At 41.5% G+C, this 270,220-nt stretch overlaps 2 protein-coding genes, 1 long non-coding RNA gene and 1 other non-coding gene across 6 annotated transcripts; 3 read left to right on the top strand and 1 right to left on the bottom strand.

Annotated features, from left to right (window-relative positions):
* Nucleotides 1-44,548: 44,548 nt before the first annotated feature.
* On the bottom strand, nucleotides 44,549-44,620 carry trnac-gca (transfer RNA cysteine (anticodon GCA)). The gene has a single exon. It is a non-coding gene; the product is annotated as a tRNA-Cys (tRNA).
* A 215-nt stretch (nucleotides 44,621-44,835) lies between these two features.
* Nucleotides 44,836-46,618, top strand: pomp (proteasome maturation protein). The gene is made up of 6 exons (XM_029529268.1): nucleotides 44,836-44,879; nucleotides 45,169-45,266; nucleotides 45,609-45,669; nucleotides 45,915-46,016; nucleotides 46,178-46,271; nucleotides 46,360-46,618. Exons 1-6 carry the CDS (start codon nucleotides 44,877-44,879, stop codon nucleotides 46,425-46,427), a joined length of 426 nt encoding a protein of 141 aa, XP_029385128.1. The 5' UTR covers nucleotides 44,836-44,876; the 3' UTR covers nucleotides 46,428-46,618.
* A 2,625-nt stretch (nucleotides 46,619-49,243) lies between these two features.
* LOC115061257 (uncharacterized) lies at nucleotides 49,244-50,616 on the top strand. Its single transcript, XR_003842319.1, has 2 exons — nucleotides 49,244-49,364; nucleotides 49,923-50,616. It is a non-coding gene; the product is annotated as an uncharacterized LOC115061257 (long non-coding RNA).
* A 29,086-nt stretch (nucleotides 50,617-79,702) lies between these two features.
* LOC115060657 (matrix metalloproteinase-16-like) lies at nucleotides 79,703-207,104 on the top strand. Of its 3 annotated transcripts, XR_003842269.1 has the most exons (11): nucleotides 79,703-80,131; nucleotides 98,664-98,812; nucleotides 102,366-102,488; nucleotides 109,776-110,080; nucleotides 174,608-174,769; nucleotides 175,857-176,074; nucleotides 187,283-187,421; nucleotides 191,200-191,350; nucleotides 192,331-192,446; nucleotides 205,972-206,414; nucleotides 206,829-207,104. XR_003842269.1 is itself a non-coding variant. In XM_029528650.1 (10 exons), exons 1-10 carry the CDS (start codon nucleotides 80,006-80,008, stop codon nucleotides 206,304-206,306), a joined length of 1,824 nt encoding a protein of 607 aa, XP_029384510.1. In that variant the 5' UTR covers nucleotides 79,703-80,005; the 3' UTR covers nucleotides 206,307-207,104. The 3 variants fall into 3 exon arrangements, 2 of the variants coding, with proteins under 2 accessions (XP_029384510.1, XP_029384511.1); XM_029528650.1 differs by having other exon boundaries at nucleotides 205,972-207,104; XM_029528651.1 differs by lacking the exons at nucleotides 79,703-80,131; nucleotides 206,829-207,104 and having other exon boundaries at nucleotides 98,708-98,832; nucleotides 205,972-206,306.
* Nucleotides 207,105-270,220: the final 63,116 nt, after the last annotated feature.

Below are 270,220 nucleotides of genomic sequence, written 5' to 3' on the forward strand. Positions count from 1 at the left end.
CTGAACACAACTGCACAAAAAAGGCCAGAGCAGACTTTATCTACTCACGAGACTGAGGTCTTTTGGGGAACTGGGGGCACTCCTGAAGACCTTTTATGACACTGTGGTGGCATCAGCCATCTTTTATGGAGTGGTCTGCAGGGGGAGAAGCATCTCGACGGCTGACAGAAAGAGTCTTGACAAACTGGTCAAGAAGGCCTGCTCTGTCCTGGGATGCCCCCTTGACTCATTGGGGGTGGTAGGAGAGAGGAGGATGATGTTTAAGCTGTCATCCATGTTGGAGAACGACTCCCACCCCTGCAGGACTTCTTAACAACACTGGGGAGCTCCTTCAGCAACAGACTGCGTCACCCAAAGCATGTGAAGGAACGATATCGCAGGTCCTTCTTTCCTGCAGCTGTCAGACTTCACAACCAGCAGTTGCAGAACCAGCAGACCACACACAAAACTAACTGTATTGTATATATTTTTTCTATAGTACTACTGTACATACTTTTTATATTACTTATCTATATTATTTGCTTATATTGTTTATACTGTACATTGTTATCTATTGACTAATTCTATTTCTTTTTTATTGATGCACTCTTTTTCTGCTGTAATACTGTAATAAATTTTCCCACTGTGGGACAAATAAAGGAATATCTTATCTTATGGCCGATCTGGCACTCCATGAGGGAGCAACGGCTCTCTCTGGTTACTGGGGAGCTTCTCTTGGCAGGACGGGCATGACTCAACCATTCTGTGTACATCAGCAGTGATACTAGACCAGTACATAAGTGCCCTGGCGTGTGCTAGTGAGCGTCGAATGCCCTGGTGTACAGTGTGAAGCCGCTGGAGCAGATCAGATAATACTGGGGATAATAATGCACCTGTAAAACTTGTGTGTGGGGCTGGCATAACAACTGCATCACACTGTCTGTCTCTGTGGCTTCAGCATGATGTCTCCCCCTAGTGATGAGTGGTGGGTGACTGTATAGATGACTTTTTCCACACTATGATCACACTCCTCTAGCACATTAGTTGGTGGCACAGTACATGACAGCGTGTTGGCAATCCACACGTCTTTCCCGGGTGTATCAACAACTTTGAAGTCATATTTTTGGATTTGTAGGAGCATACACTGAAGCACGAGCACGGGCATTTCCAATGGGCTTAGTGACGATGGCCTCCAATAGCCTGTGGCCACTTTGTACTGTCACTGGGACATATTGGTGAAACCTCTGCTGGGCAAACACAATGGCCAGGAGCTCATTTTGTATTTGGTCATAATTCTGTTCAGCCCAAACAACGCTCTGGACACATAGGATATTGACTGTTTGCCTTGCACCAGACAAGCCCCAGATCCATCTTTGGATGCTTCTGCTTATATCTAAACATCTTCCCCAGGATTGAAGAAGCGGAGCACTGGGGCTGAGCTGATGGCTGTCTTCAGGTGATTCCACGCAACCTGGTGCTTAGGGTGCCACAGTCAAGCAACATCCTTCCCAAGAAGCTGCCTGAGTAGTGCAGTGAGTGCAGACTCGTTTGGTATGTACTAGGATAGATAGCGTGTCATACCTAGCAGCCGCAGAAAGGCTTTTTTATCAGATGGTGAAGACAGTTGTGTAATTGCTGCAACCTTGGTGTCATCTGGTCTGCACTAATGATGTGTCCCATGTACTTTACCTCATTCACCATGTACTGTATCTTGTCTGGGTTGAACGTGACGTTCAGACTCTTGGCTCGTTCCGTGACCTGCTGCAACATCTGGTCATGCTCTGCTTTACTAGTGGCTGCGACTATCATGTCATCTGCTATTATGTGGACACTCTCAATGTCCCCAAAGCACTCTGAGTCCATCTGCTGGAATACCTCACTCGCTGATTTTATTCCAAATGGGAGGCGGTTGAACTTGTACCTTCCCCATGGGGTGTTGAATGGGCACAGATCAGAAGACTCCTCATCCAACTTTATCTGCCAATACCCATTCTTCTCATCAAGGATTGTGAAGATCCTCTTGCCTGACAGTTTGCTTTGCACATCCTCAGGGGTGGGTATGTTGTAGTGCTGACGCAGAATGGCATTAAAGTGACTGGGGTTAAGACAGACTCTCAGAGAGTGATTTTTCTTCTCTGTCACAACAAAGCTATTGACCCATTTAGTTGGCTTTGTGACCTTGTTCACCACACCCTGTTGTTCCAAGTCATCAATAGTCTCTTTCAGCCTATCCTGCACCATAAAGAGAAACTTTCTGCACCCATGGATGACAGGAGGAACAGCAGGGTCTGTGTAGATGTGATGAGTGCATGGAACTCACCAAGACCAGTGAAGACAGACTTGTAGCATCTAAGCAGCTGTCCCTTTGTATGTGGGGCAGAATGACTCAGTGTGTGCACCCTCCTGATGAGGCCAGCCGCACAAAGTCTTTCTTGCCTAGGAGAGCTGAGTCAGATGCGTGTGTGATGAAGAAGTCCAGATGTGCTTCTTTGTGCTGAGTTTGAACATGCAGTGTCATCACACCGTTTGGGATGATGTGTTGCCCACCATAGGCCAGGAGAACAGTCTTAGTAGGCCTGAGGTCCAGGTGAATGGTAAGTCGTTTGCCATCGTCTGTGGCAGTACATTCGCCGAGGCCACTGTGTCCAACGTTTCTGCCGCCTATACGCAGGTTAGTGTGCCAGTCTTCGTCATAATCTGACTCTGTGTTTGAGACAGCCCGTATGAATAACGTGTCCATTTCAATGTCCGTGTCAACTGGGGCAAAATCCTCGGTTGACTTGCACATAATTGCAAAGTGTTTCTTTCTTCCACACTTGTTGTATTCAACATTGTAGGCAGGGCATTTCCTTGGCCTGCAGGCTCTCCCACCCTTGGTACACAGGAATTGCTGCTGTTCAGTGAGTGAGCGCCTGGCTGGCTTTACCTGTTGTCCTGACTGCACATTTAATTTCCACTGTTGGTGTCCTGGCTTCTCAACAGCATGCACAAACTGCTCCTCTGAGCTGCTGGCCAATATCGCCCTTGCCTGTGCGGACGTTACTTCCTTAACACAGCACACATCTACTGCTTTAGCCAGGGTGAGATCAGAAATGGAGAGTAGCCTCTCCCTCAGTCCATTATCAGTGACATTGAATATATCTTTTGTCTCTTATCATGAGATCCTCTATGTCTCTGAGCTCACAATTGCGTGCTTTCTTCCTCAACTCAGAAATAAATTTGTCAATACCTGCTTGCTCATCAAACTTACATGCCCAGAACTGATATCTCTCAAAGACTGTATTCTTCTTGGGGGCAAAGTAGACTTCAAAAGTCTTCAAGACTTCAGTTACGTTTGGTGATGCTGCATCCTCATCATGTATTTCCAGTGTGTTGTATATGTGGTTCCTCCCCTATACAGTGAAGCAACAGAGCGATTTTTGGTTCCTCCGGCCTGTCATTAAGCCCAGCAGCAACAAAATATAAGTGTAGCTGTTGTTCCCACTTATGCAAATTCTCTGCCATGCTACCAAACATTAGCAGCGGTGGCGGGGGTGTCAGTGCTTGCATGGTCGTAGCGAGGCTTGCATTCAGTTAGCTTAGCTCCGCTGCCGTTGAAGCTGTGTCACCAGTGTCCACAAGTTGTAGTTGAGCCACAGACGTCCTGCTCCAAAGACGACACTACTGCCGTTCTGACACTGTGTCGTGTATCTACTGCAGCTTGTAAACTATTTGTCCCATTTCTGCTGTCTTTCACAGTGTTGCCATCTGCTGTGGTGCCATTGCCATTAACACTGTAGATGTGTCACCTCTGTGAACGAATCAAACAATTTTTAAGTCCAGTAGATTCAGTGTTGTTGAAGGCTTAAGATTTTGGTTTGTGTGTAATTCCTTTCTGTACTGTAACTCCTAATTGAAGAAAAGCGCCGGACTGTTGTGTCTACACCCGCCACATACTAAGTTCTTAGTATGTTTTTATTTCTGTTTTACATACAATTTGATCTAATATAAATCTTCTCATGTGTTGCTATTTATTTTTATCCTTTGTGTGTCTTAAGATAACTTCTGTTGATTTAAAGTAAACTAATTCAGAACACAGGCAACCTCCTTGGCCGTTTTGTCCGGTGTTGAGTTACCACACAGTTAAATTTGCAAGGTCTTTTCAAGTCCTAATACTGAGCTCTGTTGAGTTGACAGATGTAACACACTGAACCTGTGAACCACTGTATTTCTGTGTGGAAAAAATTCAGTGAACAGACAAAAAAACAACAGAAAAAAGGTTGTAAAGCTGATTATAATTTGCTGCTGATTAGTAAGAAGATGACGTATTTCCTTACTTGTGAAAACTGTATTATTTAGATCATGATTTTCTTTGTTTCTGTTATCAGGAATTTAGCTTCAGGATGCAAAAAGGAACAGAAAACATATAAGGCACAGACTACAAAGTCTTAACTCATGCCAAAAAATGTGTAAATTATTGTTATATGGCCTTTGTTTACTTCTTTCTGTCACCTGCCTTACCCGAACTCTAACCAGACTGGTAGTTTTTTACAATTAGATTGTTTGCTTTGCCATACATCATCAACCAGATCAGCATGATCTCCCCAGGCTGTGGTTGAAAAGTGACAGACACCAGGCCATAATAACCTTTTAGTTCCTGCAAGAAAAGGTTGGAAAGTGGCTTTTGTCTTACCTCTTCAAACATTACTTAACATCAATCCTGGTTCTATGATTATAGAGTGGGGTGTTTCACTATCAGAATTGCTTCAGGTGTGGCCGTCATGTAGGCCTTCATGACCGGATGTCTGTTTATGTCAGACAGGCCAACCTGTGGGAGAGCCCCACCTTGCCTTATTCTGGAAATTAACTGGAAAAATAAACAGTCTCTCTGAACATCTCCCAGTGGCTGAACCTTATTGCTGAATATATTTCTTTGGAGAAAATATCTGCTACCTGAAAAAACTTGCTGAAAAAAATTCTGCAACTCTCTGAACCTTAATTTGTATCTCAACCTTACTGTCCTGGGACCTACCAATTTCCAACCTACTAGCACATGCCATGTCTGCTCATACCTTGCCTGCATTATAATATTACTCTCTCTGCTGAGGTGATTCTTGTTTATGGCAATATTTTTATTACCCTCCACATCCAAGATCACAAAGTTGAATCCCTGGACCACAAAATCCTGAGCTTACATTAGGGGTGCTACTCACATTCTTACCCCTGGGTTGAGCTCTGGTTCTGAGGGGTCTGCCCAGCTGACCCCCCTCCACCTTGGACTGCTGAACCAGAGGCCCTCTGGTTGGGGACTGGGCCCTCACTTCACTTGCCTGCATCCTAAATTGAACTCACATCTCGCTTCAGCCACCACACTCACTATGTAATTTTGTCACAGCCACAGTTAGGTACACCACACACACCCTACACAAGATTTTAATGCACCACACCTTGGGGGACAAACCGGGGTGGGTTTGGGGGCACTCCATTGGGGCAAGCTGTAGGAGAGAGTTTTGCTGCAGTCCTCTGACATCCTGCCACCCTCCTCTCCTTTCCCCCACTCTTAATGCATCACACCACATCCAAGGTCACAGGGTCATGGTGCAGGACACAGGAAAAGGGACACTTTCACTTGTAATTAGTCATGGCATGGCTGGCTGGATGGCGCATGGGGCCGGCAGCCCAACGGCGTACGGTTTGGTCATGTACTCTAGCTTCTCTGTGTCCTCATGGCTGGGGTTTATCTCCTGGCGCTGTTTGGGGATTGGGAGTCCTGCCGGTGCTTGGAAGATTTCCTTCTTCCAAGGTCTCCTTGGTCTGTGTGTTGGTGGCACTGTGGTCACTCTGCCCTTGCGACCCTTCACCATTCTGGTGCTTTGCTGGCATTCGCCTGCAGGGTTATTGCTGGGGCTCTCAGTTGGGTCTTTTTCAGTTGGTATTGTGCCACCTGCCGCCTTGTTCGGTGGGTGGAGGATGGGGTTCGGGGTATGAGATGTTGGTGGCAGATGTGTATGGGGGGTGTTGGGGGGCATGGGGCCTTGCTCTGTGTGCCACCTGGAACACTGGGGGCTGCGGTAGCTCTCTGGGCTTGGTATCTCATGTGCTGCTGCACAAAGGGTGGTGGGCAAGGGAATCTGGGGCCCTTGACCCGACTCTGGGCCCTGGTGATGGATGGTCTCACTCATACTTAGGGAATGCCCACATGCATGTGTGGTTCCACTTGCCAGCTTGTGTTGGGTCACATCATGAAGAATTGATGAATCCTGCCTAAAATGGGCTGAGCTGGAATTCGTTCCAGGACCCACTGCGACTAGAAACAGATAAGCAGTAAAAGATGAATTAATGAGTGAATATTCCTTCATGGCCCCTGCCACACACTTGTTGAATACCTTGGGGGCTACTGAAAGACTAAACGGGATAAATTAATACTTGTAGGTTATGCCCCGGATAGCAAATCTTAGATGTTTACAATGTAAAAATATGTCTGCTGGATAAATTGGCAAACAAATATTTTGGAAGAATAGATTGACAGAGCACTCTGTGTGTCCTCTGAACGCCATCTAGAAATTTACTTTGGGTTTGTTGAGTTTGGAGTTTTCATAGCCTAGATCAATTCTGCGGACATCTGAACTTAATTTATTCTGTAAAAGAGAGGAGTGGACAGAAGTTGTGAGTGGTTGTTTGTCTCTGTCTGTCTCTATGTGTTGGCACTGCAATGACGACCTGTCCAAAAGCTGTTAAAGATGAATGAGTGAATGATTGAATGAATTTGCTACAATACACAGTCTACATGCCATCACATGTGTAAGATATGGGCAGACTGAACCATTGGTCTCCCACCACTTTAGTGGATCTGCACTTCTCTGGAAAAAGGGCTACTCATCTTTCAGCATGTTTCTCTGTCTGCGGCTAACAAACATTCTTTCCCTCTCTTGTTTCTCCCCTGTTCGTGTGGTCACTATGCTGGTGTCTGTGACCCCTGCCCTCCCGTTTCTACCCAGCATGGACACACAGACATCACCACACCTCTAACAGACAAAAGACGTGAAAATAACCAAACAAAACATTTACTCTCAAACAAGAACCATCTCCCCTTGTTCACTTCAAAGAGCTGACTGGCAGAGTTGTACAGTATTTTTCACCAACAACACCAATCGACCTCTTATCTCTTTCATAACTTCTACACTTTTTGAGCAGGAACAGCATTAAGTATAATGCTCAATTAAAAAGTTGCCCTAGTTTGAGGGTTTTACCAAGCCAAAAACTGGCTTGTTTTGTGCTCTCTGCACTCAGGCAGTTGTCATGGCAACCCTGGCTTCAGGGAACAGGTGCAGGTGTGCGTGCTATAAATGGAGACACATATACAGACATGCACATACACATATAGTTAAAACCCATGTAGTTCATGGGCTTTAGCAAATAAAAGTTCAGGAGTGTAAATGCAAACAGAAAATCTTTATATTTTTCAGTTTTCCTTTGTCTCTGTATCTCCTATTCTCCACAGTATTCTTTAGGTGATTTGGAGCAGATGATAATGTGTCTCCAGCAGTTTCGCTTTGTCCTTAGCAACATGGAGGAACAGCTCTCAGAAGACCAGGCTGAAATTTACACTGCTCTTTCTGAGCAAGACAGGTATACTTTTTGGTTTATACAAATGTTTGGCCATTTTACTGTGTCCCCATTCATCATTCGCATTACATACATACAGTTGTATACTGGCCATGGCCAAAATGAGGTGGTCCAGTCAATGGAGGATTTTCATTATGTGTCCCTAACTGACACAATAGTGTAAAAGCACTATTTACATCACATCCACAGGTAAAACGCCCTTGTTTTTACCAGCTGACGGAGCTGAAACACAAGACATTACCTTTTAAGTAAACAAACAAAAAAGTATATAATTTTCATGTCTAAAAGCTGGGGCTCAAACAAGGTCAGCGATAAAGGTCCATTGTAAATGAAAAAAAAAAAAATCTGACATAAAGAGTATATATAGAATGAATTTTCTCATCTAATTAGCATATTATGATAGATGATGTCACGAGTTGGAAGTTTTCTTGAACACTGTAACCAGTCCATAAACTGTGTGTGCAGGGAGAAAATGCAGGACATAAAGGAGCTGAGGGAAGCAGTAAAACAGGAGGCTGCAGAGCTGGAAATGCAGCTGAATGAACTGGCTCATTACTATGATGACAGCTTGAAAATGGTAATACATTAATTACATAAACACATACCTCTCTGCTAGACACACATCTTACAAACTGTTGTGATACCACAGTTATTTTCCCTTTAAGCTTGGAGGACTTCATGCTGTCTTTCTGAACTCAGGTCCGGTTCAGGGCTCAGATCTGGTGGTCTAATATGTTGTTATTATTAGTGGCTAGAAGTATTATAAACATTCAGTTAAACATACAGTGGTTGCCTTTTATTTCCACCACAAACACAAGAAAATGCAGCAGCCTTGGTGGCTTAACTTTGTAAGGGCACAGCATACAAAAAAAGCAACAACTAATGATAATTTACCATGTTGAAATGAGCCTCCTGAACAGAACCCTGTAAACTGAAGCCTGAGCTAATGCTTCCAAAGCTAGTGTTGCATTATTAAAGGATATTTGTTTTTACCATCAGTTTATAATTTCTGTATTATTATCTGTTTTTTTAAATTAATATTTTGTTGTTCAATAGAAGATGGACAGACTGTTGGATGAGCAGTCTGTGCTGTGCTCACAGCTTAGAGTGCCCACATTATCAAGCCCCACTACTAACAGGACAGTAGCCACTCAGTGTTGTCTCCTGCCCTGGGTCACCACAGCTGACGTGCAGAGCGCATCCTCCTGGAACACATGGACTGCAAACTCCCCCAGTCAGGGATGTCTTCCCACTAAGAAAGGCAAGCTGGAGAAGAAAGGCTTCCACCAGAAAGTCAGAACATTACATCATGACCTGTCAGAAAACAAGTAGAAATGTTCTATACATGCCTGCTACCTTCAGGATTTATGATTGAAGTTTTCTGAAGCAGTACAACTCTGCAGATTTAATTTTGTTCACTTGACATTTCAGGGGATATTTACATAATCCAGGTACAGAACCAGAGACGAACATAAGGCCAGACAGCCCTGACAGAAGACAGCGCTTCTGTCAGGACTTCTGTCTGTGCACTGTTAGTTTTCACTTTTAGAAATAAACACAATAACCACAGTCGCAATTATCATTCAAAACATTCACTGCATAAGATTATTTATGCACTTTGTTAAACAGTTAACATGATTGAATAAGATTTATAAGATTTGTATTTATTCCACAAATTACAATTTTAATTTGTATAATTCTATCACTAAGTGTATTTAATCTGATGTGCATTCATGTGTGTTTTCATCACACTGAATTAGTCTTTTACTGTACAAAAGCCTTGAACTGAGTCTTTAGATTTCTTTGTCCCGAACAGGTCTGCCAAATGACCAAAGCACCCTCATTCAAGTGCGTCCACATAGACAAGCTATTTATTTATTTTCTGTCAGACTTGATCCATAGAGACTCACAGCAAGACTCACTAAAGCAGTGTAAGGAATGGGTTATAATCCGATAGGTTTTGCTACACTCTGCATGTATACATATTAGGTTTCTGAACTTGACCACATTCTCCTAAAATGCCATACAGTGGTCTGCATCAAAATATTCTGTCATTGTTGTTACATTCATATTTTTCGGATAGGTGTGTTCATGCAAAAACCTAACTGAAGTCAATGCAATTATTTAATAAAACTCTTCATAATATACTTTATATTTGTAACATTGGGTTACAACATAACCCTAACCCTTACATTCTAACATATGTGTTCCTTTTTTTCAAGAACAGAAATGTATTTTGTGATTTAGAACACTATCAATCTCATCATGCCATTGTCCTCACCCGTTGTCACATTTATTTTAAATGTAACACAAACATGGCAAGGGATAGTTCAGGCTCCTCCTCTAAGCTTCATACAGTACGTTGACATGCACAGTTAAGTCAAGCTATGGTTATAGCTCTGGTTACATAGGTTATTTTTATTTGGCTTCTAAGTATTCTACAAACAGTGACCAATTTATTTAGAACATCCCCGTCTTCGCAAAATCCAAAATGTTTCCACACACAGGATCGAAAAGGTGGCTTGTAGGTGGTTGTGAATTTCTTTCTCACTGTCTCCTCCGTCATGCTGCATTTTGTTGTTGCTGAGTTTCGTGCTGCTGTCAGTGCGTGCTGATTATGTCACAGACAGGCAAACTGAATCCAGTAACAATTAACATTTATTCAGTGCAAAAACAAACAAACACACATCCATACAATTTTTGTGCTTAAATCCAATCATTACACCCCTACTTGGTGCAAAACTTAAGCACATGTACTTTAAAAACCCAGTTTTGGTCCAAGTAGTGATAACCCAGAGTCGTTAGGTCTAGTATGTCAAAGTCTCAGTAGCCAAGTCTGCTCTTGTCTTTCAGTCTCTACTGAGACAGAGGTAAGTGAGAGCTATTCATCCTCATTCCGTCTCTGTGTTCATTTAATTTTGTCATCAGCTCAATCTTCTTTTCTGGCTTTCTTTATCAGCTGTCTTTATATGTGCATCAAGGTTCTGAATCACATCCCGGTATTTCTTTGTGTGTGTGTTTGTGGGTTTTTTTGTTTTTTTTTGTATTCCTCCCTTCTCTAGATTTGCTTTATGTAAAGTGTCTTGATGTAACTCTGCTATGATTCAGCTGTTCACAACCGTTGTTCTTACTCATTAACAAATTTGTAACACATTTTTTCTGATGATGTTTGATCAACCTAAAAGGTTGAAATATCAATAAAACCCATCATACAGCTTCAAGAACAAATCACATGCAAACACAATAAGAAGGGTAAGAAAGCCTTTTCATTTCATTATTAAGAAGACATCACAGTCCATGTTTCCAATGCATTTAATGGAGGCATGTAATCGTGTTCTTTGTGCTGAACATAATAAATTTTACTTGAAATGTAGGCCTCAGGTGCCTGTTCTGTTCTGTTTTTTTGTGTGTGTTTGTGTTTCTGTGTGTCTCTCTGTATATGTGTGTGTTTGTGTCTGTGTATGTCTGTATGTGTGTTTCTGTATGTATGTATGTATGTATGTGCCTATGTATAGGACTGAATGTCTGAATATTTGTGTTACCTTGTATGTGCCTGGCTGTGTTTTTTGGTCCCCGTCTGTTTATAAGTGTGTGTATGTGTCTGCGTATGTCTATATATGCGTGTCTGTATGCGTCTTTATATCAGTCTCTGTGTGTTGTGCAGTCTAACACAAATGTCAGTCGTCACAGTTGATCAGCTGCTTTCATATCAGAGGAGTCAGGGATGAGTACATGGATTTGTCTGTCCGAGAAGAAATCCTTCAAACTGATGGCCATAGTCAGCGTTTGTCAGCTGTGCGTTTGTGTGCATGTCTGTATTCGTGTTTTGTGTCTGTATGTCTGTATATCAGTCTGTGTGTGCCCTGCAGTCTAACACAAATTTCAGTAGTAACAGCTGATCAGCAGTCTGATGACATCACTGACTGCAGCTGTGTGTCTGAGCTTGGATTGCGTCATCCTTCTCAGAAAGCCCATTAGAAAACAGGTTCATTTCTGTCGGCGAGCCTGTCACTCTGGGGCAATTTGTGATTAAACTGTAACTCCTATCAGAAAACGGAGCAGACGCTGAGCACCGCAAAAAGTGTGTGAAGCTATGTGTGTATTTCGGTGTTTCTAGGATGTACCTTGTGGACACGGGAGCGATTTAAAAACATATGAAAATGTGAACTCCTCTCCCTCTAGCCAGAGAGAAATACATGGGGAGTAATAGGAGAGACGAGGGTTGAGCATGTCTTTTAGAGGGGCATAGTTCAAAAAGTAAACACATTTTTCAAGAGAGGACAAGAATCTCTACAACTTTGAAGAAAATGACGTCTGTGCATTAAACTAAGTGCTCGTGAGGGCAATTTCCAAAAATTTTTTTCGATGATCATCAGCTCACCAACGCACTCCTCCACTCTAAGCCACCAACATTCCGTGCAATACGCACACATGGGAAACTAAAATTTGCAGCAGAAATGAGGTGAAATGAGCATCACACTTAAACAATCGCTGATGGAAAAGTATAAAAGATATTCGAAAGATGAAAACATGACAAGACAACAATTTTTTCTCCGTTTTAAAGGTAAAATAGACTATGTAGCTGGATGTATGCCAAAGTATCAGAGGTTTGAAAAAGTTGAAGATTTTTGAGGATTTTCGCCATCTCTCATAGGAAATGAATGGAGTTTTTTGGCCACGTAAAATCCAGCTGTAAAAGTTTATCTGAAGATGCTGTGACTAAATTTAAAGAGAACATTCAGTCATCATTTCCAACAATGCCATATCTAAATTCAAATCATCAGGTTGATGACCTTGTGATTAGCACTATGGCCGCACTGTGTTCAAATCTTGATGATATCGCCCCTCTCAAAAAGAAAGTAATCAAACAGAGGAGGCTGGCTCTGTGGTATAATTTCCAAATTTGTGCCTTAAAGCAGACGTCAAGGAAAGTAGAAAGATGTTGGCATTCCAGTAACTCGGAACAGTCTCACTGAGCCTGGAAAGATCACTTAAAAATGTATAAAAAACCTCTCTGCAGCACTAGTTGTTCATATTTCTCAGCACTAATAGAAGCACTGTACTTACAGCACTGTAGCCAGGCTGACAGAGAGTCATAGGTCAATTGAACCAGTGATCCCCTTAGCTCTCAGTGGTGATGAGTTTATGGACTTTTTTACAGATAAGATTCTCACAATCAGAGAAAGAATTCATCAGCCCTTACCTACATTGGACAATAATCTTAGATCTGATTAATTTGACCCTATCTTTGGGTTATGTACCTCAGACTCTTTGACCGCAGTCATCGAACTTCAGCTTAAAAAGCCGAAACTTGATCCAAATGTTTTGGCCAACTATAGACCCATATTGAACTTGCATTCATTTCTAAAATCATTGAGAAAGCAGTAGCAAACCAATTACATGACCATCTGGATAGGAACGGTTTGCTTGAAGAATTTCAGTCAGGATTTAGAGCCCATAATAGCACAGAAACAGCACTGGTTAAAGTATCCAATGATACCAGCTGTGGTACACGGCTCCTCCTCGCTTCATTCGAGTATTTTGGAAAGAGAAACTTATTGTGTTGACTTACCTTGATGCTATCTTCCTATTCTCAGTTTTTTTCCAGTGTCTCCCTCCGTGCCTCACACCAGTTCCCAGACCAGCACTCTCTCTCACCTTTTCGTTCCACCCTGGACTCTGGACTACCTTTGTTCCAACACTTTGTGTCGCAATAAAACCTGTTTTACCGTTCCACCTCTCTGGCAGCTTTTGGGTTCTTAATCTCCATCTCGTCATGCTTCCACCTTCTTTTCCTAATATGTGCCTTGCATTTCTGAAGTACAGCTGAGAACTGCCTCTCTTGCTTGCCTCTGAATGTCATTTACAAGATCCTCCATGGAGCCCACCATTGCTTGAACTGTACTCTCAGCAACACCAGATATTTGCAACTGTGCCACAATAGAAGCACACATTTAACACATGATTATTGTCAGCAGAGAGCTGGGTAGTTGTTGGAGAGTCTGTACTGACAGCCTGTAAAGTTGAGAGCTCACCAATTTCACCCTGAGTGTATGTGTAACAAAGAATCTAACAAAGATCCCTGACTGCAAACATGTTTTTTTAAGTAAAAAATCTCCCATCTAAGTGGGCCATTTTGCCAAAAATCTTCCAGACACTTCCTCTCCAAACATCATGTTGAAGTCTTGGTCAATCTAAAGAGGAACACACATTTTCATACTTAGTTAAACTGTTAAACTTAGTTAAACCCTACACCTTGAATAATTTCATAGTTCACTTAAAGGAAAAGTTTCTTTCTTACCAAGCCAGGGATGTCAAGGAATCTTGGGAAGATATCCAAGACTGTTGAAGAGCACTGCTGATCTTGATACAGTGACTGGCGGTACTGAAATGTGGCCCTCATCTTCTCTTTGATTGCTGATGCATCAGTTTAATGTTTCAAAAAAGGATATTGCTTCATGACACTGATTACTGAGCAGCTGCTTATCAGAGCAGAGAGCCATCTCTGCTCCATCTCTTTGGACTATCTTGATAGGCAGTGTTGGTGGGTGATTTCCGGGATGGTCTTTATCCTCCAAGCCAGGTAGCCAGACCAGCTCTGTGGGTCATAGAAGTGTTCCTGTAATATTAAAAACAATACATTGTAGAGTGAGATCAGAGCATATTTCTACTTCCTACGTTGACATACAACGTCATCATTTACAAACTTACATATCCATTGTCTAAGTATGGATCTCTGAGGCTGGGAAATACAGAGATGATACCCAAAGCATATTTACTTCACACAGAGATTGGCGGAGTCCTCCTGAAAGATAAACATGACCTATGGCCTAGCTGATACTCTGGAGCTGGTCAGTGCCTCCAATCTTCTGCGTTCTTCATGCAATCCCCATTCCTGAGGAGGTCCTTATGGGCGGCTTCCCAGTTAATAGCAGCATCGCCAAACAAGGGTGTGGGCTAAGGGGGCTGTGACCTCCTTTTCTGAGTCCGGGAACAATGGAGGGTGGTACCCAAACACACATTGGAATGTGGATTTTCCAGGTGCAGAGGTGGGAAGGAAATTGTGGGCATATTCCGCCCACATCAGATGCCTGCTCCTGGAAGCTGGGTTCTGGGACACCAGGCAGCACAAGCATGCAGCCAGTTCCTGGTTGAGGTGTTTAGACTGGCCATTGGACTCAGACATGGCGACCAGGACAAACAAGTGATTTTCTGGTCAACCACTTAGCTGTCGGGCTCTTACAATTCACTTGCTTCACCACAGATTCTATTAGCCAGGTCACTGTTCCAGCCACACAGCTTTGTGGAAGGAATGATTCAGGCTCCTTTGCAACAAGCTTGGGGTCAAACAGACGTGACAAGGAATCAGGCTTGGCATTCTGGGAACCCAACCTGCCAGAGAGAACAAAATTAAATCTGTTGAACAGAGTCTATCTGGACTAGCAAGCATTTAATCTGTTGGCTTTGCAGATGTATTCTAGATTTTTGTGATCGGTCCAGAACAGGAAAGGGTGCTGCGCCCCCTTCAAACAATGTTGCCACTCCATCAGTGCCAGTTTAATTGCTAACAACTCACAGTTCCCTACATCGTAGTTTTGTTCGGCTGCAGAGGGTCTGCAGGAGAGGAAGGTACGGGCTGGAGTTTATTGTCCTTCTCAGACCTCTGAGATAAGATTACACTCTCTGGTTGCAACCCCACAACAAACGGCAGGCCATGATTAGGATTCGTGAAAATCGGGGAGGTCATTAAATGCTTCTTCAGTGCCTAGAAGGCCCCCACAGCCGAGGAATGATACCACATTTATAAACCAGTTTTACTCAGTGTTGACATCTCTATTCTTCAGCACAGTGACAGAGATAAAGAGAATACATAAGAGCCCAAATAAATACAGCTGCAATTAAATGACATCTAAATCCAGATAAAGATCCAACACTTCCTTTTAGCTATCGCCTTGTGTGACTAGTCCATACTGATATCAAATTCAAGTCATCAAAATACTGTAAAACTAATGAAGGGAGGAGCTTAGCTGCTGCAGTGTCTTCTCCGACCCACCTAAGTGTACTCGGTATCCCTTGACTGACAGCCAGCAGTTGTTTTGGCCTACCCAGCTGAACTATCGGTACATCCTTCGTTCCTCTTTATTAGCCTTTGCAACTCTGGGTCTTCTCAAGAAAACAAGTTTTGACTTTCAGTTTCAGAACACAAAATCAACCTATATGCTGATAATATCTGCTTTATTTACAAGACCCTCAAACATCATTAGAGGAAGCATATAATCTAATTACAAATTTCTCTGAGGTCCCTGACCACTTGATCAACTGGTCCGAATCAACAATATTACCAATATCAGAGAATGCATGCGATCCTGCAGACCAAAATTTCCCCAAATTCCAAAATTCTTTCTGGATAAATCCAAATGCAGATTAAAACTCCTGGCTTGAGCTTAAATAGATAGATGGTTACATCAGAATCTCTTTATTTCCCTTCACCACCATGACCCTCAAATGTAATAAACCCAATGATTTGTGAATAACAAAGCCCCTCTTCACTCCCCCTTAGCACATGGGAGCAGAAAGGTATCTCCATCACCCCTTTCATGTTGACTTACTTATGCCACATACAGACCTATTTGAATCTCTTGAAATAAGGAATGAAAATTTTCTGCAGTACCGAAAAGTGATAAAGACGATTCTTGTTTTGGCTTCCAGCTCCACTGTAAGAAACCTTGGAGTAACCTTTGACCAGGACATGTCCTTTGTCCCTCACACAAAACAAGTCAGTAGGGCAGCTTTCTTCCACCTGAGAAACATTAGGAAAATCAGAAACATCCTCTCTCAGGATGATGCAGAAAAACTAGTACATGTATTTGTAACTTCTAGGCTGGACTACTGTAACTTGTTACTATTTGGATGTCCAAACAAATCTCTAAAAGGCCTTCAGTTGATTCAGAACGCTGCTGCATGAATATTAACAGGAACTAGGAAAAGAGATCACATCTATCCCGTGTTAGCTGCTCTTCATTGACTGCCAGTAAAATTTAGAGTAGAATTCAAAATCCTTCTTTTAACATATAAAGCTCTCAATGGCCAAGCACCATCATATCTTAGAGAACTCATGGTTCCTTACTCTCCTAGTAGGCCACTCCGCTCTCTAGATGGAGGTTTATTTGTGGTTCCTAGAGTCTCCAAGACTAAATCTGGAGGCAGATCTTTCAGTTATCAGGTTCCTCTTCTATGGAACCAACTTCCAGTATCGGTCCAGGGGGAAATTTTCAAGATCAGGCTTAAAACTTTTTTGTATGCTTATTGTTGAAAAGTTAAAGTCCATCTACTCTTTAGCTATGCTGCTATAGGCCTAGGCTACTGGGGGAGGACTGAGCATCTCCCTCTCTCTCCCTCTCCCCCTCCTTCCCCCTGCATGCACTGATAAGAACCATGCTTCTTAAAAATCACTGTTTCTCCCAGTTCTAAGCATTTGTACTGCATTTACTAACCATGTTCTCCTGAAGTCTCTGTCTCTCCCAGCTCCTCTCCTCTCTCTCCCTGTCCTCATCCTGCAGGTGGTGACTCATCGCCATCCCATGTTCCCGCAACGCCTGCTGGTCCCATATCCTCATGAATTCTGTACTACAGCTCATCTCCATGAACTTCATGTAGCAACATGTTCCTGCCTTACACTCCACCCCCGTGCCTCACTCACCCTTTCTCTCTTTCTCTCTCTCTCCCACTCTCAACCCAAACAGTTGAGGCAGATGGCTGCCCCCCCCCCCCGAGTCTGGTTCTGCCCGAGGTTTCTGCCTCGTAAAGGAAGTTTTTCCTTTCCACTGTCGCCAAGTTCTTGCTCATGGGGGGAACTGTTGGGTCTCTTTAAATAATTTTATGAAGAGTTTGGTCTAGACCTGCTCTTCATCAAATCAAAATCAAATCAGATTTATTTGTATAGTGCCAAATCAAACAAAACAAACAAAGTTACATCAAGGCACTTTACATATAGAGCAGGTCTAGACCAAACTCTCTATAAATTTATTTAAAGAGACCCAAGAGATCCCCCGATGAGGAAGCACTTGGCACAAATGGCAAGGAAAAACTTGTAAAAGAGCCATTGCAGCTAATTCAGGAGTTGCCGTATTCAGTAGGGGATTTTTATCTAACGTAGGCAAGAGCTGATAAATTCTTTCTCTGATCATGAGAATTTTGTCTGTAAAAAAGTTAATAAAATCATCACTGCTTAGAGCTAAGGGGATCACTGGTTCAACTGAGCTATGGCTCTCTGTCAGCCTGGCTACAGTGCTGAAGAGAAACCTGGGGTTGTTCTTGTTTTCTTCTATGAGTGCTGAGTAATATGAACTTCTAGCACTGCGGAGAGCTTTTTTATATGTTTTTAGGCTATATATGTTTTTATCTTTCCAGACTCTGTGAGACTCTTCTGACTTACTGGAACGCCAGTTTCTTTCTAATTTACTTGATGTCTGCTTTGAGACATGGATTTGGTAACTATACCAGGGAGCCATCCTCCTCAGATTGAATGCTTTCTTCTTGAGAGGGACGGCACTGTCGAGATTCGAACGCAGTGTGGCCATAGTGCTAGTCACAAAGTCATCAACCTGCGTATGGGAGAAATCCTCATTTGAATTTAGATATGGCATTGTTGGGAATGATGACCAAATGTTCTCTTTAAATTTAGCCACAGCAGCTTCAGATAAACATCTTCTATAGCTGAATTTATTCCTCAATGCTGTGGAGCCCATTAAAGTAAACTCAAATGTAATAAGGTAATGGTCAGACAGGAGAGAATTTTGGGGAAGAATTGTTAGCTTGTCAATTTCAATGCCATAAGTTAGAACAAGATCAAGGATATGATTGTAGAAGTGAGTGGGTTCATTCACATGCTGGGAAAAGCCAATTGAGTCTAGTAGGGAAAGAAACCCAGAATTAAGGCTGTCGCTTTCTACATCAACATGTATATTGAAATCTCCCAGAATAATGATTTTATCTGTACTAATTCTGATATAAACTCAGAAAACTCTGATAGGAATTCTGAGTACGGACCAGGTGGACGGTATACTGTAACTAACAGAACTGGTTTTTCACCTTTCCAGTCTGAGTGGGAAAGACTAAGAGTGAGGCTTTCAAAAGACCTGCAGCCAGGTTTTGGTCTAGGGTTGATTAATAGGCTTGACGGAAATATTGCAGCCACCCCCCCCTCGACCTGTGGTACGAGGGATATGAAAGTTAACATGAGTTGGGGGTGTAGCTTCATTAATGCTAACATACTCATCCTGCTGCAGCCACATTTCAGTTATACAAAATAAATCAATATGGTGATCAGCTATGAGATCGTTAACTAGTAGAGATTTTGATGATAATGATCGAATGTTCAACAGTCCACATTTGATTGCAGTGTTATTTGAGACTGAATTTGTGGCTGTTTTAATTACAGTTAGGTTTTTGTTTTTAGCTCCTCTTCTGTTTAATTTGGGTTTAACTTTTCTAAATTTAGGTGGTCGGGGGACAGACACAGTTTCTATAGACCTAAACATAGACTCTATTCTATTCATGTAAAGTGCCTTAATGTTGTCATGATTTGGTGCTATACAAATAAATCTGATTTGATTTGATTTGATTAGAAGAAAATACTGAGCCACAGAACAACCCTGGGCCTTTAAGGCTTTAGCCAAGAATGTTTTTTTCTTCAGCCTCAAAAAGTCATTTATTTTTCCTTTCATCTTTCAGTAGGAGCCGGTAGAACTCACACTTGCGCCACCTCTGGAGCTACACTTGTAGCTACACCTCTCTGGCTGGCTTAGTGGTTATCATTTCATTCAGTTATTCTGTCAGTCAGTCCAACCCAATATTGGGAGAGCTTTTTGAGTCTTATGGCATCATAGATAGCAGCTGATGTTTTTTGCTTCATTTCTTTTTCCCCTGAAAATATTTCTTTAATTGCAGTTATAGCTGATACACCACCGTTGAGTTAGAATGTTGGCCTAATGACCTGAAGAAAGATCTAGCCCCTGCTCATGATTCCAGCCAGGAGGAAAATGGTACAGTAGGTTATTGCTTAGATGGTAGTCATCATGATCTGAGTGATAGCCTATTTGTTATTGCCATTGAAGCTATTAAATATGAAAGTATCATCAAAACACAAGAAGGCCATGAATATTCCCTATGAATAATTTAGAGTCACAAATTAACCCAAACATGCATGTCTTTGGATGGTGGGAGGAAACCTATGCAGCCACTGGGAGAACATGTAAACTCTGCACAGAAAGACCCCAGACCCGGGAACCAAACCTGTGACCTTCCTATTGTGGGGCAACAGCGCTAACCACTATGCTGCCGTGCTGCCCAGTAGGCTATTCTGTGGAAGGTTATTTTCAGAGATAGATAAGCCATGATGCTGTCGGTAACCGCATACTCCTACAATCATTTCAGCTATTGTAATGCCATTGGATGGATGAACATGGATGAATGTTTGCACAAGTACAACAAATAATTTCATAGTGAAATCTCAAGATGAGTTAATTTTTACTGGGGTCTCCCTTAGGGATAGGGTGAGACATTCAGTCATCCATGAGAGACTCAGAGTAAACCTCTGCTCCTTTGCATTGAAAAGAGCCAGTCGAGGTCATTCAGGCATCTGATAAAGATGCCACGAGGGGGTCTCCCTTGGGAGGTGCTCCTGGCATGTCCGATTGGGAGGAGACCTCAGGGTCAAGACTCAGGCACAGGTGAAGAGATTATATCTCCACACTGGCCGGGGAGCGCTTCAGTATCCAGCAGTCAGAGCTAGCCAAGGTTGCTGGAGAAAAAGGACGTCTGTGTTGAACGTTGTTGCTCTTGAATATGCTCTTACATTGACCATTGTCTAAGAGGGTGTGGTAAATTTGTGTCAGGTGTTGCAAATCAATAAATGACTCCATGCCCCTGCTCCGTCAGTGTGTCTGTGTGCATGCTGGTCAAATGAAACCAATGGCTATGCATGTCTATTCCTCCGTCATGTTTAGTCGGTGTTCAATCCCTTTTTATTATGGCAGCTTCAATAGGTTATGGACCCAGAAAGGCGCTCGGAAGCCGTTGGAACCATTTATGTTTTGACAGAGATGAGAAAAACTATGGGAAACTGTGGGAAACAAAGTTTTTGGCGCATCTGCATCTACTTAATTTGAAGGGCACCATACTGAGCAAACCGCCTGGTGAGGCCAGTAAAGATGTAGCAGCTGACGCAGCAAAAAAAGGAAGGCACATTTGCAGAACTGATTAAGCTGTTACATGATAAAAGCCTGACCCTGGTGATGAGAGATGCGGCGAATGATGGCAGAAAGGCACTAAAGATTCTGAGGGAATATTACGCTGGTAAGTGGAAACCACTATTACAGCATTGAAAAATGAGACTTTAAGTGATGGCTTGTTGATTACAATGATTCTGAAGGGTCTGTCAGACTCATTTAAGCCATTTTCCATCCACATAATCCAAAGTGATGAAAAGTTAACTTTCATTGAGTTTAAAACAAAGCTGAGGAGCTATGAGAGCAAAGAAAAGTTTAATGCTGCTTGTTCAGAGGATGAAAGTGAGAAGAAAAGACAGCTAGAACATGAAACTGTCCTGTTTTAACTGTGGGCAGAAGGAACACAAGGCTGTGGAGTGCACTTCTGCTACGGGCGAGCACACAGTGACAGAGACAGTGGCGCAGTTTTTGCAAGAGTTCCATGCACAAGGATGTGAACTGCAGGTGGAGAAAGCGGGTGAAGGTGAGGAGCCACATCACACATCATCAGGGACATCGCTCAGTTGTCAGCATGTCCAGGAGCTGGCTGATGGAGAGGGGGCCAGTGGTATCGCCCTGAAAAAAAGGTACAGCCAAAGTTTGCCTTAAGGGACAACAAAGGTAGGGCTGCTTGCTAAAGCTGGGACCCCCACAACCCGATTTTGGATAAGCGGTTGAAGATGGATGGATGGTACAAAAACACATTTCAGTGCATACAAGTGTGTTAAAAAGGGCCAAATTTGAAGCGCATGCACAGCCCAGCCCCTGATGTTCTGGACTCAACCACTGAAATGCACAAATCCTAAAAATGCCCCTGCTCCACAGCAGAGGTGGATATTAATGAAGTAGATGTACTTCGTTACACTACTTTTACAAGTCTTTTTTTGAGGATCTGTACTTGAGTTCTCTTTTAAATCAGGACTATTGCTTTTACTTAACTACAATGTTGCCATTTGGCAACAAAGCCATTGAATTCCTTCTACACACACAGTACCTCCTTTTTAAGATGTTGTGCATTGAAAGAGGTATTGCCCTAATAGAACTACTAGTAGTGTTTAAATTTGTCACATGTGTTTCTGGAGGGACTTTTGAAGCCTTTTATTATATTTTTCGACGGGTGAAAAATACTCACACAAGAATAAGTGAGGTAAGTTTGCTATTCTGTTGTTTATTGCAATGTATTTGATCATTTAATAATGTTAATCTGTTAAAATGTGGAAGTATTGCAACACAGTACCATGATTACCATTGTTAGCCTAGCATGTTGCTAGCATTTTGGATTAAGTTATATGACTACATAGTTCAAATGTATATTGTATGGACCTCCATTTACATAATGAACCCAACAATGTTTTATGGCTCCTCATGGAAGAAAGCCAATCTAGCCCTCCCTGTAGATGGTAGTGAGGATGAATTAGGATTTGTTGATGAGGAAAATGAGCATCTTGCAACCCAGCCATGAGAGCAAGGAGAGAGTCAATCAATCAATCAATCAACCAATCAATTGCCTTTATTGTCATTATACATAGTACAACGAGATTGGGGCCACCACTATCAATGCAAAGAAGTAAATTTTAGAGATTAGAAAATAAAATAAATAAAAAAAGAAACAAAAATAGAAAAATATCTGAATGTAGAGACATCTGAATATCAGAAATGTAAAATGTCTGAAACTATAAAAATATCAGAAATGTAGAATATTTGAAATGTAGAGCCAATCTATGATATATACAGTGTACAGAAAAGTTACCAAGAAAGAAAAAAAGGGCACAGGTCAGGAATAAATATGGTGTGTAAAAAAAAAATATATATATTGCACATGGAAGAAGAGCAGAAGATGCATTAGAACTGTTGATTCTACTTGTTGCAGTTGAGAATATAATAATGAGTTCTTAAATTAAGGTTTTTGCAATAATAAACAAAAGTCTCCAAGATGGCAGCTCCCTGTTCTCATGCTTTGTGTCTCTGTGTCTGAGATTTTAACGTTTTTTTATTCATAGTTTTTATGGCTTTTTACAGCTATTTCTTGTTGAACCCACTCAACATCACTCTCACTGCTTTACTGGCTGGATTAACTTCGGAAATTTGCATGGATTATCACACTACTCTGCTTTGATTGTCCTGCTGGCGTCTCCACCTGCATTTAACCAATCAAATAGGTACAAGCCTCTTCGGTAAAGAAGTCAATAGCTAATCAGTTTGAAATTCTTGCCTTGCAGATTGAGTTGTCCAAGGTTGTTATATTGCTGTTGTTGGTTGCTACAGACCCCCTTCTGCAGCCAAGGAAACCCTGTGTCCTCCTTATCTAATGTTCTTTTTAAACTATCTGACAGCGAAAATAGCTCTTTGTGGTGATCTGAACTGGGACTGGCAGTCACCAGACTCAGATGAATTTAAAAACTACTGTAATTCAATGAATTTGACACAGTTAAATGATTCTCCCACATTTCCAAATCTAAAATGTACTAAAAAATCTATTTTAATTGATTTGCTCATTACCAATAATCCTCAGGGATGTCAGGGATACTAGAATTCCAAAGGTTAAGCCTTGTTACACCACAAAATGTGATACAAAATACTTGAACTTGAACAGGGCTACAGACATGATCAGAATTTCTGATTGGAGAAGGGTCTCCATTACCTGACGTTGAACTTGCCTGGTCTTATTTTGCTAACCTGCTTATGTCAATCATTGATAAACATGCCCCCTACAAAAGGTATAGAGTAAGGAGCAGGGAAAATCCCTGGTTCTCTGAAGAATTGGCTAATCCATGAAAGAAATTATTATTGGGCTAAAGCAAGAAAGTCAAATACAGATGCTCTCTGGACCACTTTTAGATGCTTAAGAAATAAATGTACTGCCTTAGTTAAGGAAGTGAATTTAATTTTAACCATTTACCGCTGCTGAAGTGCATACACACTTGAAAACACAATTGAAACTGCTGGGTTGAAAATAACCCAAATTGGGTGAAATTGCTAACCCAGTGCTTGGTGCAAAAGGGACCACTGGGTTATTTATACCCAGCATTCTGGGTTAAAGTCTTTACTCAACAATGGGTAGAAACTACTCATAAAACTACCAAGAAATTGGTTAGAAAAACAAAACCGAAGTTCTGGGTTATCAGGTTCGCAGCTATCACTGGGATTAAAAAAATACTCATTTTATTAACACATTTTTGTGAAGAATGTTACATTTAATTAATTTAATCTTACTTAATTTTAATTTAATATAAATTACTATGAAAAGATGAAACAACAAAAATGAAATGCTGTTCCAAACATTCCTTTTATCGATCATGAAATGTCAAGTTGACTTTTAACACTCATGTTAAGTATAAAACTGGCCAACAACTGAATTTTGGATTATCTTCATTGAGAAATAAAGACCACTAGAGATTTTTTTTTTTTTTTTGGTAACATCTAACAGTGCGTCATGATTACTTTAACTTGACTCTTGGAAACTCACTAAGCAGACTTAAGCAGTCAATGACATTAAAATACCAGAAACCCATCATTCTGATAGATAAAGGGAGCAGTCCATTAGGGCAACACACACTGGGATCTGATAGTGGCCAAAACTGCAAAAACAAGACTGAAGTCTGTTTAGTAAGTTTTCAAGATTCAAGTTAATGTATTCATGGTATACCGTTTCTCAGTCACTCACATAATGCAAATTTCCATTTTTACGCAGACAGTACTGTTGTATATTGCTTTGGATACATTGTGCTGACTGCTGTAAATCACTTACAAGCTGCTTTTAAAGAAACTGAAGCCCAACTTCTGCTTTTGAGACTGGTGTTTAATGCAGCTAAAACTAAAATGATGATATTTAACAAATCCAGAGACAAAACAAACTTTCCTGCTGTACATACATCCCAAGGTACTGTTATCAATAATGTTTCCACTTCTAAATACCAAGGTATCATCCTTGATGACAATTTGTCTTTTAAACCACATATTGAGAACTTGGCAAAGCTCAGGATGAGTTTTGGCTTCTATTTCAGAAATAAATCCTGTTTTTCATTTGCATCTAAAAAAAGGCTTGTTGCTGCTACTTTTATACCATTATTAGATTATGATGATGTACTGTACATGAATGCTTGTTTTATCTCATTGCATATGCTGGATGCCACTTATCATAGTGGCTTAAGATTCATTACTGGTTGTAAATCACTCACCCATCATTGTACACTGTATGCTAAAATAGGCTGGCTGTCCTTGTCTGCACGTAGACTTCTCCACTGGTACACCTTCATCTATAAAGCAATTATTGGACTACTTCCCTCATACCTCTGCACCTACCTCACTTTCACATCAAATCCATCAGACAGATTGTGCTCACTGGACTTTTTAACTGCCTTTGTCCCCATAATGAGGACTGAGTTTGGGAATAGGGCTTTCAAATTCTCTGCTCCCTCTGCTTGGAACAATCTACAAACTACACCTTCACTGATTTTAAAGCACAACTCACAGGCCTTTTAATGTCAAATTTTTGACATAGTAATGTTTTACTGTATAGTATTTTATATATTATATCAGTATATTAGTGTTTTTTAGTGTGTATTGTGGTGCACCGTTTCTGTTCTTGATTTAATATGATTTTTCCCTCCTCAGGATGGATCCCCACTTACCACCTTCACTGCCCCCTTCCATAGGACTTTGACCTTTTCACTGTTCTGCGTTATGGTCTTGTTCTGTGTTTGTGCTTTCCTTCTGTGTTTTATCATGTTTTTTTTTTTTTTATGCTGCCATTTTGGCCAGGCCTTGCTCGTAAAAGAGATCATCTGATCTCAAGCAACCTACCTGGCTAAATAAAAAAAACATAAAAACACTCTTGTTTTCATTAATTTTGACTTTTATACTGTCTTGCTATATGGCAATATCAACAAAAAATTACAACATACCCATTCCCGCTGGCTCCAGTGCAACCACAGGATGGCTATGAAACACCTCAGTTAGTGCCAACTGGTTTGAAAAGGGTGCGTTTGATTATCAGTTATAATTATACTAGATATTAGAGATAATTAGGAATTATAAAATAAAAATGTATTAAATTCAATTAATAGCGTGGGGCACCACCCAGAAACCGGGACCAATAACCAAACTGTAAGATTTGCCTCATAAATATTTGTTCAATTAGAGGAGCCGACATCAGCACCACTAGGTGAATGTGAAGCTGTGAAATCGAAGCTCTGACTCTCAATCAGCCACCTATCACAATAAAATACGCACGACAATGACAAGAAGACTTCTCTTTAAAGTTACAAATAGCATTTATTAACTTCCACATTAATTAACAAAGCCAACAACTGTTAAATTTAATAAATGTTATACTATCAACTTGTCATGGTCCGGGCTTTTGTGTTTGTGTTTTTATTTCCTGTGCTCTGTCCTCCCCTTCCCTTTGTGTTAATTTTGCAGGGTGTGTGGCAGGAGGCATGGCTGGCCGAACTTCACCTTCCCAAGCTTCCATTAGGCACACCTGTTTCCCTTCTCACTTTCATCAAGCTCTCCATGAAAGGTTAAATGGTTCAGATCCCACTACGCTGCCAGATAGTTCTGCCTTGTCGTGTGGTGTGCCTCGAGCCTGAGTTTTTCAGTTCCTCATCGTTCCTGTGGCCAGCCTGCCTCCTGAATTTGTGTTTTCCTTTTTTTGAGAGACTGGTGTTTTTGTGTTTTTTACTATTGTGACCGGATGACCATGAAATACTGGTAGACGGTTCCCTTTTTCGTTTCTTGCCTCTGTTACTTTGGTCCATATCTAAACTTACTTTCAACATCACATCAACTAACAAGCACATAGCGGTGTAAAGCTAAACTATATAATAGTGTCTGTATGTGTGTGTGTGTGTGTGTGTGTGTGTATGTATGTTTGTCTATGCATGTGTTTTTGAAGAAAATTCTGGGAAAGAACTGAGCAATGCTATGCTGAATACTAAGGAATACATGTAATGCATATAATACTGTAATAAACACTGAAGAACAGAAATATTACCATTTCAGTAACTAAAAGAGCACAAACTACTATGTTAACTACAAAAAACAAATATAAATGGGTTGCACTGTGATAGATCTGAGGAAACAGAGAACTCATACACACACTCACAGCAGAGAGGAAGCAGTATGACTACAGGTGTCAGAGGAGGATATATGGGGGAGATAAGAGAGTCACGTGAATATAGATGCATTAAGAGCCAACACACGATGATAAGACCTAAGTATGAAGACCTGGGGAGGAGAGAAAGCGGGGTAACAGACCTAAAGGCTGGCAGCCCTCAAGCAATGTTATGTAAGGCCTAAATAAAATGCTGAAATGGCATCAGAGTCAGAAAAGGGGAATTCCTATTGGTAGGAATACGAATGAGAACAGCTACCTTGAAGACGAGGGAGAAGCGTAAGTAGTAGGTTAAAGCTCATAGAAGCACATATATAGGGGAACAAAGTTTCATTCCTCAGTGTGTTTGGAGTGTGCTCTAGGTGTGCTCTCAAACCCCAGGGCCTGTCCTAACCAGTCACGCTGTTTGTTCAAAATGCTTGCTGTACTTTCACAACTGCAGCCTCAAGAGACTCTGAAGACTCCTTTCCTGAAACTTTTGAAGAACGCAACAGCTGATTTTGAAGGATTGGAAGCCCATGTTTAGCACCACTGCCAGGTCTTATCTGGCCCACAGTTTGGCAGTTGAGAGCCACAACAGTGTGTGTCAAGATGGCCGGCCTGGAACACATGACAAGTCACGTGGTCCAAGATGGCGGGTTAGGGTTAGGAAGCTTTAGATTATTCCTCTGAGTACAGCAGAGGGTGGACCAGGCAATCAGAAGCTCATAAAATACATAAATCTAACGTGTCTGCCCAGACTACCGCTGACTTGTGTCGCTCCCCTGAGCGAGCCGGTGTGTATGTAAGTCCGTCAGTGCGATCCAGCAGCGGGTCCTCCAATGCGTGGTGCTGATAGCCCTGGTTTCTCCCTGTGTTGTAGATAAGCCAATGCCAACCAGGGACAAGAGCCTGCCACCTCCTGCTGCGTCCACTTCAGACAAGGGATGTAGGGAAATGGAGTCTGTGAGTGGATTCCTTGGTTTCCAGAGGATAAAGGGACAGAGATGACCACCAAGCAAGGAGGACTGTGCTTAATCTGTCTAATCCAGGACCTGAGGAGCAGATGGAAGCCAAACTGAGCCATGCCAAGCTTGCCCGGATCGGACTGGGGCAGACAATGGGACCAGTGGTGATGCAGAGAATAGCCAACTGGATTCAGACGCTCCAAGGGATTTTCGAGGGCTACAAGGAGGTGGTGGAGAGACAATCCAAGGAACTAAACACTCAGCACAATGTGATATGTACCCTGCGAGAACAAGGGGAAATAACGAGAGACCAGATGCGTGTGGCAGAAGCAGCAAGGAACTACCTCACTGGCAAGGTGTACCAACTGGAGCAGGAAAAGGACAAGCATGAAGATCACACTGGAGCAACAGGAGTGGGACAAGCACCACAGGAGAGTGAGATACTGACCCACAGCAGACAGATGGAGGGGTTCTCCAACATACAATATGAAGGAGTCATATCATACACAGGAAAGACTAGAGCTTAAAGGGCATATTGCAGGTAAAATTTTTTTGAGATGTATATATAACCTTGTCTAAAAAATTTCCTTTGAAAACTTAATGGAGATTTAAAAATGTCTTTCAAGACTTAAGAGCGCAATTTTAGTCCAAACAGTGATAGTTTGGAGCTAAGCCTCTAAAAATGTAGGCAGAGGGAGGTATATGCTAGGCTCTGCCATCACTCAGTGTGGGAGTAGGTAGTTCTCGGGCAGAGAGTCAGTGTGTTTTCAGTAGTGTTGAACTGCATTCACTCATTATCATGGTAAATTATTGTGTTTGAGTCCACAGGTTTCCTAACAGGAAAAAAAGTTCTATCCTCCGTGCCTGGGTGCGTTTAGTGCAGCTGAAGTGACAGGACTTCACAGCTGCATCAGCTACAACTAATGCGATTGTGTGTGACCCTCACTATAGACCAGAGGATTATCAATCACGCGATCTGATGGAGTTCAACATGGGATGCCAAAGCAAGACACAGGTGCGACTTACACCGGGTGCGGTGGCTTCGGTGCACACAGCGTCCTCAGCTCAGTTGGCCGAAGCAGGCTCCAGTTTTACAAACCTGCTCAACATTCAGCATTATTATGTACGTTACCCTAGTTCAAATATGGAAAACAGAACATGTAGATAATAAGGAGAGTAAAATAACTAAATAGAAGAATTTATTATTTCTGCCCTAAACATAACATACTCGTGTCTGTAGAGGTTAATGCTCCTGCAGTGCATGTACGCTATCTGAAACAGGTAGGAATTCAGACAGCAAGCATCAAATCCTGGGTGCTGTGTGAAGTTGGAGCCTGGGGGTGACATTCTGCACTCAGGAGATGTGTGTGGATGCAGTAAAAAAGCTTGAGAAAACACTAACAATCACAAGCCGGTACCAGGGGCAAGAAGGAAGAGTGTGGGTTAATGGGGGTGAGCCTAAACCCATAGTCACAACATGTAGAGGTGAAATACGATGGAGAGAAAAGCGCACAACATTATGTGTGATGACAAGTAGCAATAAAGGATCAACTAGGCAGTAGCTCATGTAGCAAGTAACAGGGCTTTATTGGAAACCAAAGGTCTGGATGGGCAAGGAGGTGAGGGGTGAAGAAAGGAGGGGGGGTCCAGGGGATGAGACGGCGGGGCGAGGAGACTGGGTAGTCCAGGGAAGGACCGGGTCCAGAGGGGGTGCAGGCTGGCAGGGCAGGGAGGCTGGGGTCAAAAAAGAGGCAGGAGGCAGAACACAAGGAGGGCAAAAAACACCGGAAGTCTCTCAGCCTGACAAGTTACCGGGTGGTTAACTGTAAAGATCTGGCAGTGAGTTGATGAGTAACAGGTGTGTGCCTCTGCAGCAGCCTGCGTCTGGGCCCGCCCCTAGAATGAGAGGGAGAGACAGCAGGGAGGGGAGGAGACAACACTGGGAACAGCATGATGTAAAACAGAGAAATATAAAACATGGAGAAGCAGTCAAAAGGTTATTTAAAAAAAAACAGAAACCAAGGGAATCTGCCACAGATTAAAAAATAATGGGTTGTATAATGGGTTATAATGTAATAATGGGTTCCCATCTATGTCAAACTTACTTCACAGTACAGGCACTAGGCCTTTAGACTTCAGACATCACTGCTCATGTTCAGAGAAAAGCCTTTTCTCAGTTTCCTTGATCAAAGCTGGAAAATCATTTTGGAGTCTGCAGGTGAGAGAGGAGATGATTACTTATTACAGAAATAGATATTACTCACTGATTAAGTATGCCAGTGTGCTTATGAGCTATTTTGTAAACTCCTTTTTAAAACTGCTCCTTGGGGGATGAATAAAATATTTTTAAAACGTCACAAAGTTTAAGTGATTCAACCTTCAAAATAAAAGCACACTTGCATCATAGGCGTTTAACATAGTCCTCTGACCCCGAAAGATAAGCCTGTCTTCATATGGTTTTACTTAAAATGTGTCTCAAACATTTTGCACGTTTTTCTTATTCACACTTTTCTTTACTCACCTTCATAACTTTAGTTGTAAAGTTTTATTTTGATAACTATGTGTTTCACCATAGATAGATAGATAATAGATAGAAATTCACCTAATCAGGAGCTCATCATAATAAAAATAAAAATTAAAAATATAAAAAACACAAAAAACAAAAACATTATCCATCCTCCCCCGACAGCAACAAAGCCAGTCCTCCTCCTTTCTTCTTTCCACTAGCTTTAGTATCTCTGTCCATCCATATGAGAGTGAAGCCAAGTAGCCAGTAGTTTACCCTGACCATACAGAGAAGATGTTTTGTCATGCTCTCAGAAGGGTAGTTCAGTTCAGAGCAGATGGTATGATGTATGCATGCTCTCTTTGACAGGTGGGTCCTATCAATGAGCCCACAGAGATCGGAGCAAACAAAAAGTGGACTTCCACCATTCCAGGTTGCAATGACAGCAGTATCTGGAGTGGTGGAGGAAGAGGAGAAAAATGTAATGGCTGCAGCAAATGTGAGTTGTTGTAGCTAACATTCACTAACTTTATCCAACTAGTCATAGCAGGCCAGAGTGAAGCTGTGTTGATCTGATTGCAGAAGCCTTAAACTCCTCATGTCTCAACTTCTCATCTGTAAGTGAAAGAAGGCTCTATATAAAACCCAATTCACCACACCTTAGATTCTCTTAATTCTAATGACACTATACAGTGTATAGTATAGTATAGTGTCACTGATTCCCTGGGCTGAGGGAATGGGTGCTCTCCTCACAACTCTGCAAAGTAGAGTAATTATTATGCAATTTTACTAAAATTATTTTACAATGAAATTTGTAGATTAAATTTCATTTGTAGTATCAGGATCATATAATCCGTTCCGTCCCAATTTTAAGATTTAATCTTATCCAGAGGTTTCTGACATGAATTAAAGGTATTGAAATACTGGAGGATATGTGCAGTGCCATGTTTGTATTGTTCCTCATTTTGATGTAGTTGAGGATTAATTTAATTTCATGTTCCCTGAACTATTGCTATTGAGCAGGTTTTGTAGAAAAATATTATTCATGAATTGCCCATTGCTACTGGGAGTAATAACTGATGATGAATTTCAGATGCAATTTGTTAAACTGGGCCAAAGTATCACACTGTATTATTGTGCTGTGATACATTGTGCTCATCACACTTGTGCAGACTAGCAGACCAACAAGCATAAACCGATGAAGCCCCTTGGATAAGAGGGATATTTTTTTCTCATCAGAGAATAAAACTTTCTTCCACCTTTGAATGTCCCATGTTTGGTGCTCCCTTGCAAAGTCCAAATGGGCAATTTGGTGTCATTGAAGGAGAAGTGGCCTTTGAAGACGTTTTTTGTTTTTGAAGCCCTTCCCTCACAGATGCAAGGGTTATTGGGCTGCAGTCAGCACCAGTAATGGCCTTAATTTGGGTTAAGGATTGTCCTGTGTCTTGGCGGACAGCCATTCGGATCCTCCGACTCAGTGCCGGTGAAATTGTTTTGGGTCTGCCAAAATGACTGTCTTACTGCATCCAACCTCAGCAGTGATGCTGATGCAGCTCAACAATCCTACCACATTCAAAGAGAGTGAGCTTTTTTGCTTTTGCCATCAGCTTGATCTCAGCTTGAGAGAGTGGTTACTTGACAGAAAATGACACGGAATCCAAATTTTTGCACAAATTTTTTTTAAAGGTTGTGGTCTTAAACTTTTGATCAGCTGATGAACAGCCTATTTCAGGTAAATTGTTTTTTTCAACAATTTTGTTTTTCTTGCTCCCATTTCTTCTTCTTTTTCTGAAGCTCTACTTACAACCTTCTTAAGATCCCACAGTGCAAAATGCAAATTCTTGCAATTTCTTAACTGATCTTGAGATTTTGATCAGGAGTGTATGTTGGAGTTAAAAGGAATTGCTTTTGAGTGTCTATCCTATGGCATTGGTGATTTTCCACCAATCTGATGTCATGTCTGTCTTAGTGTTAGATGTGAAGAACACACCCTGTAAATATCATGAAAATCAGTTTATGTTTGTGTATTAGGCTAATATCATGTGTCCAGTAGGTGGCACACTGCGTGTCATTACTCATTATTACCGTTGTACCCTGATCACGCGAGGTGAATTTGGGGCAGCTTGGACAATGTGTGCTCGTGCTATGAGGACTTCCTTGATAGCGTGTTTCATCTTCAAGGTCTTGAGATGATACTCACCGAATGTGCAGTCATTTGGAATAAAATTGTAGGAGTATATCATCAGCATCTTCATCCTCTTATCTGGGGCCGGGTCGCGGAGGTAGCAGCTCCAGCAGACTTCCACTTCCTTTTCCAGGGCCACATTGGCCAGCTCTGACTGGGGGATCCCAAGGCGCTCCCAGGCCAGTGTGGAGACATAAGCTCCCCACCTGGTCCTCAGCCTGCCCCGTCACCTCCTTCCAGCTGGACATGCCAGGAACACCTCCCTTGGGAGGCGTCCCGGTGGCATCCTTATCAGATGCCCGAACCACCTCAACTTTCTCCTTTCCAAGCGAAGGAGCAGCAGCTCTACTCCAAGTCCCTCACGGATGGCCAATCTTCTCACCCTATCTCTAAGGGAGAATCCAGCCACCCTCTTGAGGAAACCCATTTTGGGCGCTTGTACCCGCGATCTTGTTCTTTCAGTCATGACCCATCGCTCATAACCATAGGTGAACAAAGACTGACCAGTAGATAGAGAGCTTTGCCTTCTGGCTCAGCTCCCTCTTCATCACAACAGTGCAGTAGAGCTCCGATTCTCAGGCCAGTCTCATGCTCTGTCTTACCCTCACTTGTGAACAAGACCCTGAGATACTTGAACTCCTTCACTTGGGGTAAGGACTCATTTCCTGCCACAGATTTCCTGCTAAGAACCATGGCCTCAGATTTAGAGGTGCTGATCCTCATCCTAGCCGCTTCACACTCGGCTGCGAACTTGTCCAGTGAGCACTGGAGGTCACAGACCGATGGAGCTAAGAGGACAACATCACCCGCAAAAAGCAGGACTATAACCCTCAGCTCCCCAAACTGCAGCCCTCCTCCCCCATGACCATGCCTCGATATCCTGTCCATGAAAATCACAAACAGGATTGGTGACAAAGCGCAGCCCTGGCGGAGGCCAACCCCCACCTGAAACAAGTTCAACTTATTGCTGAGATCTGGTCCGTTGTTCCACGACCAGGACAGAATCCACATTGCTCCTCTTCAATCTGAGGTTCGACAATCGGCCAGACCCTCCTTTCTAGCACCTTGGAGTAGACTTTCCGAGGGAGGCTGAGGAGTGTGATGCCCCGATAATTGGGACACATCCTCTGGTCCGCTTTTTTAAACAAGGGAGCCACCAACCCGGTCTGCCACTCCTTTAGTACTGTTCCAGACTTCCATGCAATATTGAAAAGGCGTGTCAACCACAACAGCCCCTCAACACCCAGAGCCTTCAACATTTTTGGACGGATCTCATCAATCCCCGGGCTTTGCCATTGTAGAGTTGTTCAACTACCTCAGTGACCTCCTCCCGGAAGATTGACACTGATCCTCCATCATCCTCTAGCTCTGCCTGCACCCCAGAGGACGTGCAAGTTGGATTCAGGAGTTCCTTAAAGTGCTCTTTCTACCTTCTGACTACCTCCGCAGTCGAGGTCAACAGCGAACCATCCTTGCCATAGATGGCTTGGATGTTCCCCGCTTTCCCCTCCTGAGATGCCGAACGTTTTTCCAGAAACATCTTGGTGCCTCCCGAAAGTCCTTCTCCATGTGTTCTCCAAACTCCTCCCACACCCACTGCTTTGCCTCCCTCACCGCTGAGGTAGGACTCAGTCAGTTGCCTACCAGAGCCCCATACAGGGCCCGATTCAAGGTCTCCAAGAAGGCCGAATACTACGAACTGCTGTTTGGTGCACACTCTAAAATCAGATTTTTTGATCTTACTTAAAAAAAATCTAGGAAACTGATTGCCTTGAAAAGGGTAAGTAAACATAACTCTAAATCTCAAGTTTTGTTTACTTTGTATGTTCCAGTTGAGTTTACTTCAAATTTTGTTGTATTTACTTAATTTGGTAAAGTTGTTCCAACTTAAAAATGGCAAGTGAAATTAATTGTTCTAAGTGTTACCAACTTAAGTAAAACAAGTGAGTCTGACTTAAATGAACAGTTGTATTAACTCAATAGAATCTTGGAAACCAATTGCCTGAAATAAATAAAGCACAACAAGAATGATTAGTTTGTAGGATTATTGTTTATTTCAGTAAAATTGCCATTGTGACCCAGGTCAGTGTTTGTGGAGAAATTAAATCATACGATCAAAAAAGAAAATGCAGTTTTAAGCCTTAAAAATATCAGCTAAAAATAAAATATAGAATATAAAATAATCTTTTTCAAAAAATCCAGAAATATTAAAACTAAATCTTTCTCACTGACTTTACTTTAAATTTCAACAGGGTTCTATGGCACATTTTCAAGCTTCAGTCAACTTACAAACTAAATGAAACATTTTACACTTATGTGACAATATGTGCATTGAACTGTAATAAACAAGATTACACTGTAGCTCTTAACATTGTGGTTCCTGTATTCTGCTGGCTGCAAACTACACAATCACATCACACAACAACGTGTTAACAAGACAGGTGTTGATGGCCATAGAACCTTTGGAAATGAAGTAAATATTCAAGAAAATAATTTCAGATACCTTGAATACCTGTATAAATCCAACTACTTTTGTGGTAAGTTTTATGTATTTTTGTCATGACCAAACAGGAAAACATGAAAATACACACACACAACATTTTGTAGTCACTATTCAATCGCTACTAACATTTACATTAAGATTACATTAATAGTTTTTTTTTTAGGATACAAGATTGGTAGAGGCATTCTACACGCCAAAACAGAGACAGAAATTATAAATATTCTAACAACAAGCATTGACCATACATAACACTACTATTACTATTACCATTACTGGGGAAATCTATGTTTTAGTTTACTGATTCTTTGCGATCATCTAACTTATTCCCCGACTTGACATCTCAAAACCACTGTGCTCTACTCAACACAAGATACATAAGGTACACTATATAAACTAAAATATGACGTGGCCAAAATCATCCACCTGTGACTGTAACTATCTAAGAATTTTGCAGTGGTTATTAGTTGCAAATCTTTCAGGTCAGTTTAACAAAGTATCTATGCTTGAGGATCCTTTACAGCACAGCCATCTACAGCAAAAGCGCATTTTTCAAGCTCTGAAGTTTTGGCCTCAGGTTATCTACACCTAGGTTGAGCATCACCCTCTGAATGAAGTCAAATGTGTTCTTAAGACTTTTGGGATAATCTAGATGAAGAGCATAGATTAGTCCAAATATGAGGCAAATAGCTTGCGTGTGGCTTTCAATGTCATCCATGACGAGATTGCCTTCCAGTATGGTACCAATGCTGGATGGTTCAAGGTGCAGGGCATTTGGACCCGGCTGCTGACTCTTTTCAGGTATAACAGTCACTCCTCCAACAGGAACCTGTGTGAAATCCACAGTGGCATCCGAATCCTGCATATACAAAGAAAGGTCAAAACTGAGGTTAAGATTTTGTCTTTGTGGTGCAGAACCTTCAACATACCAAATAAGGCAATACTTATGAAGCAGACTTTGAAGAAATCACTCCCATCATCACAGAGAAAAACTGGGAGGCATCGCAGGACAGCAGTCCTCATGGCTATGACATCATTGGTCTACCAGTGGGGGAGAAAAAAAGCGAAACTTACATACCGTCTGTACAGTAATTATGAGTCTGTTTAGCTTGGTTAGCTTTGCCTATCATAAAGACAAAAGTCAGATGGGGTTGGAAAAGGAGGAGGTGTGTGTCTGGCACACTATCAAAGAAGACTTTGCACATTTTCCTGCTTTTACGCAATAGTAATAAGAAGAAATGCTTACCCTTGTTTCAACCTGTGCAACGATCACTGCAAGTGTCCTTCCAACATTTCCCTTTTTAGATTTGAAGATCTCAAGGAATCGTGGGGTATGGCGGTCCAAGGACTCAAAAAAGTCTTGCTCAAGATCTTTGTTTGTGTCACACCGTGGTGAGGTTGTCTTGTCTGGGCTCACTGTGTCTCGTCATTTCCTGTTTTATTTTGAAATGCCTAACTCTCCTCTCGTTTCAGAACACTTGCCCTTCCTCATGTGTGTCCTCCTGATTACCGACTGTCTCCACCTGTTCCCCATTTTCCCCCACAGTTCAAATAGCCTGTCTTTCCCTTGTCTTGTGCCAGTGTGTCATCATTTCATGTCTCACACCAGCGTACGTCCAAGCCACAGTCCTCGTCTCCTTGCGTAAGCCTTTGATCCTCTACGGAGTGAATTTTTGTTTGTAAACTTCTATATCTGAGTTAGCTCGTTTCCAACAATAGCCTTTTGTTTTTCCTCTATATGAGCGATTTTTTTTTTTTTTTGTACAATCTGTTATTTAGATTAATGTTCACAGCTTTTGTGTTTTTCCTCCTTGAGAGTGATTTTGAGTTTTTATACATTTTTAGAGTTACCTAGATCCTCCGCTTAATAGCGCAAGTGATTTTTCTTTTGTTTAGTCAGGTTTTCCTCCCTACGGAGAGTTTTGTGTTGTTCCCCTTTTTCCCTCGTGACTCCCCGCTACAGTTAAGGTTTCATAGCCTGGTTTCCTTTATTCACTCGGTTCTGAGGTCATTGCTACCGAGAATAAAGTCTGTGACTGACAAAACCTCTGCTCCTGAGTCCTGTGTGAGTCCCAGCCTGACAGTTTGCTACTCTTGTGGATTCTGCAAAAACCTTCAAAGACAAAACAGAACACAAACACAATATTTTGTACCAAGTTAAGAAATGACCACAATATCTTGGTGGATGTTTATTATGTATTTATTTAATATACTTGTTTGCTTACCTGTTGTTTTCTGAAAAGAGCTGGCCAGCGTTCCAACATCAGTTTCACAGAAGGCTGGTCCTCCACGATTTCTTTTCGTCTCAATGAGAAGGTCTGGGTCATCAGCTGATTCACATGCACTGCATTTGGTGACCTTTTCTTCATTTCATTTTCAAGCACCTGTCTAAAGCTTTCAAGTGATGATGCATCCTGACCCTGGGGAAAATTTGGCAGGAAGTTTGTCTCACTTCTCCTGGGTCTCTTAAGGTTTTTTCCAGGTGGCACACCATCTGCAATTCCACATCTTTGAAGTTTAGAACGGAGATTACCCATTTTGAATTTTAGACTATTCTTCCATCCATAGCAACCCGTGGTTGATCCTGGTTCAGCAAGGCAAGGGTGCTTACCAATCAGTGCCTCAGCAACTATGGTGAAGTGTTCATCTTGTGGGTAAGCCAAGAACCTGTACATCTCCTCAGCTAGCTTCTGCAGAATTTCATGCTTCATGTCTCTTGAAACTGACATGCGTGTGCCATCTCTCATATAAATTAGGTTTCCCTGTCTCAATGTAGAAGGCCATTGGGCACGTGAGGTCAGTGATGAGGTCTTCTTTTTTTATATTATATTTTTTTTTATTCCTATTGCATATATTTTATTCCCTATATGTAATGCTGCTGTTACATTGCAATTTCCCAGTCTGGGATAAATAAAGTATCTATCTATCTATCTTCTCAGCGTGTGGCAGTATTTCAGTGTCAGACGAATTAGCTGTAGACAGTTCACCTGAAGATATTGTACTGGCAGAGGATGACATTACATTATCGAGAGAGACAATCTTCAGTGTTGGTCTATCAGGCAAGTCACTCATATTCGTGAGGTTGCAAACAGCATAGTTGAACTCTGGGTCTTCATAGTGAAGCATGAAGTCATACTGCAGACTGAATCTGTCACAACGGAAAACGAGTTGCGAGTGCATTGCAGGGAGGACCCAAATGCAGGAGCCGGAAAACCAGGTAGGTGACAATGAAAAACACTTTACTAACGAACGGACAGAGCAGGAACAGAATCTGGCAAAGAACTGACAAGGACTAGACAGGGCATGGACAAGGCAAGGACAAAATGACAGGGCAAACGACAATGATCCGACAAGGACTAGACCGAAAACAGGACTTAAGGAGGTCCTGCAGTTCCCGCAGCAGGGGCGACAGCCGATCCGCCCCTGCCCTCCACACCTCCTGAATATCCTCCTGGCGGGAGGGCTTGAGACCCACAAAACAGAGTCCCGGGGGCTGGGGAACAGCAGGCAGAACGGGCAGCCACACGGTCCCCAGGGCAAGCACAGACTCCGCTGGGTCCATTACTGGTCGGATCATTCTGTCACAACGGAAAATGCGGTGCGAGTGCGTTGCAGGGAGGACCCAAATGCAGGAGCCGGAAAACCAGGTAGGTGACAATGAAAAACACTTTACTAACGAACGGACAGAGCAGGAACAGAATCTGACAAAGAACTGACAAGGACTAGACAGAGCAAGGACAAGGCAGGAGCAAAACGACAGGGCATGGGCAAAACAACAAGGCAGGACATGGACAAGGCAAGGACAAAATGACAGGGCAAACGACAATGATCCGACAAGGACTAGACCGAAAACAGGACTTAAATACGCAGTGCTAGACAAGACACAGGTGATCCACATTAGGACAGGGAAGGCAATCAACATGGGACACAACCAGGAAGTAACATAACGGGGAACACGTAGGAACCAGAACTACAAAATAAAACAGGAAGTTACATGGACAGAACACTAAACACCAGAATTAACTCAAAACCTGACAGAATTGGTTTTTCAACTCGTTTATGAGTTCTTCCAGATTATTAGGTCTGTCATGGAAAGTTACTTTTCGGATATCATTTTTGCCAACCACTACCCTCACTGGCCAGGACTGGTCCATGGTTCTGAAAGAATGAAATATGACATCAGCACAAAATGTAACGCTTCAGGGTAACAAAGAGCTGGCCTTTCACTCTGTAGGCAGAGAGGGGAAAGATATCATTGAAGTCTTTTAACTCTGTTACAAGCAAGCTTGGGCTACTTTTGATGACTTCATAAGCTCTGAGGTGTTCATGAATTCCTTGATGGCACTATTCAGCATCTCAAGTATGAAGAACTTCTTTTTTATCAAGTCATGAATGCAAAGACTCAACTCAGACGGAACAATACCTTCAAGCAAATCATGGAGGATATCAGGAGGAAAACTGTCAACAACTGTTTCACACCATATTGCTTTGCCATCTGGGCATCACGATGGACTTCACAAACCTGACGATCATGGTCTGGTTTTGTTCTCAAGACGAAGTGTCCAGACCTAACTTCGTGATCTTGTATTTCCTGCCGTGTAGCAATGCAAAAGCGGCAAACCTTATCAGAGACAAAAGTTTCTTGAAATCCTGCCAATGAATGAGCAGCCAAATTATCTGCTGAAACATACAAAATGGTTCCCTTGACACTTGTACCCAATATTTCCACATACACACCATGCTTCTCAAGAAGAACTAGATCCTGAATGAGTGGACGAAGGACTTCAGAGTATCCACATGCCTTGACAGTGTTTGCCTTACAAAGAAGAGCTAACTGTATTGAGTTGAGAGACGAGCAAAATTTTGGTGCAAGATTTGCAAGTACCCAATATAGATTTTGTGTTTGTTTTTCTTGTGTGTGAACCATCCCTGAAAGTCCTATATCCTTGCATATCACTACTGCTAACTGTGAGAGCCTTGTCCAAGTCTTTGTTTAACAAAGTCTGGAGCATTTTAAGGACAGGTATGTAGACAACTGACTGCTTGTGTTCATCTGTAACAAACTCAACAGGTTCCACAATTTTAAATTCTTTTACCATGTAAGAGTCTCTTCTTGACAAAGTTGATAACAAACTGCCTTTCTGACTGTGTTTCAGAATGACATTGCTCTCTGAGATTGCAGTTACTATTTCTGACGCGATAGACATGTCTGCATCAGGATAGTAGTTCAGGCTATTCTCTGAATAGCAGAAAACAGCAAAGGTTTTGACAGGTCCATTATTTGGCTGACTTGCTGTATTACATCTTGCACAGCACTTTCAGATATATTAAGTATGGTTCGCATTCTAAGGAAAAGAGCTGCCAAATTATGCTCAAGCTGCCAGTCCAAGTCATCAATATTATCTGCCATCAAATCCTCTTCTTGAAAATCAGTTATGTCTTGAACATCTCTTTCATTTTCACTTTCAACTTCAACTTCAACCAGAGTTTCAGCAGGTGTTAAAATTCCTGGCTTGAACTGCAACTGACTATGATCGTCATTGTGGTTCCGGCTTTTGCGGGCATTAAAAGACAGATGCTGGTTTCAAAATTGCAATCCTGGTAGGGGCACTGCACTTTCTGGTGCATCCGGTTATGTGTACGCAAATGTGAAAAAAAAAAAAAAATCTTTTTCTGAACATGGCTCTTTGAAGTCACAAAGTTGACATTGAAATACATTTTCCACAGCATCATTTGAATGATCGTCCTTTTGGGAGTGTGCTCTTGATAGATGTACCTTAAGTGCATTGAAGGACTTAAATGAGGCACTCTTGATGAACACATGGTAACGGTGACGTTCTTGTGTAACCACCATGTTTCAATCTGTAATGTTTAAGTAGTGGCCCTCTTCTTTCATATGCAAAATTGCAAAACTTACATGTTCACTGCATCACAGTTGGTAGTCAATCTTCAAGCCACAAAGGCAGCTCCTCAGCTAGAAAAGTCACAAAAAGAGTTGTGGATTTAAATACAGTACAGACACCTGTGGTGAAACGTATCTCATAAAACACACACATACACACATTTCCTTTGTGATAACTATTTATAAAGAGTACTGGTATCAAACGCTGGTATCAAACGGTATCTTACAGTATGAAATACTCAGATCAGTATAAATAACTTGATCTCACACACAAATGAATTTTCTTTTTTCATTTGTCTATAAAATCAGCATTTTAACCCCAAAAAAGTTCAAAGCACGTGCAAGTTGCGGCTCTGCGTGGGAACCCTATGTGGGCTTTCTCTGCTTAAAAATAATCAGTGCATGTATACGTGTGCGCGCCACGGACATGCGCGTGCACGTCGCGCCTCCCCGTGGAAACTGTGTGTGCGCTTTCTCTGCTTGCCACTCTTTTTAATTTTGTAGCAACATCAAATAAACATTTCAAATTAACCGTAAAGAGAATGAATTTGGTGTAAGTGAGCATAGGTATTACCTTTTAGAGTGCATACGCATAAACAACAGTCAGAGTTCCCCCCGACAACCCTGAGGCGTAGGGAGGCGACCCTCTCGTCCACCGGGGAAAACTCCAACATAGTGGCACGCAGCCGGGGGCTTGTGAGTATCCCCACACCCACCCGGTGCCTCACCCCATGAGCATCTACAGAGAAGAATAAAGTCCAGCCCCTTTCCAGGAGTACTGATCCAGAACCAAGGCTGTGCGTAGAAGTAAGCCCCACCAGATCCAACTGGTAGCACTCCATCTCCCTGCACAAGCTCCGGCTCCTTCCCCTCCAACAAGGTGACATTCCATGTCCCCAGAGCCAGCCTCTACCTCTGGAACATGATGACAGGGATGGGAAAAATTGGACTGGTAGGGACAGGTTTTGAGTATTCTTGGGTGTAGTGAGAGAGGGCAAGGCCGGAGATATTTATTAGAATTTCTCTTAAGTAGGTGGCAGTAATGCAACTAACAGGATGCCAGCTGTCTTAAAACCTTGAAGAAGGAGAACGACGTTAGCAACAAGGAGATATATAAATACACCAAAAAAGACATACAAATCAAAAGTGTATTTTGTGTTTTTCAAGTGAGAAGGTTAACTGGACAAGACGCTTGCAATCTATAAACAATGCTGTGCAACCATCAAGTACATCAGTAGCACAACGAACCTGGTGACACAAAGCTGGCACAGCGTGGATACCTCTACGGCTGTTGACCCCCTCTCCTTCGGATTTTACCACGCCTAGTGGTAGCAAAGCAGTTGACATGAAGTTTCTTTGGACAAACACACCTCTGGCAGCTAACTCTTCACAAACTCCCCAAAGTTTGTGAAGCTCTGCATGAAGTGCAAGCCCAGTTGACACTAAAACACCACAAAGCTGGTTCATGATGTCTCCACAAAATGGAACCGTTCCTGGGGCATGATGGAGCGTTTGTGAGAACTGCAGGCTGCTGTGGCTTTGACAACAAGAAAGATGAAGTCAAAAGGTCGAGGTGAGAGCGTGCCCAGCCTCACAGAGGACGGCATTACTCTGCAAGAGGTAATCAAACTGCTGACACCCCTGAAAACAGCAACCAAGTACCTCAGTGAAGAAAAGACCCAAACTATTTCCATCATTGCCCCAACAATGGCCAAACCCCAGGAGCATTTTGACCCCAATGGCATGATAAAAATAATAATAATAATGCATTAAGTGTGAGTGCTTCAGTGTATTGTTAACGTATTGGTGGCAGCGTATCGGGATGCGCATCGAATTGGCCTCAGTGTCGGAGACATGTATCCCAAATCTGCATACTATCTGGGAGAGAACCTTTTTCCAAGGAAATCAGCAGTGAAAGCTGTGCATGTACAATGCCCACACACACGGCAGAGAGGGGAAAAGGTTTTGCCAAATGAAACCTCGAGCAGAACCAAGCTCAGGGGGGGCGGCCATCTGCCTCGACCAGTTACGTTGAGAGTGGGAGAGAGAGAGAGAGAGAGTGAGATAGGCATTGGGGGGAGGGTATAGGCAGGAACATGTTGCTGCATGAAGTTCATGGAGATCAGCTGTAGTACAGAATTCATGAAATATGGGACCAGCAGGTGTTGCAGGAACATGGGATGGCGATGAGTCACCACCTGCAGGATGAGGACAGGGAGAGAGAGGAGAGGAGCTGGGAGACACAGAGACTTTGACAGATCATGGTTAGTAAATGCAGTATAAATGCGTAGAACTGGGTGAAACTGTGTTTTTTAAGAAGGATGGTTCTTATCAGCGCATCCAAGCGGGGAGGAAAGGAGAGTGATCGAGAGGGAGGGAGGGAGGGAGGGAGAAAGAGGGAGAGGGGGAGAGAGGGTGACAGGGAGAGACAGACAGAGAGAAAGAGAGAGAGAGAGAGAGAGAGAGAGAGAGAGAGAGAGAAGCTCAGTCCTTCCCCCAGCAGCCGAGGCCTATAGCAGCATCGCTAAAGAGTAGAGTAGTAGACTTTAACTTTTTAACTATGTCATACAAGAAAGTTTTAAGCCTGGTCTTGAAAATTACTAAAGAGTCCGCCCCCCGGACCGATACTGGAAGTTGGTTCCATAGAAGAGGAGCCTGATAACTGAACAATCTGCCTCCAGATTTACTCTTGGAGACCCTAGGAACCACAGGTAAACCTCCATCTAGAGAGCGGAGTGGCCTGCTAGGACAGTAAGGAACTATGAGCTCTCTGAAATATGATGGAGCTTGGCCATTAAGAGCTTTATATGTTCAAAGAAGGATTTTGAATTCTTCTCTATATCTTACTGGCAGCCAATGAAGAGCGGCTAACGGAGGAGAGATATGATCTCTTTTCCTAGTTCTTGTTAATATTTGCGCAGCAGCGTTTTGAATCAACTGAAGGCCTTTTAGAGATTTGTTTGGACATCCAGATAGTCATGAGTTACAGTAGTCCAGCCTAGAAGTTACAAATGCATGGACTAGTTTTTCTGCATCATCCTACCATTAGTTATCATTAAACACAATCAATCAATTCCCGTTGTGACTTCTTCTGCTAATAACCATATTTTTTATTTACAGCTAATATTTTTTAATGCACTTTTAGTGGTAGTAGCTTTTAATCACTCCATAAATCTGTATGTTTGGCTTGCATTTTCATTGCATCTTGGGTCACCTTATTGCCTCTGCTGCATATGTAAAGTACCTTGATGTATCTCTGTTATGATTTGGTGCTATATGAAAAAATTTGATTTGTACAGCATATTCATGAAGTATCCTCATCCTGTCACAAGTGTTCAAACTCTTTGATGTGTCCAGAAATTAAACAACTGTAAAGAAGCCAGAACTTTTCTTATCTGATCTCTGTGATCACTGTAACAGCCTCCGAATTCCCACAATCCATCAGCTACTAATGAGTGGTAACTCCCATTTGGAAAACTATGAATATGTTGATAAAACCCTTAGTAAGTCATAAATAATCGTGAGCAAACACAAGAACAATAGGGGGCACCCGGATTTGAACCGGGGACCTCTTGATCTGCAGTCAAATGCTCTACCACTGAGCTATACCCCCACAGTTACCTTGATTGCACGTAGAAAAAAATTAGAGTTCTGTATCATCATGTTGCTTATTCCATGGTTTGATATATGGTAAAAACTGTAATGTCTAATGCGCTGCAGAGGACAAACTAACAGTTCATAAACAGGATTGTTAAAAATTTCTTCATCTAACCGTTTGAACTATCTTCAGCTCATATCGGATGTGACGCTTTGAAAAAGCGACTTAACCGGAAGTCGGAGTAGATCGACAAGAACGTGGAAGAGATAAGATGGTACGTTCCAATTTCTCATAAACCCGTTATAAAATACTAAGTTTCGGTCCACAGTTTTTCCGCGGTGGCGATAACCCCCTGAAATCTACTATCTATATTTTAGGCCACAAGGCCTTTCTCCTCTCGCCGCTGCGGAGGTCACTGCTGGATTTGATGAGTCATTAGGCTAATGCTAGTTATTTTCCTCAATTGTGAGGGAGTTGGATAAAGTAGGATGTCATATTCTAATCAATGTCTTCTGGTGTAATATGGTTAAATGTTGACGCTGTCGGTCGCCTGTGCTTAACAGAACACCCGGGGATTGCGCCCTCAGCTGAAAGATAGCGTGCCGGTGGCCGGCCTCTGTCCGCAGGGACAGTATGGAGTCCAGGACTCTCTTCGCGGCGGGTGAGACTTTTGTCTTTTGCTTAAAAATTCTCTCTATATCTGTCAGTAAGCCTAATGTATGACTGTTCAATCCCAACAAATGGTCAAAACACGATGAACACTGACTTCACGCATCATTGTTCAACTGCTTTTAAAATAAGCAGCACTTTATAATAGTGCTGCTATTTTATATGATTCCTCTCCAACGTTAGTTTTAGAGGCCCTTTATTAAAACTTTAATGCTTTTTAAGAAATTATATGTGAAAAATTACCGATTTTATTTATTTATTCTGTAACAGTACATCCTGACTTAATCACATAAGATGAACATTGGTATTGTCTGATTGTTCTGTTTATGAGCAGCTTCAGCAGCGTAAAGAATGACCTACTTCCCAGCCATCCACTTGAGTTATCAGAGAAAAATGTGAGTAATTCTGTTATTGTAAGGTTGGTGGTTTCATTTGTCAGAACAACTGGAAATGCCACAAGACACTTAAACCATTAATTAGAACAATATAGATTTTTTTTTATTGTTTGTTTTTTTTTTTTTCCCTTATGTTCCAATGATAAAGTATCAATAATAAAAAATCAGCTGGCATTATTTATACAACAGATTGTTAATTTTTGAGTGTGCTCCTGGGTTCCAGACTGTTGTTTCTTTGTGTGCAGTTCAACCTGAACCAGGATAAGATGAACTTCTCGACACTCAGAAATATCCAGGGTCTTCACGCACCACTCAAACTGCAGATGGAGTACAGAGCAACCAGACAGGTTGCAAACAATCAATCAATCAAACAAACAAATAAATTATAAAAATCATAAGGGGAAGGAAAGAGGAGAATTGCACTCAACTCACTCTATTCCCCTCCCCTTTTTTAGTTCTATTCTTCAAGGCAATCCTAGGTCCTGATGTGTTTCCTTTGTCCCTCCAGATCCAGCGGCTGCCATTCTTACCGAGTTCAAACTTGGCTCTGGATACACTGCGAGGTGGTGATGAGTCCATTGGCTTTGAGGACATCCTCAATGGTGAGATCTCAACCCATCTACACTTTCTCTGACTGACCTGAGTATGAAGTCTATTTTAAAACCATGCATTTGTGTTGTCAATCTTTAGATCCAGGACAGAGTGAATTGATGGGAGAGCCTCACGTGATGGTGGAATACAAACTGGGACTGCTGTGAAAGAAAATGGACGCTGCCCTCCAGGTTCTGAGGAACAGTGGTCTACTGGGAAAGATGTGGGCTTAATGAACGAATGGCTTGCCTCCAAAGAGACGTTAGGGTTGTTTGTCAGGTGTAAATGATATGGAGCTTCTGAAATGTGTTCAGTGCTGCTTTTATACGATCCCAATGTAATAAACTTCATAACCTTATTGTTTGGGCTTTGTATGAACTTGTGCTCATGTTGGGATGCAGATCAGATTTTGAGTGGGCTGCTGTGGTGTGTTTCATTCATTATCTTTGACTGCTTATTTATTTCTGGATTGCGGTGGATCCTGGAGCTAGTCCCAGCTCACGTTGCCCAAGGACCTTAGCATAGAGGACGGAGACAACAACCACTCAGACTCATACCTACAGGTAATTTAGAGTCACCAATTAACCTAAACATGCATTTCTTTGGACTGTGGGAGGAAACTAGAGTACCAGGGACAGGGAGAACATGCAAATTCTGTGCAGAAAAGCCCCACACCTGGGAACCAAACCCACAACCTGCCTGTTGTGTGGTAAGAGTGCTAGCCACTATGCTGCACTGCTGCCGTGGTGTGTTTCAGTCAAGTGAAAAGATTTCAGGTTAAACCACTGAGATCTGCGTTTTGGTATGTCAGACTAAAAGATAATGTTAGTATTTTTCTACTAATATATCCCCCACCCCTGTGAGCCAAAACCAAAATAACAAACATTAAAAAAAAAAAAAAGGCGCCCTATTGCAGGGTGTTTTTTTTTTTAGTTCCAGTATGAATATTGAAAGGACTGTTTAATCTGGCTGTATTGTGTTCTCGTTGTACAATATACAATATAAGAAAACCCAGGTAATAAGATACAAGGGTACAGTGAACATTATAAAATAGGTAAAAAGGATCCTTTTCCCTAGGGCCCTAGCAAGGTCCAGGGGTCGGATTCTAACCTGTAGCCAAAAAAAAAAAAAAAACAAAACAAAAAACCAGTGACCGAAACCTACGACACTGTGTAAGAGAGAGGCCATTTGATAATAGTAAATATTATAGCGTCCGCCGGGACGAGTTGAAAGGATGATGAAGCGTTAATCCGTCAACCATTTATTGCAGGAACAGTAATGGTTACCGTCGGCCGTAGCCACTCCAAAACAACAAAGCAGGGTTAACCATATTAATGCACAATGCATCACATTCTCCTTCAAGCTCACTCACGCCCATCTGCACGCACGCGCACGGCGCTCGTCGCCCACACACTCACACCCGCCACCTACTCAATCAACCACAAACCTGTCATTATTTCACAGAACATTTGAACATGTATAACATTATAACAGGAACATTACTGCAGGGTCGTTACAATATATATTATTTGCTAGAAAACAGTTACCATATTTTCATCTATTACAAGGGAATACTGGGCACCTCCATATCCCTCATGATTACTTTGGTTCCTGGTTTTGGCATTTTGACTTCTTTATCAGTCGAGGTTGATCCAGTCAGTTCACCGATATGATCGACAGCTCTGACTGATGTGTGGCTATTTCAGCTCACTTGTCTGCCTTGGCTCATTTGTTTTAAGACACTCATACTGGCTTCCTACTGGCTCCTTTTGTAAATATCTTCTATATACTTTATTTTTTTTACTTTACCTCTATTATTTTATAATAATATTTGCACAACAGAGTTGTCTATAAATTTCGTTGTACACTGTGTAAGATTACAATAAAAGCATTCCAATTCTAATTCTAAACTGTTGTCCGTAAGTCTCGCAAATGAAAAAGCTGTGGAGTTTTTGTCTTTTTTTTGTTTGTTTTTTGTTGTTGTTTTATGCTTTTCGGTGCCAGCGCATTCCCGGCACGGTTTGTGGACAGATCCTATAAGGAAAAAGAACAAACTGCTGCGTTTAGCTTTACTGTGGTTGTGGAGATCTGGGAGAGAATCAGGAGGGATTCATACAACCCAACCCAAGCTAGCCCAGATAAGCAACCATACTTTAAAAAACAAGCCCCAAAACCCACAACGATATTTGCAAGCGACTTTACAGAACAACAAACCCGAAGTCGCTTATAACAAGCGGGCCTGGTATCACAGAAAGCTATCGAACAATTGCATTAAGCATGGCATGACGAAGTAATCGTATATTTTGTACACACGGCGTACAGCAGAGAAGTGGGTTAACTGCATCCCGCAGTTTATTCAATTCCAGAGAGTAAAATGTTGCCGATTACACAATATAGTTGTTGTATGAGGCCTGCGGTTTAGTCAACCTGAGAAGAAAACGACGTGCTTCATGTGCACATGCGATAATTTAGCAAGATTGGATTCAGCTAAAAGGTTGGTCGTGGCCGGCGGTGAGGGAGAGAAGAGAAGAGAGAAGAAACGTAGTTCTGTAACTCACTTTAGCAAGATAGGGTTCAGATAAAAGATTGGTCAAGGTCGGCGGTGAGGGAGGGGAGAGAAGAAACGTAGAGGTTCTGTAACTCACTGTAGCAATCAATTGAAATCTCACTGCCATCGGACCAACCATGCAACAAGATTTCATTCTCACATATTTAAATATCATATATGCAGTTGGTATTTCGCTCACGGTGACAAGTTACATTGTGCTGTATTTTACAGACTTGTAAACACTATTACAATAATATCACATGACAATATCAGGAAAGCATGTCATTACTATCTAATTACCAAAAAATGTTCAATATAAGACACGCACTGAGATGTATGGCATGATGGGAATTAGTTGAGGAGGGCGTGGTTACAGTCACAACGATGATGGCGTGGAAAAAAACCACATACCAGTCTGAAACTTTTAAAACGCACGGAATACACTGGATTTTCGACCTAATAACAGTTCCTCAGACGTTCCTGTGTGTAGAAATGCACGTCCGTATTTGCCAGACCGCTGGACATGACCATATGTCGAGGCTTTCGTCATACGGAAGTAAGCGTGTGGTTTAATTTAAAGCATTCAAACCGAGTCGCAATTACAAGACATTTTTTTCTTTTCTATTCTTTTTTCTTTTTTTGCTGCGTTTCACACACAGATGCATATGCCACAAAGGTTTTTATGTGGTGCATGAATAACACAAGTGAAAGTAGCTTTATTTACACACTCACATTTTATACATGGGTAAAACCAAAACAGTGGATTTCTCCCTGTCAGAGCAGAGCGATGTGGCGCCACCTTGTGTTTTTTTTTTTAAACAAAGAATGCAGATGGACATTAAAATCTCGTGGCCATATGGCAAATTAAATTAAAATTAAAATTAAAATAATAAATAGATAAATATAAAAATTAACACGACTTCTGAATGACTTTTTCATAGAAATAGATCCACAAGATGTGGCTGCATTTGAAGAGCTGTAAATCCCATCTCAAATGTTTTCAGTACTCTATATACTTTTTATTGTTCCTTTCAATTATATAGCAGTAAGTAAAATGTCTATTCAGTCTATTCAGTCTATTTTTGGATTAATCCATATTTTTCCTGTGTTTCAGGTTCATCCTTCCTGCCAGCTTCTCCAACCACTACATTAGACTTCAGTCTAATTTGTGAAACCCTTTTTCATTGTCACGTTTTTCTTTGGGATGTAAAGTTCATCTCTGGACTTCATCTTCAGAAGCTGAATCAGGGTGTCTCCAATCCGAAGCATAAAGTAGCATAAAGTAGCATAAAGTGGAAATACTATTGAAAAAAGTACCTAAAAGAGTAGCTGAACACAGAGTACTTTTCTTTTACCTTTGATCTTGCGTTACAGAGCTGTCTATCACAGAGTCAATCGATTTCAATTTCCTTTGTGTTTAAAAATATGGGAATATAACAAAGTCGTTCCATAAATCAAAAACAACCAATTCAAATTATCAGTTAGAAGCTCACATTCCCTCTCATGGATCTGTTTTAGTGCATGTGGGTGTATTTGATGACATTGTTCCTTGTAGTTGTCTGTTGTCTGTGGACTTAGGTCTCTGTCAATACAGACAGTCCTGTGAAACACAATGTACACAGTAACATGACCAAACAAAGAAAGATCAGGTGTAACATCTCAGTGATAATGAAAAACAACAAAACTTCTTCTCATGACTTTCACTTAATTTTATGTCCAGAATATTAAAGAGAAGAGTAAAAAAAAAAAAAAAAAAAAGAAAATTAATAATTCAGACATCTGGTAGTTACAAAACAGCTGAAAATATTCCACAGACTGATAGTTTGAGAGTTCCATTACAGTTAGAACCAGGTTCAGGCTGGAAGAGCAGCAGTTCAGAGTTACTCCTGCCTCCTCAGTGTCTGTCACATACTACACATGTGGATGCTTCTGTCCTCTCACCAAGAGCACCACATAACTCACACTCAGCAAACTCGCCCTTGCCTCACTCTTGTCTTATTTCTGCCTGACCTTTGTTTTTCTTCCCTGGGACTGCAGTCTTTCCATTTTCATACATTACGCATCATTTGATTGTGCTTAGCAGGTTGTTTACCTCATGGAGCGGCAAGCTTTGTCTGAAATAATCACACCACTGTGGAGGATCAAGGATTTTGGGCCTGTAGTGACCATGCTTGTTGATGGACTTCCAGTTTGGCTGATGGAGGAATAAGACATATTGAGGAGTCACACTCCCAGGCCTAGTAAATATTACTCATCTAGCAACTGGAAAACTCCATATTTATTTGAGCAAAGGTACGACGAGTGAAAGAACCACCAAAGACCAAGGTAAAAAAGAAAAAAATGCTAAAAGCACAAGATAAAAACAACTCAACGCCAAAAGTTTGTAACACGGCACTAGCTAAAGCTAACACCCATAGTGGAGAAGCGGCAAGTCTGAGGACTCTAGAATCAAACACAAACATGTCATCAGAGCGATTAATGTGCTAAAAAATTATATGAACTAGCACAATCATTGTCTGAAACAGGAAATTATTTGACTGAGTCCCGGTTGGAACAGGTGGAGGAATGGACTGAGGAGGCAATGGATGGTCTGTACATCTCAAACAACAAAGATCCCTGCAGCAAACATTAACGGACTTAGAATCGTGGTCAAGAAGAAAAAAGACGGAGGGGGAAAAGAAAGACTTGGTACTACAGTACATGGAGAAATTAATTAAAAGTGAGTTGATAAATTGTTAAAAACCACAAGGAATAATGATCAAAAAAGTCCTAAAAGGAAAAGTTATCAGCTTCAAAACACCATATATAAGCATGCAGATTCACTGGGCCACAGGAGTCTGCACATACAGCACTCCACAGGAGGCACAGAGAGAGCTGAAGAAGACTGGCTTTCCTGTTGAAAGACCGAAGTCAACTGAAGGAGAGAGCCTCCCTGAGACATGGCTTTTGGAGCGGATGAGGTGGCAGCAGGCAGCTGGGTGTTGGGAGCAGCAGTGAGGGAAAAATTCCAGGAGTTCCAGAGAGGACATGTCAAGGATTCATGAGCATGGACTTACCTGGTGTGAAAACTTTAAATTCGAGACTCTCATGTGAGTGGTTCTTTTCTTTCTAAGCTCCACACAGAGCATGAAATGCCTGGGAGAGGCAGCCCTTTTCTTTTTTATAATGTAAATGTTAGACAAGTAGAGACATTGATTTTTGACTCGGAGTGAGAGGCTTATCCCATTACCCACCAACAGGGGTTTTTGTCCCCCTCAACTGCGATTGAGGGGGACAAAAACCCCTCCTCATCGTTAGAAGTTGGTTCAAGTTCATGTCTATGCATTATAAGGGCAGTTCATGTTAAGAGTTTGTTCTGTCGGGGGCGCTTGCTTACTCGCTTTGAAGAGGCTGGTAGGCTGGCATTTCTTCTACAACAACATATGATGTTATCAATGTGCCAGTAGCCAGTTTCCTATGCCCGTCATAGTATAGTGTCATTTGACCATTTTCTATCAGTTCTTTGTGTAAGGTAGAGTGTAGTCACATAAAAATGCCATCTGCTGTAGTGAAGGTGCAATTACACTTTATTCTAGTACAGCAAAAAAAGCATGTTCCGCGGGGTCACACACGGCCCCCTCAGGGGGGCGTTGCCCACTATTTGAGGAATATTGGTTTAGAGTGACTCAAAATGTCTGTTCTATGTGCATTATTCATGTGGAAGCTAGAGGACCAAATGACACGGCCCTGGAAAGTCACCGTGAGGGTTCTTGTCTTTCTACTCAGTAGCATGAGTCTCTAGAGAAGTCAGGGTCTGGCATTTGATGTGTTAGTTGTGCAGAGGATTGTGTCTGAATGGAGTACATAACTTCTCCCCAAAACACTCACAATTTGTCAGAAATGTTTCTGCCTTTTTCACTTACTTTTCTGCTCGTCCTCTGCAAATAATCCTGCACAGCTGCGAAGACAGTGACTCATTAGAGAGAGGGGGGGACATCTAGTGGGCCTTTATATAAGGGGCGTCGTTTTAAAAAAAGCCAAGTATGGCAATATGGCATGATGTCATAGAGCTACTGTTGATGGAATTTAAAAAATATGACTTTATATAAAACTTCACTTTGGTTTTTGATCCAACAGAAGTACGTACTATGCTATGCTATTGAAAACCGTTTCAAATTACATGAAGCTGTTTCTCACATTCATAATAGCTCATGTTTGCTTGTAATGCACGACTTGGTGAGGGCAGTGAAAACACCGTTCATAGGACCTAGCCTATTTCGATGCATATTTCAGCACCATGGACAGCGAGTTAATGTTTAATTAGTCGATGATTGGTCATGTGTTCAACTTCACAGAAAATTAAGAAAATTAATTAATTCCAAGCTCATTTCTAGAAGATACCACGTTATTTAGGATTTTCGTTTCCATAAAGGACTTTTCGTTTGCTTTTGGATTTCTTAATAATTTAGCACCCAGTTTGGAACAGAAGTTGTAAAATAAAGTTTTTTAGACTGTGGCGAGTGAAGAAATTCAATGAGTTAACGAGACAAGACAGACAAGCTGACACATGGTTTTATGTTGCTTACAAAAGATATGACAATATAGTAAATGCATTTATTTTTTACAACTGGTATTTAAGAGTTTTGAACCAAACGGTAATTTTGCCCGCTTACGTCCGAACTAATAGCTTTTCTGGCATTTCTTCAACCTGCGACTGATTTCAGTCCTCAATAACATGAAAAAAAAAACAAAACACATACAATCAGACAGGCTTCAAGAAATAATTTAGACAGACTGTCCACACCAGCAGAACAAAATGCTTTTATAACATACAGATCAGTAGGGGTAATAAAAGGAAACTTACAGAGACAGAAAGGCGGAGCGGAGAGGAAGTGAATATAAGGCCCGTTAATTCATCCCCATGGACAGTGCCACAGATTCATCATTAAAACATCATTGAAAAATTGGCCTAGTCTTACACGATTTTATTTTGGTTTGTTTTAAAGTGTTTTTCTCGTATGTGTTAGTTTCCCACATCAGCTTAACTTTCATCGTTTTCTGACCCCCACATCACCACCTGACGGAAGTTTGTGTTTCACTCACCCACTGGCTCCTTTCATCCACCTACCTCTGCTCAGCTATGCAACCACCACAGCAAGTTTCTCTTTACCCTGAACAGCCATCTTCACCCCGGCTAGAATTCATATGGACACACCTCCTTCAATCCAGATGCCAATATAGGCATCTGGTAACAGTCCAGCTCCCTGCTTGTCAGTAGGGGACACGGCACCCAGATCCTCCTGGGTGGCTGGTTGTGCTGGTTAGCTGGTGGCTCCAGAGCTAGCCGGCTGCCAGCCTTAGTTCACTGCTGATGGTGGGGGTAGGTGCCAGCTTCAAAGCAATGCTGTCAGTGGAACCATGGCACCAGGAACACCGCACTGTCAGTGTGTGTGGTACCCCCCGGGCAGCCCACCAGCTGTCCAGGTGCAATTAGTCCTTGTTGACTGGGATCACTACCTCCACAGTCAGCTCTGCTAATAAGCCACCGCACAGGAAATAGGTTGCTAGCTAGCCAAGCTTTAGCCACTGCCTAGGTAGCTACCAGCTTCACTTCTCAGCTGGTAGCTGCTCAGACCGCTTTTTCACCAATTCCCTTCTCTGTTATGCTCTGGATCATCACGCTGTGCTTGTTCTTCCACCTCTGGCCAACAAGCTTGCGGCCTTTGGCCAGCGATATTCACTGCCTCCACCGAGAAAAATCCCTTGTCTCCAGCATGCCAGCATGCTCAAATTCTCCGCTTCTCACCTTCTGGAACTCAACAAACACATCACCACCACATCATAACAACCATCAAAAAACATGGACTTCTCCACCGACCCAAATACATTCACTGAAGTCCGTAGACCACTCCATCCCATCACTCTGGACATACAATTGCTCCGCCCCTGCCGATGTCACATGTCATTACAACAACAATCCACACACACACTCTGTCTATCTGCGACCGCTCAGCAAGGCCCCCCCCCCTGCTCAATTTCACCCATCTCTCAAGTTTGCTTTTTTTCAATACCCGTGCCAGTCATGCTGATGGTATGGCCACAATATACTGCCAACACTTCAAAACCACTTCTATAACTATCTCCACCCCCTCCTCATTGGAGCACCAGTCATTCAGATTCTATGACCCCAAACCCCTGGTTACTGCATTCATCTGCCGACCCGCCCAAGCCCAACCCTACATTACAGTGTTCAGGCATATTGCCTGAACACTGTAATCTATGTGCTTCGTTGTTGCTTATAAATGTTCTGTAAAAAAAAAAAAAAAGGAACTTAATACACAGTCCGTAGTCATACAATTCTGATTTTCCACAGCCAGTCAAGACATGCATGAAAATGTTCTTTTCTTGCTTCATTTGTGTGTTCTGTGATGTCGTGATTAACTAAACAACCATTTAATTGTGTTTTACAGCGAATAAGATAAAACCATGTCCACCAAAGTAACCACAACAAACAGAGAAAACTGTACTTATCAGACGATACATTTCTTTTTGTTTTATGCATAACTTCAAACTTGGGTGAATGAAAGGTGTAGCTTCAAATCCAAATACCGCCCTCACTTGGCCCTGAAGCTAGACGGAGAAATTTGATTGGACCAAATTCACGCTGACAACAAGACCACGCCCATGGGTTGGCCCAAAATAAATACTCAATACAAAATTTATCATTGGCATAAGTTTAAAAAAAAGTTGGAAAGGAGAATTCTGGGGAAGCTCTCCTCTTCAGATCTTCCCCAGGAGACCTGACAGAGCAACAAAAAAAAGAAAAAACTCAGAAGTCAGAACTTAGCCGTTTAACTACAAGGGTGAGTTCCAATTTGAAGCCAAGGCTGCTTGCGATTAGGACAAGTTTAGCTGTACTGCACTCATCGTCCAGTGTCTCAAGTTGCCGTGGTAAGCAAGGCGCACGGCTCCATTATGTTTTCATCAGGAAAGAGGAGAATAATTTGGACTTTAACTTAATAACCAAGCCAATCGCCCAAAGGACAACAGTGCTGGTGAAGACGGACTTGACAGGCTGACAGCCACTTCAGCCGGGAACCAGTCTTGCATGGAAGGCCATGATTAGGATCTCAACGCAGCCGTCTCTTGTAGGGCATCTCCTGCCTTTTTCGTGGCCAGTTGAATCGCCAACCCAAAGTGTTTATCTGCTCTGAGTGTCTGCAATGTGTTCTTCAGCTCGGTCGAGCGGTCCATGTTATCCTGGTCTTCTCAGCACGTGGATCAGCTGATCACGCGGCAGTCCGCGCTGAGTTTGAGGAAGAAAAAAAAGAAAACAGACGTCTGCGCTCAAGTTGACCCAGACTGTGACCCAAGATTTTGTGTTGGCATGATCCAAATGTTTGGTGCTGCTCATTTCGGCAATCTAAAGCTGGGACAGCTCTCTACTGCAACTGGGGCATGGGGAAAAGTATGATGGAGAGCCATGGAGTGTCTTTATTATCTGTGTGACGTCACCAGGGACCCCTGCTGAGGATGCTGGCATCCAGCCAATGCCCTCCTGTTCAAACTCAGAAGTCGTAGTCATGGTGACCTTCCAGAATAATGTCTGACCAATGCCTTGCTATTAATCAGTATTCTGATGTTTTCATTCCTTCACAACCCCTTCTGTTAAATCTGTATATGGTCCATTTGGGTCATACGTTACACAACTTTAATCCTTCTAAAACAAAAAGTCCCACTGCCAAACGTCAGGTTTTGCTAATTTTAATCATAGATGGGCCAGAAAGTGTCCTATTAGTACTTTTGCTCATTTTTCCAGAACGCTTAGAACCTTTGATATCAGACAGTTTACCGTATGTCAAAAGAACAATGAAGGAACGAATTTGGCAATTTCCAGCAACATCATGAGTGGAATGACTGTAATGACCCAATTGTAATGCATGTATATTGTCTCTGACATTGTATTTTCTGCGTTGTGTTCTATGTTTTGCTGGATAAAGGAAGGACCTGGACCATGATCAACGACTCGTTGCTTCTTTTAATGAGGGCAGGGCGATGGTTTAGCCTGTACAGATCAACAGAAAAATGCATAAGGCTCAACATGCAGTCACCACATAGATCTCAAGATCCTTCTCTCAGCTAGTCTGGCACGACTGCACATACATACACACATGACTGCTTTATTTTTAATAAAGCAATTAATATAAAAAAAAAATAAAAATTTGAAAATTAATTTAATTAATTATAAAATGTTCAATGAATGTGAAAACATAAATTTCTTTTACGTGCTTAATGCAACCAGTGTAAATACATGTAAAAATCTATGCTAGACAGACTATAATGAACATAGTGCACATACTTGTACAGATCAACGGAAAAATGCATAAGGCTCAACATGCAGTCTCCACACAGATCTCAAGCTCCCATCAGCAGATAAAACAACAAAAAGCCCTGTGAACTAGCACATGAAACATCTACTTTAAAGCTTGCAAAAAGTCTGTTTACAATGTTTACATTTAGTTTAGTTCATAGTCTAAAACCAAACATTTATACATAGATAAAACAAAGTTTGCATTACCCAGAAATCAAAATAAACGTTCAAAGATGATGAGCAAAATAACCTCCTCTCCTAAATTACCTCCTCTCTGCTAGTCTGGCACAACTGAGAAAAGCACTTGATTTACGGCACAAGGCCCGCAACCTCTTAAAGTGATAGTACAGTAATTAAGACTCTGGTCTGAATACAACACTCAGGAGTAAATATGGAAAATAAGACACATCTCAAATAAAAAAAAAAACATTCATCAGGATTTGGTGACATTTCAACGTAAAATAAGGATATAATTTCAACCCGGTTACACTATATTGGCTGTGAAACACATTTTCTCAGCATTCAGAAACCGCTGGCATGTCTCCAATAGAGCAAACATTTGTGACCACCAGACAGACAGCTGCAGCCCATGAGAATCAGTGTCTGCAGTGTCTGCAGCTAATAAACAAATGGATGAGCTATAATTTTCTTCAATTAAATAATGATAAAACTGAGATTCAATTTGGCAAGAAACGCAAGAGAGTCAGCATTTTTAAACATCTTTAGTCTTGTCCTCTAAAAACCACAAACCAAGTTCATAGCTTTGGCATGTTAAAAGACTGAGATCTGACTTTCAACAGTGACAGACAGCTTTTTACCAACTCAAATCAAATCAGATTTAGGGTCGGGGGGGGGGGGGGGGACATCTGCCTCGACCGGTTGGGTTGAGAGTGGGACAGAGAGAGAGAGTGACATAGGCATCGGGGGGGTATAGGCAGGAACATGTTGCTGCATGAAGTTCATGGAGTTGAGCTGTAGTACAGAATTCATGAAGATATGAGACTTTGGCAGAACATGGTGAGTAAATGCAGTATAAATGCGTAGAACTGGGTGAAACTGTGTTTTTTAAGAAGGATGGTTCTTATCAGCGCATGCAAGGGGGGAGGAAGGGAGAGCAAGCGAGAGGGAGGGAGAGAGAAAGAGGGAGAGGGGGAGAGAGGGTGACAGGGAGAGACAGACAGAGAGAGAGAGAGAAGCTCAGAGAGTAATATGTACACCTTCTCGTCAAATTTTGACAGGTCCTTTGATCTTAGTTAACCCCTCCCCTCGAACGATCTGATTGGTTCTTTTTCCCCGCCCCGGCGAAGAGGGAACAACCAATGAGATCATTCGAGGGCGGGGTCGAGTAAAATGGCGGCAGATTCATTTTGAGGTTGTTGGTGAAAGAGGGAGGATGTGTTTTGTTAGAGTGAAAGGACCATATTGAGTATGTATTTAAAAATGTATTTCTTTACAAAGAGGGAGTACAAAACCATGTGTTTTATTGGTGTGAAGGGGTTACTTAGTAGGGTGTAATTTTCGTCCGTTGTTCAAATTTCTGTTGTAATGAAAGGAGAGGAGGAGGAGGATACAGAGTGTTTCTTTTCAAAACAACCATCATGTGTTTTATCCGTGTGAAGGGGTTACTTACTAGGGTGTAATTTCTGTTGTAATGAAAGGAGAGGAGGATATTCCGACAGAGTGTTTCTCTTTCTGTACTCAGGTTTGACTGGAGAGGAGATAAGTTTTCACCCACTGATCGGTCCGTAGCCAGCCCCCTAGTGTGTCCACACCCCTGAGGTTAAAACCAATCAGATCATTTGAGGGCGGGGACGAGTAGAACGGCGCTCGATTCATATAGAGGTCGACGGGTTTAGAGGGAGAACGTGTGTTGCCTTGAAAGGAAAAAGTTTTTTCTTTTGCGAGAGTAAGAAAAAAAAAGAAAAAAAAATGGCTGAAAACATGTTGAGATCAGAGTCTGCTGCCGCGAACACTGTGATCTGCGAGACTCCTGTATCGAGTTATCACGAATTACGTGGAGCTCCGAAGAAGCGGGTGACGTATTTGTGTCGGATTCAGACTCCGGCACCCGAGGCTCTCCACAGAGAGTGGAGACTGTCGGACGGCGGTGCCTGGGGGTATGTGTTCAACTATACCTTTACCAGTTGGAAAAAGATGAGGTTTACAGCCCGGCGGGATCGAGAGCGACACTCACCTCAACAGACTGGTCGGCGTTGACGTTGGTGGGTGTAACAAATTTAAATGTGAACGGTGTGAAAAAAGAAGAAGAGGGCTCATCAGGAGCTCCGAAAAAAAGAATTGCAGCCCACGTTGTGTGGGAGACCAAGAACACCCCGTCGGGTCGATGGTACTACAGAGCCGCCCGTTGGGTGAGTGAAGGGTGTGAGGACGAGTTTGTGTTGGAGTATTTCAACAAGAGCTGCGGAGTGTTTCAGAGATGTTTGCACATTCCGTTCAAGAACTGGCTGAGTGTGATGGAGGAATACACGGAGAAAATTAAGACTCTGTTTGCGAGCAGTCAGAGTTTCAGAGACATTCTGCTGGTGAGAAAAATTCTGGTGTATTAGACCCCACCCCTTCCACGCCATAGGTCTACGAATAACCCCTCGGCCTCCTCCTCCTTCTCCTCCCGACCAATTCTAACACAGCGTGCAAGTCACTCCTCTCATCCATACTTTAAAAGGAACGAGGAGAACGAGAAGTTAAAACCATGTCTTTCATACCCACAACGCTCCGTCCGCCGAGTCCTCCTGGGACGCTGACTTTGCGGCCTCGCAGGAAAAGACATCTGACCCGGATCGCTCCTTATCCGTCGATCGGATATCACGCAACGCCGTCAAACTCCCCGACGGCTACGCAGATTGCTCCTGACACACCGCCTTCCCTGACGGCTACGCAGATTGCTCCTGACACACCAGCTTCCCCGCAGGCGAGCCAATCTTCAACGGAGAGAGGGGATGCGACCGACGGACTGTTGTCCGCCGTTCTTTTGAACACGGTGAAAGCCGTGGTCTCTCATCTGTTGAACCACGTCATCTCCATTTTTCGTTCGGAAATCTGCTACGGTTGTATCACCAACCACCCCAGTCAGAGGGAGCACGAGTGTCTGGAGGATGAGCCGGACTACTTCTACCTGAAGTACTTTGAGCAGGTGAACGAGAGACTTTGGACGGCTAAATTTGTTCCCGCCATCGCCGCGGCCTTGAAAAATCGCTCCATCCACGTGTCGGGTGAGAGGATCCAAGGTCTGGCAGAAGCCTTTCTCGACGATCTGAAATTCAAAAGGCGTGTGAAGGAGAAAATTGCCGACCTGTACGACAAACTGGTTGAAAAAGGAAACGCTCTGGAGTTGAAAAGCATCGAAGAAGCCTTCACCTTGTGGAACGGCGGAGAAGAGTTGAAGTCATGGGGGATTATTGTGGAAAACTGACGGCGCATTTGAAGGATCACTGGACTACCGGCCGGTTAGTCTATATTTTAGAAGGGGTGATTGAAAACAGAACAAATGATATTTGTGTCAATGAAATGAGAAAGAGGCTGGACTCGGTTCGAAGTCACGCTGGACCCTTGTGGGGTTTGCTCATCATGGTAGCCTCGCAATTCACGGACGAACGGTCATTACCCGAAGCATTTGGTGAACTGATCAGAGAGATGAACTATGACAACGTGGATCACCTGTTTATGATATATGCTTTGATTGTAGATGTCATAAATCAACGTGTAGAAAACAGTGTGCCTACACACGTCTCGAGTGAATTGTTGAAGCTGCATTGTGTTATTAGAACCACCATCGGAGCCTCGGTGATGAGGACGGCCCTGTACAGCCTCGATGTTTGAATATTATAATGTGTGTGTGTGTGTGTGTGTGTGTGTGTGTGTGTTGATCCATCATATATTTTCAATGTATTTTTGATCCATCATATATTTTCAATGTATTTTTTGATCCATCATATATTTTCAATGTATTTTTGATCCATCATATATTTTCAATGTATTTTTTGATCCATCATATATTTTCAATGTATTTTTGAACCATCATATATTTGCAACGTATTTCTGATGCTTTATACAAAATAAAAAAAAATTGTATTAAAAAAAGTAGAGTCTCGCTGATTTTTTTCATAAACTCTGGAGAGGCGCTGGTGTGAACATGTCTGAGAAAAGCGTTATGAAAAAAGCATATTATAACCCGGTTCACCCGGGCAGCTTTGGAGGAGCGGACAGACTCCGCAGAGCCTTGCAAGATGAAACGGGTAAAAAAGTAAATGTGGAAAAAGTTAAAGAATTTCTATCAGAGCAGGATGCTTATACTCTGCACAAGCCGGTGAGAGTAAATTTTCCTAGGAATAGAGTGTTTGTGCCACGACCGATGGTTCAATTTCAGGCCGATCTCTGCGATATGCAGGCTTTGGCCGAGCACAACGACGGTTATCGTTATCTCTTGACGGTCATAGATGTATTTTCCAAAAAGGCCTACGTGAGAGTTTTAAAGAATAAAAGCGCTTCGGAGACTGCGAAGGCTTTTGAATCTGTTTTTAAAGAGAGCCGGACCCCGGAAAAGTTACAAACGGACTCTGGTAAAGAATTTTTCAACAAGAACCTCCAGAGGCTGATGAAGAAACACAAGGTGAAACATTTTGCCACGGCCAGCGATCTGAAAGCTTCGGTGGTGGAAAGATTTAACCGCACGCTGAAAACTAGAATGTGGAGGTATTTTACAGCTAAAAACACTCGTAGATACTTGGAGGTTTTACAGGATTTGGTGAAAAGCTATAACAACAGCTACCATAAAAGTATAAAAATGACCCCTCAGCAGGTGACCGAGGAAAATACCTCTCGAGTTTTTCAAAACCTGTACGGTTCTTTTCCTCTCAGATATAAAGCCAGGTTTAAGATGAACTTGAAACAGGGGGACACGGTGAGAATATCCCGACTGAGGGGAAAGTTTGATAAAAAATACGAACAGAGCTTCACCGACGAGCTATTTACAGTGTCTGAATGCATACCGCGTCTACCGCCGGTATATAAACTGAAAGACTACGATGGAGAATCTATCGAGGGCACTTTTTACGAAGCCGAGTTGCAAAAAGTAAAGACGGCTCCCGATAAGCTCTATAGAGTGGAAAAAATTTTAGCCAGGAGGGTGGTGGGGGGTGAAAAGCAAGCGCTGGAAAAATTGGCCCGAAAAATTCAACAGTTGGATCAGAGCCGACGATCTGAAAAACGTATAAGACAAAACCCGCGAGCCGTCCGTGTACGCACTTCATCTTTAACCCTCGTACGGATTGTACAAAAAATCATGAACGGGGCGGTTAGCGATGGTTTTTACATCACCCTTCCCTCCAACGCCAGCCGCGGCGTCTTTAAAAATAATACGGCCTCCGTTTTCCAGGTGGATTTACCTCAACACATTGATTTAGAGGGCCCGTGGCAGGTGGCCTTGACGGAAATTTCATACCCGCACACCTGGTTTAACGTACCGAAAGGCGCGGGTTACTTTGATTGGAAAAAGAAACCTAAAGAGGATGAGGAAGCGGACGAAGAGGTGAAGGCCGTTCTTCTCATAAAGAGAAAAGAGAACGTGCAGGTAGCGGCTGTTGCGAGCTCTTCCAAGAAAGAGACGGCGGGTCGTCGTCAAAGAATTACGTAAGGTTATTACAGAAGCGCCGAGCAATTTGCGGACGAGTTCAATACGTTTCTTAGACGTATCGAATCAGACGTTAAACTAGTCTTTAACGACGTTCACAAGAAATTTGAATATCACGCCGGGGGTCAGTTTCATCTTCGTTGTTTTCCGCCCGTGGCTTACATCCTGGGTGTAAAGCCCGGAGAATGGATCAAGTTTGAATCGAAGACGGCTCCTTATCCCGCGGATATAAAAGCGGGCATGTACCACCTCTACTGTTACACAGACGTGGTACAACACCAGGTGGTGGGTGACGCTTACGCTCCTCTCTTGAGAATCGTCGACGTGCAGGGAACATTCGGAGACGTGGTCACGCAATATTTCAACCCCGCTTACTATCTGCCCGTGGCCAAGAACCACATTGAAAACATTCGGATAGAGATTAAATCGGATCAAAACCTACCCGTCGATTTCACCTTCGGCAAGACTGTGTTGAAATTACATTTCAGGCCCGTCAAAAGTCTTTCCGGTGTATAAAAAAAAAAAAAAAAAAAAAAAAAAAAAAAAAAAAAAAAGATTCAGGGTCTCAAAACAGACCCTCACCGTTTTGTGAGTTATTACGAAAATCAAGTAGGGGGAGCGCTGCCTGGCTTTTACGGATCCCCCGTGATGTACGGGAGAGGTATAGGCTCTGTATTTAGCAAGTTATTTCGTTTTGTAGCGCCTTTGGTGAGAAAGGTCACATCAAAACGGCGGCCAAAAACATAGCCTCCGACGTGTTTACCCGCACCGTGGGTAAATTATCCAGCGGCGGCGGGGGAGAGAGCCCCGGATCTCAAGAGGGCGCCGGAGGTATCATGGTTTTGGCTAAAAGACCTAGGAAGAGACCTCCCGGGGAGCGTGTTGTTTCAGGAAAGCCGAGGGTAAAAAAACGCAGAGGAGGCCCCAAGAAGAAATCAGTCGGAAGAAACCGTCCTAAAGGGAGGAACTCGCGCTCCGGAGATATATTTCATTAGGAAAATAAATATAAAGGATGGCCTTATTACACCACAAATCGAGCGAATGCAGTATGGCGGAGCTGGATTTATTTTCAGCCCCCATGACCCAGCTATCTATCGATGAAAAACTCTATACAGAGGTTTTGCCTTTGTCCGCGATTACGGACGGCGGCCCCATAGAATTTTTTATACCGGGAGACGGTGACAAATATCTGGATCTGAACGACACTTTGCTGCACCTGAGGTTAAAAATCACCAACGCGGACGGTACGGACTTGGCCAACGACGCCCGCGTAGGCCTGATCAATTACCCTTTGAATACAATTTTTACTCAATGCGACGTTATTCTGGGAGACAGATTGATATCGCAATCCAGTGCCACTCACCCCTACAGGGCAGTCATAGAAACCTTGCTAAACTATTCGGAAGACGCCTTAAAAAGTCAGTTCAGCGCCGGGTTATTCTACAAAGACACGGCGGGTGCTATGGACTCGACGGTGGTCACCAACGGACCCAACAAAGGCTTGTGTGAGAGGGCCGCTTTTACCTCCGAGTCCAAAGAGGTCCACCTGCTGGGACCTCTCCACGCCGACATATTTTTCAGCGAGAGGCTTCTTTTGAACGCTGTGGATTTGAGAGTCAAGCTCACCAGAGCCAGCGACGCCTTCAGCCTCATGTGCGCCGGTGACGCCACCTATCGTTTAAAAGTGCTGGGAGCTTCTCTGTTTGTGAAAAAAGCCACCGTGGCCCCCGCGGTGCGTTTAGGACACGCCGCGGCCTTAGCAAAGGGAAACGCTCTCTATCCTTTGGCCCGGGTGAACGTGAAAACTTATTCCATCCCGGAGAATTCTCGAATATGTAACCAAGAGAATCTATTTCTGGGGACCATGCCCAAATACGTTGTTTTGGCTATGGTGCACCACGAGGCTTTCACGGGGAGAAGAGACCTGTCTCCGTTCAATTTTGTCCACAACGACGTAGAATACATGGCCTTGTGTCGCGACGGCCGACAAATTCCGGGCAAAGCTTTTCAACCTGAATTTAATCGAGGCGTGTCCGTCAGAGAGTTTTACAACATGTATACCGCCACGGGGAGACATTTGAAAGATTTACCTCTAAGCATCAACAGGGTAGAATTTGAGCAGGGCTACTCTCTGTTTGTCTTTAACCTCAACGCCGCCGAAGACGCCGACGCCTTATCCCCCGTTTCCAACGGAAATTTGAGGCTGGAAATGAGATTCAGGGCGCCGTTACCTCATACCACCACCCTGATCGTTTACGCTTGCTACGAATCTATTTTGGAAATCAACTCCAAGCGACAAGTGTTGGTGGATTACTACTAAAAGTCAAAAATGAATAATCTTCAGCTGGAAAGTCTCATGCATCGTTTACTGGGAGATGCTTTCTGCGGGGTTTGGGCCTCGGATCAGTTGCCTTTACTGACCTCATCTTTTACACGCCCCGCCTACATGATTGTGAACACACATCCGGGACACATGCCCGGAGAACACTGGCTGGCCCTTACTCTGGAAAAAGATGGAACGGGGACTTTTTTCGACTCTTTTGGATTCCCTCCTGATTTTATATACTACCCTAAAGACATTTTAGCATTTTTAGAAAAACGATGCAAAACAGTGTCGTATCACGGCAGACAGCTGCAACACACCTTGTCTACGGCCTGCGGCCAGCATTGTGTCTATTATTTATGTCACAGAGCCTGCGGTTTAACTTTTGAAAATGTTTTATCTTTGTACGGCGGTGAAAACGAGGCAATAAAAAATGATGACACGGTGACTCGTTTTGTGAAAAAATATCAAAGCTGTACGAGGAGTCGTAAAGACTGTCACCACACCGTCTGCTCTTTACAAATGTTTAAAGATTGTCACAAGCTGGATAAGAAATAAAAGAAGCACAAAAAAAAAGAAAATGGTCTCGAGCCTTTTTATTTTTCAACTATAAACTTTATTAAAAGTCAACCCACTGACGTTTCCGCATGTCTGTGTGTCTATGTTTCAGCATTTCTTTAAATCTTTCCCCCGTCAGAGTTGTTTCTCCACCGTCCTCATCGTCTCTTCTCTCTTTGGGGGGCGTGGTCCATCTTGGGGAGAGGATGATTTTCTTCCTAGTGGTTTCCAAATCACCGCTATCTTCCTCTACCTCACCCCCCGTTTTGAGTAGGTTGTATTGTATGCGAGCATGAGGGTTTTTCACGGAGGATAGGGGAACGTTAACCTCCTTTAGAGTATTTAAAAAAAACGTCCAACCCTTCGGCGGCCGTCTGTAGATTTTGCTAGACGAGGACAAATGTTTTAACAGGTCCAGCATATGAGAACCTCTCACAGGCGTTCCCCCACACACAAATTCACCGTTTGGAGCCCACCCGCCGGTGCTCTTGCTTAATTTCTTCATGATATAGGAAGCATTTTTACGATCGCGAGGAGCGAGGTTTTGCAGTACTTCGGAAACCACGTTGTCCTGTTGTTGTTGTTGTTGTTGTTGCTGTGGCAACGGTTCCGCCTCTTTTTCTTCTTCAGCGGCATCGGGCGCAGGTTGTCTCTTCACCGCCCCCTCTCGGTCGTCTTGTTTGACGAGAGTGAGATATCTTTGCAAGAGAGCGCTGTATTTTTTAATTTTCTCGTAAGGGGTTAGTCCCGACTCGTTTAATACAGCCCTCATTTTTTCATCCAAATCACTTTCGGCCTCACGTCTCATGGTTTGAGCCGGAGTTTCCGTACCCAGAACGACCGTTGGGCCTGACGTCTGCTGCAGCTGGCTCAGCTGCTGAGAGTTTAGCAGAAACATCTTCTGGCTGGTTTTCTGACTCATGATTTAGTTTTTGTGAATCAGACCGCCGAGAAGCTGACCGAACATGGGCACCACGGCAGAGAGCAAAGGCAAAAGAAAACCTCCGGTCTGTTTCATCAAAGCCCCTCGTTTTCTCTTCAAACTAGTTTTTTTATCCGCCAGCAGCCTGATAGTTTTCTTTCCGCTCTTGAGTTTTTTATACTGACATGCGTTCAACGGCACGTTTCCTTTCAGCACGTTTAAACAAAGCTCGCTGAGACACTGAAGAAAGTCTGTGGAACAGTGCCGGAGAATATCTTTACGTTTAAGCGGCGTGGCTCGACTCAAGGCCCTCAGTAGAGGAGCGTTCCTTTTTATACGCGCCGACATACTGTTTTTTGTTTTTTTCTCCCAATATGTAAATGATGTCACTTTGTTTTTGGCAAATAAACCACCGGCCACCGGCGAGGTAGTATTCCCGACCTGAGTCTGAATCTTTCTGGGCAGGTGGGTGTGAGGTCCACCAATAAATAACCGAAAGGATCTCCAGTAGCGTCTTCAAAACTTTGAATAAAAAAATCTTTTTGACCGGGATATATTTGTTGAGCCAATACGTTGATTTGCAGTTTATCCCGCGGGTTTTTAAACAGCACCAGGTAATTACTGTTTAAGCTGATGGTGCGACTGTATTTACCTTTGTAAAATACATTTTGGGTCAGCAGCATCACGCTCATATTTTTATGATGTCTGTATTGCGTGAAAATTCTTACCACTTCCGGATGATCCGCCGCTTGTAATAACACATCGTCTAATATAATAAGATGGTTTTGTTGAGGGGGAAATAATTGAGCGTCTTCAAAAGAGTCCGGCAGTCCTTCGATAAATTTAATATTTTTATTTTTCTTCTGCAGTTCTTCGTACATGCTTTGATAAGAAGTATAAATCCATACAATATTCTCGGGTACACGGTTCATCACATGTTGACAATTTTCCAATACATTTTTTACAAAAAAAGTTTTTCCACAACCGCTGGGCCCCACAATCTGACATGAAAAGGGTAGGACCAATCTAGGATCAAAATCAATTTCTTCAACAAAGTGTGACATTTCTCTTTTTAAAAACCAAAAGGCAAAGTACGGCCGGTAGGCAGCAACCGTCTCTTGTCAAACACAACGCGAAACTTTTTCTGAAATGAAGAATTTTTCAAGAGAAATCCCCTTTTGTCTCTTACAATGTTCTGTTGGGGGGTTTGAATGAACCCCTCCCCCTCCTCCCCTCTCTCACCACGCTGTAACACGTAGCTCTCCACCAGTCGTTTGACGCTGGTAAAGTTGACTCTTTGACAGCTGTCATGCGTCTGCGTAATACCTTTGACTTTGAGCACCGCTTTTTTCTTGTTCCTAGTTTGATAGGCGTAGCTTTTAGGACCGGCTGCGACAAATTCTTGAATGCTGTCCCCGTCTAATTCGTCGGTCAAATCTCCCAGGTAGTTACCCAGAGGCAGTGTGTTTTGGCCCTCTCTAGTGGTGTAAATGAGGCTGTCTGTGTCAAAATAAAGAACTCTGTCCTGCATCTGTTCCAAGTAACCGTACAATTTTAATCTGCCGTAGGCCGTGGTGAAAGCGGCTATAAACACATTGTCTACCTTGTTGGGAGGGGCGATGTAGCGCTCTCCGTGCACCCACTGGATCAGAGCCACTCTGTCGTTGATAAAGCTAAAGTATTTGATTTTGTGCTTTTCTGAAAACATGAACGAGAAAAACTCTTTGGGTTCTGTGATGAGAGACGTCTGACAGAGGTTATTTCTCTGAGCAAACTTTCCCCAGAAGCTGTTGAGACACAATTTAGAAATTTGTCTTTTTGCCGGATTTGGTTTAATTTGGGAGGCGTCCAGCAAAATACCCTGACGCGTCTGATACTCCCTGACGTATCTCTCCCTGCTCTCCTCATCTACGACCTCGGGCGGGTAACCCGAAGCCTCCTGTTTACCTTTCAAAAACGTCTGCATGTACTTTAGAAAGACGGCGTCGTCCCTGCGCTCAAAATGCCACACTTCTGTGATCTTGGCCAAACGATAGCCCATCTCCAAAGCCTTGTTAAACTCTGTCGTAACCCACACCCCCTTTAAGGCTCTGGCCTCGTCACTGTGAGTGCACGCCCCCTGCTGAAAATTCATCTCCGCGCAGGCGCGGCACAAAGTAAACACAAGCTTACCGGAAAGAGTTCTGTACGGTAGAACGGGGAATAGCAAACCTCTGGGCGGATACACTACGGCTTTGATTAGCCCAAAGTAGCTGCTGGGGTGTTCAAAATCTTTAAGAATTATTTCAGGGTGACCCAGAGGATAAGGGAAACTGCAATTTACATAGGGATACAGGGAGGTTACATCCACGTAACGGATGGTCTCGTCATGCTCGGCCGTGTGCCTCAGCTTTACGGCACATGTCCTGCCTCCGTACAAAGCCTCGCGAGGTGACAGAGGCTCAGGAGCGTCATAACGTGCGAGAAACTCTTTCACCCCCTGGTGTGTGTTTTTCATCTCCGCCCACCTGTGTTCCCACATGACTATGGACGTGACGCCGTGCTCCGAACGCAACCGCTCTATTCTCCTCACTGTGCTAGAATAGAGCTCCTCAAATGTTGTCCCTGTGAGAGGAGAGCGTTCTTGAGCTTGGAAGCAGAGTCGACATCCATGGAAGAAGCAGCCTAAATATTCAAAGATGTACTTAACGCCTCCTGCTTCAGCGTAACCGTCCACAAAGTACTTCCCCAGCTGTTTTTCCCCGGCGTTCATAGCGTGCTGTATAAAGATGCCGCGGGTGTTAGAAACCCATTCTAACCACTGTATGCTGTCGTGCGAATACGATTTAAACTGACGTTTGTAATGATCGGGCGGAGGAATGGCTAAGGTTCTGGGCTTGAGAAAATTTGTGAGAAATACTTTCATGCAAGCTGAGGCTATGGTTGATCTGGTGAACGGATCTACACCTGTTTCCTGAATGAACCCGTTTCTGAAAACGGCACAAGCCTCAGAGAGAATGTCCACGTCGTTTTGACAATAAAACAGCGCCTCTTTTTCAAAGTTAAAGACCCCGCCCCTCACCGTGTCGTACCAAGCCTCAAAGTCCCTCTTCCCTGCTGCTGTCATGCGCTCTGTGCAGTAATCTTAGGCCGGAGGATAAGGCCCTTCGTACTTCAAACGCTGCTCAGAGCTGAAAGCGTGAGGAAAATAGCCTTTGGTTTTATCAGCAAAACCTAAAGCTTTGGGCATGGCGGAGAGAGGCATAGCCAGAAAACTCAGCGAATCTATGTATTTATGGCCGTAATCGGTTTCTGAAAAACAAATCACTTTGCTACCCTGCATGATCAAGGAGGGTTTTATGCCCAGATCAATCATGGCGTTGAGGACCAAGTAGCTGTCAAACCCTTTAGCATTATGCGCTATAAAGACGGCTTTCTGATAAGAGGCAGTTCTGAAATGTCTGACAAACTCCAGAGCACACGTCAGGCCGTGGGCGTTCCATCTGACCCCGTCTAAGGTTTTCGTGCACACCAGATACGGCACGTGCACGCCATGCTCGTTCGTGAAGGTTTCAAAATCGTAAAAGACAATTTTTTGATTATGATCCGTGTCGGCCTGTATATAACACAGATGCTTCCCTCTCCCTGACCCCTCCTCCTCCTCCTCCCCCCCCTCACTGATGACCTCACCGCAGATTTTGCATTTGAATTTTTGACACACATGAGGTTTGCTCTTGCCGTTCATGGCGATGTACCACAGTCTGTGACATTTTTCACACTGCTTGTACATCTCACATTGACTAACGTACGAACCAGCACCTACCCTCTCAACAGGCTCCTTGTGTTTACTCAGACAGTAAGCGGACCGACACGTTCTGTTACAATCTACACACAGGACGGGCTCGAACCTGACTTTACAGCAGGTGCCGTCCAAACAAACGGAGCAGCGCCCAGAACAGCGGTGGCTGCACACGCTGTCGTATCCTGTGTAACAGTGCTCGCACACGTGACGGGTTCCTAGAAAAGATTGTACATTTTTTATACCGTAATAGTGATTCTGGTTTAAAAACATGAACACAGTTTTTTCTTTTCTAGGGTTAGGGGTAAGGAATTTGGAGAGGGCTCGTGTGCCTTTGTTTCTATAAAACACTACAATTTTACAATCCAAGGCCTTCTCAAACTTTGAAACATCATCAAACGTCACCTCCGTCTGATCATCAAAACCTACAGCCGTCTGAAACTCTCTGCCCTTTCTCTCAGCCTCTCTATCGCAGAGATGGGGATGCAGCAGGTGTGCCAAATTAATAGCAAAACACATTTTGTTGCGGGGATTTTCCACCACGTACAAAAATCTTCTCCTCTTTTTCAAAACCTCCTCATCCAACATTTTATCTACGCTTCTCTTGCCTCCGCCTCGAGGGTTGCGTATCAACTGCACCACTAATTCAAGCCCGGCGTCGGTCATGACAGACATGTTGGATTGAACCAGCTCGTCCCAACAGTCCGTCGGTCGCATCCCCTCTCTCCGCCGCGCTTTCCGTCGAAGATTGGCTCGCCTGCGGGGAAGCTGGTGTGTCAGGAGCAATCTGCGTAGCCGTCAGGGAAGGCGGTGTGTCAGGAGCAATCTGCGTAGCCGTCGGGGAGTTTGACGGCGTTGCGTGATATCCGATCGACGGATAAGGAGCGATCGGGTCAGATGTCTTTTCCTGCGAGGCCGCAAAGTCAGCGTCCCAGGAGGACTCGGCGGACGGAGCGTTGTGGGTATGAAAGACATGGTTTTAACTTCTCGTTCTCCTCGTTCCTTTTAAAGTATGGATGAGAGGAGTGACTTGCACGCTGTGTTAGAATTGGTCGGGAGGAGAAGGAGGAGGAGGCCGAGGGGTTATTCGTAGACCTATGGCGTGGAAGGGGTGGGGTCTAATACACCAGAATTTTTCTCACCAGCAGAATGTCTCTGAAACTCTGACTGCTCGCAAACAGAGTCTTAATTTTCTCCGTGTATTCCTCCATCACACTCAGCCAGTTCTTGAACGGAATGTGCAAACATCTCTGAAACACTCCGCAGCTCTTGTTGAAATACTCCAACACAAACTCGTCCTCACACCCTTCACTCACCCAACGGGCGGCTCTGTAGTACCATCGACCCGACGGGGTGTTCTTGGTCTCCCACACAACGTGGGCTGCAATTCTTTTTTTCGGAGCTCCTGATGAGCCCTCTTCTTCTTTTTTCACACCGTTCACTTTTAAATTTGTTACACCCACCAACGTCAACGCCGACCAGTCTGTTGAGGTGAGTGTCGCTCTCGATCCCGCCGGGCTGTAAACCTCATCTTTTTCCAACTGGTAAAAACACACCTCTTGACAGGTATAGTTGAACACATACCCCCAGGCACCGCCGTCCGACAGTCTCCACTCTCTGTGGAGAGCCTCGGGTGCCGGAGTCTGAATCCGACACAAATACGTCACCCGCTTCTTCGGAGCTCCACGTAATTCGTGATAACTCGATACAGGAGTCTCGCAGATCACAGTGTTCGCGGCAGCAGACTCTGATCTCAACATGTTTTCAGCCATTTTTTTTTCTTTTTTTTTCTTACTCTCGCAAAAGAAAAAACTTTTTCCTTTCAAGGCAACACACGTTCTCCCTCTAAACCCGTCGACCTCTATATGAATCGAGCGCCGTTCTACTCGTCCCCGCCCTCAAATGATCTGATTGGTTTTAACCTCAGGGGTGGGGACACACTAGGGGGCTGGCTACGGACCGATCAGTGGGTGAAAACTTATCTCCTCTCCAGTCAAACCTGAGTACAGAAAGAGAAACACTCTGTTGGAATATCCTCCTCTCCTTTCATTACAACAGAAATTACACCCTAGTAAGTAACCCCTTCACACGGATAAAACACATGATGGTTGTTTTGAAAAGAAACACTCTGTATCCTCCTCCTCCTCTCCTTTCATTACAACAGAAATTTGAACAACGGACGAAAATTACACCCTACTAAGTAACCCCTTCACACCAATAAAACACATGGTTTTGTACTCCCTCTTTGTAAAGAAATACATTTTTAAATACATACTCAATATGGTCCTTTCACTCTAACAAAACACATCCTCCCTCTTTCACCAACAACCTCAAAATGAATCTGCCGCCATTTTACTCGAACCCGCCCTCGAATGATCTCATTGGTTGTTACCTCTTCGCCGGGGCGGGGAAAAAGAACCAATCAGATCGTTCGAGGGGAGGGGTTAACTAAGATCAAAGGACCTGTCAAAATTTGACGAGAAGGTGTACATATTACTCTCTAAGCTCAGTCCTTCCCCCAGTAGCCTAGGCCTACAGCAGCATAGCTAAAGAGTAGAAGACTTAAACTTTTTAACGATAAGCTCTGCCATACACTCAAGAACATCAGCAGAATTAATAGTTTTGTCACCCAAAAAGACCAGGAGAAGCTAATCCATGTGTTAGCTTAATGTAATGATCTTCTGACCGACTCCCCAAAAAGAGAGAGAGGCTGCAAGATGATGGAAAGGTTTGGGCTGAAGCAGGTGCAGGAGGAGGTAGAGATCTGTACTTTATGTACATTTATTCTAACATTTCCCTCCTGTTTATTAGATTCTTGCTCAACTTCTCATATCACTCTGCTCAGTCACTTCATTAAGATTTTCAACTGCGAGATAATTTTTATGAGCACAAGTAAGTTTAAACTTGGAGGTAATGTCTTTAACATTTATAATCTTTTTAAACTGAGAACAAATCCAGTACGTTTTTAATAGGGTCTTCTTCTCCACTACTCTCCTCATCAGTTTGAGAATTACTTTCCAGTAAGGGGTACATTTGAGCCACTTTATCTTCCATGGGTGAAATTGCTGTAGCAATTAGACGGTTAATAAGAGAACGCAAGCAGGGCACACAACAACATCCACACAAAGTTAAGATTGCAGCAAACACTGCTATAGAGACCAAAACAGAGGACACTAGAGCTTTATATTTTCCGAAAACATCCATCCAGGAATCCCACATTGAGGTGTCAACCCCAGAGTGTTCTTTCATCTTGCCATTGAGAGCTCGAAGTCCCTCTATGGCTTTAGTAAGGCTGCCATCAGCAGCTGTGTTGTTTGGGATGAACGTGCAACACTGCTCTCTGAACATAGCACACACACCTCCTTTCTCAGCCAACAACATGTCCAGGGCTATACTGTTCAGGAATGCCATGAGAGAAGTTGCAGACAACTGTCCATGTACCGCCTCAAAGCCGCTCTGTGTCCAATTACCTAACTTTTGAACGTTGTAGTGGATGTAGTTGATCCTGTCTGCATTTTTATTAATTGTACACCAAGTTGTAATCGTTTAGTCCAGTTCTGTGCACATGGATGGTACCCGTATGAACCATGTGACCATCCGCTTCCACTATATGCAAACACTTGGCCCCATCTGTTCCCTCCAACATGCTGGTAAGCTCTATCTCTTTTCTCAATTTTATCCTGTTGTGAGTCTAGGTAAAATATATATCCTTTCCACTGATCTGCTGCATATCCCCCCAGTTTAAATGAATTCCGGGGTATGTATACAGTGCTAACAAACTTACTTGCATTGTAACAGACATAAAGTTCAGTTGTGGTTCTTTCCCCATTTTGGGGACGGTTACATGGATTGTATGGCAGATTAGGCCATCGTCTTTGAACTGATCTTGAACTACGTCTGATTCCTTCTTTCATCTGATTTAACGTTTGTACTGTATCTGTTCCATCCCCTCGGGGTGGCTTCCACAGGTGCCATATTAGCAGAAAGGTTATTATAAGGAATATAGTCACCAACCATCCTCTGATGGCCCGTGATAACCACTTAGGAGTCATTTTAGTCGAAAATCAATCTCCTGTACTTGGTTTGGTGTCTTGTAAAAACTTCACTGACTTTCAGGTCTATCCAGCCTCTAAACGTCTGGATCTACCCTATTATCAGTCTTTGGCTCACCTCCCCTATCGGAGCTTTCAACTGAAATTACCTTTTTACAGTGCATTAAATGAATCCATGTTGATCTTTCTGCTATTTTTTACGGCTGTAGGTGTGGTCAACAGTACCTGATATGGCCCTTCCCACTTGGGTGAATACCAATACTTCTTCTTAATACTTCGTACCAGCACCCAATCTCTTGGTAGTACTAATTGGGCCTCCTGCTGAGAAACAGAAGGATTATTATCAACAGATGCCTGTTTTTGCTTTTCTAACATTTTCCTCATATAATCTGCCAAGTTAGCTTCATCATCAGATTCCCATTGATTTTTGAATTGTGGTAATCTATAAGGTCTTCCAAATAGCATTTCATATGGAGTTAGACCTATTGAGCTTGTAATGTTGATATACAGTTTCACTAGATCAAGACACTGTGTCCATGGTCTTCCTGTTTCTTCAATACATTTCTTTAATCTATTTTTTATAGTTCCATTCATTCTTTCTACCAGGCCTGCACTTTGAGGATGATAAGCACAATGATTCTTTAAATCGATATGGAACATTATTCCAATCTTTTTCACTGTCTGATTTACAAAATGTGTGCCATTATCACTATATATTTTCTCAGGAATTCCATATCTTGGTATTATGTCTTTACACAGTGCCTTAGCTACTGTTATTGCATCTGGATGTTTTGTTGGAAAAAGCTCTATCCATTTTGAAAAAGCGTCTATTATGACTAAACAGTATTTCTTTCCTTCACTTTGATTTAGCTCTATAAAGTCCATATGGATACTTTGGAATGGATATTGAGGTGTAGGGAATCGCCCCTCTACGTGGCCTTAAATTCCCTTGAGGATGGTGTCTTGCACATGTTAAACATGATCTACAAAAATTTTTCGAATAAGAGTTAAATCCATAAGTGGTATAATGCTGATGTATCTGTCCTACCATCCCTCCTGTTGAGACATGTGTCACACCATGGCTCAATTGCCGCCCACTTGTATAAATTTTTTGGTAGGATAGGTTTGCCGTCTGGTCATACATACATGTCGTTTTGTAACTTCGCTCCATTTTTTAACCATATATCTTTTTCAGATTGAGGACTTTGTTGTTGCATATCTTTTAGTGTAGTGTCCTCTAAAGTTGTACATTCTTCCACAGTCAGCACTTGAACCTGTCCTGCTGCCGCTGCTTTTGCTATTTTATCTGCAAATGCATTTCCTAGAGAAACTTCATCTGTGCCTGCAACGGCTTTTGGCAGCTGCACTGCTTGCAGAAGGCCTGATAACAATTCAGCATGAGTTACTGGTTTACCTGTAGAGGTAACCATGCCTCTGTTTTTCCAATATTGTGCAAAAGTGTGTACTGTAGCGAAAGCATACTGGCTGTCTGTATAAATTGTGGTTTCCTTATTCTTCATCAATTTGCATGCTTCTGTTAATGCCACTAACTCTGCAGCTTGTGCTGAGTAGTGGGAGGGTAATTTTTCTGCTTTTAACACTGTGTTTTGTGTTACTACTGCATAGCCTGTCTGGGTTTTCCCTTGTTCATTCTTCTTTGAGGAACCATCTACAAATAACACTTCTCCTCTTTCTAGTGGTTGATCTTTAAGATCTGCTCTACTTTTAGCTGTTTGTTCAGCTAATTCTTGACAATCGTGTTTCATTCCATCATCAGGTACTGGCAACAATGTTGCCGGGTTTAAAGCCATGCATCTCTCTATTGTTAAATGAGGTTGGGATAAGAGAATGGACATACAGGACAAGTGTCTGGCTGGTGATAGAAAAGTCATATTAGTTTGTAACAATAGCGCTGAGACTGCATGTGGTACTTTTAGTACAAGTGGATGAAACAATACTATGGCTGCACTCGCTTCTACTGCCATAGATGCTGCTATGACTGCTCTGACACAGTGTGGTAGCGCACAGGCCACACTATCTAGTTTTGACGAGAAATATGCAATTGGCTTCATTTTAGCACCATGCTGTTGCACCAGTACGGAAGTCATGAAGTGGCCTTTACAGTCCACCATTTGAATAAAAAGTTTACTATAGTCTGGTAATGCTAGCGCTGTACTGGACACCAACATTTGTTTTATCTTACAGAATGCTTCTTCTGACTCTCTGGTCCAGCATAAGGGGGAGGTCATCTTTAAATTTTCTTCATACATTAACTTATTTAAAGGTGCGGTTATGTCTGCATAGTTTGGTACCCAGTTTCTGCAGTAATTTGTTAGGCCCAAAAATGACATCATTTGCCTTTTTGTTAATGGTTTGGGAGCTTGGAGGATAGCGGTTTTTCTGTCTTCCAGTGTTGTTCTTCCTCCAGCACTCAAATTGTGTCCTAAATATTTCACTTGCGACTTACATATTTGGAGTTTATTTTTATTTACTTTATGCCCTTCTTCCGCTAAATGTTTTAACAGGGCTAGTGTGTCTATTCTACATGCTTCCATATTAGGAGATGCCAACAAAACATCATCCACATAAATTAAAATTTGACTATTTTGTGGAGTTTGGAACTTAGCCATGCTAGCGCTCATTACCTGAGAGTAGATAGTAGGACTCTCACAATAACCTTGAGGTAATCTCGTATATGTGTATCTTTGACTGTCAAAAGTGAATGCAAACCAAAATTGACTATCTTTATCCACTGGTACTGAAAAGAATGTATTACTTATATCAACTACGGTAAATACCTTAGCGTCTGGCCTTAGTGTGTTTAAGTATAGGATCTGGAACACATGGAGCTCTTTGTATTACAGCATTGTTTACAGCTTGCAAATCTTGTACCATGCGCCATCCTACTGATGGTGCTTGTTTCCTTACGGGAAATATTGGTGTGTTACATGGAGAGTCTTCACATTTTATAATTACACCTGCTACTATTAAGTCATCAATTACTGGTTTTATTCCTTCATGTGCATCTTGCTTTAATGGATACTGTTTCACACATGGTCTATATTCTGTCTTTGGTCTGATTTGTACAGGTAAGGCTCCTTTAACCAACCCAACATCAGTGGGTCCTTTAGACCATAGTTTTTCTGGTACACTTTTTAACATTTCTTCCTCATCTTCAGTGAGTATCATTATGTTTCATGTGTTTTCTGAGTGCAGGTGTATTCCCTCTTGCACTGAGAATTGCCAGAACAAAGTCTTCCTAGTGAGGCCAGTGGATGCACTGGTCCACATTCCTGTTGAGGTCTCTTTCCAGTCTGATGCTCTCTCACCTCTATACACTATTTCTCCCAAATCTTTCCACTGCTGATTTTTACTTTTGTACAGAGAAACATGAGGCGGTGACCACAATTTTAACAGCTTCTTTAAATCTGGTGTCAACGTTATGCCTAAAACAGCAGTGCTTTCCCCGTCTGAATATATGTAATTTCCTGTGATTCTAGCTGGTGTTGCTTTTGCTAACCTCTTCTCATATTCCTTATCTGGTCCAGGTGTCTGCTTGTACCAGAGGGTTATGTGTAAGCTGTCTTTAGTCATTTGGTCCAGTAATCACGAAACTATTTTTTTGCCTTCTTCCATCAATACTGTAGCCGTTTCATGTGGAGGTCTATTTGGAACGTCAAGTGAATAATAGTAATGTGGCTGGCCTGATCCCTGAATTACATAGAGATCCCCTTTTTCTATTTCCTCTCGTCTTTTTACTGCAATGTGTCCGTGAGGAGTGGGTATTAGTGCTAATCCTAACAATAACAACCCATCACGCCCTAAAAGATTTACTGGGCACTCCGGGCACTCCGGGAACAACAAAATAGACCAATAGTCCTTATTGGACCATATTCACGCAGTCAACTCTACTCAGCTCTGATGATATTTCTCTGAACAACTACTGTCTTGGAGAACTGAATGAATGTAATAAAAAAAGAAAAATATACAAGAAAAAATAGGAATTATACTCTAATTGGATGAAAGACTCGATGATCCGAAAACGGATACGCAGTAGAAGATGAGTGAGAGATGTATGAAAGAACAGGTGCTATATTTATAGTCGGCATATACATATGTATATATATATATATATATATATATAAACATCTGATGTTTTCTGTCAACACAAGAGGCACGATGCATGTAAGAAAATGGGAGCTTGATGACACTTTTTCCTGTAAAAGCCATGAGTACTTAAACACATCAATTTCTCTTCAGTAACATCAGTCACTGGAAACCTGGCTGAGACTGAGCAGGATCACTTAGCCACAATAATGGCAATGCTTATTGATGGGAGCTCTGAGCCTGTTAGTACCCTTTGGTGGACAGATGTAAAAAAAAAATACAGTAATCACCCACAGACAGGCCTACAAATAGGCAGTTCCGCACTGGAATTTATACTGCATTTACTAACCATGTTCTGCCAAAGTCTCTGTCTCTCCCAGTTCCGCTCCTCTCTCTCCCTGTCCTCATCCTGCAGGTGGTGACAACAATTTTAAGTGCCTTGATGTAACTTCGTTATGATTTGGCGCTATACAAATAAATCTCATTTGATTTGATTTGATTTAGAAGAGACAGAAACAGAAAGAGAAACTTTTCTGATGAACCCAAGAACTGGCAGCAATGGCGGACTTAGCCATTTGGGTTCTCCAGGCGAACAGTGATTTGGGGGCCGCTGCATCTATCTATTGTATTGTATGGGGCCTGGGGCTCCAAGCGAATGCCTGGTTTGCCTAATAGGACAGTTTGCCTCTGACTGGCAGTGTCAAAGTCACAGCTGATGTTAGATGTTGAGCTTCAATCGATGTTGTCTAAGTTGAGTTCCAAACTGAGCCTGTGACTGACCACTCTTCCCAATTGGCTTGTTTAAATTCTGACCAGAACACTGTTACAGAAATCAGGCTGGTTTTACATGAGGCCAGAATGGTTTCAGAAGAGCAGACTGGCTTTTAAAAAAAAGTCTTGTGGGAGTACAGAATGGATTTAGTGGATTCTAGGTAGATTTTAAAGGGTCCCGATTTACAGGACAGACTGGTTTTCCGGGAGCCTATATTGGTTTTAGAGAGACAGACTCATTTTGGAGGAGGATAAGAACGATACTTCAGGAAGCAGTGACTGATTTTCAAGATACTGATTTTATTGGCGCATTTGGAAAAGGAGTGGGAGGGGGCGCTTAATGTGCACATGCGCACTCTGTGGGAAAACAGTAGAAAACAGCCAGCTATGCCTAGCTGTGCAGAAAACTGGATGTAAGCGGCAGCTTGGAACATCGGCCGATGTTCCAGCGGACTGACTCAGACCCGGGACGTAGAGGCTGCTGACAGCCGTTAGAAGCGAATTTCCATCCGGAGTGACATCCGAAAAAAGCAGAACAACTTCGTAACGTTTTCCGCTTCTGACTCCTCTACTGCCCGTGAGCCTCCCGACACGTCGGCGATGTTGCTGTCAGATTAACGCCCGTCATCCACGAGTGAAACGACTGCAAATTATCGGAGACAGAAAAACAGGAAAGCCGCGGCTCCACCATGGTTTTACCGACGCTCCACAGCAGGAGCTGGGCTCACAGCTGCTGTGTGGGGACCCTGTGTTTGCAGCTGATGTTGTGGATGTTATGTTCCGTCAACGGAGAGGAGCATTCGTTCAGCGTGGAGGTACGAACCTGGAACTGTGTGTGTTGAGTAACGGAGCCATGGTCTGCAGTATTAATGTGTTAGATGAAGGTAAACATGTTTGAGAGGCACAGTAGATAAGCAATTACTGTGGGTTCAACATCAACAACCGGTTCTATGAGAAATGCCCAGCTGCGGTGTGGTCCGTCCTTGTCTTTGAGTCACGGAGCCTGATCTTCTGGATCGTGCTGGCACTCCACCAACACACTGTCCACAGGACTTAGGTCTCATACTGGTCTCGCCATCATAACAAAAACATGGGGTGCAGCACTAATGCAAGAGAGACAGGGATCCTACCGCAGCAGTCAGACCGAGTGGCTCCATAGACTCTTAGAAATTAAGGTTTTGAAGGACCCAGGAATTGAAAATTATGAGCTAAATCTCTACCTGAGAGCATTCAGGTAGAATAACTTTGGCCAACACAATGTAAGCATCATGGTCCAAGGCCAAGGTAAACAATGTGGGCTTTTGATCGGACTTCTGACAAACCTTTAGGCTCCATTTGTCATTCATCTATGTTTATTCTGCTAGTTTGATCAGAACTACCAGCAACTCCCTTGGGAAAAGTCTGAAATGTCAGTTTTATCAAATCTTTTACATCCTCTTTCATTTCCAGACTCAGGTGTTGCTGTTCACTCAAAACTTGGTACATTAAATTGGAGTGTCAGTATCTCTCATAACCACAGACACACATTGCCCAGGAACATCCTGACGTGTCCACTGTCCAGTCATACACATCTCCACATGAATTACAAGCTTGGCACTCTGCACTGTTCCCCCTGGACAGCGGAGGGGCAGCAGAATTCGACCAGATGCTACAGGTTCATGGGTTATACAGTTCTGAGCCGTATTAGAGAGAGGACAGACAGAGGACAATGGCCTTTGTGTTCTCGGTCTCTTTGTACAGTGTTTGTGCTGGTCTAACTGAAACAGTTGTTCATTGGGATCCAGCCTTGTTGTCTGGGTAAGACATGATGCACCATGTCAATAAAATGTCTTTTGTTGTTAATTTCATTTGCATGTCTCTGCAGCTCCGTCAGTGTTGCTACACTTTTAAAAATGGTCTCTACTTCTTGTCCACTTGATCTGTACAAGCGTTAGCACTGTTGTATGCTGCTCTTTAGTAATTGGTTGTTTGTGAAATAGCAATGCGTATTTTGAAGCCTTAAGTGACACTGCTCACAATGTCACAGCTACAGATATGTCAACTGTGTCACCGAGCTTCCTTATTTAATCATGTGTGGGTACAGCAGATAGGCGCCTCCAGTCTTGTCTTTAGAGAGAGACATATATGACCCCTGATGAAACCATCCTTGTCCTCAGTATACTGGAGTGGTAAAGCTATGTGGGACTGATTACTACCATTACAGCGGGGATTATATTTTGACACTGTCAAAATCATCGGGAGGAAATTCCATCTCAAGTTGTGTGAGCTCTTCCTTCTGTTTTAATATTGATCATTTCATCAAACGTGCTAAAGGACCCCTGTACTTTCCCTGCATTGGATTGGTACTACCCTACAGTTTATGGTTTAAGTGCCATGTGATTAATCTGTCGTAGTTGACCTTCTGCTCTGTAGTGCAGTATGTGTACGTCTTGGTTACATTCTGTTTCACAGAGAGGCCTCAGGTGCAGTGCTGTGCTCAGATGATGTGATGATCTGCTGTGGAACAGGGAGAAGGCAAAGTGGTAGTGTAAAAGTATATATGTGAACACATCCTGCCTGTGTGTATCCAGGTGTCTAAAGTGAAGGACAGATGGGACCTTCATCTATTGATACCATGCATTATCCATTGTTTTGATGATTATTTATTTTGGGGCAGAACAATATGTAAAACTATCAAAAAAATAGTATTAGTAAGTAAATAGTAATTACAAAACAGTTACCGTTATAGATGTGTTCATCTGGATGTGTGTGAATATGGTATTGACTGATTTGTGTTGATACTGAAGTAGCAGTGTGGTTGCGGGCTTTGGTTAGTTGAGCATGAAAAGTCTGTTCTCAGGCTGGGGAATATGCCTTTAAAATAAAATCTCAAATTTACACGCCAAACTTGTTTATGATTTTAATAAAAACTTTTCATCTTAAAAATAGACTTAAAAAGATAAAGTAATTATTTAAATCAAGTTTTATTTAATTTAGATTTTCTCTTCTGGGCTTTCCCATTGGGGTTTAGTGACAAAAGTTCTTATTTTTGTTTTTGTCAAAGCGGAGTTTCTGTACAAGATGTCTAAGAAAGTGAACTAAACATCATCCCTGTGCTCACTGTACTTTATTTTCATGAAAAACAAAATATATCAAGCTGAAAATCCAAATTATCATCAAAATCAATTTATCGGCTGGTTGTAGTTTGTCTAAATTGACAACATTTCCCAGCACCTATTTTCTCTTGTTTGTTTAAAAGTGAAGAGAAAAGTTTACGATGAGCACAGAAAATTTCAGAAGTGGGAGACGGAATCTGAGCACAAAGGCATCCCAACGTGTCTAATTTGCACAGATAAAGTTGCAGTGCAGTGTGAGTATAACATTAGACATCATTACTCAACTAGACATGCTGAGGAGTATGCAAAATACCAGGGAGGTGATCAAGAGGACCGGGTCACCAAACTGAAAATGTGTCTATTCAGGCAACAAGATTTTTTTTTTTTTTTTTTTCAAGAAAGCAAGCAAAGAGTGGTTGCGGCAATCAAAGTTAGCTACGCAGTGAGTGAGATGATAGCTAAGATAGGAAAGCCATTGAAAGACCTCATCAAACGGTGCATGTTACAGGCTGCAAGTATAGTCTGTCCAGAAAAGAAGGGTCAGTTTAGCAACATCAGCCTTTCAGCCAACACAGTGGCAGAGCGCATTTCTGACCTATCAGTTAACATTTAGGATCAACTGCGTGAGAAAGCTAAACATTTCCATTCATACTCAGTGACACCTGTGCTCTCATCAAGAGTGAATGACATGCTCAGCTTGTACTATATGTCCGTGGTGTTGATGACAATTTTGAAGTGATGGAGGAGTTGCTCACAATGATTCCAATGCATGGCCAGACCACTGGTCAGGAGATATTTCGCCAGCTGTTTGATGCCATTGTGGATGCCAGCTTACTATGAGTTTTGTTGGAATAACAACTGATGGAGTGCCATCAATAACAGGGTGTGGAAGAGGCCATTGCTCTGCACTGCATTATCCATTAGCAAAAGCCTAAAGTTTGACAATGTGATGTCTGACATTGTGAAATGCATCAACCATATCAGATCCAAGGGCTGCTTTTTTTTTTTTTTTTTTTTTTGGAGGAAATAGTCAGGATATGAGGATATGCTCTACTTCACCAAGGTACATTGGCTTAGCAGGGGGAATGTCTTGAAGAGGTTTTTTGAGTTGAGAGCAGATGTGAAAGCCTTCATGGAGAAGGAAGGGATGACTGTTCCTGTACTAAGTGATCCCAAATGGCTAAATCACTTAGCTTTTGTTGTTGACATCACACAGGAGCTGAATGTACTGAACAAGAAGTTACAAGGCCAGGGCCAGCTTGTCAGTGCTGCATATGACAATGTCAGACCATTCTCCACAAAACTTGTGGTATGGAAAGCCCAGCTTTCCCAGACCAACCTCTGCCATTTCCCAGCATGCAAGGCAATCATGGATCCAGGCACACCATTCAGTGGTGAGAAGTATGCTGATACCATTGTAAAGCTATAGGAAGAATTTGATCACAGGTTTGCAGACTTCAAGACACACAGAACCACTTTTCAAAATTTAGCTGACCCCTTCTCTTTCGATGTGGAAGATGTCCCCCCTGTGCTTCAGATGGAGCTAATTGACCTGCAGTGCATGTCTGAACTCAAAGCCAAGTTCAGGGAGTTGAGTGGAAAAACAGATAAGCTTGGACAATTTTTGAGAGAATTGCCCCCACCTTCCCTGAGCTTTCCAAGATGTTCAAGCGGAACATTGGTCTTTTTGGCAACTATCTGTGTGAAAGAATTCTTCCCCATAATGAACTTTAATAATTCAAAGTGTAGGACCCCCTGTGTAGGGGTGTTTAACTTACTGGATAGTGGAAAAGGTTTTCATAAGGCCGGTACAGTGAAAAGGGACACCTCTTGACAAACTACTGAACGCCAGGCTGCTTGGTCATACACTGTTTTCAGACCAGCATGACAAATGCAGCAGTATCAAGTCAGTGTAAAGGCACAGTACATTAACACGAACGATGGAGAAGGCCAAATCTACAGCAAGCAGATCTTCAACTGCAAGTGTAACATTAGCAGCTGCCACAGCACGTGCAAAAGCAGAAGCTGCCCAGGCCAGAGCTGCATTTGCAAAGAAAGAAATAGAAATCAAGATAGAAAAAGCCAGATTAGAAGCAACGCACTAGAGAAAGACGATGAAGTGCAAGCTTCTGTCACCGAAGCAGTAGTAATGGAAACCGCTGCTGCAAATTTGGAAACAACAGTGGAACACCCAATTCATCTGCCCTCAATGGAAAGTGCCCATGAGCGGACATCCGAATACATAAGAAAACACAGTGAGCCCAGCAGTGAGGCCAGTGACAAAGAACCAGGTAAAATAAACACAAAGGACACTAAACTAGACGAAAGGATGCCCACAGTCTCAAAGGACTATCAGCCCCAATGACCCCCAGAAAACAGTGCCCATAACATGCCTTTGTATACACTGCCATCTACTGTCCGCATCCAATATCACTCACCTGCTCAATACCATTCTAGTGACATTAATGAACTTTCCAGATATCAAGTGAGGAGTCAGTTGTTAGCATCCGAGCTCACCAAGTTTGATGACAAGCCAGAAAAAATATTTAGCTTGAAAATCATCATTCATTAATGCTACTGAGAGTCTCGATCTTAAAGCTGGGGAAGAAATTGACCTCCTGGTTAAATCACTGGGCCCAGAGCTAGTCAAACATGCACGTCGCATTAAAGCAGTGAATATAATCAGTTGCATTACGACTCATCGGGGACAGGCTAGAACTTGCATGGATTGCCCTATGTGGATAAAGCAAGAGGCATTGCTCCAATTGTGGAAAAACTGCCGGATGGACTACAGGACAGATGGATGAGGGAAGGCTCACACTACAAACAGGAATTATAAAGTAACTTTTCTTCCCTTTTACTTTTTTTCTGCAGTTCATTCCAACACAAGCAAAGGCATGCAATGACTCCAGCTTCAATATCCAGTCACTATCCATCAACAGAATTAAAAAGGACAGGTTTGGAGACAACCGCAGTAATAATCACAGAACAGTTTCGGTACATAAAACAAATGTAACAACCATACCCACTAATGGACCCGAAAAATTGTGTCCTGCGCGTAACAAACCACATGCACTACAACAATGAAAAGGTTTTAAAGAAAAACCTCTTCAAGAAAGGAAGAGACTGTTAAAGCAACACAATATCTGTTACAAGTGCTGTGCATCTAACAGACGTGGCTTGTAACTGAAGCAGCAGTCAAATATTCTGAATGTGACTCTGACAAGCACCCTACTGCCTTGCATCCAGATACGCCTTCTCTTTCTCCCAAGTCCTCCCTACCTACAGCAGATCACAGTGAGGAGAAAGAAGATGGGCCGGAGGAAACAGTTGGTACAAGCTGCACTGAGGTATGTGGGGAGGGATTTTCAGGAAAGTCATGTTCTAAAATATGCCTAGTTAGTGTTTACCCAGCTAATGACCGCAGCAAGAGCAAAAGAATGTAGACCATGCTGGACGACCAGAGCAACTTGTCATAGGCACGCTCAGAGTTTTTCGATTACGTTCAAAGCTGGTCGCAGAGCCTTTGGTTACATGATAGATTCCATAGATGGTGCCCCCGCAATACAGTTACCAATGTACCAACATGATACCAAACAAAAGAGAGGAAATTCCCACCTTGAGCGTATTGCACACAAAATACCAGCTCTAGATGACAGTGCTGAGATTCTGCTCTTACTCAGAAGGGACATTCTAAGAGTCCATAAAGTGCGCAGTCAAATTAATGCCCCACACCATTCACCATATGCACAGAGACCTGATCTAGGCTGGATGATAGTTGGAAATGTATGCTTGGGCAGCATTCATTAGCCTTCAGAGGTCTAAAGAGTCATGTTCTAGCAAATGGGAGACCCACTTATTTTCCTCCTTGTGAAAACCACTTCACTGTCAAGTCAGAGACTAGTCTTCCAGATTGACAGTAATAGTAGTGCCTCTCAGTAACACAAAATGAAGCTCAATGCAAGCAATGTAAGCTTGGGGAAGGATTTTTTCTGTCAGACCAAAAATGACAATAAGCTTGCACCTTCAATGGAGGATCTGTTGTTCCTCAAAATTACGGACAATGAGTTCACACAAGATGATTCAAAGAGCTGGGTGGCCCCACTACCCTTCCGTGAGTCAAGGCAAATACTGCCAAACAGCCGCCAGTATGCTGTTAGTCACCTCACAGACGTTATGCAAAAGATGATGGACAAAGGACACGCTGAACTTCCGCCCCCAGTACAGGAAAACAAAGAGTACTGACATTTGCTCTTTTTCAAAGTCTGCCATCTGCAGAAGCAATCGCAGATAAGAGGGGTATTTGATTCCAGCGCACAGGTATGCCACTTAACGATGTGTTGCTCTCAGGGCCTGACCTAAACAACAGCCTATTGGGTGTACAAGTGAGGTTCATGAGGCCAGTACAGGCAGTGTGTCGGGGAAGAAACATAGAAACTGTGCAGCACCCACAGACTCATACTTTGACTTGAGCGTGTCACTACACTGGAGTTTAGTCAGCTCCATTTGGAGTTTGGCTGGTGCACTTTCCACATCAACCACAAACGGATTACTGAGCACTCCAAATCTGTGTTTCTTTGTCCATCTTTGCGAACTGTTTGTGTGGGTTTGTGGTTACTGCCGTGGCAGGAGGGCTGTAGTTACCTTGATGACACTGGTATACTTGCCAGTGGTTCAGCATGGATCTAATGAATTATTCAGGGAAGTCTGCCACAGGCCTTTCCAGGAGACAAGGATCATGATCCCACAAGTTCAACCTCAGAACTCTGCATGGATTGGATGGGCCAAAGCTTTCGTAAATAGTGAGTTATACTTTCAGTGGCCTACACTAACCCCAAAAATAACCTGCAGCAACCCCTGAAAATCATGCTACATGCTAGTATTGGAATGCTGTAAATATTGGAAAAAACAAAACAAAACTGCAGAATGAGTGATTAATATGGTACTCTTTCAAGTTTAAGTCTGCACTTAATAGTTGAGCTGTTATTTGTGGTGGAGTTGGGGTGAGGCTCTCCTCTGCTGGTTGTCTGTTCCAGCAGGGAGCTGATTGTATTTGTTCTGCCTTCCTGTATGTGAAACAGCCAATGATAAAGAGGAGGATGAATCACTTAACCTCTTATTATTATTAATGATGACGCAGTGCTATGTAAATAAGATGTATGCTTTGATTGTGTGATATTGCCCTGACATCATGTAACCGTTGTAGCAGGGCTACATCATTAGATTAGACGTCACAATTTTTATCAGTAAATATATTTTTAAAGGTGTTAATGTAATGAAATTTTCAACCCACACATGCAAGGAAATCAAACCTTAGATAAATTATGTGTAATAAAATGGAATGACACAGGGAAAAAGTATTGAACACATGAAGAAATGAGGCACAAAAAGCCAAGACACCAGCTGAAATCTATCAGTAATCAGAAAGCAATCTTGCCGTTTGTCAGTGCAGTGCTGGTTCAGTCCCAACTAATGGCATATGAAAAGGTGTCTCATTGCCAAGGTGTCACACAAGAAACATCTCATGATGGGTAAAAGCACAGAACTCTCTCAAGACCTTTGCAACCTTATTGTTGCAAAGGATGCTGATGGCATTGGTTACAGAAACATTTCTAAACTTCTGAATGTTCCAGTGAGCACTGTTGGGGCCATAATCTGGAAGTGGAAACTTCTGGATCATTTCACTATAAACTGGCCACGACCAGGTGCTCCTCACAAGATTTCTGACAGAGGAGTCAACAGAATTATCAGAAGAGTTGTCGAAGAGCCAAGGACCACTTGTATAGAGCCTCAGAAAGACCTGGAATAAGCAGGTACAATTGTTTCAAAGAAAACAAGAAGTAACGCATTCAACAGCTATGGCCTGCATGCATGCTCACCATGCAAGACTGCATTGCTGAAGAAGAAAACATGTTGAAGCTTGTTTAAAGTTTGCACAACATTTAGACAAGCCTGTGAAAATACTGGGAGAATAGTCTGGAAAAATGAGACCAAAAGTGAACTCTTTGGCTGACGTAATACACACCATGTTTAGAGGTCAAATGGCACAGCACATCACTCCAAAAACACCATACAAACATCATGGTGTGGGGCTGTTCTGCAGCCTACGGCACTGGCAAACTTCATGTAATTGAAGGAAGGATGAATGGAAAAAGGTACCAAGGCATTCTTGATAAAAATATTCTGCCATCTACCAGGATAATCAAGATGAAACGAGGGTGGACATTTCAGCAAGACAATGATCCCAAACACACAGCAAAGGGAAACCCTCACTTGGTTTCAGAGAAAGAAAGTAAAGCTGCTAGAATGGCCCAGCCAATCACCTGACTTGATTCCAATGGAAAATCTTTGGAAAGAACTAAAGATTCGAGTTCATAAGAGAGGCCCACGGAACACTCAAGATTTGAAGACTCTTTGTGTGGAGCTAGTTTCTCCATACAGGAGGCAACTTGAAGCTGTTATTACTAACAAAGCCTTTTGTACAAACTTAACTTAACTTAATATAACATTTAGTTCTCTTGGAGAGGTCCAGTCTTGTAAGTAATAAAGAAGTATGAGGCGAAGAAGTATAATGCAGCTTTCCCTCTCCACCAAACTAACATCACTAGCCAATCAGAAGTATGGTGGGGGTGGGTCTTGGAAAACTTGGTTGAGATCCAGCAGCAGGTGATGCTACATTCTAAACAACTTGGGAAAAAATTAGCTGTGAGTTTTCAAACTCGGGAATTACTGCTTCCAAAATAGACATAAATGGCTACTGCACATATTTTGCACACACCACTGGATGAGCTACCAAAACAAAGACCAGTGATTTCCATATACAAAGAATGGGTGTGAATTCATTCTCTGTTCAGCATGCCATTACTCCAATAGGTGTTTATATAGAGAATAGTTCTATTTATTAATTACATTTACTGTTGTGTAATAATTTAAAATCTAACCCTAACCCTAACCCTCTAAAAGTAATTATGTGATAATAAAGTATTAGTCACGAACAGGGCAGCATGGCTGCATAGTGGTTTGTGCTGTGGCCCCACAATAAGAAGGTCCTGGGTTTGGTTTCCGGCCTGGGGCTTTTCTTTGCAGAGTTTGCATGCTGTCCTCGTGCCTGCAAGGGTTTCCTCTGGATACTCCAGTTTCCTCCCACCGTCCAAAGACGTGCATGTCCAGGTTAACTGGTGACTCTAAATTGTCTGTACGTCTGAATGCGAGCGTGAGTGGTTGCTTGTCCCTGGCTGTGTCCGAAATCTTTTGCGACAAAATATAGGGCACTGAAAGTATCCCACAATGCATTGCGCCCGTGGCAAAAGGGAAAATCTCACAGAGACTATAATAAATATAAAATATATAAATAAAAAATAAAATATAATAAAAGAAGACCAGACCACCAAAATTACAATGCAGTGCAAGAATATCAAAAGCATTTAACATAATGCAATGATTTAAAAGTTCAGTTGTGAATTAAGAACGTTATAATTGCGCAACAATGATGACGCAATTAACGGCACCGAAATTAGTATCCGAAAGTGATCGTTCATTTGGTGAATGAGTTCACTATATGGTCCACTACATTCATCACCCTATCTAGGGAGTAGGCATTAGGATTTAGGGATTAGGGAGTGAGGGGGTGGTTTCGGACACAGCCACTGTGTGTTGGCCCTGCGATGGACTGGCGACCTGTCCGGGGTGTACCCCTGCTCTGCTCAGAGTGAGCTTGGATTGGCACTCCCCCCCCCCCCCAACCTGTATTGTAGCTGTAGCTGTATTGGACGAGATCCACATGTATCTAGTCTTGTAGGACCGAATAAAGAACCTGTCGAGCTGGATATTTCTGCCTCTTACATCGGCAGACTTTGGGGAACCGTACATCACAGAAGGACAGACCAGATCACTGAGAGGAAGGATGAAGATGGTAGAGAGAGATTTAAAGAGCCCTCTCCAGATTCAGGACCCGCTGTCTCTAGGTTTAAAAGTAGCTGGGTAACCATGCTCAAAGCATGACACGCACCTGAGCTGTTAGCTGTGTGCTATGTAAGAAGTGTCTTTTGACCAGCCCAGGTCTGGCTCATCAGATTTCAGCCAGGAGCTTTTGTTAATGGACAGGGGCCACCATGGACTCTCAGACCACTCTATAGCTACTGTATTCTGACAGCTTTGTAACAGAACTTTTTAAGTAGTTTGAGCTGCACAGCAATTTTCTGCTGGCCAGTCTTCCCACACACACCAACCCAACACCATCAAATCAGATGACACTGAACATTTCAGTAATCCAGTCTTCAGGCCACTTCAGTGGTTGCAAGTGGCTGTTGGAGCACTGGTGGCTTCCACTAATCAATATATGAATACAAATAAATCAATTAAACTTCAGTCATACAGCACTTTTGTGAAAAGGTTACATTTAAAGTACTACATTGCTGACTGGCATTGTTATCCAGTCAAAGCATCAGTTTAAATTTGGTGGTGGAAACTAAATATTTTTGAGACTTTGACAATGAAGTCAGTTTTATGAGAAAAAAGTTGTAATACTATGAGAATGAATTTGTTAGCTTATGAGAAGAAAGTTGTAATATTACGAGAATGAACTTGAAATTTTACAATAAAAAAGTTGTAATATTGAGAGAATAAGGTTGTGATTTTATGAGACACACAATCAAGTCTTGGATATTCTTTTTAACCCTCCTATTATCCTTGGGGTCAATTTGACCCCAATCAATGTTTATCATTCAAAAAACAATAGTTGGCTTTTTTTTTTTTGCTCCATATTTCATGACTTTTCCTAATTTGATGGGGACAACTGATTAAGCGTAAAATTATCATGATAATATTTTTTCAATGTGCTGAACGCATATTCCACGCATCGGTGTTCCTCTGGGGTCAATTTGACCCCAAGCTGTTTTAGCTGTGTAAAACTTGTCTGTCTGTGTGTGTGACCTAACATCCCCACACCTGCAGGTGCAGAGTTGATACTTTTGAGTTGATACATAATGGGGGGAAACTTTCCCGCTCTGGGGGGGGGGAGACTTTTCCGCTCTGTGGAGGGCGAGGTATTCCTGCAAGGACATTGGTAGTTCATGCAAAATAAGGGAGGAGCAAACATATAAAAGCTTGCATTGCAGCCCTCTATCCACATCATTCTTCTTTGTGCTCTGTGTACACTGCAATCTGCACGCTCTCTCATTTGAAAATGTCTTCTGGGAAAAGGTTTACTGTCAATGACGTTTTGGAACAGCTCTTTGACAGTGAAAGTGACATAGAGGAGAATGTTTCTGAGACAGAGGATTGTGTTGAGGAGGACCCTGATTTTGAGGCATTCTCATCTGATGAGAATGAGAGTGTTGACCCTCCTGTTGCTTCTCAACCACCAGCAGACACGATCCTTTCCAAAAATGGAAAGATAATATGGTCCCTTTCCCCACTTAGACAGCAAGGTAGACTTAGCGCTACTAATATTATCAAAATGGTTCCAGGCCCCACCAGATATGCAATCAGCCATGTTGAAGACATCAAGTCATCATTAGAGCTCTTCATAACACCATCGATTGAGAATATTGTACTTGGGATGACAAATTTAGAGGGGAAGCGTGTGTATGGGGACAGTTGGAAAGACTTGGATGTAGTCGACTTGGAAGCCTACATTGGCTTGCTCATTTTGGCGGGAGTTTATAAATCAAAAGGTGAAGCAACAGCAAGCCTTTGGAATGCTGAGACTGGAAGGGCAATATTTCCAGCCACAATGTCTCTGAAGACATTCCAAGTTTTGTCCCGTGTCATACGCTTTGATGACAAACAAACAAGGCACGGCCGACGCGAACGTGACAAACTTGCGGCAATAAGGGATGTGTGGGACAAGTGGGTGGAGCGTTTACCCCTGCTTTACAATCCAGGCCCCCACGTGACTGTCGATGAGTGCTTGGTTGCGTTTCGTGGGCGCTGTCCATTCCGACAATATATGCCAAGCAAACCTGCCAAATATGGCATCAAAATATGGGCAGCATGTGATGCACAGTCCAGCTTTGCATGGAATATGCAGGTTTACACAGGCAAATCTCCTGGCGAAGCACCGGAAAAAAATCAGGGCACAAGGGTTGTGCTTGATATGGCTGAAGGACTGCATGGGCATAATATTACATGTGATAATTTTTTCACATCTTATGCCCTGGGTGAGGAACTGCTGAAAAGGAAGGTAACGATGTTGGGGACAGTGAGAAAAAATAAACCAGAGCTTCCCTCTGAACTTCTTGCTGTCAAGAACAGGAAGGTAACATCTTCAGTGTTTGCCTTCACTGATAAAGCAACTGTGGTCTCCTATTGCCCCAAGAAAGGGAAAAATGTCCTGCTGCTTAGCACCATGCACAAAGATGATGCCCTGAGCAGCAGAGAAGACAAAAAACCACAAATGGTGCTGGACTACAATGAGACAAAGGGAGGGGTGGACAACCTGGACAAGGTCACAGCCACATACAGCTGTCGACGCATGACTGCCCGTTGGCCCCTTGTCATCTTATGCTTATCAACATCAGTCAATATGGTTCATTCTGTGAGAGTCATGAATGTGCACCCCAAATTAGAAAAGATTTGGATGAAAGATTTTCAAGATACACTAACTCTAAAACTGAAAGTTTGACCTGATGGTGGCGCTACAGGGAAGGTCATATCATCACCAAAACCAATAGGATTCATACTCTTGTGGTCATTAATGTTGTCAGTAAATTTGAGAAGATTTGTATGAAAAGTTTTCAAGATAAATTAATTCTAATTTAAAAGTTTTGCCTGATGGTGGCGCTAGAGGGCAGGTAAACTCACTGATAGGTTTCATTATCAAGGGGTTATTTATGTATTCAACAAATAAACAAAGTGCCTGACACAAAAACTTGGTCAACAATTTTCTGTAAATCATTTTCTGGAGGCAAATATACCTGGGGTCAAATTGACCCCAAGGGTAAAATGTGTTAGTAATATTTGAGGATAATACGAGGGTTAAAGTCCTGATATTGATGATAACATGGTGCTGATGTGCCAAGAGATTATTTCCTTATTTGTGAAACAGATACTGAAATACAATTTAACAAGTGCTCCACAACCCTCATTTTAACCCAGAAGACCACTAATCTGATATCCCTCTCCCAAATTGAACCACTAACCACTTTTTGTTGGTCTTTTTCATTCTTGAAATCTCTTTTTTTTTTTGTGTGTGTGTGTGTGTGTGTTTGTGTCCCCACAGTGCAGCCCCTAATACTTTGTCAGTATTCCTTTGTTTTGGAGCTTCTCATTAACATTAACACAACAACAAGATCTGGTGGTCTAAACTGCAGACTTCATTATCTCCCTGTGACAACCTGAGAGGTCAATATGCCTATTAATGTTGAGTTATGACCACTCATCCCCCATTGTTGATGCAATGTCATAAGCCTCTTTAATCTGTGACTGCCACTTTGCCACATAGTCCTCATAGCTTACTGCTCTTGTGATGGTAAGTTGTCAACAGGAAGTCGGGGTATGCGACCAAAGAGCAAATAAACGCTATAGCCTCGCTCCGAGTTGTAGGTGTGCACTACTTTTTCCAGTGAGATCTTGAAGTCTGCCTTTTCAATGTCAGTCAGTGTTCTCAGCAGGAACAGAAGGGTTCTGTTGAAACACTCCTCTTGTCCGTTTCCTTGCGGGTGGTAGTGGGTTGTGTGAGAGCCACAGACCTTTTGCAGCTGAGGTAAGTAGTGTATGTAGTGCATTACCATTAAGATGTACTCCTACCCATGTTAGCAGGTCTCAAGATGTAAGAAGTCTATGGACACAAGCTCAAAGGGGTTGGAAGTGGTAATGGAGGTCAGTGGAGCTCTGGTAATCTTTCTGGGTCGTTTCCTCTTCAGACATTCACAGGCATGCGTCACAAAATGTTCCATGTCACTTTACATTCTGGGCCAATAGAACCTGTGTCATGGTGCTCTTTCGGAAGCAAGGGCTAATATCTGCCATTCTTCACTCTCCTTTGTAGAACTCCGTCATCATTTATATGCAATCTGTTTCACTGTCTCAGCAGAATCCTGATGTTGTGCAGAAAGGTTGTTTCTGCACAACCGTTCGGCAGATGGTCTGTGACGTTGAGGTTCAGGACACGACAAATTACAGTATCTTTCTCCTGACTCGCCCTGATTTTCTCTTGTGAGAGTCAAGGTAACAATGGACCATGTATCCTCCGATGATGAGACTAATGAGGTCTGTTTTGCGCTGTGAGGATCTATAAACACTAGGTGGGTCATAGCTGGACTTACTGCTGTTTGGCTGTGGGGTGGTTGAGGGAGTGTCTATGCAGTCACTTATTGGTGTTTGTGAAGGTGAGGGTGTTTTGCAAGGACACAGAATTCATTTTTGGACCTGAAGAGTGGATGGGCTACTGTGGGTCCCACCTGAGCAGACCCCTCCCGTTTCCATGAGCCAATTTCCCTGACCTGATCTGCCTGTAGCTACAAAAGAGATGGCCCTCCTGCCCACAGCGATAACAATGTCTACATGTGTCACCAACCTGAGCTTCTCTGCATGCTTGGCATCCTCTTGACCATCTTGTAGCTGGTGGTGGCTAGGTGGCTGTACTTGGCCTTCACTTTGTTGCATCCAATGTCTCATTAAGCATTTTCTTTACTTCAGGAACATCAGCCTTGAGATCCTCAATCAGCTTAGCCACCTCTGGATCTTGCCCTATACTCTCTTTGTTATTCTTTTGTGGTTGCTCCCACACCCCCCATCATTGATGTTTCTTCATTTGTGTCTGTTTCTCTGTTCTGAGGCAGCTGTCCATGGTTGGGTTGCTGCAATGTTTGTATCTCATTTACTCTGTGTGATTTGACCATAGTATTTCTTTGAAACTTGTTCTTTCATTCTAACTCAAGGCTGTCGGCCTCATTTATCTTCTCTATCAGAACCTCATTAGCTTTGGGTTTGCTAAGGTGAGGTTTCAGCTGGAACTTCACTGCCTCACTAAGTAGACCAGTCTCTAATGAGCTAATGAGGAATTTATGTTGTATTAGGTCTGAGCTGAAGTGTTCCTCTTCAGCATCGTCACCAGACTTCCAGAGCAGTTTCTCTCTGAGCTCTATGGCCCTGAACAGGAAGTCTTGAGCTGATTCTTTGGGAATATGTTCATGAGTCTCTAAAGCAGTCTCTTCTTAGTGTGGGAAGTGTGAGGTCTAGCTTAACTTCCAGCAGATCTTGAAAGTGAAGGCGAGGGCTTACTGCTTTAATTACAACTTCAATTATTTCAGTCTCTGAGTAGCCCTTCTTAAACCCAGACTCAATCTGATTAATCAGGCTGGTAAAAGATAATTTTTCCTTCTGCCCGGCCTCCCCTATCTGACCCCAGATCTTTCCTCAACGCCACTTCTGGTGCTCCAAAGGGTGGAGTTTGACTCACTTGTCTTTTTCATACAGGTGTTGTGTTATTAAACTTGGACCCTAGAACTTCAAAGTTCAAGGCTCAGTATGTTGTGTCTCTTCCTTGTCTGTAACATGTTATTGTAATGACTGAACATATAATTGGAGATCACTAATAACCTGCTGGAATGTATGAGATTCCTCACCCTCTTTCATTTAATCTACAGTGCTGTCTGCCAGCCGAATCAGGGTATGGCAGGACTGTCCTCTGAATCACTCCCATGCTCATTCACTGCACTTTAGATGCTGACACACCTTGATAAGCTCTGGTTTCTCAAGTGTCCATAGCAGCGTGCTGATCTCATCTTGGAGTCTCTCCATCTTTGTTTTGTGTTTGTGTAGGAGCCTTAACCATCTTCCCCTGGCTGGCTCGCCAAGTTATGTTACACATACACAATCAAGACTGTGTCTGTTAAGTTGCCAGTGCTTTTATTGTGCCACAAATAATATAAATACGACAGAAAAGACTTTTACGACTGGGCTTACTTCCCTTTACAGCAGGATTATAGTGCCAGCCACCTACGTCCTGCTGGCGAGAACTGGTATCGCCCTTGAGTTATCTCAGGTGAAGCAGGTAGGTTTCTCATGTGTTTTCAGATGACACAAGGTCTTTGAAATTATGCTACTAAGAAAAATAATAGTGGGGGAGCAAGTCACCTACAAGAACTGAACAGCAATAACTCTCCACACAATAAACACTCCACACTTTTCTTAATTTCTTGTTCTTTGATATGGAAATGAGTTAATTTTGTTTTAATTGCAGTTTTAGGGCAAGATCCCATTCTTTTAATCAATTTTAAAATACCCTTGTTTATCCGAGGGACAGTGTAAGATGTTGTGATAAACAAAACTTCAGCTCACACTTCAATGGAATATTGTTTTTTTATTTATTTTTTTCTTGTGGTTGGGAGTCAATTGTTTCACTAAATGAAGTTTAAACAAGATAATGTTTAAATGATAAATGAAAAGGAATCTAGAGTCCTATGCTATCATAACCTAACCTTCCCTGATCCGTTATTTATTAGACATGATAGCAACAGTTACAGTCAGTGAAGGTCACTGTGATGGATCTTCTTCACCAATCGCTTTCACTCATGGCATATCTTCATAAACACCTTAAATAAGTTGATTGTGTAGTTTGCAAACCAAAGACCAAGGCTTTGTGCACCTCACTCTTTATTCTGCTGAACTGTAGATCAGTTATGCTTTAGACAACATTTTTATTTAGGAAATGAATTGAAATGAAATACAGCCTGATTGAAAGCAAAATACATATCAAATGAGAATGAATTGACTCTTGAACAGACTTATAATGGGCTTTTCTGAGATTGTTTTTCTGATAAAAGACGTCCTCTCTGTGACGCAATAAAATATTTGTACTCATAAAATAGCTCTGAAACATACTGGAGGCATTTTTTCTGTAAAGGGATCTCACCCTGTTTTAGAGCGGTTTTATGAGCTTAATACAAATTGTCATCAATTAGTCAAGAAGCCCATCACATGTTGCAGTTTATTCATTCATTCATCTTCAACCCATCCGTTTCTGGGTTGCGGGGGTGCAAGAGCCAATCCCAGCTCACACTGAGCAAGGGTGGGGTACACCCTGGACAGGTCTCCAGTCCATTGTAGGGTCAACACACAGAGACAGACAGAGACAGCCACTCACACTCACACTCAGACTCAGACCTACGGACAATTTAGACTCACCAATTAACCTATACACGCATATCTTTGAATGGTGGGAGGTAACCGGAGTACACACAGGAAACCCATGCAGGCAGGGAGAGAGCATGCAAACTCTGCACAGTCGGGCGGGAGTGAACCTGCAACCTTCTTATTGAGGCACAACAGTACTAACCACAATACCACTGCGCTGTCCCATGCAGCAGTCTATTTTATTGAAAATGTTTCTTTGTTGGATCTGTCTCTCTGAGACTGTTGTCCGCTTGTTTCTCTGGTTTTAATGATCTGGTTTTGTTGCTAAAAGCAGCAGTTGGCAAATGTGTTTATTATCTTTATGATGAAGACTGAGAGGATACAGTGAGGCTGGGCCTTCAAATCCCTGAAGCCTATTGTGTGGGGAAACTGCCAATCCTCTGTCTCCTGTATTGTCCAGAGACCTGAGCTGGGACCTCTCCTGAATTAGAGACAGATTCTGAAAGCTTCATCACAACAAAGTCAGATGACACAGTAACGGATGACAATGCAATGCAGCTTAGTGAAACTTCTCCTCATGCAGAAATACAGTGACCTCATCCTCTAATTCTGTTAGTGGTTAAGTACTGTACTTTGCTCAAGTGCAGCTTAAGTGTGTTGAATATGTGAAAGTTTTTTCAGCTGTTCCTGACTGACTGATTCTCCACATCAAACTCCTTTCTTTCTTTGATCACCTTTGCTGTTTTGCTTAGCTAGCGTAGCAGCTAACTGGCTAAGTTTAAAGTTGACGTTTAAAAGCCACTTCAGACAGGACAAAACAAAAGCAAATCAAAATTATAAGTTGGTGTAATAGTTGTGTTTTGGGCCATGCTTTATTATCATTCTGGGTCAGGCGCAGTGAAAAGGATGAATGACTGCAGGATGGAAACCTGCTGACTTTCTGTCTATAAAATTTAGGATCTTGAAGTTGTGTTAATGGGGCTGACCTAGATTTATTTTAAGATTCCCAAATCTTAATGTAAATCCAGATTTACCAGGGTAGCTGTTTACCAGCAATTCCAGTCTTTAGACTAAAATCCTTTTAGTGTAGTTTGTCGAGACATGAAACATCATGTTTCTGAAAGCTGACATATTGTATCATAATATCTCCTCTGTCTTTTGTTTCTGTTTGTAGGCATGGCTCCAGAGGTACGGCTACCTCCCAGCTGCAGACCCCAGAATGTCAGTGCTGCGTTCTGCCCGAGTCATGCAGTCTGCTATTGCTGCCATGCAGCGCCACTATGGCCTCAATGTCACAGGGGCTTTGGACAGCAACACAATAGAGTGAGTAACACCTTTCCATAGTAAGTATCCTCACACAAAAAGGTCATAGTAGGTATATTTATCATCTTTGCAACAATCCAGATCAATCAATGTAAGGAGCAGTAGACATGAGGTAAAGGGTGCAGGAACACACTTAAGTTGAAACAATCCTTTTTTCTGTCATGGTTTAAGAGGGGCCTTTTCATTTGATCAAAGGCACCTAATCGAGAGTACACCTCTGCTGTCAGAACAAAGGCTATAAATGCCAAAAGGCTAATACTTTGTGGAAGAACAGTAAAAGGAGAAACAGGGAGAAGATCTGTTTTTTCCTGAATTCATCAGTGAGGGGTTTATGTGCTGATTCTCCATCATGATTAGGTGCTAAAATTCTGGTAAGAAGACAGGTGTTACCCAGCTGTCCTGTCACAGTGCTCGTTTCATCTTGTCTTCAAACAAATTTTCCATTTCTGGGTTGCGGGGGCAGCAGAATCAGGAGGAAAGCCAAAACACTCCTGGCCACTTCCACCAGCTTCTCTAGGAGGATCCTGAGGCATTCCCACTCTACAGTGGATCCTGTTGGAGGTCAGTGCTCGGGGAAGTCAGTAAGACTGTGAACAGCAGAATCAGGATTCAAACGCCAAACCCTACCCCCTGCCACTTTGCTGCTTCTAAAAATTCTGTCCATAAAGTTTACAAATACAACTGGTGATAAAGAGCAGCCCCGGTGAAGTCCAAACCTGACTGGGAATGAGTCTCACTCAGTGCGCACAATGTGACCCTAACTTTGATTCCAAATATACAGGGATTGAACAGCCTGTAACAATGCATCATTCACTCTATACTTCTGGAGAACTTGCCACAGGATACCCTAGAGGAACACAGTTCTATGTCTTCTCCAGATCCAAAAAGCACATGTATACTGGTTGGGAAACTCCTGTACCCCCCCCAAGCACCCTATAGTGCAGTATTTAATGAACTGGGTGGAACCTAGAATCTCACGTTTGACTTATGGATTAATTTACCTCTTCAGTACCTTGGTGTAGACTTTCCTAGGGAGGCTGAGGAGTGTTGGAACACACCCTCTGATCCCCTCTGATCCCCCTTCTTGAAAAGGGGAACTACCACCCATGTCTGCTGCTCCAGAAGCATCATTATCGATGGTCATGCAGTGTTGCAAAGTTGTGTCATCAAGACAATCCCACAAAATCCAGAGCCTTAACAAACTCAGGGCAGATCCTATCCAGCTGTTTGACCGCAGAGACCTCAGCCCCACTGATGAGTGGGCCACCTCTGAGGCACCCAGCTCTGTTACCTCTTTCTTGTTCGTAGAATTGAGTCCTGTCCTGGAAGTATTCATTTCACTTCACAACTATTTTGTCATTTGAAGTCAACAGCTCCCCATACACTCCACAGACACTGTCCAGACAGTCTACTGGGGGGACTACCTACAGGTATGGCATATGCGCCTGTGGGCTATCCCACATTTCTCTTCCCGAGCCAGCGGATAAAGGTCTTGCTCCATTGCTCCAAAGCCCCATCCCGAGTTTTTGCCTCCTTGACTTTCAAAGATGTGCAGTGCTTGGCCTGCTGGTAGCTGTCAGCTGCCTGAGTACTCCTGCAAGATTTCTTCTTCTTCATTCCTAACATAGCCTTACCACTGACTGTGACTGGCACAATCCAACAACTGAACGCTGCCTGGGTTCAGTTCGGGAAGGCCTTCCTTCCCTTTCAGGTCATGCTGTCATTGCCCACAAGGACAGTGAAGTCACCCAGTAAAACAATGGAGCCCCTGTTGGGGATGTCTTCCAGCGCCCATCCCACTGCAAAAAGAGGGGGTGGTACTCTGACCTGGCCCAAACACCAGCTTAGAGTACTCACCAAAACATCAATCACAGTAAGGACCCATTCCTTGACTCGAAGTTGCAGGGATGCAACCCTCTTGTTCACTGGGGTAAATGTCAGTGAACTGGCAGAGAGCCAGGGAGCTACAAGCAAGCCCACATCTGCCCTAGCCTCTTATCTGATGCAACACTGGAAAAGTGTCCAGCCCCTCTTGAGAAGATTTGTTTCAGAACCAGAGCTGTGCATTGAGGTGGACCCAGTGACGGACTGGCTCAAAAAAGAGGCCCTGGCAATTTTGACAGGGAGAGGCCACATTTAATTCTCCGGTCATCTGCAACCAACAGAAATATAAACATTACACAGCCACAGAACATAATATAATAGCTTAAACAGAAAATGAAAAATACTTTAAATACAGGTTGAGCCGATGGGCCCATCGCCGGGCATAAGCTTTTTTGAGTATAACTCCACTATATTTGCACTTTTCCCCACTTTTAGCCAGTAAAGCCTTACGCTTCTTCTCCCTCTTTTTTTCTGCTCCACCCTTTTCTACTCAGCGTTTCCTCACTCCTCGATCCATTTTGTTTCATTCTGTGTTGTTGACCTGCTCTCATTGCCCTTCATTCAATTGTCATTGGACCTCATCTCATCAGATCAACAATCGCAAGAAAATGCACTGACGACCAAAAAACATGGAACAAAAACCTTATAGTAGATTAGAGATTAAATATGTTTAGGCTATTTGTCCTTTACAGGAAACAAATTTCACACCTTTGTGATGATTAAGTTTAGTATTATTTTTCAGAGTTAACAGGCTGTTTTGTTTGTTTGTTTGCTTTTTCACCTCTTTTTTGTGGCCACCTGATGATGCTCTGCTTTATTTTTTATTAATTTTATTTATTCATCTATTTATTTGCGGCCGCCTGTTGGGGCCAGCTAATGACATGGCTGGTCCACTGTAAACAGCTGTTTACAGCTGTCGGTCCCTGGGTGGACCTCTCATCCTTTCACACAAGTTTTGGCTCTTTCATGAAGAGCCAGTTTGTCTGCTTGCGATTGGACTGCCAAAGTCTGCTCATGTCCGAAGCCTGATCTGCAATGCACTAGAATGCCGCAGTTCCTCCTATGGATAGTTGGCCCATGCCCATCCTTGCCACATGTGATCTTCTTGAACCACACTTCATCTAACCCTTCACCAAGGACCATTTTGCTTATGGAAACTCAGGGGCATATTGTCCCTGGCAACACAGCTCATAGGATCCCTAGGGCACTCCTAGGATAAACCCATCTACGTTGGAAAGGTGGTGAGTCACCGTGAGGCATCACAGTGGTCACTGAAATTTTTCCAAGCACCACTGAAGTACCATCTTTTCTCCACATATCACTAACTTTAAATTGCCACTGCAGTATGATATGGGTTGACTAACAAATTTCCAACCTCTGGGCTGAAAGTGAGTGTGATGAGCTAACTCTGTATGTGTTTCCCCTCCGCTTCTCCTGATTGTTGCAGTGATAACATAATAAGGTGAGGATTTTTTATATCAATGTACCAGTTTGTCCCTTGGTAGTTAAAAAATGTTGCATGTTCAATGTCAGTGAAGTCATTGGTGTATCTTATAGCATATAGCTTCTTTAAAAGTTAAAAGGTTTTGTAAATGTTTGCAGTGTTTAAAAGAACATACGGATGAGCCCTGGAGCAGGGTTAGAATGATTCTCATACACTTTCCTCCAGGTGGATGAAGAAACCCAGGTGTGGGGTACCTGACCAGATAGGTGGTGCATCCAAATTCAGTGTGAGGAAACGGCGGTACGCTCTCACAGGACAGAAGTGGCAACACAAACATATCACTTACAGGTGGGTGGATGCAGGTGCATCAAAATGTTTATGGTCAAAAATTAATATCAAGGACAGTGGAGCCTTCCAGTCCCTGTAAGCATCCCCAGCTACACACATACACAATTTTCTCAAGTTTCACAAGTTTCTGAGGGTGAGTTTGCAGAACAGTTGAGTTCCCCACACCCACCTCAAGCAGCCTTCTGCAAAAGAATCCTCAATCTATAGTTTAGAACAGAGGTGTCTAAATCTGGTCCTGGAAGGCAACTCAAATGATCAGCTCATCATCAAGCTCTGCTGAAGTCTGATCAGGAATCATCCGTTTGAATAAGGTGTGCTGGAGAAGGAAACATCTAAAACATGCAGGACGTTGGCCATCCGGGATCGGATTTGGAAACCTCTGGTCTAAAGAATAAACTTCATACACAGGACTTAACAGGAGTAATGGAGCTTTTCATTAAACAGAGTCAGACAACATGTTTGCTGGACATGTCCTTTCTGTGGCCTGTTTGGACTGATGTGTAGCAGAAAGCAGTTACAATCAATATTTGATATACATGGAGAATCAAAAGTTGAACCTGAGATTAGCTTTTCTGACACCTTGAACAGACCCTATCCTTTACTCCTCATACTGCTGAGAACCAGTGTAGGCCTCTTCACTAGTTTCATTATTCACAAACAAATTTTGTAACTGTGTAAAGACAGCATGCTACAATTATATACAATTTTCCTGATGATGTAGTTTTTGTCAAATCATATATGCACATGCTCCTTGTTCCATAGGATAATTCTGAAGAAGTGGCTGTGATTTTTATTCCTGCTCTACTTTGAGAATAAATGTATGAACAGCATGACATGGATTATAATTGAGTGGATCAGTGACTCCAAGCTGAAGTAAGACTGAACTGAACTGACTGAGGGCAGAGCTGTTCAGGTTCATGCCTGAGTATTTTTCTTTTCAAAATAAGATGCTGTGATGAGGAGGAAGTTTCCTAAGCATTTGGTTCATTTGTGATGGCGGAGATCTGAAAAGGACAGGGAGATAAGCAGGGATGATGAAAAGAGTGGGAGGTGATGCTTGGAAAGGAGAAGCAGCTGCTCAGAAAGAGATGAGCTGAGAAGAGGAAACCCCATTGGAAGGCAGAGGGGACTCTTACAGATTAGGGTTATGTAATAGGATGTGAGCATTTTTTGTGTGTGTGCATGCTGCGTCTGTGCCCTATACGGAATTGTGCCTGACTTCCAGTCAGCATTCAGAAGAGCCTGCAGCTGCTCCATTCATTTCCATTCTCAGTGGGGTAGTTAGAAAATGGACGCACATCTGGTAATGCTTTACAGGTCCTGTATTTTCCAGATCATTGCCTGGAAACTTTCCTCTGGCTTAGAAAGAGTTTTGTGAATTACTGGGATATTTTGCAATAAGACCTGCTCAATCTGATGCTATTAAAGAAGGAAAATTAACACCTGTCACCATGTTTACATGACACCTAAAATAAAACTAATTATTGCATTAGTCTGACCAAAACGTGTTGATTGACTGTCATGAGTGGAGGCTGAGAGTCACGAATTCCAATGAAGAAATCTTTCACTGTTGTCTGTTTGAGTATACGTGAGTTCCACACAGTATTTTCATTGTTAGATTTTTTTTTTGTGATTTATAAAACCAACTTAACAAATGAAGCCACAAAATCTTTGTCTATTTCCTGTGATCACCAATTAGTGCCAAAGTGGCCTTTCATTGAAATTAACATATTAATTCAGACTAACATTCAGTTGATGAGGGAATGAGCTTGGAAACCAGGGACTGTATAATAAAGTTGCCTTATTTTTTTTTTTCCCCTCAAAAAAAAAAAAAAAAAAATTCCTCAGTCTCCTCAAAGGCGCTTCGTTGATGAATCATCAGCGTTTGATAGTTGTCACTACTGTATGTTTCAGGTTCGTTCTATCGTAATCATTATCAGTTTCAGAGAACCTTTTGAGCAAGCTTGAACAGGCTGCGGTTCATTTTGTTTGGCCCTTAATGCACTTAGATTGCATGATATGCTGTAGGTTTGACAATTTCAAACACTCCTTTAAAGAATATCAGTTCCATTATCCTGTAAATGTGTTGAAGTCAGGGTTGTAACTGTTTTAGGTTCCATTTGGTATCTTGAACTAAAAAAAAAAAAAAAAAAACGCAAATTAAAGTCAGGTCTGAAGAACAAAGTGTTTGGCCTTAGCTGTCCTACATAGAATGATTAGTAAATGTTCACATCTCAGGACAAGCACCGGAAACCCTAAAATTACTGCCACACTCCCAAACATCAACTGAGGCACTGTTGTATGAATGAGATGCTTGGCTGCGGAGTACCTCTGTCTCTACCTAATTGATTCTTTGCCCTCAGTGCTCATGGAGGGTATAAAAGAAAAGTATGCAGTACATGTCATAAATTCAGGGAGACCAGTCTATATGGTGGCCGAGAGGTACAAACCAACATTACAAAATCTGAAACACTTTTACAAAGCTTGAGACAAATTTACATTTCAGAAAACAAATTAACAAAACACAACGCCACAACAAATTGACAAGTCCCGAAACAAACCGGAAAGGGAATGTGACCAACTCCGGGATTGGGCTGGAAGTGATAACGGGAGTGACATGGCCAGTTGGAGTTTGATGTAATTAACGGATAGTGAACGAGTGATGTTTTACCCGTTCTTTGGCAAACATATGATGTCTGGTCTGCGCCATTTAAAAACTCTAAAGACCGACCACATGAAAAACACAATCACATTAAGCGGCTCATGTTTTTGCCACAAAACAAGCTATTTGCTATCCATTGTTATCCATCCTTTATTTATATTTTCCTTATATACAAAAACTTAGGAACATGTGCACTTTTTACAATACAAAATAGAGTGGCTGTAGAGCGATACAGAGGAGGAAATAGAAGACTAGTTGTAGCAATGAGTAGAATCAGAATAGGACATAACAATATCATACAAGAGGGAGTGCTGTTGTGGTGAATATCACCACTGGTGTGATATGGTCGTAGACACGAGGCCGCAGATAATCACAACGGCATGACCTTGTGTTCGTTTATATAAAGCATCTCCCCTGTACCCACGGTTCTTAGAACACCTCTACAGTGGAGTGATAATGTCTGGAAACAGTCCCACTGCTGTTGAACTCTATATCAGCTTGGTAGGGGTGACACCCCAGACCATACCAAGTGATGTTAAGTCAGAGGAAGCAACTACAGTTACGACGACATTAAAAGCCAATAAGACAATGACCCCTGTGACCGTAGTCAGAGACAGAACCAACCAGAAAAACATGTGGCATGCTTCTTATACTTAAGACAGGTAACGTGTGTGTGGTGTGTGGATAGCCCTCACCCTCATCTTGAACTTAAACCATAGTGATAGTGCAGCACTATGTGACAAGGCCTCTGGACCCTGTCTTTCCCCTACAGAACTAACTGTTGTATAAAGTAATTTAAACGGGACACTTTATATCATTGGAGAACATCCAACTGGTATGTGTGATATCTGTCAACAAGCTGAAACAATAGAGCATGCTAATATTAATTGTAGGAGGTATGTCCAGGAAAGACAGAACATGATGACAGGGATGGGAAAAGTTGGACTTGGTCTTAAAAGAAATCTACAGTGTGATGAGAGAGGGCAAGGCCGGAGACATTTATTTGAATTTCTTTTAAGCACAGGATTGAAAAGGAGAATTTAAATAATATATATACTTACTTACAGTAGGTGGCAGTAATGCAACTAACAGGATGCCAGCTGCCTTAAAACCTCAAAGAAAAAGAAGTTGGGACATTCCCTTTCCGGTTTGTTTTGGGACTTGTGAATTCGCGTTTTTTTTTATTTGTTTTCTGAAATGTAAATTTGTCTGAACTTTGTAAAAGTGTTTCAGATTTTGTAATGTTGGTTTGCACCTCTTGGCCACCATAAATCTACCTATAATCAGGTTCACATCGATCTTCACGACAACATGACGTTCAGCCCTTTCTGAATGCAAAAGTTACTACTGACCACTGGAGTAAAAGAAGAGGTTTCATTTGACTCGGGGTGCGTGCATGTGTTCCTGCGTGCCTGTCTGTTTTAAAGGTAAGACATATGAAAAGACACACATGCAGGGAATGGCAAACAAAGAATCCAAGCTGCTCTGAGGCCACATCAAATATTAAGCACCATGCTATGAAGTGTGATTTAGGATGTCACTTGTGCTGTAATAGTACCTGCATGCAGAGACAACAGTAGGCATGCCAATGCTAATTAGTGCCTCCCTACAGCAAGTTCTGCATGTGGCTACTGTTATGCCCCAGTCTAGGGGTGCCTAGAGCACAACATGATAAGGCCCCATCTTCCCCAAGGCCTAAGTAGCCAACGATAAAACAATTGTTGTTGTAACAATGGATGGGATTTTATTTACAAAGTGCACTATGCACAATACATACACAAAGATAAACTAAAGGTGAGCGCTAGGCTTCAGGGTGAACCAAGGGCAAAACAACAAATAAAAGATTCCTAACTATAAAACAAAGGGCTTCCCTATCCAAGACTACTCCAAGAAAAGACAGAGGACTTACCTCCCTACCTAATGAAAACAGGAGAAAAAACACCATAAACCAAAACTAGCCGTCCACCCCTACTGCTCACAAATTCGTATTGTTAAACCAAGCAATCTAGTGTGTCCGGTTGGGAGAGGGGGAAGATGAGTGAATGCCAGCTGCCTCCTTACGTCCACTACCTTGCCTCCTTTTATCTCTGATGGCTCTTGTCGTCAACCTATCACAGGCCAGGCTGGAACTCATCCACCAAACGGCTATCAGCTATGGAACACACCTATTTACATATGGGATAGAACATAGACACAGGGCACACACAGGTCCAACCCACACTACCATGCACTTTTCACAAACATAATGACCCCAGTCATAACACTTCATGGAAACTAGCACGTGCCAGGGGAGACTGCATTTGTGCATACTTTCCAAATGCCATTGTTTCCCTAAGAATATTTTTTGAGCCTTTGAGTTTGAAGTAGTTGTACAGGAGATGCAAAGACATAACACAACAGGGGTTCGGGGGATTGAAACCCCCGAACCCCTGCAGTTTCAAAAACAGTATCCTATCTCCTTAAAGAGATAAGAGAAACAAACTCTTATAAATTTTCACTCTCACAAACATTCAAAAATTCTTTAGAATACACAGGCCAACCTTTGACCTCGTGCGGGGTTCCCACTCTTTTCTAAATCATTCTACATCATTTTCCAGGACAAAGTCAGTAGTAATGTACTTCATATGACAGACACTAATATCATACAAAACATAGAGCAGTATGTTCCTATCTGTGGAACATAAATGTAGTCTTAACCATGAAACCATCCATTCAGCCATCTTCTACTGCTTTTCTGTCTGGGTCGCAGGAGTGCTGGAGCCAATCCCAGCTCACACTGGACACCCTGGACAGGTTGCTAGTCCATCACAGGGCCAACACGCAAAGACAGAGACACTCACATACAAACAACAAACACTCACACTCAGACAATTTAGAGTCACCATTTAATCTAGACATGCATGTCTGTGGACAGTGGGAGGAAAACAGAGTACCTGGAGGAAACCCACGTACACATGGGGAGAATGTGCAAACTCTGCAGGCGCCAGGCTGGGAACCAAACCCACGACCTTATTTTTGTGGAGTAACAGTGCTAACCATGCCACCATGCTGCCCCACCTATGGAACCATCTCTTATTATTAATCTGTTCACTCAGTCCCCCTAGTGGTTGGGATGCTGGTGTTACAAACTAATTAACATATTATACAATGAAAGTGGCTTAGTAAAAATTTCGACAGAAATTTTTAGGACACTTTCAGCAACATGCACAAACATTTTTAAGTTTCAGGGTTCTATGGTTTTATCATAGTTCCTGAAAATGACATTTTGTGCTAATGCCAATTTGCACTATGTGCAGCTAAGGTCTCCTGTCAATCAAAATCATGTTGTGACAAGTTTTTCATCAAATAGTAGAGACCCTAAGGTATCCCCTGAAGTATAACAATTTGTGATTGGGGAAATGTTTCACCCCAAATAAGCCCTGCGTATCCGGAGTTGAGGCACACAAGACAAACACACGCAGTGACGCACACAATGACACACACAGTCAATGCTGTTGGCCTTTCAAACTCGTTTTTTATTTTTCCAAAAAATATTGTATTTTCACTAGCCCTATTTTTTATGGAATGACTCAATTCAATATTTGAAGTCAATAGATGTAAAGGGACAAATGTTTTCTTTCATTTAAGCCATCAGCCACGGTTGTGGGATTAGTACTTTTGTAAGAACAGGCGCAAATTGCCAACAATTGCCTCTGTATGAACAGGTTGTAGGAAGTAGGAAATTTGAACAAATTCAGTGCTATTCAACCTTCTTGTAACCAATTTTCTCGGGAAGCACTATGGAAATAAATGTCAAATCAAGCCAGATGTCAAATTTATCATAATTATGAATTAATAATCTGACTGACACTTTCCTTGCTAATTATATTAACCATTTCAGTCCTTTTAATGAGGTTCACCACACCCATTGCAAGCTATAGCCACATCAGTTAAACATGCCTTTCAAAATGACACCCACACTGTCTCTTCAGACCTGTGTCTGTTAGTAAATTCAACTCTGTCCAAACACAAAATCATGAGCTGTGAAGGAAATTTTTGCTGACAGTTGTGTTTAAAATTATATTAAAAGAAACACATCTTTAGTCAGCTATCAGCCAGTGAGCTTGCATGCAGTGTAAATATGCACCATATGAATGAGCAGGACTCGGCCAGATAGTCTGACAACATTTATTCCTGTAATGAACAATGACAGAGACAACGTAAAGAACTCAGTCCTGGAAGACAATGTGGAAGTCTGACACTGGAATATTCTTTCAGTGCAGAAAGTGAAGTTAGGCTTTTTCGATCAAATGGGTCTCAGTGGACGCTGGGCTGTTGATAATTATTAATCAGAAAATAAATTCCAGAGGCTGATTCCTTGACATACTTGCAAGCCATTCAACGGCAGCGGGAAGAGACTCAGCTGTTTCCTTTCACAAACTGCTCCATTAAGTTCTCTGCTGGTAAGCGGGAAAAGGGAAAACGGGTTCTTTCTTTTTTTTTTTCTTGTGGTCTAGTGTATCAAGCAGCTCTCATCTTGAAACTGACGGAAGAGCTCACTGAGGCTTGATAATCTGTTTTGGTGTACAGATGATCAGGCGTTTTCCTTCTCTAACGTTTCCATGCTTCCTCTTGTATCCCTTTAGTATAAAGAATGTGACACCCAAAGTCGGAGCTGAGGAGACCCATGATGCCATTCGACGAGCCTTTGATGTTTGGCAAAATGTGACTCCTCTGCACTTTGAGGCTGTGCCGTACAGTGAGCTGGAGAAGACAAAGAAAGATGTGGACATCACTATCATCTTTGCTTCAGGTTTCCATGGTGACAGCTCACCCTTTGATGGTGAGGGTGGCTTCCTAGCTCATGCCTACTTCCCTGGGCCAGGAATTGGAGGGGATACGCACTTTGACTCAGATGAGCCATGGACGCTGGGAAACCCTCACCATGACGGTAAGTGCTGACTTTTTTTTTTCCATCTGGGTGTTTTTTTTTTTTTTTTTTTTCCCATGTCACCTGTGGACCAATAAGATAGTCACATCATATACAATTGAAAGGAGATTACATACACTGTGTAAAAAAAAAAATAAATTTTTCCCTAAACCTTTTTTTCTCACTGTCTGATATTAAATCAGACTAAACTTCTTCTGTTTTAGGTTGGTTTGGATTACAAAAATATATATATATTTTTTATATTTTTTATTTTTCTTTTGTAAGAGCATTATAAAACAGTGTTTACTTTCTGGCAACATCCAGGCTCACAACTGATTTTTTTTTTTTTTTTTTACAAAACAAGAAACAAAATATGTGAAAACTTTGAACAAACCGAGAAAGACAGACATCTGAAAGGGTAAGTATAGAATAGTACACCAGGGAATTTTGAAATGAAATGTAGGCAATACTGGCTAATTATTAGTCCCAATAGGACATTAGAGAGTAATATGTACACCTTCTCGTCAAATTTTGACAGGTCCTTTGATCTTAGTTAACCCCGCCCCTTGAACGATCTGATTAGTTCTTTTTCCCCGCCCAGGCGAAGAGGTAACAACCAATGAGATCATTCGAGGGCGGGGTCGAGTAAAATGGCGGCAAATTCATTTTGAGGTTGTTGGTGAAAGAGGGAGGACGTGTTTTGTTAGAGTGAAAGGACCATATTGAGTATGTATTTAAAAATTTATTTCTTTACAAAGAGGGAGTACAAAACAATCACCATGTGTTTTATCGGTGTGAAGGGGTTACTTAGTAGGGTGTAATTTTCGTCCGTTGTAATGAAAGGAGAGGAGGAGGATACAGAGTGTTTCTTTTCAAAACAACCATCATGTGTTTTATCCGTGTGAAGGGGTTACTTACTAGGGTGTAATTTTTCGTCCGTTGTTCAAATTTCTGTTGTAATGAAAGGAGAGGAGGATATTCCGACAGAGTGTTTCTCTTTCTGTACTCAGGGTTGACTGGAGAGGAGGTAAGTTTTCACCCACCGATTTGTCCGTAGCCAGCCCCCTAGTGTGTCCACACCCCTGAGGTTAAAACCAATCAGATCATTCGAGGGCGGGGACGAGTAGAACGGCGCTCGATTCATATAGAGGTCGACGGGTTAAGAGGGAGAATGTGTGTTGCCCTGAAAGGAAAAAGTTTTGCTGAGTCTGCTGCCGCGAACACTGTGATCTGCGAGACTCCTGTATCGAGTTATCACGAATTACGTGGAGCTCCGAAGAAGCGGGTGACGTATTTGTGTCGGATTCAGACTCCGGCACCCGAGGCTCTCCACAGAGAGTGGAGACTGTCGGACGGCGGTGCCTGGGGGTATGTGTTCAACTATACCTGTCAAGAGATGTGTTTTTACCAGTTGGAAAAAGATGAGGTTTACAGCCCGGCGTGTTCTTTTGAACACGGTGAAAGCCGTGGTGTCTCATCTGCTGAACCACGTCATCTCCATTTTTCGTTCGGAAATCTGCTACGGTTGTATCACCAACCACCCCAGTCAGAGGGAGCACGAGTGTCTGGAGGATGAGCCGGACTACTTCTACCTGAAGTACTTTGAGCAGGTGAACAAGAGACTTTGGACGGCTAAATTTGTTCCCGCCATCGCCGCGGCCTTGAAAAATCGCTCCATCCACGTGTCGGGTGAGAGGATCCAAGGTCTGGCAGAAGCCTTTCTCGACGATCTGAAATTCAAAAGGCGTGTGAAGGAGAAAATTGCCGACCTGTACGACAAACTGGTTGAAAAAGGAAACGCTCTGGAGTTGAAAAGCATCGAAGAAGCCTTCACCTTGTGGAACGACGGAGAAGAGTTGAAGTCATGGGGGATTATTGTGGAAAACTGACGGCGCATTTGAAGGATCACTGGACTACCGGCTGGTTAGTCTATATTTTAGAAGGGGTGATTGAAAACAGAACAAATGATATTTGTGTCAATGAAATGAGAAAGAGGCTGGACTCGGTTCGAAGTCACGCTGGACCCTTGTGGGGTTTGCTCATCATGGTAGCCTCGCAATTCACGGACGAACGGTCATTACCCGAAGCATTTGGTGAACTGATCAGAGAGATGAACTATGACAACGTGGATCACCTGTTTATGATATATGCTTTGATTGTAGATGTCATAAATCAACGTGTAGAAAACAGTGTGCCTACACACGTCTCGAGTGAATTGTTGAAGCTGCATTGTGTTATTAGAACCACCATCGGAGCCTCGGCGATGAGGACGGCCCTGTACAGCCTCGATGTTTGAATATTATAATGTGTGTGTGTGTGTGTGTTGATCCATCATATATTTTCAATGTATTTTTGATCCATCATATATTTTCAATGTATTTTTGAACCATCATATATTTGCAACGTATTTCTGATGCTTTATACAAAATAAAAAAATTGTATTAAAAAAAGTAGAGTCTCGCTGATTTTTTTCATAAACTCTGGAGAGGCGCTGGTGTGAACATGTCTGAGAAAAGCGTTATGAAAAAAGCATATTATAACCCGGTTCACCCGGGCAGCTTTGGAGGAGCGGACAGACTCCGCAGAGCCTTGCAAGATGAAACGGGTAAAAATGTAAATGTGGAAAAAGTTAAAGAATTTCTATCAGAGCAGGATGCTTATACTCTGCACAAGCCGGTGAGAGTAAATTTTCCTAGGAATAGAGTGTTTGTGCCACGACCGATGGTTCAATTTCAGGCCGATCTCTGCGATATGCAGGCTTTGGCCGAGCACAACGACGGTTATCGTTATCTCTTGACGGTCATAGATGTATTTTCCAAAAAGGCCTACGTGAGAGTTTTAAAGAATAAAAGCGCCTCGGAGACTGCGAAGGCTTTTGAATCTGTTTTCAAAGAGAGCCGGACCCCGGAAAAGTTACAAACTGACTCTGGTAAAGAATTTTTCAACAAGAACCTCCAGAGGCTGATGAAGAAACACAAGGTAAAACATTTTGCCACGGCCAGCGATCTGAAAGCTTCGGTGGTGGAAAGATTTAACCGCACGCTGAAAACTAGAATGTGGAGGTATTTTACAGCTAAAAACACTCGTAGATACTTGGAGGTTTTACAGGATTTGGTGAAAAGCTATAACAACAGCTACCATAAAAGTATAAAAATGACCCCTCAGCAGGTGACCGAGGAAAATACCTCTTGAGTTTTTCAAAACCTGTACGGTTCTTTTCCTCTCAGATATAAAGCCAGGTTTAAGATGAACTTGAAACAGGGGGACACGGTGAGAATATCCTGACTGAGGGGAAAGTTTGATAAAAAATACGAACAGAGCTTCACCGACGAGCTATTTACAGTGTCTGAATGCATACCGCGTCTACCGCCGGTATATAAACTGAAAGACTACGATGGAGAATCTATCGAGGGCACTTTTTACGAAGCCGAGTTGCAAAAAGTAAAGACGGCTCCCGATAAGCTCTATAGAGTGGAAAAAATTTTAGCCAGGAGGGTGGTGGGGGGTGAAAAGCAAGCCTTGGTGCGCTGGAAAAATTGGCCCGAAAAATTCAACAGTTGGATCAGAGCCGACGATCTGAAAAACGTATAAAATAAAACCCGCGAGCCGTCCGTGTACGCACTTCATCTTTAACCCTCGTACGGATTGTACAAAAAATCATGAACGGGGCGGTTAGCGATGGATTTTACATCACCCTTCCCTCCAACGCCAGCCGCGACGTCTTTAAAAATAATACGGCCTCCGTTTTCCAGGTGGATTTACCTCAACACATTGATTTAGAGGGCCCGTGGCAGGTGGCCTTGACGGAAATTTCATACCCGCACACCTGGTTTAACGTACCAAAAGGCGCAGGCTACTTTGATTGGAAAAAGAAACCTAAAGAGGACGAGGAAGCGGACGAAGAGGTGAAGGCCGTTCTTCTCATAAAGAGAAAAGAGAACGTACAGGTAGCGGCTGTTGCGAGCTCTTCCAAGAAAGAGACGGCGGGTCGTCGTCAAAGAATTACGGAAGGTTATTACAGAAGCGCCGAGCAATTTGCGGACGAGTTCAATACGTTTCTTAGACGTATCGAATCAGACGTTAAACTAGTCTTTAACGACGTTCACAAGAAATTTGAATATCACGCCGGGGGTCAGTTTCATCTTCGTTGTTTTCCGCCCGTGGCTTACATCCTGGGTGTAAAGCCCGGAGAATGGATCAAGTTTGAATCGAAGATGGCTCCTTATCCCGCGGATATAAAAGCGGGCATGTACCACCTCTACTGTTACACAGACGTGGTACAACACCAGGTGGTGGGTGACGCTTACGCTCCTCTCTTGAGAATCGTCGACGTGCAGGGAACGTACGGAGACGTGGTCACACAATATTTCAACCCCGCTTACTATCTGCCCGTGGCCAAGAACCACATTGAAAACATTCGGATAGAGATTAAATCGGATCAAAACCTACCCGTCGATTTCACCTTCGGCAAGACTGTGTTGAAATTACATTTCAGGCCCGTCAAAAGTCTTTCTGGTGTATAAAAAAAATTATTCAGGGTCTCAAAACAGACCCTCACCGTTTTGTGAGTTATTACGAAAATCAAGTAGGGGGAGCCTTGCCTGGCTTTTACGGATCCCCCGTGATGTACGGGAGAGGTATAGGCTCTGTATTTAGCAAGTTATTTCGTTTTGTAGCGCCTTTGGTGAGAAAGGGTTTTGCGTTCGCTAAACCTCACATCAAAACGGCGGCCAAAAACATAGCCTCCGAAGTGTTTACCCGCACCGTGGGTAAATTATCCAGCGGCGGCGGGGGAGAGAGCCCCGGATCTCAAGAGGGCGCCGGAGGTATCATGGTTTTGGCTAAAAGACCTAGGAAGAGACCTCCCGGGGAGCGTGTTGTTTCAGGAAGGCCGAGGGTAAAAAAACGCAAAGGAGACCCCAAGAAGAAATCAGTCGGAAGAAACCGTCCTAAAGGGAGGAACTCGCGCTCCGGAGATATATTTCATTAGGAAAATAAATATAAAGGATGGCCTTATTACACCACAAATCGAGCGAATGCAGTATGGCGGAGCTGGATTTATTTTCAGCCCCTATGACCCAGCTATCTATCGATGAAAAACTCTATACGGAGGTTTTGCCTTTGTCCGCGATAACGGACGGCGGCCCCATAGAATTTTTTATACCGGGAGACGGTGACAAATATCTGGATCTGAACGACACTTTGCTGCACCTGAGGTTAAAAATCACCAACGCGGACGGTACGGACTTGGCCAACGACGCCCGCGTAGGCCTGATCAATTACCCGTTGAATACAATTTTTACTCAATGCAACGTTATTCTGGGAGACAGATTGATATCGCAATCCAGCGCCACTCACCCCTACAGGGCCGTGATAGAAACCTTATTAAACTATTCGGAAGACGCCTTAAAAAGTCAGTTCAGCGCCGGGTTATTCTACAAAGACACGGCGGGTGTTATGGACTCGGTGGTGGTAACCAACGGACCCAACAAAGGCTTGTGTGAGAGGGCCGCTTTTACCTCCGAGTCCAAAGAGGTCCACCTGCTGGGACCTCTCCACGCCGACATATTTTTCAGCGAGAGGCTTCTTTTGAACGCGGTGGATTTGAGAGTCAAGCTCACCAGAGCCAGCGACGCCTTCAGCCTCATGTGCGCCGGTGACGCCACCTATCGTTTAAAAGTGCTGGGAGCTTCTCTGTTTGTGAAAAAAGCCACCGTGGCCCCCGCAGTGCGTTTAGGACACGCCGCCGCCTTAGCAAAGGGAAACGCTCTCTATCCTTTGGCCCGGGTGAACGTGAAAACTTATTCCATCCCGGAGAATTCTCGAATATGTAACCAAGAGAATCTATTTCTGGGGACCATGCCCAAATACGTTGTTTTGGCTATGGTGCACCACGAGGCTTTCACGGGAAGAAGAGACCTGTCTCCGTTCAATTTTATCCACAACGACGTAGAATACATGGCCTTGTGTCGCGACGGCCGACAAATTCCGAGCAAAGCTTTTCAACCTGAATTTAATCGAGGCGTGTCCGTCAGAGAGTTTTACAACATGTATACCGCCACGGGGAGACATTTGAAAGATTTACCTCTAAGCATCAACAGGGTAGAATTTGAGCAGGGCTACTCTCTGTTTGTCTTTAACCTCAACGCCGCCGAAGACGCCGACGCCTTATCCCCTGTTTCCAATGGAAATTTAAGGCTGGAAATGAGATTCAGGGCGCCGTTACCTCATACCACCACCCTGATCGTTTACGCTTGCTACGAATCTATTTTGGAAATCAACTCCAAGCGACAAGTGTTGGCGGATTACTACTAAAAGTCAAAAATGAATAATCTTCAGCTGGAAAGTCTCATGCATCGTTTACTGGGAGATGTTTTCTGCGGGGTTTGGGCCTCGGATCAGTTGCCTTTACTGACGTCATCTTTTACACGCCCCGCCTACATGATTGTGAACACACATCCGGGACACATGCCCGGAGAACACTGGCTGGCCCTTACTCTGGAAGAAGACGGAACGGGGACTTTTTTCGACTCTTTTGGATTCCCTCCTGATTTTATATACTACCCTAGAGACATTTTAGCATTTTTAGAAAAACGATGCAAAACAGTGTCGTCTCACGGCAGACAGCTGCAACACACCTTGTCTACGGCCTGCGGCCAGCATTGTGTCTATTATTTATGACACAGAGCCTGCGGTATAACTTTTGAAAATGTTTTATCTTTGTACGGCGGTGAAGACGAGGCAATAAAAAATGATGACACGGTGACTCGTTTTGTGAAAAAATATCAAAGCTGTACGAGGAGTTGTAAAGACTGTCACCACACCGTCTGCTCTTTACAAATGTTTAAAGATTGTCACAAGCTGGATAAGAAATAAAAGACGCACAAAAAAAGAAAATGGTCTCGAGCCTTTTTATTTTTCAACTATAAACTTTATTAAAATTCAATCCACGGATGTTTATGTATGTCTCTATGTTTCAGCATTTCTTTATATCTTTCCCCCGTCAGAGTTGTTTCTCCACCGTCCTCATCGTCTCTTCTCTCTTTGGGGGGCGTGATCCATCTTGGGGAGAGGATGATTTTCTTCCGAGCGGTTTCCAAACCACCGCTATCTTCCTCTACCTCACCCCCCGTTTTGAGTAGGTTGTATTGTTTGCGAGCATGAGGGTTTTTCACGGAGGATAGGGGAACGTTAACCTCCGTTAGAGTATTTAAAAAAAAACGTCCAACCCTTCGGCGGCGGTCTGTAGATTTTTCTAGACGAGGACAAATGTTTAAACAGGTCCACCATATGAGAACCTCTCACAGTCTTTCCCCTATACACAAATTCACCGTTTGGAGTCCACCCGCCGGTGCTCTCGCTTAATTTCTTCATGATATAGGAAGCATTTTTACGATCGCGAGGAGCGAGGTTTTGCAGTACTTCAGAAACCGTGTTGTCCTGTTGTTGTTGTTGTTGTTGCTGTGGCAACGGTTCCGCCTCTTCTTCTTCTGCAGCGGCATCGGGCGCAGGTTGTCTCTTCACCGCCCCCTCTCTGTCGTCTTGTTTGACAGGGTGAGATATCTTTGCAACAGGGCGCTGTATTTTTTAATTTTCTCGTAAGGGGTTAGTCCCGACTCGTTTAATACAGCCCTCATTTTTTCATCCAAATCACTTTCGGCCTCACGTCTCATGGTTTGAGCCGGAGTTTCCGTACCCAGAACGACCGTGGGGCCTGACGTCTGCTGCAGTTGGTTCAGCTGCTGAGAGTTTAGCAAAAACATCTTCTGGCTCGTTTTCTGACTCATGATTTAGTTTTTGCGAATCAGACCGCCGAGAAGCTGACCGAACATGGGCACCACGGCAGAGAGCAGAGGCAAAAGAAAACCTCCGGTCTGTTTCATCAAAGCCCCTCGTTTTCTCTTCAAACTAGTTTTTTTGTCCGCCAGCAGCCTGATAGTTTTCTTCCTGCTATTGAGTTTTTTATATTGACAAGCGTTCAACGGCACGTTTCCTTTCAGCACGTTTAAACAAAGCTCGCTGAGACACTGAAGAAAGTCTGTGGAACAGTGCCGGAGAATATCTTACTTAGAATATACGTATCAGCGTCGTGGCTCGACTCAAGGCCTCAAGGAGCGTTCCTTTTTATACGCGCCGACATACCGTTTTTTTTTTTGTTTTGTTTTTTTTCCCAATATGTAAATGATGTCACTTTGTTTTTGGCAAATAAACCACCGGCCAACGGCGAGGTAGTATTCCCGACCTGAGTCTGAATCTTTCTGGGCAGGTGGGTGTGAGGTCCACCAATAAATAACCGAAAGGATCTCCAGTAGCGTCTTCAAAACTTTGAATAAAAAAATCTTTTTGACCGGGATATATTTGTTGAGCCAATACGTTGATTTGCAATTTATCCCGCGGGTTCTTAAACAGCACCAGGTAATTACTGTTTAAGCTGATGGTGCGACTGTATTTACCTTTGTAAAATACATTTTGGGTCAGCAGCATCACGCTCATATTTTTATGGTGTCTGTATTGCGTGAAAATTCTTACCACTTCCGGATGATCCGCCGCTTGTAATAACACATCGTCTAATATAATAAGATGGTTTTGTTGAGGGGGAAATAATTGAGCGTCTTCAAAAGAGTCCGGCAGTCCTTCGATAAATTTAATATTTTTATTTTTCTTCTGCAGTTCTTCGTACATGCTTTGATAAGAAGTATAAATCCATACAATATTCTCAGGTACACGGTTCATCACATGTTGACAATTTTCCAATACATTTTTTACAAAAAAGTTTTTCCACAACCGCTGGGCCCCACAATCTGACATGAAAAGGGTAGGACCAATCTAGGATCAAAATCAATTTCTTCAACAAAGTGTGACATTTCTCTTTTAAAAACCAAAAGGCAAAGTACGGCCGGTAGGCAGCAACCGTCTCTTGTCAAACACAACGCGAAACTTTTTCTGAAATGAAGAATTTTTTAAGAGAAATCCCCTTTTGTCTCTTACAATGTTCTGTTGGGGGGTTTGAATGAACCCCTCCCCCTCCTCCCCACTCTCACCACCACGCTGTCGCACATAGCTCTCCACCAGTCGTTTGACGCTGTCAAAGTTGACTCTTTGACAGCTGTCATGCGTCTGCGTAATACCTTTGACTTTGAGCACCGCTTTTTTCTTGTTCCTAGTTTGATAGGCGTAGCTTTTAGGACCGGCTGCGACAAATTCTTGTATGCTGTCCCCGTCTAATTCGTCGGTCAATTCTCCCAGGTAGTTACCCAGAGGCAGTGTGTTTTGGCCCTCTCTAGTGGTGTAAATGAGGCTGTCTGTGTCAAAATAAAGAACTCTGTCCTGCATCTGTTCCAAGTAACCGTACAATTTTAATCTGCCGTAGGCCGTGGTGAAAGCGGCTACAAACACTTTGTCTACCTTGTTGGGAGGGGCGATGTAACGATCTCCGTGCACCCACTGGATCAGAGCCACTCTGTCGTTGATAAAGTTAAAGTATTTGATTTTGTGCTTTTCTGAAAACATGAACGAGAAAAACTCTTCGGGTTCTGTGATGAGAGACGTCTGACAGAGGTTATTTCTCTGAGCAAACTTTCCCCAGAAGCTGTTGAGACACAATTTAGAAATTTGTCTCTTTGCCGGATTTGGTTTAATTTGGGAGGCGTCCAGCAAAATACCCTGACGCGTCTGATACTCCCTGACGTATCTCTCCCTGCTCTCCTCATCTACGACCTCGGGCGGGTAACCCGAAGCCTCCTGTTTACCTTTCAAAAACGTCTGCATGTACTTTAGAAAGACGGCGTCGTCCCTGCGCTCGAAATGCCACACTTCTGTGATCTTGGCCAAACGATAGCCCATCTCCAAAGCCTTGTTAAACTCTGTCGTAACCCACACCCCCTTTAAGGCCCTGGCCTCGTCACCCTGCTGAAAATTCATCTCCGCGCAGGCGCGGCACAGAGTAAACACAAGCTTACCGGAAAGAGTTCTGTACGGTAGAACGGGGAATAGCAAACCTCTGGGCGGATACACTACGGCTTTGATTAGCCCAAAGTAGCTGCTGGGGTGTTCAAAATCTTTAAGAATTATTTCAGGGTGACCCAGAGGATAAGGGAAACTGCAATTTACATAGGGATACAGGGAGGTCACATCCACGTAATGGATGGTCTCGTCAGGCTCTGCCGTGTGCCTCAGCTTCATGGCACACGTCCTGCCTCCGTACAAAGCCTCGCGAGGTGACAGAGGCTGAGGAGCGTCATAACGTCTGAGAAACTCTTTCATCCCCTGGTGTGTGTTTTTCATCTCCGCCCACCTGTGTTCCCACATGACTATGGATGTGACGCCATGCTCCGAACGCAACCTCTCTAATCTCCTCACTGTACTAGAATAGAGCTCCTCAAATGTTGTCCCTGTGAGAGGAGAGCGTTCTTGAACTTGGAAACATAGCCGACATCCATGGATGACAAAGATGTACTTAACGCCTCCTGCTTCAGCGTAACCGTCTACAAAGTACTTTCCCAGCTGTTTTTCCCTGGCGTTCAGAGCGTGCTGTATAAAGATGCCGCGGGTGTTAGAAACCCATTCTAACCACTGTATGCTGTCGTGCGAATAAGATTTAAACTGACGTTTGTAATGATCGGGCGGAGGAATGGCTAAGGTTCTGGGCTTGAGAAAATTTGTGAGAAATACTTTCATGCAAGCCGAGGCTATGGTTGATCTGCTGAACGGATCTACACCTGTTTCCTGAATGAAACCGTTTCTGAAAACGGTACAAGCCTCAGAGAGAATGTCCACGGCATTTTGACAATAAAACAGCGCCTCTTTTTCAAAGTTAAAGACCCCGCCCCTCACCGTGTCGTACCACGCCTCAAAGTCCCTCTTCCCTGCGGCTGTCATGCGCTCTGTGCAGTAATCTTCGGCCGGAGGATAAGGGCCTTCGTACTTCAAACGCTGCTCAGAGCTGAAAGCATGAGGAAAATAGCCTTTGGTTTTATCAGCAAAACCTAAAGCTTTGGGCATGGCGGAGAGAGGCATAGCCAGAAAACTCAGCGAATCTATGTATTTATGCCCGTAATCGGTTTCTGAAAAACAAATCACTTTGCTACCCTGCATGATCAAGGAGGGTTTTATGCCGAGATCAATCATGGCGTTGAGGACCAAGTAGCTGTCAAACCCTTTAGCATTATGCGCTATAAAGACGGCTTTCTGATAAGAGGCCGTTCTGAAATGTCTGACAAACTCCAGAGCGCACGTCATGCCGTGGGCGTTCCATCTGACCCCGTCTAAGGTTTTCGTGCACACCAGATACGGCACGTGCACGCCCTGCTCGTTCGTGAAGGTTTCAAAATCATAAAAGACAATTTTTTGATTATGATCCGTGTCCGCCTGTAAAGGCTGCATGTAACACAGATGCTTCCCTCTCCCTGACCCCTCCTCCTCCTCCTCCCCCTCACCGATGACCTCACCACAAATGCTGCATTTGAATTTTTGACACACATGAGGTTTACTCTTGCCGTTCATGGCGACGTACCACAGTCTGTGACATTTTTCACACTGCTTGTACATCTCACATTGACTAACGTACGAACCAGCCCCTACCCTCTCAACAGGCTCCTTGTGTTTACTCAGACAGTAAGCGGACCGACACGTTCTGTTACAATCTACACAAAGGACGGGCTCGAACCTGACTTTACAACACGAGCCGTCCAAACAGACGGAGCAGCGCCCAGAACAACGGTGGCTGCAAACGCTGTCGTATCCTGTGTAACAGTGCTCGCACACGTGACGGGCTCCTAGAAAAGATTGTACATTTTTTATACCGTAATAGTGATTCTGGTTTAAAAACATGAACACAGTTTTTTCTTTTCTAGGGTTAGGGGTAAGGAATTTGGAGAGGGCTCGTGTGCCTTTGTTTCTATAAGACACTACAATTTTACAATCCAAGGCCTTCTCAAACTTTGAAACATCATCAAACGTCACCTCCGTCTGATCATCAAAACCTACAGCCGTCTGAAACTCTCTGCCCTTTCTCTCAGCTTCTCTATCGCAGAGATGGGGATGCAGCAGGTGTGCCAAATTAATAGCAAAACACATTTTATTGCGGGGATTTTCCACCACTTAGAAAAAATCTTCTCCTCTTTTTCAAAACCTCCTCATCCAACATTTTATCTACGCTTCTCTTGCCTCCGCCTCGAGGGTTGCGTATCAACTGCACCACTAATTCAAGACCGGCATCCGTCATGACAGACATGTTGGACTGAACCAGCTCGTCCAGGAGATTCTGAAAAGTGGAGAGACCATCGTCAGCGTTCTCAGCTCTGACTATTGAGGACACGGTTTTGCTCAGTCTGTCCCCTCTCAGCTCCATCTGTACAATGTCACGAGGCTGCGCTTGCGAGAATGCTCTTTCAAACAGATCATGAGCGGCTCCCATGACAGAACCGTAAAATTCTCCATAATTGGGTATGCCCGTCGGAGTCGGAAAATGTAAAAATTGCCTAATTTCTATATTATTAAATCTGTTTCTAATCACAACCCTCTCCCCCTCCCTCTCCTCTTGCTCTACCTCTCTACCCCTCTCCCCCTCCCTCTCCTCTTGCTCTGCCTCTCTACTCCCCTCCCCCTCCCTCTCCTCTTGCTCTGCCTCTCTACTCCCCTCCCCCTCCCCCTCCCTCTCCTCAGCCCCTGAAAGTACACCTGCGTTTCCTCCCTCTAACAGCTGTACGGCTCTGTCTATAGCATCCAAACACTCTGCGTGTGAAACAACCGGTGGAGAAGGTGAATCAACCTGAGAGAAATGAGGAGAGACGGGGGGCACAGTCGCAGAATCATTTTCAAGGTTCAATTCGTTTATTATGGAACGAAGATCGTTTACAGCGTTGTTCAGAGTTTCAGGGCGATTCAACTCCTCTATAGCAAGGTTTATGGCTAGGAAAGGGTCGTCTGAAAATCTCCTACACTCGGCATTCTCTTTTTGTTCCATGTCAAACCTCATACGCCAGTTCATACAGTCTGTCCAGAAATCTGTCGAGGTGTCGGCACGGTATCCTCCTGCAGTTTGGCGACGGCGTCCTAATTCTTGTTGACCTATGGGAGGACCTCCTTCTCTCGTAGGACCTCGGTCTCCTGAATGAGGTTGATCTTGCTCTCCTGAACAGGGACCTGCTGCTGCTCCTGGAGCGCGAATTCCTCTTCCTCCTCCTCCTCCTCTTCTCCTTTCTATAGTCTGAAAAATAAATAAATAATAATATATCGCTCTGTTTCACTGTTCATGCTGCTCTACAGTTTGAAGTACAGGCTGATGTAAAAAAAAAAAAAAAAAAAAAAAAATATATATATATATATATATATATATATAATAAATAAATAAATAAACTTACATTTTCTTCTGCTAGCGGCGGAGGAAGAAGATGAAGAAGAAGAAGAAGAAGAAGAAGAGCGGGTCCTTGACTCCTTGGCTCTTTTCCTAGATTTTCCTCGAGCTTCCTCCGTTCTTGAGACCTCCGGGGCCTGGAATAGTTGTTTATCCCCGTATGGTCGCGGTTCTTCAGCCGTGGCTTTCCGGGAGCCTCCGGCCTCTGGAGCTGTCTCTGGTACGGGCCCGGTCACGGTTGCTGGCGCGGGAGAACTTTCTCTGAAAGCTCTCTCGATTTCGTCCAGATCTAATGCACAAACTACCGGGAATAAATATCGTAAAAAATAAAAATAATAATGTGAATATAATCTCGATAAAGACGCCAGACTTACCCTCAGGAAAATCGCCAAAAGCCAGACACTCCAACTCACTCTCTAAAACGCCGTCTGTAAAAACAAGTCTTTTAAGAAAATATACACATCACAACAAAAAACTTTTCAGAAATAATCAATTAACTGCGTTGTCTTAAATCACTTACCGTTGTTCATTTCTTTTCTTTGTTAGCTCCGAGCGGTCAGCTGATCACAACTTGTCAATCAGTCGCTCTGTCAATAAACAGGCCGTGGTCGTTGTGGCCATCCTGATGCATCTTGGGTATTTTAATCCCCTTCCTGTCACGTAGTTGTAAATCATCCGCGATTGATGGTCAAGCGAGTATTTTTTTTATGGTAAACGCAGATCCCCCTTACCCTTTCATTCACGCTGTTTTATGATATGTAACAAACAAATTACAGTCCCTCCAGACTCGAGCTGATAGATAAGCAAAACTTTTTTTTTTTTTTTACCAAGTGTAATAAACGCATCAGACTCGGGGTCTTGTCCTTTTTTGGAATGAGAAGACTGACTTGTTCTTTATAGGTTTACATCAAGAGAATAACAACTTTCAGATTAAGCTAAAAACAACTCTTATTTCACAAACACTCTGTCTATCTTGTGAAGACAGATTCTTCAGAACTTTGATTCTTAAATTTTCAGATGATTTAACACTATTGTTTTGTACTGCCTCTTTGGAGAGAAACACTCTGTCTATCTTGTCATGTCAAGACCTTTTATTCTTACTTTTATGTTTTTGAAAGTTTTACCTAACACAAATTTCAGATTAATTTAACATACTCTGTCTATCTTGTAATGTGAAGACAGAGTCCCTTAACCTTTCATTCGCACTGTTTTTTACGATATGTAATAAATTGCAGTCCCCCCTGACTCAAGCTGATAGATAAGCAAAACTTTCTTGTCCCTAGACTCACCGCCCCTGTGATTTATCAGCTGTGAACACCTTAGAATCAGGGTGCTGTCCTTTCCTGGAATGAGAAGATGGACTTGTTCTTTATAAGATTTGCATCAAGAGAATAACAACTTTCAGATTAATCTAAAAATGACTCTTATTCAACACACTCTGTCTATCTTGTGAAGACAGCTTCTTCAGAACTTTGATTTAACACCATTGTTTTGTACTGCCTCTTTGTAGAGAGAGAGAGAGAGAGAGAGACAGAAACACTCTGTGAATATATTTTAAATACATACTCAATGTACTCCTTTCACTCTAGTAAAACACATCCTCCCTCTTTGCCCATCACCCTCGAAATGAATCGAGCGCCGTTCTACTCGTCCCCGCCCTCGAATGATCTGATTGGTTTTAACCTCAGGGGTGTGGACACACTAGGGGGCTGGCTACGGACAAATCGGTGGGTGAAAACTTACCTCCTCTCCAGTCAACCCTGAGTACAGAAAGAGAAACACTCGGAATATCCTCCTCCTCTCCTTTCATTACAACAGAAATTTGAACAACGGACGAAAAATTACACCCTAGTAAGTAACCCCTTCACACGGATAAAACACATGATGGTTGTTTTGAAAAGAAACACTCTGTATCCTCCTCCTCTCCTTTCATTACAACGGACGAAAATTACACCCTACTAAGTAACCCCTTCACACCAATAAAACACATGGTGATTGTTTTGTACTCCCTCTTTGTAAAGAAATACATTTTTAAATACATACTCAATATGGTCCTTTCACTCTAACAAAACACGTCCTCCCTCTTTCACCAACAACCTCAAAATGAATTTGCCGCCATTTTACTCGACCCCGCCCTCGAATGATCTCATTGGTTGTTACCTCTTCGCCTGGGCGGGGAAAAAGAACCAATCAGATCGTTCAAGGGGCGGGGTTAACTAAGATCAAAGGACCTGTCAAAATTTGACGAGAAGGTGTACATATTACTCTCTGACATTTAATAGTTAAGTATAAAAAACAGCATTACGGGGTCATCCATTCAGTAATCCTGACTATCATATCTGGTCCATTAAGCCCTCAGTTTGATAAATGTGTTTTTCTAGAGACGAAAGGAGAATGTAACCTTTTCCATGAGGTAAATGTCATTTACTATACCTATCCACTCCTGTATTGTGGGTGGGTCAGGGGACAACCAGTGCCTTGTAAGTGCTTTTTAAAATACTATCAAAATACTAAATAAATAGTCATCATCCTGCCTGATCTGTAAATCTAAATTTCCTAAAAATCATATGGAAAATTGCATTGCAGTGTTAAATATGCCTCGTAGTACTTTGTGAAGCTCTGTCCAGAAGGATTTAACCACTGGACACTCCCAAAAGATATGCCAGTGATTGGCTTCCTGGTCCCCGCACTCTCTCCAGCACGTGGCTTCCCCTCCAGTAAAATGTGCCTTTTTGTTTTGGTGTAGTGAAGAAATGGGCCACACACTACCATCTGAACTCCTGCCATACATGAGAATTGTCAAACCAATCCTCTTCCCGCTTTTCCTTAACATAACCTGTACTGTGAGGCTTTTTAGACAATTGGCCTTTATAAATTCTGGGGATGGCCCATTATTCAGTTTATTTTGGTAATTGTCAATAAAAATGATTGATATCAGGTTGTTAAGGTCTGTTTCCTTTTCTAATGTGTTCAAAATGGTTACGTATCTGGAGGAATCTAAAAGTCAGTTCTTTCAAGGTGTTGTGAGGTCCGGAAAGTGGGGGCGGGGGGACACTGGAGATTCTGATCTCGACAGAGATTTCCCAGATATCTGCTGCCATCCTGGACCTTTATCAAACAAGAAATTGCAATCCATGCCATAAATCAACATAAACCTGCCTAGACCCGCCGAGAGGTACCCTTTCTCCGACCCTCCACTTCGGTCAGCCTGATGACATTATCAGGCAACAGATGCAAATTGTTGCTCTGGAAAGCATACAGGCCAACAAGGACACAAATATTGATATAGTAAGAAATTGAATATTCAAATAAGAGACTGCAATCATGCCAAACTGATTCCCCCGTAAGAAGAGGACTTCACAGCTGTTCGAACCATTTTTCTACGAGATAGTTTGGCTGAGATCGAATTTACACCAGACAATGAACTATACCAATTATGTAACAACAACTCCACCTGAATGACAAACCACCGGAACCGAAGACATATTGCCTGAGCACCGTAATCTATGTGCTTGGTGGTTGCCTGTAACTGTTCTGTAAAAAGAAAAAGAAACTTCATACACAGTCCATTGCCATACGTTTCAGATTTTCCACAGCCAGTCAAGACATGCATGAAAATGTTCTTTTCTGAGTTCATTTGTTTGTGTGCTCTGTGATGTCGTGATTACCTAATAACCATTTAATTGTGTTTTACAGTGAATCAGATAAAACCATGTCCACCGAAGCAACCACAACAAGCAGAGAAAACTGTACTTAACAATGCATTTCTTTTTGTTTTATATATAACTCCACGCTTGGGTGAATGAAAGGTATACTTAAAGTCCAAACACTGCCCTTGCTATGCCCTAAAGCTAAAGGGAGAAATTCGATTGGACTGAATTCGCGCTGACAACCAGACCACACCCATAGATCGGCCCCCAAAAATAAGTAGTCAAAAGTAAATTTCATGGAGTCTTGGTGGAGTTCTGGGGAAGTTCTGAAGAGGAGAGCTTCCCCAGGAGACCTGATGAAGCAATAGCAACCACAACAGAAAAATAAACTCAGAAGTCAGAATTTAGCCGCTAAGCTATAGGGGCTAAGTTCCAACTTGAAGCCAGGCTGCTGGAGACCGGAACAAGTTTGGCTGCACGGCACTCAGCCCCCAGTGTCTTGAGTTGCCGTGGTAACCAGGGCCGCTTGTGCTTCCCACGGCTCCAGTCTCCAGTCCAGGATAATTTGGATATTAACTTCATAACCAAGCCAGTCGCACGAAAGACAACACTGCCGCTGAAGAGGGATGAGCCAGACCGACAGCCACTTCAGCCGAGGACCAGTCTAGCTTAGGAGGCCACAATGAAGGACCTCGACACGGCTGCTCTCGTTGGCCATCTCCTGCTCTTTGCGTGGCCAGTTGAGTCGTCTACCAAGTAAGGTGGCGTTTATCTGCTTCCCCCACGGGTTGTTGCTATTAGACAACAGTGAATCACATTTTAGTTTTAGAGCTCTCCTTCCACAGACTCTCCCTTTTATCTTGATAAATGATGAAATTTTTTATTTTTTTATTTTTTTTATTGCATTCTTCAAAAACAGAAGTTTACATACATGTCCCTAGTATTTGGTAGCATTAAATCTGCCCACAAATTTTCTATTGGATTGAGATCAGGGCCCATTGTCCCATTGTCCCAAGACCCATTTGTGCCCAAGCTTGTAAGATGTTGCTTCAATATTTCCAAATGATGTTTTTTCTTCACGATGCCTTTTATTTTATGAAGTGCACCAGTTCCTCCTGCAGCAGAACAGCCCCACACCATGATGCTGATGGTCCCCGTGTGCATTAGCAAACTATAATCTGGCAATTAACTCAGATGTTGTCAGTTAACCTATCACAAGCTTCCAAAGCCATCCCATCATCATCTGGGCTTTCACATATTGTTTAAAGACAGAATTTTCTTTGTATTTAAACTTCTGACTTCAAAGAAAGTAATAAAACACTCTCTAAAATATTCTTGCTCTCATTATTGCAGCGTTTAACAAATAGAAATAATTTTGGTATTCCTAACTGACCTAAGACAGGAGAATTGAGGTCAGTGAGGGAAAAAATGTTTGTGTCTTTTTACACAGGGTATTGAAACGTCTGCTTTCATCTGCATACGCGTGTTACAATAGGTCTAATGTGATCAGTATGAATGCAATAGCCTGTGCTGACAGCCAGACTGATATAAATGGAAGCAAATTGCCACTTCAGAAAAGGTTGTTGTGGCTTCATTGAAGATTTCTGGTCTGCTCTAAAGTTTTGTCCTTCCTATACGTGCTGAAATGCTCTGTAATCACACCTTCCTCTTCTCTTAGTGATGTGGCCTGTTAGATTATGTGTGGGTATCGTGGGCAGTGAATTTTGACCAATTGTGTAGGTTTATTTTATTTATTTTATTTTTATTAGTTTGTGTGCATGTGATTGAGGTGTGGGTGTGTGTATATATATCTCTGGGCATCAGTGGCAGTAGATCCACTGAGCTTCCGGGTTACCCATTAAACAGGATGGCTTCACTCTGGTGATGACAGCTCTGTAAAACACAGAATGAACAAAAACACTGTTAATGCACAAGAGACATTAAAAGATAAATTTAGTTAGTTAAAGATAAATTTAAACATTTAAAGGTGAATAAATGTTACCTAAAAATTTAAAGATGACTTAGAACAGTAAAAGCTGACTTAAGTGACTTCAGGTGACAGGCGAACTAAGGCAAAGGTGAACTGAGACAGTTAAAGATGAATTAAGGATGAAATTAAATGGTTCAAGGGGGACAAAAATGGTTAAAATTGATGATATTGGACAGTTAAAGATAAATTGCAACCATTAAAAGGAGACCCCGATTGTTTTTGAATACTTTTGATTTTGCCTTTAAAATGTTTAACACACCCATGCTTGATATCTTTTTTTTTTTTTTTTTTTTTAGCACAACTTCATATATATGGTCTGATAATAATTTTTTGCCTTTAACCCATTTTGCCCGAATTTAGAGTAAACACAAGAAACTTGTGCGACAACAAATGGACCTGACTCAGTGATTAACTCCTTAGCAACAAACTTTTGCCCTGCCCTATGTGCCTTACAGATAATATCTAACTAGGCCAGTGAGCAGTGATAGCTAACATGTCTTTGGGGTCAGCAGGTAGGAACCTCCTTTCACCAGTGTTTTGTCTAGTTAGGCCCACAACACCTCCAGGAGGCTAGACAGTGATCAATGGCATCCCTGAGTCACCCCCTTATGCCAACCATCACCGCTCCTCGCACAAAGACAACTATCTCAAGCAGCACTACTGTCAACTACTGTGACCTTTCACCAACTGCACCAGTGAAAGCGGGGTGGGGATACACACCCTGGTTTGTACACATATATCGTAAAATCTGATAATCTGAAAAAATATACAAATTATTTATTATGAGCAGATTTTACCATTCTTTTCCGTTTTGTAAAACGACAAAAAATGTATATTCAGTGCTGCTTGAAAGTTTGTGAACCCTCCAGACATAGTCACTGTTTTTGCAAAAAGCATTAAATTAATCTCATACAAACACAAAGGTGATTTATTTCACAAAAACTGAAAATTTTACATGTGCAAAAGTATGGGAATTCTTATATAAGTAGCTTGTGGTTCCTCCTTTTGTAGCCATTTCTACAACCGAACATCTTCTATAACCACTAACCAGTCTATGGGGATTTTTGCACACTCCTCCTTGCAGAACTCAGCCAGTTAACAGAGGTTGGAGCGACATCTGGTATGTACCAACTTCTTCAGGTCTCATCAAACATTTCAATTAGAATGAGGTCCAGACTTTGACTGGGCTAATCCAGAATATGAATCATCTTTCTCTGAAGCCATACCTTTGTTTGTTTTGCTGAAATGCAAGACATTTTATTGTTATTATTATTCTTTTTATTATTTGTCATAAAAGTGTATGGATGGAGCTGGAATCTTTTGGAGATGGTGTTATAGCCCTCCCCAGACTGATGGGCTGCCATTACCCTCTTCTTCATGTCCTTGGATATTGCCATTGCTCTTGGCATTTTTGATTTGTATGGGACCACGGTGGTTTGGTTTGTCTCCTCTCTCTTTTATTTAGTGCTGGCCAAACCTTTTCCCAAGAATGTCTCATTTCATTGTTCTTCTTAAAGGATTAATTAAGCACCCAAATGTGTTTCATGTGAGTCTGTTACCTGTTAGACTTAACCAATGCTTTTGCACATACACTAATTCCATGCTACATGTAGCAGCTTAAACAAGTCTGGCTAGATAAGTACATACAATTGATGAACATATATGTTCATTGTAAAACAACAGAAACATCTAAACTAGATCTACAACATCTAAAAAGCACTGTATGGAAAGAAATGCAATGCCTTCCCCTCCCATCCCATTCCACTGCTCTGATTAGATTATTATTTTCTTACTATGAAAATAAAATCATGATGTCTGCAGTTTACATGGTCCATCAACATCAACAAAAAAATGGAAAAGTTTAAAATCTGTAGTTTTGAGTGAAGTTGAAGGTAGCACTCTCTTGGCAGTGCTTTGAAGACGTCAGGGGATCTGATCACACCAGCATGATCATATACTCCACAGGGTTAAAAGTGATGAATTTGAAGTTGATTTGAGGCAGATAAAGGGGAATTCAGACTCTGTTTAGTGTTTGTTCTACACAATTAGGAGACCAGATGACCCTGCGCAGTATGAAGGGCATAATTTAAAAGAAAAGGGCGAGGGACATATATAGACAGGGAAAGAGAGAGCGTGGCAGTCATTAGACAAATATTTAAGGTTGAAGAGCCCACAACAGAGTCAGACAGACAGGGAAAGAGAAGGTAGCATAGAGAACAATTGAAGAGGAAAGTGGCATATATGAGTGGAAGCTGGTGAGTTCTCTGTATCAAAAATAGAAGTGAGGAAGTTGCTGCAGAATACTGCATTTTAAGTAATAGTAGCAGGGCTGCTATTATGAACAGCTTTATTTAGGGCTGTTTGATTAAACTGAAAAGAATTGGTCCTACAGCTAAAGATGCATCTGCTGCTTCAGTCTCCCACGCAAGTCACATGCCGATAGATATGTGAATGACACACACTCTCAGAGCCTGTGCTGTCTTGCCTTTGGGATCGAAAACCAGCTGTCATTAAATGCTAGGATTCAGCCCCTTCAATTACACACACACGCACACACTCTCTCTTCTCCTTCTTATGCAGAATTAATACAGCCCACACTGCTGTGAAAACATCCCATAATGCTACATACAGCTCTGTTACACACTCTCCGGCCGGCTTGCTTTCCAATTATGACCACACATTAGTTGTTATTCCTGTATTCCTGTATTTCTGTACTGGGACAAGTATTTAACTGAGTTCTGCTTGAAGAAAGAAGTCTGTACTCCAGAACTGCAGTTGGTATGTCAAATGGTAAACCCTTATGAACAAACCAATCGATTAAACTTGATTCGCGTTAGCCCCGCCCATTGACACTGGGTGAGTTTGACAGATAAAATTAATTAATGAAGTGCCGCAACACAGGACTATGAAATAATTAAATCCATTGTAAAATAATTATATATATTTTTACATGACATGAACTGGTATTTTAATTAATTACACATTTAAGTAATTATTTAAAGATTTATTTATATATTTCATTGTCCCTTTTGGTCCTCCATACTTTACAGCTTATCCATCATGACACATATACATGCAAACGCATGACTAGATGAAAAAGTAGCTAGACTTGTTAATGGAGGAGGTCTCCATAGATGAGCTTCCCCTCTGTCATAGAGCAGAGGACCTCTCCAACACACCACACCTGCTGGAACCTGTTCTCATCATCTGTTGTTTTGTAAAAGTTCAAATCCACCACCAACCTGGATTTCACAATACACTTAAAAACAGGAAGCACATCAACATTCAGCCCCTCATCTACTTTTATCCTCTGACTCACATACACCCCCATTTTAGCCTGTCCTAATAGAAAGTTTAAAAGCTGACATTTGTCTTTCTGTTGGCGCGTGTATTTAAAACCAAAGATAAAGACCTGTCCTGAAAAAACTTTTCTACATTTACTGGCCCAGCAGTACAAACAGAGGTCTGAGTTGTGCACATTCATAACAACAGTGGAAGACAGTCTCTCTGTGGCTGCAGAAAGGACAGTTCTCCTGAACCAACCTGTTTATTACAGATATAAAAGAGTTTACGGTTAAAATCCTAAGGAGGATCCTCCACTGCAGGTCCCCAACTCTTTTTGTCAGAGGAGATTTGTACAAAGACCTCCAGGCCAGGTAAGACCTCCAGGGGGTGTTGCTGCGCCCAATTAGTGTCCTCCGGTTCAGAGTCTTTACCATAACCTGGTAGAAGGACTTTCCTGAGACACCCTATATGGAGACACTTCCAGAGTCAACATCTCCAAGCAGAGGTCTAGATCAGTCTTTAAGATCCGCAAGCAGTTTTAGGGCCAGAGCAGTTCGGCAGCAGTGCACCATCACAGAAGTCGGCTAGCAGCGTGCACTGATGTCCAGTCAGCTTTGACTTTCAGTGCCTGAACAGCTGACCATCGACCTGTGCAGACCTCTGTCCCAGCCAAGCAGTCAGTCCGCCAGGATCCTCCAGCTGAGATCCAGCCAGCTCCACCACCTACCCCAGCGTGGAAACTCCTGCAGCGTGAAGCCTCCTGGATGGAGTGGGGCCCCTCAAGTCAGGACAGTCCATCAGGCATCCAAACAGCACTGGTTCCCTGAGGAGCCATGACAGAGAAGTGGTCTTTCTCAGTCTCTGTTTCCTCAGGAGAGTCCACACAGAAAACACACTTTTGTAGAAAGACGGCAGTGAAAGTCCTCCCATGAGGAACAGAGGTAGGTCCAGTCCCAGACCGCCACACCGCTGCAGGATTAAGCAGGCAAAGGGCCTCCACACCAGGTCTGTCCCAGTGAGCAGTCTCTGGATACCATGCAGACAGAAAGTGGTGCCCCTGCTGGCCAGATGGACCAAGCCCTGTCCCTCCTTCTCTTTGCATAAAAACAAAACACCCTGAGTAACACAGGTCAACTTGTCCCAGAAAAAATCAACTATAACCTGCTGAACCTGTGACAGGAGACAAGCTGGAGGATCAATACAGGACAGCTGGAACCACAGAGCAGAAGACACCAGGTTGTTTACAATAAGGACACGACCTCTAAAAGACACAGACCTTTTCTAAAACAATGTCCCAGTTCCTCTTTTAATTCCCTAAAAACACTCCCAGGTATTTCAGCCCCCCATTTTTCCACACTAATCTTCCAGGTAGCCTGCGCTGATCCCTCAGCCAGTCCCCCACCATGACAGCCTCACTCTTTCCCCAGTTTACTCTGGCTGAGGAGATAAAACCAAAACATTTTACATTATTGACCAAAACATCGATGTCGGTCTGACAAGGACAATTAGATCATCCGTGTAGCAGACAATTTAAAAGGGACACCACAAACAGGAAATTCCACACAGGTCTTGTAGAAGTCTACAGGAAGACTGTCAATGCCTGGAGCTCTGCCACTCAGTAGACTCATCAAGGCCGCGTACAGTTCCTCCAGGAAACTGTACACGGGGCCGGAGCTAGAGCACCAACCACTAAGACCGGGGCCGGAGCCGGAGCGCCAACCTCAGAAACCAGTTCCTACAGGTTTTCCCCACTCAGCGACACACCCACTGAAAAGCCGACTCTAGTGATTGGTGACTCTATGCTGAGGAATGTGAAGTTAGCAACACTGGTGGCCATAGTTAAGTGTTTCCCGGGGGCCAGAACAGGTGACATCCAGTCTTACCTGAAACTGCTGGCTAAGGATAAACTTAAATTTGGTAAAATTGTTATTCACGTCGGCAGTAACAACGCCCCCTCCCCAATCAGACTAGTGATGACATGTATGTCGTCATTCAATCTGCATGTCATCATTCAATCACTGGCTGTTGAGGTGGTGTCCCAAAAACAATGTGGACTACATAGACAACTGGAAGACCTTCTGGGGGAGACCTGATCTGATTAGGAGAGAGGGTGTCCATCCCAGCTTGGGTGGGGCCTCTCTCATATCTAGGAATACGGCTGAGTTTATTAGAAAGCCAAACCCTGACAATCCTGAGTCGAGAGCAGGAGGCAGAGCCGCAGTTTAACACACTCCTCTGTGCCTCAGTCAGAGCGGTTACCTCCCAAGAATAGAAAAGAGTCTCTGTCTATGTTTAGGTCTATAGAAACTGTGTCTGTCCCCTGACCACCTAAATTTGGAAAAGTAACCTAAATTAAATGGAAGAGGAACGAAAAACAGAAACTTAATTGAATTCAAAACAGCCACAAATTTGGTTTCAAATTACAATGCAATTAAATGTGGTCTGCTGAATACCTTCCCATATCTTTGGGTTATGTACCTCAGACTTTTTAAGCCTGGGTTTGATGACTGCGGTCTTAAGAGTCTAATTTTGATCCAGATGTTTTGGCTAATTACAGACCCATATCAAAACTTCCATTCATTTGTAAAATAATGGAGAAAGCAGTTGCAAACCAATTACATGACCATCTGCATGGGAATGGCTTGCTCAAAGAGTTTCAATCAGGATTTAGAGCTCATCACAGCACAGAAACAGCGCTGGTTAAAGTCTCCAATGATATTTTAATGGCTTCAGACAATGGATCAGCCTCCATACTTATTCTCTTAGATCTCAGTGCTGCATTTGACACCATTGGCCATAACATTTTATTACGGAGACTGGAACATGAAATTAGCTTTCAAGGAATTGCACTAAGGTGTTTCAACTCCCATTTATCAGATCAGACATCAGTTTGTTTATGTTAACAATAGCTCCTCCTCAAGCACTATAGCCATTTATGGAGTCCCACAGGGTTCAGTACTTCGGTACATATTGAGATATGAACATGCATGAACACGATCGTTCAGCCCTAGTTATATCTATAAAATATAACAATTTTGTTCTCTGAACTATTTAGTGCTTTAGTAATTTAACTACTGGTTGTATACATATGAATGGGGATGATGACACTCACCCACAAATCATGGGAAAGAAATTCTTAAAAATATTCCAATCCTAAGAAAAAGACTAATGTCCATATGTCAGCTCTGAAACAAAGAAAGCTGAAGTGATTATTAGAAATTCATCTAGGTTATTAGGGAAGAGTGACAACCCTGGTGCAGGGTGAGATGCTTTGTGCAATGTGCACTCTGCAAAACATTTAACAGACATGTATGGCTCACTGTTAGACTGTGGTGGCATAAATTAAGACTATGGTGCGCCTATGTGAAGGTGGGTCCTTAATCAGAGTCACTAGAAGATGGGGAGTCAGGGAGATTTGCACTTTTGGGGTTCCTTTGACCATATGGACAAATATTTGGCCTCCTTTTGTTGATGCCAGCTGGCCACCATCTTGCCACAGCTTCTTCGCTTTGAAAGTCTAGAGGAGCACAACCCTGTGATTTGATGAGGAGTAGGTCTTCAATTGTGGATGTGTACAGACTTAAGCGCCAATCTCCCTGCATTCTCTTCATTTCTGAGAACTGCTGCTCAACTTGAGAGGCAGAGACAGGAAACACCAAGATTATTTTTATGAGGTGTAGCAGGTTTGTTGTTAACCTTCCCATTCACGATTGTCCAGTTCCTGTTTCCTCCCATGTACAGGGTAGAAGGTCTCCTCTGTCTCAAAGGAAGTGAAGGCCAGGCGGTTTCATAGACTTCAGCTCGCTGTGCCCTGCCTGTGATACGTCGTCCCTCTTCCAGGAGACATGATTTACTTTTTGGTTTTTTGGCTAGTAAATGCAGTGTAAATGCATAGAACTGGGTGAAACTGTTTTTTTAAGAAGGATGGTTCTTATCAGTGCATGCAAGGGGGGAGGAAGGGAGAGCGAGCGAGAGGGAGGGAGAGAGAAAGAGGGAGAGGGGGAGAGAGGGTGACAGGGAGAGACAGACAGACAGAGAGAGAGAGAGCGAGAGAGAGAAGCTCAGTCCTTCCCCCAGTAGCCTAGGCCTACAGCAGCATAGCTAAAGAGTAGAGGACTAACTATAAGCTCTGTCATACAGGAAAGTTTTAAGCCTGGTCTTGAAAATTGGAAGTTGGTTCCATAGAAAAGGAGCCTGATAACTGAACGGTCTGCCTCCAGATTTACTCTTGAAGACTCTAGGAACCACAAGTAAACCTCCATCTAGAGAGCGGAGTGGCCTACTAGGAGAGTAAGGAACCATGAGTTCTCTAAGATATGATGGTGCTTGGCCATTGAGAGCTTTATATGTTAAAAGAAGGATTTTGAATTCTACTCTAAATTTTACTGGCAGCCAATGAAGAGCAGCTAACACAGGAGAGATATGATTTCTTTTCCTAGTTCCTGTTAATATTCGTGCAGCAGCGTTCTGAATCAACTGAAGGCCTTTTAGAGATTTGTTTGGACATCCAGATAGTAATGAGTTACAGTAGTCCAGCCTAGAAGTTACAAATGCATGGAGCAGTTTTTCTGCATCATCCTGAGAGAGAATGTTTCTGATTTTCCCAATGTTTCTTAGGTGGAAGAAAGCTGCCCGACTAACTTGTTTTATGTGAGGGACAAAATTACTCCAAGGTTTCTTACAGTGACGCTGGAAGCCAAAGTGATGCTGTCCAGACTGATGAGATGATTAGGATCTTATGTGCTGAGGATTTTATGTGTAAAAGGCAGAAAATCATTCAAAAAGTCTTGGTTTACTTGAAAAAGAATGAAATCATATCCAAGACTTGTAGAAGTAGTTTAGTTTAGAAGGGAAAAAAGTAGCAAGCAGCAAGGAGCAGGCAGAGACACGTCTGCACCGTGTCAGAAACAGGAAGCATGTAACATCATTACATCCTTTCTCCCAACTTTCCTGCCCTTTTCTACTGAATTTGACTATTCCAATAAAGCAAAAAAAAAAAAAAAAAAATAGAATAACATTTAGAGACTATTTTTCTATGTTACTCTTACCCAAGTAGTCTGATTCTGGGGGAGCCTTGTTCAATAAACTTTATGCTTTTGACCTTCTTATCTGATGTTCCTGTGTCTGTGCTTTCACAGACAGGGGAAGACCACCCCTGTCAGCCTTTCCCTCAGCATGTGTAGCAGGGGCTCGATGACCAGGGAGTATAGCATCCCTGACAGGGGACATCCCTGCCAGACCACCATTGATTTTCAGTGTGCTTGCAACATCACGGTACAGCACCTGGATCCCGGCTATGGAACCTGGGCTGAACCCAAAAGCACAAAGCGTCTGCCACAGGTACTAGTGTTCAATCTGGTCAAAAGCCTTCTCCTGGTCTATGGAAACAAGACCAGTATCCACATCCAATGAGCTGAAGAACTCCAAAACATGCTGAATTAAACTGACATTGACACTTATGATCTTGCCGGGCACACAGTAACCCCCAAATTCCACTGGATGCGGAATAGCTCCAGCATCTGGCAGCCCTCGCCAAGAGATACGCAGAGTTCTAATTTTGCCAGATGCCGGAGCATGGTGCATAAATTAAGCACAGAGCAGGTTGCATGAGACGGAAAATCGTGCACAGACACAAATTAAAACATCTGGTGTATTTTCAAAATAAAATACCATGTTCCGTGTTCATATTTTACACCTTGACAACGTCATATTGGACGGGACAGACCTGAAGTCAACAGGTCAGAGGTTTTCAGGCGTCATTTCACCCCGTTCACACCATTGCTATGGCCAACTTTGCAACTCAGGTTTGCTCTCTCTGTCAAGACCCCAAAAGAAGTTAAAAGCATTTTGAAAAGAACTGTCACTTTGCAGAGCACTGTTAAAATGCCAGTAGGTGCTGCATGTGCGAATGTTTCTAATAAAAACAGAACATGAGACAAGGCAGTGGTCAGAAAAACTTACTGGCTGAATGTGACAGTCTTTATAAACACTAAAATGATTTTAAAAGAGTATATTTGGTCTAGTCTGACCAGGGATAAAAACCTTTCTCTGTAGTGGGTCCAGGAGTACTGCATGTCATTTCCATAGAGGACTGTCCATACATCCTGGAGCTCATGAGCCTGTACCAGCTGTCTGAGCCTGTGTTATGATCCGGGGTGAGGCTCTGGGTTTTCTGTACAGGTAAAATCCCCCCATGAAAATAAATACTCCTCACTCCCGCTGGCTCAAAGAACATCACATAAAACATTTAAAAAGCCCATCATGTCCAACCCACTGTTCGGTGCATAGATTTATGAATACTAATTTAATGGGTTCATAAAAAGCTCTGACCTTCAGTAAAACCCCTGGTATGATATCCTCTACCTAACTGGATAAAGGTAAAAAACTTCTCCTGAATAAAATGTCCACTCCCCCAATGCAGCTGCATTTGTGACTTTAAATGACACCCCCATTAAAAGCCCTCCTCCAGTTGCTCTCATTGTCCGCACTGCTGCGTCTCCTGTACTAACAAAACGCTCAGCCTCTTAATCTCTTATCATTTTAAAAACAACAGCTCTTTTTTGTTCAGGTTTAGGCTGCCGAGTTTAAAATCACCCATGACTGGAGAAATTAAAAAGGAAACTGCAGTAAAAACTCAAATAAAAAAGAAGGGATGGGCATAAAAACTGCTTAACAGTCATCATCATTACTAAGGATTTGCGCTTTAGCTCTCACAAGTTCACAACAAGTGCTCAGCCTGTAGCTCTCCTGATCTGTCAGCACCTCTTCAAAACTTCCTGACTTACAGGTCAGGGGCCTGGCTGACCAAACGAAGAGGTCCAGATCAGGGAAGGACTCCTCAATCATTGGGATTCTGGCACCTTTTCTTTTTTCCAAAAATGATTTAATTTCATGAGAAAAGATGCGGTGCTCCTCCTGAATCAAACACAGGTCACTCTGGGACTCTGCAAAAGTTTTTGTCTCTTTAATTAACTTTTTGACATTTGTACTTTTCATTGAAGAGTCTGAACTCTTTCTTTTCTGTGATATTTTAACAGTTCATCATCATGATCAATGAACTCCTCCATCACTGCCTAAGTGGACATGTACTGCGCCCTGTGGAACTCCATAGCTTTATTGTTAACATGAACAAACTGTTGTCTATCCGATGAATAGGATTTGAACCACCTCAGTGCAGTTCTTTGAATGCCAATTTCATGTTCCAGTCTCTATAATAAAATATTATGGTCAACAGTGTCAAAAAATCATCACTGAGGTCAAAGAGGAGAAGTATGGAGGCTGATCCATTGTCTGAAGCCATTAGAATATAATTGGAGACTTTAACCAGCATCATTTCCGTGCTGTGATGAGCTCTAAATCCTGACTGAAACTCTTCGAGCAAGCCATTCCTATGTAGATGGTCATGTAATTTGTGTGCAACTGCTTTCTCAATTATTTTAGAAATGAATGGAAGGTTTGATATGGGTCTGTAATTAGCCAAAACATCTGGATCAAGATTTGGCTTTTTAAGTTGGACTTTGACAACTGCGGTCTTGAGAGAAAGATAAGGTCAAATTAATCAGATCTAGATCTATGAATGGCTGAATTCAGTTGAAAATCTCTTTAAAGAGGCTAGTTGGTACTGGATCTAATAGACAGGTTGATGATTTAGATGATGACATGATAGAAGCTACCTCTGAGAGATTCAGAGACGAGAATGATTCCAAAATAAGCGTTGCAGTTGATTCAGGAGTTGCTATATTCAGTAGATGATTACTTTCTAATGCAGGTAAGAGCTGATTAATTCTGACTGTTATGAATTTATCTGAAAAAAAAAAAAAAAAAACCCATAAAATCATTAGTACTGAGAGCTAAGGGGATCACTGGTTCAACTGAGCTATTATTCTCTGTCAGCCTGGCTACAGTGCTGAAGAGAAACCTGGGGTTGTTCTTGTTTTTTTCTATTAGTGCTGAGTAATATGAACTTCTTGCACTGCAGAGAGCTTTTTCAGACGTTTTTAAGCTTTCTTTCCAAGCTCGGTGAGAATTTTCCAAGTTACTGGAACGCCACACATCTGTCTAATTTCCCTGACGTCTGCTTTAAGACATTTGAGAATTATACCATGGAGCCAGCCTCCTCTGTTTTATCACTTTCTTTATGAAAGGGGGAGCATCAAGATTTGAACACAGTGTGGCCATAGTGCTAATCACAAGGTCATCTACCTGTGTATGGGAGAAATCCATTGACTTTAGATATGGCACTGCTGCAAATGATAACTAAATGTTCTGTTTAAATTTGGCCACAGCATCTTCAGCTCAACATCTTCTATAGCCAAATGTATTCCTCAATGCTGTGAAGTCAATTAATGTAACCTCAAATGTAATAAGGTAATGGTCAGTCAAGAGAGAGTTTTGAGGAAAATTGTTAACTTGTCATTTTCAATGCCATATGTTTGAACAAGATCAAGGATATGATTGTAGCAGTGAGTGGGTTGCTGGGAAAAGCCAATTGAATGTAGTAAGGAAAGAAACCCAGAACTTCACTTTCTACATCTACATGAATATTGAAATCTCCCAGTATAATGATTTATCTGTACTGTGTACTCTGATATAAACTCAGAAAACTCAGATAGGAATTCTGAGTATGGACCAGGTATACTGTATACTGTAACTAACAGAACTTTCCAGTTTTAGTGGGAAAGACTGAGAGTGAGGCTTTCAAAAGACCTATAGCCAGAGTTTGGTCCAGGGTTGATTAATAAGCTTTACTGAATTATCGCAGCCACTCCCCCCTCCCGACCAGTGGTATGAGGGCTATACACAGTTTCTATAGACCTAGACATACATATAGGTATAGACAGAGATTCTATTCTATTCTGATCACTATACAAACTTCACTCTCCCACTGTTCTGCGCCAGATTGTTCTTTGCACCATGCAAGACCTTTGCGCTCTCTTCTCTGGCTTTATTCATTGTTGCCAACTTCGCCTGTACTTGACCCTCGCCTCTCATTTGCCCCTTGGACTAAGTGATATGTGTTTTTTTTTCCCTACGCCCTGTTAAGAAGAGGATCGGGAGTCCCAGGGTCTGTATCACAAAGCTGCATACCCAGGATCTCTTTTCGTTACCTGATTTCACTTACTCAGACATCAACTGATAATTGGTATCACAAAGCCGGTTATCAACTTGCTAATTTAACACAAACATTTTCCCATCTACATCAGTGCGTGTTCACATAAAGAGGTGGGGTTTGCTGTGTCCGACAAATCAGCATGGAGAAGACGCAAGGAGCAGCATATTTTATGATGGGGGATATATCAGGTTTACAAATCCATTATTCAAGCAAAAATGTAACCGCTGCAACAGAAAGATGCCGCAAAGAATGCTGGAAAATAATCTGCGACTCTGTCAATGCATAAATTACTGGGATTATTATATTAATTTTCCACCACATCTGCGAGATTAATGTACGTTCCCCAGTAAGTTTCAGATTTTTTTTCCCCCCGCTTATTTGACACTTTGAACCTCGTTATTTCAGCTACAACCCTGGTCTAGCAAAAAGGACTTGGATGTGTGACGGGGTGCTGGTGAACACTCCTTCATGCTTACTGGCGTGTGTTGCTCTCTCTCTTGGCTAGAGAACACCAGGATCGGGAACTCACAGCACACAGTGTTCCCACTCCTCCGGCAGAGCCACACTCCGGTTAAACCGGCTCCTGCAGGCCCGCCCTTATGCCCCACGGTCCTCTTTTCCCCTGCTATAGGCTTTCGAGGGTGCACACTTTGCGCCAACATGATACACACTCCTACACATACACACTTACTTGCCGCTGCTGCTGCCTCTGGTTGCCTCATGGCACTGCCCAAGCGAGGCACTTTCTGATCACGCCCTAAAGAGGGTGGCACGCTTCAGAGGGTCAGGTGACCACAGACCACTCCATTAATTTTGAATGGACAGATATTTTCTGAATTATTCTGGTGTGGGGGTATTTGGCAACAGCCATATGGAGGGCGATTAGTGCCAATTTCATTTGAGTGGATGTCTGTCATTTATTTCTGAATTTATGTTTTATGGTTTGCCCAGGGGAGGGGCTAAGGGTATTTAAGGGGGAGTTCTGCCCATTTAGGAGTTTTGGGTTTTTTTTGTCTTGGCCTAGTATGTGGGGTACTAGCTGCCAGTGTAAGCCATACGAAACCTGTGTTTTTTGTTGTTGTTTTTTTTCTTCTCTGTTCTGCATTGTAAATTTTTTTTGCCATTTTGTTACTGCGGTCTGGGAACTATGTGTGAATGAAATCACCACGCTGAAGTTTTGTTGTCTGAGCCATCATTGGTCCCTCATCAAAAACAAACCCGTGACAGGAAGCAAATGGAAAACAAAAGGCAATACACTGCTCAAAGAAAAAAAGGGAACTTTAAATAACACATCCTAGGTCATATATAGTGGAATGTATTGAGAAAAAAATTACATAAAAATGATCAAAGTAATAAAATTATCAAATTTATTATCCATGGAAGTCTGGATTTGGAATCATATTCAAAATAAAAGTGGAAAATCACATTCCAGGCTGATCCAACCTCAGTGGAAATTCCTCAAGACAAATCAAAATGAGGCTCAGTAGTGTGTGTGGCCTTCACATAAGAATCTGAATCAGAATTGCCTTTATCGTCATTGTAAATTACATTACAACGAGATTTGAGTGCAACTCCAAAAAGTGCTTTTACGAGGTAGAAATAAGAAATAAGAAACATATGTACAAGATAAATAACTGAAAAATAACCGATGGTGGCTCTGTAGAACATCACCAGCAGCTTCTCCTCTCGATTGTTCCTTCTGAGCACCCTCAGGAAGTGGAGTCACTGCTGGGCTTTCTTCGCCACTGCTGTGGTGTTGGCAGTCCACGAGAGGTTGTCGGACAGCTGCACTCCCAGGAATCTGATGGAGCTGACCCACACAGTCCCCATAGATGTAAAGTGGGGCTGGGTTCAGGTTAGACCTAGCCGCGCAGTACAGGGCTCTGTCCCCTGATTTAAAGGTGGTGTTACAGCTTTTTAACAGGGACTGGACTTCACTGTTCATCCAGGGTTTCTGGTTTGGAAAAACCCTGACTCTTTTGTCTTCAGCGACTGTGTTGACACAGTTCTTCGTGTAATTGAGTACGGTGTCAGTGTACTCCTGCAGGTTGTGGCTAGAGAATAAATCCCATACAGTCGGTTGGAAGCAGTCTTGTAGCTGAGAGAAGGGTCCCTCAGGCCGTGTTTGAATTGTCTTCTGCTGTGGCTTTGTCTTCCTCAGCAGGGTGGTGTAGGTGGGGGTGAGGGACAGGCAGAGATGGTCAGATCCGGCAAGGTGGGGGAGGGGGACTCCTCCCGTCATCAGCATCAGTCTTGGACATTCTGTGGTGAAACGTGGCATTGGTGGATGGATTACACTCTTGTTTTTTGTTACAAATAATGAGGCTCTCTCTTGATGGAGGCTGTAGAGGGGATCATACCAGACCCTGGTGGAGTTGGCAGTGGCAGTGTTGTTAAAACACTGGACTGCACAAACGCATTATCTATTTACTGTAAGATGTATTTTTTGCATAGTGAAGAGAAGACCCTCACAGTGAGCCTGCTACCCCATCTGACGAAAATGGTGTCAACAACAGTAAATTCACCTGCCATATACATTTACAATCTCTTGCTGCAGATTTTTTTTTTTTTTGGGGGGGGGGGTCACAAAATGTAAATAATTTTATTTCATAACAATTGTCAGTGTGACATTGGCATTATTTTAAAGTGAACCATGCTAAGTACTTATTATGAAATGTATGGTGTTCTTAGTTTGTTGCAGGTGGTTTCTTATACTGTGAGAGCACACAAAAAAAATTGCAGCTTGATATAAAAATTGAAGATCAGAGAAATTAAACTTGAGGTGGGAAAACTAGAGCATGAGAAAAGGGTAAGAATTTTTAAATCAATTAATTAATTAATTGGTGACATCATCTTTAAGTTATTTCTAGCTTTTAGACACAGATTAGCTTCTGGGCAGAATAGTTTGAAGGGCATAGCGAGTGTGGCTGGAGGGAATAAAGACGGTAGATTAGAGGGAAAGATGCTCCAGGTTTGTCCTTGTGGTTGGCAGAAAATAACATCAGTCAGAGGCCTTAGAGTGAGATGTGTGGGAAGAATGAGATGTGTGGGAAAGGAAGGGCAGTGTGGCCGCATCGATCAGAACTTTTTAAGAAGTCGATTGAGTAAGTCGGATGAAATCCAGCGACAGGTAGAAAACCACAGTTCGGAGGATATCAACAACACAGCCACAGGGGGGAAGAGGAGATTATAAGAAGGGATGCAGCTGACATTGAGGTGAATAGGCCAGTTATAGAGAGAGAAATGGAGCAGAAAGCTAGAGTTAGATGGCCACGGGCAAATAGTAGCAAGGAATGGGAGACAGTCAATAGGGACTTGTCAATAATTCTGAGTAGACTAGGAGGAGACGCAAGTGATAGATTAGAAAAAATGGGAGATATAATCTACTTTTACGGTGTCGAAAGATTTGGGGTGCAAGATAGAAAGAGGGTTGAAAGAGTACAGGTAGCTAAGTCTAGACGGCAAAGAGAAATTGAGAAATTAGTTAAAGAAAGAAGACAATTAAGAAAGCAGTGGAAAAGAGCTACAGAGGAAGAGAGAGAGGGAATTAATGTGTTGCAAGAGGGATTGAGAAATAGGCTAGCTTTGCTTAGAAGGTCTGAAAATCTTAGGAAAAAGAGAAAAAGGAAAGAATATGTAAGAACAGCATTTTACAGGGACCCGTTCAAGTTTGTTAAAGGATTGTTTAGCCAGGAAAAGGGAGGGCAGCGTAGGACTTCCACCTGACATGCCACCATTAGGGGAGATAGATCAAGAAATGGATGTTAGACCACCTAGGTGGAAGGAGGTAGAGGAGGTAGTCAGGCGTGCGAAGGCTTCTTCTGCCCCCGGGCCAAATGGCGTCCCCTACCGTCTATAAAAGCGCACCTGATATCCTAAAGTTTTTGTGGAGGCAGTTAAGAATAGTTTGGAAAAAACAGTCTATTCCCAGAGCATGGCGTAGGGCAGGAGGTGTTCTTATTCCCAAGGAGAAGGAGTCCTCAGAGTTGAGTCAGTTTCGTATGATCTCTCTCCTGAATGTAGAGGGGAAGATTTTCTTTAGTGTAGTTGCACGGAGACAAGTTAGTTATTTAGAAAGGAATAGCTTAATAGATACTTCAGCACAGAAGGCAGGAATACCAGGTTTCGCAGGGTGTTTAGAGCACACTAGCATGATTTGGCATCAAATTCAGGCAGCCAAGAGTGAGAAAAGAGATTTGCATGTGATATTCTTGGACTTAGCAAATGCATTTGGGTCAGTGCCACATAGTCTTATTTGGGAGGTGTTTGATTATTTTAGAGTGCCTGGAGTAGTTGTCAATTTAGTAAGAAGCTATTTCCAGGATATTAGGCTATGTTTAAGTACGGCAGGCTTTACAACAGGTTGGCAGAAGTTAGAAATAGGTATTATGGCAGGGTGTACGATTTCTCCATTAGCATACACAATGGCAATGGACGCAATTATTAGAGATTCTAGGTGGGTTGTAGGTGGAGAGAGGTGGCAGGATGGGATGCGCCTTACACCAATTAGGGCATATATGGACGACATGACGTTGATAACTACGTCGGAGCCATGTATGAAAAGAATACTGGAGAGACTTAATAAAAACTTAAAGTGGGCTAGTATGAGAATCAAGCCTAGTAAGTCTAGAAGTATTTCAATAAGTATAGGAAGATTAAGTGATCGAAAGTTTGTAATAGATGGGCTTGGCTTGGCTCAGGCAAACCGGTGTGGAGTAGAGCAGGTCCCAAAGAGAAGAGGAAGCTGGTTGTAGAGCAGGTGCGTAGACAGGAGGAAATATTAAGGAGTGCGAGGGCAGTGGCTCAGGCTAAGCAGGGACAGTGGTTGAACTGGGAAGGTGTAGAGAAGAAGAAGCTTAGTTGGAAAGAGCTGTGGAGTATGGAGGAAAGTAGGATTAGATTTTTGATAGGGGTAACATATGATGTCTTGCCAACTCCCCAGAACCTAAAGCTCTGGGTAAATGGAGACCCGTTATGTTCATTGTGTTCAGGTACTGCAACTCTAAAGCACATTTTGTCCAGTTGTACGGTTAGTCTCTCACAAGGCCGATATACGTGGCGACATAACCAGGTTTTAAAAAGCTTAGCTGCAGGTATTGAAGATATACGGAGGCAGGCAGTTTTAGGAGGGTCTAAGACAAAAAGAGTTGCAATACAGTTTGTTCAGGAAGGAGGGAAAGTTAATAGGATAATGAGGAAGCAAGGCAGTTTAGAGGATGCTAGTGACTGGGAGATGCAGGTAGATTTAGGAGGAAAGCTTGTGGTTCCCCAGGAAATAGCCTGCACAAAGCTAAGGCCTGATAAAGTTTTGTGGTCTAGGAGTAGAAAGAAAGTATATTTCATAGAGCTGACTGTACCTTGGGAGGATTTAGTTGAAGAAGCTTATGAAAGGAAAAAGCTCAGGTATGCAGATTTAGGTAAGGATGCTGAGCAGCGAGGATGGAAGGTTAGGATTTGTCCAGTGGAAGTAGGATGTAGAGGGTTTGCAGCAAGATCTGCTGTTGCTTTGTTGAGGGAGTTAGGAGGAAGCAGCCAGAGGGTGAGGAAAATAGTGAAGGAAATGTCAGATGAGGCAGTGAGATCTAGTCAGTGGATTTGGGTTAGAAGAGGTAATAGTAGCTGGGGGCCCAGCAGGGGGAGCTCTTAAGATAGACAGACTCTAGGGAGAAGCAGAGGAAGAAATCCAGGAAGGGGAAGTGTATTTAAGTCGGGGGTGTGGGCTGTTTGAGCCTCTTTGCCACCATGCGGTTAGTCCAGGTGAGTCGACTTGTGTTGATGTGTTGATTTTACTTGAATATAGGATTGTGTAGATGAGGTTAGTCGCTGAATCTGCTAGTGTAGCTTGTACTGCCTCCACCTCCTGCACCCTCTATACTTTCATGCCCCCTACCTGAACCAGGGTCTGTATCCCATCCCTACTTTTATCTCCACCTCTTCTATTTCTCCCCCTACCCGAACCAGGGTCTGTATCCCCACCCCGCTTTCACTGGTGCAATCGGTGAGAGGTTAGAGTAGTTGACAGTGGTGTTGTTTGAAATAGTGCTGTGTGTTGGTGCCTTTCGACACCATGCGGTTAGCCTAGTGTTGGAGTGTTGGCTTTGGCTGTTCAGGTGAGTTTGGTTGCTGAATCTGCTGGTGTCTTTATCCCCACCCCGCTTTCACTGGTGCATTTGGTGAGAGGTCAGAGTAGGTGATAGTAGTGCTGTTTGAGATAGTTGTCTTTGTATGAGGAGTGGTGATGGCTGGCATTAGGGGGGTGACGCTGGGACGCCAGTGTTCACGGTCTAGCCTTCTGGAGGTGTTGTGGGCCTAACTAGACGAAACACCGGTGAAAGGAGGTTCCCACCTGATGACCCCGAAGACATGATAGCTATCACCGCTCACTGGCCTAGTTGGATATCATCTGTAGGGAGCATAGAGCAGTGTGAAAATTTGTTGCTAGGAGGGTGTTCACTGAGTCTGGTCCATTTTTTGTCGCACAAGTTTCTTGTGTTTCTCTAAAAGTGTTTGACTTTCTGGCAATGTTTAGTCATATGGCTTTGATTTTTCACAAAAAAATCTTGGTGGAAAGTAGCTCTGTGCTTATCTGTTTTGGAGGGTTTGTAAGTTTATCAACCATAGTAAACAGAGTGCAAAAACAATATTTGTTAATCATGCAACACAGTGCAAAAGCCTCCATTACATTCAAGAGTCTTTCAACTTTGCACTCATGCACTTTCATTGATGTACCTTTTCTTCACGGACAAGAGGATAGTTTGAACATTCTGAGTGATTAGTAAATCAAAACAGAGAATTAGCCAGACAAGGACAGATTATTAACCACCAAGTGTCAACACCTTTAGAAATAACCAGGTCCAGAATGTGACCCGGAAGGTGAGTAGGCTATACATGTTGGGCCAGACCGTATGTGTCTAATACAAAGTTCTTTGGATTTCCCATCAATGCCATTATCTATGTAAATGTCTAAATCCCCAGTTAAGATTTGCCATCAAACCCCCTTGACTCTGTGCAGGGTCCCGAGGTACTAATGTCACCGGATGACTGCAACCAATTAGACTCACTGTGTCAGTGTCTGGAGCTAATATACAAACCAAAAATTTGCGAGTGCTTCTTCATTAAGAACAGTAACACTTGTGGCTTTTGCTAACTATATTTCTGTCAGTTAATGACTTTATCATTTCCCAAAATGTAGGTTTCCATTTTCTAACAGTGATTTGTTGGAGATCTGATATTAAGTAAAGCTAGTTTTTCACAGATAAAAGGTGTTCTCAGCTTTACATGGTACAGTTAACAGATTAGATTGATTCACACCATAAATTGAATTTATTTGATTCCTTCTTCTACTAACAAAGGAATTGGAACTGTGTCCCAACTTGTTCTTATAACAACTTTAAACTGTATTTATTTATATAGCACTTTTCATGCATATAAAAAATGCAACCCAAAGTGCTTCATAGAATAGAATAACAAACAACATAAAACATACAATAAAAAACAAAAGCCCACCTCTCCCACCCCCACATATAGACCCGACCCCCCACACACACAGTAAAAAGAGTGGCATCGCACTGAGGATAAGCCAGGTGAGGCTGTCCATGCAAAGAGGCACCACGGTCCACAACCACAGGGAGCGCTGCCACAGAGACCCCCCGCGCCTGGGCAGACTCCACAACAACTGCAGAGCTCCCCTAGTCTCAAAGGTTTGAGGGATCTCCACGACAACATCCCTGTGCGCAGACCAGACACAACTCCCTGCATGGTGGGCTCCCATGAGGACACACTGGAGCTAAAAACTAAAAGATTAAGATGATGGAATTAAAATAACAATAAATAAATAATAAAATATCTAGAAGTGTGACAGTTTAAAAGATGTAAAGTAATAAAATGCACAGGACTTAAAATAAAATAAATACAAATAAAAGTAAATAATTAAATAAAGATGATTATGGCATAAGAATAATAAAATGTCCAGGAGATCCCTCAGGAGTGCATGCACCACCTCATCAGGAGCATAACCATTGAACATTGTAGAAAGGTCATATAGGCATGTGGAGGCCACACACACTACTGAGCCTCATTTTGACTTGTCTTGAGGAATTTCCCCTGAAGTTGGATCAGCCTGGAATGTGATTTTCCACTTTTATTTTGAGTATAATTCCAAATCCAGACCTTTTTTTGAGCTCTGTATGATCTTATATTTGTTTTTTATTTGCTTCCAAGTCCTTTTTGCTCCATGAGGGTTGTAACTGAAATAATGAGTTTCAAATTGTCAAATAAGGTGGGGGAAAAAATGTTTTCATACATTAATCTTGCAGATGTGGGAGAATTAATATAATAATCCCAGTAATTTACACACTGACCTCTGTGCAAGCCTGAGAGAGAAACAGGAGAACTGGCTATATTTTGGTGACGGTAAAAACCTATCTTTGTAATATTTTTTTATGTGTGGAACAAAGAGAGTCTCAGAGTGAAAAATCACGTCCAGGTTCTTTACGTATTGCTAGGGTTTAAAATCTTAGTAGTTTTGGTAAAAGTTTCTCTCTCTGGCCTTCAGGACCAATGACTAAAACCTCTGTTTTGTCCTGGTTGAGCTGTAGGAAATTATCTGCCATCCATGACTTTATATCTAAAATACAGTTAAAAAGGGCATCAATTGACCCTGAGTCATCAGGAGACAGTGATGTACAGCCGTGTATCATCAGCATAACTGTGGAAGCTGATGCCATGTCTCCTGATGACGTCCCCTAAGGGAAGCATGTAAAGATTAAAAACAATTTGACCTAAATTTGACCCTTTTGACACCCCACAGTTTAAAAGATTAAAAAATTCCCTCGGCAATTGGTCTGAGATGTTATCAATGTGCAGATGAAATCACCAGTTATTAAATTTCTGTTATAGGTGGCATTTATGATTGATAAAAGCTCAGAAAATCCACTGACAAAGGAAGTGGAGTGGTGGGGTGGTCTGTAAACAGTAATGCAGAGAATAGGACTGCTAAAAACAAAGGCATGAAGCTCAAACAATGAGTAGCAGTTAAAATACACTTCCTTTGAGTTGAATATATTTTTAGAAATTGAGGCAGTTCCGCCTCCCGTTTTACCCCCTCTGGTAGAAAATAAAAAGTTAAAGTCTGGTGGGCAGGCCTCAGTGAGGACAACTGGTGCCAAGCCATGTCTCTGTGAAAATGGGGGCGGGGTAGCGTAGGGTGAGAATGAGAGCAGGAGAGGGGGATATTCAAAACAGGTGTAGGCAGGAACGTCATGCTGTGTGAAGTTCATGATGCTGTATGCTGTAGTATGGAATTCATGAAGATAAGGGAGCAGCAGGCATTGCAGGAACATGGGATCTTGACTAGTCACCACCTGCAGGATGAGGACAGGGAGAGAGGGGGAGGAGCTGGGAGAGACAGAGACTGCAGGAGAACATGGTTAGTGAACGCAGTACAATGCTGTCTGTTAAAAAGCTGCATAAAGTCCTGCTTTAAAAGCTCGGACTGCTGTCTGGAGGTGTCGTTGGTGCCCACATGAATGACGGCTCGGTTTACCTGGGGATGAGAATCCAGAATGCTTGCGATTTTCTCCGTTATATCTGTAACGGTGGCGCTGGGAAAGGACAAGGTAATGTCTACAGACGGACATTCTGGAGAATGGAGTCTCTGATGAGGAGTGTGGTAGCCCATTGTCCAGGGGGTGGCCGGTTCGGTGACTCCATCATCCCCGTTGGGGCCTGGTGGAGCTGCATATGCCAGTGAGGAGGACACCGGGAGTGCCACCACACAGCATCCCTGAGGAGCCGCCTTGGCTGGGCTGAGGAGCGGAGTGGTGAGGGCGAGCGCCCCGATGCTAGACGTCCCTCCGCTGGGGTGGAGGCAGCCGTGAGTGAAAGGAAGGCTGTGGTGTCTGTCAGCTGGGGCATGACACCCATCGGAGGGGAGGCATCGGTATTGGCACGGGCAGTCTCCTGTTCTAGCACCCTGACTGGCTCCACGGTCATAAAAAAGTATTTGTTGCTGAGGGGGATGCTGAAGGAGGAGGGCGCCCGCTCGGAGCGCCACCAGGAGCCCTCTTCAGACTGCGGACAACTACTTTGGTCCAAGGAGTCCTGTTGCTCCGAATAGAGCAAGAGGGCCTCTGACAGGTGGAGGAGGAAGGCTCCCAGAGGCCGGTGTCCCCCAGTGTGGCAGCAGCGCCATGCTGTTGTTGCTCACCGGTCTGCGGAGATTTGAAGGTCAGCAGTGAGTCCTTCCTCTGCAGCTCGTCGGACAGCCATCCAGTATCCTCCAGAAAGCCAGCAATCTTTTTCTGGGCTTTAGTGAGCCGTTTTCCTACCTCTGCAGGTAAAGAAGTGTTCATAGTGATGGTGTCTATGGCTGCCATGTTTGAGCTGTAGCTCTGTTGCTAAAAGTGTAAAATCCAGATCTCCGATGACTAAAACCTTTTTAATTTTGCATAAGCAAAAGTTAGAGCTCAACGCATAAATGCATAAAAGCATTCAGAACCTGTTTAAAACCAGATAAAAGCAGGAGCTAGGAGAAGCTATCTTGTCTTGCAACAACAGACGTTTTTCTTTCCCACGTATCCTTCGCTGTTTTCTGCGCAGCCATGATTGAGTTTGCCATCCCAAAAGCAGGATGCAATCCTTCTAGTTGAGTTTGGATACTTCGTCAGGTCTGAAACATTATCTACACTTCCAAAATGAATCAAAGTTGTTGATAAACTTCATGCTATGGCCAATGCACTTAAGTCTGCTCAAAGTTAAATTTCTTTCCCCAATGAAGGAAGGGTGCCTGAGATGGACACATGATGTGCTTCACAGTGGCACAGTCTCTTCAGTAGCAGAGAAAAGTCTTTCTTAAGGATCTCAGAACCAGTTTTCCCGTGTAGGATGTCGAAAGACCCTATGTGGATAATAACCCTTACCATCTGGGTGTGTTGATAGAATAGTCACAAATATTACTGTCAGATCCATGATGTATTTTCAATTTTTGCTATTCTTACATTTCGGGTAATATAATCAATCACCAATCAGAAATGTGTCTATTTCAGTTGATCTGGTGTTGCTGGTGTGATTTCCAGTTCTCAGCCTGGTGGTAGGTTTGGGGCTTTTCCTGTTTTTTTTCCAATGCAACCTCAGGTGATCGAGTGAACATTGGAGCTTTCAGAGTTAATTTCCTCTGCAATGGAGGACATCAGACCAAGTCCTGGCTGGGGTTGATGACTTTGGTCTTGCACCAGTGCTGTGACCGTAGTAGGAATCAATTGGAAAGTCTGTTTATGAGCTTATTTTTTAGTTTATTCTGTTTATATTCTATCTGTCTGTACAGAGCCGTCATAACAAGCCAATTTTCCCCAGTGGGAGCAATAAAGCCTCATCATAACTTATGTCATATTTTATCTTCTCCAGCTATTCCAATATCATTCACACATCAACAGGAGTGTGTCAGACAGGTCTGTGGCAGGAGGCTCTCCGGATGTGATCCCATGTAAAAGACTTTGTCATGGTTTGAGTTCAGTGAGGTTTCAGTTTCACTGTCAGGGTTTGAGTTCTGTCACGGTTTGAGTTTGCTCTGTTTGTGGTGTCCACTTCCTGTTTTATTCTGTAGTCTTGTTTCTGTTGTGTTGCTGTTTGGTTTACTTCCTGTTTTGTTTTGCCCCGATTTTTTGATTGCTGTCTCTGCCTTAATGTCTTTCACCTGTGTCTTGTTTCAGGTGTATTTAAGCTCTGGCTTCTGTTTTGTCCTGGTCAGATCCTTGTCGCTTTCACAGCCTTGGCACCTTCAGATCCTCGTCTTTGTTGTCTCTCCGATGTCTTCTGTCATTGTCATTTGTTCCTTGTCTTCTGCGTTGTAGTCACTTCCTAATCCATGTTCTCAGTTTGTGTTTTCGTCATTTAAAAATATAATTTTTTCACCTTCAAACTGGTTCTTGTGCTCCTGCATTTGGGTCCTCACACTCCCGTACCACCCTTTGTGACAGACTTGAGTCTGTCTACTAGCGCTTGAACGTTCCATGGCTTGTACAGAAGCTGCCATAGAGTCAATCAATTGCTTGTTCTCACAAATAAGAGGCAGCATTTCAATCTTCTTTTCAAACTCAGTTATCTTCTCAGTGAGTTGCTTGCACTCTGTGCAGCTCATTGCCATTGCAGGGTGAGGAGACATGGTTCCCACACTGTTCTAAAACAAATATTTCTGCAAGGCAACACTCCCTTCCCTCCCCTCAATCATTTCCTACAAACCTCCTTAAGTTTTCACCTAATTAGGGCTCTCGCACTTGACACTGTGCTAAGCAATTTATTCCATGTTTTTCCATTTACATCACAGTAAAAAGAAAATCTTTTTGTCATGTAGCTATAAATTTAACTAACCTAAACTTGTTGCTGCTGAATGTCGATGAAAAACAGCTGCTTCACATTTAAGCATGACGCTCAGAATTCAATGGTTGTAGCTACAGGTCTAGCAAATCATTTTGCTATTAAAACTTAGTTCAGCTTTATTATTACAATGTAGTACATTATAGAGAATAGGAATGATTCAGACCAACAAATATTACAAGTACAAGCAGTTACAAATTCATCACAACTATCGATATCCATGCAATGTATAAAAATCGAAATGTACTAGGAATTGTTTTGTGCAAGATGTGGCTTTGCATTCATATACACAATGGAGGCATTGTTTTTTAACAAAATAAAAATAGACAACTATTGATTGCATTGTGTAGATATTAATAATTCATTCTAGCCCTACAAATCTTGGGAAGGTCTAAGGTGATCATGTGTGGTCACCTGGAGATGTATTTTAACTCCACATTTTAAAGTTAAAACAGTCTAATCCTACAGCCGTGTAATAAACCATGCCTTCATGCAGGTTACAATTTGAACTAGAAAATTTCTTGGCAGACATTTAGAGAGTGACGTGGGGGGGCTGCTACCAGGATGGGGACGTTGACTCGGCGCAATTCCAGAAGTGTGCATATCTGCGTGTGCAAGTTCGTGCATCAGACTGGTCAGACCAAGGTGTTTGAAATTGACAAAGCATTTTGGTTAAGAGACAAAACGTCTTTGACCAAAACTAAGTCCTGAGTTCAGTTGCTTTCAATTCAATTCTTGGCCAGACATTACTATGACCTGTGTGAATGACAATATACACAGACAGACGTATGTCTTTAAACACACTATTTATTTCAGACATCTATTTCACACGTACACCCTGTGACGCTATTGTAAAAACTAACAAGTGCTGTCTATCTGTTACGTGCGTGTGTGTCTGCGTGTGTATCTGTGTCTGTGTGTGCCTGCGTGTGTATTTGTGTCTGTGTGTGTCTGTGAGTGCCAGTCATTTCTTTTTGTGTCTCTTTGTGTGTTTCTGTGCGTAAATTTGTGTCTGTGTGCGTTTGTTTATTTTCTTTTATGTGTGTGCGTCTGTATATTTGTCTGTGTGTGTGTGTTCTGCAGTCTAACAGAAATGTCAGTAGTAACAGTTGATCAGCTGCTCTCATATCAGAGGAGTCAGGGATGATTGCATTGATTTGTCAGAGTCGGAGAAGAAATCATTTAAACTGATGGTCATAGTCATATTATTCATCAGCTGTGTGTTTGTGTATCTGTTTGGGTTTGTTTGTGTTTCTGTGTGTGTGTTTGTGTGCATCGTTACATTTGTCGGGGTGTGTGTGTGTGTGAGTGTGTCTATATATTTGTCTGTGTGAGTCTGTGTCTCTTTGCGTCTGGCTTGGTTTTTGGGTGCGTGTTTCTCTGTATGTCTCTGAGTTTGTGTGCATGTCAGTATGTGTGTGTTTGTGTTTGTGTGTCTGTGTCTCTGGCTGTTTTTGCCTGCGTGTCTTTCTGGATACGGTTATGTATGCCTGTATTTGTGTTTCTGTATGTATGTATGTGCCTATGTATAGGGCCGTGTGTTTCCATATTTGTGTCTCTTTGTATGTGTCTGGCAGTTGTTTAGTGTGCCCGTCTATCTATATATATATATATATATATATGTGTGTGTGTGTGTGTGTGTGTCCTCCAGTCTAACATAAATGCCGGTAGTAACAGCTGATCAGCAGTCTGATGACATCATTGACTGCAGCTGTGTGTCTGCGCTTGGATTGCATCATCCTTCTCAGAAAGCCCATTTGATAACAGGCTAATCTTTTTAGGTGAGCCTGGCACTCTGGGGCAATTTGTGACAAAACGGTAACTCCTATTAGAAAATGGAGCAGATGCTGAGGGCCACAACAAGAGTGTGAAGCTATGTGTGTATTTTGGTGTTTCTAGGATGTAAAATGAGGACATGGGAGCGACTTAAAAACATGAAAATGTGAACTCCTCTCCTTCCAGCCTGAGAAAAATACATGGAAAAAAATAGGAGAGAAGAGGGGTGAGCATGTCCTTTAGAGGGACACAGTTCAAATTTGCTTTGTCTGACTGTTAAAGTAGACACATTTTTTTAGAGAGGACAAGAATCTCTTACTTGGGGGGGGGAAAAAAAAAATACAAAAACTAAAAATTATATATATATATATATATATATATATAGATAGATAGATAGATAGATAGATAGATAGATAGATAGATAGAATAGAATAGAATAGAATCCTTTATTGTCACTGTTCACATTGTCACCAACATTAACTGTGAAAATATGCTTAGCAGCTCCACATGGCAGCGAGAAAGAAAAACAAGAAAAACACAAAAGCGCGATATCTCAATAAAAACAATATAAAATATAAAATATAAAATATAAAATAAGTATTTAGATATATATTATTTATATAACAAATTAATTATATAGTATTTAGATATATAGTATTTAGATATATTTAGATATATATATAGATATATATATATATATATATATATATATATATATATATATATATATATATATATATATATATATATATATATATATATATATATATATATATATATATATATATATATATATAGATAGATAGATATTATTTTTATTTTTTTTTATATATTTTTTTTATAATATATAGCCAAAGGCTATAAGAGGCAATAGTGACTCTGTGCGGAGCCTGAGTCACGAATAATAAACGCGCAGGATAACAATAGTGACTCTGGGACACTATTGTCTTAATAGCCAAATGCTATAAGAAGCAATAGTGACTATGTGCGGAGCCCGAGTGACTAATTATGTTTCACTTTAATTCAGTATTTGCCAGATATGGATAACGTATGTGGGGATGTGAACCACAATACATATTGTTTTTTTATTGTATCATAAATAAGTTAAAATATGTTAAATGACAGTTATATAGCACTTTGTTTTCAATAACTGAATTAACCTTTTTTTCATTGTGGCATGAATTTTCCATGCCACATTTTAATTGAATCAAATCACAACACAGATATCAAAGTAATCCTCTTCAGGATTACTGCATTTCAGTGTTAATTTGAAAGACATCTATAAGTGGAAAAGTTATTCAAGACATGCTTGTTTTCTGATTTGCATCAATTTTGTTGTGTTTGCTTAGCACAACAGCCCTATAAAGACTACCTGAACAGTTGTTGTGTTTATTGATTATTTTAAGAAGAGGGAAGATAATTTTCTCCACTGTTTCAAAGGACTGTACAGGTACCCACTTCCAAATACATTTTAATTTTGCAAATGTCTGATCAAAATAAATCTTTTTTGCATTGACATCAAGTGTCCACCAATATTGTATGCTGTAAAACTTGCCATGCCATTTGACAGCTGGTGCACAGAGAAGTTGCCAGTGGATGTCAGCTCAAATTATTTTAAATGCTCATTGTACCAGCATTTGCAGTTCCAGCAAAGAAAGAAGAAAGAAAGAATATACTTAAGCAGTACATTTTCAATCCTGCTGCATTTTGGAAGTCCACCAGTCTTGCCTGCAGCAACAAACATCCCATTAACAAAGTCTGTGCCATTTATGGTGACCTTTGATGTCCTGTACATGTTTTGGCTGTTTTTGTCTCTATGATTCTTTGCCTACTTGTGGCAGTTTGGTATGTTAGAAAGTCTTGAAAACTCTTGCAAACAGGCATTAGCACATGATGGTATATTACCTCAATGCACCATAATTTTTCAGACCACACACACAAGCCTCTGTCTGTTTTTGTTTTGTTTTGTTTTGTTTTTGTTAAGACATCCTTGAGATTCTGAGTGTCAGGTATCACCCTTTTGAAAAAGCAATGTTTTCCCTCAAACCTCATGGTCCATAGATGAACAAGCTGCCCAAAATGCTTTGTCTGTTCTGGGAAGTGCTCAGTGTAATGATATTCGGGTCGGGCTTTAAGTTTGGTAACACTGCTTGAAGATCCTTTCTGTGATCACTTCTTCTTGTCTGCATGTACTGGATGGATTCCTTTGTGAAAGATGGGGACCACCAGATGCACAGTTTCTTTCAGGTGTGCCAATATGGCCCATACTTCATATTCTTCAGGAACCTTACTTGCTACCATAAGAGGCAATAACCTCAGCAGAGTGGAATTTTCATGCCCATTCACGACAATGTTTAGTTTGGCTGAAAAGTTTTCAGGGATTGTTTGTGATTTATCAAGTCTATCAGAGTGCTGATATGGAAATTTCTGTGTTGAGATGTTCAAGACTGACATACTTAAGATGAATCATCTTACTGATGCACAGGGCCAACTCAACTGGCACAATAAAATGGGATGAAAATATGTCTTACTGAGAGCACATTCACCCTTAACACCAAAATGAGATGCATTTTCTCCCTGCACACTATTCTGTACATGAAGATCATTGTGGGCCCTTGTTCTCACGTTAAACTCTCCTTCATAAACTTCTTTGGACTGTATTGGGTATGCTGTACAACAAAATCTGCAGACATAGGGTGCTCTGAAATACTGCACAAAGACTGCAAGACCATGGGCTGCCAAATTATCAGTTGGAATACACATGACAGTGCCTTTTACACAGTGGCTGAGCGCTTCATTAAAAACGCTATCCTGCTCAAGAATGTCTTACAACAAAGATGAAAGAACACTTTCAAAGCCACAGCTCTGCAGATCACGTACACGTGCACAACAGAACTAGCTGTATGACATGAAGGGTGGACCGATGTATACTGGCTATACTGTATACCGCATCAAGCTTGTGGGTCTTTCTAGCTGTACTGAAAGGATTAGCTAGTTGAATGTCATCCACATACAAAACCAGTGACAAGTTCATCTCTCTTGTTGCTGACAACAGTGATTTTCTTTGAAATACTTTCCATCCTCATAAGACATGCACATTCCAGATGGCAATGGTTTAGCTTCTTGAATCTTGTTGAGAATATCTGTATTTATAAACATTGTTTAAAGCATCTGTAATACTGGAACATAGACTGCTGTGTGCACAGTGGAATCCACGGCATTCTGTACCAGCATTACCAGAGATTTACTCCTTCCTCCACTTAGCAGTGTACAACGCTGCACCTTCAGCACAACCGTCTGAGTATGTACCTGCGTTAAGTGAATTTTCAGTGCATTTACTGAATGAAATGTGCATACACAATCGTCATAGACAGGGCAATGGACTGACTGAGGACAAATTACTATGATGCAAACGATAGTGAAGGATCTGTATGTGGCCCAGTTGCTTTAGTTTCACCCTGAAGAGAGAGGAGTCCATCACTTTTGGATTGATGGTTCCCGCAAACGGGTATTAGATTGTTGACAGCTGTGTAATTCTTCTTTCATTTGGCTGTGCCCATGCATTGAAGTGACTGTGGTGATGTCACGTCCATCTACATGAGTGAGTTGAGTGGATCCACCCACTGATCTCAGATCACAAGCAGAACAGATATAATAAGCTACAAAGCAAAACAGAACACATCTAAAGTGTGGTTGTATTTTAACAATTGTAAAGAAAACGAGGCAAAGTGAATTAAGTGCAATGCAGTCATCACTTGCACTGGTGGTAGCACATCCGCTATGATGAAACATCTCCTAAAATACGTTAATCTCAGGGAATGTACAGTGTTTGACAACCTGAAAAAATGTGCACCAATGCCACAGCCCTCACTATCTCAGCCGAGAGCAGTGTTACATCATCACCTCATGATTGTTCCATGAAACAGTTACAATATACAGTAGTTTATGTATTTGTAATATTGCATGTGTGGTTATTATGTACTTGTATTAGTAATATAGATATAAATGTAGAAATCGATAAGAAATCTGAATAATTAAGTGTCCCAACCCTAGACAGGCTACAATCTTTTTGCAAAACCACAATGTAAAATCAGAGAAGCATCACAAAGCTTCACTCCGTTTTTCAGCGTAACAATATTACCAATAACAGAGAATGCATGGGATCCTGCAGACCAAAAACTAACTTTCCTTCTCCACAGGCAATATTAAATACTTGGGTATAAATATCTCACCTAAATTGTTAGAATTAGTCCACTTTGATCCACTCCTGGAAAAACATTTGGGATGACCTGAGGCACTGGAACAATCTTTCTATTTCTCTCTTACTCTTATGGGGCATTTAGCTACGGTTAAAATAAAATTTTACCACAAATAAAGTAATAATTCTCAGTGATCCTATTCAAATCCACAGCAAAGTGGTTCCAGAATTTTGATAGTACCATGATAAAAATCTACTCAAAGAACAAAAAGAATTGCATGCACCTAATTTCATGAATTACTACTTGGCAAATCAGATGCACTATATCGCTACATGGATAAATCCAAAAGCAGATGACAACTCCTGACATGAACTTGAAGAGGCAGACTGTCACATCATCAGTATCTCTGATCTTCCCTTAATTATCATGACCCTTAAGCATCATAAATGTTTCAAAAACCCTAGAGCCCTGTATGTTCTTCCCGATCTGGCACAACCCAGACTTTGTAATTAACAAAGTCCCTCTTCATCTTAGCACTTAGGAGCAGTGCTTTTGGAATAGAAAACTTTCTTAAGTACCTACAGGCGATCCAGACAATTAAGAAAAAAATTCCAGCGCTCCAAAATACCATACAGCCCCAAGAATTTATTGTCAACATTGCAAAGCTTTCTCCAAAAGTGAAGAAAAACCTCTCTAAAATATATCAGTTACTCTCAAACACCCATTCTATGCATCTACCAATATCAAAATGGGAATCAGATCTGTCCCTGTCTGCTGACTTTTTCTGTACCCAGATCTGCCAAAACACATTTAAAATTCAAAAAACTTCTTACTGACTGAGCTCAAATTACTTCACGGATCACACACAACTCAACTCCGATAAATGCATACAATGCACCCAGAACTCATCATCATCAGACTTCTATCTCGACACTCTCTGGATCTGCTCACCTGCACAGCACTTCTGGTCGACCATCTTGGACCGCAAAATCCCATTAACCCCTAACAATTTTCTTATTCGTGACTTATTCGCCAATTTATCTACCCATCTCTTTCAAAGGTCTTTTTATTAATGACAAGCCATCATTAAAAAAAATCCCTTTGCAGGAAGATTTTTTTGTTTACTGATCAGCACCCACCCAGAGCACAACACAACTTGCTGCACAAACAAGGTCAAACAGACAACCCCAGCTGACCACAAACGATATAAACAACATTGTGGATAGACAGAAATCAAGCATAGTGAAATTAAAGACAGCAATTTATGGAAAGTATAAGTAAATGCACGTTAAGACTACTGTTGGGGGTTTCTCAAAAAACACCAAGAAGGTGCACCACAATTTGTAAAATTTTTTCTTGCAAAAGTGCATGCTGGGAGCACACAAGAAGAATGTAACCGATGAAGTACTGAGTCCCATATGTAATCTGTAAAAGTATAATTTAGGTATTACTCTCAAGCCGTTCTTATAGCTGTCATTGAGGAGCTGTGTAATTTTGAAATAAGGTCGTATAATTTACATATAGTACCTAGATGTGGGGTTGACAGATAGAAACATATCAAGAGGATTGACTGGAGGTTTATGAAAAAATGGAGGTGTTACACACTGCATGTAATTCCCAACTTGTAAAAGACCAAAGTCTTCTGTCAGTTGAGAAAAACAAGTAAACTGATTATCAGTATAAAGATCTTCAAAGCATTTCAAGTTTTTCTTGTGCCAGATTTTAAATGCGCTATCTGCCATCAAAGGAACAAATAAATGGTAAACTGCAGTCCAAAACTTCTCCTAAATTAGGCCCAAATTAGCAAGGAATAAGGAATCTTTTACTACTAGATTACTCTTGAGGATACTTAAACAAGTGGAAGTGCAGTGCCCAAAAGAGTACGTAAGGGGACAGGGCCTTTGCACGAATCTCCATTGTTACCCAGGCAGGACAAGAGGGTTCAAGATGGAAATGCATCCAGCACATTAAACACTGAATATTTGCTGCCCAGTAATAGTACTGGCAGTCAGGCAGAGCCATTCCCCCTACCTGCTTAGGTTTTTGAAGAAATGCTTTCCGTAACCATGGGTGTTTACCATTCCAAATATAAGATGTAATTAAGGAGTCGAGGGCCATAAAAAAGGATTTTGGGATAAGAATGAGGAGGCACTGAAATAGATATAGGAAATTTGGAAGCTGTGTAATTTTAATTGAATTTATTCTTCCAATCAGGGACAAAGACAAAGGAGACCATTTAGATAAAAGGTGTTTTGCCTGATCAAATAGAGAGAAAGTTTGATTTTAAGTAAGTCTTTTTCTTCTCTTTTAATTCTCTAGTTACACATATTCCAAGATAGTTGAAGTGATCATTCACCATTTTCAATGGGAGATCTGCATAATTAAGTTTGAGGGTGTTTTTATCAATAGGAAATAGTTAGATTTTATTTAAGTTGAGCTGATTTCCTAAAAACTGACTGAAAAACTCCAAAACAGTGGGGGCTTCTTGTAAAGTCATGGTTGGTTTTGAGACAAACAAAAGTCATCAACAAGACCTTATGTTTAACTCCCCCCCTCCATATTCCCTGTATCCTCCCATTGCCATTGCAAGGCAATTGCAAGAGGCTCAATGGCAATTGTGAAAAGTAGTGGGTTTAGTGGCCAATCCTGCCTGGTTTCACGGTGTAAATCAAAACATTTTGAGTAGTGGCTATTGGTCAAAACAGAAGCTGAAGGACATGAGACATATTCTAACCCAGGAAGAGAAGGCCGGACCATAACCAAATTTTCCAAGTGTCATAAATAATCAGAATCAAAATTGTTTTTTCTTTGCTCACTGTACTTAAATGAGCAAACATGAGCAAAATAAATAGACATAACTTTACAAACATTCAACAAAGAACAAGGACAACAAAAAAAGTTGAGGAATGGAAAAATACAATTATCTACAGGCATAATATGACATTGACACGACATATAAAGTGCAGGTGAGTGATTTGTTTTGGGGTCTGGGGGTTACTGATACTTGGTGACTGATCAAGTGTTTATCAGTGTGATGGCCTGGGGGAGGAAACTTTTCTTGTGTCTGGATGTTTTGGTGTATAGTGTTCTGCAGTGCCTGCCAGAGGGAAGAAGTTTAAAACAGGTTGTGTGCTGGGTGTGATGTGTCTGCAGAGTTGTTTCCTGCCCGTTTCCTTACTCTGGATGTGTATAAGTCATGGATGGAGGGCAGGTTAACACAGATGATTCTCTCTGCAGTCCTGATTGTCCATTCCAGTCTGTTCCTGTCCTGTTGGGTGGCTGATCCAAACCAAACGATGATGGAGGTGCAGAGAACGGACCGGACTATTGCATAGTAGAACTGGATCAGCAGCTCCTGGGGCAGTTTGAACTTCCTGAGCTGATGCAGGAAGTACATCCTCTGCTGGGCCTTTTTGATTATGGAGTCAATATTGGGTGCCTACTTTAAGTCCTGAGAGACGGTAGACCCCAGAATGGTGATGGGGGGCAGTGTGGGGGGGTTACTCCTGGAGTCCACTGTCATCTCTACAGTTTTGAGCATGTTCAGCTCCAGATTGTTCTGACCACACCAGAGGGCCAGCTGTTCCACCTCCTGCCTGTTGGCAGACTTGTCATCGACCCGGATGAGGCCAATGACTGTTGTGTCTTCTGCAAACTTCAGGAGTTTGACAGATGGGTCACTTGAGGTGCAGTCGTTGGTGCAGAGGGAGAAGAGCAGTGGGGAGAGTACACATCCCTGGGGGGCGCCCTTACTGATTGTCCAGGTGCTGGATGTGATCTTCCCCAGCTTCACCTGCTGCCTCCTGTATATCAGGAAGTTAGTGATCCACTGACAGCTCACACAGCTCCATCATCACCCAGATCTGTTGTAGATCAGCTGCTCCTCCTCCAACTAAATGTTCTGTAAATATTCCAGCATCGTGGGACAACGGCAAAAACGTGTGACCAGTTAGATGTTCCCACTTTAAGAGTCCCTCTCTCCCGACTTTAAATATTTCCACTCTTATTGAATGCCTTCTCAGCATCCATATAGACGAAGCACTGTGGGTCTATGGGTTTTGTGGAATATAAAATGTTGTATAGTAAACAGATATTGTAGAATGGATGGTGTCCTTTTTAAATCCAGTTTGATCAGGGGGTTTTACAGAAGGCAGAATATCCTCCAATCTGTGGGCTAAGACGTTGGCAAGGATCTTTACATTAAATCAAATCAAATCATTTATTTGTATAGCGCCAAATCATAATAAACTTAGATCAAGGCACCTCTCATATAAAGCAGGTCTATGTAATGAGCAAGCACTTAGCGACAGTGGCAAGGAAAAACCTCCTTAACAGGCAGAAACCCTGGGCAGAACCAGGCTTGGGGGTTAGGGTTAGTGTTAGCCATCTGCCTCAACCGGTTGGGTTGCAAGAGAGAGAGGGAGAGAGGCACTTAACACATCTGTGAATACATGAATACAGTAGGTCACTGACCCCACAAGTCACACCATTCCAGTCAGCATCAATTTATCTAACTGTCATACTGTTGAAGGACCCCAATAAGCAGGAATAATGAAATGGAATAGGCAAAATTACATAAATACCACATGGAAAATAACCGTGTGGGTCTTGCACAAAAGGAGAGGAGAAGGAGAAAGAGGAAGAATGAGTGGAGAGAGAGAGCTAGAGGACATTGCTAATTGGTTAGTTTGATTAGCGGAGGAGCAGAACTGGTTATAATCTTTGGAGAAAGGAGGGATATTGACTTTTAAACCTAGTGTTGGTGTGACAATCATTTGCTGTCGGATTAATTGAGTTAATTAGGAAATAATAGCAGAAGAACAGTGGAAACAACGCACGAGGTGACACAGAGCACAGCAGAGAGCACAACCACCAGTGACCGGAAATGACACAACATGCTTACTGCCAAGGGGAGCGCCACCACAGGAAGAGGCCCATTCATTGTTGGAACAGGAACTGTGTTGACTTTGTTTTCTGTATGCAGTGTCACAATGTGCTTTACCCAACAGCTGCATTCCGGTCTTATTAGTCCAACAGGTGTTTTCCTAGAAGGAGTCTAAATGCACTTGTCTTAAAAATTTGTAGTTTTTCATTTGTCTCTCTGTAAGCATTGGGATCCCCTGGATCTCTACCATTGTGTCCCCTTTCTTTGACATGGTGTGAGCTGACACTATTTTACCATGTGTCTGCAGGTCAGCAGACTTTGAATTTGTTTACAAGCTGAACAAGATTCTTTATCTGACATTCGTACAGTCCTTCACTGAAGTCAACTTTTCTCCGCATCCAGGGAGGTCAGTTACAGTCTACACAGGACCATCAAGATCTCTGGCAATTGACTTGTACCCTTGAAATTGAGACTGTCCATACTTTCCACTATTTTTGTTCTCAAATCCTCACACAACTCTTTGCTCTTCTTTCTCTTATTCATGCTCAGAGTGGCACAAATGGACACATAACAAATTTTGAAAAGATGCCAATAATTTCATCCAGTACATTTTAGGATGATGCTTATTCTGGTGTGGAATAAACTCAGGTTTGGCTTTTAGCTGTGTTTTTGTATTGCTTCAATGCAACAAACAAACATAAATACCAAAGAACTTACAATCATAACAATGTTCTGGAAGAAGTGGTGCATTTGAGGTATTGTTGTGAGGTCCGGGAAGGGGTGGGGGGATTCCGATCTCCCACACCCCTCAGACTCCAAAGAGACTGTTGCCTCCAACAGATATTTCCCAGATCTCTACTAAGTGCCATCCTGGCCCTTTATCTGAACTTGCCATTGAAAGACCCTACTTTCCCAAAACAATAAATTGCAGTCCGTGTCACAAATCAGCATAAACCTGCCCAACCTTCAAGAGAGGTATCCCTTCTCTGGCCTTCCACTCGGGTTGGCCTGATAACATTATCTGGTAATGGATATAAATTGCCGCTCATCCAGGCCAACAAGGACCCAAAGATTCATATAATAAGAAATTGGATTGTCTGATCAAATAAGAGAGTGTAAACATGCCGAACTGATTCGCCCACGAGAAGAGGACTTCACAGCTGTTCAAACCATTTTTTTACAAGATAATTTGGCAGAGATAGAATTTACACTGAACAATGAACTATTCCTGAATGACGATCCACCGGACTTGATGGCATATTGCCTGTGCAGCGTAATCTATGTGCTTGGTTGTTGCTTATAGCTGTTCTGTAAAAAGAAAATGAAACACAGTCCGCAGTCTGATTTTCCACTGCCAGTCAAGATATGCATGAAAATGTTCTTCTCTTAGTTAATTTGTTTACGTGCTCTGTGATATTGTGATTACCTTATAACCATCTAATTGTGTTTTACAGAGAATAAGATAACCATGTCCACCGAAGTAACCACAACATGCACAGAAACTTATACTCATCAAAATTATACATTTATCTTTGTTTTATACATAACTTGGGTGAATGAAAGGCGTAGTTAAAATCTAAAAACCACCCTCGTTATGCTGTGAAGCTAGAGGGAGAAATTTGATACAACCAGACCACACCCATGGGTCGGTCCCCAATAAATAGTCAATACAAAATTTTATCATAGGCAGAAGTTCAAAAAAAGTCGGAGAGAGGAGTTCTGGGGAAGCTCTGAAGAGGAGACCCAAAACAATAGCCACTTCAGCCGAGGACCAGTCTAGCTTGGGAAGCCATGACAAAGGACCTTGACGCGGCCGCTCCCGTCGGACATCATCTCTGCCCTTTTCTTGGCCAGGTGAATCGCCAACCCAAAGTAAGGTTGTGCTCTCCTACCTGGTTGTTCTGAATGGTATTAGACAATGCTAACCCAAGTTTTTGTTTTAAAATCTCTCCTTCCTCTGAAAAATCTGTTTCATTTAGTTTATGCTTTGATCTGCGCCTATATATATATATATATATATATATATATAAAATGAGCACGTTTTGATTTATCCCTTATTAATAAATAAAAACCCCAAAAAACTAAGCCATTGTTACACTCCTTCCTTCACTATTTTTTTTAAATTAATCCACAGTAAAGAACATCCCTTTTAGATTGAGACTTGATAAGAGGCAATACTATACACCTCATGCTTTTAGGGAGCAGTAGCCACTGTACCATGTACTTTTGTTTGCTTAAGTCTGCACCAGTAATGGTGGTGCACCACTGCTGGATGTTGCTGCAGGAGGATCTGTCGACACAATTCAATAATCGTACTACACAGAACATACATAACTCCATACAAGATGCATAGAATGGGCTTCTTTCATATCAATATATGCACTCAGTGCACTCAGAACACGTCGGACGACTGTTTTCATTCTCTATTGCCCCATTCACCTGTGCAGCACTTCTGGTCAACAGTAATACAGACAATTTCCTCCATCTTGGACTGCAGAATCCAACTAACGCCTAACCTCATCTTGTGCATGACAGGAAAAAGCACATGTGGCATCCTTGGAATCTGTGTCACTTCAGCCCTTAAAATAGCAACTTTTAACACAGGTTTTATGTTATCATATGATTTACCTTTGTGGTTATTTTAAGCATGTATTTAAACCTGGGCAAATAATTTTAGCCATCAGGCTTTTGGTTCCAACAATGCAACAAGATTTACACCGACTAGAGCAAGCACAACTGGCTTGTTTTTAGCAGCAGAGGAGCTAATAACAGCTATTCTCATCTTGGAGATCAGGGAGGACATCCAACTATGTCTAGGACTCAACGACCGTCAAGACCCTCTAAACACTTCAATTGCCAACTTCACATCTGAACTCAGCAGTGGGCCCACTTCTTGGGCCTGTGCTGGTAAGTCTCACTGCATGCTTCATGTCCTGTCAGTGCTGCATTGCTTCTGTTGGCGAACAGCAGCTTGCAAAGACTCCTCAACTGCAGGCTCAAAATTGGAGTCCCTGCGTGTGCATTCCCTGCTAGCCGCCACTACCCACCACCCTCATCACCAAGTCTGAATCAACCCCTTTTGCCCTTGTACTGGCCTCTTGTTTTATTCCTTGTCCTGCAGCGAACCACACTGGTTCAACAATGGTTCCACTTACCTCTCCATTTGGCTGTGTCAACTGTTTCCACCTCGCAGAGAAGGCTGTTGAGCCGGAGCAACGGATATCCACACTACGCAGTATCAATGTGGCTGAACTGGACATGGAGACCATCATCCAAAAAGTACCTGTGAAAGTACTGGTTATATCGACTAGTAGACCAACAAGCATGAACTGATGAAGCCCCTTGGATAAGAGGCGAAACGGCTTCATGGACAAATACAAGTACAGTTGCCTACGAATCAATTTTGAGAGAGAGAACAATGACCTGGACGAATGAGAATATTCATAGACACTCTCTGAATATTTCTCAAAATGTCTTATCAATAAGGTTTCCTCCCTCAGACATGCCCACAGTTATACCTGTCTCAGACCATGATCTTTTTCACTGCCTGGCTACCCTCCACCAATTTGAGCCTGTGTCCTCCTCTTCAGTTTTTGATGCAGTTAAGCATCTGCAGCTTACAAATTGCCCCACCGACAGCATCCCTACTCACCTCTTTAGGGATGTCTTTGACTCTTAGCCTGAGTTGAGGCTGGGGTTAATCAGCAGCAGAACACTAGCACTGTGTCCCTACAGTCCTTAAACATGCTGTGGTGAAACATTTCATTTAAAAGAAAAAAAAAAAAACACTTTCCATTCTTTCTAAATTTAGGCCCACATAATAGCTTTCCTTTTTATCCAAGGTTTTATATAGATTAGTTTTTATCCAGCTCCAGTCCACTGCTATGCAGGACGATACTCAGCTGTACGTATCAATGAAGCCAAATGAAGTCACTCAGATAGTCAGACTGCAGGCATGTCTTGAAGACATAAAAGTCTGGATGACTGGAAATGTTTTACTTCTCAAGTCTGTCAAAACAGAAGTTATTGTAATTGGCCCTAAGCACCTCAGAAAAATACTATCTAATCATCTCATCAGTCTGGACGGCATCACTTTGGCTTCCAGCTCCACTGTAAGAAACCTTACCCTTCTCTCTCCCTCTTTCTCTCTCTCTCTCGCTGTCTGTCTCTCCCTGTCACCCTCACTCCCCCTCTCCCTCTTTCTCCCTCCCTCCCTCTCGCTCACTCTCCTTTCCTCCCCCCTTGCATGCGCTGATAAGAACCATCCTTCTTAAAAAAAACACAGTTTCACCCAGTTTTAAGCATTTATACTGCATTTACTAACCATGTTCTGCCAAAGTCTCTGTCTCTCCCAGTTCCTCACCTCTCTCTCCCTGTCCTCATCCTGCAGGTGGTGACTCATCACCATCCCATGTTCCTGCAACACCTGCTGGTCCCATATTTCATGAATTCTGTACTACAGCTCAACTCCATAAACTTCATGCAGTAACATGTTCCTGCCATTACCCTCCCCCCAATGCCTATCTCACTCTCTCTCCCCCTGAGCCTGGTTCTGCTCGAGGTTTCTGCCTCTTAAAGGAGGTTCTTCCTTGCCACTGTCGCCAAGCTCATCGGGGGATCTGTTGGGTCTCTTTAAATTATTTTATAAAGAGTTTGGTCTAGACCTGCTCTATATGTAAAGTGCCTTGATGTAACTTTGTTATGATTTGGTGCTATACAAATAAATCTGATTTAATTTGATTTGATCAGTCATTTTTAGCTCAACACAACATCCACAACAATTTCGAGTGTCTTTAAAACCAAAGATAGCACCCAAACAGCCCTGCTGAGAGTTGTAAGGACTTTATTTTAGCTGCTAACTCAGGTCCTGCAGTCGTTGCTTTTAGACTTGACAGCTGCTTTTGATAGTCGACCATGGAATTCTGCTACAGTATTCTGCTACTCGAGCAGTATGTGGGCATTTCAGGTAGTGCCCTAAGCTGGTTCAGGTCCTATCTGACTGAATGGAGCGTTTCTTTTTTCTTTTTTAATTCTCTATTTAGGTACGGCAGTACATGTCACAAAGGTAAAGGCATTACCATTTTTCTCCGCCATCCAATTTTTACATTTTAAGTCAATAGGCATACAAAATAGTAATAAAAAAAGAGAAGAAGAAAAAGAGATAAGCCATAAAGAACTTTGTACAGTTTGGGAGAGAAGTGTGCACATACATGTCCATAGTGTCCTTACAGGAGAGAAGTGAACAATATGATTCTTGGCTAGGTGATGCGGGGGGGGTCTTCAGACTAGACTAGAGAGAAGCAGAAGCAGTTCTCAGTGCATGGCAGGTGAGGGGTGGAAGGGGGGAGTGGCGAGTGAAATCAATCATCACACCAAGTAGATATTCATCTGACCGTCTCACCAGGAAGTTGGCCTTTCCTAGATATAGCGTAGAAAAGTCAAAAGTCAGATCAGCATTGAATATGTCTTTCAGTGACTCTGTCCAAAAGGGTTGTATCCCAAGGCATTCCCAGAAGACATGCCGGTGGTTAGCTCCCTGAAGCCCACATCGTCTCCATCATTTGGTATTACTCCCTCCAGTATATGCTTTCTGTTTTGGTGTAATGAAAAATCGTACCAGACATTTCCACCCAAAATCCCGCCATGTGTAAGAATTTGTGCACTTCCACTGGAATTAACATTTTTCGAGCCATTCTTCATTTGTAATTGAGAAATTACCTTCCTCTTCCTAAACCCTCTCTTTAATATATTCAGGAGAGTGGGCTTTTTTTGTCCTAAGGTTTTTATACATTCTGGAGATAACACCTTTATTGAAGTCTTCTTGATAGGCACCAATAAATATCTTCAATATGGGGTCATTTAAGTATATTTTGTTTTCAATATTATGTTCAAAATGGTTACGTATTTGAAGATACCTATAAAAATCTGATTTTTCAAGGCAGTATTCTTTCCTTAAATTTACGAAACCCTTTAATTGTCCCTTTTTTGTTAAGGAGTAGAATGTTGTTATTCCTTCTGAAACCCAGCATTTGAATCTATGGTCCATTGTATTAGGCTTAAAGTCAGGATCATAAGCACATCATTGGATTATTTGTAATTTATGGTCAAGTTTATACTCTTCTCTCATCATGATCCACGTTCTCATTTGAGCTTTGATCCATGGGTTCTGCAGACAATCAACTAATTTTCTCAAATTTTTGTAAGCTAAAATTGTGTGAATTGGGGGATCATTCTGAATGAAGAGTTCAATATCTTTCCACCTGGCGTAAAATGTTGGATTACATATATTAATTAGAGGTTTAGTCTGGGCTGTAATAAAATAGTCTTTAAAATTTTGATAAGCCATTCCTCCTTTCCCCCTTGAGAGCTGTAGGGTTTTAAATTTCACCCTGGGTTTTTATCCCTTGCCAAACGAATCCAGAAATAATCTTATTCAATTCAGAAAGCTGTTTAAATGACTTTTTTTACAGGGAGTGCTTGGAATAAATATTGGCATCGTGGAAAGATGTTCATCCTTTCCGAGTCTATTCTGTGGCTAAGATTGAGAAAAGAGATGGAATTCCATCTGTGTATATCATCTTTAAGCGGCTGGTTATTCTTGAGGATTTGGGCGAATGAATGGCAGATCTTTTATCAAAATACATGGGGGGGGGGGGGGGGGTCTGTCTGAGGAAGGAGCACTCTAAAACTAAAATTTGATTCTCTGTTGTCTAATAGCCATGCCTCGCACCACTCAGAACAACTCGCTGGGGAAGCAAATAAACGCCACCTTACTTGGTAGACGACTCAACTGCCCAAGCAGAGCAGGAGGTGTCTGACGAGAGCGGCCGCGTCGAGGTCCTTCATTGTGGCCTCCCAAACTAGACTGGTCCTTGGCTGAAGTGGCTGTCGGTCTGGCTTGCCCCTCTTCAGCGGCAGTGTTATTGAGTTAATATCTGAATTATTCTTCTCTTTCCTGAACAGAGGAGCCGCGGGCAGCACAAGCAGCCCTGGTGACCATGGCAACTCGAGACGCTGGTGGCTGAGTGCCGTGCAGCCAAACTTGTTCCGGTCTCCAGTGGCCTGGCTTCAAGTCGGAACTGAGCCCTTGTAGCTGTTGTGGTTGTTATTGCTTCATCAGCTCTCCTGGGGAAGCTCTCGTCTTCAGAACTTCCTACCAACTCTACCAAGACTCCATAACATTAAATTTCTGACTACTTTTATTTGGGGACCGACCCACTGGTGTTGTCAGGTTGTCGGTGCGAATTCGGTCCAATCAAATTTCTCCCTTTAACTTCAGGGCAAGGGCGGTGTTTGGATTTAACTACGCCTTTCATTCATCCAAGTTAGTACTTATCAAAACGATAAATTTCTCTTTGTTTTTATATATAATTATATATTATATATAATTTCAGTTTTCTCTGCTTGTTACTTCGGTGGACATGGTTTTATCTGATTCACTGTAAAACACAATTAAATGGTTATACGGTAATCACAACATCACAGAGCACGTAAACAAATGAACTAAGAAAAGAACATTTTCATGCATGTCTTGACTGGCTGTGGAAAATCAGAAATGTATGACTGTGGACTGTGTACGAAGTTTCTTTTTCTTTTTACAGAACAGTTATAAGCAACAAACAAGCACATAGATTACACTGCACAGGCAATATGCCATCAGTTCCGGTGGTTCGTCATTCAGGTGGCGCTGTTGTTACATAATTGGAATATTAATTGTCCGGTGTAAATTCTATCTCAGCCAAACTATTTTGTAGAAAAATAGTTCGAACTGTGAAGCCCTGGCGGTGGAATCAGTTGGCATGATTGCAGTCTCTTATTTGATCGGAATATGCTGAATGCTGAATTGTGGCATGGACTGCAATTTATTGTTTGATAAAGGTCCAGGATGGCACTTAGAGATCTGGGGAATTTCTGTGGAGGCAACAGTTTTCGGACCTCACAATACACACCTTGTGGTGTTAACCTATGAGGACAAATGCAGACATAAAAATAAAATAAAAAAAATACTGACAATCTGCCAAGACCTGTCTAAACCGAATATCACAAAAACACTTTGTCTCATTTCTTTAAAGAATGTTTGTTTATAGTCAAGCAAGCAGACGCAACATTGTGAAAGAGAAAATAGAAGCAGTATATCTTCCACAGCTCTAATGGATTGAAATTTCAACAGTAAAATCCACTCTGGCATAAAGAAACTTTTCAATAATGTATAAGCGCTAGAGCTGCTTTGTTACCCAAATTGGTGATGCTGTGCTAGAAATAGATGGTTAATGAAAAATCAGCCCCCACTTTTCAGGGCCTCAGAAAAGGCCACTGTTTCATGTTACCAATGCAAAGGTCAAAGGTTGCAGTTGCATAATTCATCAGCTCCATTTACTTGATAACAAACAGCCCTTTTTAGTCTTATCTTCCCCACTGCAGTTTTTCACCCTCTCTTTTATCATCCTGTACTTTTTCCACATTTCATAATGCAGCTATCGCTTCAGATGTCCTTTCTTCTCACTTCACTTAACCTTCTTTTATCTCTTTATTTACCCTCTCTCACCTTCCCTCCCTTCTGTAACTTAGTATCTTGCCTAACCATATCCTCCTGTGCACTTTTTACCTCATATTACTTCTTTGTCTCTTTCACCCTCCACTATCTGCCTTGGACCCTCCTCACCTACTGTACGTGCAGTATATCCTCCAGCTGATAATTTCCCAGACAGTAATATTCCTTTGGGTTTGTTTCTGGCCCTGGTGCTAAGAGGACAAACAAGCAAAAAAACACAAAATGACAGCACTGACCTGAAACGGCCCCAGGAGCCAGACTGGCTGATTCAAGACTGAGGGATGGAGGGGTAGCTGATGTGACCTGAACATCTCTACTTGGACATGTTCAGCCCCGATGTGGTTCATTTGTCTGGAAATAAAGGACTTGGCAATTACATGTGATGTACATGCTATAACAAATGTTTTTGCACATTGAACGATCTGTGCTCACCAATTGTACTAAACCATGATCACAGCTGTGGACTGCAGCTGCTGTAGGAATTACAGCACATTTAATGCGAAAACAAAGTTGATATTAAAAACCTGTCTGGCAAAACATGGAATATGTTCTAAATCACTGAGATAGTCCTTTTTTTTCTCTGCCTGTATTTGCTATAAATTCTATCTCCAGACACTTGTTCAGAATTACAAGCTTGCAAATTTTGACTCAAGTTTCTGTATCTTACCCAACTCACCCCAAGATGGCTATTTTGGCTGAAAAATTAATCTTTTTCTACACAACCCTGCTTATTAATTAAACCTTTATGACTTTAAATTAACACTGCAAAGTCTCACTGCCAGTTAAACAGCCAAAAATTCTTCACAAGGTCCCAATTATGCAATTTCTCTAAAATCTGATCCAGTGTACTGTGCCTGTTAAGGGATTTGACTCAGTCTATACAAGAACCTACGTTTAGTAGGAATTGCAATTAATAAGTCCTTGTTTTTTTTTCATTCCGGTCGACACCAATGCTGTGATAAGGATAATGAAGAAATCACTGAAAGCAAGCTGGCAGCAGGGAGAGTATGGAAATACAGCATTTTTTTAATTTGACAAAAAACATTCATTTTTAATTCCTATTAAGAAAGAGACATTTTTTCCCAGAGGATGTGTTTTCATCCTTGTTCTTCTTACATGAAGTAGGATGCTCATTGTTTTGAGGCACATAATATCTGATTTAAATCAGGTTGTCAGAATCCCACAGATGGCCAGTGTGCCAGTCTAAACAGCATGAGTCACAGCAGTCTTACCAGTGATGACATGCTGACAAACTGCAAGGTGATAGAACATACCCTCATCTTTGCATTTGCTCATGAGAAACATGAACTCTTGCACACAAATTTACTGTAAAGTGCAGCACTGACAGACCTGCTCTCTCTTCTCTTTTTCTAGGTAACGATTTGTTCCTGGTAGCGGTCCATGAGCTTGGCCATGCTCTGGGTCTGGAACACTCCAACGATCCAACAGCAATCATGGCTCCGTTTTACCAGTACATGGATACTGACAACTTTAAATTGCCCATGGACGATTTGCTGGGCATCCAGAAGATTTATGGTACAAATATATGACCTCTTGTCTTCATGCCTTCAATCACATCCATCGTATAATTAAGGTCTTTTTTCTAAAGCAATTTTTACGAGTCATCCATGAATCTAACCCAAAACCCACCCACATTTAGAATTATAGATATTCCTCATTTGAAATTGAGCTCTCTTTTTGGGTTAGGATTAAGGGTTTCAGTAACTGCAAAGTTTTGTCCTGACATGAAGCTGGTGCAGTTAGTATGTCTGACAGGAACAGATTAATGTGGAGCTCCAACATAATTTTCTTTAACCCCCTGACCTAAATTAGTACCCTGGGGGGTCAAATCAATACAGACTTGTGTTAACTGTGTTGTTGTGACAGTGATGCCCCTGATGAGCTCCGGACATTAAACTGGTCCCACCCTGCTGAAACTGTGACACAGCATATTGTAGTTTACACAAAGATGCCACCACACCAGCGTTACCAATCATGTGCAGCTTTCACAAAAAAGATAAAAAAAAAAACGAATCGGCTCCCAATCAAGAGCCGATTGTTCTTGAACGACGCATCACTCGTTTTTTTACATCTCCTCTCTTAGGCCTTCTGGAGCTATATGAACAAGTTTTCAGTCAGCCAATTGGATGAGAGGCGTTTAGCAATCCCCAACAATTTGGGATAGTGGGTCCAGGTGGCATGGACTTTGTAGGGTAGGCTGACAGTGATGACTGATTTTTTTTAAAAACGTCCTAAGAATTTCTCTGTGGACTGAACACGTGGACTGAGAATTTGGAATTTGGAATTTAGGCCTGCTTTATAATCAAAGACCAAAGGGAGGTCTACCTTTAGACTTTATTGATGTTTAAAGTGGATGTTTTTTCCCATTTCATTTAAAAGTTAGCACACATGCACAGGGGTGGTATTTGTAAGTCACCTAGTTTTCAAGCTTGTTAAACATATGTTGTGACTGTTGATAGAGACAAATCTGTGCCAGCAGCTTCTGAGGGACTGCTTATACTTCTCATTACTCCACCCCCCCTTACACACTGATTGATCCATGTGTTTTTGAAGTTCATAGTTGAATAACAACTGTGAGATTTCTCTTTCTTACTCCCTCCAGGACCTCCTGATAAGACTCCTCAACCCACTAAGCCTTTGCCAACAGCACCCCCACCTCGCTCCCATCCTCCTTCAGACCCCCGTAAGCCAGACAGGCAGACGCGACCTCCGAGGCTTCCTCCAGGGGACAGACCGTCCCACCCCAATGCTAAACCCAACATATGTGAAGGAGGATTCAACACCCTGGCCATACTGAGGAGAGAGATGTTTGTCTTCAAGGTGAGAGATGAGTCACACCAAGTTTGGGGGCATGACTGATACAGTGTGAGAACTCAGCAACTCAGCAGACTCTGAAGCCCCGAACAACTCTCGACCTCATTCCAAAAATATATTAGTGGACAGCTTTCTGTCGGAAGAGCATGACTTAATTGGTTGTCATGCAACAAAAGAGCATCTGATGTCTTGATTCAACCCTGCGGAGAGAGAGTGATAGTAGTTAATTGGGGTATGGATTTCTTTACAGCTGAAAGGATAACTTCAATATACAGAATGTGGGTGCTCAACGATTTAATGTTTGGTATACTGTGGAAACACCTCACTTGTATGTAATGTAAACAATTGTGATTGCATTTTTTGCTGAAAACAGGAGTGTGTCTGTGGTTATAGCTTGTAGGAATATCTGGACTCTGCTCTCATATCCTAAAAGCTGCGGCTGTGCATGTTATTGTACAATTAAAGAAGCTACTATGTCTAAAAGGATTTAGTTCCAGGTTACTTGGGGATTATGTAGAAAGAATTTGCAGGAGCTGGAGATTTCACTTTAAATGGAGCAGTGCACTTTGTTTGGCTTTCATAGCAGTGCAGAAGCACACATGTATCTTCATGAACCTTAGCAAGCTGCTGTCAGGAATCATGAAAAAGCTTGAGGTAACACAAAGCTGGGCTGTGTTCTCCATGGAAGTGTGACCATATTTTTCTGGGGGTATATATCGATAGTATTCATTGATTAAATGTGTCAGAGTATGAGTACCTCTACTTCTATTTGTCAACTAATAGAAGGTCTGATTTACAATGATTTATAGACTGAAGCAGAGTCATCTGTCTCTTTGAAAACTTTACTTTGGAGAACTTGTTCAGTAGGCTAAATCTTTTCAGCAGAGGGCCGTTTCACAAAGCAGGTTAAGGAGAAACTCTGAGTTTGTTAAACCTGAAATGAGGGAAACACAAAGTGTGAAACTAACCTGGTTGGGACCAGGTTTTTCTCAGTAAACCTCAAGTTTCTCGACGTCGGAATAAGATTTCACGTCCAAGTAATATTATCAAAACTCGGGAAGGGATTGGCATTGGTCAAACGATGCAAAACCTCCTGAATTTCTTTCACAAAATTTGGAAAAAGAAAACAACTTTTAAAGTTTCACTTGTGTGAGATTCAGTTTGGCTTGATTTGGCTTGTTGCTGTAATTATGTAAAAACATGCGAAAAGAAAGACAGAAACTCATTCACGTTTGAATGTGGGTTGGAAACTAAGATATAAAATAGATGCATGCAAAAAAAGTAAGAAGCGGGAAACAGCAAAAAAGACAAAAAAAAAAGCCTAACAAGCAGAAAAGACGTAAGAAGACTAAAAGCTTAAAACTGTTCGGGGAAGAGGATGCAGCGGTTTTATCCTCCGGCGTATGGGGGGGCTTGGGTGGTCGCCCCCCCCATGGAGCTCACTTTCATATCTTCAGTGGTCAGTTGTATGACAGAATAGGAGCTGATCCTAGAACTTGTTACACATGTATCTTATATTCTCTCACCATGGTCCATTCACATTTAGTAACATATACAAACTATATAATTATCATTAGAGGTAGTTGGAACAGTTTATCAAGCTAATCTAATAGTGCACATAACATATTTCATTTGCGTAAGTAAGACGCTATTCTAAGCACACATACACAGTTGATAACACAAAATCGATGGCATGATACATCAAAGGTTGTGAGGTGGTTTTAATCCTTGAAGGATTCAGTCTGGAAGAGTCCTTAAAAGTAACAGCGTAGCATAGTGGATATTCATATCAGGGCTAGGAGAATACATTTCAGATGTGCTGTGGACTAGGAAAATAGTTATTGAAAACTTACATAGCGTATTGACAAATTGATTACAGTGATCATATACTTTATTCCATGATGATTCAGACATACTTTACTGAGTGTGGTTGAGTAGTTCTCTGTTCAGGTTTGTGTGTGAGTTGATTTATGGCAGGGACCTGTGTTATCTCGAGGCCCCCCCTTTGGTATGAGAGGAGAGGAGAGTGTTGCAGTTGAGAACAATGTTCTCCTTGATGATCTGAGTGAAGGGATATTATGGGGTGGGCACCACAGGTGCTTTGATGTAACTTTGTTATGATTTGGTGCTATACAAATAAATCTGATTTGATTTGATTTGACTTGAACTGCTGCCAAGTGCGCCTCTCCCCCGTGGGATTGTACCTAAATGAAATAAATTAATAGACGACCATTCAAGTAGTTTTCCCTTGGAATATTATTGTGATTGCAAAGAACTTCATTTAAGCTTACGGATTGACCTGAGCAGCAATGTTGTCCCACACCGTCTCCCTCTCTTTTGCAGCTGCACCGTTGTTGCACTTCTTTGTAAAACTTTGTGGTATTAGCACATTAAGAAGTTCATTTCTAGTGGAGTGCAAAACGCGGCCCTCCCCGTCCCTGTTGCCGTGGTGACTCGTTGACTTGGGGCTCTATTGACACTCTCTTTTTAGAGTTGTGCACACGCTTAACTCCAGGTGAAACTACTCCAAGTTGATCAAACTAACTCAAATCTACTGTTCTGGAACCGAAAACTTGGAGTTTCAAAATTCAAAGTAGATCAACTCAGAGTTCAGGGTTTGTTGAACCTGCTTTGTGAAATGGACCCCAGACCTCACGCTTCTAATCATCATCGTCATCATCTTCACTCGCTTATCCAGGGCTGGGTGGCGGAGGTAGCAGCTCCAGCAGAAGACCCCAAACTTCCTTTTCTCTGGCCACATCGGCCAGCTCTGACTGGGGGATCTCAAGGCGCTCCCAGGCCAGTGTGGAGATATAATCTCCCCACCTGGTCCGCGGACTGCCCCGTGGCCTCCCAGCTGGAACACCTCCCTTGGATTGGTGACAAAGCGCAGCCCTGGCGGAGGCCAACCCCCACCGGAAACAAGTCTGACTTATTGCCCAGAACTCGGACACAGCTCTTACTCTGGGAATACATTGATGGGATGGCCCTCAGAAGAGACCCCCTCACCCCATACTCCTGCAGCACCTCCCACAACATACGCCTTCGTATGCCTTCTCCTGGTCTACAAAACACATGTAGACTGGATGGGCATACTCCCAGGCCCCCTTCAGGATACATGTAGGAGTAAAGATCTGGTCCGTTCCATGACAAGGATGGAATCTTCATTGTCCCTCTGCAATCTGAGGTTCAACAATTGGCCAGACCCTCCTTTCCAGCACCTTGGAGTAGACTTTCCCAGGAGGCTGAGGAGAGTGATGCCCCGGTAATTGACACATCCTCTGGCCCCCTTGTTAAACAAGGGAACCGCTACCCCGGTCTGCTACCTTTGGCACTGTTCCAGATTTCCATGCAATGTTGAAGAGGTGTGTCAACCATGATAGCCCCTCAACACCCAGAGGCTTCAGCATTTGTGGACGGATCTCATCAATCCCTGGGAAGGCTTTGCCACTGTGGAGTTGTTCAACTACCTCAGTGACCTCCTCCCAGGAGACTGACACTGATTCTCCATCATCCTCCAGCTCTGCCTCTACCCCAGAGGATGTGTAAGCTGGATTCAGGTTGTGCAAGTTGAGGTCCCCCAATAGGACAATGGAGACCCCTACCGGAGACTCATACAAGATCCGATTCAGGGTCTCCAAGAAGGCTGAATACTCCGAACTGCTGTTTGGTGCAAGCGCACAAACAACAGCCAGAGTTTCCCCCCGCACAACCCTGAGGTGTAGGGAGGCTACCCTCTCGTCCATCGGGGAAAAATCCAACGTAGTGGCGCTCAGCCGGGGGCTTGTGAATATCCGCACACTCGCCTGGCACCTCACCCCTTGACCAACTCCAGAGAAGAATAGAGTCAAACGCTCTCCAGGAGTAGGGATCCAGAACCAAGGCTGTGCGTAAAAGTAAGCCCCACCAGATCCAGCTGGCATCCCAGCAAAGTGACATTCCATGTCCCCAGAGCCAGCCTCTGCTGCCCAGGTCTGGGTCGTCTGGCCAGTTTCTCCTGGGAGACCCTACCAGGGGCACTTGGCCCCAGACACACATCCCCAGGTTCATAGGGGCACACAAACCTCCCCACCACGATAAGGTGATGGTTCTCCGGGGAGATAACGCTTCTATTGTTGTTTATTTAATTAGATGGCATGCAGCTATTGAGCAGCTGCGGCACCTTGATGTAATAATTTCTGTGAGGCATTTCTCATTCTGTTGCTATAATCATCACTTTGTGAATGGCAGGTGTCAAAAGAGAAGCAAGGCAGATCTTCCACATCCGTAAAATGAGCTCTTCCAGGAGGCAAGAAATGGTCAAAATCCAAAAAGGCAGGCGGAATCAGGCAGACAAATCAGACAGGGAGCAAGCAAAATTCCAAAAGGTCGACAATATCAAAACCAGTCATACACAGGAGGCAAACAGAGAGCTTGTACTCAGGGTAATTAAGATAATCTGGCACAGGACAGAAGAGACAAACATCTCTCGGTGTACTCCAACCAGAAACCCTGGATGACTAAAGAGGCAGCTAGAGCTAACCTGAAAAGTGACATCAGAAGGGCCAAGGCAGCTTACTAGAAGAGAGTTGAAGGTCACTTCAGGGGCAACAACAATGGGGTATGGCAGGGAGTACAGGAAGTCCTCAACTATGCGGAGGCGCTGAACTACTTCTTTGCAGATTTGGAGGTGAAGGGACCAGAGGGAGCCGCTGCTCCAACATTGGACTGCAGCAGCCCCAACCTCACAGTGCAGGAGCATGAGGTGAGGGCCACACTGAGGAGAGTGAATTCCAGGAAGGCTGCTGGACCAAATGGAGTGACCAGAAGGGTCCTCTGGCACAAACCAGCTCACTGGTATGTTCTAAATACAAGGTCCGGGGGGGGGGGTTCAATCTCCCACACCCCTAAACCTTTCAAAGAGCTGTTGCTTCTAATCAGAGATTTTACAGATCTCTGCTAAGTGCCATCCTAGACACTTCTAGACTTTGGCATCAGGAGACCCGGCTTTCCCAGGCACTAAATTGCAAATTCACACCACAAATCAGCAATGCCTGCCAAACCTCCCTTTAGAGAGTTATCATTCTGTAACATTTCCCCTGGGTTGACCTGGTAACGCTACCAGATGATGGTTGTAAATTGCTGCTATGGAATGCATCCAAGGATTGATATAGTGAAAAAAAAAATTACTATTCTTATCAAACAAGAGACTGCAAACATGCCAAACTGGTTTCCTAGCAAGAAGAGGACTTCACAGCTATTCAAACCACCTTTCTACAAGTTAATTTGGTGGAGATAGGAAGAATAGACTAATCACCGGAACTGATGCCATATTACCTGAGCACCATAATCTATGTGCTTGTTGTTGTTTTTTTTTTTTTTTACTTATAAATGTTCTGTAAAAGAGGAAAAATAAGAAATTTCATACCGCAGTCATGCAATTCAGATTTTCCAAGCCAGTCAAAACATGCATGAAAATGTTCTTTTCTTGGTTCATTTGTTTGTGTGTTCTTTGATGTTGTGTGTAAAGAGTAACCATTTAATTGTGTTTTGGCAGTGAATATGAGGAGAAGAGAAACCCATGTCCACCGAATTAACCATAGCAAGTAGAGAGAAACCATACTCATCAAAATGATTTACTTCTCTTTATTTTATATGTGGATTTAAAACTTGGGTGAATGAAAGGTGTAAAATAATAATAATAAAAAAAAACCCTCCTCTAGCCTTGAAGTTAGATGGAGAATTTTGATTGGACCAAATTTGAGCAATAACCAGAACACACCCATGGGTCAGCCCCCAATTAGTAGTCAATACAAAGTTTATCAGTGGCAGAATTTTTGGGGGAAGTTCTGGAAAGGAGCGCTTAATCAGAGGACCTGATGGAGCAACAAAAAAAAAAAACAAAAAACAAAACACGCAGCTAAAAATGCAGTCAGGACAAAGGCTAAGTTTTCTCTTGAAGCAAAGACTCCTTGTGACTGGAACAAGTGTGGCTACACTGCACCCAGCTCCCAGCGTCTCAACTTGCTGGTCATTTTTTCATCAGAAAAGAGAAAAAATGTTAGAACATTAACTTAATAAGCAAGCCAGTCGCATGAAGGAAAACATTGCTGGTGGAGAGGGACAAGGCAGGCTGACAGCCACTTCAGCCACTTCACAATAGTAGCACCAGTCCCAGTCTATTATTCCACCATGCTTTAAGTCCACCATTATTGTTCTGCTGCCTAAAAAGACCATTATCAGCAGCCTCACTCACTACCAACCAGTTGCTCTGACACCAGAGATAATGAAGTGTTTTGAGAAACTGGTCTGTTGTCACATCGTGTCCTACCACCCACCCACATTTGATCCACTTCAGTTCACATACAAAGCAAACAGATCGACAGAGGACACTATCATCACAATGCTCCACTCTTCTATCTCCCACCCAGAACAACAGGGGCATTATGTTAGGCTTCTCTTTGTTGATTTTAGCTCCGCCTTTAAAACATTACTCCTGGACAGAATAACAGAAAAGCTGCTGGACATTGGACTTCCTTTCACCACCAGCTGCTGCTGGATCTCTCCAGAGCTCTCAGCCTCAGCACCGGCTCTCCACAGGGCTGTGTGCTGAGCCCTCTTCTGTACACATATGACTGTGTCAGCACCCATCCGAACAATGCCATTGTCAAGTCTGCGGATGACACCGCTGTGGTGAGACTCATCTCTGGTGGTAATGAGACGGCATATAGGGATGAGGTCCAGAGGCTGGTTGGGTGGCGTGCAAACAACAACTTGGTCCTCAATAACTCCAAGACTGTTGTGCCTAGGATTGTGTTTAGTATTGCCTCTTATCAAGTCTCAATGTGGAAGGGATGTTCTTTACTGTGGACTGACCTAAGAACAATTACAGAAGGAAGGAGTGTAACAATGGCTTAATTTATGGGGGTTTTTATTAATTAAAAGGGGTAAATAAAAACATGCTAATTATATACAAGTGCAAATCAAAGCATAAACTATGTGAAACGGGTGAGCTTGGATATGTAAATGGTATGGCATGATATAACAATGATAATTAAGTAGCTAGTGATTCTTGAGGATTGGGGTGAATGAATGTTAGATCATTTTTCAAAATACAAGGGGGAGTCTGTCTGAGGAGGGAAAGCTCTAAAAGAAAAATTTGATTCACTGTTCTCTAATAGCCATGCCTCACACCACTCAGAACAACCAGCTGGGGAAGCAGATAAAACACCACCTAACTTGGTAGACGACTCAACTGGCCAAGCAGAGCAGGAGATGTCCAACGAGAGAGGCCGCGCCAAGGTCCTATGTCGTGGCCTCCCAAACTAGACTGGTCCTCTGATGAAGTGGCTGTCGGTCTGGCTCGTCACTCTTCAGCAGCAGTGTTGTCTTTGGTGCGATTGTCTTGGCTATTAAGTTAATATCCGAATTATTCTTCTCTTTCCTGATGAAAACAGACTGATGCCGTGCCCTAGTTACCATGGAAACTCGAGACGCTGGAATGCTGTGCAGCCAAACTTGTTCCGGTCTCCAGCAGCCAGGCTTCTAGTTGGAATTTAGCCCTTGTAGCTTAGCAGCTAAATTCTCACTTATGAGTTTCTTTTACTGTTGTAGTCGTTATTGCTTCGTCAGATCTCCTGGGGAAGCTCTCCTCTTCAGAACTTCAGAACTCTTCTGAACTAAAATAAAATGTTTGACTACTTTTATTTGGGGGCTGACCCACGGGTGTGGTCTGGTTGTCGGCACGAATTCGGTCCAATCAAATTTCTCCCTTTACCTTCAGGGCATAGCAAGGGCAGTGTTTAGATTTTAACTACACCTTTCATTCACTCGATTAGGAGTTATATATAAAACAAAGATAAATGTATCATTTTGATAAATACAGTTTTTGCTGCTTATTGTGGTTACTTTGGTGGACATGGTTTTATCTGATTCACTGTAAAACACAATTAAATGGTTATTAGGTAGTCACAACATCACAGAGCACGCAAACAAATGAACTAAGAAAAGAAAATTTCCATGCATGTCTTGACTGGCTGTGGAAAATCAGAAATGTATGACTGTGGACTGTGTATTGAGTTTCTTTTTCTTTTTACAGAACAGTTATAGGCAACAACCAAGCACATAGATTCTGCTGCTCAGGCAATATGCCATCGGTTCTGGTGGTTCATCATTCAGGTGGCGCTGTTGTTACATAATTGGAATAGTTCATTGTCCGGTGTAAATTCTATCTCAGCCAAACACTCTTGTAGAAAAATGGTTCGAACAGCTGTGAAGTCCTCTTCTTATAGGGGAATCAGTTCGGCATGTTTGCAGTCTCTTATTTGATTGGAATATCCAATTTCTTATGATATGAATTTTTGTGTCCTTGTTGGCCTGGATGTCATCAGGCCGACCCGAGTGGAGGGTCAGAGAAGGGGTACCTCTCTGCGGGGTTAGGCAGGTTTATGCTGATTTGTGGCATGGACTGCAATTTATTGTTTGATAAAGGCACTGAGTTCATCGTCATCAGGACCAGTGATGAATCAGTGATGTGTGAGATAAATGAGGGATCACTGGTTTGACGTGAATTAACTGAGATTTACAGGAAGAACAGGTGGATCTAATATTTCTTGAACTAGTGAGAGCTTTGCCAGTTTCCTTCAGGGAGCCGGAGTTATGATATTGCAGTTTCCTTCCTCTCTGATGGATCTGTGAGACAGCTGATCTGAAATCATAATTAATTTGTGTGTCTGTAGATCTTGATATATTTGCTCTAGACAAGCCACAATCTCCATGTTATGGTTAGTAATGATGGCTGACTGGTTTACAGCTTGTGCTTCATCTTGTTTCTTTTTATTTGAATGTTTGTCTCTTGTTACTGTCGTTTATGAGGCTGATTTCCTCTACTCATGATGGGTGGATTGATTGTCTGCCCAGTTACTTTGTGCTGTAGGTCCAAGCCTGCACATTTTGATTATACTCACTAATCTTGCTTGAATGTATTGAGGAGTTGAGTCTAGTCAGTGCCAAATCATTAAAGACATCACATCTCTCACAGCCCCTTAGGTCCGCAGGTGGTCCAGCAATGGAAAGACACAGGCTTTACTAAGACCAGATTTGTTGGACCTGTATGAGGGGTTTTTTGGCTCAATGAGAACTGGTAGCACACAGGAACCAGATTTTAAAAAGGCAAAGAGGAAAATATTGTAGTCAGGTCCAGTTGTACGTTTACAGGAGACCCCTCATTCATGCCAACATTTTTTAAATATTCTGTTGTCTGAGTCCAGGAGTATGTAGGTTTCCCCCTTCACCATTTGGATGAAAATTGGTTGTTTTGTATATCAATGAATCATTAAGTCTGAGTAAGCATTATTCCTGTGGCTCTCAGGCAATTGTGTACATCACGGCTGAAGCTCAATCTACATGTTTATAGCAACGAATTGATAAAACCAATGTGAGAGGTGATGGTTCAGAGAACTGCTGGGAAAACTGTTCTATGTGAGTGTCAATAGTAAATGATCATTATCACATACAAAAAAAAAAAAAGATTCTGTCACAGTCATTTGTTTATACTTTACTTAATCAGGAAATCATATTGAAATTAGAAAGCGCAGTTATCCAGTTGGATGTTCTGAGTGTTTCATTAGCAAGTTCTTCTATGTTCACACTTTTTCAAATACAAAAACATCATAAAACACCTCTTTGGCCTTGCCATGACAATGAAATACCAGAAGTCAAGAGCATTCTTCAGATAATCATACATTTCCTTTACACAAATACATTGGGAAAGAGTTGGTGACAAGACCAAAGAAGTCTGTTAGTTAAGCAAGATCATTTTCTGCACGACAGCTGACCAAAAGACACAAAGAGACCAGGACCAGAGAACTTGCTGAAATGAGAAACTTATTCCAAAAACCAGAGTTAACTTAAGAATGAACTCCACCTGACCTACAGCCAACTTGCATCAAACCTACTGCCAATGTATCTTTCTCTGTGGTGAAAAGAAAGGGCTTGACTTAAAATATCTAGTTTGATATAGGTATGATGTGTTCTATTGTTAGTGCCCAGGTAACTTCTTGTCAGCATTATGGCAAAATCACCACTGACACTGATTCTGAAGTTGAAAACACAAAATCATCCATCTTATATTTGACATGTAAGACGAGGAAGCTAATTTGTTGCTAATTGGTACTAAAGTATCCTGGTTGACTTAAAAGGCAATGGCATCCTGGGCACAATGAAGAACATACAAACGTGTTTTTGAAATGCTTAGGTCACTGCACAGTTTCAGGTTCAGGGGCACTACTTGGGCACCTGCTATCTGGTTCATTTGTTTAGTTCAGTGATTGTCAAACCTTTTTGGTCATCCCCATTTTAGACAAGGTGGAATTTCCATCCCCACCTGCCCCCATCTCCCCAACAAAATGCTAATGAAGTACGCCAAGGTTACTCTGACATCTTTATTTTCACACTTGGTTGCAGGTTACATTTCTCTCCCAGTCTTCTATCTGATGTCTTTTCGTTTAGGCTACATGCAGGGTAATGTTTGTGTGTGGGTGTGGCAATATTAAAGATAGGTATGAAAAGGAAAATTTCTTCCCGTTTCTCACCTGTCATGTCTCTATTTCCCGCCAGTGGGGCACACCCCACACTTTGAAAAAGCAAAAAAAAAAAAAAAAAAATCTCTTTTTTAAAGTCAGAGGGATTCACATGGGTCGGATTTCACAGTTTGATCTGTTTTCAATTATTTGGCTGGGCTGCGTGTAAAAGAAAATTTTGAAAAGCTCCAATCTATGGAAGCAGGTGCTACAGAGTGAGCAAGTTAGAGGAGGAATGAGTCAACAGAGGAATACACGCTTCCCCTTCAGAAGAAGGAAATCAGAGTCTGTGTAATGGTTTTCCCAGCACTCATGTACTTATCAACATGAAGGTAAAGCAAATGCTTTTCAGGCTTTTCAGGTAACCTGAGACCTTTCCTGGATCTTAAAGACTTATGCCCGTCAATGAACTGCCAAGGCAGGCTACTACTTTAAGAGTATGCCTTAATTCATTCACTGCTATCAAATGTTCCAATTGACTGCCTTTACATGAGTAGCTGAGACTATACTCGTATGAATATGCATAGAATGTGTCAACTGAGAGACAGAACTGAAAAAGTCCATGTGGCCACTTTGCTCTTTAACAGACTTAACACATGTACTTCTATAAAAGCAATTTGATTTTCTACTCACAGTGTCCTCTGTTCTCCTTCAGGATCATTGGTTTTGGCGGGTGAGAGATAACGCTGTCATGCCAGGGTATCCCATGCTCATCAGTGTTTTTTGGAGAGGTCTGCCACCAAAAATTGATGCCGTCTATGAGAACAGCGAGGGCAAATTTGTCTTCTTCAAAGGTACAGTTGCATCCTTTGCTTTCCCCAAATATATGGTTGAAACCAGAAGTTTAAATGCACTGTGTAAAAAGACACAAACCTTTTTTTCCCCTCACTGTCCAAAATCTGACTGAACTTCTCCTGTTTTAGGTCAGTTAGGATTACCAAAATTATTTCTATTTGCTAAGTGCTGCAATAATGAGAGAGAATATTTTAGAGGTTTTTTTTTTCATTTCTTTCTTCAAAGTCATAAGTTTACATACATGTCCTTAGTATTTGATGGGATTGACTTAAAACTGCATTACTTGGGTCAAGCGTTTTGGGTATCCTTTCACAAGCTTATCACAATAGTTTGCTGGAATTCTGTCCCTTTCCTCCTGACAGAACTTGTGTAGCTGAGTCAGGTTTGTAGGCCACTTTGCTCATACACCCCTTTTCAATTCTGCCAACAAATTTTCTATGAGACTGAGATCAGGGCATTGCGAAGGCCAGTCCAAAATATTGACTTTGTTGTCCTTAAGCCACTTGACTATTTTGACGGGATGCTTCGGGTCATTGTCCATTTGGAAGACCCATTTGTGGCCAAGCTTCAACTTCCTGGCTGATGACTTAATATGTTGCTTCAGTATTTCCAAATGAACTGAAAAATAAAAATAAAATAAATAAATAAAATAAAATATCCTTCATCTAGATTTTAACAACCAACAACATAACATTTATCTTAACTGGATGGCCTAATTCTCAAATAAATTTTAACCTAATGTAAGACTTCACACCATATAGTCAATATTTACAAAACTGAAAGGTAGTCTTATGAATAATAATTTAAAAAATACTTCTCAACATGAATAGAGCAGAACATTTTATGTTTTCTTTTTTTGCCTTTTTTTTTTTTTTTTTATTATTTTTAACAACTTAACAGCTCTAAAATCTCATTTCTCTCCACCACACTCAACAACAGTCTCCTGTTTCCCTTTTGCAAAACTCTCTTCATCCATGTCCAAGTTATTTGTTATGGACTTCTCATGGGCCAAGACATGGAGCAACGATAGGGGGTTAGAACCCATAACAATGTGGAGAAAGAACTCTCACATGCTGCTGAAGACACAAATTACCAGGGTTTATGTAGGGGTCTGTCAGACACAGGTAATTTGTCTTCAGTCTATTACATGCAATGGACTTGGACACTCATCTCTACTCTCTACTTCTAAAATTTTGATTCGAGGGGGCGCTCCCCCCTCTTGCCCCTACATAGGGCCTGTCCGGCCCCTACCCCTACATTTTGCACATTCCTATGAGGGCAGTAGTGTCCCAATTCCTTTTTTAATGTAGGGGTAGTGGGCATAATGGGGCTATGAACTATGAATCTATTGGACTATGAATCTAGCCCTTCAGATTGAGGATTTTCAGATGCTGACTTCCCGAGGAAGGGCCAGTTAAAATTTCCCAGAATGCTTTACGTTGTCATTTGCATACTGAATCAAAACTACACAGTGATGTAGCAAGTGGTGTCTCAATTCCTAGGGAAGATTACAAAAAGACCAGTACTAAGCCCCTCCCCAACCTTTGTGGTAAGATGGGACCTGTTTCATATTGTGGTTCCAGTATGCTACATTAATGCTTGAAGGGTTTTCCATCACAGAATAATGTCTTATGCTACAAATCCCCCTAATTGCAAGTTATTGCTTTAGCCAGAGTTGAATTTTGTGAGAGCTTCGACGTGTGAACAAGATGTGTTAACGGTGTTGTTTTCATGATTAATTCAACTTCTTATTATGCCTGTGGAGATGTACATATTTGTCATAATGCCTGTGGAATTTGCTACACACGTAACAGAGCTTACAAATATAGTTTTATTGTCAATAATACAAACATTGTGAACAGAACTCGGGAGGAAAGAGAAATACACAGCCAATAGGTCCACAGTTGATGCCATCAACACAGCCCTCCACACAGTTTGTAAACACCTTGAACAATCTGGCTGTTATGCAAGGATGCTGTTTGTGGACTTCAGTTCTGCTTTTAACACACTTGTTCTGAGCAGACAAATTTTCCAGGCAGGGCATTGGTGAGCACACCTGCAGATGGATCTGCAGTAAGTCAGGCTGTGGGACCATCACTCCTCAGCCCTGGCTGTGAGCACTGGAACTACTCAGGGCTGTGTGCTCAGTCGCATGCTGTACACCATGTGCACGAATTCACAGCAGCAACATCTTCGTAAAATTTTTGAATGACACTGCTGTGGTTGGGCTGATTGACAACAAAGATGAGACGATGGTGCTCCCTCCTTAATAACTAAGGAATTGGTGCTGGACTTCACGAGGAAGAAGGAGGATTCTCCCCCATTTTCATCTGAGGGGACCTGGTGGAGAGGGCCAGTGACTTTGGGTTTCTGGGGATATACATTTCCTGTGACCTTACATGGGTCACAAACACCAATGCCCTTGTGAAAAGGCACAGCAGCATCAGTGCTTTTTAAGGTCACTGAGAAGGGTCGATATGTCCTTCTACAGGTGTTCTGTAGAGAGTATCTTCACCCACAACATCTTGGTGTGGTTCAGGAACAGCTCTCAGGCTGACAAAAAGGCTCTGGAAAGGGTCATGAAGTCAGCACAGAGCATCATAGGAGTACAGCTTTCCTCTCTGTCGGACATCTACATCACCAGGTGTCTGCACAGGGCTGTAAGCATCACCTGTGGCAATTCACACCCCGGGCACAGTCTGTTCTCACTGCTGCCCACAGGGAAGAGGCACAGGTTAATTCAATGCCTGCACATCCAGATTCATTAACATCTTCTACCCAAGTGCAATAAGAGTACTGAACACACAGTAGTTTTCAATATGCTGTTTAAGTGTTCAGTCGATGTCCACAGTGCAATATATTTATTTCCTCCATTGTAAGCGGTCATGCTAATTCTCAACTGTACATATATTCTTACTGGCTCCTTTTGTAAATATATTTATACATTTTACTTTTATTTATTTACTTTTTCCTATTTTATATTTGTATTTTTGCACCAGAGTTGTCATTTAAATTTCATTGTACATTGTATGTGATGGCATGTGATGGCAATAAAAGCATTCTATAATTCCACACTGGTGATCCCAGATAGAGTTTCAGTTAAGTTAATGTCTTTTATATCAGTAGTTGTTGTGGTGTCTTTTAAGTGGTTGCAGATCAAACTTAGAAGTAATGCTGACTTGCTGCACTTTAATACGTGTGTTTTTATCCCCCTCTTGACACACTTTTGGAATGTGACTTAGATTACTTTCCAAACATTTTTTTTCCTCCATTTGCCTCCACCATTGCCCCTCATTCCCGTCCACACTTCCTCTCAATCTGCCTTCCACCTCCACCAGTGATGAACACAAGCAATTCCTGAGGTTAGCCATATCATTTAGTAAGGAAGTAAGGAATAAGATTTTCTAAGAAAATGGTGGTGCAACAAATTAAGCTTCAGAAATGGATTGTGGTGAAAAATAGAAAATTTGTCAGCATTTCGTTTTTAGCTATTCATTGTGGCTAACCCTAACCCTTGTGGTTTTATATCATCTTAATAATAACACTGAGAAGTTCCCAAAGTACAAAGTACCAAGTAAGAAAATAGGTATTTATGTATGTGTGTCCTATTTTAAGAGGGGGGAGCATCAACATTAGTGTTATACAAGGCAACACATTATTGCCTGCTGTTGGTTACTAGGCTTGTGTCTCTCCCTGTGTTTGACTCCTGAAGGGTTATCCCTGCTGTCACTTGTCCTCCTTCTTCTAATTTGTTTCCACATCTTTCTCTTTGTGTAGGGAAGCAGTTCTGGGTATTTAAGGACACTGTGCTGCAATCTGGATACCCAAAGGACAACACCCAGTTTGGACATGGCATGCCGGCTCAGAGCATCGACACTGCCGTTTGGTGGGAGGATGTGGGCAAGACCTACTTCTTTAAAGGCGACAGGTTGGTGCAAATGGGCAAGTACACTAGACAACGCAAAACATCTGTACTTACTGCAAATCCAATAAAACAGCATTTGCATCTCAAAATATGTGACAAATGTGTTAATTATATCGTACCGGACAAACAGCAGGCAGACAGGCAAATACACTTTCATCATCATTTCAACCCAGCAACTCTGGCTTTATGCAATAACATGTAATGAGTGACCCATGTTAGCAGTTAAACAGCTAGTGTGCTAACTGCAACTGGAGGCAACAGTCATTGTTCTACACTGCAGCTTTGGTGAGTTTGGTGTGCAGATACATGAACCTGAGTCCAAGATTGTGCAGTTCATCTACAGGAAGAACAGATTGGTTAATAGGAGCAGTGTGCAAACAAACACCAAGAAGTCACAATGTCCAGTCAGGCATTTCAGGATAAAAAACATTCAGATCGATTGTGATTCTCTCTAAAAAGACTGTCACATGCTAAACAGAGCCCATCAACCATATAATAAATACACACACTTTTGCATATTTTTATTGACATTCACACAATCCTGTTTTTTAAGCTTTAGGAACCAAGCAATGGCCACAGCAAGATGAATAAATATAATGATCTGATCATGATTTGACTTGATGTATGTTTTAATTATGCAGAACTTCAGACCTGCTCATTGACCCCTCTTCTCTCTGGATGAAAGTTGATATCTTAACTTTCAACTGATGCCCTCTTTGCTTGGTTTCAGGGTTATTATTCTCAGTTTGGAGACAAAAGTTTGAGATTTTATTAAAAGCTGTGTTCTGTCTAGTGGCTGCCTGCCCCCATTCAAACATTTATTTTTGTTTAAGTCGGATACAGTCATCTGTGGGAAGCCTTTAATCTGATAAGAAAAGATATGAATACAACAACGATCCATTGTCTATTTCATCCCATTGACTATAGCTTTCATAATTTACCTGCTTTGTCTTGCTGTGGCTTATCATTTGTTCCTCTTTTAGGTACTGGCGTTATAATGAAGATATGAGAACCATGGACCCTGGCTATCCCAAGCCCATCACAGTGTGGAGAGGTGTGCCTCACTCGCCGCAGGGGGCCTTCGTCGACAAAGCCAATGGTACAATTTGTCCTGCCCAATACTATGCCTTGGCAATAACAGCTCACTTCATGTGCAAGGCAGCATTAATTTCAGCTGGCCACTAGCACATGCTGTGGGGAGGTAAATCAGGATGGCATAGATTGAAATTTGCACCAGTTATTACACTGAGTCTTATTGCTTCCACATGCAGCGCCAGGGGAACAGGGTGATACAGAGTGCTTTTTCATTGGAAATGAAAGATGAAAGGTGATCAGTTTATTTAAACATGCCTATTATTGTTTTTGAATTGTTTAACAATCAGTCCATCCTGCTCATTGAGCAATGAGACCCAGTTGGAGCGGGACTATAGAAAGCAAATAGGACAGACCCACTGCTGGGGACTCATTCTGGTTTAAACCAGCTGGCCTCACCAAGGTGGGTAGGTGGACTTAAAATTTATTAAGTGCTCACCCATTGGCCAATCAGATAGTGTCATGTGGAGAACTGCTTTTCCCATTGGATGTAATTGTCAGGTTGGTTTGGAACTGGTCTTGGCAGCTCTCAGATTGGAACAGCAGGGCAGGTGGTACTGAGCACTCAGGCCATCTGTGTCCTGGATCTGCTGCCAGGGCCGTAGCTGGGTGTATCTGCTGGTGAGGCAAGTTGGAGCTGACATTTCTCAGAGCATAAATTTGATGAAGTTGTGTTTGTTTGTGCCATGTGTTTTGGCCAATGTGTTTGGCTGTTTTCAGAGACAGTGTGTCAAGGGGCATTCTCATGTTGTAACAGGAATTAAACACACACATTTTGAATTCTCACAGTCTTACTGATGAGAACTTTGTCAATCAACACACCCGTCACCATATAAAAAAACCATATAAAAATACAATTTGCTTCAAAAACATGAAATAAAAAATTTGCTTAAAAGAGTCCAAGTCTTGAGTAATTAATAATAGCTCACTTTGGAACATCCAAACAGGTAGTCCCCATTGTAGTTTAAGGTGTAGGATAGCTCACAGGCAGTTGAGCTCATCTGTGTAAAAAGGCCACAGGCAGGCAATTCACTGTTCAACATGCTGATTCTTGTCTTATATTTTTCCATATACACTAGGCCAAATAAAAATAATCATTGGCACACCCCACCACAAACAAAAAGGAATAACCAAAATGTCCATAAATGAAACAAACTAAAGAAACAACAACATTTGACCCAAACATATGGTGGAATTAACTGACTGCATAAGTTCTGTCCTAATTGAATTGGTGTAATTTATTGACCGCGCTATTTGAGAGAGGTACTTGGATGGACAGAGAGGTAACGTGTGCTCCACCTAGCCACAATTCCGACAGCACCTTATGTCCTGTCCCCCATCTGCTCTGACACTGGCCTGCTCCTCAGCCTGCTGCTGCTCCATTTTGCCACCACACTCAGTCACCAGCCTGTTCTGCTGCACTTCTTCTGCTGTGCTCACATGGATACCAGGAAGGAAGGAAAAAAGCCCAGACTACCTCACAACAACACAACAGCCATCCTTCTGAGTTAAAGATGCTTCTACTTCCTCATTTCAATTATCCATTGCACACACATGCATATACACATCTCGAAGGACTGACAAAATACACAGGCAGCCTGTGACAATAATATTGACCAGGATAAGCAGATGCACAGCTGCTAACTGTGAGAGGGAACATGTGAACAAGGTGTAGGCCTCAGCCCTGTGTCAATCCCTTTCTAATCCACAACACTTTAGCCTGTCTCAACTTTCATCCCTCAATGAAATTCCATATTCTAGTGGTGCTCTGGATTGTACTGTGTCTAAATTAGAATTTCATACATTCATTCATTGGGAGAGCAGAAGAAACTGCTGCCAGGTTGGAAACACAAAAAATCCAGAGAACAGTTCAGTTTATTCAGCTCATTCAAACATCAGCCAAGAAGGTTGTGTGAGGAGAGGCATGTGTCTCATAAACAACACAAGCATAGCTTGTTCCAGGTATAACTGTTCAGGTTGTGGTAATAAATCTTTATAATGGTAGCACTATATTTCATCACTGTTCATTAGCAGCAAGATGACACACAGAAGGTGTGAATGTATGGGTTTGGTGCGGAGCTACAGCTTAGCTGTGAACAGGAGTGAACAGCTGGACTGGCTCACCCATAGTTTAAAACTTCCGCTCCCAGTAAATCTTAAGTGTTCCAATCAACACAGAGGAGAGTAGAGCATTTCTTTATGCTGCAAGATGTAAAAATTACTTTGCGATTTTGCAAGTTAAACAGTGTCACTAATTTCAACTTCCTGTTCAAGTCACTGTAAGAGATTTTCTGTGTGTACCATTAAAGTGTACAGGATGTTAAACAACTTCCTCAAAAATGTCAAGAGAAAAGTAGTCAATGGAGGCAATGAGGAAGAGGAGGAAGAGAGCGAGAGATTTCAAACACACTTTTTTAGTCTCAGTTTTAAATATTTTGCAATGTACTTCCCCAACAAACATCGCTGGTGTAGAGACATGGAGGGTGGATCAAAGTAGTGGAAACAAAGTTTGATCAACATCGTCACGAAAAGTGGTCACCATTCTCTTATCCTCTTTTTAACAATTTGTGTAACGCACTAATTACTTCACAGAGCACTGAGCACATCCAGAGTGTGCCCTCTGCTGTGAGTAGGGTCAGTCACATGCTGAGTTAGACCAAACATTTCAAGGACTGCATTGAGTTCTTTAGTGTGCCTGTCATTGGCTACATGCACATTCAAGCCACCTGTAATGACAAAACAGTCAAAACCAGTGCACACAACTGGGAGTAGTTTTAGTAATTGTCAATATAACAATTCTGTGGTGGTTTGTAGAGGATGATATAAAGTATAGAATAATTTTTTAGCTCAATTTTGAATGACACATAATCAAATGATGAAAAACACCAAATGACAATTTGTGGCTCAGTATGTTGTCTCTGAATATGTCACATACACCCCTACCCCTCTGGTTTTGTTGTGTTTCAGACACAAAATTGAAGTGAGGTGCACTAGACTCAATTAGGAATGCATGAGCTATCTTTTCGTTGAGCCATGTCTCTGTTAAAAACATAAAATCAAGATTGTAAGAGGAAATAAAACTATTGATTAAGAAAGATTTGCTATTTAAAGATCTGACATTGAGTACTGCGTGCTTAAGATTAGCTGGAGTAGAAATGGATGGTGCATTCTTGCAGGGGATAAGGATTAGATTTCTCTGATTGGACAGTCTAACTGTCTATTATCTAATCTCTGTGGTTTGACAGTAGTTCTTGTTTTAGAGGAGAACTCGCCATCCCCGGACCCCTTGTTGATATGGGGCTTAGCAACCCAGAGGCCCTTGGCGTCCTAGACAACAGCATTGACGCTGCGCGAGGTTTCTGCCTCTTAAAGGAAGTTTTTCTTTGCCACTGTCACCAAGTGCTTGCTCATTGGGGGATCTGTTGGGTCATTTTAAATAATTTGATAAAGAGTTTGGTCTCAACCTGCTCTATATGTAAAGTGCCTTGATGTAACTTTGTTATGATTGGGGGCGGGGGGGTAGAAAAACAAGAACAACAGCAACAATGAGAGCATTGGTTGCAGGATTTCCTGTGGAAATTTACTGTATTGTTTATTAGAATTTAAAATGAATGTATGAGTGTGTGATTATGCATCAGTTGTGCACCTTGTGTATGTATGCGAGTGTATGTACGTGTATGTCTAAGCTACAGTTTGTAGCTGACTGTAGCTGATATGGGGGGCCTGAATGACACCCCCCTGTCCCTGGATAACAGCCAGGTCAGGACCAAGCCACCAGGGCACCCAGCAACCCTCAGAGCAAAGTGAGCCCTAGGCCAACCCCCCCACCCCAAGAAACAGCCTCAGGTCCAACCCATGGAAGGACACACAGGAAAACATGAGAGCAGCAACCCCGGACTGGAGGCAGCCCACAGAGAAACATGGGGAGACAAAGGACCCTGCAGCCCACCACCCACGGAGAGAGCAGGCCAAAAATCACTACCAGCCAGTGACCCGACCACACTCCAAAAAAAGGGAGCCCCCTGCGCACCCAAGAGGCCCTGGTAAGCCCCGCCCACATGCAGGGGGACCAGCACAGACCCCAGGCTCCGGATCGCGGGGAAGCTCCGACCCAGCCCAAGGACCCCCCAATCCCCAATCCCACAGGGTGCCACCTTGCTAGGGGAAGCAGCCCCAGGAGGCAGCAAACCGGGGCCCCCCAGGCCAGCGAGCCGCTGGACACCCAAGGAAGCCTGAATCCTTAGCCCCGCCCCAGGGCCAGGGGCGCCCCCCATAGAAACTACATAATGGATTTAATTATCGGGGACCAGATATTTGAACTCTGCCAATTCATTTATTCCCAAGCACACATTTTCTTCATGGAAATGTGATCTAAGAAAAGGTTTCTATATTGGGTAGTGCTTAGGTTACTCTTGGATTTCTAATTAATCAGGATGGTCTTTTTGTGATGCTTAGGGCAGTAAGGAGCATGAAGGATTTGTTTACTTCCCTACTGACATTAGTGAGGTCGCCTAGCAGACAGGGGGAGGTAGGGAAGGGTTACCATAATAAATCTTCAATAACCCTATGCCAGAAGTTGTTGACAGGTGTTCAAAGCCAAAGAGCATGCAGATAGCAATCTGGAGGGCCAGTCGCGCAGTTTGTCATCGGTCCCATAGGTATATCATGATAATAGTCTTCAGCAAAGAGCAGGCTCTTTGTCTGCTCCCCACCGGTCCCCACTGAGCTCCTGCCCGGGACTCCACTTCCTAGTTGTAAGTTGTAAAACCTCTCCCATCCAGAGCAGCAAGCCATGGAGAAATATATACAGGACTCTCTGACGGCTGGGATCATCCATTCATCATACTCTCCAGTAGGTGCTGGATTTGTTTTTGTGGGGAAGAAGGATGGCACATTAAGGTCATGTATTGACTTCAGAGGGCTCAACAGCATCACAGTAAAAAACAAGTATTCCCTGCTCCTCGTGGACTCTGCCTTTGTCCCTCTTCAAGGAGCCACCATCTTCACAACCCTGGACCTGCGCAATGCCTACCATCTGGTGTGCATAAGGGTGGGTGATGAATGGAAGACTGCTTTCATGTCCCTTCATTTCCAAACAGTACTGTACCACCTCTTGGAGAACAGGTTGTTCGTCAAAGCTGAGAAGTGTGAGTTTCACACCACCTCCACCTCCTTTCTTGGTTTTGTCATCTCGCAGGGAAAGCTCAGAATGGATCCAGCCAAAGTCTCAGCTGTCACCAACTGGCCAACTCCCATGAACCACAAGCAGCTGCAACGCTTCAATGGTTTTGCCAACTTTTATTGGAGGTTTGTAAAGCATTACAGCAGCATAGCTGCCCCCCTCTCTGCCCTTATCTCTCCATCTGTTCCGTTCTGCTGGACCCTGGAGACTAAGGCAGCCTTCTCAGAGCTCAAGTGCCTGTTCATCTCCTCTCTCATCTTTATCCATCCTGACCGATCACTGCAGTTTATGAAGGAGATGGATGCATCTGACACCAGGGTAGGTGCTGTACTGTCCTAACGTTCACCAAGTGACAACAAACTGCATCCCTGTGCCTTTTTTTCCCCATAAACTCGACCCACCAGAGCGCAACTATGATGTTGGTAACTAGGAGCTTCCTGCCGTGTTTCTGGCGTTGGAGGAATGGCAGGACTGGTTGGAAGGTGCAGAACATCCATTCATAGTATGGACTGGCTATACCAACCTTGCATATGTCCATATGGCTAAGCATCTGAACAGACGTCAAGTTAGGTGGGCGCTGTTCTTATCGAGGTTCAATTTCACCATCACGTACCGTCCAGGTTTCCAGAAAGGAAAGCCCGATGCCCTGCCCCATCTGGGCATCGGGCAGGAGACCCCTGTTGAACCACAAACCATTGTGCCTCCCTCTCATATCATAGCTGCACTCACTCAGGGAATTGAAGCCAAGGTCCACCAGGCCCAGTCCACACAGCCCGATCCAATTAACAGACCGCCGGATTTTCTCTTTGTACCTGAATCTGTCCATTTGCACGTCCTGCAGTGGGCGGACTCTTCCCACATTACCTGTCACCCAGGGGCCCATCGTACCATCTCATACCGCAAGCGGCGCTTCCGGTGGCCCAGTCTGCATGCAGATACCCGGTTGTTTGTGGCCACCTGTTTCATCTGTGCCCATAATAAAACCACCACCAAGCCTAGTTCTGGTCTGCTCCACCCTCCTCCTGTTCCCAGTCAGCCATGGTTCCACATTGCCCTGCACTATGTGACCAGCCTTCTCCCACCGGAAGGTAACACTGTTGTTCTGACCATCATTGATTGTTTTTCCAAAGCTGGTAATTTCATTGCCCTGCCTAAACTCCCCTCTGCAAGGGAGACTGCTGATTTGTCGCTGCAACATGTGTTTCGGGGCCATGGTCTGCCTTCTGATATAATCTCAGACAAGGGTCTGCAGTTTACCTCCCAGGAATGGAAGGCTTTCTGTCAGGCCATTTGAGCCACTACCAGTCTGTCCTCTGGATACCATCCGCAAATCAATGGCCAGATAGAGCGGCTCAATCAACAGATGGAGGCTGGTCTCCGCTGCAACTCTGCAGCTGAGCCTTCATCCAGAAGTGCTAGACTGGCTTGGGTGGAATATGCTCACAACACCCTCCCCAACACTTCCTCTGATATGTCCCCCTTTCACTGCTCTCTTGGCCATGAACCCCCTCTGTTTCCAGATCAAGAGGAGAGCTCCAGCTCCCAGTGGGTGCCGTGGGTCAGAAGGTCTCGCTTCTCTCCAAGGATTTGATTCTCCAAATGGAGTCAAGGAAGCTTGCTTCTCGGAATTTGAAACCATTGTTAATTCATGTGATGTCATGCTGCCTTTTGTAGGATTCATCCCACCTTTCATGTATCCCAGTTGAAGCCTCTCCCCTCCTTCTGTCCCTTCCTCACCGGCTGGTGGCCATCTGCCTTCCATCTCTGCCTCCTGAGTCCACCTACCTGGTCTTAACAAGGTCTAGACCAAACTCTTTATAAAATGATTTAAAGAGACCCAACAGATCCCCCGATGAGCAAGCACTTGGCGACAGTGGCAAGGAAAAACTTCCTTTAAGAGGCAGAAACCTCAAGCAGAACCAGGCTCAGGGGGGGCGGCCATCTGCTTCGACCGGTTGGGTTGAGAGTTGGAGAGAGAGGGAGAGAAAGAGAGCGAGAGAGTGAGATAGGCATTGGGGGGAGGATATAGGCTGCAACATGTTGCTGCATGAAGTTCATGGAGTTGAGCTGTAGTACAGAATTCATGAAGATATGGCACCAGCAGGTGTTGCAGGAACACGGGATGGTGATGAATCACCACCTGCAGGATGAGGACAGGGACAGAGAGGAGAGGAACTGGGAGAGACAGAGACTTTGGTAGAACATGGTTAGTAAATGCAGTATAAATGCATAGAACTGGGTGAAACTGTGTTTTTTAAGAAGGATGGTTCTTATCAGCATGCAAGGGGGGAGGAAGAGAGAGCGAGCGAGCGAGAGGGAGGGAGAGAGAAAGAGGGAGAGGGGGAGAGAGGGTGACAGGGAGAGACAGGGAGAGACAGAGAGAGAGAGAGAAGCTCAGTCCTTCCCAATCAACTGAAGAATCAACTGAAGACCTTTTAGAGATTTATTTGGACATCCAGATAGTAATGAGTTACAGTAGTCCAGCCTAGAAGTTACAAATGCATGGACTAGTTTTTCTGCATCTTCCTGAGAAAGGATGTTTCTGATTTTCCTAATGTTTCTCAGGTGGAAGAAAGCTGCCCGACTAACTTGTTTTATGTGAGGGACAAAGGACATGTCCTGGTCAAAAATTACTCCAAGGTTTCTTCCAGTGGACCTGGAAGCCAAAGTGATGCTGTCCAGACTGATGAGATGATTAGATAGTATTTTTCTGAGGTGCTTAGGGCCGAGTACAATAACTTCTGTTTTGTCAGAGGTGAGAAGTAAAACATTTCCAGTCATCCAGACTTTTATGTCTTCAAGACATGCCTGCAGTCTGACTATCTGAGTGACTTCATTTGGCTTCATTGATAGGTACAGCTGAGTGTCGTCTGCATAGCAGTGGAGGTGGATGCTGTGTTTCCTGATAATGTTGCCTAGAGGAAGCAGATAAAGCGTAAAGACGATTGGTCCAAGTACCGAACTCTGCGGGACTCCATGATTGACTACAATACAGGAGGAGCTGTTGTTAACATGAACAAACTGATGTCTATCTGATAAGTAGGATTTGAACCACCTTAGTGCAGTTCCTTTAATTCCAATTTCATGTTCCAGTCTCTGTAGTAAAATATTATGACTATGGTGTCGAATGCAGCACTAAGATCTAAAAGGAGAAGTATGGAGGCTGATCCATTGTCTGAAGCCATTAGAATGTCATTGGTGACGTTAACCAGCGCTGTTTCTGTGCTATGATAGGCTCTAAATCCTGATTGAAACTGTTCAAACAAACTGTTCCCATCCAGATGGTCATGAAGTTGTTTTGCTACAGCTTTCTAAATGATTTTAGAAATAAATGGAAGTTTCGATATGGGTCTAAGACTAAGAGTGAGGCTTTCAAAAGACCTGCAGCCAGATTTTGGTCTAGGGTTGATTAATAGGATTGACTGAAATATTGCAGCCACCCCCCCTCCTCGATCTGTGTTAGGAGGGATATGAAAATTAACATGAGGCGTAGCTTCTTTAATGCTAACATACTCATCCTGCTGCAGCCACGTTTCAGTTATACAAAATAAATCAATACGATAATCAGCAAAGAGATCATGTACTAGTAGAGATTTTGATGATAATGATCGAATGTTCAACAGTCCACATTTGATCGCAGTGTTATTTGAGACTGACTTTGTGGCTGTTTTAATTTCAGTTAAGTTTTTGTTTTTAGCCCCTCTTCTGTTTAATTTGGGTTTATTAACTTTTATAAATTTAGGTGGTCGGGGGACAGACACAGTTTCTATAGAGCTAAACATAGACAGAGACTCTATTCTATTCTCGGCAGGTGACCTCTGACTGAGGCGCATATCGGCCATATTCCTAGAAATTAGAGCGGCCCCGTCCACGGTGGGATGGACACCATCTCTCCTAATTAGACCAGTTCTCCCCCAGAAAGACTTCCAGTTAGCCCACGTTGTTTTTGGGGCACCTTCGTTTACCCTTAGCCAGCAGTTTCAGATAAGACTGCATAGGATACAATTCACTATGGCCGCTGGTGTCGCTAACTTCATGTTCCTCAGAATAGAATCGCCAATCACTAGAGTCGGCTTTTCAGCAGGTGTGTTGCTGAGAGAGGAGAACCTGGGGCTGCTGCCTACAACTATGCCTCTTGTCTCGGACAGTCACCCAGCCTCCCTGACTAGATCCCGGCTGCTCGGGAGCCACTGGGGGGGGGGGGGACTATCTCGGCTGCCGTATGAGCTCGTCTAGGTCGGCCCACACCGGCTACATCGGGGAGGCAAGCTACACTAGCATAAGTTGGGCTAGCTAAAGTGCGGAGCCGTGATTCTAACTCATTAATTTTCGCCTCCATTTCTACCATCATCCTGCATCTATGACAAGAGGTGCCATCACAAAATGAAGCAGAAGAATAACTACACATGAGGCACACAGAACAGGAGAGGAAAGGAGGAGGAGAAGAAGGAACAGAGAGTGGAGACAGAGAGCTAGAGAACATTGCTAATCGGGTAGTTTGATTAGCGGAGGAGCAGAACCGCTTATAATCTTTTTATAGAAAGGAGAGATATTGACTTTTAAACCTAGTGTTGGTGTGACAATAATTTGCAGTCGGATTAATCGAGTGAATTAGGAAATAATAGCAGAAGAATAGTGGAAACAACACACGAGATGACACAGAGCACAGCAGAGAGCACAACCGCCAGTGACCAGAAATGACGTAACACTAACCCATTTCAACTCAGGGGGTATTTGTGTAATCCTTTATCAGAAATATCAAATTTACTTTGAAATTCAATTGTGTCTCAGCTGAAACAAACAAAAAACATTGGATCAGCATTGGATCTATCTTTAGTTGTTGTACAGTAACTAATGATTATTCTAGGCATTTTACTTTCATTGCAGGGGGTCCATTTATTCACTCTTTGACGCAAATATGACCTTTCTGTAGCAACTTCCAGAACAAAAAAAAAAAAAAAATCATATTTATGTGGCTTCTTGCCATAAAGTAACACAATAGCATGCCATTTCCAGAAATACGTAAGAAAAAATTTATGTACGTGGCATCTTCTGAACTGTAGCTTTCAGATATTGTAAAAAAAAACAAACTATTTTTATACATTAGCTTTCAGAAATATGAATGTCATAAAACACAAATGTTTTTTGTTCTTGAAGAGTGCTGAACAAACCAAAAAACATACATTAGTATGAAATCTCAACGAATATCATATAATTAAGTCATAATTATCATATATCATTAAGTCAATAATTAAGTCTCTCCACATAAAAAACACAGAGGTTGCTGAGGATCCAAATAAGTTGCTGTAAATCCCAAGATGATGTATTCTTATTTCTAAAGTCTCTTTTTGCTGGCTGTTTTCTTTTTATTTTCCAGTGGCTATCTGCTTTGTCCGAAACAAGCGGTCTTTCTTTTAATTTGAGCCATCTCTCCATGTTGTCAAGTCGTCTTTTTCTTCTTCTTCTTCTTTTTCTTGTAATATCCGCTTAATTTCAAGCACAAACCTGAACCTTACAAGCTAATGAGTTTTACCACACCTGCTTCCTGCAAATATTTCAAAAGCATTATTAAGAAATGAATGGTATATATGCCCAGTGAAACACTCAAGGCTCATAATTTGAAAGGGATGCAGATCCTGTTAAGTTTGTATCAACAGCGTCATGGATTAACTTTAACAATAAATGTCATAGGATCTTTTTTAAGAGATTTTCATGGACCTCTTTTCACGGACCCCTTGCAATTACACCACAGACTACTAGGGGTCCGTGGACCCCCGGTTGAGAATCACTGTGCTAGACAGTTGGTCTTCCCTATGACAAGTTGGTGGGAGCAGTCACTGACACACTCCTGCAGGCTTTCCACAGTTTCTTCTTGCAGATTTTATTGATGAAGATTGTTGGTGGATGAGAGAAATTAACATTTTTCCTGTAGTTCTGAGGATTTGAGGATTCAAGCTGTGTGGGTTGTCGTTAAAGGTTAGCTTGTTTAGTTACTTTCAGGTGTGTGCCATGATGTTGAATCACGCAAAAGTATGATGTTCACCGTATGTATGTACATATTTCTAATAATATTTCAGTTTCTGATTCTGGACCACCTGTAACGAATCAAGTTTTCCCTTGGGATTATAAAGTATTTCTGATTCTGAAACTATACTAAAGTACTGAGTACAACTGTTGTCTTTGATTTTGTCTTTGCTACACTTTTACCTGGTGAACTTGACCTTGCTTCTTGTGTATTTAGCAAAGCACAGCAAATTTATTAATGTAGCACCAAGTCATAACAAAGTTACATCAAGGCACGTTATATCCAGAGAAGGTCTAGACAGAGAGACAGAGAGAGAAAAGGCTGCGGGACAAGATAGTTTTAGATTAGTTGTTACATTGGAATTCCACTGAATGCAGAACGTCTCTAGAACGGCTCCGCTCTGGAACGGCTCCATACTCTGATGTCCATTAACACTCACCGGATCCGTCTGTGATGCTTGCTGTTGCGGCTCCGCTGGACAGCAGGAGTGGCGAGGACTCACGAGATCTTGCAAATTCATGCATTATGTACGCAATATAGCCGGTTGTAGTTTCTATAAAGAGAACCATTTAAACCATTTAAACAGCAGAGGACATTTATTGGATTTATTGGACCAAATTAGTAATTTACCATCCACTCCTATTACTCCTGCAATGGTATTCCATGCTGCATCCTTTTTATTGATATTTTTATAAAAACGATGTGACAGGCCATAGATTATTCTGTGATTTTGGACCTCCAGAATCAGCATGTCCTTGTCCTAGGTGTCAATGGGATGAAATGATGCCTGAAAACCTCTGACCTTTTGACTTCGGGCCTGTCTCTGCCCATTATGACATCGTGAAGGTGTGAAATACAATCTGCTGTGAACATGGGGTATTTTATTTTTAAAATACACCAGATGTTTTATTTTCTGTTTTTGTACGATTTTCCATCCCATGCGACCTGCTCTAATTTTTGCGCCGTGCTCTGGCATCTGGCAAAATTAGAACTCTGCTTATCTGTTGTGGAGGGCTGCTGGATGCCGGAGCTGTTCCAGAGCCATGACGCAGCGGAGCTGCAGCTGGTGGAAGCACACTCACTGAGTAGAATTGAAAACATATCGGCTTTGCCGCTGTGGCAGAGCGGAGCCGCAGCCGTTCTGCATCCAGTGAAATTGGGGGGTTAGTTTTACTGCTAAACTTTGCAGTGTTTACAATTCAAATGCTGTTTACACGTTAATGATAGGCATATTAGTTCAGTTGTTTATATATATATATTTGTGTATTTGTGTATTGGTATAATATATTTGTGGTCCGAAGGATCCGACTTCGGTCTTGACCAGAGTTAGTTAGTGAAGAGTTTGGTCTAGACTTGCTGTATATGTAAAGTGCCTTGATGTAACGTTGTTATGATTTGGTGGTATACAAATAAATCTTATTTGATTTGATTTGAATTCAAACCATCACAACCTGTAAAAAATCTGGGCATGATTTTTGACTCTGAGCTTAGTTTTATTCCACATATCAAAAACATAAGAAAGTCCTCCAGCACTGGCCTTTTCACCATTCCAAAAGTCAGATCCATAACACATGGGGAGGCGGCATTCAGTTATTATGGCCCCCAGCTTTGGAACAGGTTGACTCAGCGACTATTGTTGTTTTCTTTATTCCTTTTAAGCAGATTTCTGATATTTAATTTTTATTTTATAAAATTTTAGCGATGGCTGTCCTTTAAAATTTATACCTTTTGTCTTGTCTTACTGTTTTAGTAGGTTTAGTCCATTAGTTTTTATCTCCAGTGTTTCCTCATGGGGGCCTACTGCACTGGAAGTTGCTTTTGGTCAACCGAAGGGGGTGCTGTCCTGTGGCTCCAGCCAGGGTGGTTAGACAGCACTGCACTTTGGTTTGGAGCCTCCTGTCTGCCCAGGTTGGGGTTGCCTCTTTGGCAGTGCTCCCTAGTCGTGGGCCGAAAGCCCTTTCAGGGTGGTTGGCCCCCATAGGTGGCTTTCTACTCACCTCAGGTCCTGGTGCCTGGCTAGTGTGTGTAGGTGTAAATTTGTGGGTGTGAGTGTGTGTGTCTGTATGTGTCTGTGTGTATTTGTGGGGGTGGGAGGGTTGGGTTTTCTTTCCCTTTGTAGCTCTTAGCCTCTGTGAGGCTCTTTGTGTTGCTTTTATGTCTCAAAAGTGCCATACAAATAAAATTTGATTTGATTTGCCCAAAAAACTGCATCTCTGCATCACATCTCTCATAGCTTTCCTCTGAAACTATTGTAACAACAGGTCAGTGAGCCAAACATAAGATAGTGCTCTCAGTGATTTGCTGTTTCCTGTGTTTCTGCCTCAGGTTTCACCTACTTCTACAAGGGGAAGGAGTACTGGAAATTCAACAACCAGTTCCTTCGGGTGGAGCCGGGTTACCCGCGATCCATCCTCAAAGACTTCATGGGTTGTGAGCTGATCCCCATTGACCCTGCCCGGCCACCTACGGACGATGGCAACTCAGATGTGCTGATTGAGCTGGAGAATGAGGCCAACACGGTGAAGGCCGTTGCTATCATCATTCCCTTTGTGCTTGCACTGTGCTTGTTGGTGCTGGTCTACACTGTTGTGCAGTTCAAGAGGAAGGGCACACCACGCCACATACTGTACTGTAAACGCTCAATGCAGGAGTGGGTCTGAAATGTTAGAGAAAGATGAGAGAGTGCAGCAAGGATGGCAGGGGAAACTTGTGAAAACAGGATGATGACCCCACTTTCACAAAGAGGAGTACAGTGGACTATGAACATCGTAAGTACAACACCTAGCCATGCCTCCTTAATCTGATCTGCAAAAACAGCCTATTGGTGGCTCTCAGACCTAAATAGCCTCTGTTACCCTCAGCTTTTTTAACAAACAGAGGCAGAGGGAAGGTTTGAAGGGGATCTTTGCCTGAAAAATGAAAGAAAAAAAAAAGGATGGTCATTCTTACTTTCTATCTCAGATTTTCCTGTCCTGTCACAGCTCTCTCTCTGCCTGACTGCAGAGTGAGGACTTTTTTCACAGGGCACTGCATTTCATCCACCATATCAGGTTGTTGATTAAACAACACTTTTCTATTTGGGGATCCCTGTGTGCCCAATTCACTCAGCACCCTGAAGATAATCACTATTTCTTTACATTACCTGTGTTCAATACTGTTTGTTTTGTTTGTTCCTGTTTTAGATTTTATATGCTCATGTTTAGAGAGAGGAGGTCCTCACTGTTCCCTTTAATATGCTCCTGAGGAAGAGGCCAACCAAACCAAATAAAACCATTCTCTCCAAAGAGGATCACACTATTTTCATATGTCTCTTTCCAAGTTAAGTTTATTTTTCTTTCTCTGGATCTGTGGAATGGTTCAAAGTTGAAGAGCTTTGACTGTTGTGGCAGTCTGTTCAAAACAGGGGCCAAAGTTTTCTGCAATATTTTAACTCGCCTTAATTATAGATCATACTATTTGCGCTTGGTTTTGCTTTTCTGTTTTTTTTTTGTTGTTATTGTTGTTTTTTTTGGTGGTTGGTTTTTTGTATACTGTTTTTTTTTTTTGTAAGAAAAGCTTATTAATTGGTATTTCTGGATTTTGCTACATTACCCAGAGATCTCAGCACTGGTTGCTGAGCTGTTCTGGACAGGATACACGGTTGGGAGGGGTGGTGAGGGGGGGAGTAGTAAGTTAGTTGTGTTGTACCAAGGTGTAGGGGGTTCTGGAGTAAAGCCACTACGTTTGTGTGTTAGTAATTTCTGTTATCTTGTCTCCATAAGACAGGTGCTCATGAAGAAGTCAACAGTTTTTGATTTGTCTCATGTTCTGCAGACATGTTCCCTCCGTTTGAAGAAGCATGCAGACACAGAGGTTGCTCTGACTGATTAGATGTGAATTTACAAACTTTTTAGTTTTTTCTCCTATATTGCGTTGTCTGCCTTGTTTGAGAGAGCTTGCAGTTCCTAGAATGCTCTAGTCTCCTGGCGGAGGACCCACAAAATGAGACACCATGTCAACAGTGCCTGTGTCATCTTGCATGCAAGCATTTACTGTATTGCTGCCTCTGCACAACAGGGCTGTGGTGCCCCTTAATGCTGTGTAGGAAGTTTCTTAGTGTTGAAATACATTTTTGTACATTTTGATTTAATAGCCACCACCAGCCCCACCAGAACCCCCTCCAGGTATATTTAACTGTAACAGAAAAAGGTTAATTTGTTATATTTTTTGAGGAACTAATGGGTGATCAAATAAATTTCACCCCTAACAACAAGCTTTTATTTGCCAATTTGGTGTGGCGTCTTCTTTGAATGATACATTATCAAATTCATTTTTTTATTTCCTTCCTGTTTTCTGGTTAAAACTAATTAGACATCTCACTGATTAGACTTTTTCATGTAAACTTTTGGGAGAATGGAGAAACCTGACAGAATTAATAAATTGATCAATATATGATAAAAAGCCGGTGTCTTCTTTGGGTTTATACAGAGAGCACATGTGCTGTGTGACTCATCTTCATGTTTACAGCCAAAGGTGCCAGAGAGGTGATAAAATATCAGCATCTGTTACCAGAAACTATGCTGTGAGTGGAGTTTTTGTTATGTAAGTAAAAAAAGTTTGCCAGTTTGTATTTCTGTTAACAAATATTTTAGTTTAAATATTCATTCATTCTCCTGCCATAATTAATGTCAGCCATCTGGCTTAATGTGAGATGAATATGCTGCTGAATATCTTAGCGTAAAGACTGCAGAAAGGGGGAAACTGCTATCCACAGTTGCACTTGGTGGTTTAAGTCCAAAGTGTGAAATTTGAGATTTTCTGTTATGTGTACTTTTGACGTCACTGGGATGTTCTAAGTGTAAGTGATGGTAAATCTCCTGGAATCTCTTTCTGCTTTGTGTTGTGCAAATTATGGACTGACTCTCTCTTCGGTTTTAGACCAGACTTTATTGCCTCTGTGGTCAACATGAAAAGGCACTGGTCAGTCACGTAGGCACAGTAATGCAGCACAGCTCGTGGGAACAATCATCTCTTACTGGCAATAAACATTAATGAATGATAATAAATGCAACATGTTACGTAATGTAACCAAAAAATTTACCTGCGTGCAGCATTAAATTGCACTGGTTAGTCACGTAGGCGCAGTAATGCAGCACAGCTCTATAGAAAAGTTAGTAAATGTTAGCTTAGCTGAGGAGCTAAGGAAGCTAACTTCAACGCTGACAAAATGTAACCATTAAAACATTAAAGTGAGGGGCGATGCAGCTGCTACTTTCATACATCTAGTCAGACATAGTATTATGATAGCTATGTCATTGAATTACGCTATTTTGAAAATTTTTATGTAACGCTGTGTTTTGTGTAACCTACTGTGGGAGCAGTCCTCTCTTACTGCTGACGTCACAGTCAGTATTTATGTGCTAAGGAGACACCTGCCAACCAGTGAGGTTTCACTGTTACTGTTTTCACAATACCTGAACAAACTGAAATCTTAATGGTTGCAATTGTGGCAAGTGGAATCAACCAGAAAACTCACAAAACACTAAGACACTAGAAAAACACTTGCTTCCCGTCTGGGGTCTCTTCTTTCTTTGTGCCCTCTATGCTCCTCTCTCGGTCCCTGGATCTTCCCTTGGCTTGGATCCTCAGAGGATTCTCTTGGATTAGTTCTCCTGGCTCGGATGTCATCCTTGATCTACTTTGCAAATCTTGACTCAAGCAACAAGCTTCAAATTGGCATCAACTGCTAATTTAATAGCAACACTAGCAACACAACCACTCAATGACCAAAGAAGGAATTCAACTACTAAGACCTGCAGCTCTTCACTCAGGACACTGGACTAGGACTAAGCACAAGAATGAGATGAATCCAGCAACTCATGTGGAGACTAAGTTGCAGGGGAAAAAAAAAAAAAAAAAAAAAAAAAGGAGTTAAAATTATGGACTATATCTCCATAATAAAAGCAGATATCTTGCTCATTCAGGAAACCTACCTGCAAGTTTCAGAAGAAACATCTCTCATATATCCAAATTGTAACCAAATCTTTTCCTCCTGCTACAATAGTAGACAAAGAGGAGTTTCCATTCTTTTTCAATTTTTAATCCAAATGGAGGCAGGGGTCATACACAAAAAGGCTGGCAGGATCAGGCAGACAAAACAGGCAAGGAGTCAGCAGGAAAATCAAACATCAAAAAAACAGCCCGGTCATACGTTGGGCACAAACAACTGGGTCTGTGAGAGCGCTTAGCACACAGGTGGTAACAAAGACAATCTGGCAGAGACATGTGGAACGAGGCGGGGTTTAAATACACAGGAACCAACACAGGTGAAACAAATTAGGAATCAACTCATGGAGAACAAAGAGTAGAAGTAAATGGCAAACAACAACAAGGAACAAAAGATTTTCAAAATAAAGCAGGAAGTGTACAAGGCAACGAAAACAGAGTCTGACAGATACATCATTATTCAGGCATAAATCTTTAGTAAATTATACACAATTGTGAATATCTATGATCCTGATAACGATAACCTGGCCTTCTTCCACAATGTTTTTTCACTATTATCTGATGTATCAACTCACCCCAACTATGATCGTAGGAGCAGACTTTAACACAGTCCTCAATCCTTCTAGAGATCACTCTCATATTTCAGCACACACAAAAAAATCGCAATCAGTGACAGTCTGTAGGGAATTTATGTATGACTTTGGACTTGGCGATGGCTGGAGACTCAAAAATCCCTCAAAGAGAGAATACACCTTCTTCTCCCCAGTGCACCACTCTTTTTCAAGAATAGTTTTTTTCCATTCAAACAACTCTATCGCACAAAAAATCAACACCACTATACACCCAATTATAATCAGTGATCACGCACCAGTGTCCCTCCACTTTCAAATAGAACCCCTGAAATCGTCACCCACTTGGTGCTTTAACAATCCATTACTGTCACACCGTGGTGAGGTTGTCTCGTCTGGGCTTTATTGTGTCTCGTCATTTCCTGTTTTATTTTGAAATGCCTAACTCTCCTCTCGTTTCAGAACACTTGCCCTTCCTCATGTATCCTGTGTGCCCTCATGATTACTGATTGCCTTCACCTGTTCCCCATTTCCCCCCACAGCTCAAATAGTCTCTCTTCCCCTTGTCTTGTGCCAGTGTGTCATCATTTCTTGTCCCACACCAGCGTTACGGCCGTGCCTTAGCCTTCGATCCCCCTTGTGTAAGTCTTTGGTCCTCGAAAGCGTGAATTTAAGTTGTAAGTTTCATATCCTAGTTTACCCTTTTTATAGCTTTAGCATTTCCTCTGTATGAGTGTGTTTTTTTTTTTTTTTCTTTTTTTTTTTTTGGTAGATAACTTTCAATACAAACACATACAGTCCTACTCCTCTAAACTATGCTACATATAAATCATTTAAAAACAAATACAACCATTTTGGTTGTAAAAATGGGAGTATTATAATGACCAATTTAAAAGCTCTACAAAGAACATTAGATCTACAAGCTGAAAGAATTGCTCAATAACATTTATCCTCCCCATTCCCAGCTGAGTTTCAGGATGGTGAAGTAAAAATAACAGAGCCATCCCAAATTGCAAATGGTCTCAACAATTTTTTTGTAAATATAGGACCATGTCTTGCAAAACATATTGGTGACGCTATTAGTTCCCCCACTGATTTTATAAATAAATTGTATGTTTCCTTAAATTATTTTGAGCCTGCAGAGACCTCAGAAGTACTTGATATTATGAGTCTCAAAAACACCTTTCCTGGTCATGATGAAATATTAAGAGGTGCGAGGGCAGTGGCTCAGGCTAAGCAGGGACAGTGGTTGAACTGGGAAGGTGTAGAGAAGAAAAAGCTTAGTTGGAAAGAGCTGTGGAGTATGGAGGAAAGTAGGATTAGTTTTTTGATAGGGGCAACATATGATGTCTTGCCAACTCCCCAGAACCTAAAACTCTGGGTAAATAGAGACCCATTATGTTTGTTGTGTTCAGGTACTGCAACTTTAAAGCACATTTTGTCCGGTTGTAAGGTTAGTCTCTCACAAGGCCGATATACGTGGCGACATAACCAGGTTTTAAAAAGCTTAGCTGCAGGCATTGAAGATATATGGAGGCAGGCAATTTTAGGAGGGTCTAAGACAAAGAGAGTTGCAATACAGTTTGTGCAGGCAGGAGGGAAAGTTAATAAGATAATAAGGAAGCAAGGCAGCTTAGAGGATGCTAGTGACTGGGAGATGCAGGTAGATTTAGGAGGAAAGCTTGTGGTTCCCCAGGAAATAGCCTGCACAAAGCTAAGGCCTGATAAAGTTTTGTGGTCTAGGAGTAGAAAGAAAGTATATTTCATAGAGCTGACTGTGCCTTGGGAGGATTTAGTTGAAGAAGCATATGAAAGGAAAAAGCCCAGGTATGCAGATTTAGGTAAGGATGCTGAGCAACGAGGATGGAAGGTTAGGATTTGTCCAGTAGAAGTAGGATGTAATGGGTTTGTAGCCAGATCTGTTGTTGCTTTGTTGAAGGAGTTAGGAGGAAGCGGACAGAGGGTGAGGAAAATAGTGAAGGAAATGTCAGATGAGGCAGTAAGATCCAGTCAGTGGATTTGGGTTAGAAGAGGTAATAGTAGCTGGGGGCCCAGCAGGGGGAGCTCTTAAGATAGACAGACTTTAGGGAGAAGCAGAGGAAGAAATCCAGGAAGGGGAAGTGTATTTAAGTGGAGGGTGTGGCCTGTTTGAGCCTCTTTGCCACCATACGGTTAGTCCAGGTGAGTTGGCCTGTGTTGGTGTGTTGATTTTATTTGAATATAGGATTGTTCAGATGAGTTTAGTTGCTGAATCTGCTAGTGTAGCTTGTACTGCCTCCACCTCCTGCACCCTTTCATGCCCCCTACCCGAACCAGGGTCTGTATCCCATCCCTACTTTTCTCTCCACCTCTTCTATTTCTCCCCCCTACCCGAACTAGGGTCTGTATCCCCACCCTGCTTTCACTGGTGCAGTTGGTGAGAGGTCAGAGTAGGTGATAGTCATGCTGTTTGAGATAGTTGTCTTTGTGTGAGGAGTGGTGATGGCTGGCATTGGGAGGTGACTCTGGGACGCCAGTGTTCACGGTCTAGTCTTCTGGAGGTGTTGTGGGCCTAACTAGACGAAACACCGGTGAAAGGAGGTTCCCACCTGATGACCCCAAAGACATGATAGCTATCACCGCTCACTGGCCTAGTTGGATATTATCTGTAGGGAACATAGAGCAGAGTGAATGTTGCTAGGAACGTGATCACTGAGTCTGGTCCATTTTTTGTCGCACAAGTTTCTTGTGTTTTTTTTTTTCTCAATTCCAACCTCCTTGATCAAAAAGATAGCTTCCTTTATCATTGATCTGTTAACATTAATTTTTCGATGTCCCTGGAATTAGGTATTATCCTACAAGCTTTTAAAATTGCCAAAGTTATTCTGCCTTAAATCTGACAATCCAATTGTATTCTCAAGTTCTTGAAAAGATGGTATACAGTAGAATCATGAAAGACCATGTCACTAATGTTTTGTTTGAACATCAGTTTGGGTTTAGAAAAACATATTCTACATATATGGCTCTTTTTTACCTCAGAAAAAAAAATACTACTGCGCTAGATAAAAATGAATATACTTTGGCATTTTCTTAGATTTGTCAAAGGCTTTTGACATGATGAATCATTAATTTTTTTTTTATCAAAAATGTTGTGTTATGGTTTTAGAAAAAAATGTTTTACAATGGATTCCTAATTATTTAGACAGCAATATGGAGAGCAATTTATTGTCTTCAATGGTATTCAATCACAGTCACACTGTAATAAGATTTTGTTTTGTTGTTTTTGATATATGTTAATGATGTCATTAATTATGTTAATGATCTTGCCAATGCCTCAAGTTTTTTGTCACCTATAGTATTCACTGATGATACAAATCTTTGTCACTGACAGTTTTGACTCCCTCACTTCTAAAGCAAATACTGGACTCTTCCATTTTCACCATTGGTTTAAGTTGTCACTGAACATTAAGATATTAAACTTCAAACCCTAAAATATATATTAATGACAATGTACTTACACAAGTTTCATCAGCAAAGTTCTTGGGTGACTACATCGATGAAAAACTGTACTTTAAGAATCATTGTGAATTTGTGTGCCAGGTCTCAAAATCTTTATGCATTATGAAAAGGGTTAACCTGTTCACTCAGTCCCCCTAGTGGTTGGGACGCTGGTGTCCCTAATCAATTGGCATATGAAAGGCGTACTTTATACAACGAAAGTAGGCATGGTTTAATGAAAATTTCAACATGGACATCTTTAGGACACTTTAAGCAACATGCTCAAAAATTCTGAAGTTTCTAGGTGCTATGGTTTGATCATAGTTACTCAAAATTTCTCAGACAATAGAAGAGAACGGCAAGTCCACAAGCGGTCACGTCAACAACAAAGGGAGTATAAACATATGTATCATCTTTACATTGTTTCTTTCACCACCAAAAAATCATATACTGTAATATAAACAAAAACAAAGCTCAAAAATTGAGTTTATATCCCAATAAAGTTTTCAACAAGCCAGCTCACAAAAAAAGAAAAAAAGTCTGAAGTAATTTTCTTTTGCCGTGGAATATGAACATTCCTCGATCAAACCCCTACTAAAACATTGAATAAATTCACAAACTTGCCCTCATTTTAAAGCTGAAGATGTGCCCAACAATAATCCGCGGTTCAATTTTATCCATTGTGTCCACCTAATTGGACGTTTTGTTATCTTTCCCCTCTGTGGTAATGCTAATGAGTGCACGTCTTTTACACGCGGGTAGGGTCTCCTGTCAAGGAAAGTCACGTGACAGGTTTTTCATCAAATAGTAGAGACCCTAACGTATGCTAACAATCTCTGATTGGGACAATTTTTTCACCCCAAATAAGCCCTGCATAACCGGAGTTGAGACACACATGCACGCACACAGTCAATGCTCTCAGTCTGGATTTCTCTTTTATTCAGTTTTTAATTTTTACCATTGTTTCTATTGTCATGGAGAAGTTGAGCATTTTTTTGCACCATGACCATGCGTGATGAATAGGGTGTTTACAGCGACGGAGGTGCCGCAAATGTTGGAAAGTGAGGATGAAAAAGAGGGCAACATCGACAGCAACAGCCTACACCCAGCTGGTCCCTTTGTCTCTCCTCCCAGTGTCAGCAAGTAAACAATAGACATCTCCACAAGAAGTGTGTTTGTACTGCCCCAAGTTTTAATGTAATAATGAAACTAAATAATAACAGACAATACATGAAATTTCATAAATTCATATTTAAAAGGTCTTTAATTTAAGTCATCATATTCATCCCCATAAATGAAATGTTCAAATGGCATTTTACTTATGTAACTGGTGTTCCTGAAAGCAATCATGTCTGTGATTGGCCCCAAAAGTTTATGTAAAAAAAAAAAAATTAAAAATCAAATGCTAATTTTGCATCAACCTAAAATTTGGTACACGTGGACAAATTTGTCTTTTTTTTTTTTTTTTTTTTTTTTTTTTAGTTTTGCACTGAAAAAGCCTACATTTCCATTTTTACTGTACAATAATACCCCTATGCCTCATAAGTTCTGTCAATGTTTTTTTTTTTTTTTTTAAGTTGTGCACTGAAACAGCCTAATGTTCCATCTTTACTATACAATAACAATACTTACCGATACCGATAAGTTCTGCCAATGGTTGGTACAGTTGACATCAAGACCATCCTCACTACCACCTCACTCATTATCAAGCATTTTTACTGTATCATTTTGAAGAAATTGTGAAGTTTGTGAAGAGCTGTGAAAACTTTTGTTGCATTTTTTGTTAAGTGAAAAACTGATTCTACATGGTGAATTGTTTGTGTACTCCTGTAAAAAAATAATAAATTTAACAATTTCCAGCAGGAAATCTACAGAAAAGCATGTATTTAGTAGTTTGTATAGAGATTTGAGAATTTTGATTATATATTTGTTGAAAGGTGAAAAACTCACTCTACATGGTGAATTGCTAGTTGACTCCTGTGAAAAATAGTAAATTAAGCAGTTTCCAGCAGAACATCAATAGAAAAGCATGTGTTTAGTAGTGTGTGAAGAGATTGGACAACTTTGCTTGAATTTTTGTTGAAATCTGAAAAACTCAGCGTATCAGCACAGCTCCAGCCCCAACTGCGCTGGTGTCAACCTCTAGTTTAAACGGACGTGAGAGATCGGGCACAGCTAGTACAGGAGAATGACAGAGAAGCGATTTGGCACTTTCAAAAACATGTTGGCACTGGGGTGACCACACAAAAGCAACTTTCGGGTTTACCAGTGTGGTTAAAGGACTGACTACAGTGGAAAAGCGGCGAAGGACTTTCCTAGTTGAGGGAACAGGGAACTCAGCAATAGTGGCCACTTTGGCCTCCAGAGAGCGCACTTGCCCCTGTCCAACTTTTCTCCCCAGATAGGTGACCACAGCGTGACCGAATTCACATTTTGCCAGATTGATTGTGAGCGATGCGCTGGCAAGGCGAGCGAATACCTGCTCTAGGATTTGAACGTGCTCTTCCCATCCAAATACGCATTGCAATTGGTCAGACCAGAGAGAACAGTGTTGATGAGACTTGAAAGGTGGCTGGGGCATTACACATGCCAAAGACCATAACAGTGTACTGTAAAAAGTAGTCAGGGGTCACAAAAGTAGAAATCACGGCGGCGCGCTCAGGGGCTGGAGCTGTGTGCAGCCAACCCATGCTGCAGAAGGTACTCCGCCTCCTTTTTCATTAACTCACGTTTAACAGGATTCACCCGATAAGCATGCTGTTTGATCAGCCGGGCATTGTTAACATCAATATCGTGTTGCGCTACAGGAGTGTGGGATGGAACGTCGCTGAATAAATAGGAGAAACGTTTAGTTAATGCCACAATATCTGATCTCTGAGCAGGTAGCAAGTGAGACAGGTGATCTGGCAAGACTTTTAACATTTCAGAGTTTGGTAAACGGGCATTCTGCTGGGAGCCGGAAGAAAATTATCAGGCTGCTGGCAGACAAAAAAACTAGTCTGAAGAGAAAACGAAGGGTTTTGATGAAACAGACCGGAGGTTTTCTTTTGCCTCTGCTCTCTGCCGTGGTGCCATGTTCGGTCAGCTTCTTGGCGGTCTGATTCACAAAAACTAAATCATGAGTCAGAAAACGAGCAAGAAGATGTTTCTACTGAACCCTCAACAGCTGAGCCAACTGACACAGATGTCAGGCCCCAAGGTCGTCCTGGGTATGGAAACTCCGGCTCAAACCATGAGACGTGAGGCCGAAAGTGATTTGGATGAAAAAATGAGGGCTGTATTAAACGAGGCGGGACTAACCCCTTACGAGAAAATTAAAAAATACAACGCCCTGTTGCAAAGATATCTCACCCTCGTCAAACAAGATGACAGAGAGGGGGCGGTGAAGAGACAACCTGCACCCGATGTCACTGCAGAAGAAGAAGAGGCGGAACTGTTGCCACCGCAACAAAAACAACAAAAGGACGACGCGGTCTCTGAAGTACTGCAAAACCTCGCTCCTCGCGATCGTAAGAATGCTTCCTATATCATGAAGAAATTAAGCAAGAGCAATGGTGGGTGGACTCCAAACGGTGAATTTGTGTATAAGGGAAAGACCGTGAGAGGTTCTCATATAGTGGACCTGTTTAAACATTTGTCCTCGTCTTATAATAAAAAAAATCCACAAACCGGCGCCGAAGGGTTGGATGTTTTTTTAAAATACTCTAACGGAGGTCAACATTCCCCTATCCTCCGTGAATAACCCTCGAGCTCGCAAACAATACAGCAGACTCAGAACGGGGAGTGAGGAAGAGGAGGAAGAGAGCGGTGGTGGTTTTCAAACCACTCGGAAGAAAATCATCCTATCCCCAAGATGGAACACGCACCCCAAAGAGAAAAGAGACGATGATGATGATGAAGAAGAAACACCCCCGGTGGAGAAAAGATATAAAGAGATGCAGAAACCTCCGTGGATTGAATTTTAATAAAGTTTATAGTTGAAAAAAAAAAAACGCTCTAGACCGTTTTCTTTTTTTGTGCGTCTTTTATTTCTTATCCAGCTTGTGACAATCTTTAAACATTTGTAAAGAGCAGACGGTGTGGTGACAGTCTTTACGACTCCTGGTACAGCTTTCATATTTTTTCACAAAACGAGTCACCGTGTCATCATTTTTAATGCCTCGTCTTCACCGCCGTACAAAGATAAAACATTTTCAAAAGTTAAACAGCAGGCTCTGTGACATAAATAATAAACACAATGCTGGCCGCAGGCCGTAGACAATGTGTGTTGCAGCTGTCTGCCGTGATATGACACGGTTTTGCACCGTTTTTCTAAAATTAAAAAATGTCTGTTATCTAAAATGTCTTTAGGGTAATATATAAAATCAGGAGGGGAAACAAAAGAGTCGAAAAAAGTCCCGGTTCCGTCTTCTTTCAGAGTAAGGGCCAACCAGTGTTCTCCGGGCTTGTGTCCCGGATGTGTGTTCACAATCACGTAGGCGGGAAGTGTGAAAGATGACGTCAGTAAAGGCAACTGATCCGAGGCCCAAACCCCGCAGAAAACATTTCCCAGTAAACGATGCATGAGACTTTCCAGCTGAAGGCTATTCATTTTTTTGCGTCGGTTTGACTTTTAGTAGTAATCCACCAACACTTGTCGCTTAGAGTTGATTTCCAAAATAGATTCGTAGCAAGTGTAAACGATCAGGGTGATGATTTCTTGATGGAAGAAATGATGCATTTTGTTGAAATGTGAAAAAGTCACTCTACATGGTGAATTGTGTGTGGACTGCTGTGAAAAACAGTAAATTAAGCAGTTTCCACCAAGAAATCATCAGAAAAGAATTTATTTTGTAGTTTATAAAGAGATGTCAGCAATTGAGTTGCATTTTGCTGAAATGTGAAAAACTCACTCTACATGGTGAATTGTGGGTGGACTGCTGTGAAAAACAGTAAATTAAGCAGTTTCCAGCAAGAATTCAACAGAAAACCTCGTATTTAGTACCTTTTAAAGTTATGTCTGCAATTGAGTTGCATTTTGCTGAAATGTGAAAAACTCACTCTACATGGTGAATTGTGTGTGGATTGCTGTGAAAAACAGTAAATTAAGCAGTTTCCAGCAAGAAATCAACAGAAAAGCATTTATTTAGTAGTTTGCAAAGAGATGTAAGCAATTGAGTTGCATTTTACTGAAATGTGAAAAACTCACTCTACATGGTGAATTGTGGGTGGACTGCTGTGAAAAACTGTAAATTAAACAATTTTGAGTCAGAAATCAACAGAAAACCACGTATTTAGTAGTTTGTCAGAGATGTCAGCAAATGAGTTACTTTTCTTAGAAATGTGAAAAAGTCACTCTTCATGGTGAATTGTGTGTGGAGTGCTGTGAAAAACAGTAATTAAGCAGTTTCCAGCAAGAAATCAACAGAAAACCACGTATTTAGTAGTTTGTAAAGAGATGTCAGCAATTGAGTTGCATTTTGCTGGAATGTGAAAAACTCACTGGACATGGTGAATTGTGTGTGGAGTGCTGTGAAAAACAGTAAATTAAGCAGTTTCCAGCAAGAAATCAACAGAAAACCACGTATTTAGTACTTTCTAAAGTTATGTCTGCAATTGAGTTGCATTTTGCTGGAATGTGAAAAACTCACTGGACATGGTGAATTGTGTGTGGACTGGTGTGAAAAACTGTAAATTAAGCAGTTTCCAGCAAGAAATCATCAGAAAAGCATGTATTTAGTAGTTTGTAAAGAGATGTCAACAACTGAGTTGCATTTTGTTGAAATGTGAAAAACTCACTCTACATGGTGAAATGTGTGTGGACTGCTGTCAAAAACAGTAAATTAAGCAGTTTCCAGCAAGAAATCAACAGAAACCACGTATTTATTAGTTCGTAAGAGATGTCAGCAATTGAGTTACTTTTCCTTGAAATGTGCAAAACTCCCTCTACATGGTGAATTGTGGGTGGACTGCTGTGAAAAACAGTAAATTAAGCAGTTTCCAGCAAGAAATCAACAGAAAACCACGTATTTAGTCGTTTGTCAGAGATGTCAGCAATTGAGTTACTTTTCTTTGAAATGTGAAAAACTCATTCTACATGGTGAATTGTGGGTGGACTGCTGTGAAAAACAGTAAATTAAGCATTTTCCAGCAAAAAATCAAGAGAAAACCACGTATTTAGTAGTTTTTAAATTTATGTGAGCAATTGAGTTGCATTTTGTTGAAATGTGAAAAAGTCACTTTACATGGTGAATTGTGTGTGGACTGGTGTGAAAAACTGTAAATTAAGCAGTTTCCAGCAAGAAATCATCAGAAAAGCATGTATTTAGTAGTTTGTAAAGAGATGTCAACAACTGAGTTGCATTTTGTTGAAATGTGAAAAACTCACTCTACATGGTGAATTGTGTGTGGACTGGTGTGAAAAATTGTAAATTAAGCAGTTTCCAGCAAGAAATCAACAGAAAAGCATGTATTTAGTAGTTTGTAAAGAGATGTAAGCAATTGAGTTGCATTTTACTGAAATGTGAAAAACTCATTCTACATGGTGAATTGTGGGTGGACTGCTGTGAAAAACAGTAAATTAAGCATTTTCCAGCAAGAAATCAACAGAAAACCACGTATTTAGTAGTTTGTAAAGAGATGTCTGAAATTGAGTTGCATTTTGTTGAAATGTGAAAAACACTACATGGTGAATTGTGTGTGGACTGCTGTGAAAAACAGTAAATTAAGCAGTTTCCAGCAAGAAATCAACAGAAAACCACGTATTTATTAGTTCGTAAGAGATGTCAGCAATTGAGTTACTTTTGCTTGAAATGTGAAAAACTCACTCTACATGGTGAATTGTGTGTGGAGTGCTGTGAAAAACAGTAAATTAAGCAGTTTCCAGCAAGAAATAAACAGAAAACCACATATTTAGTACTTTCTAAAGTTATGTCTGCAATTGAGTTGCATTTCGCTGGAATGTGAAAAACTCACTCTACATGGTGAATTGTGTGTGGATTGCTGTGAAAAACAGTAAATTAAGCAGTTTCCATCAAGAAATCAACAGAAAAGCATTTATTTAGTAGTTTGTAAATTTATGTGAGCAATTGAGTTGCATTTTGTTGAAATGTGAAAAAGTCACTTTACATGGTGAATTGTGTGTGGACTGGTGTGAAAACTGTAAATTAAGCAGTTTCCAGCAAGAAATCATCAGAAAAGCATGTATTTAGTAGTTTGTAAAGAGATGTCAACAACTGAGTTGCATTTTGTTGAAATGTGAAAAACTCACTCTACATGGTGAATTGTGTGTGGACTGGTGTGAAAAAACTGTAAATTAAGCAGTTTCCAGCAAGAAATCAACAGAAAAGCATGTATTTAGTAGTTTGCAAAGAGATGTAAGCAATTGAGTTGCATTTTACTGAAATGTGAAAAACTCACTATACATGGTGAATTGTGGCAGGACTGCTGTGAAAAACTGTAAATTAAGAAGTTTCCAGCAAGAAATCATCAGAAAAGCATTTATGTAGTAGTTTGTAAAGAGATGTCAGCAATTGAGTTGCATTTTGCTGAAATGTGAAAAACTCATTCTACATGGTGAATTGTGTGTGGACTGCTGTGAAAAACAGTAAATTAAGCATTTTCCAGCAAGAAATCAAGAGAAAACCACGTATTTAGTAGTTTTTAAATTTATGTGAGCAATTGAGTTGCATTTTGTTGAAATGTGAAAAAGTCACTCTACATGGTGAATTGTGTGTGGACTGGTGTGAAAAACAGTAAATTAAGCAGTTTCCAGCAAGAAATCATCAGAAAAGCATGTATTTAGTAGTTTGTAAAGAGATGTCAGCAACTGAGTTGCATTTTGTTGAAATGTGAAAAACTCACTCTACATGGTGAATTGTGTGTGGACTGCTGTGAAAAACAGTAAATTAAGCAGTTTCCAGCAAGAAATCAACAGAAAACCACGTATTTAGTAGTTTGTAAGAGATGTCAGCAATTGAGTTGCATTTTTCTTGAAATGTGAAAAACTCACTCTACATGGTGAATTGTGGGTGGACTGCTGTGAAAAACAGTAAATTAAGCAGTTTCCAGCAAGAAATCAACAGAAAAGCATTATTTAGTAGTTTGTGAAATGATTTCAGCAATTGAGTTGCAATTTATTGAAATGTGAAAAACTCACTCTACATGGTGAATTGTGTGTGGACTGCTGTGAAAAACAGTAAATCAAGCAGTTTCCAGCAAGAAATCAACAGAAAAGCATGTATTTAGTAGTTTGTAAAGATGTCAGTAATTGAGTTGCATTTTGTTGAAATGTGAAAAACTCACTCTACATGGTGAATTGTGTGTGGACTGCTGTGAAAAACAGTAAATCAAGCAGTTTCCAGCAAGAAATCAACAGAAAAGCATTATTTAGTAGTTTGTAAATGATGTCAGCAATTGTTTTCATTTTGTTGAAATGTGAAAAACTCACTCTACATGGTGAATTGTGTGTGGACTGCTGTGAAAAACAGTAAATCAAGCAGTTTCCAGCAAGAAATCAACAGAAAAGCATTTAATTAGTAGTTTGTAAAGAAATGTCAGCAATTGAGTTGCATTTTCTTTAGAAATGTGAAAAACTCACTCTACATGGTGAATTGTGTGTGGAGTGCTGTGAAAAACAGTAAATTAAGCAGTTTCCAGCAAGAAATCAACAGAAAACCACGTATTTAGTAGTTTGTAAAGAGATGTCTGAAATTGAGTTGCATTTCGCTGAAATGTGAAAAACTCACTCTACATGGTGAATTGTGTGTGGACTGCTGTGAAAAACAGTAAATTAAGCAGTTTCCATCAAGAAATCAACAGAAAAGCACTTATTTAGTAGTTTGTAAAGTTATGTCAGCAATTGAGTTGCATTTTGCTGAAATGTGAAAAACTCACTCTACATGGTGAATTGTGTGTGGAGTGCTGTGAAAAACAGTAAATTAAGCAGTTTCCAGCAAGAAATCAACAGAAAACCACGTATTTAGTAGTTTGTAAAGAGATGTCAGCAATTGAGTTGCATTTTGCTGGAATGTGAAAAACTCACTCGACATGGTGAATTGTGTGTGGACTGCTGTGAAAAACAGTAAATTAAGCAGTTTCCACCAAGAAATCAACAGAAAACCACATATTTAGTACTTTCTAAAGTTATGTCTGCAATTGAGTTGCATTTCGCTGGAATGTGAAAAACTCACTCTACATGGTGAATTGTGTGTGGATTGCTGTGAAAAACAGTAAATTAAGCAGTTTCCAGCAAGAAATCAACAGAAAAGCATTTATTTAGTAGTTTGTAAAGTTATTTCAGCAATTGAGTTGCATTTTGCTGAAATGTGAAAAACTCACTCTACATGGTTAATTGTGTGTGGAGTGCTGTGAAAAACAGTAAATTAAGCAGTTTCCAGCAAGAAATCAACAGAAAACCACGTATTTAGTAGTTTGTAAAGAGATGTCAGCAATTGAGTTGCATTTTGCTGGAATGTGAAAAACTCACTGGACATGGTGAATTGTATGTGGATTGCTGTGAAAAACAGTAAATTAAGCAGTTTCCAGCAAGAAATCAACAGAAAAGCATTTATTTAGTAGTTTGCAAAGAGATGTAAGCAATTGAGTTGCATTTTACTGAAATGTGAAAAACTCACTCTACATGGTGAATTGTGGGTGGACTGCTGTGAAAAAACTGTAAATTAAACAATTTCAGTCAGAAATCAACAGAAAACCACGTATTTAGTATTTGTCAGAGATGTCAGCAAATTAGTTACTTTTCTTAGAAATGTGAAAAAGTCACTCTACATGGTGAATTGTGTGTGGAGTGCTGTGAAAAACAGTAAATTAAGCAGTTTCCACCAAGAAATCAACAGAAAACCACGTATTTAATATTTTATAAAGTTATGTCTGCAATTGAGTTGCATTTTGCTGAAATGTGAAAAACTCTACATGGTGAATTGTGTATGGACTGTTGTCAAAAACAGTAAATTAAGCAGTTTCCAGCAAGAAATCAACAGAAAACCATGTATTTAGTACTTTCTAAAGTTATGTCTGCAATTCAGTTGCATTTTGCTGGAATGTGAAAAACTCACTCTACATGGTGAATTGTGGGTGGACTGCTGTGAAAAACAGTAAATTAAGCAGTTTCCAGCAAAAAATCAACAGAAAACCACGTATTTAGTAGTTTGTCAGACGATGTCAGCAAATTGAGTTACATTTTCTTAGAAATGTGAAAAAGTCACTCTACATGGTGAATTGTGTGTGGAGCTGCTGTGAAAAACAGTAAATTAAGCAGTTTCCAGCAAGAAATCAACAGAAAAGCACGTATTTAGTAGTTTGTAAAGAGATGCAGCAATTGAGTTGCATTTTTCTTGAAATGTGAAAAACTCACTCTACATGGTGAATTGTGTGTGGACTGCTGTGAAAAACAGTAAATCAAGCAGTTTCCAGCAAGAAATCAACAGAAAAGCACTTATTTAGTAGTTTGTAAAGTTATGTCAGCAATTGAGTTGCATTTTGCTGAAATGTGAAAAACTCACTCTACATGGTGAATTGTGTGTGGACTGCTGTGAAAAACAGTAAATCAAGCAGTTTCCAGCAAGAAATCAACAGAAAACCACGTATTTAGTAGTTTGTAAAGAGATGTCAGCAATTGAGTTGCATTTTGCTGGAATGTGAAAAACTCACTGGACATGGTGAATTGTGTGTGGACTGCTGTGAAAAACAGTAAATTAAGCAGTTTCCACCAAGAAATCAACAGAAAACCACATATTTAGTACTTTCTAAAGTTATGTCTGCAATTGAGTTGCATTTCGCTGGAATGTGAAAAACTCACTCTACATGGTGAATTGTGTGTGGATTGCTGTGAAAAACAGTAAATTAAGCAGTTTCCAGCAAAAAATCAACAGAAAAGCATTTATTTAGTAGTTTGTAAAGTTATGTCAGCAATTGAGTTGCATTTTGCTGAAATGTGAAAAACTCACTCTACATGGTTAATTGTGTGTGGAGTGCTGTGAAAAACAGTAAATTAAGCAGTTTCCAGCAAGAAATCAACAGAAAACCACGTATTTAGTAGTTTGTAAAGAGATGTCAGCAATTGAGTTGCATTTTGATGAATTGTGAAAAACTCACTCTACATGGTGAATTGTGTGTGGACTGCTGTGAAAAAACAGTAAATTAAGCAGTTTCAGCAAGAAATCAACAGAAACAGCATTTATTTAGTAGTTTGTAAAGAGATGTAAGCAATTGAGTTGCATTTTGATGAAATGTGAAAAACTCACTCTACATGGTGAATTGTGGTGGACTGCTGTCGAAAAACAGTAAATCAACAGTTTCCAGCAAGAAATCAACAGAAAAACATTATTTAGGAGTTTGTGAACTGATTCAGCAATTGAGTTAGCATTTTGATGAAATGTGTGAAAACTCACTCTACATGGTGAATTGTGTGTGGACTGCTGTGAAAAACCGTAAATCAAGCAGTTTCCAGCAAGAAATCAACAGAAAAGGCAGTTATTTAGTAGTTGTAAAGAGATGTCAGCAATTGAGTTGCATTTTGTGAAATGTGAAAAAACTCACTCTACATGGTGAATTGTGTGTGGGACTGCTGTGAAAAACAGTAAATTCAAGCAGTTTCCATCAAGAAATCAACAGAAAACCACGTATTTATAGTTCGTAAGAGATGTCAGCAATTGAGTTACTTTTCCCTTGAAATGTGAAAAACTCACTCTACATGGTGAATTGTGTGTGGAGTCCTGTCAAAAACAGTAAATAAGCAGTTTCCAGCAAGAAATCAACAGAAAACCATGTATTTAGTACTTTCTGAAGTATGTCTGCAATTGAGTTGCATTTGCTGGAATGTGAAAAACTCACTCTACATGGTGAATGTGGGTGGACTGCTGTGAAAACTGTAAATTAAACAATTTTCAGTCAGAAATCAACAGAAAACCACGTATTTAGTAGTTTGTCAGAGATGTCAGAAATGAGTTTACTTTTCTTAGAAATGTGAAAAACTCACTCTACATGGTGAATTGTGTGTGGATTGCTGTGAAAAACAGTAAATTAAGCAGTTTCCAGCAAGAAATCAACAGAAAACCAGTATTAGTAGTTTGTAAAAAATGTCAGCAATTGAGTTGCAATTTGTTGAAATGTGAAAAACTCACTCTACATGTTGAATTGTGTGTGGACTGCTGTGAAAAACAGTAAATCAAGCAGTTTCCAGCAAGAAATCAACAGAAAAGCACGTATTTAGTAGTTTGTAAAAATGTCAGCAATTGAGTTGCATTTTGTTGAAATGTGAAAAACTCACTCTACATGGTGAATTGTGTGTGGACTTGCTGTGAAAAACAGTAAATCAAGCAGTTTCCAGCAAGAAATCAACAGAAAAGCATTTATTTAGTAGTTTGTAAAGAAATGTCAGCAATTGATTTGCCATTTTGATGAAATGTGAAAAACTCACTCTACATGGTGAATTGTGTGTGGACTGCTGTGAAAAACAGTAAATCAAGCAGTTTCCAGCAAGAAATCAAAAGAAAAGCATGTATTTAGTAGTTTGTAAAGAAATGTCAGCAATTGAGTTGCATTTTGTTGAAATGTGAAAAACTCACTCTACATGGTGAATTGTGTGTGGACTGCTGTGAAAAACAGTAAATTAAGCAGTTTCCACCAAGAAATCAACAGAAAACCACGTAATTTAGTACTTTCTAAAGTTATGTCTGCAATTGAGTTGCATTTCGCTGGAATGTGAAAACTCACTCTACATGGTGAATTGTGTGTGGATTGCTGTGAAAAACAGTAAATTAAGCAGTTTCCAGCAAGAAATCAACAGAAAAGCATTTATTTAGTAGTTTGTAAAGTTATGTCAGCAATTGAGTTGCATTTTGCTGAAATGTGAAAAACTCACTCTACATGGTTAATTGTGTGTGGAGTCCTGTGAAAAACAGTAAATTAAGCAGTTTCCAGCAAGAAATCAACAGAAAACCACGTATTTAGTAGTTTGTAAAGAGATGTCAGCAATTGAGTTGCATTTTGCTGGAATGTGAAAAACTCACTGGACATGGTGAATTGTGTGTGGACTGCTGTGAAAAACAGTAAATTAAGCAGTTTCCACCAAGAAATCAACAGAAAACCACGTAATTTAGTACTTTATAAAGTTATGTCTGCAATTCAGTTGCATTTTTCTGAAATGTGAAAAACTCTACATGGTGAATTGTATGTGGACTGCTGTCAAAAACATTAAATTAAGTAGTTTCCAGCAAGAAATCAACAGAAAAGCATTTATTTAGTAGTTTGTAAAATTATGTCAGCAATTGAGTTGCATGTCCTTGAAATGTGAAGAAATCACTCTACATGGTGAATTGTGTTTGGACTTCTGTGAAAAACAAAAAAAACTGAAAAACATTCAGCAGTTTCCAGCAAGAAATCAACAGAAAACCACGTATTTAGTAGTTCGTAAGAGATGTCAGCAATTGAGTTACTTTTCTTAGAAATGTGAAAAAGTCACTCTACATGGTGAATTGTGTGTGGAGTGCTGTGAAAAACAGTAAATTAAGCAGTTTCCAGCAAGAAATCAACAGAAAACCACATATTTAGTACTTTCTAAAGTTATGTCTGCAATTGAGTTGCATTTTGTTGAAATGTGAAAAACTCACTCTACATGGTGAATTGTGTGTGGACTGCTGTGAAAAACAGTAAATCAAGCAGTTTCCAGCAAGAAATCAACAGAAAAGCATTTATTTAGTAGTTTGTAAATGATGTCAGCAATTGAGTTGCATTTGTTGAAATGTGAAAAACTCACTCTACATGGTGAATTGTGTGTGGACTGCTGTGAAAAACAGTAAATCAAGCAGTTTCCAGCAAGAAATCAACAGAAAAGCATTTATTAGTAGTTTGTGAAATGATGTCAGCAATTGAGTTGCATTTTGTTGAAATGTGAAAAACTCACTCTACATGGTGAATTGTGTGTGGACTGCTGTGAAAAACAGTAAATCAAGCAGTTTCCAGCAAGAAATCAACAGAAAAGCATTTAAATAGTAGTTTGTAAAGAAATGTCAGCAATTGAGTTGCAATTTGTTGAAATGTGAAAAACTCACTCTACATGGTGAATTGTGTGTGGACTGCTGTGAAAAACAGTAAATCAAGCAGTTTCCAGCAAGAAATCAACAGAAAGCATTTATTAGTAGTTTGTGAAATGATTTCAGCAATTGAGTTGCATTTTGTTGAAATGTGAAAAACTCACTCTACATGGTGAATTGTGTGTGGACTGCTGTGAAAAACAGTAAATCAAGCAGTTTCCAGCAAGAAATCAACAGAAAAGCATTATTTAGTAGTTTGTAAAGAAATGTCAGCAATTGAGTTGCATTTTGTTGAAATGTGAAAAACTCACTCTACATGGTGAATTGTGTGTGGACTGCTGTGAAAAACAGTAAATCAAGCAGTTTCCAGCAAGAAATCAACAGAAAAGCATTTAATTTGTCATTTATAAAGAAATGTCACAAATTGAGTTGCATTTTGTTGAAATGTGACATACTCACTCTACATTTTGAATTGTGTGTGGACTGCTGTGAAAAACAGTAAATCAAGCAGTTTCCAGCAAGAAATCAACAGAAAAGCATTTATGTAGTAGTTTGTAAAGAGATGTCAGCAATTGAGTTGCATTTTGCTGAAATGTGAAAAACTCACTGTACATTGTGAATTATGTGTGGCCTGCTGTGAAAAACAGTAAATTAAGAAGTTTCCAGCAAGAAATCAACAGAAAAGCATTTATGTAGTAGTTTGTAAAGAGATGTAAGCAATTGAGTTGCATTTTACTGAAATGTGAAAAACTCACTGTACATGGTGAATTGTGGGTGGGCTGCTGTGAAAAACAGTAAATTAAGCAGTTTCCACCAAGAAATCAACAGAAAACCACATATTTAGTAGTTTGTAAAGAGATGTCAACAACTGAGTTGCATTTTGCTGAAATGTGAAAAACTCACTCTACATGGTGAATTGTGCGTGGACTGCTGTAAAAAACAGGAAGCAGTTTTCAGCAAGAAATCAACAGAAAACCTCGTATTTAGTAGTTTGTAAAGAGATGTCAACAACTGACTTGCATTTTGTTGAAATGTGAAAAACTCACTCTACATGGTGAATTGTGTGTGGACTGGTGTGAAAAACAGTAAATTAAGCAGTTTCCAGCAAGAAATCATCAGAAAAGCATTTATGTAGTAGTTTGTAAAGAGATGTCAGCAATTGAGTTGCATTTTGCTGAAATGTGAAAAACTCATTCTACATGGTGAATTGTGGGTGGACTGCTGTGAAAAACAGTAAATTAAGCATTTTCCAGCAAAAAATCAAGAGAAAACCACGTATTTAGTAGTTTTTAAATTTATGTGAGCAATTGAGTAGCATTTTGTTGAAATGTGAAAAAGTCACTCTACATGGTGAATTGTGTGTGGACTGGTGTGAAAAACTGTAAATTAAGCAGTTTCCAGCAAGAAATCATCAGAAAACCACGTATTTAGTAGTTTTTAAATTTATTTGAGCAATTGAGTTGCATTTTGTTGAAATGTGAAAAGTCACTCTACATGGTGAATTGTGTGTGGACTGCTGTGAAAAACTGTAAATTAAGCAGTTTCCAGCAAGAAATCAACAGAAAAGCATTTAAATAGTAGTTTGTAAAGAAATGTCAGCAATTGAGTTGCAATTTGTTGAAATGTGAAAAACTCACTCTACATGGTGAATTGTGTGTGGACTGCTGTGAAAAACAGTAAATCAAGCAGTTTCCAGCAAGAAATCAACAAAAAAGCATTTAATTAGTAGTTTGTCAAGAAATGTCAGCAATTGAGTTGCAATTTGTTGAAATGTGAAAAACTCACTCTACATGGTGAATTATGTTGGGGACTGCTGTGAAAAACAGTAAATCAAGCAGTTCCATCAAGAAATCACAGAAAAGGCATGTATTTAGTAGTTGTTGAACTTGTTTCAGCAATTGAGTTGCATTTTGTTGAAATGTGAAAAAGTCACTCTACATAGGTGAATTATGTTGGACTGTTGTGAAAAACAGTAAATCAAGCAGTTTCCAGCAAGAAATCAACAGAAAAGCATTTAATTAGTAGTTTGTCAAGAAATGTCAGCAATTGAGTTGCATTTTGTTGAAATGTGAAAAACTCACTCTACATGGTGAATTGTGTGTGGACTGCTGTGAAAAACAGTAAATCAAGCAGTTTCCAGCAAGAAATCAACAGAAAAGCACGTATTTAGTAGTTTGTAAAGAATGTCAGCAATTGAGTTGCATTTTGATTGAAATGTGAAAAACTCACTCTACATGGTGAATTGTGTGTGGACTGCTGTGAAAAACAGTAAATCAAGCAGTTTCCAGCAAGAAATCAACAGAAAAGCATTTATTTAGTAGTTTGTAAAGAAATGTCAGCAATTGAGTTGCATTTTGTTGAAATGTGAAAAACTCACTCTACATGGTGAATTGTGTGTGGACTGCTGTGAAAAACAGTAAATCAAGCAGTTTCCAGCAAGAAATCAACAGAAAAGCATTTAAATAGTAGTTTGTAAAGAAATGTCAGCAATTGAGTTGCATTTGTTGAAATGTGAAAAACTCACTCTACATGGTGAATTGTGTGTGGACTGTTTTGAAAAACAGTAAATCAAGCAGTTTCCAGCAAGAAATCAACAGAAAAGCATTTATTTAGTAGTTTGTAAAGAATGTCAGCAATTGAGTTGCATTTTGTTGAAATGTGAAAAACTCACTCTACATGGTGAATTGTGTGTGGACTGCTGTGAAAAACAGTAAATCAAGCAGTTTCCAGCAAGAATCAACAGAAAGCATTTATTTAGTAGTTTGTAAAGAGATGTCAGCAATTGAGTTGCATTTTGTTGAAATGTGAAAAACTCACTCTACATGGTGAATTGTGTGTGGACTGCTGTGAAAAACAGTAAATCAAGCAGTTTCCAGCAAGAAATCAACAGAAAAGCATTATTTAGTAGTTTGTAAAGTATGTCAGCAATTGAGTTGCATTTTGTTGAAATGTGAAAAACTCACTCTACATGGTGAATTGTGTGTGGACTGCTGTGAAAAACAGTAAATCAAGCAGTTTCCAGCAAGAAATCAACAGAAAAGCATGTATTTCGTAGTTTGTAAAGAGATGTCAACAAGTGAGTTGCAATTTGTTGAAATGTGAAAAACTCACTCTACATGGTGAATTGTGTGTGGACTGGTGTGAAAAACTGTAAATTAAGCAGTTTCCAGCAAGAAATCATCAGAAAGCATGTATTTAGTAGTTTGCAAAGAGATGTAAGCAATTGAGTTGCATTTTACTGAAATGTGAAAAACTCACTCTACATGGTGAATTGTGTGTGGACTGCTGTGAAAAACAATAAATTAAGCAGTTTCCAGCAAGAAATCAACAGAAAACTACGTATTTAGTACTCTCTAAAGTTATGTCTGCAATTGAGTTGCATTTTGCTGAAATGTGAAAAACTCACTCTACATGGTGAATTGTGCGTGGATTGGTGTGAAAAACTGTAAATTAAGCAGTTTCCATCAAGAAATCATCAGAAAACCATGTATTTAGTAGTTTGTAAAGAGATGTCAACAACTGACTTGCATTTTGTTGAAATGTGAAAAACTCACTCTACATGGTGAATTGTGTGTGGACTGGTGTGAAAAACAGTAAATTAAGCAGTTTCCAGCAAGAAATCATCAGAAAAGCATTTATGTAGCAGTTTGTAAAGAGATGTCAGCAATTGAGTTGCATTTTGCTGAAATGTGAAAAACTCATTCTACATGGTGCATTGTGGGTGGACTGCTGTGAAAAACAGCAAATTAAGCATTTTCCAGCAAGAAATCAAGAGAAAACCACGTATTTAGTAGTTTTTAAATTTATGTGAGCAATTGAGTAGCATTTTGTTGAAATGTGAAAAAGTCACTCTACATGGTGAATTGTGTGTGGACTGGTATGAAAAACTGTAAATTAAGCAGTTTCCAGCAAGAAATCATCAGAAAACCACGTATTTAGTAGTTTTTAAATTTATTTGAGCAATTGAGTTGCATTTTGTTGAAATGTGAAAAAGTCACTCTACATGGTGAATTGTGGGTGGACTGCTGTGAAAAACTGTAAATTAAGCAGTTTCCAGTAAGAAATCAACAGAAAAGCATGTATTTAGTAGTTTGTAAAGAGTTGTAAGCAAGTGAGTTGCATTTTACTGAAATGTGAAAAATTCACTCTACATGGTGAATTGTGGTTGGACTGCTGTGAAAAACTGTAAATTAAGCAGTTTCCAGCAAGAAATCAAAAGAAAACCACGTATTTAGTACTTTCTAAAGTTATGTCTGCAATTGACTTGCATTTTGCTGAAATGTGAAAAACTCACTCTACATGGTGAATTGTGCGTGGATTGCTGTGAAAAACAGTAAATTAAGCAGTTTCCAGCAAGAAATCAACAGAAAAGAATTTATTTAGTAGTTTCTAAAGTTATGTCAGCAATTGAGTTTCCTTTTGTTGAAATGTGAAAAACTCTACATGGTGAATTATGTGTGGACTGCTGTAAAAAACAGTAAATTAAGCAGTTTCCATCAAGAAATCATCAGAAAACATGTATTTAGTAGTTTGTAAGAATTGTCAGCAATTGAGTTGCATTTTTGATTGAAATGTGAAAACTCACTCTACATGGTGAATTGTGTGTGGATGCTGTGAAAAACAGTAAATTCAAGCAGTTTCCAGCAAGAAATCAACAGAAAAGCATGTATTTAGTCAGTTTGTAAAGACTATGTCAGCAATTGAGTTGCATTTTGTTGAAATGTGAAAAACTCACTCTACATGGTGAATTGTGTGTGGACTGCTGTGAAAACAGTAAATTCAAGCAGTTTCCAGTCAAGAAATCAACAGAAAAGCATGTTATTAGTAGTTTGTCAAGAATGTCAGCAATTGAGTTGCATTTTGATTGAAATGTGAAAAACTCACTCTACATGGTGAATTGTGTGTGGACTGCTGTGAAAACAGTAAATCAAGCAGTTTCCAGTCAAGAAATCAACAGAAAAGCACTTATTTAGTAGTTTGTAAAGAAGATGTCAGCAATTGAGTTGCATTTTGATGAAATGTGAAAACTCACTCTACATGGTGAATTGTGTGTGGACTGCTGTGAAAAACAGTAAATCAAGCAGTTTCAGCAAGAAATCAAAAGAAAAGCATCGTATTTAGTAGTTTCTAAAGTATGTCAGCAATTGAGTTGCATTTTGTTGAAATGTGAAAACTCACTCTACATGGTGAATTATGTGTGGACTGCTGTGAAAAACAGTAAATCAAGCAGTTTCCAGCAAGAAATCAACAGAAAAGCATTTATTTAGTAGTTTGTAAAGAGATGTCAGCAATTGAGTTGCATTTTGCTGAAATGTGAAAAACTCACTCTACATGGTGAATTGTGTGTGGACTGCTGTGAAAAACAGTAAATCAAGCAGTTTCCAGCAAGAAATCAACAGAAAAGCATTTATTTAGTAGTTTGTAAAGTATGTCAGCAATTGAGTTGCATTTTGTTGAAATGTGAAAAACTCACTCTACATGGTGAATTGTGTGTGGACTGCTGTGAAAAACAGTAAATCAAGCATTTTCCAGCAAGAAATCAACAGAAAACCACGTATTTAGTAGTTTGTAAAGAGATGTCAGCAATTGAGTTGCATTTTGCTGGAATGTGAAAAACTCACTGGACATGGTGAATTGTGTGTGGACTGCTGTGAAAAACAATAAATTAAGCAGTTTCCAGCAAGAAATCAACAGAAAACTACGTATTTAGTACTTTCTAAAGTTATGTCTGCAATTGAGTTGCATTTTGCTGAAATGTGAAAAACTCACTCTACATGGTGAATTGTGCGGTGATTGCTGTGAAAACAGTAAATTAAGCAGTTTCCAGCAAGAAATCAACAGAAAAGAATTATTTAGTAGTTTTAAAGTTATGTCAGCAATTGAGTTTCCTTTTTCTTGAAATGTGAAAAACTCACTGTACATGTGAATTATGTGTGGCCTGCTGTAAAAAGCAGTAAATCTAAGCAGTTTCCATCAAGAAATCATCAGAAAACATGTATTTAGTAGTTTGTAAAGAGATGTCAGCAATTGAGTTGCATTTTGTTGAAATGTGAAAAACTCACTCTACATGGTGAATTGTGTGTGGACTGCTGTGAAAAACAGTAAATCAAGCAGTTTCCAGCAAGAAATCAACAGAAAAGCATTATTAGTAGTTTGTGAAATGATGTCAGCAATTGAGTTGCATTTTGATGAAATGTGAAAAACTCACTCTACATGGTGAATTGTGTGTGGACTGCTGTGAAAAACAGTAAATCAAGCAGTTTCCAGCAAGAAATCAACAGAAAAGCACGTATTTAGTAGTTTGTGAACTGATTTCAGCAATTGAGTTGCATTTTGATGAAATGTGAAAAACTCACTCTACATGGTGAATTGTGTGTGGACTGCTGTGAAAAACAGTAAATCAAGCAGTTTCCAGCAAGAAATCAACAGAAAAGCATTTATTTAGTAGTTTGTAAAGAAATGTCAGCAATTGAGTTGCATTTTGTTGAAATGTGAAAAACTCACTCTACATGGTGAATTGTGTGTGGACTGCTGTGAAAAACAGTAAATCAAGCAGTTTCCAGCAAGAAATCAACAGAAAAGCATTTATTTAGTAGTTTGTCAAGAAATGTCAGCAATTGAGTTGCATTTGATGAAATGTGAAAAACTCACTCTACATGGTGAATTGTGTGTGGACTGCTGTGAAAAACAGTAAATCAAGCAGTTTCCAGCAAGAAATCAACAGAAAAGCACGTATTTAGTAGTTTGTGAAATGATGTCAGCAATTGAGTTGCATTTTGATGAAATGTGAAAAACTCACTCTACATGTGAATTGTGTGTGGACTGCTGTGAAAAACAGTAAATCAAGCAGTTTCTAGCAAGAAATCAAAGAAAAGCATGTATTTAGTAGTTTGTAAGAATGTCAGCAATTGAGTTGCATTTTGTTGAAATGTGAAAAACTCACTCTATATGGTGAATTGTGTGTGGACGAAAAACAGTAAATTAATCAGTTTCCAGCAAGAAATCAACAGAAAAGCATTTATTTAGTAGTTTGCAAAGAGATGTCAGCAATTGAGTTGCATTTTGCTGAAATGTGAAAAACTCACTCTACATGGTGAATTATGTGTGGACTGCTGTGAAAAACAGTAAATCAAGCAGTTTCCAGCAAGAAATCAACAGAAAAGCATTTTTTAGTAGTTTTCTAAAGTATGTCAGCAATTGAGTTGCATTTTGTTGAAATGTGAAAAACTCACTCTACATGGTGAATTGTGGTGGACTTGCTGTGAAAAACAGTAAATCAAGCAGTTTCCAGCAAGAAATCAACAGAAAAGCATTTATTTAGTAGTTTCTAAAGTATGTCAGCAATTGAGTTGCATTTTGCTTGAAATGTGAAAAACTCACTCTACATTGTGAATTATGTGTGGCCTGCTGTGAAAAACAGTAAATTCAAGCAGTTTCCAGCAAGAAATCAACAGAAAAGCATTTATTTAGTAGTTTTTAAAATATGTCAGCAATTGAGTTGCATTTTGATGAAATGTGAAAAACTCACTCTACATGGTGAATTGTGTGTGGACTGCTGTGAAAAACAGTAAATCAAGCAGTTTCCAGCAAGAAATCAACAGAAAAGCATTTATTTAGTAGTTTGTAAAGAAATGTCAGCAATTGAGTTGCATTTTGTTGAAATGTGAAAAACTCACTCTACATGGTGAATTGTGTGTGGACTGCTGTGAAAAACAGTAAATCAAGCAGTTTCCAGCAAGAAATCAACAGAAAAGCATGCATTTAGTAGTTTTTAAAAAAATGTCAGCAATTGAGTTGCATTTTGATGAAATGTGAAAAACTCACTCTACATGGTGAATTGTGTGTGGACTGCTGTGAAAAACAGTAAATCAAGCAGTTTCCAGCAAGAAATCAACAGAAATAGCATTATTTAGTAGTTTGTAAATGATTCAGCAATTGAGTTGCAATTTTTTGAAATGTGAAAAACTCACTCTACATGGTGAATTGTGTGTGGACTGCTGTGAAAAACAGTAAATTCAAGCAGTTTCCAGCAAGAAATCAACAGAAAAGCATTTATTAGTAGTTTGTAAAATATGTCAGTAATTGAGTTGCATTTTGTTGAAATGTGAAAAACTCACTCTACATGGTGAATTATGTGTGGACTGCTGTGAAAAACAGTAAATCAAGCAGTTTCCAGCAAGAAATCAACAGAAAAGCATGTATTAGTAGTTTCTGAAGTGATTTCAGCAATTGAGTTGCATTTTGTTGAAATGTGAAAAACTCACTCTACATGGTGAATTATGTGTGGACTGCTGTGAAAAACAGTAAATCAAGCAGTTTCCAGCAAGAAATCAACAGAAAAGCATGTATTTAGTAGTTTTTGAAAGTGATTTCAGCAATTGAGTTGCATTTTGTGAAATGTGAAAACTCACTCTACATGGTGAATTATGTGTGGACTGCTGTGAAAACAGTAAATCAAGCAGTTTCCAGCAAGAAATCAACAGAAAAGCATTTATTTAGTAGTTTGTGACATATGTTCAGCAATTGAGTTGCATTTTGTTGAAATGTGAAAAACTCACTCTACATGGTGAATTGTGTGTGGACTGCTGTGAAAAACAGTAAATCAAGCAGTTTCCAGCAAGAAATCAACAGAAAAGCATTTATTTAGTAGTTTGTAAAGAAATGTCAGCAATTGAGTTGCATTTTGTTGAAATGTGAAAAACTCACTCTACATGGTGAATTATGTGTGGACTGCTGTGAAAAACAGTAAATCAAGCAGTTTCCAGCAAGAAATCAACAGAAAAGCATTTATTTAGTAGTTTGTCAAAAGATGTCAGCAATTGAGTTGCATTTTGTTGAAATGTGAAAAACTCACTCTACATGGTGAATTATGTGTGGACTGCTGTGAAAAACAGTAAATCAAGCAGTTTCCAGCAAGAAATCAACAGAAAAGCATTTATTTAGTAGTTTGTGAAATTGTTCAGCAATTGAGTTGCATTTTGTTGAAATGTGAAAAACTCACTCTACATGGTGAATTGTGTGTGGACTGCTGTGAAAAACAGTAAATCAAGCAGTTTCCAGCAAGAAATCAACAGAAAAGCATTTATTTAGTAGTTTGTCAAGAAATGTCAGCAATTGAGTTGCATTTTGTTGAAATGTGAAAAACTCACTCTACATGGTGAATTGTGTGTGGACTGCTGTGAAAAACAGTAAATCAAGCAGTTTCCAGCAAGAAATCAACAGAAAAGCACGTATTTAGTAGTTTGTGAACTGATTTCAGCAATTGAGTTGCATTTTGTTGAAATGTGAAAAACTCACTCTACATGGTGAATTGTGTGTGGACTGCTGTGAAAAACAGTAAATCAAGCAGTTTCCAGCAAGAAATCAACAGAAAAGCATGTATTTAGTAGTTTTTAAAAAATGTCAGCAATTGAGTTGCATTTTGATTGAAATGTGAAAAACTCACTCTACATGGTGAATTGTGTGTGGACTGCTGTGAAAAACAGTAAATCAAGCAGTTTCCAGCAAGAAATCAACAGAAAAGCATTTATTTAGTAGTTTGTAAGAAGATGTCAGCAATTGAGTTGCATTTTGTTGAAATGTGAAAAACTCACTCTACATGGTGAATTGTGTGTGGACTGCTGTGAAAAACAGTAAATCAAGCAGTTTCCAGCAAGAAATCAACAGAAAAGCATTTATTTAGTAGTTTGTAAAGAAATGTCAGCAATTGAGTTGCATTTTGTTGAAATGTGAAAAACTCACTCTACATGGTGAATTGTGTGTGGACTGCTGTGAAAAACAGTAAATCAAGCAGTTTCCAGCAAGAAATCAACAGAAAAGCATTTAATTAGTAGTTTGTAAAGAAATGTCAGCAATTGAGTTGCATTTTGTTGAAATGTGAAAAACTCACTCTACATGGTGAATTGTGTGTGGACTGCTGTGAAAAACAGTAAATCAAGCAGTTTCTAGCAAGAAATCAACAGAAAAGCATGTATTTAGTAGTTTGTAAAGAATGTCAGCAATTTAGTTGCATTTTGTTGAAATGTGAAAAACTCACTCTACATGGTGAATTGTGTGTGGACTGCTGTGAAAAACAGTAAATCAAGCAGTTTCCAGCAAGAAATCAACAGAAAAGCATTATTTAGTAGTTTGTAAAGAAATGTCAGCAATTGAGTTGCATTTTGTTGAAATGTGAAAAACTCACTCTACATGGTGAATTGTGTGTGGACTGCTGTGAAAAACAGTAAATCAAGCAGTTTCCAGCAAGAAATCAACAGAAAAGCATTTATTTAGTAGTTTGTGAAATGATTTCAGCAATTGAGTTGCATTTTGTTGAAATGTGAAAAACTCACTCTACATGGTGAATTGTGTGTGGACTGCTGTGAAAAACAGTAAATCAAGCAGTTTCCAGCAAGAAATCAACAGAAAAGCATTTATTTAGTAGTTTGTAAATGATGTCAGCAATTGAGTTGCATTTTGTTGAAATGTGAAAAACTCACTCTACATGGTGAATTGTGTGTGGACTGCTGTGAAAAACAGTAAATCAAGCAGTTTCCAGCAAGAAATCAACAGAAAAGCATGTATTTAGTAGTTTTAAAAAAAATGTCAGCAATTGAGTTGCATTTTGATTGAAATGTGAAAAACTCACTCTACATGGTGAATTGTGTGTGGACTGCTGTGAAAAACAGTAAATCAAGCAGTTTCCAGCAAGAAATCAACAGAAAAGCATTATTTAGTAGTTTTGAAATGATTTCAGCAATTGAGTTGCATTTTGATGAAATGTGAAAAACTCACTCTACATGGTGAATTGTGTGTGGACTGCTATGATAAACAGTAAATCAAGCAGTTTCCAGCAAGAAATCAACAGAAAAGCATTATTTAGTAGTTTGTAAATGATGTCAGCAATTGAGTTGCATTTTGTTGAAATGTGAAAAACTCACTCTACATGGTGAATTGTGTGTGGACTGCTGTGAAAAACAGTAAATCAAGCAGTTTCCAGCAAGAAATCAACAGAAAAGCATTTATTTAGTAGTTGTAAAGAAATGTCAGCAATTGAGTTGCATTTTGTTGAAATGTGAAAAACTCACTCTACATGGTGAATTATGTGTGGACTGCTGTGAAAAACAGTAAATCAAGCAGTTTCCAGCAAGAAATCAACAGAAAAGCATTTATTTAGTAGTTTTTAAAAGATGTCAGCAATTGAGTTGCATTTTGTTGAAATGTGAAAAACTCACTCTACATGGTGAATTATGTGTGGACTGCTGTGAAAAACAGTAAATCAAGCAGTTCCAGCAAGAAATCAACAGAAAAGCATTTATTTAGTAGTTTGTAAAGATGTCAGCAATTGAGTTGCATTTTGTTGAATGTGAAAAACTCACTCTACATGGTGAATTATGTGTGGACTGCTGTGAAAAACAGTAAATCAAGCAGTTTCCAGCAAGAAATCAACAGAAAAGCGTTTAATTAGTAGTTTTTAAAAAAATGTCAGCAATTGAGTTGCATTTTGTTGAAATGTGAAAAACTCACTCTACATGGTGAATTAGTGTGTGGACTGCTGTGAAAAACAGTAAATCAAGCAGTTTCCAGCAAGAAATCAACAGAAAAGCATTATTTAGTAGTTTGTGAAATGATTTCAGCAATTGAGTTGCATTTTGTTGAAATGTGAAAAACTCACTCTACATGGTGAATTGTGTGTGGACTGCTGTGAAAAACAGTAAATCAAGCAGTTTCCAGCAAGAAATCAACAGAAAAGCATTATTTAGTAGTTTGTGAAATGATGTCAGCAATTGAGTTGCATTTTGTTGAAATGTGAAAAACTCACTCTACATGGTGAATTGTGTGTGGACTGCTGTGAAAAACAGTAAATCAAGCAGTTTCCAGCAAGAAATCAACAGAAAGCATTTATTTAGTAGTTTGTAAAGAAATGTCAGCAATTGAGTTGCATTTTGTTGAAATGTGAAAAACTCACTCTACATGGTGAATTGTGTGTGGACTGCTGTGAAAAGCATTAAATCAAGCAGTTTCCAGCCAGAAATCAACAGAAATGCATTTATTTAGTAGTTTGGGAAATGATTACAGCAATTGAGTTGCAATTTGTTGAAATGTGACATACTCACTCTACATGTTGAATTGTGTGTGGACTGCTGTGAAAATCATTAAATCAAGCAGTTTCCAGCAAGAAATCAAAGAAAAGCACGTATTTAGTAGTTTGTGAACTGATTTCAGCAATTGAGTTCATTTTGATGAAATGTGAAAAACTCACTCTACATGGCTGAATTGTGTGTGGACTACTGTGAAAAACAATTAAATCAAGCAGTTTCCAGCAAGAAATCAACAGAAAAGCATTTATTTAGTAGTTTGTAAGAAATGTCAGCAATTGAGTTGCATTTTGTTGAAATGTGAAAATCTCACTCTACATGGTGAATTGTGTGTGGACTGCTGTGAAAAACAGTAAATCAAGCAGTTTCCCATCAAGAAATCAACAGAAAAGCACGTATTAGTAGTTTGTAAAGAGATGTCAGCAATTGAGTTGCATTTTGCTGAAATGTGAAAAACTCATTCTACATGGTGAATTGTGGGTGGACTGCTGTGAAAAACAGTAAATTAAGCATTTTCCAGCAAAAAATCAAGAGAAAACCACGTATTTAGTAGTTTTTAAATTTATGTGAGCAATTGAGTAGCATTTTGTTGAAATGTGAAAAAGTCACTCTACATGGTGAATTGTGTGTGGACTGGTGTGAAAAACTGTAAATTAAGCAGTTTCCAGCAAGAAATCATCAGAAAAGCATGTATTTCGTAGTTTGTAAAGAGATGTCAACAAGTGAGTTGCAATTTGTTGAAATGTGAAAAACTCACTCTACATGGTGAATTGTGTGTGGACTGGTGTGAAAAACTGTAAATTAAGCAGTTTCCAGCAAGAAATCATCAGAAAAGCATGTATTTAGTAGTTTGCAAAGAGATGTAAGCAATTGAGTTGCATTTTACTGAAATGTGAAAAACTCACTCTACATGGTGAATTGTGTGTGGACTGCTTTGAAAAACAATAAATTAAGCAGTTTCCAGCAAGAAATCAACAGAAAACTACGTATTTAGTACTTTCTAAAGTTATGTCTGCAATTGAGTTGCATTTTGCTGAAATGTGAAAAACTCACTCTACATGGTGAATTGTGCGTGGATTGGTGTGAAAAACTGTAAATTAAGCAGTTTCCATCAAGAAATCATCAGAAAAGCATGTATTTCGTAGTTTGTAAAGAGATGTCAACAAGTGAGTTGCAATTTGTTGAAATGTGAAAAACTCACTCTACATGGTGAATTGTGTGTGGACTGGTGTGAAAAACTGTAAATTAAGCAGTTTCCAGCAAGAAATCATCAGAAAAGCATGTATTTAGTAGTTTGCAAAGAGATGTAAGCAATTGAGTTGCATTTTACTGAAATGTGAAAAACTCACTCTACATGGTGAATTGTGTGTGGACTGCTGTGAAAAACAATAAATTAAGCAGTTTCCAGCAAGAAATCAACAGAAAAGCATTTATTTAGTAGTTTGTCAAAATATGTCAGTAATTGAGTTGCATTTTGTTGAAATGTGAAAACTCACTCTACATGGTGAATTATGTGTGGACTGCTGTGAAAAACAGTAAATCAAGCAGTTTCCAGCAAGAAATCAACAGAAAAGCATTTATTTAGTAGTTTTTCAAAAATGTCAGCAATTGAGTTGCATTTTGTTGAAATGTGAAAAACTCACTCTACATGGTGAATTATGTGTGGACTGCTGTGAAAAACAGTAAATCAAGCAGTTTCCAGCAAGAAATCAACAGAAAAGCATTTATTTAGTAGTTTTTCAAAAATGTCAGCAATTGAGTTGCATTTTGTTGAAATGTGAAAAACTCACTCTACATGGTGAATTATGTGTGGACTGCTGTGAAAAACAGTAAATCAAGCAGTTTCCAGCAAGAAATCAACAGAAAAGCACTTATTTAGTAGTTTGTAAAGAAATGTCAGCAATTGAGTAGCATTTTGTTGAAATGTGAAAAAGTCACTCTACATGGTGAATGTGTGTGGACTGGTATGAAAAACTGTAAATTAAGCAGTTTCCAGCAAGAAATCACAGAAAACACGTATTTAGTAGTTTTTTAAATTTATTTGAGCAATTGAGTGCATTTTGTTGAAATGTGAAAAAGTCACTCTACATGGTGAATGTGGGTGGACTGCTGTGAAAAACCTGTAATTAAGCAGTTTCCAGTAAGAAATCAACAGAAAAGCATGTATTTAGTAGTTTGTTAAAGAGTTGTCAGCAATGTGAGTTGCATTTTACTGAAATGTGAAAATTCACTCTACATGGTGAAACTGTGGTTGGACTGCTGTGAAAAACTGTAAATTAAGCAGTTTCCAGCAAGAAATCAAAAGAAAAACCACGTATTTAGTACTTTCTAAAGTTATGTCTGCAATTGACTTGCATTTTGCTGAAATGTGAAAAACTCACTCTACATGGTGAATTGTGCGTGGATTGCTGTGAAAAACAGTAAATCAAGCAGTTTCCAGCAAGAATCAACAGAAAAGGACATATTTAGTAGTTTTTAAAGAATGTCAGCAATTGAGTTGCATTTTGTTGAATGTGAAAAACTCACTCTACATGGGAATTATGTGTGGGACTGCTGTGAAAAACAGGTAAACAAGCATGTTTCCAGCAAGAAATCAACAGAAAAGCATTATTTAGTAGTTTGTCAAAAGATGTCAGCAATTAAGTTAGCATTTTGTTGAAATGTGAAAAACTCACTCTACATGTGAATATGGTCTGGACTGCTGTGAAAAACAGTAAATGAAGCAGTTTTCCAGCAAGAAATCAACTAGAAAGCAGTTATTTAGTAGTTTGTGAAAGTGATTTCAGCCATTGAGTTGCATTTTGTTGAAATGTGAAAATCTCACTTACATGGTGAATTATGTGTGGCACTCTGTGAAAAACAGTAAATCAAGCAGTTTCCAGCAAGAAATCAACAGAAAAGCATTTATTTAGTAGTTTGTGAAATGATTTCATCAACAGAGTTGCATTTTGTTGAAATGTGAAAACTCACTCTACATGGTGAATTATGTGTGGACTGCTGTGAAAAACAGTAAATCAAGCAGTTTCCAGCAAGAAATCAACAGAAAAGCATTTATTTAGTAGTTTGTCAAGAAATGTCAGCAATTGAGTTGCAATTTGTTGAAATGTGAAAAACTCACTCTACATGGTGAATTGTGTGTGGACTGCTGTGAAAAACAGTAAATCAAGCAGTTTCCAGCAAGAAATCAACAGAAAAGCATTTGCGAAGTGATTTCAGCAATTGAGTTGCATTTGTTGAAATGTGAAAAACTCACTCTACATGGTGAATTGTGTGTGGACTGCTGTGAAAAACAGTAAATCAAGCAGTTTCCAGCAAGAAATCAACAGAAAAGCATTTATTTAGTAGTTTGTCAAAATATGTCAGTAATTGAGTTGCATTTGATGAAATGTGAAAAACTCACTCTACATGGTGAATTGTGTGTGGACTGCTGTGAAAAACAGTAAATCAAGCAGTTTCCAGCAAGAAATCAACAGAAAAGCACATATTTAGTAGTTTGTAAAGAAATGTCAGCAATTGAGTTGCATTTTGTTGAAATGTGAAAAACTCACTCTACATGGTGAATTGTGTGTGGACTGCTGTGAAAAACAGTAAATCAAGCAGTTTCCAGCAAGAAATCAACAGAAAAGCATGTATTTAGTAGTTTTAAAAAAATGTCAGCAATTGAGTTGCATTTTGATGAAATGTGAAAAACTCACTCTACATGGTGAATTGTGTGTGGACTGCTGTGAAAAACAGTAAATCAAGCAGTTTCCAGCAAGAAATCAACAGAAAAGCATTTAAATAGTAGTTTGTCAAGAAATGTCAGCAATTGAGTTGCAATATGTTGAAATGTGAAAAACTCACTCTACATGGTGAATTGTGTGTGGACTGCTGTGAAAAACAGTAAATCAAGCAGTTTCCAGCAAGAAATCAACAGAAAAGCATTTATTTAGTAGTTTTTCAAAAATGTTCAGCAATTGAGTTGCATTTTGTTGGAAATGTGAAAAACTCACTCTACATGGTGAATTATGTGTGGACTGCTGTGAAAAACAGTAAATCAAGCAGTTTCCAGCAAGAAATCAACAGAAAAGCACATATTTAGTAGTTTGTAAAGAAATGTCACCATTTGAGTAGCATTTTGTTGAAATGTGAAAAACTCACTCTACATGGTGAATTATGTCTGGACCTTTGTGAAAAACAGTAAATCAAGCAGTTTCCAGCAAGAAATCAACAGAAAAGCATTTATTTAGTAGTTTGTCAAATATGTCAGTAATTGAGTTGCATTTTGTTGAAATGTGAAGAACTCACTCTACATGGTGAATTATGTGTGAACTGCTGTGAAAAACAGTAAATCAAGCAGTTTCCAGCAAGAAAACAACAGAAAAGCATTTATTTAGTAGTTTGTAAATAATGTCAGCAATTGAGTTGCATTTTGTTGAAATGTGAAAAACTCACTCTACATGGTGAATTATGTGTGGACTGCTGTGAAAAACAGTAAATCAAGCAGTTTCCAGCAAGAAATCAACAGAAAAGCATTTATTTAGTAGTTTGTAAAGAATGTCAGCAATTGAGTTGCATTTGTTGAAATGTGAAAACTCACTCTACATGGTGAATTGTGTGTGGACTGCTGTGAAAAACAGTAAATCAAGCAGTTTCCAGCAAGAAATCAACAGAAAAGCATTTATTTAGTAGTTTGTGCAAGATGTTCAGCCATTGAGTTGCATTTTGTTGAAATGTGAAAAACTCACTCTACATGGTGAATTATGTGTGGACTGCTGTGAAAAACAGTAATTAAAGCAGTTTCCAACAAGAAATCAAGTGAAAAGCATGTATTTAGAAGTTTGTGAAGTGAAATCAACAACTCAGTTGCATTTTGTTGAAATGTGAAAAACTCACTCTATATGGTGTAATGTTTGTGGACTGCTTTGAAAAACAGTAAATTAAGCAGTTTCCAACAAGAAATCAACAGAAAAGGATGTCTTTAGTAGTTTGTAACGAATGTCAGCAATTGAGTTGCATGTTGTTGAAATGTGAAAAACTCACTCTACATGTTGAATTATGTGTGGACTACTGTGAAAAACAGTAAATTAAGCAGTTTCCATCAAGAAAACAACAGAAAAGCAAGTATGCATTTTTTTTTTTAAGTGATTTCAGCAATTGAGTTGCATGTTGTTGAAATGTGAAAAACTCACTCTACATGTTATGTGAATTATGTGTGGACAACTATGAAAAACAGTAAATTAAGCAGTTTCCATCAAAAAAACATCAGAAAAGCAAGTATGCATTTTTTTTTAAATCATTTCAGCAATTGAGTTGCATTTTGTTGAAATGTGAAAAACTCACTCTACATGGTGAATTATATGTGGACAACTATGAAAAACAGTAAATTAAGCAGTTTCCAGCAAGAAATCAACAGAAAGCATGTATTTAGTAGTTTTGCAATAGATGTAAGCAATTGAGTTGCATTTTACTGAAATGTGAAAAACTCACTCTACATGGTGAATTATGTGCGGACTACTGTAAAAAACACTCATTTAAGCAGTTTCCAGCAAGAAATCAACAGAAAAGCTACTATTTAGTAGCTTTGCTAAAGATAATGTCATGCAATTGAGCTTGCATTTGCTGAAATGTGAAAAACTCACTCTACATGGTGAATTGTGCGTGGAATGCTGTGAAAAACAGTAAATCAAGCAGTTTCCAGCAAGAAATCAACAGAAAGAATTTATTTAGTAGTTTCTAAAGTTATGTCAGAAATTGAGTTTCCTTTTTCTTGAAATGTGAAAAACTCACTGTACATTGTGAATTATGTGTGGCCTGCTGTAAAAAACAGTAAATTAAGCAGTTTCCAGCAAAAAATCAAGAGAAAACCACGTATTTAGTAGTTTTTAAATTTATGTGAGCAATTGAGTAGCATTTTGTTGAAATGTGAAAAAGTCACTCTACATGGTGAATTGTGTGTGGACTGGTGTGAAAAATTGTAAATTAAGCAGTTTCCAGCAAGAAATCATCAGAAAAGCATGTATTTCGTAGTTTGTAAAGAGATGTCAACAACTGAGTTGCATTTTGTTGAAATGTGAAAAACTCACTCTACATGGTGAATTGTGTGTGGACTGGTGTGAAAAACTGTAAATTAAGCAGTTTCCAGCAAGAAATCATCAGAAAAGCATGTATTTAGTAGTTTGCAAAGAGATGTAAGCAATTGAGTTGCATTTTACTGAAATGTGAAAAACTCACTCTACATGTTGAATTGTGTGTGGACTGCTGTGAAAAACAATAAATTAAGCAGTTTCCAGCAAGAAATCAACAGAAAACTACGTATTTAGTACTTTCTAAAGTTATGTCTGCAATTGACTTGCATTTTGCTGAAATGTGAAAAACTCACTCTACATGGTGAATTGTGCGTGGACTGCTGTGAAAAACAGTAAATCAAGCAGTTTCCAGCAAGAAATCAACAGAAAAGCATTTAATTTAGTAGTTTTTAAGAAATGTCAGCAATTGAGTTGCATTTTGTTGAAATGTGAAAAACTCACTCTACATGGTGAATTGTGTGTGGACTGCTGTGAAAAACAGTAAATCAAGCAGTTTCCAGCAAGAAATCAACAGAAAAGCATTATTTAGTAGTTTTGTAAAAATGTTCAGCAATTGAGTTGCATTTTGTTGAAATGTGAAAAACTCACTCTACATTTTGAATTGTTTGTGGACTGCTGTGAAAACAGTAAATCAAGCAGTTTCTAGCAAGAAATCAAAAGAAAAGCATGTATTTAGTAGTTTTAAAAAAAATGTCAGCAATTGAGTTGCATTTTGTTGAAATGTGAAAAACTCACTCTACATTTTGAATTAGTGTGTGGACTGCTGTGAAAAACAGTAAATCAAGCAGTTTCCATCAATAAATCAACAGAAAACCACGTATTTAGTAGTTTGTCAGAGATGTCAGCAATTGAGTTACTTTTCTTTGAAATGTGAAGAAGTCACTCTACATGGTGAATTGTGTGTGGACTACTGTGAAAACAGTAAATTAAGCAGTTTCCAGCAAGAAATCAACAGAAAACCACGTATTTAGTAGTTTGTAAAGAGATGTCAGCAATTGAGTTGCATTTTGCTGAAATGTGAAAAACTCACTCTCCACGGTGAATTGTGCGTGGACTGCTCTAAAAAACAGTGAGCAGTTTTCAGCAAGAAATCAAGAGAAAACCTCGTATTTAGTAGTTTCTAAAGTTATGTCAGAAATTGAGTTCCTTTTCTTGAAATGTGAAAAACTCACTGTACATGTGAATTATGTGTATCCTGCTGTGAAAAACAGTAAATTAAGAAGTTTCCAGCAAGAAATCAACAGAAAAGCATTTATGTAGTAGTTTGTAAAGAGATGTCAGCAATTGAGTTGCATTTTGCTGAAATGTGAAAAACTCATTCTACATGGTGAATTGTGGGTGGACTGCTGTGAAAAACAGTAAATTAAGCAGTTTCCAGCAAGAAATCAACAGAAAAGCATTTATTTACTAGTTTGTAAAGTTATGTCAGCAATTGAGTTGCATTTTGCTGAAATGTGAAAAACTCACTCTACATGGTTAATTGTGTGTGGAGTGCTGTGAAAAACAGTAAATTAAGCAGTTTCCAGCAAGAAATCAACAGAAAACCACGTATTTAGTAGTTTGTAAAGAGATGTCAGCAATTGAGTTGCATTTTGCTGGAATGTGAAAAACTCACTGGACATGGTGAATTGTGTGTGGACTGCTGTGAAAAACAGTAAATTAAGCAGTTTCCACCAAGAAATCAACAGAAAACCACGTAATTTAGTACTTTATACAGTTATGTCCGCAATTGAGTTGCATTTTGCTGAAATGTGAAAAACTCTACATGGTGAATTGTTTGTGGACTGCTGTCAGAGAGTAATATGTACACCTTCTCGTCAAATTTTGACAGGTCCTTTGATCTTAGTTAACCCCTCCCCTCGAACGATCTGATTGGTTCTTTTTCCCCGCCCAGGCGAAGAGGTAACAACCAATGAGATCATTCGAGGGCGGGGTCGAGTAAAATGGCGGCAAATTCATTTTGAGGTTGTTGGTGAAAGAGGGAGGACGTGTTTTGTTAGAGTGAAAGGACCATATTGAGTATGTATTTAAAAATGTATTTCTTTACAAAGAGGGAGAACAAAACCATGTGTTTTATTGGTGTGAAGGGGTGTAAGTTAAGTTAGTAGGGTGTAATTTTCGTCCGTTGTAATGAAAGGAGAGGAGGAGGAGGATACAGAGTGTTTCTTTTCAAAACAACCATCATGTGTTTTATCCGTGTGAAGGGGTTACTCTCTAGGGTGTAATTTTTCGTCCGTTGTTCAAATTTCTGTTGTAATGAAAGGAGAGGAGAGGAGGATATTCCGACAGAGTGTTTCTCTTTCTGTACTCAGGGTTGACTGGAGAGGAGGTAAGTTTTCACTCACCGATCGGTCCGTAGCCAGCCCCCTAGTGTGTCCACACCCCTGAGGTTAAAACCAATCAGATCATTTGAGGGCGGGGACGAGTAGAACGGCGCTCGATTCATATAGAGGTCGACGGGTTTAGAGGGAGAACGTGTGTTGCCTTGAAAGGAAAAAGTTTTTTCTTTTGCGAGAGTAAGAAAAAAAAAAAAAAAATGGCTGAAAACATCTTGAGATCAGAGTCTGCTGCCGCGAACACTGTGATCTGCGAGACTCCTGTATCGAGTTATCACGAATTACGTGGAGCTCCGAAGAAGCGGGTGACGTATTTGTGTCGGATTCAGACTCCGGCACCCGAGGCTCTCCACAGAGAGTGGAGACTGTCGGACGGCGGTGCCTGGGGGTATGTGTTCAACTATACCTTTACCAGTTGGAAAAAGATGAGGTTTACAGCCCGGCGGGATCGAGAGCGACACTCACCTCAACAGACTGGTCGGCGTTGACGTTGGTGGGTGTAACAAATTTAAATGTGAACGGTGTGAAAAAAGAAGAAGAGGGCTCATCAGGAGCTCCGAAAAAAAGAATTGCAGCCCACGTTGTGTGGGAGACCAAGAACACCCCGTCGGGTCGATGGTACTACAGAGCCGCCCGTTGGGTGAGTGAAGGGTGTGAGGACGAGTTTGTGTTGGAGTATTTCAACAAGAGCTGCGGAGTGTTTCAGAGATGTTTGCACATTCCGTTCAAGAACTGGCTGAGTGTGATGGAGGAATACACGGAGAAAATTAAGACTCTGTTTGCGAGCAGTCAGAGTTTCAGAGACATTCTGCTGGTGAGAAAAATTCTGGTGTATTAGACCCCACCCCTTCCACGCCATAGGTCTACGAATAACCCCTCGGCCTCCTCCTCCTTCTCCTCCCGACCAATTCTAACACAGCGTGCAAGTCACTCCTCTCATCCATACTTTAAAAGGAACGAGGAGAACGAGAAGTTAAAACCATGTCTTTCATACCCACAACGCTCCGTCCGCCGAGTCCTCGTCCTCCTGGGACGCTGACTTTGCGGCCTCGCAGGAAAAGACATCTGACCCGGATCGCTCCTTATCCGTCGATCGGATATCACACAACGCCGTCAAACTCCCCGACGGCTACGCAGATTGCTCCTGACACACCGCCTTCCCTGACGGCTACGCAGATTGCTCCTGACACACCAGCTTCCCCGCAGGCGAGCCAATCTTCAACGGAGAGAGGGGATGCGACCGACGGACTGTTGTCCGCCGTTCTTTTGAACACGGTGAAAGCCGTGGTCTCTCATCTGTTGAACCACGTCATCTCCATTTTTCGTTCGGAAATCTGCTACGGTTGTATCACCAACCACCCCAGTCAGAGGGAGCACGAGTGTCTGGAGGATGAGCCGGACTACTTCTACCTGAAGTACTTTGAGCAGGTGAACGAGAGACTTTGGACGGCTAAATTTGTTCCCGCCATCGCCGCGGCCTTGAAAAATCGCTCCATCCACGTGTCGGGTGAGAGGATCCAAGGTCTGGCAGAAGCCTTTCTCGACGATCTGAAATTCAAAAGGCGTGTGAAGGAGAAAATTGCCGACCTGTACGACAAACTGGTTGAAAAAGGAAACGCTCTGGAGTTGAAAAGCATCGAAGAAGCCTTCACCTTGTGGAACGGCGGAGAAGAGTTGAAGTCATGGGGGATTATTGTGGAAAACTGACGGCGCATTTGAAGGATCACTGGACTACCGGCCGGTTAGTCTATATTTTAGAAGGGGTGATTGAAAACAGAACAAATGATATTTGTGTCAATGAAATGAGAAAGAGGCTGGACTCGGTTCGAAGTCACGCTGGACCCTTGTGGGGTTTGCTCATCATGGTAGCCTCGCAATTCACGGACGAACGGTCATTACCCGAAGCATTTGGTGAACTGATCAGAGAGATGAACTATGACAACGTGGATCACCTGTTTATGATATATGCTTTGATTGTAGATGTCATAAATCAACGTGTAGAAAACAGTGTGCCTACACACGTCTCGAGTGAATTGTTGAAGCTGCATTGTGTTATTAGAACCACCATCGGAGCCTCGGTGATGAGGACGGCCCTGTACAGCCTCGATGTTTGAATATTATAATGTGTGTGTGTGTGTGTGTGTGTGTTGATCCATCATATATTTTCAATGTATTTTTTGATCCATCATATATTTTCAATGTATTTTTGATCCATCATATATTTGCAACGTATTTCTGATGCTTTATACAAAATAAAAAATTGTATTAAAAAAAGTAGAGTCTCGCTGATTTTTTTCATAAACTCTGGAGAGGCGCTGGTGTGAACATGTCTGAGAAAAGCGTTATGAAAAAAGCATATTATAACCCGGTTCACCCGGGCAGCTTTGGAGGAGCGGACAGACTCCGCAGAGCCTTGCAAGATGAAACGGGTAAAAAAGTAAATGTGGAAAAAGTTAAAGAATTTCTATCAGAGCAGGATGCTTATACTCTGCACAAGCCGGTGAGAGTAAATTTTCCTAGGAATAGAGTGTTTGTGCCACGACCGATGGCTCAATTTCAGGCCGATCTCTGCGATATGCAGGCTTTGGCCGAGCACAACGACGGTTATCGTTATCTCTTGACGGTCATAGATGTATTTTCCAAAAAGGCCTACGTGAGAGTTTTAAAGAATAAAAGCGCCTCGGAGACTGCGAAGGCTTTTGAATCTGTTTTCAAAGAGAGCCGGACCCCGGAAAAGTTACAAACGGACTCTGGTAAAGAATTTTTCAACAAGAACCTCCAGAGGCTGATGAAGAAACACAAGGTGAAACATTTTGCCACGGCCAGCGATCTGAAAGCTTCGGTGGTGGAAAGATTTAACCGCACGCTGAAAACTAGAATGTGGAGGTATTTTACAGCTAAAAACACTCGTAGATACTTGGAGGTTTTACAGGATTTGGTGAAAAGCTATAACAACAGCTACCATAAAAGTATAAAAATGACCCCTCAGCAGGTGACCGAGGAAAATACCTCTCGAGTTTTTCAAAACCTGTACGGTTCTTTTCCTCTCAGATATAAAGCCAGGTTTAAGATGAACTTGAAACAGGGGGACACGGTGAGAATATCCCGACTGAGGGGAAAGTTTGATAAAAAATACGAACAGAGCTTCACCGACGAACTATTTACAGTGTCTGAATGCATACCGCGTCTACCGCCGGTATATAAACTGAAAGACTACGATGGAGAATCTATCGAGGGCACTTTTTACGAAGCCGAGTTGCAAAAAGTAAAGACGGCTCCCAATAAGCTCTATAGAGTGGAAAAAATTTTAGCCAGGAGGGTGGTGGGGGGTGAAAAGCAAGCCTTGGTGCGCTGGAAAAATTGGCCCGAAAAATTCAACAGTTGGATCAGAGCCGACGATCTGAAAAACGTATAAGACAAAACCCGCGAGCCGTCCGTGTACGCACTTCATCTTTAACCCTCGTACGGATTGTACAAAAAATCATGAACGGGGCGGTTAGCGATGGTTTTTACATCACCCTTCCCTCCAACGCCAGCCGCGACGTCTTTAAAAATAATACGGCCTCCGTTTTCCAGGTGGATTTACCTCAACACATTGATTTAGAGGGCCCGTGGCAGGTGGCCTTGACGGAAATTTCATACCCGCACACCTGGTTTAACGTACCAAAAGGCGCGGGCTACTTTGATTGGAAAAAGAAACCTAAAGAGGATGAGGAAGCGGACGAAGAGGTGAAGGCCGTTCTTCTCATAAAGAGAAAAGAGAACGTGCAGGTAGCGGCTGTTGCGAGCTCTTCCAAGAAAGAGACGGCGGGTCGTCGTCAAAGAATTACGGAAGGTTATTACAGAAGCGCCGAGCAATTTGCGGACGAGTTCAATACGTTTCTTAGACGTATCGAATCAGACGTTAAACTAGTCTTTAACGACGTTCACAAGAAATTTGAATATCACGCCGGGGGTCAGTTTCATCTTCGTTGTTTTCCGCCCGTGGCTTACATCCTGGGTGTAAAGCCCGGAGAATGGATCAAGTTTGAATCGAAGACGGCTCCTTATCCCGCGGATATAAAAGCGGGCATGTACCACCTCTACTGTTACACAGACGTGGTACAACACCAGGTGGTGGGTGACGCTTACGCTCCTCTCTTGAGAATCGTCGACGTGCAGGGAACGTTCGGAGACGTGGTCACGCAATATTTCAACCCCGCTTACTATCTGCCCGTGGCCAAGAACCACATTGAAAACATTCGGATAGAGATTAAATCGGATCAAAACCTACCCGTCGATTTCACCTTCGGCAAGACTGTGTTGAAATTACATTTCAGGCCCATCAAAAGTCTTTCCGGTGTATAAAAAAAAAAAAAAAAAAAAAAAAAAAAAAGATTCAGGGTCTCAAAACAGACCCTCACCGTTTTGTGAGTTATTACGAAAATCAAGTAGGGGGAGCGCTGCCTGGCTTTTACGGATCCCCCGTGATGTACGGGAGAGGTATAGGCTCTGTATTTAGCAAGTTATTTCGTTTTGTAGCGCCTTTGGTGAGAAAGGGTTTTGCGTTCGCTAAACCTCACATCAAAACGGCGGCCAAAAACATAGCCTCCGAAGTGTTTACCCGCACCGTGGGTAAATTATCCAGCGGCGGCGGGGGAGAGAGCCCCGGATCTCAAGAGGGCACCGGAGGTATCATGGTTTTGGCTAAAAGACCTAGGAAGAGACCTCCCGGGGAGCGTGTTGTTTCAGGAAGGCCAAGGGTAAAAAAACGCAGAGGAGGCCCCAAGAAGAAATCAGTCGGAAGAAACCGTCCTAAAGGGAGGAACTCGCGCTCCGGAGATATATTTCATTAGGAAAATAAATATAAAGGATGGCCTTATTACACCACAAATCGAGCGAATGCAGTATGGCGGAGCTGGATTTATTTTCAGCCCCCATGACCCAGCTATCTATCGATGAAAAACTCTATACGGAGGTTTTGCCTTTGTCCGCGATTACGGACGGCGGCCCCATAGAATTTTTTATACCGGGAGACGGTGACAAATATCTGGATCTGAACGACACTTTGCTGCACCTGAGGTTAAAAATCACCAACGCGGACGGTACGGACTTGGCCAACGACGCCCGCGTAGGCCTGATCAATTACCCTTTGAATACAATTTTTACTCAATGCGACGTTATTCTGGGAGACAGATTGATATCGCAATCCAGTGCCACTCACCCCTACAGGGCAGTCATAGAAACCTTACTAAACTATTCGGAAGACGCCTTAAAAAGTCAGTTCAGCGCCGGGTTATTCTACAAAGACACGGCGGGTGCTATGGACTCGGTGGTGGTAACCAACGGACCCAACAAAGGCTTGTGTGAGAGGGCCGCTTTTACCTCCGAGTCCAAAGAGGTCCACCTGCTGGGACCTCTCCACGCCGACATATTTTTCAGCGAGAGGCTTCTTTTGAACGCTGTGGATTTGAGAGTCAAGCTCACCAGAGCCAGCGACGCCTTCAGCCTCATGTGCGCCGGTGACGCCACCTATCGTTTAAAAGTGCTGGGAGCTTCTCTGTTTGTGAAAAAAGCCACCGTGGCCCCCGCGGTGCGTTTAGGACACGCCGCGGCCTTAGCAAAGGGAAACGCTCTCTATCCTTTGGCCCGGGTGAACGTGAAAACTTATTCCATCCCGGAGAATTCTCGAATATGTAACCAAGAGAATCTATTTCTGGGGACCATGCCCAAATACGTTGTTTTGGCTATGGTGCTTTCACGGGGAGAAGAGACCTGTCTCCGTTCAATTTTGTCCACAACGACGTAGAATACATGGCCTTGTGTCGCGACGGCCGACAAATTCCGGGCAAAGCTTTTCAACCTGAATTTAATCGAGGCGTGTCCGTCAGAGAGTTTTACAACATGTATACCGCCACGGGGAGACATTTGAAAGATTTACCTCTAAGCATCAACAGGGTAGAATTTGAGCAGGGCTACTCTCTGTTTGTCTTTAACCTCAACGCCGCCGAAGACGCCGACGCCTTATCCCCCGTTTCCAACGGAAATTTGAGGCTGGAAATTAGATTCAGGGCGCCGTTACCTCATACCACCACCCTGATCGTTTACGCTTGCTACGAATCTATTTTGGAAATCAACTCCAAGCGACAAGTGTTGGTGGATTACTACTAAAAGTCAAAAATGAATAATCTTCAGCTGGAAAGTCTCATGCATCGTTTACTGGGAGATGTTTTCTGCGGGGTTTGGGCCTCGGATCAGTTGCCTTTACTGACGTCATCTTTTACACGCCCTGCCTACATGATTGTGAACACACATCCGGGACACATGCCCGGAGAACACTGGCTGGCCCTTACTCTGGAAAAAGATGGAACGGGGACTTTTTTCGACTCTTTTGGATTCCCTCCTGATTTTATATACTACCCTAGAGACATTTTAGCATTTTTAGAAAAACGATGCAAAACAGTGTCGTATCACGGCAGACAGCTGCAACACACCTTGTCTACGGCCTGCGGCCAGCATTGTGTCTATTATTTATGTCACAGAGCCTGCGGTTTAACTTTTGAAAATGTTTTATCTTTGTACGGCGGTGAAGACGAGGCAATAAAAAATGATGACATGGTGACTCGTTTTGTGAAAAAATATCAAAGCTGTACGAGGAGTCGTAAAGACTGTCACCACACCATCTGCTCTTTACAAATGTTTAAAGATTGTCACAAGCTGGATAAGAAATAAAAGACGCACAAAAAAAAGAAAATGGTCTCGAGCCTTTTTATTTTTCAACTATAAACTTTATTAAAATTCAAGCCACGGACGTTTATGTATGCCTCTATGTTTCAGCATTTCTTTATATATTTCCCCCGTCAGAGTTGTTTCTCCACCGTCCTCATCGTCTCTTCTCTCTTTGGGGGGCGTGGTCCATCTTGGGGAGAGGATGATTTTCTTCCGAGCGGTTTCCAAAACACCGCTATCTTCCTCTACCTCACCCCCCGTTTTGAGTAGGTTGTATTGTTTGCGAGCATGAGGGTTTTTCACGGAGGATAGGGGAACGTTAACCTCCTTTAGAGTATTTAAAAAAAACCTCCAACCCTTCGGCGGCGGACTGTAGATTTTGCTAGACGAGGACAAATGTTTTAACAGGTCCACCATATGAGAACCTCTCACAGCCGTTCCCCCATACACAAATTCACCGTTTGGAGTCCACCCGCCGGTGCTCTCGCTTAATTTCTTCATGATATAGGAAGCATTTTTACGATCGCGAGGAGCGAGGTTTTGCAGTACTTCGGAAACCGTGCTGTCCTGTTGTTGTTGTTGTTGTTGCTGTGGCAACGGTTCCGCCTCTTCTTCTTCTGCAGCGGCATCGGGCGCAGGTTGTCTCTTCACCGCCCCCTCTCTGTCGTCTTGTTTGACGAGGGTGAGATATCTTTGCAACAGTGCGCTGTATTTTTTAATTTTCTCGTAAGGGCTTAGTCCCGACTCGTTTAATACAGCCCTCATTTTTTCATCCAAATCACTTTCGGCCTCACGTCTCATGGTTTGAGCCGGAGTTTCCGTACCCAGAACAACCGTGGGGCCTGACGTCTGCTGCAGTTGGTTCAGCTGCTGAGAGTTTAGCAGAAACATCTTCTGGCTGGTTTTCTGACTCATGATTTAGTTTTTGCGAATCAGACCGCCGAGAAGCTGACCGAACATGGGCACCACGGCAGAGAGCAGAGGCAAAAGAAAACCTCCGGTCTGTTTCATCAAAGCCCCTCGTTTTCTCTTCAAACTAGTTTTTTTGTCCGCCAGCAGCCTGATAGTTTTCTTCCTGCTATTGAGTTTTTTATATTGACAAGCGTTCAACGGCACGTTTCCTTTCAGCACGTTTAAACAAAGCTCGCTGAGACACTGAAGAAAGTCTGTGGAACAGTGCCGGAGAATATCTTTACGTTTCAGTGGCGTGGCTCGACTCAAGGCCCTCAGTAGAGGAGCGTTCCTTTTTATACGCGCCGACATACTGTTTTTTTTTTTTTTTTTTTTCTCCCAATATGTAAATTATGTCACTTTGTTTTTGGCAAATAAACCACCGGCCACCGGCGAGGTAGTATTCCTGACCTGAGTCTGAATCTTTCTGGGCAGGTGGGTGTGAGGTCCACCAATAAATAACCGAAAGGATCTCCAGTAGCGTCTTCAAAACTTTGAATAAAAAAATCTTTTTGACCGGGATATATTTGTTGAGCCAATACGTTGATTTGCAATTTATCCCGCGGGTTCTTAAACAGCACCAGGTAATTACTGTTTAAGCTGATGGTGCGACTTGTATTTACCTTTGTAAAATACATTTTGGGTCAGCAGCATCACGCTCATATTTTTATGATGTCTGTATTGCGTGAAAATTCTTACCACTTCCGGATGATCCGCCGCTTGTAATAACACATCGTCTAATATAATAAGATGGTTTTGTTGAGGGGGAAATAATTGAGCGTCTTCAAAAGAGTCCGGCAGTCCTTTGATAAATTTAATATTTTTATTTTTCTTCTGCAGTTCTTCGTACATGCTTTGATAAGAAGTATAAATCCATACAATATTCTCAGGTACACGGTTCATCACATGTTGACAATTTTCCAATACATTTTTTACAAAAAAAGTTTTTCCACAACCGCTGGGCCCCACAATCTGACATGAAAAGGGTAGGACCAATCTAGGATCAAAATCAATTTCTTCAACAAAGTGTGACATTTCTCTTTTTAAAAACCAAAAGGCAAAGTACGGCCGGGAGGCAGCAACCGTCTCTTGTCAAACACAACGCGAAACTTTTTCTGAAATGAAGAATTTTTTAAGAGAAATCCCCTTTTGTCTCTTACAATGTTCTGTTGGGGGGTTTGAATGAACCCCTCCCCCTCCTCCCCACTCTCACCACGCTGTAACACGTAGCTCTCCACCAGTTGTTTGACGCTGTCAAAGTTGACTCTTTGACAGCTGTCATGCGTCTGCGTAAAACCTTTGACTTTGAGCACCGCTTTTTTCTTGTTCCTAGTTTGATAGGCGTAGCTTTTAGGACCGGCTGCGACAAATTCTTGAATGCTGTCCCCGTCTCCTCATCTACGACCTCGGGCGGGTAACCCGAAGCCTCCTGTTTACCTTTCAAAAACGTCTGCATGTACTTTAGAAAGACGGCGTCGTCCCTGCGCTCAAAATGCCACACTTCTGTGATCTTGGCCAAACGATAGCCCATCTCCAAAGCCTTGTTAAACTCTGTCGTAACCCACACCCCCTTTAAGGCCCTGGCCTCGTCACTGTGAGTGCACGCCCCCTGCTGAAAATTCATCTCCGCGCAGGCGCGGCACAGAGTAAACACAAGCTTACCGGAAAGAGTTCTGTACGGTAGAACGGGGAATAGCAAACCTCTGGGCGGATACACTACGGCTTTGATTAGCCCAAAGTAGCTGCTGGGGTGTTCAAAATCTTTAAGAATTATTTCAGGGTGACCCAGAGGATAAGGGAAACTGCAATTTACATAGGGATACAGGGAGGTCACATCCACGTAACGGATGGTCTCGTCAGGCTCGGCCGTGTGCCTCAGCTTCACGGCACACGTCCTGCCTCCGTACAAAGCCTCGCGAGGTGACAGAGGCTCAGGAGCGTCATAACGTGTGAGAAACTCTTTCACCCCCTGGTGTGTGTTTTTCATCTCCGCCCACCTGTGTTCCCACATGACTATGGACGTGACGCCGTGCTCCGAATGCAACCTCTCTAATCTACTCACTGTGCTAGAATAGAGCTCCTCAAATGTTCTCCCTGTGAGAGGAGAGCGTTCTTGAACTTGGAAACAAAGGCGACATCCATGGAAGAAGCAGCCTAAATATTCAAAGATGTACTTAACGCCTCCTGCTTCAGCGTAACCGTCTACAAAGTACTTTCCCAGCTGTTTTTCCCCGGCGTTCATAGCGTGCTGTATAAAGATGCCGCGGGTGTTAGAAACCCATTCTAACCACTGTATGCTGTCGTGCGAATACGATTTAAACTGACGTTTGTAATGATCGGGCGGAGGAATGGCTAAGGTTCTGGGCTTGAGAAAATTTGTGAGAAATACTTTCATGCAAGCTGAGGCTATGGTTGATCTGCTGAACGGATCTACACCTGTTTCCTGAATAAAACCGTTTCTGAAAACGGTACAAGCCTCAGAGAGAATGTCCACGTCGTTTTGACAATAAAACAGCGCCTCTTTTTCAAAGTTAAAGACCCCGCCCCTCACCGTGTCGTACCAGGCCTCAAACTCCCTCTTCCCTGCGGCTGTCATGCGCTCTGTGCAGTAGTCTTCGGTCGGAGGATAAGGGCCTTCGTACTTCAAACGCTGCTCAGAGCTGAAAGCATGAGGAAAATAGCCTTTGGTTTTATCAGCAAAACCTAAAGCTTTGGGCATGGCGGAGAGAGGCATAGCCAGAAAACTCAGCGAATCTATGTATTTATGGCCGTAATCGGTTTCTGAAAAACAAATCACTTTGCTACCCTGCATGATCAAGGAGGGTTTTATGCCCAGATCAATCATGGCGTTGAGGACCAAGTAGCTGTCAAACCCTTTAGCATTATGCGCTATAAAGACGGCTTTCTGATAAGAGGCCGTTCTGAAATGTCTGACAAACTCCAGAGCGCACGTCAGGCCGTGGGCGTTCCATCTGACCCCGTCTAAGGTTTTCGTGCACACCAGATACGGCACGTGCACGCCCTGCTCGTTCGTGAAGGTTTCAAAATCGTAAAAGACAATTTTTTGATTATGATCCGTGTCCGCCTGTAAAGGCTGCATGTAACACAGATGCTTCCCTCTCCCTGACCCCTCCTCCTCCTCCCCCTCACCGATGACCTCACCGCAAATTTTGCATTTGAATTTTTGACACACATGAGGTTTACTCTTGCCGTTCATGGCGATGTACCACAGTCTGTGACATTTTTCACACTGCTTGTACATCTCACATTGACTAACGTACGAACCAGCACCTACCCTCTCAACAGGCTCCTTGTGTTTACTCAGACAGTAAGCGGACCGACACGTTCTGTTACAATCTACACAAAGGACGGGCTCGAACCTGACTTTACAACACGAGCTGTCCAAACACACGGAGCAGCGCCCAGAACAGCGGTGGCTGCAGACGCTGTCGTATCCTGTGTAACAGTGCTCGCACACGTGACGGGCTCCTAGAAAAGATTGTACATTTTTTATACCGTAATAGTGATTCTGGTTTAAAAACATGAACACAGTTTTTTCTTTTCTAGGGTTAGGGGTAAGAAATTTGGAGAGGGCTCGTGTGCCTTTGTTTCTATAAAACACTACAATTTTACAATCCAAGGCCTTCTCAAACTTTGAAACATCATCAAACGTCACCTCCGTCTGATCATCAAAACCTACAGCCGTCTGAAACTCTCTGCCCTTTCTCTCAGCCTCTCTATCGCAGAGATGGGGATGCAGCAGGTGTGCCAAATTAATAGCAAAACACATTTTGTTGCGGGGATTTTCCACCACGTACAAAAATCTTCTCCTCTTTTTCAAAACCTCCTCATCCAACATTTTATCTACGCTTCTCTTGCCTCCGCCTCGAGGGTTGCGTATCAACTGCACCACTAATTCAAGACCGGCGTCCGTCATGACAGACATGTTGGACTGAACCAGCTCGTCCAGGAGATTCTGAAAAGTGGAGAGACCATCGTCAGCGTTCTCAGATCTGACTATTGAGGACACGGTTTTGCTCAGTCTGTCCCCTCTCAGCTCCATCTGTACAATGTCACGAGGTTGCGCTTGCGAGAATGCTCTTTCAAACAGATCGTGAGCGGCCCCCATGACAGAACCGTAAAATTCTCCATAATCGGGTATGCCCGTCGGAGTCGGAAAATGTAAAAATTGCCTAATTTCTATATTATTAAATCTGTTTCTAATCACAACCCTCTCCCCCTCCCTCTCCTCTTGCTCTACCTCTCTACCCCCCTCCCCCTCCCTCTCCTCTTGCTCTGCCTCTCTACTCCCCTCCCCCTCCCCCTCCCTCTCCTCACCCCCTGAAAGTACACCTGCGTTTCCTCCCTCTAACAGCTGTACAGCCCTGTCTATAGCATCCAAACACTCTGCATGTGAAACAACCGGTGGAGAAGGTGAATCAACCTGAGAGAAATGAGGAGAGACGGGGGGCACAGTCGCAGAATCATTTTCAAGGTTCAGTTCGTTTATTATAGAACGAAGATCGTTTACAGCGTTGTTCAGAGTTTCAGGGCGATTCAATTCCTCTATAGCAAGGTTTATGGCTAGGAAAGGGTCGTCTGAAAATCTCCTACACTCGGCACTCTCTTTTTGTTCCATGTCAAACCTCATACGCCAGCTCATACAGTCTGTCCAGAAATCTGTCGAGGTGTCGGCAGGGTATCCTCCTGCAGCTTGGCGACGGCGTCCTAATTCTTGTTGACCTATGGGAGGACCTCCTTCTCTCGTAGGACCTCGGTCTCCTGAATGAGGTTGATCTTGCTCTCCTGAGCGGGGACCTGCTGCTGCTGCTTCTGGAGCGCGAATTCCTCCTCCTCCTCTTCTCCTTTCTATAGTCTGAAAAATAAATAAATAATAATATATCGCTCTGTTTCACTGTTCATGCTGCTCTACAGTTTGAAGTACATGCTGATGTAAAATATATATAATAATATAATATATATATATATATATATATATATATAATAAATAAATAAATAAACTTACATTTTCTTCTGCTAGCGGCGGAGGAAGAAGAAGAAGAAGAAGAAGAAGAAGAAGAGCGGGTCCTTGACTCCTTGGCTCTTTTCCTAGATTTTCCTCGAGCTTCCTCCGTTCTTGAGACCTCCGGGGCCTGGAATAGTTGTTTATCCCCGTATGGTCGCGGTTCTTCAGCCGTGGCTTTCCGGGAGCCTCCGGCCTCTGGAGTTGTCTCCGGTACGGGCCCGATCACGGCTGCTGGCGCGGGAGAACTTTCTCTGAAAGCTCTCTCGATTTCGTCCAGATCTAGTGCACAAACTACCGGGAATAAATATCGTAAAAATAAAAATAATAATGTAAATATAATCTCGATAAAGACGCCGGACTTACCCTCAGGAAAATCGCCAAAAGCCAGACACTCCAACTCACTCTCTAAAACGCCGTCTGTAAAAACAAGTCTTTTAAGAAAATATACACATCACAACAAAAAACTTTTCAGTAATAATCAATTAACTGCGTTGTCTTAAATCACTTACCGTTGTTCATTTCTTTTCTTTGTTAGCTCCGAGCGGTCAGCTGATCACAACTTCTCAATAAACAGGCCAGGGTCGTTGTGGCCATCCTGATGCATCTTGGGTATTTTAAGCCCCTTCCTGTCCAGTAGTTGTAAATCATCCGCGATTGATGGTCAAGCGAGTGTTTTTTTATGGTAAACGCAGATCCCCTTACCCTTTCATTCACGCTGTTTTATGATATGTAACAAACAAATTACAGTCCCTCCAGACTCGAGCTGATAGATAAGCAAAACTTTTTTTTTTTTTTACCGAGTGTAATAAACGCATCAGACTCGGGGTCTTGTCCTTTTTTGGAATGAGAAGACTGACTTGTTCTTTATAGGTTTACATCGAGAGAACAACAACTTTCAGATTAATCTAAAAACAACTCTTATTTCACAAACACAAACACACTATCTTGTCTGAGCCTGGTTCTGCTCGAGGTTTCTGTCTTTTAAAGGAAGTTTTTCCTTGCCACTGTTGCCCAGTGCTTGCTCATCGGGGGATCTGTTGGGTCTCAAAATAAATACATTTATAAAGAGTTTGGTCTAGACCTGCTCTATATGTAAAGTGTCTTGATGTAACTTTGTTATTATTTGGTGCTATACAAATAAATCTGATTTGATTTTGATTTAATGTGAAGACAGAGTCCTTAACCTTTCATTCACACTGTTTTTTAAGATATGTAATAAACAAGACTCCAGAGTCAAGCTGATAGATATGCAAAACTTTCTTGTCCCTAGACTCAGCGTCCCCTGTGTTTATCAGGTGTGAATGAGAAAGACTTGTTCTTTATAAGGTCTGCATCAAGAGAATAACAACTTTCAGATTAATCTAAAAACAACTCTTATTTCACAAACACTCTGTCTATCTTGTCTTGTCAAGACCTTTTATGTTTTTGAAAGTTTTGTCTAAAGAGAAACACAAATTTCAGATTATTTAACACACTCTGTCTATCTTGTGAAGACAGCTTCTTCAGAACTTTGATTCTTAAATTTTCAGATGATTTAACACTATTGTTTTGTACTGCCTCTTTGGAGAGAAACACTCTGTCAAGACCTTTTATTCTTACTTTTATGTTTTTGAAAGTTTTACCTAAAGAGAAACACAAATTTCAGATTAATTTAACATAACCTATCTTGTAATGTGAAGACAGAGTCCCTTAACCTTTCATTCGCACTGTTTTTTACGATATGTCATAAATTACAGTCCCCCAGACTCAAGCTGATAGATATGCAAAACTTTCTTGTCCCTAGACTCAGCGTCCCCTGTGTTTATCAGGTGTGAACACCTTAGAATCACTGTGCTGTCCTTTCCTGGAATGAGAAGATGGACTTGTTCTTTATAAGATTTGCATCAAGAGAATAACAACTTTCAGATTAATCTAAAAATGACTCTTATTCAACACGCTCTGTCTATCTTGTGAAGACAGCTTCTTCAGAACTTTGATTTAACACCATTGTTTTGTACTGCCTCTTTGTAGAGAGAGAGACAGAAACACTCTGTGAATATATTTTAAATACATACTCAACGTACTCCTTTCACTCTAGTAAAACACATCCTCCCTCTTTGCCCATCACCCTCGAAATGAATCGAGCGCCGTTCTACTCGTCCCCGCCCTCAAATGATCTGATTGGTTTTAACCTCAGGGGTGTGGACACACTAGGGGGCTGGCTACGGACCGATCGGTGGGTGAAAACTTACCTCCTCTCCAGTCAACCCTGAGTACAGAAAGAGAAACACTCTGTCGGAATATCCTCCTCTCCTCTCCTTTCATTACAACAGAAATTTGAACAACGGACGAAAAATTACACCCTAGTAAGTAACCCCTTCACACGGATAAAACACATGATGGTTGTTTTGAAAAGAAACACTCTGTATCCTCCTCCTCTCCTTTCATTACAACAGAAATTTGAACAACGGACGAAAAATTACACCCTACTAAGTAACCCCTTCACACCAATAAAACACATGATGGTTGTTTTGAAAAGAAACACTCTGTATCCTCCTCCTCCTCTCCTTTCATTACAACGGACGAAAATTACACCCTACTAAGTAACCCCTTCACACCAATAAAACACATGGTTTTGTTCTCCCTCTTTGTAAAGAAATACATTTTTAAATACATACTCAATATGGTCCTTTCACTCTAACAAAACACGTCCTCCCTCTTTCACCAACAACCTCAAAATGAATTTGCCGCCATTTTACTCGACCCCGCCCTCGAATGATCTCATTGGTTGTTACCTCTTCGCCTGGGCGGGGAAAAAGAACCAATCAGATCGTTCGAGGGGAGGGGTTAACTAAGATCAAAGGACCTGTCAAAATTTGACGAGAAGGTGTACATATTACTCTCTGACAGCAGTCCACAAACAATTCACCATGTAGAGTTTTTCACATTTCAGCAAAATGCAACTCAATTGCTGACATCTCTTTACAAACTACTAAATACGTGGTTTTCTGTTGATTTCTTGCTGGAAACTGCTTAATTTACTGTTTTTCACAGCACTCCACACACAATTAACCATGTAGAGTGAGTTTTTCACATTTCAGCAAAATGCAACTCAATTGCTGACATAACTTTACAAACTAGTAAATAAATGCTTTTCTGTTGATTTCTTGCTGGAAACTGCTTAATTTACTGTTTTTCACAGCAGTCCACACACAATTCACCATGTCCAGTGAGTTTTTCACATTCCAGCAAAATGCAACTCAATTGCTGACATCTCTTTACAAACTACTAAATACGTGGTTTTCTGTTGATTTCTTGCTGGAAACTGTTTAATTTACTGTTTTTCACAGCACTCCACACACAATTAACCATGTAGAGTGAGTTTTTCACATTTCAGCAAAATGCAACTCAATTGCTGACATAACTTTACAAACTACTAAATAAATGCTTCTCTGTTGATTTCTTGCTGGAAACTGCTTAATTTACTGTTTTTCACAGCAATCCACACACAATTCACCATGTAGAGTGACTTTTTCACATTTCAACAAAATGCAACTCAATTGCTCAAATAAATTTAAAAACAACTAAAAACCACGTATTTAGTAGTTTTTAAATTTATGTGAGCAATTGAGTAGCATTTTGTTGAAATGTGAAAAAGTCACTCTACATGGTGAATTGTGTGTGGACTGGTGTGAAAAACTGTAAATTAAGCAGTTTCCAGCAAGAAATCATCAGAAAAGCATGTATTTCGTAGTTTGTAAAGAGATGTCAACAACTGAGTTGCATTTTGTTGAAATGTGAAAAACTCACTCTACATGGTGAATTGTGTGTGGACTGGTGTGAAAAACGGTAAATTAAGCAGTTTCCAGCAAGAAATCATCAGAAAAGCATGTATTTAGTAGTTTGCAAAGAGATGTAAGCAATTGAGTTGCATTTTACTGAAATGTGAAAAACTCACTCTACATGGTGAATTGTGTGTGGACTGCTGTGAAAAACAATAAATTAAGCAGTTTCCAGCAAGAAATCAACAGAAAACTACGTATTTAGTACTTTCTAAAGTTATGTCTGCAATTGACTTGCATTTTGCTGAAATGTGAAAAACTCACTCTACATGGTGAATTGTGCGTGGATTGCTGTGAAAAACAGTAAATTAAGCAGTTTCCAGCAAGAAATCAACAGAAAAGAATTTATTTAGTAGTTTCTAAAGTTATGTCAGAAATTGAGTTTCCTTTTTCTTGAAATGTGAAAAACTCACTGTACATTGTGAATTATGTGTGGCCTGCTGTAAAAAACAGTAAATTAAGCAGTTTCCATCAAGAAATCATCAGAAAACCATGTATTTAGTAGTTTGTAAAGAGATGTCAACAACTGACTTGCATTTTGTTGAAATGTGAAAAACTCACTCTACATGGTGAATTGTGTGTGGACTGGTGTGAAAAACAGTAAATTAAGCAGTTTCCAGCAAGAAATCATCAGAAAAGCATTTATGTAGCAGTTTGTAAAGAGATGTCAGCAATTGAGTTGTATTTTGCTGAAATGTGAAAAACTCATTCTACATGGTGCATTGTGGGTGGACTGCTGTGAAAAACAGTAAATTAAGCATTTTCCAGCAAAAAATCAACAGAAAACCACGTATTTAGTAGTTTGTAAAGAGATGTCAGCAATTGAATTGCATTTTGCTGAAATGTGAAAAACTCACTCTCCACGGTGAATTGTGCGTGGACTGCTCTAAAAAACAGTGAGCAGTTTTCAGCAAGAAATCAAGAGAAAACCTCGTATTTAGTACTTTCTAAAGTAATGTCTGCAATTGAGTTGCATTTTGCTGAAACATGAAAAAGTCACTCTACATGGTGAATTGTGTGTGGATTGGTGTGAAAAACAGTAAATTAAGCAGTTTCCAGCAAGAAATCAACAGAAAAGAATTTATTTAGTAGTTTCTAAAGTTATGTCAGAAATTGAGTTTCCTTTTTCTTGAAATGTGAAAAACTCACTGTACATTGTGAATTATGTGTGACCTGCTGTGAAAAACTGTAAATTAAGAAGTTTCCAGCAAGAAATCAACAGAAAAGCATTTATGTAGTAGTTTGTAAAGAGATGTAAGCAATTCAGTTGCATTTTACTGAAATGTGAAAAACTCACTATACATGGTGAATTGTGGGTGGACTGCTGTGAAAAACTGTAAATTAAGCAGTTTCCAGCAAGAAATCAAAAGAAAACCATGTATTTAGTAGTTTGTAAAGAGATGTCAACAACTGACTTGCATTTTGTTGAAATGTGAAAAACTCACTCTACATGGTGAATTGTGTGTGGACTGGTGTGAAAAACAGTAAATTAAGCAGTTTCCAGCAAGAAATCATCAGAAAAGCATTTATGTAGCAGTTTGTAAAGAGATGTCAGCAATTGAGTTGTATTTTGCTGAAATGTGAAAAACTCATTCTACATGGTGCATTGTGGGTGGACTGCTGTGAAAAACAGTAAATTAAGCATTTTCCAGCAAAAAATCAACAGAAAACCACGTATTTAGTAGTTTGTAAAGAGATGTCAGCAATTGAATTGCATTTTGCTGAAATGTGAAAAACTCACTCTCCACGGTGAATTGTGCGTGGACTGCTCTAAAAAACAGTGAGCAGTTTTCAGCAAGAAATCAAGAGAAAACCTCGTATTTAGTACTTTCTAAAGTAATGTCTGCAATTGAGTTGCATTTTGCTGAAACATGAAAAAGTCACTCTACATGGTGAATTGTGTGTGGATTGGTGTGAAAAACAGTAAATTAAGCAGTTTCCAGCAAGAAATCAACAGAAAAGAATTTATTTAGTAGTTTCTAAAGTTATGTCAGAAATTGAGTTTCCTTTTTCTTGAAATGTGAAAAACTCACTGTACATTGTGAATTATGTGTGACCTGCTGTGAAAAACTGTAAATTAAGAAGTTTCCAGCAAGAAATCAACAGAAAAGCATTTATGTAGTAGTTTGTAAAGAGATGTAAGCAATTCAGTTGCATTTTACTGAAATGTGAAAAACTCACTATACATGGTGAATCGTGGGTGGACTGCTGTGAAAAACTGTAAATTAAGCAGTTTCCAGCAAGAAATCAAAAGAAAACCACGTATTTAGTACTTTCTAAAGTAATGTCTGTAATTGAGTTGCATTTTGCTGAAATGTGAAAAACTCTACATTTTGAATTATGTGTGGACTACTGTGAAAAACAGTAAATTAAGCAGTTTCCAGCAAGAAATCAACAGAAAAGCATGTATTCAGTAGTTTGTGAAGTGATTTCAGCAATTGAGTTGCATTTTGTTGAAATGTGAAAAACTCACTCTACATGTTGAATTACTGTGAAAAACAGTAAAATTAAGCAGTTTCCAGCAAGAAATCAAGAGAAAAGCATGTATTCAGTAGTTTGTGAAGTGATTTCAGCAATTGAGTTGCATGTTGTTGAAATGTGAAAAACTCACTCTACATGTTGGACTACTGTGAAAAACAGTAATTTAAGCAGTTTCCAGCAAGAAATCAACAGAAAAGCATGTATTCAGTAGTTTGTGAAGTGATTTCAGCAATTGAGTTGCATGTTGTTGAAATGTGAAAAACTCACTCCACATGTTGAATTATGTGTGGAATACTGTGAAAAACAGTAAATTAAGCAGTTTCCAGCAAGAAATCAAGAGAAAAGCATGTATTCAGTAGTTTGTGAAGTGATTTCAGCAATTGAGTTGCATGTTGTTGAAATGTGAAAAACTCACTCCACATGTTGAATTATGTGTGGAATACTGTGAAAAACAGTAAATTAAGCAGTTTCCAGCAAGAAATCAACAGAAAAGCATATATTCAGTAGTTTGTGAAGTGATTTCAGCAATTGAGTTGCATTTTGTTGAAATGTGAAAAACTCACTCTACATGTTGAACCACTTTGAAAAACAGTAAATTAAGCAGTTTCCAGCAAGAAATGAAGAGAAAAGCATATATTCAGCAGTTTGTGAAGTGATTTCCGCAATTGAGTTGCATTTTGTTGAAATGTGAAAAACTCACTCTACATGTTGGACTACTGTGAAAAACAGTAATTTAAGCAGTTTCCAGCAAGAAATCAACAGAAAAGCATATATTCAGTAGTTTGTGAAGTGATTTCAGCAATTGAGTTGCATGTTGTTGAAATGTGAAAAACTCACTCTACATGTTGAATTACTGTGAAAAACAGTAAATTAAGCAGTTTCCAGCAAGAAAGCAACAGAAAAGCATGTATTCTGCAGTTTGTGAAGTGATTTCAGCAATTGAGTTGCATTTTGTTGAAATGTGAAAAACTCACTCTACATGTTGAATTATGTGTGGACTACTGTGAAAAACAGTAAATTAAGCAGTTTCCAGCAAGAAATCAACAGAAAAGCATGTATTCAGTAGTTTGTGAAGTGATTTCAGCAATTGAGTTGCATTTTGTTGAAATGTGAAAAACTCACTCTACATGTTGAATTACTGTGAAAAACAGTAATTTAAGCAGTTTCCAGCAAGAAATCAACAGAAAAGCATGTATTCAGTAGTTTGTGAAGTGATTTCAGCAATTGAGTTGCATGTTGTTGAAATGTGAAAAACTCACTCCACATGTTGAATTATGTGTGGAATACTGTGAAAAACAGTAAATTAAGCAGTTTCCAGCAAGAAATCAACAGAAAAGCATGTATTCAGTAGTTTGTGAAGTGATTTCAGCAATTGATTTGCATGTTGTTGAAATGTGAAAAACTCACTCTACATGTTGAATTATGTGTGGAATACTGTGAAAAACAGTAAATTAAGCAGTTTCCAGCAAGAAATCAACAGAAAAGCATATATTCAGTAGTTTGTGAAGTGATTTCAGCAATTGAGTTGCATTTTGTTGAAATGTGAAAAACTCACTCTACATGTTGAATTACTGTGAAAAACAGTAAATTAAGCAGTTTCCAGCAAGAAATCAACAGAAAAGCATGTATTCAGTAGTTTGTGAAGGGATTTCAGCAATTGATTTGCATGTTGTTGAAATGTGAAAAACTAACTCTACATGTTGTATTATGTGTGGACTACTGTGAAAAACATTAAATTAAGAAGTTTCCAGCAAGAAATGAAGAGAAAAGCCAGTATTCAGTAGTTTGTGAAGTGATTTCAGCAATTGAGTTGCATTTTGTTGAAATGTGAAAAACTCACTCTACATGTTGAACCACTTTGAAAAACAGTAATTAAGCAGTTTCCAGCAAGAAATCAAGAGAAAACCTCGTATTTAGTACTTTCTAAAGTAATGTCTGCAATTGAGTTGCATTTTGCTGAAACATGAAAAAGTCACTCTACATGGTGAATTGTGTGTGGATTGGTGTGAAAAACAGTAAATTAAGCAGTTTCCAGCAAGAAATCAACAGAAAAGAATTTATTTAGTAGTTTCTAAAGTTATGTCAGAAATTGAGTTTCCTTTTTCTTAAAATGTGAAAAACTCACTGTACATTGTGAATTGTGTGTGGACTGGTGTGAAAAACGGTAAATTAAGCAGTTTCCAGCAAGAAATCAACAGAAAAGCATTTATGTAGTAGTTTGTAAAGAGATGTAAGCAATTCAGTTGCATTTTACTGAAATGTGAAAAACTCACTATACATGGTGAATTGTGGGTGGACTGCTGTGAAAAACTGTAAATTAAGCAGTTTCCAGCAAGAAATCAAAAGAAAACCATGTATTTAGTAGTTTGTAAAGAGATGTCAACAACTGAGTTGCATTTTGTTGAAATGTGAAAAACTCACTCTACATGGTGAATTGTGTGTGGACTGGTGTGAAAAACAGTAAATTAAGCAGTTTCCAGCAAGAAATCATCAGAAAAGCATTTATGTAGTAGTTGTAAAGAGATGTCAGCAATTGAGTTGTATTTTGCTGAAATGTGAAAAACTCATTCTACATGGTGCATTGTGGGTGGACTGCTGTGAAAAACAGTAAATTAAGCATTTTCCAGCAAAAAATCAACAGAAAACCACGTATTTAGTAGTTTGTAAAGAGATGTCAGCAATTGAATTGCATTTTGCTGAAATGTGAAAAACTCACTCTCCACGGTGAATTGTGCGTGGACTGCTCTAAAAAACAGTGAGCAGTTTTTCAGCAAGAAATCAAGAGAAAACCTCGTATTTAGTACTTTCTAAAGTAATGTCTGCAATTGAGTTGCATTTTGCTGAAACATGAAAAAGTCACTCTACATGGTGAATTGTGTGTGGATTGGTGTGAAAAACAGTAAATTAAGCAGTTTCCAGCAAGAAATCAACAGAAAAGAATTTATTTAGTAGTTTCTAAAGTTATGTCAGAAATTGAGTTTCCTTTTTCTTGAAATGTGAAAAACTCACTGTACATTGTGAATTATGTGTGACCTGCTGTGAAAA

The sequence above is a fragment of the Echeneis naucrates genome, chromosome 20, assembly GCF_900963305.1.
Source record: "Echeneis naucrates chromosome 20, fEcheNa1.1, whole genome shotgun sequence".
In the NCBI taxonomy this organism is placed as follows: Eukaryota; Metazoa; Chordata; class Actinopteri; order Carangiformes; family Echeneidae; genus Echeneis; species Echeneis naucrates.

What these genes read in the sequence shown, in the direction of transcription:
- LOC115060657 (XM_029528650.1), top strand. Translation starts at nt 80,006, where the DNA reads ATGGTTTTACCGACGCTCCACAGCAGGAGCTGGGCTCACAGCTGCTGT. An exon ending in AGCATTCGTTCAGCGTGGAG is followed by an intron (nt 80,132 to 98,663) that starts GTACGAACCTGG and finishes TTCTGTTTGTAG; the next exon opens with GCATGGCTCCAGAGGTACGG. An exon ending in TTGGACAGCAACACAATAGA is followed by an intron (nt 98,813 to 102,365) that starts GTGAGTAACACC and finishes ACTTTCCTCCAG; the next exon opens with GTGGATGAAGAAACCCAGGT.
- pomp (XM_029529268.1), top strand. An exon ending in CAGGACTCTCTTCGCGGCGG is followed by an intron (nt 45,267 to 45,608) that starts GTGAGACTTTTG and finishes GTTTATGAGCAG; the next exon opens with CTTCAGCAGCGTAAAGAATG. An exon ending in CTTTGAGGACATCCTCAATG is followed by an intron (nt 46,272 to 46,359) that starts GTGAGATCTCAA and finishes GTCAATCTTTAG; the next exon opens with ATCCAGGACAGAGTGAATTG.